The sequence below is a fragment of the Mesoplodon densirostris genome, chromosome 1, assembly GCF_025265405.1.
Source record: "Mesoplodon densirostris isolate mMesDen1 chromosome 1, mMesDen1 primary haplotype, whole genome shotgun sequence".
In the NCBI taxonomy this organism is placed as follows: domain Eukaryota; kingdom Metazoa; phylum Chordata; class Mammalia; order Artiodactyla; family Ziphiidae; genus Mesoplodon; species Mesoplodon densirostris.
In genome coordinates this window covers 43,825,934-44,114,291 of record NC_082661.1, presented here as the reverse complement: position 1 = coordinate 44,114,291, position 288,358 = coordinate 43,825,934, and positions in this window count along the sequence as shown.

Here is a 288,358-nt window from a genome sequence, read left to right as displayed (position 1 = left end):
AACTCCTTACCTCCCCATTCTTTCCCCTCTGACAAACACCAGTTTGTTCTCTGTATTTATGAGTCTGTTTCTGTTTTGGTTTTTTAAATTCATTTATTTTGTTTTTTAAATTCCAATGTAAGTTAAATCATATAATATTTTTCTTTCTCCGTCTGACTTATTTCACATAGTAAAATACCTTCTAGGTCCATAAATGGTGTCACAAATGGCAAGATATCATTCAGATTGATGGCTGAGTAATATTCTATTGTATATATATATATATCACTTCTTCTTTATCCATTCATATGTGAATTGATACTTAGGTTGCTTTCATACCTTGGTTATTATAAATAATGCTGCACTGAACAAAGAGGTGTACATATATCTTTACAAATTAGTGTTTTTGATTCCTTCAGCTAAATAATCAGAAGTGGAATTGGTGAATTGGAGGGGAGTTCTACTTTTAGTTTTTTGAAGAACTTCCATAGTGGCTGTACCAGTTTACATTTCTACCAACAGTGCATGAGAGTTCCCTTTGCTTCACATCCTCACCAACACTTGTTGTTTTTTGTCTTCTTGATGATAGTCATTCTGACAGGTGTGAGGTGATATACCATTGTGGTTTTGGTTTACATTTCTCTAAAGATTGGTTATTTTGATAATCTTTTCACATACCTCTTGGTCATCAGTATGTTTTCTTTGGAAAAAAATGTCTATTCAGGTCCTCTGCCCATTTTTTTTTAATTAGAGTGTTCTTTTGCTATTGAGTTGTATGAGCTGTTTATATGTTTTGGATATTAATGCCTATTGGACATATCATTTCCAAATATCTTCTCCCATTCAGTAGGATGCTGTTTCATTTTCTTGATGTTTTTCTTTGTTGTGCAAAAGCTTTTTCATTTGATATAGTCTTATTGATTCATTTTAGGTTTTGTTGTCCTTGCCTGAGAAGACAGATCCAAAAAATATTACTAAGACCAATGTAAAAGAGTTTACTGCCAATGTTTTCTTCTAGGAGTTTTATAGTTTGTTGTTATATTTAATTCTTTAATCCATTTTGAAATTTTTTGTATATGGTGTAAGAAAGTGGTCATTTCATTTTTTGCATGTAGCTGTCCAGTTTTCTAACACCATTTATTGAAGAGGCTGTCTTTTTCCCATTGTATATTCTTGCTTACTTTGTCATAGATTAATTGAACATGTAAGCATGGGTTTATTTCTGAGCTCACTGTCCTGTTGATCTTCATGTCTGTTTTTGTGCCAATACCATATTGTTCTCATTACTCTAGATTTGTAGTATAGTTTGAAATCAGGGAGCATGATATCTCTAGCTTTACTCTTCTTTTTCAAGATTGTTTTGGTAATTTGGGGGTTTTTGTGGTTCCATACAAATTTTAAGATGCTTTGTTCTAGTTTTGTGAAAAATTCTATTGGTATTTTGATAAGGATTACATTGAATCTATAGATTGCTTTGGGTAGTATGGACATTTTAACAATATTAATACTTCTAGTCCATGAGCACAGGATATCTTTACATTTGTGTTGTCTTAAATTTATTTCATTATATCATTATATCTTATAATTATCAGAGTACAGGTCTTTTACTTCCTTGGTTAAATTCATTCCTAGATATTTTATTCTTTTGTGATGCAACTGTACATGAGATTGCTTTCCTAATTTGTCATTCTGATAGATTATTGTTAGTGTATAGAATTACAACAGATTTTTGTATAATTTTGTATCCTGCAAAATTATATACAAAATGACTTTACTGAATTCATTTATGAGTTCATACAATTTTCCAGTGGTATCTTTAGAGTTTTCTATATATGGTATCATGTCATTTGCAAACAGGGACAGTTTTCCTTCTTTCTTTCCAATTTGGATGCCTCTTATTTATTTTTCTTGCCTAGTTGCTGTAGCTAGGACTTCCAATAATATGTTGAATAAAAGTGGTGAGAATGAACATCCTTGTCTTGTTCCTGATCTTAGAGAAAATGCTTTTGGCTTATCACCTTTGAGTATGTTAGCTGTGGGCTTGTCATATATGACGTTTATCATGTTAGGTATGCTCCCTTTGAACCTACTTTGGGAGGGTTTTTATCATAAATGGACTTTGAATTTTGTTAAAAGCTTTTTATACATCTATTGAGATGACTGTGTGATACTTATCCTTCATTTTGTTTGGATACAAACACATTGATACATCACATTGATTTTGCAGATATTGAACTACCCTTGCATCCCTGGAATAGATCCCACTTGATCATGGTATATGATTCTTTTTATATATTGTTGAATATGGTTCATAATATTTTGTTGAGGATTTTTGCACTATGTTCATTAAAGATATTGACCTGTAATTTTTTTGTGTGGTGACTGTCTGATTTTGGTATCAGGATGAAACTGGCTTTGTAGAATGAAAAATATTTAGAAGCATTTCTTCCTCTTCAAATTTTTGGAATAGTCTGAGAAGTATAGGTGTTAACTCTTTTTCTAAATGTTTGGTAGAATTCACCTGTGAAGATATCTGCTCCTGGATATTTGTTTGCTGGGAGCACAAGTGTAATGATATGTCATCATTTTGGCTTAAGTTTGACTTTGTCACCAATGTGAGGAGTTTGAAATTTGAATGAAACATTTGAAAGCCCTATCCTTGCTCTGAATTCACATAGCATTTATTCTTTTTAATATGTACAGTTTTAACTAGTATCCTTCATAGTCACTTCACATATATGTTTGAGTCTGAGTATTGCTTACCTAACTGAATTTTAATTACCTGAGTGTATCCACTGGTTGTTTGGTACTTAAGTGATCATAAAGCAGTTTTTAAAAACACTGTATTGAGGTATAATTGATATACAGAAAATTTGCACATATTCAGTGTATATAATTTGAGTTTTGACTTACAAATACACCTGTGAAACTGTCACTATAATCAGGGTAATAGACACATTCATCACCTCCAAATGATTCCTTGTGCCTCTCTGGTTTTTGTGGTTGATTTCGTTGTTTTGTTGTGGTAAGGACATTTTTACTTGAATACTTTTTAAAATTTAATACTTTCTACAAAATTGTGAAGACATCATTTCCCCAATTTCACATATTCAGAAGCTCAGATTCTTGAGTTGGTGCCTGCCATTACGGTTGGAGTCAGGGTAGCAGGGAGAGGTAGAACATTTGAATTAAAATGAGAAACGTGTGGTTTGCGAGCTCTGTCATTTAAGAACTGTGTAATCTGGCATAAATCCATGCATTTCTCTATAAATGTAAAAGATTATGAATATGGGCCCTATATATTTCTCACCTTTATTATAAGGATCAAATGGGAGCATGGATGGTATGATTATATTAAGCAGTCAATTATTGTGAGTTTATTTAATTTCAATAATTTTCAAGGGTTGGTTTAATTATCATCATTTTCCCAAGGGACTAAATTACTGTTCCTCCTGCCAGCTTGTCTGAAGTCTTTGAAGCTAAATAATGCAACTTTCTATTTAGGGATGTTACTTTAGACTTTCTTAAATTTTTATGCAGATACAAATTTCTTTTTTGGCCACCTTTACCTACATATCCCCTTAAGAAAATATTTTTAAAATTCAGGAAGTGAAATTATTTTTAAAACTTTTTAAAAATGTATCTCTCTTGAGATAACAGTGGTTTATAACATTATGTGCATTTCATGTATACAACATTATATTTCTACTTCTGCATACCCTACAGTGACCTTACCATCAAAAATTTAGTTTCCATCTGTCACCATACAACTGATCCCCTTTACCCACTTTGCCCTCCCCCCTGCCCTTTCTCTGCGGGCAACCCCTACTCTGTTCTCTGTATCTACAAATTTGTTTTCTTTTGGTTTGGTTTGTTAATTTATTATGTTTTTTTGGTTTCTTTGGCTTTTATATCCCAGATATAAGTGAAATCATACAGTATTTATCTTTCTCCATCTGACTTAGTAAAAACTTTTTTCTCCATGTATTTGGAGTGGAAACTGTATAACAGTGGTTCTTAAACATTTTAGCATGTATCAGAATCACCTGGCAGGTTTTTAAAAGCAATCACAGTGTCCCTCCAGAATTTCTCATTCAGTAGATCTAGGGTGATGTCCAAGAATTTAATTCTAACAAATTCTCAAGTAATGCTGGTAAGTATTGGTCTTAGGACCACATTTTGTGAACAATTGATCTATAGTTTTCTTCCTGAGTCAACCTATAATTCATTTTAGGTTGAGTTTAATTCCCCATCTTTTAAATCTGTGCCTTACCTATTGCTATCTTATCTTTAAAAATTATTATTTCTCCAAATTACTTTCAGAGTCACATTTGGCCCTATTATGATGTGAAATTTAAATCAGTGTTAAAACCATGATGCCATAAAAGATAGATACTCCTGAAGTGATTAGCCTCTCTTCCCACCCCAAGCCAAATAATTGAACTACTAGCTTCTCTCCGTTGACACACACCCAAATGTAGATGCACCCTCAAATTTTAGCTACATGCCATTGGTCAGTACCTGTTTTTACTTTCAAGAAGTGATGACATAATTAGAGATCGACCCATTTTTCAAATTTGGCATGATGAGAAGTAATAGGATACTTAAGAGTGAGGCCAGTTGCATTGTATGACAGGGATAGTGTGAACTGGCGTAGGGGTGGATATGGAAGACAATGAGGGAAAACAGAGTTGGCCTGGTTAGCAACTCTAGCTTAAAGTTGTATTTCTGACATACTTTAGATGTAAAATCCCTGCTTTATTTCAAAATATAAAATGAATACTAACATAAGAGATTAGTAAAGGTAACTAAATATAACATTACTTTGTGATCCGAACTTCAGAAATGATTCTGAATAGAAATTTTATAATTTAAGAAAGAATACATTTATCCAGAGGAACAATTACTCCCAAAATCAATAACGACCTGACATAAACAAATCAGTAGTTGTCTCTGTTCTTATAAATTCGGAAAAAGCTCATTATATTTGGCTGTCAAAAAAGAATATATTACTCAAGAAAATGGCATAATTAGCAGTTAATTTAGAGTAACTAAAGTGTATTAGCCCTAGTCAAGTGAACAGTTTTATTTTTCTTGCTGTCTTTAGTAATCACACATGTATGAGTCATTGAAAAGCCAATCTGGCTGGTTCTGTGCATGCCGTTTTATAGTATTTTCTCTTTGCTGACATGCACATTTACCTGAAGATGGTTCACATCTGTTCTTTGTAATTTAGTGATTATGGGAGGTCTCTCTGTCCTCCTTGTTTACTTTAAAAGAACTATGGGAAGCTTCATTTTCGTGAGATTTAAGGAAATTTCTTGATTTCTGAGATTTTTTTTGGTTATTTGCAGACTTTCCTTACAAGTCAGCATAAAATGTTTATAAACTGTTAAACATTTAGAATCTGTTTAAATTATTTTCTATGGTCATACTAATTTAGCTCATATACATTGATGGATGGTCCCTGATATTTTTCAAGCTGCTGCCAGTGCTTGACCATCTTGCTTGTCATCCAAAGGTAAACCTGGTTCATTGGGATAATCATACGTCCCAGTCCAGGGACAGTCCCTGTTTATACCTCTTGTCTTTATGTAATTATTAATATTCCTTCTCTCAAAATTGGACACAATTGGATGAACAAAGATATGTCACCCTAGATAATGAGGTGTAACTGTTGAATCAGTAAAGTGAGAGATTAAACAATATCATTTCCAACTGCTATGGAAGAAGTCTTAGGAAAAAGTGCCTACTCACTTTTAAATTTGTAGGAATCAAAACTAAAAGTCTTGGAATTAATCTGCTTTTTGAAATGCTATAAATTATAGCATATTTCTGGCATATTTTGTACTTCTAGTTTATGTATCATCTGGTCTATTTTAGGTTATTTGGTATAGTGCAAAGTGGAACACTATTTAATCTGCACCATTGTCACTCTTGGAGAAATGCTCTTTTCACCAGCATCATCAAATGTACTTTTATCCCCGTTGTACTTATTAATATCATCTAGTCTTGTCCACTGTATTCAATATATACTCTATTTATTTCCATTTGTTATGCGACTCTAACAGACAGAGATTCAGGACATCTTTTAGTTTCATTTGAATCAGTTAGTGTAGAGGGTCAGGTGCTTGATAACGTTGAAATTACCCTTACAAGTGAGTAGAGAACTGTTTATTTAGAATAATGAACAATTTTATGTGTTGGTTGAAATGCTGGATTTCCTACTGGGGAGTATTTGAAGCAGCAAGAAGCCTCTGTGTCAATATTCTATACTTGCATTAGTTGATAAGTTTACATCAATAATTCTCATCTAACAACACTGTGGATATAAAAAGATCTGGCACTATGAGATACATAAATAGAAAATGACACTGGGAATAAAAAAAGGGATTGGTCTTCTAACCACGGGCATGTTTCTAATGTTCCTGCTGTGTTTATTTCCTCTCAAAGATGAGATTTGGACCTATCCAAGCAGTATCATAAGAAATAAATGGTACTTTTATAAATTACCAGGATAAAAACATCTGTCTGCTTTCTCAATTAATGATCTTAACACACATCCTCCTTAAGAAACCTGTAGTTGCCTACATATAAATAATACACTGACATGGTTTCAGTAAAGCCTTCAGTGAGAACTATAGCTGATTCAAATGTGAAATAGTGACATTTTCTTGGGAGTTATACATAGCAATGGAAAGGGCACATTATACTTACAGGGTTTTCAGCCAATACTCATTAAGTCATACTGTGTAGACTATAGTATTATTCTCAGAACTACCAAGATTATAGATATTATTAGCTATCCATTTCACAAATTATAAATAATGGAAAATACCTTTTAGAATTCAGACTGTATGCTCTATCAGACATAGACATTTCTGAGTGATTCTAAGAGGCTTCTTTTCTGCAGGTAAAGCAATCAGTACTAAATGTAAACATATTTTATGATCACCCAGGATTTCAGAGATTCTTAGGCTTCCAGAGTCATTAAAAGTGGCTTCTAAGGAAATCCAGAACATAACTTCTTAAATGTGGTAATTTTTAATTAGCAAATATACCTACTTGGGGAGCTGTGTGTTTTGTGGCTTATGTGGATGCACGTACATACATATGTTATGACAGTGCTAGGGAAGTTAATTCTTTAAAAAACTTAAAATGATGTGATTTAAACTTTTAAAATGTATTCCTTTCCATTGTTGATTTTATAGCATTATTGACAAAATTGACGTCCATTCAACAAAAAAGAGAGCAGGAATGTTTTATACTCTCTTATTTATTGCTTCATGATATGATTTCTAAGGTATTTTGTACTATATCAAATAACTATTATTATCTAGAATATCCAATTATAAGTCATAACTAACATACACAATCAAATATATTAAGTAAAATTAATCTTTATCTGTCAAGAAAAATGTATGTATATCAGAGTGGCAAAGATTTCTTTTGAGTTATAGTTGATTTGCAATGATATATTAGTTTCAGGTATATGACATAGTGATTCAAAAATTTTATACATTATAAACCATTTAAAGTTATTATACAGTATTTTCTATATTCCATGTGCTGTACAATATATCCTTATAATGTATTCATTTTATACATAGTAGTTTGTACCTCTTAAGACCCTACCCCTATCTTGCCTCTCTCCCCTTCCCTCTCTCCACTGGTAAATACTAGTTTGTTCTCTATATCTGTGAGTCTGTTTCTGTTTTGTAATGCACATTCATTTGTCTTATTTTTCATATTCCCATATATAAGTGATAACATACAGTATTTATCTTTCTTTATGTGACATATCACTAAGCATCAAAACCTCAAAGTCCAGGGCTTCTCTGGTGGCGCAGTGGTTGAGAGTCCGCCTGCCGATGCAGGGGACACGGGACGGGTTTGTGCTCCGGTCCAGGAAGATCCCACATGCCGCAGAGCGGCTGGGCCCGTGAGCCATGGCCGCTGAGCCTGCGCATCCGGAGCCTGTGCTCTGCAACAGTGAGAGGCCCGTGTACCGCAAAAAAAAAAAAAAAAACAAAAAAAACAAAACACCTCCAAGTCCATCCATGTTGTTACAAGTGGCAAAATTTCATTCTTTTTTGTGCCTGAGCAGTATTAATCCATATATAGAAAGATATAGATATATGTATGTATATGTGTCTGCATGATATGTGTGTGTGTGTGTGTGTGTGTGTATATATATATATATCACCTCTTCTTTATCCATTCACCTGTTGATTGACACTTAAGTTACTTACATATCTTGGCTATTGTAAATAATGCTGCTATGAACTTTGAGGTGCATGTATCTTTTTGAATTAGCACTTTTGTTTTCTTTCCATATTTGCCCAAGAGTGGAGTTGCTGGATCATATGGTAGTTTTAGTTTTTTGAGGAATCTCCGTATTCTTTTCCACAGTGGCTGCACCAATTTACCTTTCCACCAACAATGTACACAAGGGTTCTCTTTGTTCCCAAATAACAAACGCTCACCAACATTTGTTATTTGTTGTCTTTTGATGATATCCCTTATGACAGATGTGCGGTGATATCTCATTGTGGTTTTAATTTGCATTTTTCTGTTGATTAATGATGAGCATCTTTTTATGTGCTTACTGGTCATCTGTATGTCTTCTTTGGAAAAATATCTATTCAGGTCTTCTGCCCATTTTTTAATCAAGTTTTTCTTTTTTTTATGTTGAGTTGTATGAGCTGTTCATATATTTTGGATATTAACCCCTTGTGGGTCATATCATTTGCAAATAGTTTCTCTCATTCAGTAGGTTGTCTTTTTGATAATGACAAAATTAAAGAGAATGGTTTAGGAACAGATAGCAAACAGTGGTTCCAGGTATTAGGAAGAGGGGAAGTTGGAGCAGGGAAATAATTATGCCTATAAAAGGATATTGTGAGGGGTCCCAGTGATGAAATTCTTCTGTATCTTGACTGTTGTAGTGACTACATGAATCTACAAGCATGGGAAAATTGCTTAGACCTAAATACACAAACAAACACATATATGCAAACTGGTGAATTTTGATTAAGGTCAGTAGATTATATCTGTCAATTTTCTGGTTGTGATATTGTGCAATATTTATGCAAGATATCCCCCTTGGGGGGAACTGGATAGAAAAACATTTGAATCAGCTCAAACACCCTTTTCTCCATTCAGGTTTACCTAGATCATGCACAGAGGAGACCAAACTAATTCTCCCTTGCTGGCATGATTTTCCACTCTTTTATCGAGGTATAGTGTCCTATCCATTTTGTATTCACAGAACCTAGTATCATACCTGGTGCATTGTGTGTGTTTGATAAATATTTCTTCAGTGAATGTATACATGAAAGAAAGAAATTCCACTAAATGAAACTGTAATCTGAGGAATTTCTTAGGCCTACAGAGATTTAGATTTCTGAAAATAAATTATTTTAACAAGAAGTACTAATTTTTATAGGTTAGAATCTTAGAGGCAATATAGTTTATTCTCTTTTATTACTTCGAGTCTATTTCTCTGTAATAATAGGAATTATGCCCAGAGGAAAAATAGATAATACTATATCATCAATAGCCATAGCCAGTATGACCATCTAATTTCTATTAAGGTGTGCAGAGTTAAATCAGGCACATGGCTCTTGCTGTGCTGCTGTTTAAATATTCCCAACATAATTCTCAGCCAAGAGAGGAGATTTGCTTTCAGAGCCAGGCTAGAAAATGTCTGGTGAATATAATATATGAATTATGAAGATCATTTCCACTTTAAAAGAGAATTATATTACATGGTCTTGTGTATTCATTTCAAGAATAATATAAAGATGCATGTATTCAATATAACACTGTACATTTGTGATGAAGTATCACTTCTTCTTAATCCCATTGGTCCAGTTCTAAGTCTTGATAGTTAAAAGAAAAAAAAATTAAAAATACCCTTCACATTTGATAGTTCAAATAATATTATATTAATGAAGTATACATATTTCATATTTTATCTCATATCATTTCATTTACAGAGACATTATTGCTCATATATTTGAAACTCTTTTCTGTGGTTGGCAACTATCAAATATCCCTTTCTCTTGTTACTAGGAATTTTTTTGTTAAATTATAGCATAATAAACTGTAAGATTGTGCATAATGAAAAATGGTGTTAGAAAAGGCTTAGCAAATTTCTGAACATTCTACTTAGAATGTGAATATTATAGATTATGAATTTGTATGAAACTCTAGAGCAGAATCATGGCTAACTGTATGTTTGACTATACTTTTTGTTTAATTAAAAAAACAGAATAAAGGTACACTCCAATTAAATTTTATAGAGTAAACATCTGTAACCAGCAACAGATTAAAAAAACAGAAAATTACCCAAGAGCACCCTCAGGCCATATCTAGTCTCAGTTCATTTTACCACACGAAGGATAACTACTATTCTGACTTCTAACACTTTAGAATAACTGTCTATTTTTGAAATTTATATTAATGGAATCATACAATGTGTTCTATTTTGTGAATGGCTTATTTTACTCCACATGGTTTTGGAATTCATTTGTGATTTTTATTTTAATTGTAGTTCATTCATTTTATTGCTATATAGAGTTATCATCTATGAGTTCCACAACATATTCATCCATTTACTATGCATACTCATTTGGATTGTTTCTAGTTTGGGAGAATTTTGGAGAGAACATCCTTATGCATGTCTTTTCATGAACGTATCTATGCATTTGTGTATGGTATATACTAGGGATGGAATTGTGGGATCATAGGGAACCTGTATGTTCTATGTTTGGTGCAATAGTTCTCCCTTATCCAGGGTTTCACTTTTTGTTGTTTTACTCATGGTCAACCATAGTCCGGAAATATTAGGTGGAAAATTGCAGAAATAAACAACTCATAAGTTTTAAATTGCTAACTGTTCCATGTAGTGTGATAGAATCTCATGTTATCTTGCTTCATTCCTCTAGGGACGTGAATCATCCCATTGTCCAGCTTATCCAGGCCATATACACTCGCTACCCACCCATTAGTCACTTAGTAGACTTCTTCATTATCAGATTGACTGTTGCAGTATCACAGTGCTTGTGTGCAAGTAATCCTTACCTTGCTTAATAATGGCCCCAAAGTAAGAGGGTAATGATACTGGCAATTCAGGTATGGCAAAGAGAAGCCATAAAATGCCTCCTTTAAATGAAAAGGTGAAACTGCTTGACTTAATAAGGAAAGGAAAAAACATCATATGATGAGGTTGCTAAGATTTATAGTAAGAACAAATTTTCTATCTGTGAAATTGTCAAGGAGAAAAAGGAAATTCATGCTTTTTTGCTGTCGCAACTCATACTGCAAAGTTACTGTCCAGTGCATGATAAGTACTTAGTTAAGATGAAAAAGGCATTAAAATTATGTATGGAAGACATGAACAGAAAACGTGTTCCAAGTTGATGGCAACCTGTTGTGCCATAAAACACTGAGCCTGTTCAAAGACTCCAGAAAAGGGTCCCCTGAAATGAGTGACACCAAGCCATTTAAAGCCAGTCAGAGATGGTTACACAGATTCAGGAATAGGTTTGGATTGAAAAATATAAAAACTACTGAGGAGGCTGTGTCTGCCAATGAAGAAGTTGCTGCCACATTTCTGACAGAGTTGAGGTTGATTAAGGAGAGAGACAATGTTCCTATAAATTTCATTACAGTATATTGTTATAATTGTTCTATGTTGTTATTGTTGTTAATCTCTTATTGTGCCTAATTATAAATTAAACCTTACATAGGTATATATAGGAAAAAACATAGTATATATAGGGTTTGGTACTATCAACAGTTGCAACATCCACAGGGTGTCTTGGAACACATCTCTCGCGTATAAGGGGGAACTACTGTATTAGCAAACTGCCAAACTGTTATTGAGAGCAACAGTACCAATCTGTACTCCGTGGTGAGAGATCTAGTCATCAAATATTCCTGCTTCTTTGTTTGAGCCTTTGAGGTGAGTGCATAGAGATAACCTATTATAGTATTTTTTTTTTTTTCGGTAAGGTGCCTCTCACTGTGGTGGCCTCTCCCGTTGTGGAGCACAGGCTCCAAACGTGCAGGTTCAGTGGCCATGGCTCACGGACCCAGTCGCTCCACAGCATGTGGGGTCCTACCGGACCAGGCATGAACCCACATCCCCTGCACCGGCAGGTGCACTCAAAACCGCCACCAGGGAAGCCCCACCTATCACAGTTTTAATTTGCATTGCTATGATGATTAATCAAATTGAGGACCATTACATATGTTTATTAGCCATTTGAATATCCTTTTATAAAGTGCTGGTTCAAATTCCTCTTTTTCTATTGAATTATCTGTCTTTCTGTTTTTGTTATTGCATATATTTTCTGGATGTTTCAAGTATCTTCTCCCATTCTGTGGCTTATCTTTTTGCTGTCTTAATGGTATCTTAACTATAGTGAAATGCAATTAATCAATCTTCTTCTTTGTTAGCCCTTTTTGTGTTTTAAGAAATATTTGTCCATCCTGAGGTCATGGGTCATGAAATTACTCTTATATTTTAAAAACATTTTTATTATATGTAAATATTTTATGTATTATATATACAAATATGTTTTATATATGGCTATATTTATAAATTTTATATATGAAATATTTATTAGATACTACTTTTTCTATATACATATATATGTGTATATGTCTATATATACAGTATGTATAGCAGAGTGAGGTGTGAGGGGAAAAAAACAGTGTATAAGATTATGGAAATAGTGTTGGAATCTGTTGGGAGGACATTGAAACAGGCATTTATCAATCAAGGGCATAGACAGGGAGGGGAGGGAAGAACATCTGAAGTTTGTGTCATCTTTTCAGAGTTTAATAGGCATTACCTTCTTTAATCAACTCTTGATAAAATGAACAAACCACCCTTTTTTCTCAAATTCATACAAAAATCAATTTTTGAGTTCTATCATCATGCACGTGGAAAGAGTTAGAAGTGATAAAACCTAAGAAAATTCTCACTATTATTATGAATACATTTTAGGAGCTCTGTCTGCCCCACACATTGTGCTGATTTCTCCTCATTTTAAATTTGAGGTAACTGAACAACCTGAAAAGTTAACTAACTTGCTTAACATTACTCAGTAAGTACTGGAAATGGGATTCATATTAAGATTTTGTACATTATAGTGACCACACTCTTAACCCCTGTACTGAAGCAACTCTCACAAAGGTTTATGAAGCTCATTAGACATGGGTTTTATAGAGAAGAATAGAAAGTTAGAATCTGTATCACTCTCACTGAGCCACCTTAACTACTGAAAAGTCACCATGTATTAAGTGAAAAAATAACATTTTTCCAATTTAAAATGGAGTCCACATAACAGTTAAAAAATGGATGTAAGCCAACTCCAATTATTTTCAAAATTACATTGTGATAATTGGATTTTTTTCAAAAAATTTTGTGGTAAAATACCTAAGCACAAAATATGCCATCTTAACCATTTTTAAGCATATAGTTCAGTGGTACAAATATATTCATAATATACTACTATTATCATGCTATCATTGTACATCTCCAGAACACTTTTCATCTTGTAAAACTGCAATTCTATACCTATTAAACAATAACTCTTATTCTCCCCTCCCCACAAGCCCTGGCAGCCATCACTCTACTTTCTGTTTCTTTGATTTTGATTATTCTAAGTACCTCATGTAAGTGGAACCATAAAGTGTTTTTTCTTTTTGTGACTAGCTTATTTCATTTAGCATAATATCCTCAAGGTTCATCCATGTTGTAATTTTCCTGATATTTTTTTATTATTTCTATCTTTTTACTCAAGTGAGACTTAATTTTGGCCTAACATATGATCTAACTTGGAAAACGTCCCATATGCACTTTAGAAATTGTATTTTGTTTTGGTGTAGAGTGTTCTGTGTATGTCTGTTAGATTTAATTCATTTACTGCATTATTCAAATCTTTTATTTCCTTATTTCTCTTTTATCTAATTGTTCTGCCCGTTATTGAAAGTGGGGTATCAAAATCTCCAACTGCTATTGTAGAACTGTCTATTGCACTCTTCAATTCTGTCAATTTTTGCTTCATATATTTTGATGGTCTGTTATTAGGTTAGTAAATGTTTATAATTGTTATATTCTGCTTGCTTTATTAGACCTTTTATTAATAGGTAATTTCCTTCTTTGTCTCCTATAACCTTTTTAAAGTATATTTTGACTGACATTAGTATAGCTACCTCTGTTCTCTTTTTGTTACTATTGGTGTGGAATACCTCTATACTTTCACTTTTGTTTTTAACATCTTTATTGGAGTATAATTGCTTTACAATGGTGTGTTAGTTTCTGCTTTATAACAAAGTGAATCAGTTATACATATACATATATCCCTATATCTCTTCCCTCTTGCGTCTCCCTCCCTCCCACCCTCCCTATCCCACCCCTCTAGGTGGTCACAAAGCACCGAGCTGATCTCCCTGTGCTAGGTGGCTGCTTCCCACTAACTATCTATTTTACATTTGGTAGTGTATATATGTCCATGCCACTCTCTCACTTTGTCCTAGCTTACCCTTCCCCTCCCCGTATCCTCAAGTCAATTCTCTAGTAGGTCTGTGTCTTTACTCCCGTCTTGCTCTTAGGCTCTTCATAAGCCTTTTTTTTTTTTTTTTTTTTTTTTTAGATTCCATATATATGTGTTAGCACACGGTATTTGTTTTTCTCTTTCTGACTTACTTCACTCTGTATGACACACTATAGGTCCATCCACGTCACTACAAATAACTCAATTTCGTTTCTCTATATGGCTGAGTAATATTCCATTGTATATATGTGCCACATCTTTTTTATCCATTCATATGTTGAGGGACACTTAGGTTGCTTCCATATCCTGACTATTGTAAATAGAGCTGCAATGAACATTGTGGTAGATGACTCTTTTTGAACTATGGATTGCTCAGGGTATATGCCTAGTAGTGGGATTCCTGGGTTGTACAGTAGTTCTATTTTTAGTTTTTTAAGGAACCTCCATACTGTTCTCCATAGTGGCTGTATCAATTTACATTTCCCCCAACAGTGCAAGAGGGTTCCCTTTTCTCCACACCCTCTCCAGCATTTATAGATTTGTAGATTGTTTGATGATGGCCATTCTGACCAGTGTGGGATGATACCTCATTGTAGTTTTGATTTGCATTGCTCTAATGATTAGTGATGTTGAGCATTCTTTCATGTGTTTGTTGGCAATCTGTATATCTTCTTTGGAGAAATGTCTAATTAGGTCTTCTGCCCATTTTTGGATTGGGTTGCTTGTTTTTTAATATTCAGCTGCATGAGCTGCTTGTATATTTTAGAGATTAATCCTTTGTCAGTTGCTTCATTTACAAATTTTTTCTCCCATTCTGAGAGTTATCTTTTTCTCTTGTTTATGGTTTCCTTTGCTGTGCAAAAGATTTTAAGTTTCATTAGGTCCCATTTGTTAATTTTTGTTTTTATTTCTATTTCTCTAGGAGGTGGGTCAAAAAGGATCTTGCTGTGATTTATGTCATAGAGTATTCTGCCTATGTTTTCCTCTAAGAGTTTTATAGTGTCTGGCCTTACATTTAGGTCTTTAATCCATTTTGATTTTATGTTTGTGTATGGTGTTAGAGTGTGTTCTATTTTCATTCTTTTACATGTAGCTGTCCAGTTTTCCCAGCATCACTTATTGAAGAGGCTGTCTTTTCTCCACTGTATATTCTTGTCTCCTTTATCAAAGGTAAGGTGACCACATGTGCGTAGGTTTATCTCTGGGCTTTCTATCCTGTTCCATTGATCTGTATTTCTGTTTTTGTGTCAGTACCATACTGTCTTGTTTCCTGTAGCTTTGTAGTATAGTCTGAATTCAGGGAGCCTGATTCCTCCAGCTCCAATTTTCTTTCTCAAGATTGCTTTGGTTATTCGGGGTCTTTTGTGTTTCCATACAAATTGTGAAATTTTTTGTTCTAGTTCTGTGAAAAATGTGAGTGGTAGTTTGATAGGGATTGCATTGAGTCTGTAGATTGCTTTGTGTAGTCTAGTCATTTTCACAATGTTGATTCCTCCAATCCAAGAACATGGTATATCTCTCCATCTGTTTGTATCATCTTTAATTTCTTTCATCAGTGTCTTATAATTTTCTGCATACAGGTCTTTTGTCTCCTTAGGTAGGTTTATTCCTAGATATTTTATTCTTTTTGTTGCAGTGGTAAATGGGAATGTTTTCTTAATTTCACTTTTAGATTTTTCATCATTAATGTATAGGAATGCCAGAGATTTCTGTGCATTAATTTTGTGTCTTGCTACTTTACCAAATTCATTAATTAGCTCTACTAGTTTTCTGGTAACATCTTTAGGATTCTCTGTATATAGTATCATGTCATCTGCAAACAGTGACAGCTTTACTTCTTCTTTTCCGATTTGGATTCCTTTTATTTTTCTTCTCTGATTGCTGTGGCTAAAACTTCCAAAACTATGTTGAATAATAGTGGTAAGAGTGGGCAACCTTGTCTTGCTCCTGACCTTAGTGGAAATGGTTTCAGTTTTTTGGGGGTATTTTTGGGGTTTTTTTTTGTTTGTTTGTTTTAGTTTTTCACCATTGAGGATGATGTTGGCTGTTTGTTTGTCATATATGGCCTTTGTTATGTTGAGGTTAGTTCCCTCTATGCCTACTTTCTGCAGGGTTTTTATCATAAATGGGTGTTGAATTTTGTCAAAAGCTTTCTCTGCATCTATTGAGAAGATCATATGGTTTTTCTCCTTCAATTTGTTAATATGATGTATCATATTGATTGATTTGCATATATTGAAGAATCCTTGCATTCCTTGGGAAAAATCCCACTTGATCATGGTGTATGATGCTTTTAATGTGTTGTTGGATTCTGTTTGCTAGTATTTTGTTAAGGATTTTTGCATCTATGTTCATCAGTGATATTGACCTGTAGTTTTCTTTCTTTGTGACATCTTTGGTTTTGGTATCAGGGTGATGGTGACCTCATAGAATGAGTTTGAGAGTGTTTTTCCCTCTGCTATATTTTGGAAGAGTGTGAGAAGGATAGGTGTTAGCTCTTCTCTAAATGATAGAATTCACCTCTGATGCCATCTTGTCCTGGGCTTTTGTTTGTTGGAGGATTTTTAATCAAACTTTCAATTTCAGTGCTTTTGATTGGTCTGTTCATATTTTCTGTTTCTTCCTGGTTCACTATCAGAAGGGTGTGCATTTCTAAGAATTTGTCCATTTTTTTCAGGTTGTCCATTTTATTGGCATATAGTTGCTTGTGGTAATCTCTCATGATCCTTTGTATTTCTGCATATGCTTTCGCTTTTGGCCTGTTTGTGTCTAGACCTAATTTGAGCACTTTGAAGACAGCATATAGTTGTATCATTTTTCTCCCATCTGCCAGTCTCTGTATTTTGATACAGGAGTTAAATATATTTACATTTAATGCAATTACTGGTAAAGAGCCACTCCTGTCATTTTGCTCTTTGTATTCTATGTGTTTTGTAGTTTTTTGTCTCTTATTTCCTGAATTACTGCCTTTTTTGTGTTTAAATGATTTTTGTAGTAAAATATTTAAATTCCTAATTTCCTTTTTTGTAAATCCTATAGATCTATTTTTTATGGTTACAATGGAGATTACATTCAATATCCTATAGTTATAACATTTTAATTTATACCAGCTTAACTTCAACAACATATAAAGCTTTGTTTCTTTACAGGTCCATCACTACCCCCTTTTAGTGATGATATCACAAAGCTACATTTTATACACTTAATGCCCCCAAACAGGGATGAAGAATTCTTTTTAGACTCTGAAATTATGTAGAAAACGCAGTTTGGAGTTACAAATCAGTGTTACAATAATATTAGGTTTTAGACTAATACTATTTTTAAATGTGTTAGTCTCTTTTCTTTTTTCCTTGCGGTACGTGGGCCTCTCACTGTTGTGGCCTCTCCTGCTGTGGAGCACAGGCTCCGGATGCGCAGGCTCAGCGGCCATGGCTCACGGGCCCAGCCAGTCTGCGACATGTGGGATCTTCCTGGACTGGGACACGAGCCTGTGTCCCCTGCATCGGCAGGCAGATTCTCAACCACTGCACCACCAGGGAAGCCCTAAATGTGTTAGTCTCTTAAATCATGTAGAGAACAAAAAGTAGAGTTAGAAACTGTTGCAGTAATACCAGGTTTTATATTTGCCAATGTATTCACTTTTACAGAAATCTTTCTTTTTTCATATGGCTTTGAGTTACTGTCTAATGACCTTTTATTTCAACCTTCAGGACTCCCTTGGGTAATTCTTACTGGGCAATTCTTCCCTAAGCTTTTGTTTATCTGGTAATGTCTTAATTCTCCCTCATTTTTGGAGGACAGTTTTGCTAGAAATAGGATTCTTTGTTGACAGTTTTGTCCTTATTTTTGTTTAGCTCTTTGAATATACTTGCCCACTGCCTTCTGGCCTCCAAACTTTCTGATGAAATCTATGGTCATACTGTTGAGGGTCATTTCTATGTGATCACATCTGTCTTGTTGCTTTCAAGATTCTGTCTTTTTCCTTGGCTTTTGAAACTTTAAGTATAATGTGTCTCAGAGTGGGTCTCTGAGTTCATCTTACTTAGAGTTGATTGAGCTTCTTGGATATTTATATTCATGTATTTCATCAAACTTTGGAATCTTTTAGTGATTTCTTCAAATATTCTATGTTCCTTTTTCCTCTTTTCCTTTGGACACTCCCACAATGCATATGTTGGTCTTATTGATGGTGTTCCACAGGTTTTTAAAGCTCTGCTCACTCTTTTCCAGTCTTTTTCTGTTCTCAGCCTCAGTAATTTTTATTGTAATAGAAATCTGAGTTACAAGCTTTGGAATTACACTTTATTCACATCATGCTTGCATAATCTTGTGTAATTGATGGCTAAATAATAAGAAACAAGAATAACTGTATACATTGATTTACCCTGACTCAAAAATGGTGTTGTCTTTGCATCAACCATTATAAAAATAGAGGTCAGTATACTGACTGATATTAGGAAGCTACAATCTGTTTAGAGGAAAACATATGAGTACATGTAATTATTTTCAGACAAATACACAGCTCAAGAAAATGACATTCAGCTTATTGAATCATTCCATCAAATTGTGTACTCTACATTTAAAGGTAAGAAGTGCTAAAATTCAAAGTTTAATATGCTTCAGAGTATAAAATCCACTGAAAGTCACTAAAGTTGAAATGTACAAAAGTCAAATAGATATTGATGAAGAAAGCAGAGATGTGAATTGATTCCATTATTTTAGACATTTGTGTTAGAATTTTACTGTTTGTGGGATTTATTTGAATAATATAAGAATTAAACTGAGACAGTTTGTTGTAATATTGAGTCATTATGCTTTCTCTGTGTTTGCATATTATATTTTAATTGTAAAAATATTAAAATATAATTGAATTTATTGGTTATATTTACATTTAATAAATAATCACATATATAAAATTTGGGATGTTGCTTATAGATTATCACAAGCTTAAGTTTATCTTTCTAACATTATGTACTGGTAGAATTTTATTCAAATTTGTTCTTTAATTTTCTACAATGAAACTTCACTTGAAAGATATTTTGAAGGGAGAATCAGATGCTTTCAACACATTAGAAAAGAGCTTTGGAAGAAATGCTCATTATTAATGAAAATACTTACTTAACTCAAGCACAAATTAACCACCAATGTTATAAAAGTGAATAGAGAACAGGATGCTTTTTGGAATGTCAAATTGTGTTCCTGCAGTTTTTTGCAAGTTTAATGATTTTCTGGTAAATAAACAAAGATAAACACAAACCCCAAAACTAACAGTGTTACAAAAATATGCCACAGGAATACTAAGACTAAAGAATGTATTTTGATTTCCATTTACTCTTTCTTCAACTTGAAGTACAAACAACTTTAGGTAGGAAACATTTATGTTCTTTGATAATATATGTTCAGTAATATCATGCTTATTTATCCTAATTATTGTTAGAGTTATGGTCTAACTAGAATAATTATTTTTAAGATCAATCCTAAGTACTACAAATGTCAGTTGGATTTTTAAGTGAATAAAATAATACATGTAATATTTCTTATTAAGTAAAACTAAAATACTGCAAAATGCACAGATTTTAATTTTGCAATTAATACATTTATATTAACTTATACACACATGTTACTGCCAGGAATCAAGATATATATCATTTTCATCATCTCAGAAAGTTGTCTCCTATCTCTTTCTGATCATCCCTCCCTCCAGCATTTCAATAACCTCTGTTCTGATCTTTGTCACCATACATCAGACTTTTATTGAACTTCACATAAATGGAACATTAAAATTTATACTCTTTGTTTTTGACTTCTTTCATTCACCATGGAGTTTTTGAAATTCCCCATGCTCTTGTGTGTATCAGTAATTCACCCCTTGATGCTGAAGAGTATGTTATTATATGAACATACTGTGATTTGTTTTCTTGTTCTCCTACTGATGCACATTTACATTATTTTTATTGTTTGTCTATTATAAATAAAATTTCTTCATTCTTGGAAAGGTTTGGGGGGCAGATAAGTTTTCTTCCTTTTTTTTTTTTTGGTTACATATCTAGGAGTAGAATTGCTTTGTCACAGAACAGGTTTAATTTTATAAGAAACTGATTAACAGTTTTCCAAAGTGATTGTAGCATTTTGTATTCTCATTAACAATTTCAAAACTACTTGTTACTTCACATCCTTCTCTCAAATTTAGTATTAATTCTATAAATCTCCATCATTCTAATTGTACAATGGTGTCTCATTTTCCTGATGACCAAGGCCATTGAGCACCTATTCACTTTCCTAAAGGACATATGTATATCTATTTCTAAAAATGTCTTTCCAAGTATATTGCCCATTTTTAATTGGGTTGTTTCTATGCTTATTATTGATTTCTGAAATTTGTTTACTATTCTGTATATAAGGCATCTTCTGATTTTTATTTTCCAATTTTTAATGTCTGCTGGGCAGATGTGGGTGTGTAAATTTCTTGGTTTCCACAGGACTAAGAGGTTTCCTGGAACATGGTAATTTCAGTGTTAAACCAGGCTAGTCCTAAGGATGGTTGTTCACCCTAAAAGGCAAATTTGTCTTTTTTTCCTTTTATGTTTAGTTCTTTGTGTGTCACTTTTCAGAACTCTACGCCTAATCCTAGGTCACGAAGAAATTCTCCTATATTATCTTTTAGAATCTCAAAACATTTAGGTTTTATGTTCACCCCTGAGACATGTTAAGTCAGTTTTTGCCCTGCAGCCCAACCCATACATTTGCAACACCATTTATTGAAAAGACTCCTGAGTACTCTTATCACAAAAACAATTAGCCATATATGTCTTACAACTTTATTTTTTGGTTGTTTAAAATACTGTTTTGTCTATTTTAGGTATTTTTCATTTTCATATAAATTTTAGAATTAACATGTCAATTTTTAAAAAAAGAAATCCTATTCAAATTATAATTGGGATTACATTAAATCTTTAGATCAATTTGGATAGAATATCCATCTTAATTTTTCCAGTCTATGAACTTGGTGTATTTCTCTCTTTATTTAGTTCTTTAATTTCTTTCACAGTATTTAGTGGGTTTTAGTGTGGAAGTCTTACATATTTTTTGTTGAATTTATTCCTAAATAGTATGTGTTTTATACTATTGATAAGTGGATTTTTAAATTTGTTTATTATGTTATTTATAGATAAAAATCGGGCCTCCCTGGTGGCGCAAGTGGTTAAGAGTCCGCCTGCCGATGCAGGGGATACGGGTTCGTGCCCCGGTCTGGGAGGATCCCATATGCCGCGGAGCGGCTGGGCCCGTGAGCCATGGCCGCTGGGCCTGCGCATCCGGAGCCTGTGCTCCGCAACGGGAGAGGCCACAACAGTGAGAGGCCCACATACCGCAAAAAGAATAAATAAATAAATAAATAAATAACTTTCCATTTTTTTACCACGTACTCTCTTTTTTGATCTATAAAAAAATGTTTGGTTTCCTGATTTCACAATAAGGTGAATCCTTATAAAAAGTAAATGACTTGTCCATTGACACAGGGTGTGAGTATTATTCATAAAGTTTATTGACTAATGAAGTTTATATAATGGGCTTAAAAATTATATTTGTGCCACTTATTTGAATGTCGCTTGCTCTAGTGCTTGTATTTATTTATTACTGACTCAGATTTTGGTTTTTTTGTACTAAGCATATCAGAAACTATTAAAACAGACTAGTATGCATCAGTGCAAATAGAATTGCAGTGGCTCTAAGATTTTTTTAAAATGTTTTAGTTACTGAGGCATTGCCATTTCTCTCTTTATATATTGAAGTATAGTCGATTTACAATATTAGATTCAGGCATACAACATAGTGATTCAGTATTTTTATAGATTATACTCCATTTAAAGTTACTACAAAATAATGCCTTTATTTCCCTGTGTTGTACAACATACCCTTGTTGTTTATTTTATACATGGCAGTTTGTGTCTCTTGATTCCCTACCCCTATCTTGCCCCTCTTCTTTCGTTTTCCTTACTGGTAACCACTAGTTTGTTCTCTATATCTGTGAGTGTCTTTCTGTTTCATTATGTTCATTCATTTGTTTAATTTTTTAGATTCCACATATAAGTGTTAACATATTGTATTTGTCTTTCCCTGTCTGACTTATTTCACTAGACATAATACCCTCTAGATCCATCTACATTGTTGCAAATGGCAGAATTTAATTCTTTTTTATGGCTGAGTATAATTCCATTGTATACACATACCACATCTTCTTTATCCATTCATCTGTTGGTGGACACTTAGGTTGCTTTCATATCTTGACTGTTGTAAGTAATGCTGCTATGGACATTGGGGTTCATGTTTCTTTTCAAATTAGTGTTTTCATTTTCTTTCACGATATACCGAGGAGTGGAATTGCTAGGTGTTCTGGTAGTTCTATTTTCAGTTTTTTGCAGAACCTCCATACTGTTTTCCATAGTGATTGTGCCAATTTACATTCCCACCAAAAATGTACTAACGTTCTCTTTTCTCCACACCTTCAACAATGTTTGTTATTTGTAGACTTTTGATGATAGCTCTTCTGAAAGGTGTGAAGTGTTATTGTGGTTTTGATTTGCATTTCTCTCATTAGCAATGTTGAACATCTTTTCATGTACCTGTTGGCTATCTGTATATCTTCTTTGAGAAAATGTCTATTCAGATCTTCTTCCCATTTCTTAATTGTTTTTTTTAATGTTGAGTTGTATGAGTTATTTATATTTTTTAGATATTAACCCCTTATCAGTCATATTACATGTCTCTCCTAAGGACAGTAATTCTTAGCAGTTACTACTGATATAAAATTTCAATTTAAGCATTCCTTGATTCACAAGTTTTACTGAGGTTAGCAGGAAGGATTTACCTTTCAAAACTCACCTACCAGTGGGAATAAGACCTATTAAACAGATTTTGAACTAGGGTAACTCTTTACAATATTATGTAGGAGTTCTCTTCTCTCAGAACTGTGCTGGTTAGCATAATCTGTACATACATGAGTATGCAGTTTAGGTATGAGTAATTTTTCAATCAAAACAGCAATTCAGATTTAAATCCAAAATCATGGGAACTACTACATTTCTACTAGAATGCAACTTCTGTGAGTCATGACTTCCTCTACTGCATTTAAATTTTACTATGATTAGCCAAGATAATGGTTATATATGGTGAATAGGTTTCTTTTGACTTAGGTGGTAGCTGTTAGTATTATTATCAAAACTACTTTCAGAGGTAGATGTTTCATATGCTCTCAAAATCCAGCGTAGGGCTTCCCTTGTGGCGCAGTGGTTGGGGGTCCACCTGCTGATGCAGGGGACGTGGGTTTGTGTTGCAGCCTGGGACGATCCCTCATGCCACGGAGTGGCTGGGCCCGTGAGCCACGGCTGCTGAGCCTGCACGTCTGGAGCCTGTGCTCTGTAATGGGAGAGGCCACAGCAGTGAGAGGACCATGTACCAAAAAAAAAAAAAAAAAATTCAGTGTAGTAGGACAGAATTACGTATAATTAAGTCTTTTGCATAATGTACCATCTGATACCAAGGAAGAATGAGAAGCACCATCCAGAGGAAGAATAAAATGAACTGAACAGGCAGATTATTTGCAGGAGAAGAATGTCTGAAGCTCATTTATATTCTCGGCTGAATTAACATATATATCTTGTTTGTCTGATTATCCTTGCATACCCAACATTTTTCCTAAGCCTGCTAAGGGCAAATCAGCATACTGCCTGACATGCAAAATTTTTTTGTCTTAATTGCACTTTCACAATATTTTCAAAGTGCCCTTTCAGGAGTGAAAAAAGACATTAGGACTTCAGATATATTCCTTGCTTGCTTCATTCAATCTGTAGGACCAATAACAATGATTATTAACAAAGCCAATACTGTATTTGAGAAACCTTCACCTCCACTTGAAAGAGTGAAAATATTACTTATTCTTGTTTGGTCTGCTAAGTGCTAATGTTCTGCTCAGTCTCCCAAAATGGAAATCCACCCAACAAGGGCAATTGTCCTGGCACCAAATGCTTCCTGTCTCTGTGGGTTTTACAAACTAATTATTGGCTTCTAAATGGTTATCATAATATTCATTATATTTATCTTCGGGTAAACACTGGGATGTGTGGGGCAGAGAGACATAGAAGCTGGAGGTTTGGTGAGTTGAAGCACTTTTTTACTTAGGGTTAATGAAACTCAGACAAATACCATCAAAGTATGTTTGTTCACAATCCTTACAGCCCACCATGAGCTATTATATCAATGCATGATTGCTCCATCTGATGTAAGTGTGTAAAGAGAATCAATGAATAATACTACTATTTATTAGAACTATGTGCCAGACAATTATAAAGGATTTATAGATATTATCTCATTAAATCCTTCCCCTAAAAAGGTAGGTACTGTTACCCCTCAGTATTTTTTTTTTAACTTGAGTAAAATGAGAAATTAAGTTACCAGTTTGCATACTAACAGATGGGAGGGTCAAAACTAACTCTCAGAGTCCACTTTTAACTGCATTCTATTGGAAGTTTCTACCTTGGAGACTTAATAATGATGCATTCTTTGTTGTATACTAAAAACAAAGGAAAAATAGTAATTTAATTATGTTATAAATATTTGGCAAATCTGGGTTTTATTCTAGAATTTGATTTTTGAATGCATTAATGTAAAAAAATATTGCTAAATACATTTAATACATTTTTACATTTCCTAGATAAAATTAAGAAAACAGGTTTATTCATACAATTTTGAACTTTTCCAAAATAGTTTTATTTTTTAAAGTATTATACTTTTGATTTGTTTACCCCACTTTCTGGTTACATTTCCTAGGCATTCTTTGTTCTTACACATTTGTGCACCTACTTGTACTGCTATCTTTTTTGGATCAAGAATTTAAGTGGCTCTCAGATGAGGCAATTTCATTATTTGTTCATGTTTTTACTCTATGACACAGAAAATTAAGTGTCGGCCTCATTCTTGTCTTATTTCTTTGTACCTACCTAGACTAATCCTTCGTTACTTCATTATTTGCAAATATTTCTGTCATTTCTAAAACAAGACTTTAGTAGATATTTTAGAATATTTATTGATTTAGTGATTTACATCTTAATAGACAAGTTTATCCAATATAATTATTTCTTCACCTGTTGATTCTAATGCCTTTTTACAAATCTCAGCCCATCTCCCCCGCCAAAAAATAAACATAAAAACTATTACATTACTCATTTCCTCTTCATCTGTTGAATTAATCCTATTTAACTCAGTAATGGAGAAATTCAAGGATATGGGAAGCAAAACACATTTTTGTCTGAATTGTCAACATAAAGTTCTTTTTTATTTGCATGTGAAAATTCACATTTTAAGACATCTTTCAAGGTATTTAGACACCTTTTCTTAGAATCTTATATAAGAAAATACTCATATAAATTAAAAGTATTTTCATTTGATACTGTTAAATAATGATAACATAGGCATTTAGTGAGATTACTGCCTGGCACAATGCCAAACACAGCAATGTTTTTTTTTTTAATCACTGTGCTGCAGATTAAGTATCTTGCAAATAAAATAATTTTCTTCAGAATTGAGAAATTTATTTTGAAAATAGCCACATATATGTATTCTTTAGTTTACAGTTAGAGGTTTTCCTCTGAATTTTTCCTGTTTTCTTTAGTGTTTATTAGTCATTCCATGTGTTGATAGGAAAGTTATATGACACTCTTCTTTTTTCTGTTATTCCATGATCATCCAGTTACATTTCTGATCAACATAATTTAAATTTCGATGTGTCCCTAAGTTTAGTCTATTTACTGTTCATTATTGTTGACATGTAAAATGCTCAAGTGTTTGTTTTTTTTCTTCACACCTTTTTTTCTGAATTTTTACATGTTGTTGTTAGAGAACACTGTTTCCTTATTTTAAATTACCTGTGGAGGCTTCCTTTAAGTTTCAGAGTATTAAGAACAGAAGTATATGTTTACCCTAAATACAAAACAAATATGTAACAAAGGCAAAAAAAATATGTGAATGGTTAAATACACTGTCTTGGATGTAAAGAGAGCACTGATTTCAATTCTCAGTGTCCTAGTACTAATGAGGTGATCTTTGGAAGTTACTTGTCTGTATCTCAGTTTACCTGTCTTAAAACTGAATATAGTAACACCAAGTACATTAAAGGGTAATTGTAAAAGCTAAATCAAATAACCTATGAATGACATTAGCTATTATTATAAAATGCAATTTCACAGAACTGATATTTTTAAATGACAGAATACATGAATAAATGAAATCTATGTTCCCTTTGCTCAGTTTATCCTTCTATTATAAACAGAACACTTAGTACTTTATTATCCTTCTGATTCAGTCTGGTTAAATTAGCAAAAAAACTGACGAGGCCATGTTTTTCGTGTCTATTGTACTCCAGATTTCACCCTCTCAGTGCCATGATATAACAACTGTATGAAGTACAAACATATGAAAGGATCAGAGGATCATAAACTACATTTTCCTTTTTTATTCTTCTTTCCCCATTTTTCCTTTTCTTCCTTCCCTCTCTCAATCCTTTCCCATTCCCTCTCTCCCTCTCTTTCTCTCTCTCCCTCTCTCTACCCCTCAAACTTCTTGCTTTTTTCTTCCTTTTCCTCAATATGAATTGTAAGAAATTAACAAAAATAAGGGATGCAGAAGGAACAGAGTTTGGAAGGTGGTAATGAATTCAGATAGTTGAACACTGAATTTGTTATGTCACTATTAACAGTACAGTTGAAACAATATATCTAACATGTAATTGGTTTAAGACAGATGAAGAGTGATGGTAACTATTTCAGTTATCAGCAGAGAGTTTATTGCTATATCTGTTGTGGTTGATTAGATAGGGGCTATTACAAAAATCCCTTGGCTCACCATTTGCTGACCTTACTCTAGAACAGAGCATGTTAAAAGAGGTTAAGAATTACATGAAGAGTTTTATTTTTTTAAATAAAGATTCCTGGGTGTCACATCTAGAAATTGTGATTTAATAAGTCAAAGTGGGACATGAGAATAGAGGTTAGAATCTGAATAACTTAAATGCCTTCTGGTCATAAAATTAAAAAATAAAAAAGCCAAAAAAATTGCTCTATAAATGACACTGTTAAGGGAAATGAAAAAGTAAGTACAAGCTGGGGGAAAATATTTACAAATCACATATCTAACAAAGAATAGAATGTATAAAGAATTCCCAGCATTCAGTAGTAGGAAACAAACAATAATGAAGTAAAAATCTAATTTTTAATGAATAGGCAAAAAACTTCAGACTCTGAATCGAAGAGAATATAAGCATGATAAACAATCCCATGAAAAGGTGTTCAGTATCGTTAGCCAATAGAGAATCCATTAAAACCATGTTGTGATACCACTATACATACTTAGAAAAATGTCTTTTTAAAAAAATCTAACAATACCTAATGCTGTTGAGGATGTATAGAAACAGGTGCACTGTATATTGCTGTTGGGACTCTGGAAAACACAGTCATTTTCTTATAAAATTAAACACACACTTTCTGTATGATCCAGTAAGTCAATCCCAAGTATTGGCCTTACCTAGAGTAATGAACACACGTTCACACAAAAACCTATATGTGAATGTTTCTAACAGCTCTAGTCAGAATCATCAAAAACTGAACACAACCCAATGTCCTGTAGCAGTTGAATAGATAAACAGTGTACAGTACATCCATATAATAGAATACTATTCAAAAACAAAATGAACTGTTGATAAACACAACATATTGGATAAATCTCAAAGGCAGTATGCTAAGTGAAATAAGGCAGTCTCAAAAAGTTAACTACTGGGCTTCCCTGGTGGTGCAGTGGTTGGGAGTCCGCCTGCCGATGCAGGGGACACGGGTTCATGCCCCGGTCCGGGAAGATCCCACATGCTGCAGAGCAGCAGGGCCCGTGAGCCATGGCTGTTGAGCTTGCACGTCCGGAACGTGTGCTCCGCAACGGGAGAGGCCACAACAGTGAGAGGCCCACATACCGCAAAAAAAAAAAAAAGTTAACTACTGTATGATTCTATTTATGTTACATTGTCAAAATGTTACATCTATTGTGACAGAGAAGAGACCAGTGACTGCCAGAGTTTAAGGATAGGAGGAAGTTATGATTACAAAGGGTAAGCATGAAAGAATGTTTGGGGTGATGAGATTGTTCTGTATCTTAATTTTGGTGTTAAATTCACAAATCTATCTATCTATCTATCTATATATATATATTAAAATTTATAGAATTGTGTATTTCACAAAAAAGTTTTATTTCATGTTAATTTAAATACTAAAATGACATCAACAGCAACAAAAATTCCCTAGGTGGTTCTGAAGCACAACAAGGATTTGGAACCAGAGCTTTGAATGGTCCCAATTTCCCTGACATTTCTAAATCAGTGAGTCAGGGATACAGCTCAGATATTTATATCATTAATATATATTTCCAAGAACTGTTCTATGGTTTATGTAAATAAAAAACATTATCCCATTGAAGTCCAACTGGTAGAATTGTAGAAGATGAATATAGGGAAAATATTGATCTGAGAAATCATGAGGTCATCAGCGACCAGTACATTTGCATGTATCATGCCACAGTGTTTATTCACAGATGTGTCCATTTCTCTATCTCACTCTGAACTGCCTTGATTCAGAGACTGTGACCCATATTCCATTTTCCATTCCACTGAGCTTTGTGTGTGGCACAGACTGTACCCTTGACTCTTAGTCCTCATTCAGTGTTTATGAAATGGTTGTTTTTAGGAATCAGAGGTGGAAGCCTGGTTACAATTATCCAAACTTACTGGAAAATGATTACTATGTAAATAAAACTAGTGAGGTCAAGCCATGGATGTAACCTCTAGCTTGCTGAAAAATATAACTACCATTTTGTTTCCCACTGTTTTATTCTACTCTGTGATAAACTATCCCTATGTGGCTTCAACTGTTTCTTAATGGCCCCAGAAAGCAGAGCCTAGCTCAAAAGTTATACTGGGAAGTGTGCACCCAGGCAGCTGGAGTGAGGGAGAAAGGGGTGTTAGGCAGGGGAATATAGAGATCAAGTTTAAGGAGGTATTACTGAGCTGGCAAATGTAGAATACAAGCAATAGCTCAGTTTTTCAGAATAGTCCTTCAGGAAAACAAGTCAAATAACCATCTTAGAATATTCTTCTTATAAGGGAAAAGGGGAAGATTTTAACCACTGATTTCATATCCCTTTGGACAGACATTCAACCCACGGGGCAGTAACATTCTTTTCTACGTATCTGGGCACCAAGGAGGGTTTTGTAGTGTTTGATGGTTTGCGATCAGTGGAGAAGCCCTTGTTGTAGGAAGTGCCATGTATGTGAAAAGAGACAAGGTTATGAAACAAGACTCAGGTGGCACATGAACATAATTAGTGCCTATGCAGGACTGTGTGTCATAACAACTGGAACAAGAGACAGGTGAGGCCCAGAAATCTAAAGTTGCCAGAGAGGTAAATACCTGATATACCAACCTACTCTTTCACACCTGCCTGTAAGGTAAAATATCAATTTTGGTTTTATTGTTCTGTAGTCTCAAAAGTCTGGTTTAGAGCCAGGATCTTTATTACTGAATAATGCAAACCTCCTTTTTCCAGTAGCATCTACTGGTTAGCTTCAAATCCTAGTTCAGATACTTTGTAGCTCTCTAAACTTCATCAATTAAATTTTTCAGCATCTCTTTCCTCCTAACAGTAAAGAGAGGAACCAAAGATTTTTTGGGTAAATGAGCAGAATTAATATATGTAAAATACTTATTAGCACCATGTCTGGCACATAGGGGCCTCTCCAAAATTTATAACTATTATTTTACTTGTAATTAGGACAATATTTATAAAATAATGGACCATTTTGAAGAGAGAGAAGTGAGATTCAGCATTCAGGAACATGTAAAGCTATTTGAATTGTGGAGACTTAATAGGGAAAGTTTAAACTATACAGGAGAGCAACTTAATGTTCTTTGAAAGTGAGAACGTTTATTCCTTAAAAGACAAACGTAAGTAGCACAGATTTGAGAGCAGTGTATGCCAGATAGGATGGTCAGTGTGAAAAGAACCTACAAAAAGCAAGAGGATATAAAAGTTTCTCAGACATAAAGATAAACAGCTGGTGTTAATTGGAGAAAGTAAGTGGTGACAGTATAAAGACTTGAAGTGACTGGGTTTGAATTTGAGACAAAGGGAGATTCTACAGAAAAAAAATTAACAGAATGAAGAAGAAGGAGGATTAATGTTGAACCCTTGGAGAAGACTTATTTATTGTTGTCATATGTTCCAGATTACTTGAGCAAAAACAATGTAATGGGCATTGTATAAAATATAGGTTATGTCCCGCTTACAAGGTTAGTAAGAATAGAATCCATAGATAAAAGGCATCAGTTTAGTACTGAATACTGTTGAGAATTATGAAGTAATAGACCACTTTTTTTTTCTTTCTCCTCTGGAGCCAATCTCAAATAAAATTTGTCATTGAAAAGGATTCATATAGGAGTCACACATAAAGGAAGACGAATATAAATTAAAAATAGGAGCTAAAAATGAAGGAACAGTTTGGAGGAGTACAGAAAGACCATTAAGAGGAAATTCAGCAAGAAAAGCCACTATCTTGGTAGACTTAAGTTAGTCTGATACCTGATAGAAAAGTAAGAAAAAATAAATACCATATAGTGCACACAACTTAAAAACAGATAAAATCATGAATTTTATGATTTATTTTTAAATAATTGATAAACAGCCAATTGAAGAGATCCAGCTAATTGAGTTAGGTCATCTTCCAATATTACTAACAAAGAATTAAGATCCTTTGAGCATTTAATTTAAATCTGCATATTTACTCAAATTTTCTGTTAATGAAACATTTCATTGTATCATTTTTATCATTTGATTTCTCATTGAATTCATTGTTACAAAACAATATGTGATGCATTATGAAAAGAGGAAATTAGAAGAAAACTGGAGAGTGGAATATATAATATGTATTGTGCATCTGAGGTAACAGTTATCTGAAACATAAGAGTACCAGGAGACAGTCATTTTGTAATTAGCAAAAGGAAAATGTTCATTAAGATAAAGGGTGTGAAGAGACTTATATCAATGTGGCTAGAAGGATACTATCATGGAATATTTTTCTTGAAACTGTTAATGACTGTAAGCTGTGAACATAGGTTTTGAAATTGCTTTTAAATAACCCAGTGCCTTAGAGAGTTGGCAAGATCTACTAGTACTAGCTGTTAGTCAGGTTTGGGAATACTGGGGCTTTATAGCTCAACAGAAATAATAATCTAGCATAATATGTCTCCAGATACTGCCTTGGTGGTTCAAAACTAGAGTAGACACATAGGAGATACAATCAATACAGAAAAAGTGCATCAATCGTAACAAATCCAGTATTTCTGTTGCCTTCCATTGCTACTGTATTGATCCAGATCACTACCAGCTCCCTCCTAGACTCCCACCCGGTCAACTCTCGAGCTTCTCTGTCCATTGCTGCCTATACTCACCATGTTCTATTCTTCTCACAGCAGTCAGAGTGATACTGTTAAAAAGTAAATGATATCACTTACTCTATGGGCTTATTGCTATTCCTTGACCCACATTAAGGAATAACCTGCCTCAGCACCTTTGTGGTTATTGCTCTCTCCACATGAAATATTCTGTCTAAATATTCTTAGTTTTCCCCATCCCTTCATTCAGATTTCCACTCAAGATAATCATCTCATACTTCACTGCTCAGCTTATCTAATATACCTTTCTGAGTCACTTATTATCACCTGTTTTAGTTTCTTCAAAGCACTTATCACTATAAAACATTGTGTGTTTTTTTTTCTCATCCATTAGATTTAAACTATATGAATGCAGAAGTTTGTTTGGTTCATTACCAAACTCTATGTTCCAGAAAGAATAGGGTCTCAATTATTTTTCTTGAATGAATGAATGAATGGGAAATGAAAAGAATAGAGAACTAAGTGTTTTTCAAGCACAAATAACTGGAACAGCACTCTCAATATATCTTTCTGTAATTGTGGAAATATTCTATATTTGTCCTGTCTAATACAATAGCCACTAGAAAAAAAAATGAGTCTATTAAGCATCTAAAATGTGGCTAGTGAAACTAAGAAGTTACATTTATTTTCTTTAATTAAATTTGAATAGCCATGTTTGTATGGTATTGGAAAGGACAGCATGGGACAATAACAGAGGCAGGTGAATAGAATAACTAGGCCTATTACATAACATATTGAGCAAATTTTTATTATGCAACTAACATTTTCAAAAGTCCCACTGAAATTTTTATATCATTTGAAATGTGTGCCCTGGTGTTATTACATTATTAAAAATTTCAATTTGACTCCAGAAACTTCATTTGACTTAGCCTTGTAGTTCAATTTTGTGATATTAGAACATATAAGTTTATAAGTGAAAATTCTTTTTTTAACAACTGAGAATAAAATGAAAAAAATAAACATGAGAATTTTGATTTTCAAAAATTTAAAACATCTACTAAACAGGTTTTGCTAGTTTTGGCAAAGATTTGGATGGATTTATGCAAAGGATTTACAGTTAAAGACTTTCTCCATTCAATTTCACGTTTGATTGGCCCTCCCTATCCACAGATGTAGAACCTGCGGGCATGGAGAGCTGACTGTTTTGAGTATCCTTGGGGGTCCTGGAACCAATCCCCTGTGGATACTGAGCAATGACTATATACAAATTTGCCAATGAAATAATCAGATAGATACAGGTTAAGTGTATTTGGTGTACGATAATTTTCAATGAAGCTATTATTGATAACTATGCAACCATATCTTTAACATCCAAGGACAATGGATTTACATGAACTAGAAATGTACTACATCCTCTTGTTGAAGTACATATGTGGGACTAAGACACTAATTTTGTCCTAAAAAAGAATAACATATAATGCAATATATGTTGTTTATGTGTTAATATGTGTATAATTTGATTACATAAGCCATCAATAAGTACCATTTATTAATTTATATGTTTCAGGAGACTAATGGCAATAACTGAACTGGCTAAGATTAATAATTATCGTTGTTTGAAGTAAAAACTAAAAGTTTGTTAGTCCTTGGCCTTCTAAGTAAGCATATTACATAGCTTTGCATTTTCTTACGTAAAGCTCTTTCAGCTAACCTAAAAAAATTCCACTATACTCTCTTCATCCTCCTCTTAGATTCTAATTGCCTGTTCAGTGTATGTCTCTAATTTACCAACTTCTCCTTCAGTTTGTTCTCTATCACATGCATCTTTAGCTCAGAGAAACCATAATTAGCCAGGGTAGACCTACGTCAGTTAAGATGCTCTTGTTTGCAAGAAAGATAATGTACTACTTGTACTGACTTATAATTATACTACTTGTATTGACTTGTATTTTAATATGAATTTACGGATTCCAGAATTCAAAAGTCCAAAGATGGGGATAACTGGGCTTGGTTTAATGCATACCACATGGTTCCAAAATATATGTTCCTTTTTCTTCTTTTTGCATTCACTGTAAAGGTCCTGGGATTCAATCCTTTCATCTTGGTCACATGTCCAACATTGAATCATTGAGTGGAATGTATGTAGTTAAAATCTATCGACCTGTTTTAACTTTAGAGTAAGGGGTGGATCCATGTAAACCTCACATTAAAACTGGAGTCTGTTAGACAGGTGGAAAGAAAAGTTTATCCTAGGAAGAACAACAAAAACAACTACACAAAAAAAGAAAAATTAAAAAAAAAAAAACTAAAAAAAAAATAATAAACTACAGGGCTAGATTCCTACCTCCTGTATTCCTGACCTCAGCAGACCTCTTTGCTATAAAAGAATGATTCAGACACAACTTAGTGGTAAAATGAGCTTATTCTTCATTGTAACTTTATGCATAGAAGTATAAGATTTCTCTATTTGAAGCCACCACGTCTGCTCATTTGTCTTTGATACTTTTTCATGTCCACAACTGTTAAGCTCTTTGATTGGAGCTATTATTTACCTTTTTCACATAAGTATTTATGTTTCACTTGTGTGGGTTAGAAATGACAAATGAGCTGTAGTGTAGCATTAAGTGTGAAAGAGCAGGTTGTTATTTTAGCCAAGGTTTGTTAATCTGGCCTCACAGTTCTTTTCTGTCAGACTTCTTTTTGAAATAGTCTTAGGTCTTATTTCATAGCACCTGCTTACTTATGAGCATTTATTCATGAGTTAATCATGGTAAGCCCTCTAATGCCCATTAATATCATCCACAATAAACAGAACAAAAAGCATTATAAGCTATTTTTGTTAATACAGCAAAAGACAATGTAACAAAAATACAATTATTTTGAAGTGTATTTATGTATAATTTGAAAAAAAACCCCAAATATCTACTCTAAATTTTGGATGTTTTTCCCCCAGGCTATATAAGAAAATTGTAAGAAAATAAAATACCTTATAAAGGCAAACTAAGCTATAATAGGAAATATCAGTATCTTCAACATAAAAAAGAGCATCATGAAACAAGAAAACAGGAGGGTAATACACAATTCACTACTGCAAATAAAATAAGAATCAGAAAAAAAATTTGATTTTCCACCTACAAGTTTTAAAGTTATTGTAAATTATAGCTTGATGTTTTCTGAAATAAGTCTGATTTATAGAGTGCAGAACTGACAAGAGTGTGTAGGAATTGCCATAGTTCAACTCTGGCTTAGGGCTTTGAAGTGGTGTTATATAGTTTTTCTTCCTGTAAAAAGGTTCACTTTTCATTTTATAGACGATGATGATGGATGGCATTTTGGGAGACTTGAAGTGATATGTGTCATCCCCAAACAGTCAGATAGACTTCCAGTATTTACACAGCAATCTACCACTGGACCCCACAGATGAATACACTGGCTTTTTGTATGATTTAATTATGCCATGTTCAGCAAATGAAATTTTCCTGAAAAGATTAACTGACTTTATCAAAAGTAAATTTATCTAGCAATATAACATTATCATATTTTAATATTGTGGCATAGAATAGAGGAGAGATTGTTTAATAAAAGAAATAGGAAGAAATTATATTGCTGGCACTGTGAAAAAGAGTTATATTGTATTTAAGTCCTTACCTATGTTGCCTTCAACAGATAACTTTAAATAATTTAACCCCTCAGAGGCTGATTTTTCTCAAAAATAAGGACCGTATCACCTGCCTTATTTGTTACCATTGTTTATTGTCAAATACAACTGAGATAATATGTGCAAAATCATCTCTATATTGATTCTGTTCCATTATCCTTTTCTGGTTTTTCTCTTGATCCCTTTTCAAATTATCTGAGCCTTAAAGACTCTTTTTCTATAAGTTTCTATCTTTGACCCTCTTCCTTTTTATTTTTTTTCCACCTCTGTGGGTAATTTTATTCACTTTCATTGATGTAGATTTCAATATACACTCCTGATTTTCCAGCAACAATTTCCATTCAAGCTCCAGCACCCATGCACAGAACGATTTGCCAAGGATCCACCGCTGAATTTTGTTATGTCCCTTCCATTTTGGCCCAACTCTCACCTCACTTCCAGTAAGCAAAACTACCATCTAAGTTAAAACTACCATCAAAGTGAGTAAGCTAGGGCTTCCCTGGTGGCGCAGTGGTTGAGAATCTGCCTGCTAATGGAGGGGACATAGGTTCGAGCCCTGGTCTGGGAGGATCCCACATGTTGCAGAGCAACTAGGCCTGTGAGCCACAACTACTGAGCCTGCGCATCTGGAGCTTGTGCTCCGCAGCAGAGAGGCCGTGACAGTGAGAGGCCTGCACACGGCTATGAAGAGTGGCCCATGCTTGCCACAACTAGAGAAAGCCCTTGCACAGAAACGAAGACCCAACACAGCAAAAATAAATTAATTAATTAATAAACTCCTACCCCCAACATCTTCTTTAAAAAAAAAAAGTGAGTAAGCTGGAAACCTGGAATCTTGTTTAAGAATCTTACATTGTTGTAACCTCTTATATCCAAGCAACAATTAAGTCCTACATATTTTATCTCATTTATGTACTTATAATTCATTCTATCTCCTCTGAACCTACATACACAGCCTTAATGTAAACTATTGCAGTATTAGCTTCTAACTTGTCTTCCTGACTCTTGACCATGGCACAAAATGTAGGTTGCTAGATCTTAAAGACAACTTCATTCACATACCTGAACCCCACTCAAATCTTTTATTGGTCCTCTCACACTGACAATGTAGTGAGATCTTTAACAAGACCCACGTAACTTCATCATCTGGTGGCTGCCCACAAATGTCAACTTAGGCACTGAAAATGAGGCAGATACGAGGACATTCTCTATGTCAGTAATATGAAATTAAACATGGTTCCCCAAACAGACTTTCTGTTCAGTTTCATGCCTCAGTAGCTTTGCACATGATGTTTCCTATATCTGAAATGTCTTTCTCTTCTTATTCACCTAAATAGTCTAGACTTACTGTAACATCCTTTTTCATGTACTTTCTCCTTTGGGAGATCATACTTACACATCTGAAGTTCAACGATAATCTAGCTATATGTTGGACCCCCCCCCAACACATTTATAAGTCTCTTGAGGGCACGGATGGATCATCCTGATGCATGTAGGCAAGGATTTTAATTTTAAAATTATACCATTATGATTTATTAAACATTTACTAAAGAAATTGACATTTAAATGTTGCGATATTGTATACTCATGCTTGCTACTTTTTAGTGAAAAAGAGTTAAATCTGAATGTCTGAATTCAAAGCTAAATTCTCAAGTGTAATAATGAATATTATATAATTTACATTTATACTGTTTATTTGTTAAAAATTAATTGGCCAGTTAATAGACTATATACTGTTATCCTTATAAATAAAGTATATAATAAGTGAATATATTTTTTTAATAGATAAGAATTAAAATCAGAACTGAGGCTTTTTATCATTTAGGTAATTTCTTAGTTTTATAGATTCTAAAAGGCATTTTTACCTCAAACAGAGAATTTGTTAATGATAGTAATAACTAAACTATATTGAATACATAGTATGTGCCAGGCATTGTGCTATCATACTTCAAAATTCACAAAATTCATATGAGTAAAGCACAGTTTAAGTAGCGATTTGCTACCTTACTTTAACTACTAAGTGGTGGAGAAGGTTCTAGAGGATGCTGATAAGTAATGATACTTTTAAAAAATTACATTCTATAGTTACATAGGCTTGGAACATGGAGTAAACCATGTTAACTAGGTTTCTTTAACCAGAACCCTTCAGAGTCCTTATATTGCTGATGTGCAATGGATAATTTGATTTTCCAAAAAGAAAATGTGTTTCCAAAGCTTATTTGACCATGTTATCTGCCCACATTTGCTGCAAGGGTATTTTGCAAAGCTACTGTCTCAAAAACACAACCTGGAAAATACTGCTTTGAAATTTCCATTTATAATTCAATATTTATCTAGGCAGATGCAAAAAAAATTTCTTTATGTGAAAGAAGTCATATATTAAGCTTGTTTGATATATTATTAAAGCTATGATCACAAATTTTAATCTCTGTATTCTAGAATATAATATGCTCTGCTTCCTGAAAAAATATTCAGGAAATATTTATGTTGATAGTCTCTCTAGTCTATGTTGGAAATATTAAGTAATTAGATGGAATCAAAGCATTATCTAAAAGCAAACAGATTCAAATCTGTCTATGACAAAGAAATTTAGGATATGCATTTTCAGTCTGTTTCATAAGATTTCTTATTTACCTTTCAAAATGGTTCAAATATTTCAGAAATAAATTAAAATAATATTTAGGCAACTCGTATATAAAAGTCAAGACTTATACACCATTGTGAGCTAATGGAAATTACAGCCTGAAAGAGTTGTAGCACATGCAACTACTATTGGAAACATTTTCTGTTTTGAGAGAGGATAGAGATTGGAATAGAATAAAAGCAGCATGGTGCAACACATAACCTGCAGGTGAACAGTTTCTTCAGCTGTTTACACAAGTGACTGCCAAGTACAGGTGTGAAGATCAACAGACATGAAGATATGAGAAGAGAGTGTGGAGGAATCTGCTCATAGAAGGGAAAAAATAGAAGGGAGCTGAGAAGGGAGGAAGTGTCACTGGAAATCATGACTGCTTTATAATTTCTTGAGAATGAAAAAGGAGAAACGACAGTGACAAAAGAAGGATGATGAAAGGAAGTGTAGTTACTTTGAATGGATTACTAGTCATGAAGATAAGGGCAAATCAGCAAGTTCTGATTATAAAATAATTGGGGTTAATTAGAAAGGATGCTTTAGTAATGATGAGTATAGTGGGGATGAAAGATACAATAGACTCAGAGAGGTGACTTGTCAATAACTTTTCAGGGAGAATAGAAAGGAAGAATGAGAACTGGTAGGTGAAATTTCAATAGATATTAATGAGTCAGTGAATGATGGCTGGAGATGAGTCATTTGGGTAAAAAGATAATGAAACATTACAAATTAGCTGAATAAGAAACTGGACAGATATATTAGATGAATTCTTAATAAACTCTATTCCCAGATTATTTTCTTGAGGTAAATGGTGATCCAGAATGTATTTATGCAAAATCCTTAAAAGATAGAAAAAAGAAGGTCAATAGAATACTTCTCTAACGTCATGCCTGATGTCACCCAGGTGACATTACCATGCCTTCATTACTTCCTAAGTGGAACTTCACCATCCTATCCTCTCTGCTCAGAAAGCTCCAGAGTGTAGTTCTTGGACAGTTTTTCTTTACTGTATATGCATTTTCTTGATAATCTCTTTCAGTCACATAATTTGAAACCCAGTCTATACAGTATTTATCACAGTAATTTATTTTTTCTGCACAGACCTATTACTTGAAGTCTACATCCAGTTGCCTATAAGACATCCCTGCTTGGGTATCTCAAGCAAAATCTGACCAAAAGTGAGCTTCTAGTGACTTTTTTCTTTAAAGCCGTTTTTCTCAAGTCTTTCCACCTCAGTTTTTAGCTACTATCTCCTACCTAATGCATGGGTCAAAACCCCCCTTGAGGGAATCCTTGACTACATTTTCTTCCACACATCATGTACCACCCACCAGAAAATCTCATCAATTATATCTGAAAAATATGTTTCACCTTTTCTCATTGCTCTGGTCCTCACTTAAATTATTATTATTATTATTTTTTTTTTTTTGCGGTATGCGGGCCTCTCACTGTTGTGGCCTCCCCCGTTGCGGAGCACAGGCTCCGGACGCGCAGGCTCCGGACGCGCAGGCTCAGTGGCCGTGGCTCACGGGCCCAGCCGCTCCGCGGCATATGGGATCCTCCCAGACCGGGGCACGAACCCGTATCCCCTGCATCGGCAGGCGGACTCTCAACCACTTGCGCCACCAGGGAGGCCCATTAAATTATTCAAAAAACTCCTAATTCATTGTTCTGCTTTCCCCCCAAACTGCTACATTTTATACACAACACAACAGTATCTAGAGTGGTAACCTGTAAAAACAAAAATAAAATTGTTTCACTTCTTAGATCAAAACCCTCCAATGTCTAGCCATATCACTCTGATTAAAAGCCAAAATAATCACAGTGATCCTTATCTTCTATGATCTCTCTCAGGATCATTAAATTCCAGACATAATGATCTTGCTATTTCTTGAACATTTTCAAGCATCCTTCATCGAGCCCTCATATGCTTAATATTCCCTCTTCTTGGAGAGCGTTTCCACCTCATATCTTGATGGCTTATTTGCTCACTTCCTTCCAGTGTTTACTCACGTTACCTTTCCAATAAATATCTCCTTGTCCACCCTGTGTAAAACTGGGATACCTCCTCTTTATTACCTGTTTGTGCTTTATTTTTCTCTGTAACCCATACCATATAACATTCAATATATTTGACTTATTAAATATGGTTATATATTGTTTCCCATATAAGCTTTGTGAGCACAAGAAATTTTACCTGTTTTGCTAACTCTTTTATTGACTGTGCTTAGAACATGCATGGCTCTTAATATATGTTCAAGGATTGTTTGCTTGCTTGCTTGTTGGCTTGAGTGAATGAATGAATATTTGAGCCATGTAAATCCTCTACTTCTATCTTCTGCCAATGCAAATTCATGAGGGTTAGACATATGCTTCAATACCAGCCAATTCACATATTGTTTAGTGACCAAAAACCTTAGGCACATGATTTTTCTGAAGAAGATGAGCTGAATCAGGCAAAACATATTTTTCAGCAATTTGAACTGAAAACTACAGGAATCTTGCCAGTTATACCTGGGAACAAAAATACAGAGGTCATTTTCTAAAAATGAGCAAGAAGTGACACAGGCAGTGATAATGGATCAATAGAGAAAGGAAGCCTTAAGAAAAGAGCAAAAGATACTTGGTAAAGGGAGGAGAATGAAACAAAAGGAGTAAAACACAAGGAGAGAAAGGTTGTTCACTAAAGATGTTGCCATTTTAATTCCAATTTCTATCCTCTGTCGATTTAAAAATTAAAAAGTCACCACATGAGAGTTGTGAGTTAAGTTTTATTTGGGGCAAATGAGGACTATAATCCAAGACATAGAATTTCAGATAGCTCTGAGAAACTGCTCCAAAGGGGTAGGGGGGAAGGTCAGTATATATGTGATTTTGTTGAAGATGGAGTACATGCAATCAAGCACATAATTTTTGCAGAAAGTTTTTGCTAGTTACGAGGAGCAGTCATCACCATGAAGGATTTTAGTGCTTTTCTAGATATGAGGAGATAACAAGAATTGGGCTCATAAAATCAGCTCCTGAAAATATGTAACTATCTGAAGACCCCTTCTGCCGTTTTTTTCCCCCAGAGCACAGAGTGCCTCATTTCCACTCTCCACCCAGTGTTTCTTTCAAGGGGTGTTGAAAGTTAGAAGCTGCAGCAGCATATATTTTAATCCTTGTAGAGGTAGATGGCAAGTGCCAGTTTGTAGTTGACACCCAACTAACTTTAGAGTAAAACTTCTTGTAGATACATCTTTCTCACAACTGTGGAGGACATTCATTTCAGTCTGACTCAGCTAAAGACATCTTTTACTTCTTAATTTTAGTAAATTACCTTGATTTTGCCTTCAAGAATTTCTCCTTCCAAGCTGGCCATAAACTCACATTTAGTTATTTATTTTTCTCCTTCACTCTTACTCAGCTTTGCCTGCTTAGAGTTTGCTGTTGAAAAGCAGTTCCATCCTGCGTGGTCCTTTACCCTTCTGTGTATTTGGTTTACCCATCCTGCTTTTGGAGTGTACGAAATTTGAGGGAGAAAGCCAGTATTCTGTAAGAGCTCAGCCTTCCTTCCTAGAAGAATCTCACAGGCCTTTGTAAGCTCTGAGTTCCTATCACTTCCCTGGGGAGGAGACAGAACCCAAGTTGCTGCCGCTTCTAGGACAGAAAGCTACCTTTCCTCTTTCTGATCTTCAGAAATTTGTTCTCCTTAGCTTATTTCTCATGAGTTTCTTTTCATGTCCTGTGAAGAAGGTGTCGGACACTGGGATAACCTCTCTACTGAGCACATTAAATTACAAGACAAAGAAGGAGGCTACTTCTGCTTTCAGTCCTGCCAAAATCACTGTAGAAAGAAATCACAAAGCTTGGCTATCTGTTTAACACACACACAAGTTAATATTATTATGCAAATGAATCTGACTTATGGAGTCTGTGGGCTTTGTCATAGCGACGTATTTTTTGGTAGATTCTATGATCAAACAATTCCTCTGATTCCTAGAATTTGGGGAAAAAACAGATAAAGGACAAACTATTTTTAAAACTAAATGCTTTATAACACTTTATTTTTATGTTCTCTTATATACTGTACACTTTAGTAAGATAATTTAAGTAATTATTTACCAATTGTATTAATATTATAAATACGCTAAACAAATGTGAAAAGATGGATATAGTCTTTCAGGACATTCACAAAACAAAAGAATGTAGTTGAAACAAGCCATTGAAAAAAATAAATAAATACAATTGATGTATATAAAACATTTTACCTTTGCTATTAACCAGATCTATATTCAAGTAAAGGGGCAAGTTGGACTTCCTTGATGTATTTATTTTCTGACCTGGTTGATGTTAATATCGATGTTACTAACCTTCTAATCCTATTCAGGTCTAAATTATGATACATACTTTAGTCAATACAAAACTGTTCGCTCATTTATAAAATGTGAATAATAATAGTACCAATCTCATAAGATGGTTGTGAAAATTATACAACTTGATACAGGTAAAACACTTACAATAGTTATTTATTAAAATGGCAAATACTCAATAACTGCTTTTCTTATTCATTTGACAAACATATTCTCATTAAATTCTCCATTTCACATAATTCTAATTTGTCACAGTGTAACAGTGAGGTACTTTCATAAATATTGTAGGTGCAGCCAATTTTTTCAGAGTGGGTTTTTAAAAAATTGTTTTTAAAAAATTATTTTTTATAGGTTAAATACATACATTAGATAGATAGAAACTATAGATCATAGGAGCAGTAGAGAATTATAGTAGCCTTTAAACATGGAAGACCCTTAAAAATATAAGAACTTGATTTTGTACCAAGGGTATGATATCTCAGTGTGTATTATTAAAGCAATAAATCTCCATTATTCAGCTAATCAAATTTACTACTAAAAGCTTTGGTGTAATAAAAGGAATTAAAGATGAATATAAGGGCAATAAGGCTCTGCAATAGAGGAGAAAAAAACAAAGAAGAAAATGAGATCACATATTTCATAAATTTTGGAATACTGAGGTAATTTGATAAACTGCAGTCTTGTATTTGAAATGATTGATTCACTGAACTTACTAAATCAGCCCCTAATTATTAGGCACAGAAAAATCATTTAATTTTTTTTAATTCTGAGAAATACAGGTGTTTGTTAACATTTGCCTGAAACAAATACAGGTGTTTGTTAACATTTGCCTGAAACATAACAAAATTCCATGGATTCATCATCACATTTCATGTTATCCATAAAATATAAAAATCTCCCCCCTTTTATTTTCCTACTTGGGGGAGTAAGATTCTTGATAGATATTCTGATTTGTTTAACTATTTATTGATTAAATAACATTCTTGTTTCTTGGGAAGAAAAATAACTGATATGAGGTTTATTATATACAGATGTATTGTTATTGTTGATTTTCATGACAATTTTTATTACAAATTATTCTGTAAGATATTAGTAGCATACAGATATATGAAGTTTTATCTAATCATGGCATGTACCCTGGAACATAACAAATGCTAAGTGAGAAGAGACTAATATGAGATAATTAACTTCCCATCATAAGTAACCATATACTTTATCATCTAAACTGGGATAATTTTAAGAGTGTAGGTGATGTAAAAACAATTATAACAGTACTACATGTATAAACCGATATTGCCCCATTAAACAGGGTTGTATAGTCTTATGCATTAAATGTAAAAAAAAATACTATATATAAAATACATAAAGTACATGAAAATAGGCATACTCTGTATTATGTTAGTATACATACACACATACATACTGGTAAACATATATTATGTAGTATACATAAATATAATATAAAATGTATATTATAATGTGTGCATATGTATATATATATACTGCATATATTTTTTACTATTTCAATGTTCATTTAATACTGAATGGAAGCAAAAATACTCTATAATTCAAGCTATGAGTTGTTTTTACAATATTCTATTGAATTGGGTGGATAGTGGCAATTTTTTTCTTTCCCTTTTACAAAAAAAAAACTATATTTTTTTTTTTTTTTTTTTTTTTTTTTTTTTTTTTGCGGTACGTGGGCCTCTCACTGCTGCGGCCAGATGCGCAGGCTCAGCGGCCATGGCTCACGGGCCCAGCCGCTCCGCGGCATGTGGGATCTTCCCGGACTGGGGCACGAACCCGTGTCCCCTGCATCAGCAGGCGGACTCTCAACCACTGCGCCACCAGGGAAGCCCTCTGTTTTCTTATTTACATTTCTAGGTAAGGTTTCACAGGTAGAAAGAATTCCCTCCATAGCCAAACTGCGGGAGAAAAGCAATTATGTTATACTCGTTACTGTTTCTCTTTATACTCTATTTTATATACTAAAGTTTCTTCCATATATCTAGGTAAAATCAATACAAATGGACAAATCACTTTATAAACTAGAAGCTGATAAGTCCCAAATTTCTACTTTCTGGTCCCAACTATCAACCATCCTTTATATAAAATGGCTTCAGAACAGTTTGTGATCTTGTTTATAGTGTTCTAGATGCGTTCTACCTCATAAATGTTATTTTTCATTGTGACCTTGAACTATTTATAAAACTCTTAATGTGATCTGATTAATGCAGCATAGGAGGAACTTTCACCATCTTTGTTTATTCATTGATTAATACAACTAAAAATTGCATTAACATTTTGGTGTTCCCATTATGCTGATGAAATACATTGTTTCAAGTCAAGCAAACCCTTGAATCTTGTTTATACATGTTCCAGTGTATAGAACTAGAATTCACCACCCAGCATTTCTGTTCTGGCTCCTTGGCTCAAATGCAGGAAATGCGAAATCCTCATTAACATTCTTTCCTCTAGCTTCTTTGAGTATTCTTTTGTCAGCATTATCTGTTCAACTTCATGTTCTAGAAAATATGAATTAATGCACCCTCTACATTTCTTTTTATCAAAGTCACTGAAAAATGGTAAAAAAAAAAAATCAAATCCTAAGACAGAGGCTTCTAACATATTACTAGAAACCTACACCTGGGCAGATGTCAAGCTATTAATAAATACCTTTTGATATGTATTTCACCCTATTTAAAGTATGCTCTGTCAAATTAGAAAGACTAATACAAGACATATAAATGTATCTCTTGCTGAAGACCAGTCATTCTATATTGCGGTATTGAATACCTAATCCTCTTATACCATTCGTTCCCACGTTATAATTATAAATTGGAAGAAGGAAGGAATGGACCATAAGTACTCCATTATTCCTTGGTTCTGTACTCAAGATGTCATTATTTCCATAGTAATGTTTTTGTATTGCTAAATAACAAGTCACTAAGTATCAAAACTCACTCCTTTCTCCTTGCATAAGTACCAGATTCTATTGTAGGGAAATTTTGTTTTCTTCTTTAATAAGATATAGCATCTGCTCTTGAAAATGAACATTGTATAATGTTTATTATATGTCTTCGGAAGTGCTGTGTTTCATCTCTTCTTCATTGGAATTATTGTATATTGAATTACAGTGGGTAAAATGGAATAATTGGATCATAGACTACTAAAAACCAAAATCTCAGGATGAGTAGACTTATAGTTTGACCTCCGAATCAACTGGTGCCAAGACTTTAATGACATATGGGCTCTGCCTCTCTAAATCCCATATTGGTTTCTTTTATGTTCTTGTGGGCCTTATTCTCTTTCATTGGAAAATACCTTTTTCTAGACAATGAGAGAGATAAGTACCTACCCCTTCCACTTGTTAATTTTATATCCTACAGGTTCAACCACAGGAGAGGAACTTTTTTTTCTTTTCTACCTATGTGAGAGAGGGAGGGAAGCAAGGAAGGAGGGGAGGGAGGGAGGGGGGAAGACAGAGAAAATGTGAAAGTCACTGATCCATCTGGTCTGGGTGAAAGGACCATCCTAGTTTTATCAAACTGGGCTTTACAAGCGGCAAGAAGTGAGAACACAGCAGGCATGCTATGAAGTTTGAGACCAGAAAAGCAGTTTTGTGTTCATGATCCTGAGTTTGATTCCTCCGAGCTCATGAAAGTTCTGTGGGGTCGCAAACACCTCTTCGTGTCTAAATAATTTTCTCTGTGAATTCATATTTGTCATCTGGTTCTAGTGGAGCCATAATTTTCTTCCTTCCAATCCACTCCACTCTTATGACCATTTTAGTTTTCATTTTATCTTCTGAAATTCTAATTTTATTTTTCATCTTTGAGACTCTTTGTGTTCCTTATTTGGTCTATAATAACACATTCTGTCTTAAAACTTCTGATATTTTTGAAATTCTAAACTGGAAGTAATTCCCCCACAAGGGATAAGGGATATTTTGCAATATGTGGAGAGATTTTTTAGCTGTTATAACTGGTGGTAGTGAGGTGGGGGGTGGGAGGTTGCCACTAGCATCCAGTAGGTGGAGTTCAGTAACGCTGCTAAATATCCTACCAAGACATAGACCAGTTCCTCACAGCAAAGAGTAATGTGGGCCAAAATATCAGTAGTGCTGAGTTTGAGAAACCCTGTTCTGTAAATTATAAAATTACTTCTAAATTTTTGGCGCACAAGTCAACAAAAATGAGCCCACTATGAAGTGGTAGGAAAAAAACCCTTTATCATATGAGAGAGGTTGAATTCGGAGCATAAGCCATTTTCTAAGGTTTTGTTAGGTTTACGAAAAAAATATATTGATACTTCATAAGTGCCTTTGTTAACTGGACTGGATAACTATAATAATAAACTGTGTATTTCCTGTTTGATATCACCAGTCTTTCAGAACAGCTATTAATGCTTTGCTCTTGATTTGTATAGAAATATCTTTTTTTAATTGCTTGATTACCACAAGCAAATTACTATTAATTATCACTATGCAATGCCAACCTCTAATAGCCACCCGTGAATCACCCAGGAAAGAGAAAATCTTTTAAAGATTTTTAAGATACCATATAATTTTCTTCCCTTTCCATCCCTTGCTAATCTCCTAATCAGTGAATACTTAACTAACAATTTTCTGTTTACTTAAAGTCACTCGTGCCCTTTCACTCTCTGGCACTCTCATGCACTTCACACAATTTCCCTCTCTCTCAATTTCTCCAGTTTTTAGTAAGGCAGCGGTACCAGATCCTAGACCTCACCAGGAGGAGATCCAAAGGAAGGTCATTGATTACAATATATATAAGTTGAAAGGAAAAGAAACAGAGTGAGCAGTACTTTTGGATTTTGCCCCTCTTCTTGGGAATCAAAGCAAATGGTGAAAAAAGGGCTAAAGATCCTTAGCAAGAGCAACTAACTCTGAGACCTAGTAATGGATTGAAATTCATTACTTTTGAAGGTTTAGATGGCCTAAATAGAAATTAACTTTTTTCAATCAGCTATTTAAGGTTTTTATTAAAAACAATTCATAAAAATGTGGACAATATTATGGTACACTGATAATGCATGATGTGTAATCTAATAGTATTTAATTTTAAAGTATTCAGGATACTGTGTATGTGTTACCTTTACAATTTTAGCACCAAGGATATTATCGTGTCCATAGAACCTGTTTTAAATATACCTCATACCAAATTGAAATTATTGCAAAATAAATAATTTAGGTTCTTTTTTGTATTTGAGTGTCCGATTTTTCCAATATTTTGGGAAAACTAGACATTCAGAATCTCAGGTTGAGAATCAAATCACCTTGCAGAAATGGAACCAGTTAAATATAATGCAGATAGACTAAGCATGAAGTTAACCCTAATTTTGCACATCAAGGAAACAGGAAACTGAATGCAATTTTCAAAGTCACACAACTGTCAATTCAGCTACTAATGTGTGTACACACTAAATATGTGTAGAACCAGGGACTTGAGGTTAGCATGCCGTATGAGCCACAAATATAAATGCAAACTGGGGGGAATAAAATCATTATTTTTAAAGGATGAAAATGAAAGTAACATAAAAATTTTCATGATTTATCTTAGAATAAATAGAGGATGGTAAAAATTTCCAATTTACACCGACCGTTTATCATCTCCCTGCCCCACACATAGGATTCTCAAGGTTTACATTCCTTTACTTTTAGGAATGATTCAGTTAAAAAAAAAAAAAAAAAAAAAAAAAAAGAAGAAGAAAAGAAAAAAAAAGCTAGGAAAAAAAAGCCATTAAGTTACCTTTTATGGTTTCCTTTGGTTTGTTTCTTGAAATTTTTATGCTGAAAATTACTTTACATACACAGAAATAGAGTAGCATAAGGAACCACCATGTACCGTCCTCCACCTCAACAATTTAACAATTATCACCTCATGGAGAATCTTGTTTTATTGTTATCTACCCAACTATGCTATTTTCAAGCATATTCCAGACATCATATCTTCTGTAAATAGCTAAAAGATAAGAACGCTTTAAAGAATAACCATGCTTACATCACATTAAAAATATTTTTTAATACATGGCTTTCTATCTTTAAAAGTGTTTATTAACAAATAGGGACAGTTCTCTGAACACTTAGAGGAATAAATAGCTCAAAGCAGTATCCATGCTTCTTCGATAGAACCTCTTAAGCCTTTCGTAATAGCATGAAGTATCAAACAAACTAACAAGTGCTCAATTTCCCTCAGTGTCTTTTGATTTTCATTGGTTGGCTTGTTTGTTTAAAAGTAGTCCACACATTTTACTTGGCTGTCTTTCCCTGCCATATAATGATGCCCTCCTTTTTTCTGGAAATTTATTTGTTGGAAAAAACAAACAAACAAACAACTGAATTACTTGTTTGTCCTAAAGGACAAACAACTGAGTTACTTGTCCTTTCCTGCATTTTGAGTTTTGCTGATTATACCTCCACATCCTTGTATTTCATATAAATTAGTAAAATATTATTCTGATTCAGAGTTATTGGACTTTTGTTTGTTTGCAGGAATCTTTCTTCTGTGCTATATGTTACTTGCATTCGGAGTCACTTAAATTCTGGGTTGCCACTCATTGGGATGTTAACATTATCACTGCATACAGTTGCTATTAGCATGTTCTAATACATTATGAAGTTCCACATTTTTACATTATATTATTTAGCTCTTTTATTTTATTACAGATAAAATTGGTGATATTCTAACTTATTTCTTTGTTTTGAATTTTCTTCTTTATACAGCATGTTCTTATTAGTTATCTGTTTATACTTATTAGTGTATATATGTCAATCAAAATCTCCCAATTCATCCCACCACCACCATCCCCCCACCACTTTCCCCCCTTGGTGTCCATACGTTTGTTCTCTACATCTGTGTCTCTATTTCTGCCCTGAAAACTGGTTCATCTATACCATTTTTCTAAGTTCCACATATGTGTTAATATATGATATTTGTTTCTATCTTTCTGACTTACTTCACTTTGTATGACAGTCTCCAGATCCATCCACGTCTCTACAAATGACCCAATTTCATTCCTTTTTATGGTTGAGTAATATTCCATTGTATATATGTACCACATCTTCTTTATCCATTCATCTGTCAATGGGCATTTAGGATGCTTCCATATCCTGGTTATTGTAAATAGTGCTGCAATGAACATTGGAGTGCATGTGTCTTTTTGAATTATGGCTTTCTCTGGGTATACGCCCAGTAGTGGGATTGCTGGGTCATATGGTAATTCTATTTTTAGCTTTTTAAGGAACCTCCATACTGTTTTCCATAGTGGCTGTATCAATTTACATTCCCTCCAACAGTGCAAGAGGGTTCCCTTTCCTCCACACCCTCTCTAGAATTTGTTGTTTGTAGATTTACTGATGATGCCCATTCTAACTGGTGTGAGGTGATACTTCATTGTAGTTTTGATTTGCATTTCTCTAATGATTAGTGATGTTGAGCAGGTTTTCATGTGCTTCTTGGCCATCTGTATGTCTTCTTTGGAGAAGTGTCTATTTAGGTCTTCTGCCCATTTTTGGATTGGTTTGTTTGTTTTTTAATGTTGAGCTGCATGAACTGTTTATATATTTTGGAGATTAATCCTTTGTCAGTTGCTTCATTTGCAAATATTTTCTCCCATTCTGAGGGTCGTTTTTTTGTCTTGTAGTTTCCTTTGCTTTGCAAAAGCTTTTAAGTTTCATTAGGTCCCATTTGTTTATTTTTGTTTTTATTTCCATTACTCTAGGAGGTGGATCAAAAAAGACCTTGCTGTGATTTATGTCAAAGAGTGTTCTTCCTATGTTTTCCTATAAGAGTTTTATAGTGTCCAGTCTTATATTTAGGTCTTTAATCAATTTTGAGTCTATTTTTGTATATTGTGTTAGGGAGTGTTCTAATTTCATTCTTTTACATGTAGCTGTCCAGTTTTCCCAGCACCACTATTGAAGAGACTGTCTTTTCTTCATTGTATATCCTTACCTCCTTTGTCATAGATTAGTTGACCATAGGTGTGTGAGTGTAACTATCTTATTTCTTTATTAATTAGTGAGAATACATTTTTCAAGAGATGAATTTCCCTCCTCAATTAGCTCAATACATTTTACATAGACAAACAGGATATGTTTTATTCTTTCCCTATATTTACTCTTTTTGTGATTAATGATTTGGTTTACTAGTATTCTCCATATATTAATTATTTGGTTTCCTAGTATCCTCCATATATGAACATTAAGATATGTTTTTACTGTCAGTTTGAAGTCATGGACTTCATTTAGTTTAATCTATTGCAGTTGTTATTGTTGATGAACAATTTGCCCCATCTTTGGCCAATGGAGGGGCATCTTCCTCTTCCCACTTGAATGAGGTAGTTTCCTTTGATATCTGGCTTTTGGCTTTAGTCTTAAATAGTATCAACTGCCCATTATCTGCCATAATATGTGAGGCCTATAAAACATTATTTAATGAACAGCTAAAGTGTCACATTTAATTTTTAAATAAAAGATATATATCTCCACCACTTTTTGCTATCCTTATTGTCTAATGTTAGTGAGAGTAAAAGAATCAAGTCTCATAAATAATCTATAAAACATATTTTTCTTCAAAAATAATTGACAATCATGTGGAGAAAGAAGTATCATGTTACTTGATTCTATTTATTCTTCCAGGTCAGTTTTTTGAAAGTTAAGTTTCCTTTTAGTGACTGTGAATGACAGCCAGTTTTGATGTAAACCTCCCATGTTGTGAATGCTCATGATTGTTTATTTTTTATGTCATCATCACTTTCTTCTTCTTGCATTCCTCTTCCATTGTCATATAATGCTGTGATATTGAATGTGTAAATTATACTGTTAAGTGCAATTGACTGTATTAGATGTGTTTTGCCATCTCTTAAATCCCATTTCCTGTCAGTATTGTTTTTACAATCTTTCAAATCAAGAGTTTCAAGTTGTTTATTATAAGGTTACCTTGTTCTTGAAAGAGGCCATGCTTTCAGGTCTTATGTGAGTAGCATAAGAGTGGTAGCTATACAGCCCCAGTTTCTTTCTAGAGACCTATGTAGGTAGTTTCCTCAGTGAAAGCTGCATGACTGTGTTTTATATAAAAGCGGATCCTTTGTACACAAAGTGTACATTTGTGGACTCTCTCCTCTAACCACTTTGTTTAAATACTCAGAAGGATTCTCAGAGCTCCTTGCTTCAGGTTTTCAAGAGATTCTCAGCAGAAAATATTTAACTTCTTGGAATGGATACATATCAATTCCCTTCCCTGAATAAATTCTATTTATCATTCCCAAAGTAAAAATTATACTAACTTCTGAAACATTAGATATATTAATAATGGTTAGGAGAGGATAGAAGTAGATCTAAAGTACATATACAAATTATGGTTGATGAAATTGTCTCACATATGGTGCATGTCAACTACAGGGATACTAATGATTCTTAAAAATATCAGTAGGAAATACCAAAATTAGACTACTGTGTAACCTATATTTTGGTAGAATACATATTATTCAGATAGTGACACCAGTTATCTGTTGTTTCTGGGAAGGGCAGTTTTAAAAATATTTGTGGGAAAAATTAAGAGATGCAAAAGCAAGGACTTTTTTTTAAGCATCATTTTCCTCTAAAAAAGAGGATTTCTTAAGAAATACTAAGTATGATGGACATAATGTCAAGAATAATTACACTCGACATTGGATAGGATAGTGGAAATGCTTTGTCCTTCAAAATTTCATGAGTCCACATAGCATTTTTGAGAGTTCACAATTAACACTTGAGTGAGACTAAAGCTAAGAGTATTCACTCCCATTTTATATGTAGAAAAATCAAACCACCTCACTTATTTTCATTCATAATGTAGAATCTTTTGGCATTAGAAACAGAATGCTAAGCTTTTCTGGTGTTCCTTTGACATGAAAACTGTAATAGTATGATGATGAGTCACACATGGACAGTTTTTTATAAAGGGCCTGTGTGATTATCCTCAGTGAACAAATGTAACCCTGTCATGTAAAATACATGGAATTGCTTAATTTGTGTTTAAAGTAACAGCTATAATTGACAAATAATGTATTAGGACTTGACACCCCTATACATTTATACTCTTTCATGGAAATGCATGTAAAAAACATAGAAGGCAATTAAAAAAAATCATTTCATTCTTTAGGAAAAGGAAAAAAATTAATCACCACTGCCACTGAATCTAAAATACCATATAAATATAATGCCTAATGATGGTAATCTTTTTGTCAACAATTTTCTTTTCATTTGTTAAATTGGCTCTATGTGTATGTGTAGGTTTTATCAGTGCTACCTTTTATAATGTCAAATGTGAGGCAGACAAATAATTATTTCTCAAGTAAATAAAGCTTATTTTTAGCTCTTTAGAGATCTGGAAAACCTAGAATCATATATGAAAGCCTCAAATAACTAGGTTCTAAACATATGAAATTAAATATTTTGAACACTACTATTAACAGATGCTTAATCACTGAAATAGTATATATAAGTTTCTAAGAAAACTTGATGTTGTTTATCAAGAGTTTTAAATTATATGCTAGGACACTTGAGGTATCTCATCTGCAGCAAAAAAAAAAAAGAAAGAAAAAGAAAAGCAATGTGAATCAGTGAACCAGCATTTTGTAATACGGTAATTGCATTATGAAGTGCCCACATCAGAGTCCATGTTGCCATAATAAAACATATTTGCCGCAATAATAGGTATTGGGAAGATATTTTAAGATAACCATGTATGTATCTGCCTTTTATATAGAAAAAGGTATAATTCTTGGGTGGCCTTGTTGTAACTAAAACTCTTTATGAGTATTCCACATTTTCCATTTAATTTTGTATTTAAGAGAATTACATTATGGTGGTATCCCATTATTGTTTATAAATCCCTCTCTTTTGAGACCTTTACATTCTCTGTCATTGGGAGATGATAAGGTTGAATAAACCAGATTACATTTCCAGGGATAACCCAAGTCTAATGTTGTAGTCTCTCAGTTTGATCCCTTAACAGCCTGAATTCTTCTCAGTAATTGTTCCTTATTTCTTCAAACACCTTGTCATTTTTTCATAGAATTAACGCTCTATGTGTACAAGTGGTTCTCAAACTTTCTTGGTTGCAAGACCCCTTTACACTCATGAAATTATTGAGGATTCCAAAGAGCCTTTGTTTATGTGGATTGTATCTATTGATATCACCCTGTTTAGAAATTAAAACTGAAAACTTTTAAACACGAGAATACACAAATACACATTCCACTAGACATCAGAGCAACAATGTCATCATTAGGTGTGTAGCCTCTAGAAAACCTCATAGTATGCATGAGAAAAATGAAAGTGAAAAGGACAAAGAATGTACTAGTATTGAATAGAATAGAGTTGAACTCTTGGATCCCATGAAACGTCTTGGGGAGCTCAGAGGTCCCTATATCACATTTTAAGAACTATTCTCTGCCATAATTGTTTTGCATGTCTCTCCTCTGCTCAATGATTCTTGTTTCCATGGAGCATGTATTATTTAACTTTACATTTACAGAACCTAGTGAAAGGACTTATTCATGGTAAATGCTTTGTCGATGTTTTTTGGATGAATAAGCATGTTATCCATATTAGTGTATCAGAAAATAATTCCACAGATTATTTCTTAAAATAATTACATATTTGGCTAAATTTTAAAAATATTTTCTGTATATATATGGGAATAATATATAGTTTTATACTATATATAGTTTATGTATAGTTGTGTATATATGCATATATAGATAGATGTAGTTTTATACACACAGATCTCACGGTTGCCTCAGTTCAGGCAGTTTTTGGAGATCCCTTATTATCATGATCTCAATAGGCAGAGCTCCTTTGTATACAGCATGGCAGCTGTTTCTCTGCAATGCTGTGGAACACTTTTTTTTTTAAAAAAAGGCTTTTATCCCAGCTTCTTACAGGCCTACTCCCACCAGTTTATGCTGCCGTCATGTCCTGTAAACACTAGTCTTTTACCAAGACCATGAAGAATGGAAAAGCTCTCCATTAACTCTGTCTCCTCCTCTACTTTAACCCGTGTATTTATTGCCCATTTCTTCTCTCTCTGAGATTTCCTTCAGTAGTCCTTCAATGTAAACTACTCTTAGCTATTACCTTGAATAACTCCAAAGAAAAACAGTTGATCTGTGAGATTTAGATATGCTCTATGCAATCCCATATCACGGTGATGTCTGAGCATAAAACAAATTTGGCAGAAATTTAATAAAATTTAATAAACGTGGTAAAGTTTCCTCTTAGGAAATATTTACCAATCATTGCTTTGTTTCAATCTTGACATAAAATTGCAGTTGCCACCTTATTTACCACCCGAGTTTTTTAGCAATCCCTAAAATTTATTATGGAGTAGAAAATCTTGAAGTGAGGAAAGTTGATGCTCAAAAGTCTGCTTTAATCCAGTGGATAAAATTAAGTTTAACATAAAATTAAGATAACATTGCTTGCTACATGAAGTAATAGTTACATTAGTAAAATAGTACATTTCATTTCTATTGTTTTTCACTTTTTAACATACACCATGCATATAAAAAGTGCACAAATTCAATACTTACAATTTAATGATTTTTCACTGAGAGAGCACCCCTGTAACAACGTGATGTTCGACACACTAGGAACCATTTTAATATTTTCCTCTCAGTACTCCCTTTTTTTCCCGTAAAACAAATTACTTTCCTGATTTCCATGGAACTCAGTTGCTTTTCCATTTACAAACTAAATATGCAATCCTATAGAGTATGGTTTATTTTTGCCTTTTTGTTTTTAACTTTCCATAAATATAAACATATAGAAAATATACTTTTGTGTCTGATTTTTCCTTAAAGACCACATATTTGTGACAGTTATCCTTGTGAATAATTCTAGTTTAAAAAAAATTGTATTGCTATATATCTTTCAATTATATCCGTTCTACTTTCAGTGATCAGTTAGGTTGTTTCAGTTTGTGTTTATTATGAATTATACTGTCATGACCATTCTTGTGTATTTTTCTTGGTGTCCATGAACACACCATGTTGGATATATATACTTTGGAGTAAAATTACTGAGTCATAGAAAATGAGTATATCCAACTTTCCTGGGTAATAACTGACTGTTTTCTGAAGTGGTCGTAATAATTTAAAACACCCATAGGCAGCAAATGAAATTTACAGTTGCTCCACGTAACTGTCACACCTGGTACTAAAAAAACAATTTTAGATCTCCTAGTGTGTGTGTATAGTGACATTTAATAATGGTTTTATTTTGTTGGTTATTAAGTTGGTAACTTGTTATTAAGTTAATAACAGGTTAAAAGTTAACTTTGTTGGTTAATAAGTTAGAGCATTTTTCATATAGTTATTGAACATTCAGATATTATAACTTATTGTGCTTTTGTAGTTGTCTTGCATATTTTCTATTTTTCTTACTGACTTTAAGAATTTTATTTTCTTGAAACAAGATATTTGTCAGTTACATGTGTTACAGATCTTCTTGAACTTTGTGGCTTGCTTCTTAACTTTTAATGGTGTCTTTAAAAGAATAGGATTGATTCTTACATTTAACGGAATACTTTATGGTTAATATTTTTGTTTTAACCATTTAAAAATTCTTTTCCTGCCCTAAGGTCAAAAATACATTATCTTAGTATAACTTCTAAAATCTTTGTTGCTTTGTACTTCACATTCAGGTCTCAAATCTATCTGGAATTATGTGCAAAGTTTTAGATAGGGGTCATTTCAATTTTTACCATTTGGATATGCAATTGACCTAACACAGTTTTTCACAATTGTAATTTCTTCATTTGTCTGTAGGACAAACTGTCCCTATCAAATGCCTTTTTGTGATGTGGCTCTGATTCTGAGACTTCTATACTGTTCTATCTTTTCAATTATATATTTTCAATTATATATTTCTATATAATTTATAGAAGTATTATTTATATAAGCATTTATATTTATATAAGTAGTATTAGCATTTATATAAGTATTATTAGCATTTAATTATTATATATTATGCATAATACCTACATATTTGATAAAGCAAATCATTCTACATTATTTTTCTTAAAGTTTCTTGACTATTCTCATCCCATTGGATTTTCATGTAAACTGTAGTATTAGTTTGTCTATTTCCACAAATTGTGTTGGAAATAATAGTGAGATTTTATTGAATCTATATATCATTATATATGACATTACTATAATACTGCATGTTCCAAGTCCACGAGCATGATAGATCTTTGCATTTAGTTAGGTCTTCTTTAGTTTCCTTCCATAAGGATTCTTAATTTTCTAAATGGAAAAGTGGGTCGTGGATGATGATCGTCTCTTGATAGAACTGTTCCCACACTTTTGACATATATTATACTATAGTAAACAATATCTTTTAATATTTTTGTTTATAACTGTTGCCCTGATATATAGGACCACAATTAATTTTTGTATATTACTACAACAAACTTTCTAAATTAACGTTCAGTAGATTATTTTGGGTTTTCTGTATGTACCAACAGACTACATACAACTAATAATTTTCATTTTCCACGAGTCTTACATTCCTAAATTATTTTCCTTCCTTCCTGTACAAAGTAGGATCCCCAATCAATGTTGACTAAAAGTAATGATAACAGGGATTTTTCTCATTCCCAAATGCAAAAGGGAAAATGTTCAATGTTTTCTTATGTATGCTGGTAATTTTTATAAATTCCTGTGTAAGATTAAAACACTTCCCTCCTAAATCTAGTTTGTAAGATTTTAAAAATTCAATTAATGATGGATAATGAATTGTATCAAATCTTTTTTGTAAATGGTCATATGAATAATTTCGATTTTTGTCATTAGGGTGAAAATGTCAATTGATATTAAAATACTAAATCAGACTTGCACTCCTGAATACATCCACCTTGGTTGAGATATATTATGCATATATGTCTATCTCAGTGGAACTGGTTTGATGCATTTTGTTTATAATTTTTGCATCTATATTCATGAGAAAAAGGGGCCTGCAAATAACCTGATTTCCACTAACTTTTGGTATCAAGGTTATACTGGCCTAATAAAACTGGGAGTATTCGCTTTTAAAGTATGCTGAAAGCATTGTATAAGATTAGTGTTATTTTTTCTTTAAGTGTTTGCTGTAATTCATCCATGTTAGTATATAGGCTTCAAATTACTTTGAGGGGAGAAGATTTCTACTTACTTAGTCAATTTTTCAGTAGTTAAATAACTACTCAAGTATTTTTGTTCGTCAATTTGAGATTATATTTCTAGGAATTTGTCTTTCATTTAAATTCCAAATTCATCGGAAAAATTTCCTCATAAGCTCTTATCTTTAGTTCTTGTTATCTCTGTAGTGATATGCCCACTTTCAATCATGATATAAATTTTGTTCCTTTTTTTTTCTTTTCCTTAATGAGTCCAGCCAAAGGCTTATTATGCCATTCTCTCTTAAAATTTCTTTCCTAAATTTTATAGTATCTCTCTCTCGATCTCTGTTAGAAACTTGGTAAGTTTTCTCATTTTATTGGCAATGCCTTTAAATCTGTCTGGCATATTTTATACATTTTGTTTCTTTCAGTTGCATTCTGAATGATATCTCCAGATTCATTCTCCAGTTAACTATTTCTTTAATTAAAATCTCTATTAGGGCTTCCCTGGTGGCGCAGTGGTTGAGAGTCCGCCTGCCGATGCAGGGGACACGGGTTCATGCCCCGGTCTGGGAAGATCTCACATGCCGCAGAACGGCTGGGCCCGTGAGCCATGGCCGCTGAGCCTGCGCGTCCGGAGCCTGTGCTCCGCAACGGGAGAGGCCACAACAGTGAGAGGCCCACATACCGCAAAAAAAAAAAAAAAAAAAAAACTCTATTAAATTGAAAACATGTATTGAATTTAAATTTAATACTTTTTATTTCTAGAAATTCATTTAATTTTCAAATGGAATTCCTTTGTAATCTCTTACTTTCTGTTTATTATTTCAATTTTACATATATATACACACATATGTGTGTGTATATACATATAATATCAAACATTTTTTTCTAAATTATATGTTTCATAATTCTAGTATTTGATGTGTCTTGAGGTCTGAGTTTTTATGGTTTTTGCTCTGCGTCTCACTATTGTGTCTTTGGTCCTTGGGTCCTTAGAGATTGTTTACCCTGAACTGCTTATTTTTATTAGAACTCCACTTACAGAAATCCTTCACAAGGATTGAAATTGTACCACTGAAGAGAGGAACTGTGATTCTTTTTGCAAGGTGCACACAGACATAATGACTCCTAACCACTAGAACTTAGATTCTCTTTTTAAAAATGTTCAAACAATACTGAAAATGAGAAATTCACCCAGAAACCTACATGACTGTCATGATACAATTATAGTTTCTCAGCAGAACTCTTTTGTTCCTCTAACATGGTATCAGTTTGACGAAGGGAGCTTTAAGTTTTCTTTATACTTGTTATTCTGTAGTTTCATCAAAATGCATCTAGTTGCAGATTTTGCTTTTATGTCTCTTCACCAGGACTCAGGGTCTTGAGTCTGGAAACTCACGTATTTACTTAAGCAACTTTATCAGATATTATACTTTCAAATATTTCCTCTCCTCATTCTATGTTTTTTTTTATTATTTTTTTACTTAGGTCTTCTACTTTTGCCTTTTTTTCTTTTGCTGTGTCTCTTTTTTCATATTTCCTATATTTTTCTGCATTGAATTCTGGGTGATTTCCTCATTGATACCTCCCAGGTAATTTTCTTCTCTTTGGTTTTGTCTAATCTGTTCTTTGGCGTAACCATTGAGATTTTGATTTTTATCACTGTTTCCAGATTTCTAAGAATTCTTTTTTAAAAAAATCTTATTTTTTCTGTTTTCAAAATGAACTATATTTTCATTGACTCTTCTATGCCTTTTTTATTTCTTATTTTAACATATTTAATTTGTTGTCTCTTTCAGATTACTTTATTGTGTTGAGTTACTAAACTGTTATTTTTTTGCAGTTTGGGCTCATTGATATTCCCCCATATGGGTTTCCACTGTGAACCTGTGTTTCTTCAAGGGGCAAATTTTTTCCTGCACTAGGTGAATGACTACATTATAAAAATGTCCAACAAAGGGGTTTTTATTTTGCTTTACCAGTGCCAAGGGAATTCAATTGTCATTGTCCAATTGTTATTTTCTGTTCTCAATTTGAAACTCTTGTTACTACCCTATATGTGTACATGCTACAGGTCAGTGCTTCTGATTCTTCACCTAAGACTTCATATAGATGACAATTAGTTCCTACATTGCCCACAGCTAGTGAGTCAGATCCCCACACCCTCTTATTTTAACAGAAAGAGTAGTTTTTAGAAGTCTCAAGCCTAATTCTAGTGCTTTGCTTTAAAAAAAAAAAATCTTTATTGGAGTATAATTGCTTTACAATGTTGTCTTAGTTTCTGCTGCATAACAAAGTTAATCAGCTATACATATACATATATCCCCATAACTCTTCTCTCTTGCATGTCCCTCCCTCCCACCCTCCCTATCCCACCCCTCTAGGTGGTCACAAAGCACCTAGCTGATCTCCCTGTGCTATGTGGCTGCTTCCCACTAGCTATCTATTTTTCATTTGGTAGTGCATATATGTCCATGCCACTCTTTCACTTCATCTCAGCTTACACTTTACCCTCCCCATGTCCTCAATTCTATTCTCTATGTCTGAGTCTTTATTCCTGTCCTGCCCCTAGGGTCTTCAGAAACTTTTTTTTTTTTTTAGATTCCATATATATGTATTAGCATATGATATTTATTTTTCTCTTTCTGACTTACTTCACTCTGTATGACAGTCTCTATGTCCATCTGCCTCACTACAAATAACCCAATTTCGTTCCTTTTAATGGCTGAGTAATATTCCATTGTATATATGTGCCACATCTTTTTTATCCATTCATATGTTGATGGACACTTAGGTTGCTTCCATGTCCTGGCTATTGTAAATAGAGCTGCATGTAGTACATGACTCTTTTTGAAATATGGTTTTCTCAGGGTATATGCCCAATAGTGGGATTTCTGGGTCGAATGGTAGTTCTATTTTTAGTTTTTTAAGGAAATTCCATACTGTTCTCCATAGTGGCTGTATCAATTTACATTCCCACCAACAGTGCAAGAGGGTTCCCTTTTCTCCACACCCTCTCCAGCATTTATTGTTTGGAGATTTTTTGATGATGGCCATTCTGACTGGTATGAGGTGATACCTTATTGTAGCTTTGATTTGCGTTTCTCTAATGATTAGTGATGTTGAGCATCATTTCATGTGTTTTTTGGCAATCTGTATATCTTCTTCAGAGAAATGTCTATTTAGATCTGTCCATTTTTAGGTTGGGTTGTTTGTCTTTTTGATATTGAGCTGCATGTGCTGCTTGTAAAGTTTGGAGATTAATCCTTTTGTACATCTTTTCTCCCATTCTGAAGGTTGTATTGTTTATGGATTCCTTTGCTATGCAAAAGCTTTTAAGTTTCATTAGGTCCCATTTGTTTATTTTTGTTTTTATTTCCATTTGCCTAGGAGGTGGGCCAAAAAGGATCTTGCTGTGATTTATGTCATAAAGTGTTCTGCCTATGTTTTCCTCTAAGAGTTTTATAGTGTCTGGCCTTACATTTAGGTCTTTAATCCATTTTGAGTTTATTTTTGTGTATGGTGTTAGGGAGTGTTCTAATTTCATTCTTTTACATGTAGCTGTCCAGTTTTCCCAGCACCACTTATTGAAGAGGCTCTCTTTTCTCCATTGTATATTCTTGCCTCCTTTATCAAAATCAGGGTGACCATATGTGTGTGGGTTTATCTCTGGGCTTTCTATCCTGTTCCATTTATCTATATTTCTCTTTTTCTGCCAGTACCATACTCTCTTATTACTGCGGCTTTGTAGTGTAGTCTGAAGTCAGGGATGCTGATTCCTCCAGCTCTGTTTTTCTTTCTCAAGATTGCTTTGTCTATTCAGGGTATTTGTGTTTCCATACAGATTGTGAAATTTTTTGTTTTAGTTCTGTGAAAAATGCCAGTGGTAGTTTGATAGGGATTGCACTGAGGCTGTAGATTGCTTTGGATAGTATAGTCATTATCACAATGTTGATTCTTCCAGTCCAAGAACATGGTATATCTCTCCATCTGTTTGTATCATCTTTAATTTCTTTCATCAGTGTCTTATAGTTTTCTGCATATAGGTCTTTTTCTTTTTTAAAGATGATGTTGGGGGTAGGAGTTTATTAATTAATTAATTTATTTTTCTGTGTTGGGTTTTCGTTTCTGTGCGAGGGCTTTCTCTTGTTGTGGCAAGCAGGGGTCACTCTTCATCACGGTGTGCGGGCCTCTCACTGTCGCTGCCTCTCTTGTTGTGGAGCACAGGCTCCAGATGTGCAGGCTCAGTAGTTGTTGCTCACGGGCTTAATTGCTCCGTGGCATACGGGATCCTCCCAGACCAGGGCTCGAACCCATGTCCCCTGCTTTAGCAGGCAGATTCTCAACCACTGTGCCACCAGGGAAGCCCCTGCATGTAGATCTTTTGTCTCATTAGGTAGGTTTTTTCCTAGGTATTTTATTCTTTTTCTTGCAATGGTAAATGGGAGTGTTTCCTTAATTTTCTTTCAGATTTTTCATCATTAGTGTATAGGAATGCTAGAGATTCCTGAGCATTAATTTTGTATCCTGCTACTTTACCAAATTCATTAATTAGCTCTAGTAGTTTTCTAGTAACATCTTTAGGATTCTCTATATTTAGTATTATGTCACCTGTAAACAGTGACAGCTTTACTTCTTTTCTGATTTGGATTCCTTTTATTTCTCTTTCTTCTCTGATTGCTGTGGCTAAAACTTCCAAAACTATGTTGAATAATAGTGGTGAGAGTGGACAACCTTGTCTTGTTCCTGATCTTAGAGGAAATGTTGGTTGTGCCTTTGTCACATATGGCCTTTATTATGTTGAGGTTAGTTCCCTCTATGCCTACTTTCTGGAGGGTTTTTATCATAAATGGGTGTTGAATTTTGTCAAAAGCTTCTTCTGTGTCTATTGAGATGATCATATGGTTTTTCTCCTTCAGTTTGTTAATATGGTTTATCTCTTTGATTGATTTGCATATACTGAAGAATCCTTGCCTTCCTGGGATAAACCCCACTTGATCATGGTGTATGAACCTTTTAATGTGCTGTTGGATTCTGTTTGTTAGTATTTTGTTGAGGATTTTTGCATCTATGTTCATCAGTGATATTGGCCTGTAGTTTTCTTTCTTTGTGACATCTTTGTCTGGTTTTGGTATCAGGGGGATGGTGGCCTCGTAGAATGTGTTTGGGCATGTTCCTCCCTCTGCTATATTTTGGAAGAGTTTGAGAAATACAGGTGTTAGCTCTTCTCTAAATGTTTGAAGTCTCAAACCTAATTCTAGTGACCTTGCTTTTTACAACCAGAAAATATGTCTCCAGTTTTTTGGTGGGTTCTGGAGATCGACTCCTTGTGCCTTTACCCAAGTATAAATGTTTCTCTACCCCTTCTCATCTTTCTTTGATTACCCTTTTCACTTTCATCACTTGAGAATTTTCTGTTCTCTTCTTTTTTTCCCCTTTAAGCTGAGCATTGCATACAAAAATACTTTTTATTGCTGTTTTAACAACCTTTTCTGAGTGATTGTTCTAAAAGAGAGGTCTGTCCAAACAGCTTGCTCAGCTTTTCATGTTGGAGCACTCCAGATTTAAATTTTGAAGAGCTGCAAGCTACAATTATTTAAAACCTTTAAAAAATGCATTATTGATTAAAGTCCCATTGATAAGGAATAATCCTAAGGAGAGCAGAGAAACAAACATTATTGGACCTTTTATATCCTAGATCTATTAAAATAAGTAAAAGGGTAAAGTTTTAATAGAGATAAGAAAGAAAACTGCTACTATAGGGAAAAAATGCCTATAAGACCCTGTAAGACACTCAGTTTCTTTGATACCAGAAATACATCTGTGGTTAAAGGGAAAAATTAGCTGAACCAAAATGTAAAGTTAATGTGACAAATTTCTATTCCAAAGACTTACTTGAAAATTAGACTATCTAACACCAAAATAATATTTTTGAATGTGTATTGCCATGGGATTTGGTTATAGATATAAGACTGAGTATGTAGAGCAGAATTGCCTGAGGGAGAACATTTCTTGGAGAGTTAAATGGGGAAGAGGAGAAAAGAACTTTTTTAAAAGACAATAGTAATGTAATAATATGACAATAATTAAGATTTTTGAATCATTGTTTTGTGGCTGGTAAGGTTAAGTGCTTTATGTATATTAACGTATTTAATCATACCTTTATGAGGCAAACCTTAAAAATGTTCTGACTTTACAGATGATGAAATTAAGCTTCAGTTCCCTTCATCCCTCCCATCTGCCCAGGTTCCCAACTAGCAGGCAGTGGAGCCAGTTAAATTCTTGGTAACTATGGGTGTGAGTAGGTATTAGTGCCATGAGCAAAACTAGGCTGGTTTTGAGGAAGAGCTGGTTTATATAGGTAAAGAGGATCAATTATGTTTAGAAACAGAGACTTAGAAGCTAATAGGATTTATAAGTTTGAGTCCAGTGCTTGGGGACAGGCTCAGTGTGAAAACTATAGTTATATGAAAAATAATCATAACAATATTAGCCACTAATTTATTGACTATTAACTATATTGCAGGTACTATGCTAGGAAATTTAATGCATATGTATTTTCATTTTCAATTTAAAAATAAGATTATGAAGAACATATTATTGTCCCTATATTAGAGAAAAGGAAACTGAGCCTTAGAAAGAAGTAATTTGCTCAAAGAACAGTGCCAAGAATTAGAAAAGGGGGCTATAATTGTCTGTATCTGATTTCAAATCATACTTTTAGTCCCTTCATGTAATCTGCCTCCATTTATATAGATCCCAAAACAAATATAGACTCAAACTACAAGTAGACTCTGTAAAGGTTGTAGAACGTTCATACCTGATAGAGTTTTCAAAGGGTTAATAGGAAGCGGTAAGAATTTTGATGAATGTTCTTAATAATCTGCAACTGATTTAAAATTCAACATGCTTTCTCAGAAAATGTTAGGAACTGGAATCTGGTAATTCTAGAGGTTTTATTTATAAATGTTAAGAATTGTGCCATTTACAGTGTTCTGAAAATCATTTCTGTGTAATTTCTAGATTTAAAATAATATGTTAAGGTTATCAGTCTCTTTCTTAAGCATGTTAAGATATAAGTTTACTCCAACAAGTAGTTCCAGTGGGTCTGAGAATAGATTCTCTAGCTGTTATTTAGTTTTAAGGTTTTGCTAATCACCTGAGCCAATGTTATTAATTTATAGCCACATGTTCATTTGTGTATCTGCTCTACTTTTTAAATTTTAAATATATGGAAAGTGGAAGACTCTGTGGAGTACATACTATTTACAGAGAACATTTTTAGATCAAACTTTTGTGTGACTCCTGTTCATTAGAATCATTTGGTATTTCTGTAGAAATACTGCAGAGTTCATTACTATTGAGAAGTACTGAATGTGCAAATGTAGACATTTTATCTTGGCACAAATCAATATAATCACAAGCATAGTTTCTTAGCAAATATGTAAATGCAGGGACTGTCATGGGGGCAGAATAGAAAATAATACCAAGTCACAGAAGCAGCTTAATGTATCAATAATTGTGGTTAGAGGGTGAGAGGACTAATCTGAGAGCAAGGAGACTAGAAATAGAGCGCAGGCTAGACTACTACTCATATATGTAACTTTGGCCTGTCACTTACAGGTTTGAAAATATTTTTAAAAAAGGTTTTGAAAATATTTTTAATTTTATTTTAAATAAAATATTTTTAATAGCACATGAATTAATATTTAATAGCTTTTACATCATATGTAATAAGTTTTACTTTTTTCCTGATTATTTCATTTTATACATATGTATTTGTAAAAATTTTACAAAGCTCCTGAAATTCTCCATGCATAGAATAGTTTTATAATACAATCTAAGAAAATGGCAATTCCTAATTCTGGCTAGACTTTCTTTAGAAATTCAGGTATAATCATATATTATCATACATTATTATCTACTATTATAGGAAAAATAATATGTATTTGACCAATAATGATGCACCTGTACATTCTAACAAGGTGTATTATTAGTCTAAAAATTAGACTACTATTTATTTCTGGTCTTTAAATAGAAGGCATATTATATCTGATGTGGTTATAAATGAACAAGATATATAGGTGCATCAATTTTATGAATCACCAGGTATTCATAGTGGAAGTTTCTTGATTCTTGATATTTTATCCAATTACTTTAAGTCATTGAAAAAACAATATTTAGCAGCACAATAATTTTACTCTGAATGTCATCGTTGTGCAAAATACTAAAAAAGTATAACTTTAATATAGAACTTCTCTTCCAAATTTTCTGTAAATGATTTTCAAGAGACACATTATGGAAACTCAATAAACTTGAGTGTGGAAAAACATAACTGAGCTGTTAATGATAAGAAGACTCCATGAGGGGACAATTAGGTTATATTTGCTATGTTTTTCTTTAAACTAAACAATTTTTAATAAATGTAACATTGAGTTTTTAGTCTATTGGTAGTGACTGTCTATACCAAAGTGAAATTTTAAAAAATTATAGCTCTTTGGGATTTTCTCCTTCCTTTGGGAACACTGGAATATATAAAATGACTGAAGTCATAATGGCAAAGCCAGGGAATGAAAGAAAGGAAGAAAAAGCTATATACTCCATTAACCCAAAAATTAGTTACCTGGAATTTTCTCCCATCATGGTGAGGGTCAGAGTTTTAGGAGAATTCTGTCTTTATATCAATTATCTTCTCTTGCCAATTGTTATTTCTTCTTCCCCAAAAATTTGATGTCCTCTGTCCCACAATAAATGCCGAATTAGGTCTATATTAGAGAAAAATGTATAAAAGGAAAGGAAACTGTAATATATAACATTTCAGAAAGAGGAAATTCCTGGGGTGAACATGGATGGAACATGCTGTCTATTACAGTATCAAAATATCAATATCTATATACAGCCAGGTGGTTAAAAACACAGAATTTGTTTTGGAGACAGAATAAACCTGAATTTACATCTATATCTGCCATGAACTGGTTGTACATCATTAATTCAATAATTTAAATTCAGTAAGCCTCAACTTCTCCTACTCTAACTGGAAGATGATATTCCTAATTTATGAAAATGATGTAAGGATAACATGAGATGATTATGTACTATTTACTTAGCACTATACAAGACACAGAGTGTTTAATACCTGTGGCTGGAAACTGAATATTTAAGCAAGGGTAAATGTAATTACCAACAGTTTGGGTGTATTGTAAAAAAAAAAAAAAAAATTCCACTAGTGATTCTGATCTCCCCTTTCCCTGTTCCCCTACACTGTCTACCTCCCACATTGAAAGTCATTTCTTTGTATATAGAAAGCAAGTGGTGCATTTTTATGGGTATGTGTATTTTATTTTACTCAAATTCAATTATATGACTTATTTTTCAACATAATTGGTCCATAATTTTATCCAAGCCCCTTAAATTTAATTAGCCAGTGTAAATGAGCCCATATAACTTTCCTATATTAACACAATCGTCTCACATATAACATTTTATAGAAAAATGTACAGTGTAATAAATCAACATATAGTAAATAACCTAAAGAAATATTTGAAGAGAAATCCGTTTGTAACTTAGTCAAAACCACTTGGAAATTTCTATCTACCTATTAATTCAAAGAATAATTGCTGCACATGCTGGAGAGCAATGAGGTCAACTTCAGATTTCTGAAAAAATAGAAGCTTGTATTTTCACTGTTCTGTGTTTTAAACATCTATTCTGTCACCCCAAGGGGAAACCTTTAGACAAAATCATCTATTAAGGTGTCAGATCTCCACAGCCTTATTTTTAGATAGTTCTCTAAGCAGAGATTGAATTAAAATTTCGGATTTCTAAAAAAAAAAGACTAAGAATAAACCTATTCTTTTTGTTAATTTCCCACTTATCAAGCCTCTCAACCCAGAGCTAAGGGAACCTCTGTAGTGGAAAAAGGGCTTTTTTCATGGTGTTCAAAATTAATGATTTTTTATGGTTTGAGATTAAGTTCTATGAAGGCAGGACTTTTATCTCTTTTGTTCTCTGATGCAGCCCCTGCCATTAGCCAGTATTCAGTAAATATCTGTTGAATTATTTTATTATTTGTATGAATAATTTTTAATTGTCCTTGCTTTTTTGTGGACCCAGATATACTTCTATCTTCTATTATTCTGCTATTATTTTTGTGCCAAAAATAGTGATAATGAATTTAAGAAATCTAGTTTCTAGAAGATGGACTATCACTCTGTATTAGATACATTATAGGGGCCCATAATAAAACTTTTAAATATTTCCACTCTACATTTATTAGAACAGTCAAAATCCATGATAGAGGATCAGACTAAAAGTATCATGGGAAACACACATTTTTGCCTTCTTAAAAAACTGAGACCCACAGTAGGCTACACCTGTTATAAGTGTATACCATCATGTCAGTTGCCATCTACACCATGAGAAATTGTCTCATTGTCTATACAATTACAGATAGAACTCTTCCTCTCACGTTTCTTAAGGTTTTCACGTCTTAGGCAATGTAAAATATTTACTTTCTTTTTTAATAAAATATTTTTGCTTATTTTTATAACTGGTACCCTTTTACACTGGATTCATGTGGCATTTCTTACCTTTAACTACAACAGAAAAACACTAGGATGCATGAATTAAACAGCTAGCTGGCAAAGCATAGTTAATAGCTTCGTTTGATTTTTTTTCTTTGATATGGCACAAATGGGTTTTTATATTACAGGCCTATTTACAGCAATCTCCTTTCAGCAGCTTCCCCTGGAGCAACGTGAAAACACAATTAATATAAAAGTTTACTATAATAGTGACTCACAGCAGATGAAATTCACCATCCCCATATTACAACCTCTTTTAATAGCGTGTTGCTCCCTTGATTCACAGCGTGTAAAATCAGGAGCATTTTGTTTGTGCAGAGACCTGCTTTAGTAGAGTAGAATGATTTATTGGTATATCATGAAATGTCACCTAATATACTAAGTACATAAATATTAAAACAGACTATTCTCACACATAAGTGTGAGCATTTTAGAATCATACCTTTTTTTTTTTTTTTTTTTTTTTTTGCTGTCAGAACAATATTGGCAGTCATCTAGTCCCCGTTTCTCATGTCAGGGGCTCACAGTGAGTTAGTCCTGGTTTGAGCTGGAGCCTAGATTTGAGTCATGCTCTGTGGCATCCTTTTGCTACATAGAAGAAGAGAGGACCCCAGATGATGATCCAGATCACACTTCTGCTGAGCCTTTCTTTGAGACCCTATAATTTATCAGGCTACCTAATAATTAATCTTCAAAATCTACTCAATCTCCCAACATTTCCAGGAAGTTCTATTTCATGAACATTCTAATAAAGTGAGATTTTGATCCTTTTCATGCATTTTCAAAAATGCTAGATAGATTCTAACCAATGCGTTTGGTTAAATGAATGCAGTAAACATTATGGAGTACTAATAAATGTCAAGTCCTGTGATAGACAGTAAGGATAGAAAAATAAATATAATTACTCTACTGAAGTTACTAAGGGTTTTTTAGTTACCGCTATATAAGAACTCTGAATGCACATCTATAGAACTCCCTGCATTAAGAGCATCCCTTATTTTCAAGCTGATGGATTCAGACTGAATAAATTATTTTGACACTCTTCCATTCTTAAGATGGAAAAAAAAATAGAGAAGCTGTCCCATCAGGAAATTTTAAAAACAAAATGGACTTCAACATGGATTAATGAATTTTATGCTACTAAGGAACATATTGTGAAACCTAACAGAACTGATTTTTATTCAAAAATGTGCTAATGATCTCCTAAAGCCACCTACTCTGGAAGGCAACTTATATAACACACCATAAAGTGATACTTTTACATTATATTGCATTTGAATTGCACAGATCACAAACCTCTGGCTCTATTTAAGTGGAATTATGTAAACTAATGGTCTACCCACTTCAGATTTACTGATTAATTTCCAACTTTCCAGTACATGCTGTGAGGAACAGGTGTAATAAACTGTGTGTGTGTGTATGGCTGTGCATGCATGTTTTTGATTCCTTTCTTTGTATGACAAAATCACTTATTTTCTTTATTGGTAATTTAACCAGTTCAGTCAAAATTCTTAAATATCAAGCTAACCTGGGTTGGATTACAAATAGGTTAAAATTAACAACGACATTTTATAAGAAGAAAAATGATTCAATAGTTTTTTTCTAGGTGATCAAATTCATTTCATTTCACGTTCACCATGTGTATAATCTTTATTCAAAAAAACTCCTAAATGAATGGAACAATTACAAAAATTTATCAGAACCTGTTATGTGTCAGACACATGCTGGGGACATAACAGTGAACAAGATAGATATGTTTTCTGCTTTTGAGGTGTTCACATGTTGAGGAAGGAGGCTGACTTACAAGAAATACATAAATGAAATAATTACAGATTGTTAATGTGATAATAAAAAGGGATTTTAAAGTAAAATGAGAGGTGTACTTTATAGGGGGCTAAGGTCTCTTAGAAGGTATTTAAGCTAAGCCCTGAGAGGGAAAATTGATGTACTTACGGCAGGGGCAGGATAGTAAGAAAACACATTTCAAGCATGGAAAGAAATGTGAGCAAATATTTGAGGTATCAAAGGACACAGGAAGTGGAGTGAATGATAGACAAGGAGAAAGAGCAAGAGAGTCACAAGTGGGCTGAAGAGGCAGGCAATGCAAAGATCAATGGGGCCTTTCTAGCCAAGGGAATGAGTTAGGATTATCTCATGTAAGGGAAGCAATTATAGGATTTGAAACTAAAGTGAGACATGGCCCAATGTACCTCTTTCACAAGATCACTTTACTATGAAGAAAATGGAGTGGAAAGAAAAAGGAACAGAGGCTTGCTGGGAAACTTGTCATAGTCTGAATTTTGTACTTCATAGACTTTCTACTACATGTTAAATAGAATACTTTGAGTTTTCTTCTATTGTAATTGTGTCTGAGTCTATTGTAATTGTCCCTGTTGTATCTTTATCTTTTTTTTGTGTGTGTGTGGCTCACTCTCCCCTACTTCTCTCAGATACCCAGGTACCAGGATCAATTCTTTTTCTTTTTTTTTTTTAACACCTTTTTTGGAGTATAATAACTTTACAGTGGTGTGTTAGTTTCTGCTTTATAACAAAATGAATCAGTTATACATATACATATATCCCCATATCCCCTCCCTCTTGCATCTCCCTCCCTCCCACCCTCCCTATCCCACCCCTCTAGGTGGTCACAAAGCACCAAGCTGATCTCCCTGTTCTAGGCGGCTGCTTCCCACTAGCTATCTATTTTACATTTGGTAGTGTCTATATGTCCATGCCACTCTCTCACTTTGTCCCATCTTACCCCTCCCCCTCCCCATGTCCTCAAGTCCATTCTCTAGTAGGTCTGTGTCTTTATTCCCGTCTTACCCCTAGGTTCTTCATGACCCTTTTTTTTTTTTTTAAGATTCCATATATATGTGTTAGCATACGATATTTGTTTTTCTCTTTCTGACTTACTTCACTCTGTATGATTTTATCATTGTTTAGTGACTTTTTTTTCTGGTTCCTGAAATATAAGGAGTTGAGTACAAGCACTGTGTCAGATGACATGTCTTTTAACTTTATCATCATGGACAGAAACTATTATGTAGCTTAAACACATTAAAATTGAGATTTGCAAAGAATTAGCTAAAAGCAGCCATTTTAAGAGATGTGAAATTATGACTACTGGATTTTACACAGAAAGTTGAAGTATGCCTGAGTTGTAGTACTCTTATGACATTAAAATATATTGGCTCTTTTAGCTTCTTTCTTCAAGCTAAGCAGTTTTTGTTCTAGGCTATTGTTTATGGTCCCATCTGTATTGCTTTGTGACTCACATTCAAGTTGGGATATAAAAGAGTAAATGTATTGCTTTTCATGTAAAGTGACTTCTAAATAAAGCATGGCCATAAGTTCAAAATAGCTGGAACTGATATTTTCATATTTTACTTTGTCTTATAATCCGATATAAATATACATAGTAGTCTTTAGCAGTGTAACTTTGCTTTGCTAAAACTCTGAAATGGAGGATTATTGTTTAATAGAAAGTTAGAATTACAGCTCAGTCTTCTTCTGTTTCTTTTTTTTTAAATTTTAATTTTAGTTTATTTTTCCCCTATGGCAGATTTTTAAAAAAAATTAATTGGAGTATAGTTGATTTATATGTTGTGTTAGTTTCAGTTGTATAGCAAAGTAAATAAGTTATACATATACATATATCCACTATTCTTTAGAGTCTTTTCCCATATAGGTCATTATAAAGTTTGAGTAGAGTTCCCTGTGCTATACAGTAGGTTCTCATTAGTTATCTATTTTATACATAGTATCAGTAGTGTATATATGTCAATCCCAATCTCCCAATTAACCCCCCTCTTTCCCCCTTGGTACCCATATGTTTGTTCTCTATGTCTTTGTCTCTATTTCTGCTTTGTAAATAAGATTGCCTATACCAATTTTTTTCAGATTTCACATATATGCATTAACATATGATATTTATTTTTCTCTTTGACTTACCTCACTCTCTATGACAATCTCTAGGTCCATCCATGTCTGTACAAATGACCCAATTTCATTCCTTTTTATGGCTGAATAATATTCCATTGTATACATGTACATCTTCTTTATCCATTCCTCTGCTGATAGACATTTAGGTTGTTTCCATATATTTTTTTAAAAAAATATTTTCCTGGCCTCAGTTTGATGTTCTGATCTCCAGACTAGGAAATGCCCTGCACCCCCTGCCCCAGATATCATATTTGGTAGGTAAGGCACTTTCTCAATTAGAGTAGTGGGATTCACAATAGATATAAAGTTCAGTGACTCTTCCTGTTGTTCTCTGTCCAACAGCTGTTATTCCCCTGACCATTTCCAATCCAGAAGACAAAGGAGTGGAAATTATTTTAGGGTATCATCTGAATAGAATGGAATATAATGCTTATCACAGTATACCTATCCTTCTTTTTAAATTGAAGTATAGTTGATTTATAGTATTTCAGGTGTATGGCAAAGTAATTCAGTTATACATAGATATATTCTTTTTCAGATTCTTTTCCATTATAAGTTATTATAAGATATTGAATATATTTCCCTATGCTATAGAGTAGGTCCTTATTGTTTTTCTAATTTATATATAGTAGTGTGTATCTATCAATCCTAAATCCCCAATTTATCCCTCCCTCCCTCCCCCTTTCTCCTTTGGTACACCCATCTTAAGCACTATTTAATTTGGTCTTTCCACTCCTGACTCCTGTCTTGTATAGGAGGTCACTTGTTATAAGGACACTCATATCAAAATTGAGGTCCATGAGAGATTCTCATTGCTTATTTCTTTTTTAATTCTGTCAGATTAATTAGGCCATCAGTACAATCATCTCCTACAAGAGTTCCAATACTGAGTATCTTGAGATCTTTTTAAATCTATGATGTCTTTATATACAGTACCAAACGTAAGGTAGATAGATAGTGGGAAGCAGCCACATAAGACAGGGAGATCAGCTCGGTGTTTTGTGATGGCCTGGAGGGGTGGGATAGGGAGGGTGGGAGGGAGGGAGAAGCAAGAGAGAAGGGATGTGGGAACAGATGTATATGTATGACTGACTCACTTTGTTATAAAGCAGAAACTAATAATAAAAAAAAATCTATGATGTCTCTATTAAATTAAATGGCAACTTCTCTTACCCTTACTTACTTATTTCCTTACTCACTTCCAGGCTCTCTTGACACTTAGAATTTGTAGAATACCCAAAACTCTGGCATGCAGAGAATGCTCTATTATCATAGTTTTTACTGCCACTGGCTTCGTATTCAAAACATATTTCCTGAGGATTATACTCTTCAAGAGGGAATATGCCATGATTTGTGTGTGTCCTTACCAAGCACATCCCCTTGTTACTTAGAAGTTTTAGATTCAGAATAAAGTTTAAAAGTTAGGAACTCATAGGAACTGTATAGTGGGAAAAATTATTTTACCTCAAAACCCAGTAGGGTGGTAAAATATTTTGGTTGGTACAAAACTTATATTTCTATTATAGGAAATTGGCATACAAGAAAAAATAAAACTTGAGTTCTTTATCTAAACTTTCAGTTGAGCAAGCTCAATAGTAATGGATTAAGCCATCCAGATTTGATACTTTTCATCTAATTTCATATACTTTCCTTCCAATCTCATTTTGACTGACTCCAAACCTTCTTCCACAAATCTTCCAGACCAAAATAAAAAGTATTGTGTTCAAGTCTATATACATTCTATAATATATATACACACACACACACACACACACACACACACACACATACATATTATATACTAAGCTAACCTGGCTTATATATATTATATATTATGTATAATTATGTATATACTTTATGTTTATAATGGCATAAGGATTCTGAATTAGTTAGTAAACAAATGGAGTTCTTACCTGCACTCAGCTACTCAGTTGTTTGAGCTAGTTTTCATTATTTTAAGTGACGTGGCTTTAGTGTTCACCTATAAAATAGGGTTAATGACAGATACATGCTGTAGCCCCATGTACTAACCTGTTTGGTAATATGTAAAAATTCTTTGTATTTATACAATGTAAGGTTCTTACATCTTATTTTATGAATACAGAAAAGTAATATCAAGTTCTATTATACAGTGTGACACAGACATTGAACTATTTCCCTCACATAGACAGTGTTCATAATATCTCATATATAGGTTGTTTTGAAGACTCATAAAATCAGAGAGTTTGAGCCCACAGTATTTCAGAAATAAGTAAAGCTGCCTATGAAAACGGTAGCTATTACAGGCCACTGCTTCACTATTCCATCTGGAGCAAAGAGGTAACTAATTGTTAAATTGGCCAGTCTCTCAAATGGCCACTCTGAGCTGTCCCTTTGTTCATTCAATGAGTGTAACTGCATAAAAGTGATTGTGTTAGAAATTGCCAGAAGTGGAAGAATGAGCCCAGACTCGTGGCTAGATGACTAGCTCATGACCCATCAGTTGAACTAAGTCGGCCTAGCTTCATAATTTAATTTAAATTGCAAACTTTGCCTCAAACAAAGCATATGAATTGGAGGGGTATGTCACCCAGAGGCAGAGATGATGAAATGTTTTAGAATCACTTACCACCAACTAATATTGATATATTCCTGCCAGGCAGGAACAACTGCTAGGGTAGAGGCTGAGAGGGGCAGTATGGCACACCCTGCTCCCAGGCAGGCAGCTGGGGTCTCCTGGCATTATAGTCCTTCATGGCAAGAGCTACCCTTGCCATTATAGGGAATGAAACACAATGAAGGGAAAGTGGAAGGACTGCATGTGATTTATTTGTTTCCTCAGGACATATTATCATGTCTGGTACAAATAAACAATGCAAAACCATTCAATGGGAATGAACTAACCTGATTTCAAATTCTTTCCCTTGCTGTCCAACATTAGAGAAGGCACTATATCAACAGAAACATCAATTTTCACCTTTTCAAAATAAGGATGGAAATAAAACTAACAGAATTTTTATAAGGATAAACTTTGACAATGCTTATAAATATATTTTGTCAATTTTAAAGTGCTGTGACACCTTAAGGAGAATATAATTTATCAACTATGTCCATATTCTCCTCCTACAACACACCAGATATGAACATGACCAGTGACAAAAAATCACATCCATTATTCTGTATTTAGTAAATTAATTTGCAGTAATCCCACATGAGATATAATAAAATAATATTTATTTTAAAATTTAGAAACAATTTTAGCCTGCAATTGATTTTTCTGATTATCACTGAGTTTGCATCCCCCCAAAAGCAAACCTATACAATTTAAAATAATGATTTGTAGGCCCACATGAGAAGGTTCTGAGAGATGGAGAAAAGAAGACAGACTGGCTAGGGACCTTGGAAACTGAAGAATGATACTGTGATGATTTCCCTGTGTTTCCTTTGTGCCCTATATGTCCTAAATTATAGGCTGGAGAAAATGACAAACTGGAAACGACTAATGGGTTCAGATAAGAGGGGGAAAAAAAACTCCCCAAAAGTCCTCTCTCTAGCCAGAATACTAAGATAGAGGCAGCCTAGAAAGGCAGAAAACTCTTAGACACTAATTGCTCTGTTGCAGCCAAACACCACAGAAGAAAAAAAAAGTGGTCCCACGCACTCAGGCCAGCAAAGGCCAAATGTCACACTCTCCAACAAGATACATCAAACGTATCAACATTAGTGAGACATGGATAAAGCAATGCTGAGAGGAAAATTTATCTCATTAAATGCATATACCAGAAAAGAGGAAAATTCTCTAATAATGTAAGCTCCTTCTTCAAGAGCATAGAAAATGAAGAGCAAAATAAATCCGAAGTAAGAAAGAGAGGAAATAATAAAGATAGGATCAGAAATCAATGAAATGGAGAACAAAAATAAATCCATTGAGAAAAAAATCAATGCAACAAGGTGCTGGTTCTTTGAAAAGATCAGTAAAATTGACAAATCTCTAGGCATACAGACAAAAAAAAAAACAGATGGACACAATTCGGAGATATCATTGAAGACTCTACAGACATCAGAAGGATAATAAGGGAATACTACAAACAACTTTGTACGATAACTTAGACAAAATGGACCAATTTTTCAAAAAACACCAACTATCAAAATTCGCCCAATATGCAATAGAGCATTTGCATAGCTCCATAACTGGTAGATGTATTGGACAGGAAGTTAAAACTACCACATGGCCACTTTGGACTCAACAAGCAAACATTCTTTACTTGAATCAACAGGCAAAGAAGGGAATTACCATGTCCCTGTGGTGATTCATCCTACCATGAGAAAAATAGACTGCTATTCCACAGTGGACAGATGTAAGAAAGAGTATGTCTGAAATACAGAGGATCTCTTAGGGTGTGTCTTAGTGCCACCATTTCCTGTGATTAAAAAGTTAATGGAGGGCTTCCCTGGTGGCGCAGTGGTTGAGAGTCCGCCTGCTGATGCAGGGGACACGGGTTCGTGCCCCGGTCCGGGAAGATCCCGCATGCCACGGAGCGGCTGGGCCCGTGAGCCATGGCCACTGAGCCTGCGCGTCCGGAGCCTGTGCTCCACAATGGGAGAGGCCGCAACAGTGAGAGGCCCACGTACTGCAAAAAAACCAACCAAACAATCAAACAAACAAAAAAAATGTTAATGGACAACTAAAACAAACTAATCCAGATAGCACTACTGATAACCCAGACCCTTCAGGAATTAAGATTTGGACCTCTCCACTATGGAAAGAGCCATGACCCCCTGAGGTGTTTGCTTGGGAGCAAAGTGAATATGGAAAATTCATAGAAGGAGGTAGTTATAAATACCAGCTATGACCACATGATCAGTTACAGACGTGAGGGGGATATAATGGTGATGAATATTTCTTCCTTATTTTGTTATAAATATGTGTGTGTATGTATAGCAAATATCTTTTTCTTCACTTTCTTGTATATTTATTATATAATTTAAGATGAATTGACTTAATATCATAACATCTAAGTATTTTTAACTTTACATCATAGTATTTAAGTTACAGGATCTCAAGAGTAAACATCACCTAAGGACTTTAAATCCTCTTCTGGGGAAAGGGTGTGTACATTTTTGGTTACACAGAGGATATTTGCATCATTTTTAGTGAAAGTATGACTTTATTATCATCTTTATTTAGAGGTCAGTTGGTTTAATGAGATGTGTATGAATGCCATGTTCAGAAGTGATGGACTTCTGATGGTTACCTTGGCTAGGTCATGATTACCAGATATTCGTTCAAATACTGGTCTGGATGTTGCTGTGAAGGTATTTTTAGATGAGATTAACATTTAAATCAGTGGACTTTGAGTAAAGTAGATTACCTCCCATAATGTGGGTGTGCCTCATCCAATCTGTTAAAGACCTAAAGAGATAAAATATTGACTACCTTGAAGGAGAGAGAGTTCTGCCTGCAGTCTGCCTTTGAGCTATCAACTCCTTCAGCTTTTCCCTGGCTACCCTGCAGATTTTAAACTTGCCAGCCTCCACAATGGCATGAGTCAATGTCTTAAAATAGATATCTCTCAATACCTATCTATCTATCTATCTATCTATCTATCTATCTCCTCTGGAGAACCTTGACTAATACAAGAGGGAACTTAGTCAACTTGACAAGGAGCATCTAAAAAAACACTACAGCTAACACCTTAATTAATGTTCAAAGACTGAATACTTTTCTTCTAAGTTTATGAACAAGACAAGGATGTCTGTTTTCACCATTTTTATTCAACTCTGATGGAAGTGAAAAAAAGTCAAGAAAAGAAAGTAAAAGACCTAAATATCAGAAAGGAAGAAATAAAACTCTTCCTACAAACAGACGACATGATTGTGTATATAAAAAATCCTGAGGAATCTACAGAAAAAGAACCCCCTAGAACTAATGAGTTCATTAACATCACAGAATACGAGATAAACACACATAAATCAATTTTGTTTCTGTATATTAAAAATAAATGCATGAATACCAAACAAAAATTATATTACTATTTATAATCTCTCAAAATAAAATGAAATACTTAAAACTAATGAAACTTATACAAGACTTATTCAGTAAAACTGCAAGGTATTGATGAAAGAAATGAAAGAAAACATACATCAATGGAGAGACAAACTCTGTTCATGGTTTGGAAGATTAGAATAGTTATGTCAAAATTGATATATAGATTAACACAATTCCTATTAAAAATTGATATACAGGTTCAATGAAATTCCATAAAATTTTAGATATTTTTCTAAAACTTATATAACAAGGCAATGGAACTGGAGGAACTAAAAAGTTTTGAAACAAAATTTTGAGAAGAATAAAGTGGGAGAAAGCTGTTAACCTGACTTCAAGGATAATTATACAGCTACAATAGTTAAGACAGTGTAGTTTTGACAGAGAGACAGACATAACGATCAATGGAACTGTACAGAGAACTCGGAAATAGCCCTACACGGATAACTCCCTACTGCTTTTTGACAGAGGTGCAAAAGAAATTAAGTGTAGTGAGGTAGACTTTTCAACAAATTGTGCTGGAACAATTGAACGTCCATACACTCAAAAAGATTAGTCTCAACTTAAGTCTCACACCTTATAAAAAATCTTAAACTGGATCATGGAGTAAAATGTAAAAGACAAAGTCATAAAACTTTTAGAACAAAACTGAGGAAAATTCTTCCCGCTCTAGAGTGAGGCAAAGATTTCTTAGACTTGACATCAAAATATATGGTCTATTGGGGACTCCCCTGGTGGCGCAGTGGTTGAGAGTCTGCCTGTCAATGCAGGGGACACGGGTTCGTGCCCCGGTCCGGGAGGATCCCACATGCCGCGGAGCGCCTGGTCCCATGAGCCATGGCCGCTGAGCCTGCGCGTCCGGAGCCTGTGCTCTGCAACGGGAGAAGCCACAACAGTGAGAGGCCCGCGTACTGCAAAAAAAAAAAGGAAAATTGATAATTGGACTTCATCAAAATGAAAATTTTTGCTCTGCAAAAGATCCTGTTAAGAGAATAAAAGACAAGCTATAGACTGGGAGAAAGTATTTGCAAACTACATACCTAAAAAAGGGCTAGTATCGAGAGGATAAAAGGAATGTTCAATACACAACAGTAAAAACAAATCTAGTAGAACATGGACAAAAGGCAGGAATAGATATTTTACCAAAGACATGGACAGACATGTGAAAGATTTTCACCAATATTAGCCATTAAATAAATGCAAATTGAAACCATAATAAGGTATCACTGCACACCTATTAGGATGGGTAATATAATTAAGTTATAACACCAACTATTGGTGAGGAAATAGGGAAACTGGATAACTCATACATTGCTGGTGGGAATATAAAATTCTACGCCACTCTGGAAAACATTTTCATTGTTTCTCACAAAGCTAAGCATGCAACTATAATATTCACAATTGTACTCCTGGAATTTATCCCAGAGAAGTGAAAATTTATGTTCACATAAAAACCTGTTCACAAATCTTCACATCACCTTTATATATAATAGCCCCAAACTGGATACCATCTAGATGTCCTTTAATGAGTGAATGGTTACATAAGTGATAGTACATTCATACCATGGAATAGTACTTACTCAGCAATGAAAAGGAATGGACTATTGGTGTATGCAACAACCTGGATCCATCTCCAGAGAATGATACTGAGAGAAAAAAAGCCAAACCCCAAAGGCAACACATGGTATTATGCCATTGATAGAACAGTCTTGAAATGACAAAATTGTAAAATGGAAAACAGATTAATGGTGGCCAAGAATGAAGGAATGGGTAGGGGTGGGAGGGAAGTGGGTATGACTATAAAAGGACAACATGAGAGATCTTAGTGCTGTTGGAAATATTCTGAATCTTGACTGTATTAATGTCAGTATCCTAGTTGTGATGTTCTATAATTTGCCAAGATGTTAGCATCGCTAGTAACTAGGCAAAAGGCACACAAGACCTTTCCATATTTTTTTAAAACAACATGTAAAGCTACAATTATCTCAAAATGTTAAATTAAAAATATATCTTAACAGATTGAAAAAATCAGGTTGGCACAAATCACTACTGTGATTGTAACGTTATGTGATATGAAAATGCCTTAACTTCCTATATACAATATTTTTTCTAAATTGAATCAAGTTTAAATACAATAATTGAGTTCAATTTTTTAAAAAAACCTAAGGAAATCCATGTTAGATAAAAACATGCAGGTCCTGATTTAAACTTCCATTTTTGAATGTATGTAATTTTTGTTTATGGAGATGTGCTTGTATAAGTAACCCTGTCAATAGGATACTCAGAGAGGTATATTGCCTGACAGAAAACATGACGCAGGATTTTCAGAATCTTTCTTCTCCTGTCTAGGATTTGTACTGTGCTTACAGGCTGTACCTCTCTGGTGAGTGCATCTTGCATAATGTATCTTTGCTTGACATGCATGTCAACATGTCACTGCTGGTGAAGGCTAAAGTTATCTTGAAGGCAGTTTAGATGGTGTTAGTATCTGCTGAAAAGACGCACCTTCTCTTTAGCAGTGACCTCAAAAGAAAAACGCCAGTGTTGAAAGTAGGTTAAATTTGGGTTACAATTCCTGTGGACAACAATAAATATTTCAGAGGCTAATGGAGATTAAACTGTGGCTTCCAATTGGAAGTGGTAAAAATATAATCTCAGGTCTCTATAGAAAGAGACTATAAAGAAGTATTTTTAATGTATACACCTGAAACTAATATAACTAACACTGTATGTCAGTCATACTTCAGTAAAACAAATAGTGTAAGACGTGTATAGTTGTCTAATCAAACTTGCTAGCAATATATGCTATTGTATTTATTAATATGAGATTGATAGAGCAGGAATGTAATTATGTACTTCTATATTTCTCAAGTGACATGCTGTATTCATCTCCTCCTTAATCATTCAGTGTGAGCCTAACTACTTATTATATACCCAGTGTGACTAATGGGTTTCTTGGAGAGAATTCTGCCTTGTGAAGAACTCTAAAAATTTCCTCACCAGGTGCCAACTGGTTCAATCATAACTGAAGAGTTGCATCAGTGCTGAGCAGCCCAGGCATGTGATTATTATTTCCTGATTGAATTCAGCACACTTCTGAGTATTAGCATGAGGATGGAGGTCAACTCTCATGGCTGGAAACTTTTCACCGAGAATAGTAAGGGAATCTTAAAGACATTAAACTGTAAGGAGTATGAATCTAATAATTAAATACCATTTTATAGCCAGATGAAGATTTTGCCAAAGATTGGCAACAGGAGTGAGCCCTCTGATTTCAGGTCCTTCCCTAGTTAAGTGTTTATTCATTGTCTTGCTAGGCAGTTCAACATTTTGCTGTGCATTAAGGACATCATTTTCTAACTCATGTAATTTATGGAAGTAGGGTCATAAAATAGGACCTGAGTTTTCTTTAATCTGCGAGGGTAGTGTCATAGCATCACTTATCTATGGGTTGATAAGTAACACCTTTAATTAAGAGAGCCATAACACAATGACTTTTCTGTGCTTTAAACTGTCATTTTAATGATCACTTTGGGGGTTTACGGTTTACATCTTGTTTCTATTACTACCTGGGGTGAGAGTTTTACCATAGGTCTCAGCTCATCAGGAAGGAGGAGCTATCTTTTATAGAGTCAGGAGTAAATCATAACAAGGGACCAATGCGGGACTGAACATATATTATTCATGTAGATCAATTAAGTTAAAGCCATATTTTAGATCAGATGTACAGTGAAGTAATAATGCCTTAAAAATCAGCTCTTAACCGAGCATACCATCTCATAAATGGCTATCTCATTTTTAACACAAGGAGATTTTGGGGGAGGTCCTTCCAGACATGTGGCATTTAATCTAACACTTATGAGAAGCTTATAGAAGCTGCTCAGGTCATTGGACCTGCATTTCAAATAAAACTCAACACTATCTAATTGGTATCCTACAATGCAGTGCTTGAATGCTATTTTCTCCCCTCCCATTAATTGTTCCCCAGATTGAATTGTTTATTTTTTACATTTTCAGAGTTCAGTTGTCTCTAATTCAGATCTTTTCACCTATATGCCTAGAATGTGTGAAACTAGCTACTCTAGAGTTTACCGAAGGAGAACCTTTAGGATCAATATGTTGGTTAAGAAATATTCTTGCACCTGGAGATTATAGGAACATGTATTAAATGACCCTAAATTTATAATCTTTAAAAATGAACCCAAGGAGTTCTCAGAATAATTTTCTTATTATTTTGCCTTTAACTTTTTTTGTGCTTTGTTAGAAATAGAAATCCTGGGTTTAAATACTGGCTCTATTATTTCCTATTCTCTGTATGTGGATAAATCACTTATCCTCTCTCTATGTCAGTTTGAAAATTATTTGCTCTAATGATTGTGTGATTTAATTTATATGAAGAATATAGAACTGTATCCAGCATTTTGTGAACCTTAATAGTTATTACCTATTACTTCTTACTGAGCATATATGTACCTTTTTCTCAAAATGCATTTTTGTTCTAATTTAAATTATTATGTAAAATGCATAATACAAAGATAGATTTCTATACTAGTATACTATATTTTATATACCAGTGTTTAAAACATAGATACATATTTATAAATATATGAATAGAGACACACATACACGTATATTTATTTAATGTGTGTGCTCCCACAAAAGTTTACTGAACAAGTACTACGTATTAAGTTTGATGCTAAGTTTCTGGGAATAAAGTAAAACATTTTTTTTTAAATCTTTAGTGCATAACAGAGAGGGCTTAAATCTACTTTGTCCTATTTCCTCCTTTCCTTTATGCATGCGTTTTGGATTCTTCCTCAATTCTGGTGATTCCTCGCCATCATTTCACATTTAAGAGTAAAACATTAAAATCTGTTGGGAAGTTCTGTGTGGATGAGCAGTGCTTGGGACAGATGGGTTTTAGAGCAGTCAAGAGCAAATGTGTTCACTTTCTTGGGAAACCCTAAATGTTAGTATTTTGGAGGTCTTTACTCCTAGACCAGTCAGGCTCCCCAGGAGAGAATCCTTCAGTCTCTTGCTTGGAGATTTAATATCTATGATTGACAGTGGATGGGGAGTTTCCGGTGGAAGTTAGATAATCGCATAATTTTATTTGTCCAATTATTTAGTTTATACATTTACGTGTGTTCTTTTTTAAATCATGCCCTATACCCTTACTCAATTTCATTTTTGTCTATTCTTTGTGTCTCTGAGTCCCAAATCTCTTTAATTTTTTCACATAACAAAAGACCTGCAGAGTGTACACTTATGTGTGTGTGTGTGTTTGTGATATGTTGTGCTCTTTATGATTTCCTATTTCAGATTGTCTGTTTTGTTTGTTTCACAGGATCTGGGTGTACATCGAGGATATTAGAGCTCAGATTGACTAGTTTTGGTTTCATTTGGGCATCTGCCTTAGTATTCATTTTCCTAGCTTGGTGTGTTGGCATCACTCATGCACATAGGTTAATAACTTTCTAAATCATTTAAAGCCATGTTAATTGGGTGTTGGGATGATAATTTCACGTTTAAATTTCTATTCAACATATTCCCATATTAAAAAAGAAAGCTTTAGCTACACAAATTTATATTAAGGCATATCCTGCCTGTATAATTTTCAAATCTATGGAAGAGATGAACTTAATTAGTAATAAAAACAATGTAATATAGAGAAAACTAGAATCAAAGATATGGTTCTATAAGCTCAATTAGGACATTAAAGTTAACACATTTTTATGTAAATTCACTAAAGTAGATGAAAATTTCAGATTATGTGTTACATAAGGATTCTGAATTTTAAGCAGTCTTCACAACCATGGAATGAGTTGCTTAATGATCACTCTATTTACATTTGCAATCATCCATCTGCAGCTCATCACATGCAATCTCTCTCTTTCCATTTTTGTTTCTATAAGGGCATTTTTTCCTAACATAATATAATATGTTCTTATTTATTATGCTTATTGTTTACTACTCAATCCCCTACCCTACCCCCATTGAAATATATAAACACTACAAGGCAGAGATCTTTTTGGTTTACTCATGTGTCAAATGCCTGATATAATGCCTGATATGTAATAGTTATTTAATAGTTGTTGAAAAATATAAATGGATTATTTCTATAAATCTTTTTAAAAAGTACAGTCATCACATACAAATATGAAATATAAACAGAAACAGATTCACAAGTATAGAAAACTTACGGTTACCAAAGGGGAAAGGGGGTGGGGAGGGATAAATTGGGAGTTTGGGATTAGCAGAAACAAACTACTCTATGTAAGATAGATAAACAACAAGGTCCTATGGTACAGTACAGGAAACTATACTCAGTACCCTCTAATAAACCATAATGGAAAAGAATGTGAAAAAGAATATTTGTGTATATATATGTGTGTGTGTGTGTGAGTGTATAAAAGCTGAATCGCTTTGCTGTATACAAGAAACTAACACAACATTGTAAATAAACTGAGGATTTCATTTTAGAATTCAGAGAGTTAAAGGGAACAGCATAAGGTGATTTTGCTGGAGTGGTGAAATTATTCTGTATCTTGATTGAGATGATAGTTACAAGACTATGTGTCAAACTCATGGAAGTATATGCAATAAGAGTGAATTTTACTGTATGTAAATTTTTAAAAATTAAAAAACAGGTCCGGGGCTTCCCTGGTGGCGCAGTGGTTGAGAGTCCGCCTGCCGATGCAGGGGACACGGGTTCGTGCCCCAGTCTGGGAGGATCCCACATGCCGCGGAGCAGCTGGGCCCATGAGCCATGGCCGTTGGGCCTGCGCGTCCGGAGCCTGTGCTCCACAGTGGGGGAGGGCACAGCAGTGAGAGGCCCACGTAACGCAAAAAAAAAAAAAAAAAAAAAAAAAAAAAAAACAGGTCCATAATTACAAAAAGCAGTCTGTAAATCAATGTGTAAATGCCTCTAATATCCTGTGGAAATATAAAACAAAAGAGTTACATGAATTTTACTCATAGTCCCACAATGCTAGAGAGAATGTATACATCTAAGATCATGCTTAGGTAAAGCAATTTTCATTACCTGATCCTTTCTCCCCTTTCTATAAAGGATATGAGAACATTGGGCATTTTGTAACACTATGTTTTTGGACAACTTACTTTGTTTTATTTTATAAATAATTCTTATTAATTATATTTCTGGCTTCTTTCAACATTGAAAGAAATCCTTGGCCTGGGTCTGACTTTGTGTTCCTGGGTTCACAGAAGTGTACAATGCTGAAAGTATGAAAAAGGAGGAATCCTTGCTGTGCTATGTGAAGGTTAGTGCTGAAATTGTAGTATTAAACCAGCTTTGCTTTTGATGTATTTTTAAATTTAAAATAGTTTTAGAGATTGAAGGGAAGCAAGAAGTAGAAATAAAAGGAGAAAATATAATTAAGACTAGATTTTTGTATATGTATAAAGGACTGGTATGTTGGAAATTAGAAAATTTTTCTTATGATAGGTGTTGACAAAAATCATTCTCATGTTTATCTAATGAACGTTACTAGAGAGAAGGGTCTTATAATGTCTTCAGCCCTTAAAACAGTCTGATATTTAAAAAAAATCTTTTAGAGAAAGCATTATTTAAAAAGAGGTGAAACATTTGACACTAATATTTTAATAAAAACAGTTCAGGAAAAGTGTCATTTTACCTTTTAGCAAGACCAGAAAAACATCTTAGGAAATACAGAAAAAAAAAATCATCTTGATGTATTCTGTCTGCCACTTAAAGCTCTAAGCTATTTTTATTTCAGAAAAATTTCAAACATCTTGACTAGTGCAAGGATCATCAACCATGGTCCAGAATACACATCATATTAGCTATGATGTGTGAACTTAGCTATCCCTGAGTTCAAGTACTTACATAACTGACTTCAGTATATTCAGAGGCTTATTGTGAACTACAGACATATTTCAAATCATGATCACAGAACTTTGGTAACAAGTTGATATGAGCAGTACATAATGAACAGAACATAGAGCAAAAACGTGTCACAATTATATAAGGAAGGTATTACTGATTAATGAACAGAAAGTGTTTTCCATAAGGGTGAATTATTTTCCCTGATTCAGCTTCACTTCTGACCCAGAATTTTCACTTTCTTTTTGTTTTTCCCCCCAGCTTTATTGAGGTATAAATGGCAAATAAAATTTTTACATATTTAAGGTGTACAGCATGGTGATTTATTACACACATACACTGTGGAGTGATTACCACAGTCGAGCTAATCGACAGATCAATTACCTCACATAGTCACCATTTTCTTGCGTGTGTGGTGTGAACACTTAAGATTTACTCTATTAGCAAATTCCGAGTATACAATATAGCATTAACTATAGTCACCATGTCGTACATTAATCCCCAGAGCTCATTCATCTTTTAAATGAAAGTCTGTCCCTTTTGACCAACATCTCCCTATTTCCTTGACCCTTCAGTCCCTGGCAAACACCATTTTAAGTTCTGCTACTTTGAGTTAGTGTTTTTTAGACTCTATATGTGCATGAGAGCACATAGTATTTGTCTTTGTCTGGCTTATTTCACTTAGCATAATATCCTGCAACTTTCATCCCTATTGTCAAAATGACAAGATTTCCTTCTCTTTTATAGTTGAGGAACATTTCATGTGTATGTATATGTATATATACACACACACAGGTACACACCCCGCATGTTTTCTTTGTTCATTCACCTATCAACTGACATTTGGAGTATGTGTACATATGCATATGTAGCTTGTCTAAAATTTATGTATATATCTATTAATTTATTGATAGATACTTTGGGGGTAAATAGATTAATATAGTTTGTATAGAATTTTAAGAAATATTTTGACTCATGTAACATGCACAGAATTTTAGAGGCCTATAAGATGTCAGGGTGAGAAGCCCTGGAGTAATGGTTGCCTCTTTTTAGGTCACCTGTCTCTTCCATTTGGTTGCCTTTATGCTTTTTCTTTTTGAGTTCTTTGGCTTTATTCTGATGGGCTTAATGTGGGTTTTCTTTGATTTACCTTGCCTAGCTAAGAAGTGTGGTCAAAAACAGAAGGCTTACTTTCTATGCTATTACTCATTTTGAACGTGCACATTTGTTCTTGGCTTTAGGCAAATCTATGCTTTCAAGCATTGTTTTTGGCTTTCTTTTTTTTCAAATAAGTCTGTATATGCCAGATACTCAGCACATTGAGATATAAAATCAGAAGAGATATTATCACTAGCACTTTACAATGTGAGAAACAAGAATATTTCTAAACAGAGAAAAACATGTTATTTGTATATATATTTATTCATCCATCCAATAATAAATTGAAGTGCATATATTGGACCTATTATATGCCAGGCACTAGTCTAAGAGCTTGGTAAATATAAATTAATTTAAGCTTCAGTACAACCCTGTGAGATATGTACTGCTATCACCCCAACTTTACAGATGGGAATATTGTAGCACAATTAAGTTTCTTACCTCAATACCTCAATTAGTAAATGACATAGCTGAGTGAACTCAGTCTTATTCTAGTTTCCATGCTTCTGAACAGGATGCTAGACTGTTTTTAATGAGTATCATTTAAAGATTGATAACTTGGTGTGGCTGAAACATGAGGGGATTGGAAGGCAAAATTTATAGTGTCTGAGTTTACATTTCATTATTCTCTTGCATATCCTAAAGATAATCACTTTTTATAATAAATTTTCCCCTCTGTTTTCCCCTGACCAATTCACACCTCAATAAAAAAAAACAGAGAAGAAAAAAAAAAAAACAAAGAACAAAATACACAAGCCCAGAGTAACTAAGCTAAGTTATATAGTCAGACCATGCTTGCCTTTTGATCTAGTGAGTCATTACATGATAATTAATATCGGCTAGGTTACCAACCACTATAGGATTATTTCAATGAGTTATAGGTTTATTCATTCATTAATCAAAAATTTCATGTTTATTAGGCATAATAGGTGAAAGTCTTATAGAGGGGGGTATAACTCAATCCCATTATAAAATTGGTATGTGCATTTTAAATTGGTTGACTTTTAAGCAAATTGATCACAGCTTCATCAAATCTTAAACTTGGAACAGACTTTTGAGTAGAACCCACTTCTCAGTACAAGATTCCCTTTTATATTTCATTCTGTGACAACTCCAAATTGCTGTTCTTTTTTCTTGTTGTGAATGTTAAGATATTTTAATCAATAGTTCTTATATATTAGTACCATACATCTGTATTACAGAAGACTTTTGAGTTCTAAATATAAAATAATAAAATGCCTTTTCTAGGCAAAAATGGAGTAATGATGTGCTAGTTTTAAATCATGGGACTGATTTGAGACTTTAAAATTGAAGGTTTAACAAATGGATCCTAAAATAGCAAGTCCATTAAAGCAGTACTTGGTCATACAAGTCAATGGAAAGGAACATGTAATAAAACTTAAGAAAAGTATAAGGATGCAATGGGAAATATCCTTCATCATGAGCATTGGAAATGGAATAAGTCTGACATCTCAATATAAAAAATGATTATGCAAAATATAGGCAGTGTGCAACTGGATAAATTCAATTCAGTGGGGATGAATTAGAAACTCATTTTGGTATCAGTGTAGGCCCGGTTTTAATAGAGAATTTTATGAACAACAAGTTTGTGATTTTATCTGTTTTATTCATTGTTGCATTCCTAGTGCATAGAGCCGTGCCCACTTAGGTGGTATTCAATTAATATTTGTTGAATGAATGAAAACATTATCTGGGCAAAGAAACTCCTAGACCACTGCTACAGACATAACCAAATCTGATGGAGTTTTCCATTATAAAGTTATATTCTGCATTACAAAAAAACTTTATATATAGTTGTATATATTAATAACAGATCATTTTCAAAAGTTCTCATATTCAAGTATTTTAGTAGGAGGGCTGACAATAAAATTTGCATGACTTAGTGATTAGCTAAAACAAGCTAGAGGGTGTACTGTTTTGGAAACTGTAATTATTGCAGAGTATTGTTTTAATGCAACAATTTTCTATGAGGGAAATAACTGTAGCACAATATTAGCCCACCAGTGAAGTTTCAAAATGTAGATCTTTCATTATGGTTTGGATATTTTTAATGGAAACAAAAGATGCACCAGTAGATGTTATATGAGAGTTTATTATTTAGTCATTGCCATGCAAATCTTAAAATTAAAGTTTCTTTTTTATGACATTTCAGAATTTATCCTCACAGCTGTTATTGCTTAAATCTTTGTATAATGTATGAAAAAAAAATGAAAGAACATCTTTCCTCCCAAGTGTAGCTGTACTCAACTTTGAGTTAAATACCAGTGTATACTTCACTAAAGCAGTTTTAGTAAGAGAAGCTGCTTGGCATATCTAGGTGTTTCATAAGTTGCATAAAAAAAATATACTGAGAGCCTGCCACCCTGCAGCCTGCCATTCTGGAATGTTCCTACTGTGTGCTTCTTCATATCTTTAAATTCTTTAGAGAGGGGATGATATCCAGGGAGGTACCACCTCTCACAATCATTTATTTGTTTATTTGAAATTATTCACTCAACAAATATTTATTGAATACTTACATGCTCTATGTTCTACCTCCCTTTACCCAGGCATGTTTGCTATAGGAACTTATCCAAAGGAAATAATATTGAATAAAAATAAAGATTTAATCCAAGGAGTCTATATAATAAGGGAAAAAAGAAAGAACCTGAACATTCTATGGATCTAAAAGGGGGAATTAACCTTAAAAGGTACATTTTCAGTTAGATGTCATTATGCCTTGAAGATAATGTGAAATAATACTCATCAATATAAAATATGTCCATGGTGTCTTCTTAAATAAAAATGTATTCTAAAAGACCATTTGTATTGTACAGTCAGAATAACATATTTTATATACTGTTTAAATGTATACTAAAGGATTAACTGTATTTTATCTCTAGTGATGAGAGAATTTATTTTTTTAACCTATTGCATGTCTGCAGAAAACATATAGCCCACTGTAAATTTATATATAGAATACAAGAGAATTATGGAAAATATATATTGGAAGCTCAGTATATTTGGAGAGATTAAGAAAGCTATTGAACTCTAGTTAACATTTAATTTACTCTGTATTAGAATTTGAGGGGATCATATTTTCCTCATTTTTTTCTCCAAATCTAGGATCTTCCTGCTGTTTATACCATCTGTTGACAATTTCTTCTCTTTATCTAAACTCGGATTTCCAATGAATATTTAGAAGCAGCCAAAAATTAGCATTACATGAACCAAATAGTGTCTCTAAAGAAATGAACTGAGACTTTTGGCATTCATTTTGATGCTGTTATAACTGCCCCATAATAATTGTATTACTTTCCTGGGCAAATAAAAGTCAAGTTACATGTGGGATGAAAAAATAGAAGTATTGAAGCCCCAAATCTAAAGACAGGTTGGGGGTTAAAATATTGGGATAGTACAGGAGAGATGCCTTAAAATTTTTGTCACGATAAAAGCAGATTGGTTGACTGGCTGAATCAATTATCGGTATTACCAGTGAGAAATAGAAAAAAAAAAAAGAGTGGGAGACAAGTGCAGGGGTCAGAGTTATAGAATCATCTTATGTTAGAGTTTCTGCATAAACTCTACCTGTATGATTGTAACTCACTCTTTTTTTTTTTTTTTTTTTTTTTTTTTTTTTTTTTTGTGGTACGCGGGCCTCTCACTGTTGTAGCCTCTCCTGGTGCAGAGCACAGGCTCCGGACACACAGGCTCAGCGGCCATGGCTCACGGGCCCAGCCGCTCCATGGCACGTGGGACCTTCCCAGACCGGGGCACGAACCCGTGTCCCCTGCATCGGCAGGCGGACTCTCAACCACTGCGCCACCGGGGAAGCCCCTGTAACTCACTCTTTTGAGGAAAACTGCACAGATTCTGAGTGATAAACTCCCTGATTTTTAAAATCCCTTTGAGAAAACGGGAATGGCTTCTTCTTATTGTGGAATTTGTCTTTATTTCCTGTTGAGAATTTACTCTCAGTGTAGTGGAGAGCAAAGGGATATTGGGTGCACTGTCAGTCTGCAGTCCATCCTGTGCTACTGGGGTAGCTGCCTTTGTTAACTGCCCCCTAGGAATGGTTGAAAGCAACCTCTTAAGCCCTTTAACCTCAATAGTGCCCTGAGCAGCTCTCTAAAAGTACAAAAAGTACACATGACTCATAAAAGAACCAAGTGTTTTGATTAGAAAATCATAGAGGACATTCTCTATTGTGTGAGAGTTGCGTGGACTTTTCTGATGACCAGCGCATCTGCTGCTATCTCTCTGGGTTTCAGAAGAGAACTTCATGGAAGTGGCATTAAAATCAAGATTTAGTTTAATTTTGAAACATTATGATATTCAAAGTCATTTCTTATATAAGGATTGGTTTTGATTTGTTTGTTTTGAATATTTTGATTCATTAACTCATTCAACAAATTTTATTGAGAATCTAAGATGCACACAGCTCCATGCTAAGTACTCAATTGTGACTGGAAAAGACAAAAAACAGACAGGTAGGAATGAAGGAGGGAAGGAAGAAAAAGAAAGAACAAAAACAAGAAGGAAAGAAGCCTGATCTACTGTTGAAACTATCTAAAGCTCTTGATTTACCTTATTGAAATGTTTATCAACAGTTTGGGTAAATTGCCTTTAAATTCATCAGTTAATTAGTTTACTCTTGCAAATAAGTTTTGATTTATTCAACTGTTGAATAAAGTCTTCATAAGCAGATTATAGCTGAATTTACTCTCTGGGAGCCTGCTCCACTAAAATAGGTAGGCAAATATTACAAAATCATTAAAAATCAATGCAAAAGTCCAACAATGAACAGCTCTGCAATCTTGAGGATGCAGTGTAACAACAGTGTAGAATCGCTGGGCTTGTTGTAGTCTGGAGTATAGGAAATGAGGAAGGAAAGTCTTTAATGAAGGAGTGGATTTTGAGCTGAGATCTGGAGATTAAGAGGGAGTTAACTAGGTGAAAAACAGATGGGGAAACAGGACATATATGGCAGATAGGAGAAAGAGCATGTGCAAAGCTTCAGACTGTAGAAACAGTCTGGTATTTAAATGGCTCTGAAAACAGACAGCATGGCTGAAGATCAGGAAATAAGGTACAGGACCTCATGGGTAGTCATGTTAAGGATCTTGGTCTTGATGATAGGAGTATGGGGTAGCTACTGAGAGTTTAAATAGGGGAATTAAAGTATTGAGTTTGAACTTTTAAATTATTGCTCTTCCTGAAGACTAAAGAACATGGTCAGTAAAAGTAAATATAGGCATAATTTTTACAAAGCTATTTCATTAGTCCAGGTAAGAAATGCTGACTATCTGGACTAAGATGTTTATTTCTGAGATGGGGAAAAGTGAATAATTTTTATAAATATTTAGGATGCAAAACCTTACTGGTAAAGTTTTAGAAATGGGAAGTACAAGGGAGAAAAGTTTAGAAATGAATCTAAGATTTCAAATATGTTTAATTGAATACATACTTATGGCATTGGTTGAAAGAAACTTCTGGAACAGGATTTTTCTTTTTTTCTGTTTTGTTGTCTGTGTGAAACAGGGAGTGGAGCAATGATTATGAGTCTTGTTTTACATATGTGTTCACTGTCTTTGAAAACTTCTATGTTTCAAGGAACCAGTTTAATCAGTGTATTTGATCCATCAAGATGCTGAGTGGTAGAGATACACATGTGTGAGTCATTGTCATAGCAATGATGATTGAAGTTTTGGGCATGGTTGAGGTTTCCTGTGAACAAGTTAAAGAAAGACCAGGAGTAATCTTTTGCTTAATAAAAAGCATAGGATGAACTTCCTGAGGAGAATGAATAGTGATGGTCAGAGACATAGGAAGAGAAAAAAAGAGACTGTAATATCTGAGAATGTAAGAGTTTCCTGGAGGGAAAAATGTTGTCAGAAATTAAAAGCTGAGGAGTGGTAAGGTGGAAAAAGATTCCATTAAATTTAGTAGTATGGAGGTCATTAAAGAGCTTAGGAAACATCTTTATGATGGAATTATGGGGATGGTGAATAGAGTGGAGTTAAGTGGATAACTTGGACAGAGAGAGAAGTGGTATGTTAAATTCTTCCCTTCTGTTGCTGTTATTCCATACTTTTGTGCCCCTCACTAAATATAGCCTCTGAATTTATGAAACATTTCTTAGTTAGGATAAAAAAAGGAGACTATGTTGGAGATGTTGGAAAAACAAAAATGTTGGAGAAAATAATTAATATTTACTATGTATTTATTAGTACCACAAGATTATACACATCCAGTATTCTTATGCTAAGTTGTTAATATGCTACAGTATTAGGGCTTTCCCCCCTTCTGGTATCTTACTTAACAGCTGGCTGCAGCCTATTATGGATAAGTTAACTTTTAAAAATCCATTATGCACTTCAAAATTAGTTCTGTAATTGTATTATCATTATGGAAGAATTGGCTACATTTCAGCATAACATATAAATGGATCTGACTTTTCTCATTAATATTTGATGGTACATGGTTTAATATTAAGTTGAAGCAGAACCCTGAGGGGGTCATGAAAAGGACAATTTATAAATTTGAATTTAACCAGGGAATGATAAAATGAATCTTAGTTTTAGTTCTTCTAGGTGAATGTGGCTTACTAGACTCTATCTACTTAGGAATCATATTTAATTAAAAGTAGGACATCTTTATTACTGTGAGGGAGAATAATCAACATCTCCCTGTTTAATATATTCAACCAGTGTGGCTCATGAAGAATCAACAATATCCTATCTTTTTTGCACACATCCTACCCTCTGTGTTTATCAATACAAATGAGAGATGGTGATACATACAGGGGATTGACTGGACCTACCCACATCATGAAATCTCAACATTATCAAATGAGCTACTTTTATTAGTTCTATCCACTTTGCTTGATTTTATAGCAAAGAGATTCAATTTGTTTTCTTTGCTTGGAGAAAATAAATGCCCAGCAGGAAGTTGTCTTGCTTATTTTCTGTGTAACTACAGTATGCTCGTTTATGTTTATTGTGCTTAATATTTAGAAGGCATAACCTCAAAAGCACCTAACAGATAATGTCATCTAACCCTAACTAAATGGTGGGTTTATAGTAGAAAACCAAAACTGTGGTTTTAAATTTAAAATGTACCTGCATATGATTTTGTTTTGGTAGCCTCAATGGCCTTTGAGATTCATGGCATGGTTACTCATAGGCTTTGTCCTTATTTCCATCTTAAGTTTGTCAATCCACAACTTAGAAGAAAAGATGCCTCAGCTAGATGATGTTTTATAAATTGCTTTATTTAAAAAATCCATTCGTATTAGGGAAGAAGCAAGGCTTGTTATAATTTCAGGGATCTGATACAAAATGACAGTTTGGGACTTCTTGATAAAAAATTCTAAAGAATTTCAAGGTGGCCATAGCAGAGCATTAAAATAAGCATGGAGCCCTTCTAAGTATGGGCCCTGTGTGACTGCACAGGTTGCCAATGACATCAGCCTTATAATAAGGCATCTAAACAATTCTGAGAAGACTAAGCCAGGATCTATAAATCCATTGCAAAGGAAATCTAATATAAGACTTCCATATTGGTCTCTCAGGACCCATAGTCCTCTCCAAAAGAAGTAGACAATTCTTATCTTTGCTACGCTTTCCTGAATTTAAATATCTATATAATTTCCATGCATATCTACTACTACATTTTTTTCTCCAATAGCTCCTATTGGCATTGCATATCAATCAATTGATCTGTGTACCATCTGCTGTGAAACTCCCACAATATTCAGGTATATTTTGTAACTCCTTTTGAAGTAAGTCTCCCTTTGTGTAGTATTCTTGTCCTTAGTTTCAAAACTCAAGTTTTTTACAGTTACAAACAGAAACGCTCTCTCCCCTCTTAGGAAGTGAAGCCAAGATTTACCTAAACTGTCTTCTGTGACCTGACCATTTCATCAGAATCCATGGCCCAAATCAGGTAGATGCTGGAAATTTAACACTGCAAACTAAAATGAAATTTGAGCATAAGAATGAAGTGTTAAATGGAGTATAAAATTGAAGCAACCTGTTTTGGAGCTGGGCTTGCCTCAGGCTCTGTGTGCCATCAGGAGAGCTCAGACTTTGAGTACTTCACAAGTTGACAGAAATTGCTGAGTCCTAAGAAAATTTCACGTGAAAGAGAGCAGGTGAGAATTGAAACCATCAAAACATCCTAGCCTTCTGATTCAATAGTACTTTTAATGTGTCTTGGCAGTTTATTAGTAAACATTCTTTAAAAGTTTGCAAATATATATTTCAAATGAGTGGCATTCAAATAAGAAATACTCCTTGATCTGGCTAAACTAATTACCTTATTTGATATTCAGCTCTTTATTTATTGAAGGTAATCCAGTTGTTGATATGGGTCAAAATGATCACTGTCTGAATATATCAGGCTCACTCAAATTGTAAGTTAAAATCATATATGAAAGACTGTAAAATAATAGACAATAGGGTAATTATTAATTAACATAACAAAAACATAACTTTATAACGTTTCTAGCCTGAACGTGGGTTTCTTTAGGTTTTTAAACTTTTTTGGGTTTGTTTGTATACTTTTAATATTCATGCAGAGATATGGGCCCCTCTCCAACAAAAAAGACAAAAATATATGTATTCTGTTCCAATCCAGTGAAGAAGTAGCAAAACTCTACACAGAAATAGATAACTATTCTTGTTAAATGCAATCTCAACAGCCTATCAACTGATCTACCCATATCCACTGAGTGCCTTGACAGGTAGTTTATGGTGTTTCCTTTCCCGTCTATTCAAACAAATCCCACAAAGACATTTTTTGAATGTTGATTTAATGCTGAAAAAATCATATTCAGAACAAGGTCACTTCCAGGCTTAACTAGTCCTAATGGCTGTAATAATGAATAACAGTAGTAAACAAATCTGAGATGTTGGCAAAGAAGATCAGAAGAGACATATTTTGAGATGTTTTCTCTATTTAAAAATGGTAATTAGTCCTCTAGTGAACATTTTTATGAGGTAGAGTCTCATCAGTTAGTAGACTTTGAGACCATGATAGCCTTCCTAATTACTCTGTTAATGGTAGCAGCATAATGGAGATAGTGCTTATAGGCACAAGTAGAGTCAAGAGATAATTACTCTGGTTCTTGAGTGGAGCGAAAAAAAAACCATCTCAGAAATACCCTGTGACAAGCTCCACATTGCAGCACATCTTGGGGAAAAAAGAAATAACATCATTAGCTATTTTTAGCAGTCTGTCATTATGCTAGCTTTTTATGCTTCCAACAAAGCTGGTCGAATTATCATAGTAGTGTATAGGTTCTTTTTTCATTTATTGGTTCCCTTCTGTGAGATATTGCATAATGAATGAATATCTAGGAAAAAAAGAGATGTATGACTATTTACTAGAATATAGGTGTACCTAGTATATAAAATGTCTAACTTGCCCAAACTGAAAAATGTGGATAGATAGAAATCCATATTCTGAAAGAGCTCCTCTCTTTCAATAAATAACATGTCACAGGGCTATTTTAAAAGGAATTGTTCTAATGCAGTTGGTATCTTATACTAACAGATTGTAAACTACCTGAATAAAGACTCACTGAGTTGCAAAGAAACTTATATTGGAGTTTTTGGATCTCTTGCTCATTGATGGTCAACCTGAGATCAAGACAATGTCTGTCCGTCAAACTGCAAAAAATCAAGTAAGACTATCAAGAAAAATATACATATGGCTCAGTATGGAAAATTAGGTACTCTGAATGACCTTCCAAACTAAAAAAAAGATATCTGGATAAGATATTTTAAAATCATACCTTTTTATACAAGTCTATGGGCTAACATAAAATAAAGGATTCGCAGATCCTTCAAATAAAGTGGAATCAGGAACACTCAAATAAGGGAGCTTTGAAGCCAGTAGTCTTAGTGAAGGATTCTTTCAAATCCTCAGATCTTGAACTTCTGCTTTGGGAGCCTCAGGGTTATTGGAAGTCAGAAATGAGCCCAGGGCCTTCCTAATCTGGGTAGCTAACAGGAAGCACATGAATAAATTTGTGGAACCAAAGATCCATAGCCTTGTGAGAGTAAAGATAAAATTTATCTATGTCTACAGAAATAGAGAAGTCTTGACAATGGGGATTGATGGAAGAAAAATAACTTTACCCTGAAAATTTAGAATTAGAGGCAGCTTTCAAGCAGATCCAGTCATAATACTCTTGTGGTCTGAAAAAAACTTCCAGGTGTGAATACAGTTTCACGTGTATGCTAGTCGATAATGATGTCCTCATTTGTCTAATAGAAATAATTATCTCAGGATAAACTTATCTTTAACCCAAGATTAAAATTTTTCTAGATAAACTATTGAAACTGAGTGATTCATAGTGAAACCATACAAAATTAAAAATAAAGCACTATGAGTGAAATAATAGGTAAAATGAAGAAGACCCATAAGTTTAATATATTAAGCAATGTAGACAAAAAATACAGGATGAAAAAATAACAATGAAATATTTATAAACATGAATGAGAAACTTGCTAATATTAGAGAACAAGACAGTATAATGATAAAGCAGGTTAAAAACATTCTTAAAACTACAAAAAAATATAATTAAAAATGTAAAATTCAGTGGCAAAATGAACATAGCTGAAAAAGAGCAGATAGATATAAAGACTGGTAGAGTTTACAGGGAATAAAATATATCTCCCTGTAAGAATTATGGAAGAGAGATCAAGAGAGTCATTATGTCCAAAGAGAGTTTCTTTAGGAAACAGAGAAAATGAGGAAGAGGCAATATTAAAATACTAATAATTTTCCCTGAAAAGTTGAAAGACACATACTTAGGTCTGCCCAAAAAATCATTCAGATTTATTACATTTATATAACAATTCTGAATTTGTTTGAATATAATACACTTTTAACATAGCCTCAAAATATCAAGCAATTAACTTAAAGAACTACAAGAAGAATTTGTGGAAAACTTTATTACATATCTCTTTCCCAAAAGTTTTCAAGTGGTCATAGTATATTTAGGAAATCCAACCCCTTGCTTGGCTATAAGGCTGGATTCAACTGTTATCCAAAGTTTGGTATCCTACTGATTTCACTCTCTGACTACATTGAGTTACAATGAAGAATAAGAAAAAGATTAAAAATTTTGATTATTTAAGGTTACAACTCTAAATAGTGCATAGTCAGAAAGCCATAAGGGAAAAATTGAATATATTCAAAACTGAAAAATAAACATATCCAATGTAAAATTCTGTAGCTTTGAAATAGAACCAAAAAAGGTATTTTGTAATCTTAAAATCTTAAAAAGTATCTGGCTTTGACTAGAAATGAAAACCAAATTTAACAATTAATGAGCTAAGCGTCTAATTTTAAAACTTAGAAAAGCAGAAAAATATATGAATGCATAAATAATAACTATAAAAAAGAAATTAGTGAAGTAGATATAAAATTATAGTAAATATTATTAAAGAGCTCAAAATGCTGTTCCAAGTGATTAAAAATTTGGGAAACATCTAGAAATATGAATTATACCAAAGAGAGAAGGCACAGATTCTAATAGAAATGGAAATGAGACTATAGCCAGGTGAGTGTTTATTATGAAAAATATTTTATCAGTCTATTGGAAAGTAGATTCCTAGAAAAATACAATTTGCCTAATAACCACAGAATTAAAAGAAATCTGTATTCTATAATAACAAAGAACAGTAGTTAAGTCTCCCTAAAAGAAAATACTAGGAGTAGAAACCTTTACAGACAAATTATATCATTAAGAAATAATCAAATCATATACCAAATAATCCTGAAAATAATAAAATAATTAATTTTCCCTGAATGATTTTATGGGGCAAAAGTAAATTTGATAAATTTTCAAAAAGCAGATTGGAAGAAATGAAAATTATAGGCCTATCTGCAAAATTCATAATCAAACTATAAACACATTGAATTCAGAAGATATAAAAAGTGTACTTGTATTCTCAGAATGCAAGGTTGGTGTAGTATTAGAAAACTGATTGAAGTAATTCACTGCATTAAACAAAGGGAGAAGAAAGCATGATAAACTCAGTAAATTTTTAAATGTTTTTGATTAATTTAAACACCCATTTGTGATTTAAAAAAATATATTAGTAAACTGGAAATACTATAAGTATTTTTAAAATTCATAAATGTTATGGATTCCCCACACACAAATCGTTTCAGTAAACACCATATTTAAAGTTGAAATGTTGAAAACATTCCTCTTCAGAAAAAAATCAGGAATACTTCTATTTCACACTATATTTGAGAATCTTAAGGGCCTATAAGAAAAAAATGTAAATTTTGTAAAGCAAGAAATTACACTTTAGTTATTTGCATGTTATGCAAAAAGCACCAAAGGATCCACAGACAAGTTTGTTTGTTTGTTTTATTGAAGTTAGTTGATTTACAATGTTGTGTTATTTTCTGGTGTATAGCAAAATGATTCAGTTTTATATATATATAAAATATGTGCTTTTTCATATTCTTTTCCATTATGGTTTATTACAGGATGTTGAATATAGTTCCCCATGCTATACAGTAGGACCTTGTTGTTTATCTATTTTATATATAGTAGTTTGTGTCTGCTAATTCCAAACTCCTAATTTATCCCTCCCTACCCCTTTTCCCCTTTGGTAACTGTAAGTTTGTTTTCTTTGTCTGTGAGTCTGTTTTTGTTTCATAAATAAGTTCACCTGTGTCATATTTTAGATTCCACATATAAGTGATATTGTATGGTATTTGTCTTTCTCTTTCTGATTTACTTCACTTAGTATGATAATCTCTAGGTCCACCCATGTTGCTGCAAATGGCATTATTTCATCCTTTTTTATGGTTGAGTAGTATTCCACTGTGTGTGTGTGTATACACACACACACACACACACACACACACATCTTCTTTATCCATTCATCTGTTGATGGATATTTAGGTTGTTTCCATGTCTTAGCTATTGTAAATAGTGCTGCTGTGAACATTGGGGTGCATGTATCTTTTTGAATTAGAGTTTTATCTGGATATATGCCCAAGGAGTGAGGTGCTGGATCATATGGCAACTCTAGTTTTTTAAGGAACTTCTACACTGCTTTCCACAGTGGCTGCACCAATTTACATTCCCATCAACAGCATAGGAGGGTTCACTTTTCTCCACACCCATTCCAGTATTTGTTATTTGTGGACATTTTAATCATGGCCATTCTGACCAGTGTTAGGTGGTACCTCACTGTAGTTTTGATTTGCATTTCTCTAATAATTAGTGATGTTGAGGTTTTCATGTGCCTCTTGGCAATCTGGATGTCTTCTCTGGAGAAATATCTATTTAGATCTTCTCTCCATTTTTTGATTGGGTTGTTTGATTTTTTTATTATTGAGTTGTATGAGCTGTTCGTATATTTTCAAAATTAAGCCCTGTTGGTCTCAGTTTGTTTTTTCATTTTGTTTATGGTTTTCTTTGCTGTGCCAAATCGTATGAGTTTGATTAGGTCCCATTTGTTTATTGTTGCTTTTATTTATGTTGACTTGGAAGACTGACCTAAGAAAACATTGGTACGATTTATGTCACAGAGTGTTTTGCCTATGATCCCTACTAGGAGTTCTATGGTGTCTTGTCTTATATTTGTCTTTAAGACATTTAGAGTTCAGCAAGTGGTGTTGGGAAAGCTGGACAACTGCTTGTAAATCAGTGAAGTTAGAACACAGCCTCACACCATACACAAAAATAAACTCAAAATGGCTTAGAGACTTAAATATAAGACATGACTCAGACAAGTTTTTTGGTTTTTTTTTGTTTGTTTGTTTGTTTTTGCGGTACGCGAGCCTCTCACTGTTGTGGCCTCTCCCATTGCGGAGCACAGGCTCCGGACGCTCAGGCTCAGCAGCCAAGGCTCACGGGCCTAGCCGCTCTGCGGCATGTGGGATCTTCCCAGACCGGGGCACGAACCCGTGTCCCCTGCATCGGCAGGCGAACTCTCAACCACTGTGCCACCAGGGAAGCCCCCAGACAAGTTTTTAGAATTAATGTTTTTGGTTAGGTTACTGGATGCAAAAGAAATTCATAAAAAACATTTTTTTTTTTTTACCAGCTACAGTTAGAATTTATATTTAAATAATCAGGTACCATTTAACATAGCAAAAATACTATGATGTGCCTAGGAATAAATACCATTTATGAAAAAAATTATAAAATTTCATTGAAAACACTTAAGAGCTAAATATTTATATACCTGCTTTTGGGCTAGAAATCAAAGATCAGTAGCATATAGCTATCATTGCTGCAGTCTATTAAATCCCAATAGACCTTCCATGGATTTTGACAAGCTGATTTTAAAATGTTTAAAGGAATCATAGAGCTAATTGTAATAAACACTCAGCTGAAAAAGAACAAGAAAGATTTCAGATTTCAGGACTTACTATAAAAACATAGTAATTACATCTAAGTAGAATTGTTGTATATGTAAATTACAAGTTCAGTGAAAAAAAATGGCATGTGCAGAAACAAACCCAAACTCTTATAAAAATTGATGACTAATATAGCTTGAGTATGGATCAGAGGAGAAGGAGAGTGCTGGGACAGAAAATCATCATTTTGATTTTGATTAGAGATGTTAATGGAAAAGGTAAAATTATAGTGCATCTAGAAGATACTACAGGAGAATGTATTAATATATTTGTTACATAGACATTGGGAAGGTTTTCTTCAATAAGACAAAGAGAGCACAAACCATACATGGTATAATTAATAAATTCAACAGTTTTAATTTAAGAACTTTAAATTTAAGAACTTCTAATTGTCACGAGACTAAAATGAAAGGAAAACGTAAGTCATAAGCAGAGAGAAGATATTAGCAAAAAGTAAAACCAGTAAAAGTAGCATCCAGATTATATGTGCTATAAATCAATCAATTTGAAAAATTCCAATAACCAAATAGAAAAATTGGACAAAAATTTATTATCAGGCACATCATGGAAAGACCCAGAATATACTAGAATGATTAAGGGTCAACTTGCAAAACACCAAGAACTCAATAAAAACATTGTAAAAATATGGTAAGAAAAATGGAAAATAGAAGAAAATTAGGCAATATGTTTTTTTAAAGGGACTGACTTTTAGAAAATTGTGACTGGCACACTCTTAGTTTCATTGACAAGTAAGGTTATCTGGACAGAAACAAGAGAAAGGCATGAACAGCTTCCCAGCCGGTTGGTGAATAAATAAACCTTGGAGTCACAAGACAATACCAGTATCTAGGAGAATGGGATATTGTACACTTCCTGTTGATCTTAGTTTCCAGTGAAAAGGATATTTACATAAATCAGAGTGAAAGTGTGCTAGGGAGAAGATAGATTTTCTCTTGAGTTAAATGTTGTGTAAAATATATAGATTAGGTCTTCCTTCTACCTAATTTTAATTACAGAAAGCGCACTCTTCAGGCAGTATTCCCCAATTTTCTGCCAATTTCATTTTTCAAGAACATTTGAGGTGTATGTTTGTGGATCCTTTAAGGGGTTTATTAAATCAACATTATTGGGGGCAGAGGACCTTTTTCAGATGTGTTAAGCAAGTTGAGATTTTAGCGCCTGTCATAGATGGTCTCAAGTGCAAGTTATGGCTCAGTAGACACATACCCACTAGAAGAGATATTTTTGGAAGTTTTCTGACAAAAAGAGGAAAATTCTTAGATAATTAGCTTCACATAAGTCAGACTGTCGGGATATGCACATGCACACACACACACTTTGTGTATTAACTTTACATGGATACCTATGTATGCATATGTATGGGTATGTTAATCTTTGCAGTTAACTAATTCATTATTAACCTATATTTCTATACTTCCAAATCCCTGCTTCAAACTGTATGTGGATTTTCTAAAAGTATAACAGGCTATTTACTTATCGGGTAATATAAATTATTCTTTTCATTCTTTCTTTATACATGAGAACCCACACTGATCTTCAGAAAAATAAGTTAACTTCTCTACATTTCTCTATAAATGAAAACTGGGTGACAAGATAACAAGGTAAGTTCTAACTGGAAACCTGTATTTCCATAGTGAGTACAGCAGTGATAATAACTTTGTGGGTTTAAAATAATTTGTTCTGTTACACACACACACATACCCACACACACACACACCTCACCTTTCTAGTTTGTGGATTTCACCATAATTCTACCAAGCTCACTTCTTTGTAGTTCAATTGACGATAGCTTCTTTTTTTTTTTTTTTTTTTTTTTTGCGGTACGCGGGCCTCTCACTGTTGTGGCCTCTCCCATTGTGGAGCACAGGCTCCGGACGCGCAGGCTCCGGACGCGCAGGCTCAGCGGCCATGGCTCATGGGCCTAGCCGCTCCATGGCATGTGGGATCTTCCCGGACCAGGGCACGAACCCGTGTCCCCTGCATCGGCAGGCAGACTCTCAACCACTGCGCCACCAGGGAAACCCGATGATAGCTTCTTAATTACCTCCTAGATTAAGATACTTGTCAAATCAAATGGATGAATATTAATAATAAATGGCCTTTGCCTGACCACAGCCTAGTCCAAGGGGCTTGTTGTATATTCGTTTTTCCTTTTGAGCAATGCAGCATAATGTCATAACAAAAATGGCACTTTTTCCGAATGATGTAGCTCAGGACTTCAAATCTTTGATCAACCTCTTACTAACTGTATAAACAAAAATAAATTTATTAATTTTAGCATTTTCATAATTAGAAAATGAGGGTAATAACTATCTAACTCTAGAGTGAAATGAACTTATATGACAAAGGTATATATAAAATGTCTGAACATTAATTGACAGTTTTTCTTTCAACATTGAAAATAATATCAGGCACTGTGCAATATCCTGCTTAGGTTTTTAAAGATGAATAAACAATATTTCTGCCTTCATTGTTCACAGTTCCATAGTCTAGTAGGGGGGACAGACATAAAACAGATAATTTTAATAGATTTTTGTTAAGTACATCATAAAGATATGTTTGAAGTGTTTTAGGAGTTGGGAAAATAATAACTGAACTAAATCTTGAAAAATATAAAGTGTTGGCCAGATTGTAGTGCAGAGGAACTGTGGATGAAAGATCATCCAAGTAAAGGAAAGGAGTGGGGGAAGTAGTGAAACTTTCTTTTTCTCTTAACATACTTATACACCCAACCTCATTCTGCCTTCTGATTCTTAGGTTGAATTCTTATTTGAAAATAAGGCATAAAAAAAAATATTCCACCTAAGAGGTGTGGAATGAGTTAACATGAAAGCCAGCATAAGAATTTTTAAGATGTTCATCTCAACTTAACCACATTTATAGAAAATTATCCCTGAATTGTTTTGCTTTTACCATTTGTTCTTGTCTTCACTAACAGATTGAGAGATTGAGAAAAATCATTTAATTAGTCCTCTAACTGTCATGAGCTTCAAGATAATTATTAATTTCTCTACTATTCTTACATGCTACTCTTGTAGAAGGAATGATATAGACAAAGCACATAGTCAGATTTCCTCAAACAGATAGTGGATGCCATTACCCCATAATGGGGCTAGGTGTAATTCTGTTAATGGTACTTCATACAAGATTTCATGAGTTATACAAAGTAGAATCAATTTCACATATCACTCCTGTCAAAACAGCTCTGGTGGAAATGATAGGTTTTTATTGATATTTTCTCTTAGAAATTTTTTTGTTTGTTTTTTTTTTTGTTTTTGTTTTTGCGGTATGCGGACCTCTCACTGTTGTGGCTTCTCCCATTGTGGAGCACAGGCTCTGGACGCAGAGGCTCAGCGGCCATGGCTCACGGGCCCAGCCACTCTGCGGCATGTGGTATCCTCCCGGACTGGGGCACGAACCCGTGTCCCCTGAATCGGCAGGTGGACTTTCAACAACTGCACCACCAGGGAAGCCCTTGGGGCCATTTTTACAACCTCTTTTATCTCCCTGGAATGGTCTTTCCCTAGATCTTCACATTTCTCTCTCCCTAAACATCAGATTAATTGTGTTTGTGTATTTGATTATTATATTCTCCTGTTCCTCCAACCCTAACTAGAACGTAAGTGCCATGAGAGCAAGGGCTTTGAGTGTCTTTCTGCTGTTGTATTTCTGGTGCCTAGAATAGTGCCTGGCACAAAGTAGCTACATAATAACCATTCATTGAATGGAAGAATGGCACATAGTGGGCTTGTAATAAATATTCAATCACATTTCCTATCCTAATCCTGTGGGTGCCCAAAACCAGCCCCTCAGTCACTTTCAAGGGCATATTGTCTGTACACATAAAGGTCAATGACACTACTTGCAGAAACAAAACAAAACAAAAAAAAGCCAAAAAACAAACAAACAAAAACTTTTAGGGCAAATCTATCAGCAGGAGAAGTTGGAACCATCTTTCCCATCTTTCCCAGGGAAGACTTCTCTTAGTAATTTTTAATATAAAATAGTTCATATTTGCAAAATTAGTAAGTGAAAAGTTGTATTTCTTGTGGAACAGATGTTTCATAGGATTCAGAAAAAAAATAGTTTTGGAAAGCTGCATGGAGGCAAGAAGGTCTGCATTTTGCATAAACTCTGCACAATTCAAGTTAGAGACCAGGAGCCAAAGTACAGAGACATATTTCCATAGAGTGTGGGGAAGTCATGAGAATGCTTATGCTGATGAATACACAGGATGAGCACTGTTCAACCTGTCTGATTCTGACAATCTAAAGGACCCATTTTCTTCCCAGTTGTCCCCATGTTTGCTTGAAAGAGCCTGGAGCTATAATATGCAAATTATGTGGTTCATTAGTCTTCCTTTTAATTAAATGTGAAAGTAACTGACAGCAAAATGGCAAAATTATTCTAAAACACCTATGTAGTGTTTGTTCTCTTTATTCTTGGTCATTGTTCATAATCCTTTCCTCTTTATAACAACACATTCTTCCACTAAGAAGGAAAAGCAGCCTTCTAAATGCATGTACCCTTTTTCAGCCATCAAAGGATAATCTTTTTTCTTTCCTTCATAACAAAAAGCAATGGTTTAATTCATGAAGATACCTGAAAATCTAATTGGGGAAATTATTTTTAAAATACTTTATTTGGTTTATTTTCTACTATTGACTCTACTTTTCTTCTGACATTAGAAAAAAAAAATGAGATCCTTATGACCAGTGATTATGAAAAATGTTTACTACAGTAGTAAGTCAGTCTATTTGCAGAGAGCACTAGGTTTGAATCTGCAAATTCTATGCCAAGTGTATATTAGATTCTATCTCAGTGACTTATAAATTGAAAATCTTGTTGCTAGAACAAATCCTCTGGTAGTGTTTATTTTTTAAATTTATGTTCTATGTTTATTTTGCACAAGTAATACACAAATATATTTTCACTGTAAAATGGTCAAGAAATGTAGAAAACATACAGTAAAATGTGAACATCCTCTTCATCAGCACTCCCTCATACAGACTCATTTCCTTAGAAGTTACAATTATTAACAACTTGATGTGTAATAATCTGAACACTTTTCCTCTCCATTATTTTTTACTTAAATGGAATAGTTATATGAGCATTCTCTGTGAAAATGAATTTTTAAAATTAGCAATAATTTATGATTTTCCAAGTAACCACTGGAAAGTAAACTTATTTTTTAAATAACTCTAAACGTCTATAATTTATTGTACTATTTATTGAAAATATTTTTGCTTGGAATTTCTATATTGTTGCAATGAATAGTCTTGTATATATTTCAAAATTGTCACAAAGTAGAAGTCTTTGTTATATTTTTTATCTTCATATATAGTACAAATTATTTTTTAAGAAAAATAGAAGAAAGGCCTTATTGAAACTATATTTCCATGTCCTAGTATATGAGAGGAGAAGAAGCTATATATTCTCCAGTATATGAGAGTTTATTGATCCAAGAATCCTCACCAGCACTATATAATACAGTATGCTAATGTGATTATAAATATGTGTTAAGAGTAAATAAAATCCTAATAGTTCATTTAAGATATCAGTTTATTGGGCATTTTGGAAACTAGGAGAATGGATCCATATTATAATATTAATCTTTTTAAAAATTTTTTAGTAATTATATTTTGTGATGCACGTGTGTGTGTGTGTGTATGTATGTATGTATGTAAGTTTATGTGCAGGATTGGTGAGAGCAAAGAGTAGGACATTACTGAGTATGAATTAAGCTCTAAAGGTATCTGTTAGAACTTCAGCAAATCTTTCACTCTCTTCAAACTTATAAGTAAAATGATAATAGTAAGGACATTGACAATGCCAGATCCTGATAAGAATGTGCAAACAGGGACTCTCATTCATTGCTAGTGAGAACGCACAATGGTACAGTCTATTTGGAAGACATTTTGGAGGTTTCTTACAAAACTAAACATACTCTCACCATGTGAAATTTACTCAAAGGTGTTGAAAACTATATCCACCCCAAAACCTGCATGTAGATATTTATGGCAGCGTTATGAATAATTGCCAAAACCATTGGAGCAACCAAGATGTCCTTCAGTAGGTGAATGGGTTAATAAACCATGGTACATTCAGACAATGAAATATTACTCAACACTAAAAAGAAATGAGCTATCAAGCCATGAAAAGATGCAGAGGAACCTTAAATGCATATTACTAAGTGGTAGAAACCAAGCTGAAAAGGTTACATACTATATGATATCAACTATATGACATTCTGGAAATGGCAGAACTCTAGGGACCATAAAAAGATCAGTGGTCATCAGGGGTGAAGAAGGAGGAAGGGATGAATAGGGAGAGCACAGAAGATTTTTAGGCCTTAAAAATACTCTGTATAATACTATAATGGTAGATATATGTCATTATATGTTTTTCCAAACCCATAGAATGTACAACAGCATGAGTGAGCTATAATGTAAAGTATGGACCCTGAATGATAGTGATGTGTCATTGTAGGTCAGTTAAATGTACCACTCTGGTGGGAGGATGTTGATAATGGGAGAGGTTAGGCGTGTGTGGGGGAAGGGGAAATCACTATACTTTCTGCTCACTTTTGCTATGCACTTAAAACTACTCAAAAATATAATGTGCATTAAAAATTATAACAGTACACAACTCAAAGGATATTTGTGAGAATGTAAGTAATTAAATCAGTATTAATAAATACAAACAGCACAACTTCTTCTCTATTGTTACTTTTATGATACCTAATTGATACATTAATGTAAGAGGATAAAAATAAAATGTTTTAAATGAATTACAATATACAAGCTAGCCATATAGTTATTCAGTTCATCCATAATCAATTTCAAACAAAATGAAAAGGATAAAAATTCAAGTTTGCTTCAAAAAATTTTAAAAAGGAAGTGTAACACATGACAGTTGGATGACTGTATTTCAACTGCATCTTGCAATTCAACCATTTATAGTTGTCAATACGCGTGGTAAAATGTCTCAAACTCTCTCTCCTGAGCTTAAAAAACAAACAAACAAAAAACCTATATTCACCATCCAACTTGTCTTAAATAACACAATCCTACACCCTGAATTTAGATGTTATTTTAATTTTATTTGCCTAAATAAGAAGGCAGGAAGTCATAATCATTTTGTAACAAACATTTTTGACTTTCTGGAATAAGAAAAATATTTCTATAAATAAATAGTTATTAAGAGAGATATTAAGGGATATTAATAGAGATTATTTTATTGTAGAAAACCCCAGATAACACCCCTTTCTATCTTATGTGAGAAACCTCTCCACGAAGTTTCTTAACATAAATTTTATGTAGTATTAAAAAAAGAGGGTTGATTAAAAGGATAAATGTATTCCTATAAAAACATGGCTGGGAAAAAAAGGTGACTTCTTATTTTGGCTAGTATATATTACTCTCAAATTCCAGAACTAATTAAACTCTTAATTCAGTTAACATGCCAATTACATGCCACTGTAATTAACTAAAATTGCAGCATTGTTCATTAAGGTAAACACTTATACTACATACAAAAGGATATAATAACCAAATTCACAAAATGCATACTATGGGTTTCATTTGGTATTATCTGTAGTTGGTGCCAGACATTCGTTTTAGAATGTTACTTGCATTATGTCATCTGATTCTCATTTTACCTTGTCTAATAAGTATTGGTTTTCCCAGTTCACAAACAGAAGACCTGTCTGAGTCCACATGACTGAGAAGTGAGAGAGGCTTCATTTTAATCCAGGTCTCTGACTCCAAAGTCTAAGTGTTTCTGTCTTGCTTCCAATATACTTCTTTCCACTTGACAGCAGTCTGGCAAATACCTTCTGAAACTGGATTGGAAGATTTAGAAGTAATAGATTAATTCATTAGTAAAACTTTGAGTGTACACAACAAACCAGGCACAAATCTGTTTGCTAGTGTTAGCACAGTGTACAAGGCTAAAATTCTGAATCTAATGAAAGTAACTTTCCAGATTAATAGAAACATACCCTTTAAATGCTTTGTTGTCTATCCATCTGATATTTTACTTATTTATTTATTTTATTGTCCATCACCTGCCAAAAAAACTCCTCTGTTGGATTTTTTGAGAGTAAATAGTGTGATTCCCCACTGTCTGACTCAATGATTACTTATTTAATGAATTTGCTTATGAACTAGACATGTAGATATATAATATAGTGCTTAAAAGGACAGTAGATGATGTCATGTTGTCTGGGCGTGAATCCTGAAAAAACTACATACTTTTCTTCAATTTGTGTGTTTTCTCTGATTCCGTCTGATCATTTGTAAAATGGTGTCAGAATACTGTGAACATATAGGTTTTAATAATATGTAAATACATCAGTACATGGAAAGTCCTTAGAGGAGTTCTTGGGACAAAGTAAGTTCTCAGTTAATGTAAGGATTTAGGAATTTATTTACCTAGAAGTCACAGGCAGCTATAGAATGATGCAAATACTGGACTTGAAATTGGAATTGAGCATCTGTCAATTACTGATTGTATAACTTTGGTCATGGCTTTAAACTTTTCTGAATGTAGGTTTGTAGAGTGATATAAAAGCTGCATTCTATTCTTGAGACATTGTTGTGAGGATTAAATGCAAAACAAATGAGTCATTCATTCATATATTCACTCAAGAACTGTTCCATATATAGCAAATATGGTAAGTGATAGTTCGTATCTTACATACTGGGAATATAATAACAAAAAAGATATAGTCATGTGCTTATGGAATTTACAGTGGAAAGTTATTGGGCTTTTATGAATGTTTTCTCCTTTATTCAGCTTGGTTTGATGTATCAGGCCTGGATGGGATGAAATATTTAAGGAGTGACCTATGTAGCCAGGATAGCATAAGGCAATTCATATTTAGGTTTATCAGAGTAGAAATACATTCTTTTCTAGTATCTTAAGCAAATCATGAAGATTTATTCTTTTTATATTAGCAATCTTAAGGAATTGTTTAATTTTAAAGTTTGGACTTTAGTAAAAACCTTAAACCTTGCTTAAATCTCTATCTCTATCTGTGTAGCTATCCCAGCAATTACATTGAATTTGTTGGGGAGGCGATGCAGAAAACAGAAGAAATCTGCATTTGTTTTTGGCTTTCTGTAGATGAAATTTTCTTTCGTTGCTAATGCAACAAAAATTGACCTTTAATTACGACTCCAAGCAGAAGAAAGAAATCTAGTAAGTAGTAAGATAAGATACACATACTTTATGGATAACAGCCTAGAATTTATATTTTAAAATGTAACTTACAAAAATTTGTAATCCATCTCAGATTTATTCTTTCAAGGACAGATGTTTCTAAAGTTGTTAAAACTTCTGAAATTATAAATAACCATTTCAGGAACATTCTAGGAATAATGATTTCTTAAGATAAGACTTGATCCTCACTGTCTTATTTCTTCCAAGCTTAGCTAAGTATCAATAGGTGTATTTGTACAGTAGTGTTGTGTTGCTGATGAACATGCTGACATTTTAATAGTGGCTTTCTGCAAATGCAATGGAAAACCTTACCAAAGCATAGGTGTAACAGAGTGATTCTACGAGTATCAGCAGCAGTTATTAAGCTGGGACATCAAATGCTTTCATGACAGACAGGCCTTTTAACATCCTACAAACAACAGTGCAAGGATGGTTACACATGTAGACTGTGCCCAGACTTCTTATGCCCATTTTTCTTCACGTCTACAACTTCACCCTTCTGTAGGATATCATCATGAGGAAAGGTTAGCTTTAAAACAGTAGGATTATTAGAAAGATTGAAAGAAGACATGTCAGTTTGTAACAGTTGCATTTCATGTGTCATAACCACTAATTTGGCCAAGCCATATTGGGACATATGTTGAATTAATTGGGCTGCCTCATGCTTCTTAATTAAAGCATGAGGAATTTTGATTAGTTGCATAAAAGGCATAGCATAACCAGATATACATTTCATTGTTCTTTTTCTTGTTTCTTAATCATCTAAAGGTTTAATCTTTAGTGATAGTGTTTGTGGCCCATCAACTTACCCCAGAGTCATTCCTATTCAGTTGGAAAGAAACTAACAAGCCCAAAGGATTTTACCGTGAATCTGTTCATTAGACAAGGTACAGTTCACAGATGAGATACAAATGTGGATTTCAGCCTAAAATTCCTACAGAGATAAAAGCAGAGGCGTTTGTCTTTCCACATTTCACATTACATTGTGAGACTTCGAGCCCAATACTTGAAAAGATTTTGCTTATCTGTCCTTTCTGTAACATTTTAAAAGCCCTACAGGTAGCATGGACCTGAGTTAACTTGTTAAATTCAAATATGGCATATGTCATTTGTATTTAAATGACTTTAACATCCTGCAATATTACCTAGAGGTTTGCCTTCCAAATGGGTATGAAGAATATTCTAATGAAGTCAGCTACAAGTAATACTGATTTTTTAAGAGACTGTATAAATTGACTTAATGCATAAAACTCCACAGAAACGTTGATTTTAAAGAGAAAGTGAAATTTTGTGTCTGACCAATTAATGTGTTAAAATTCTGTTTTATTTGTCAAGAAACATTGCTCAATTTTATTTCTTTTCCAAAATAATGTGGAAATCATTTCTATGTCCACTAGGCAATCCCTTCTTTCCTTACCAGCATCTCTATCTACATTTTCTAACCCCTCTCCTCCTCCCTGTTTGTTTCTTTCTCTATTGCCTTTCCATGCTCAGTGAGAAAACAAATAATCAGATTTGAACTACTTTATTTTACCATCATTGAAACAACAATTCCCCTCATATTTATACTATTGTAGCCTCTGGCTTCTCTTCAGATAGACTGCAGAAACATTCCTTGCTCCTATGTTTAAGGGCAGACATCATTCCATTTATGCATTGGATCCCATGGTGTCCCATTCGAATACTTTTCTCCTGCCAAGATTTCTTAGGTAGCCAGTACCATCCATTTTTCAGTCTATTAGATTATTTGCATTGGCCTAAAAATAAGCTAAACTATTAACGCTCTCTTAAAATTTTATTATACCCCTCTCTAATGCTTATGCTTCTCTTTTCCTATTCCTAGCAACTTTAAAAAAAAAGTGTATATTTACTATCTCAATGTCTTCAAGTCTCCTTGTAGCCCTAATTCACTCCAACCAGCCTTCCACAACCTGATGATATTAAGGTTGCATAACTGCCTGATCTTGCCAAATCAAGCAGTTGTTTCTCAGTCATCATCTTATGCCACTGGCTGACCATATTTAAGCATGGCTGACCAGTCCCTTTCCCTGAAACACTTTTTTTTACTTAGCTTCTGATATATCTTTGCAGTCTCCTTTCTTTTCACCTTCTGAGGCCCAGAATGCAGTCCTTGAACTTTCTCTTTTCTATTTATAATTTCTTGCTGTGATATATATATTTGTCCTATGCATTATATAGCTTCTATAGGTTTAATACCTCCATGTTCACATTTCAAATACTGACAGGTCTCCTGAGGTTCAGATTCACATGTTGAATTTCTTAGTTGATATCTCTTCTTGAATATTCAATAGCTACATCAAGCTTAACTTGTACTGTTATTCTAGCTTTCCCTTTCCTGCCCAAATCATGCCTTACCAAACAAAGCCTTTCCAACCTAAGCTAATAGCTACATCTTTCACTCATTTCTATCACAAACCAAGGTCTTAGAAATCATCTTTAATTCTTCTGTTTATTTCAGTTCCCACATCCCATTAATCTATCAGTCCCATATGGGGTCTCCTTCCTGAACATATGCTGAATCTGGCCATTGTTCTTTTTTCTCTTCTAAACTATAGGAGTTTAACCAGAGTCATTGCATACCATCATGCATGTTGTATACAAGTCTTGATTTCAAGCCGCCAGCATCTCTCACATAGTGTATTCTAATAGCTTACTCTATTTCCATTCCTACTCCATAACTGTTGTCTGTAAAATAGCAAGGGTGAGTTTTTAAAAACAAACAAACAAAAAAAACAGATTGTATTATTTCCATCTGTAAGTCCAAATAATGGCTGCTGTAACATTTAGACTAGACTACTTACAAAGTCCCAAATCATCCCATAGAGTGTGGATTTTACCTACTCACTTTGACTTCATTTCATAACATATTTGCCCTCATTCACTATACACCAACCTGCTAAAAAAATTATAGGTGTATTATTTCCTCCAAGAGACTCTTTGTGACTATATAATCAAAAGTACCATTTTCATCCAATAATACATTTTCTTCATATTCTTATTTCTACATGAAATTATATATATTTGCCCAATTATGTATTGATTATCTCTACTAGAATGTAAGCTTCATTAGGGCTGTACCCATGGATGTCTTGCTCACCACTGTGCTCTTCATCAATTATAATTATTTAGGACACACAATAGGTATTCAATCAATATGTGTTACATAATTTTATTAATGGCCCTTTTCCTATCATTTAAAAACATTTACAGGTTTCCCAATAATTAAACAAAATTGTCTTTGGCCCTTATTGATTAGGTCTACTCTCACATTCTTTTTATAACAAACATTACTGACCAAGGTATGATATATTTGCTATCTCCTTTTCCTTACCTTTTCTCCCTTCTAAATTTCTTCTCTCTCTCTCTCTCTCTCTCTCTCTCTCTCTCTCTCTCTCTCTCTCCTCTCTCTCTCTCTCTCTCTCTCTCTCAATCTCTCTCTCTCTCTCACACACACAGATACAAATATATTTATTTATACTGAGGAAAATTTATAGGGGCAGGAAAATACAAGATTTAAAAATTCTGATATTGAAGTTATAAAATAACAATGATTTTTCTCTCCAAGTCCTGTGGCTTAATTTTTCCAATTCTTCTACTCTTGATTTCTTGGTAAATTTCAAAATTACTGATTTTTTTGGGGAAAATTATCTATCTTGGTGTTTATGACATCTCATCCTCCTAGCTCTTCTTTTCCTCTATGCCTAACGTCTTTCAGTTTTATTAATTACATTCATTCCACTCCTGCATTCATCCCTAAAGGTAAAACTCACCCTGTTTCAGTTTATAGACATCTACCCCTTGCTTTCACATATGCTAACAAGGCCATATGCCTTGACTCTTTACAGATACTGCCAATAAGTTTCATAACCCTCTATTTCCTATACCCTGATCCTGCATTTCTCAAAACATTTCTTTTCTGCCCTGCACACATATCAAGAATTAATTATTTCCAAACTGAGAATCATATTAGACTCTCTATACTCTCTACACTCTTCCAGCCTTTATTTGCCATCATCAAGTCCTGTCAATAGTCCCTTTAAATTAAAACTCGGCTATCTTATTTCTATTTATGCTCATCTGATTCTAGCTCTCCTTAAGCTCATGTCTGGCTAGTGAACTAATTAATCTCCTCTCATAATCTCCATCTTCCTCAAAGCCTGTTTAGAACCAAATCTAATTTTCCTAAAATGCTGCAATTACCATGCCCCTACTCTTCCTAATAACCTATAGCAAATTCTGACTGCAAACAAATTAAATCCAAGATATCCTATTCTCCAGTTACTCCAAAATCTGGGCATATTTTATATATCCAAAATTAACTGCTAATTTTTTGCAACATATTGCAGGTGACATGATGAATTGGGATGCTTCAAGCTCTCTAGCTGAATTACTCTAATAAATTCCAATGACATGAGGTGTTTGGACTCTTTCTAAACCAACCTGATTTTGAAACTTTATTCACAGTGTTCTTGATGTAGCAAGGTTAAGATTTAGAAATGTCATGTTCATCTCTTTTGGCACAATCTTACCAATATTTCAAGTCCTGCAAATTTCACAAGTATTCCCTATTTATGAAAAGTCACAGAACCTGTTATCTTTATCATATGTATGGCATTACAATTATATTGTTTTATTTTCTGTACATAAGATTAAGTTTCTCCAAAACGTTGCAGTTTCCTTGAGAAAAGAGATTTTGTTTCCTACTTCTCTTCTATGCCTAGTGTTGACCAAGTTGCAGAGGATTATAAACGTCCAATTGAACTGAGTCCTCTTTGCCTTAAATCTGTTACAATTCCACTGTCAAACAGCTTGTTACTAGATGAGATACCTTGTCCTTATTACAAATGTTTCCAAATGGAGCTGTGGATCAAGGCTTCCAGATGCTGCTGTAATTGGATCTCTGAACTCTCTGAATCATAGTCCCTAGGAAATAGCATCTTCCAAAACCCTCACTTAAGAGAGACATTTATTTTGTAACCATTACCACATATAAAATCAACTGAAAGAGTTGAACCTTCTTGGAAAAACCTATAATGCACCATACTTTCTTTCCTTGGTATAGGAAATAACTACTTGTCTTGGACCCACCTACAAATAACTAGATTTTTAAAGCTTGATTTAATAAAACATTCTCATGTATTGAATTCATGCATTTCTGTCATGTATATTAGAAAAATTTAAAAATGTAATAAATGCATTTCATCAATAATGATGCTTTTCAAAGGGAAGCCATCTATTAAATAAATTCTTGGATATTAAAAATGTTAAAACATTAAAATGTTTAAACATTAAAAACATTTAAACATTAAAAATGTTTAAAAGAGGAACACAGATAAATTAACTGACCAATTAACATTTTGTGTAATTTTCTGTCCAAATTACTAATTTTATTTTAAATTTAATATTCTTAGCTAATCACCGAAATATCCTGTTTTCATGGTTGACTAGATTGCAATGTGCAATTTGCTTGACTTCAAATGCTTAATGTACTGTTTGAACCATTATGTACTTAACTCACTGAACCAAATAGTGAAATGGTTTAATTTTTGCACATTTTACAAATGGAGCCACAAACTTTATTGATCAATCAGCATACTTTAGTGGTTCAGTTTTATGTACAGTGCTGAATGAGCCATATAGTTTACAAGAATAGCTTTATATGTTTCTGGAATTTAGCTGCAAACTCTCCTAGTCAAAAGAAATACCATATTGTGCTCCCCTTAAATTGCACAGTGACTCGTTGTTATCTCATACTTTACTGGTAAAGTTACATTCTTAATAAATCTCAACAATTCCTGTATTTGCTTAGAGGTACTAAGCTATGGTAGCAGTTGGTAATTCAATGCAAATGAAAAGTATAGGCATGAACAAATTCCAAGACTTAGGTAGTCAATACTTAGCTAAGATAAATGGCAAGAGAGGATAGGTGTTACTCAATTTACCTGTTTGGGGGGAAAATAATTTCTTTTTACTAAATAATTGACTTGGTTGAATTCTAATTAAATTATTTCTCTCTTCCTCTCTCTCCACCCCCATTTCCATACCTTCTTTTCTCCTGATTCCTTCTGTTTCTTTCTCTCCCCTCAGTTGAATTATTTATAACCCATTTTTAGATGTAGCCTGTGAGTCTACAAACAATTGAAACTTCCTGATGGTTGAAAATTAAACAACTATCATGGTCTGTAATAGTTATTCTTTAATCCTGACTCTTTAAATAAAATGTCATTAGACCTCTCCTTCCCTTTCTATTCTAAGTAAGCATGATTTGGAAAAAATCCATAGTTTTAATAAATTTCTTTCCTATTTCACTGACTGTTGACATTATACATACTTATTGAAAATTATATTATTAGATCTCCTGACTTCATTGTATAGAATTCTTGATTTCTCAGTAAATTCAGTTTAACCAGTTTTATAATATATTTTAGAGATTTCTTTAGTGAATGACCTGAAATAATTTACTAATTTATATAGCTGTGTGTGTGTATATTTGAATATATGTGTGTATGTATATACTTTAAATTATTCCTCGTTTTTGATGAGATTTATTCTTTCTGAGGATATAGTGAAGAATTTCCCTCTCAAATTTTAATGCTCAATTGTCATGGATCCTTACAGCTTTACCTTCCTTGTCCCTTAGTTTTACTATTTTACACTCCTTCATGGTACTTTTGATAGCTAATTAATGTCTACTTTTCTGAATTAGTTATTATTATAATTATTAAATTGCTCTTAGCTACAGAAAAAAATGATTAGAATTCTAATGAAAAAGTTATAGACCTATATAAGTCTTACTATTAGTTCCAATATTTTATAACTTTGGGAAATTAATGTAAATAAGAATTAAATATTTTAAAAGAGAGAAAGAAGTATGTGGATATTTCTTTTTTTTTTTTTTTAACCAATCCCTCTTTTTCAAAGGTAGGAGTACATCTAGGCCAAAGAGATGTAGCTGGTATTGATTTATTGAACTGAAAAATGTTCAGATGTTCTAATATTACTTTTTATTTGCACTTATTTCGGGTAGGGTATAATATGCTTGCCCAACAAAATACATCTGTTAGGATCTGAATGTATTGGGGATTTCACTGATAACTTACTTTAACAGTCTCACCAATCACAGGAGAGGAAATGCTACCAAGTACTTACACTTTCTTTCTGGAACAAATATCATGTGGATGATTTCAGAAACATACAGTGAAAAAATTGGACAAATAAGGAATCTGAATAATTTTCTAAAGTCTGTTTGCCTATGAATGATACTTATTACTATTCAAAAACATTGTCTTAAGAACTTCCCCATACCTTTTCTGTTGCTTTTCTCAGTACATATGAACGGAAATATATCAGGTCTTTTCTGGGTGAAATCTTTAAAAGCCAGTTGTGTACTTCCCTCTGCTTCAGCAAGTCTTGGAAGCTAGACACCCCTCCCCCATTTACCTGTAATTAATTCTTAGTTCCGTTAATTTTCCAAGTGAAACTGGGGAAATCTGAACAAGATCTGTGGATTTTATCAATGTCAATAACCTAGTTGTGATGCTGTACTATAATTTTTACAATTTTCTGTCATTGGGCGAAATTGGGTAAAGGGTATGCAGGATATCTCTATATTATTTCTTATAACTACATGTGAATCTTCAAATATCTCAATAAAATAAAAATAAGTAAGATAATTTTAAACCTATGGGAGAGAAATTTTGCCTACTGAGCACTATATACTTGTAACATTGTTAGTTTAATGATATTTCTGATAGGCGTAAAAAACAATCGTAGCTGGATATTACTAGTGTGAATTCACATAAATTTCTTAGGATATTTTTTGATGTTTACATTTATTTCTTTACAAGTATCTGATTAATCTTTTAAAAAGATTGTTATGTTTGATTTAAGGAAAATAAGAGGGAAAAATAACTTCTTTAAAATCTACATTCATTGTTAGACTCTAGAGATATCATAACAGACTATTTACACATCCATGCACCAGTAGTTTCTTTTTTTTTTTTTTTTTTTTTTTTGCGGTATGTGGGCCTCTCACTGTTGTGGCCTCTCCCGTTGCGGAGCACAGGCTCCGGACGCGCATGCCCAGCGGCCATGGCTCACGGGCCCAGCCGCTCCGCGGCATATGGGATCCTCCCAGACCGGGGCACGAACCCGTATCCCCTGCATCGGCAGGCGGACTCTTAACCACTGCGCCACCAGGGAGGCCCCCAGTAGTTTCTTAGGGTCAATTACTAAGAAAGGAAGAAAGGGATTTGTTGAGATCATGCCCAGAATCTTTTGTTTCAAGCATTAAATATAGATACAAATATAAACCAGAATTTCCTTCTGTTTACAATCAGTACTTCTCTTAAATTATGATTAAACTAGAAAAATTATGGTTTATTGACTATCATTTCTATTTAATACCTTAATTGGCTTGTATTCATGTATATAGTATACAAAATTATAGAATAATATCTCCACAATATCCCTCAAAGATAAAATATATTCAGGTTAAATTTAACATGGAAATATTAGACACAGAATTACCACTGAGTCAGAATGTTGTGAGTGGCACACCAATAATGCAACAATCAGAATACTGCATTTATATGAAAATTACTGTTAGATGGAATGGTCTATGACAATTGCTTTTTTCCTTCTTTTAGAAAAATAACACCTAAAGATTTCTTTATTTTTTTGCACTTCAAAAGAACAGAATTAGATCAATAATAATATTTGGCTTATAGAACACTGTTATCACTGATCATACATGGGCTGCTTCTATTTGGTTTTATTTTTTATTTAATAACTTAAAATGATATAATGGGGCTTCCCTGGTGGCGCAGTGGTTGAGAGTCCGCCTGCCGATGCAGGGGACACAGGTTCATGCCCCGGTCTGGGAAGATCCCACATGCCGTGGAGCTGCTGGGCCCGTGAGCCATGGCCGCTGAGCCTGCGCCTCCGGAGCCTGTGCTCTGCAACGGGAGAGGCCACAACAGTGAGAGGCCTGCGTACCGCAAAAACAAACAAACAAAAAAAAGAACAAAAACAAAAACAAAAAAACCCAAAAACCCAAAATGATACAGTGAACACCATAAAATCCCTGCCCAGGCTAAGAACTGCAGTATTAACTGTAACTTACACTTCCCTGTATGCTTTTTCACCACTGCCAAACGTAACTACTATTTTTGTTTTTCAAAAAAATACGTATATATGTTTGAGGAAACAAAATTTTGCTTGGTTTTGCCCAACTCTGAACTTTGTAAAATGGGTACTATCTGGTATTTTCATCTTGTCAACAATACATTTTTTAAATCATACAATACTACATATAACTGTAGTTTATTCACTTTCACTGTTGCGTGTAACTAAATTATAAATGTATACCTCATTTATTTTTCCAGTCTCCTGCCAGTGGGAATATTGGTCATCTGACCTTGTTGTTTTTATTGTTGTTACCATTCAAGTGTCCTTGAATATTACAGTAATCATATTCTTGTTTATCAACCTTGGAGTGGTGTGTCTTTTCTTATTGATTTGAGTTTTACATTAATTCTTTGCTGGTTTATGTATTTCAAATATCTTTTTTCAACTTGTCCTTCCTTTTCTTAAAGTATTAAATAATGAACAAAAGATTTTAGTTTAATATAGACAGTATTTTTCCTTGTGTTTAGTGCTTATATTCTCTTATTTCAGTTATACGTTCCAACATCAAGGTAAGAATGATATTAATCTATATTTTCTTCTAAGCATTTAAAATTTGACTTTAGATATATAAGTTCTGAATCCTTTTGGAGTTGATAGGTATTATGTAAGGAGATGGTCCATTTTATTTCATTTTTTCTTCATACAGATAACTAAATTTCCTAACTCCAATGATTGGATAAACACTCTTTTCCCTAGAGATCCATCATACCACCCAAGTTATAATAAAGTTCCATGTGTATGGAGGTCTGTGTCCCCCAACTTCATCCTTTGACAATCTGTCTACTTCTAAACAACACTGTCTTACTTTACATAGATTTATAATTCTTTTTCATAAGGTAAGACTTGCCCTCATTCCACATTATGTAGCTTGAAATGTATCCTGGCTCTACTAAACCCTCCTTTATCAATATTAATTTTTACAGCAATTTGTCAGGATCCTTAAATAATACTGTTGACATTGTGAGTGGGGTTGCATTAAATGTAGAGATCACTTTGGAAAAAATTGACATTTTCACAGTAATAAATCTTCCTATCCAGGTCTATCAGACATTTATCCCTTTATAATCCCATATACCTTACCTTTTTTTTCACATCATGCCCCAAAATACATTACAAATTGATTAAATAAGTGAATGTAAAACAAGTTTCAGAAGAAAACATAAGCAAATTGGTCTATAATATTTTAATTGAGGTATTTCTAAGACAGACGTAAAACCCAAAAGCTTTTTTTAAAAGACTGACAGATTTGATTAAAATATTTTAAAAAATTAAAACTCTGATAAACATTTAAATGCAAGTGAAAAACTGAAGTTGTTATTAGATATGTAGGAATATGTATATATATATAATACCTATATAAAATATATTTAGGTTATTTTATATATAATATACAAACATAATTATGTGTATATAAATATAATTAAATGAGTGTGCATAATTACTTTGCATTGTTATAAAGGCCATAGTAACCAATTAGAAAAAGTCAAGATTCCGGTTTAATAAGAAAATAATGGAAGTTTATAAATATACCCAAAATTTTCAAGTAGATTTATAATGGCTGTAAATATATAAAGAGCTATACTGCTCTTATTCAGTCATCAGTTTCACAAAAATGCAAAAAAAACCTCTTAAGTATTATGCTGGTTAACACTCTCTTATACTGTTTCTAGAGTATAAACTGGCAGAACTTTTTGAGATGTAAATTTGGTTGTCTTTCAAATTGAAAATGAACATGCCCTCTTTGACTAGGCCATTTTCTTCTATGAATTCACCTTGAAGAAATATTCTTATGCTTACATAAGTATATGTGTGCAGGATATCTACAGCAGAGTTGTTTTACTATTATAAAAATAGGAACAACCAGTAGGCTGACCAATGTGGGTGTTTCAATGAAATATTGAAAATCTATACTAAAGAATGCATTGCAGCAATATAGAAGAATAAGATAGACTCTCCTTAACTCACAAGAACGGACTCCAAGATGCAGTGTCAATTGATCAAAGAAAGACGAGAACAATAGCTCTAAAACAGAATCTCATTTGTGTAAAACACATACCTATCTTAGTGACAACATGTGAATCTGTTTGAAAATATAAGTTAATGTGTATTTGTACTTGAACTTTCACTCATGCGTGTTAATCAATGTATATAGAAAGCACCAGAGGATTACACATCAAACAAGCAATAATAATTTACGCTGGGAGGGGGGGAGAATAGGACTGGAATTTTTGACAAAGGAAATTTTTTGTATTTTTTTGTGACATTCCTATTTGTGGCTTAATGTTTTACAGAGAAAATACAATACTAGTCTAAATTTGAAAAATAATCATAACTAAAAAGAAAAAAACCCAAGAACTTCTAGGTCTTCATAACCTTGAAAATTTGTTGGCCTGTCCAGTAAGTTCATCTGTAATAAATTACTGTTGCAAAATGTATAACCATCATAACTTCCAATATACAGGAGAATGTGTATCAAAGCAGGTGCAAATGTATAACCATCATAACTTCTGATATACAAGAGAATGTGTATCAAAGCAGGTGCAGTGGCTCCCCAACTTTCCTGCTTCACTCCAATAATATTCACTTTTCTTACTGAAAGCAGTTAGGTTAAAAACAGCTTCCTAAATTGGACTATATTTCTATTTAGGTAATAAATCAAAGAATTCTTATAACTGAGAGCCTTTTACTTTGAATTTGAATGCTTTAATATTACAGATTATTCTTCTGTAATTAGAGCTTCACTTCAGTTGGGTACTGGAAAATTAGCTGAGAAAATGACAATAATTCAGACTCCTTCTCACACATGTTGCCCAACACAGGTAACTCATATTTTCATATTGTCTTTCATTCCCTGAGTAGCAATACTTAATACATCCCCATATGTCTGATTGGGTATCATTGGGAGCACTGTGGAAGAAGGCCTAGATTCAGATGTGTAAAGGAAATTACATACAAATACAGTTTCAATTATTGTGATATTTATCTACAGGCTGATAACTGTGAGATTTCTAAAATATGCATTTGTCCTGACTCTTATCTCTTAATCAAAAAAGGCACCATGGATAACTTCCTGCTGGAACAATAGAATACTGGTAAAACACTTATTTCTGTGCCATTGATGCAAACTTTGGATTTCCTTATTGATTTTCCAGATACTGTTCTGTGTAGAATACTGGTATTAGCGTGGTACCAGGAACTCAGTAATTTTTCAGAGCACTGATTTAACTGTATATCTGCCCAAGGTCAGCCTTCTAAGCATGGTTGACAGCATAGAATTCTTTCAGGTTTAGTTCTCTGAGGATTCAGTAGAAATTTGCTGTCTTCTCTGATTCAAAGAGTGTTTTTGAGAAGTTGGAACTAATCTTCACAAATTCCTTTTATGCTATACATCAAGGAAGGCCAGATAAAAATATCATAAGCAGGTTAGGCATTGGATCTTATAGTACTGATCATATTGCTGGAGTGCCATCCCTTCAGAAATTTGTTCTGAGATACCGGACAATTTTCTTGGAGACTCAGATTTATGAAGTAATTACTAGAGCCTTCCTTTCTCTTTGAACAATATTCCAGCATTGTAAGATTTTTAAAACAGAATAGATTTTTAAATATAAATATAAGAAATTATGATCTATGAATCATCTAGGACTAAATGTTTGTATCCTCCAAAATTTGTATGTTGAAATCCTAACCCTTAATGTGATGATATTAGGAGACAGGGCCTTTAGGAGGTGAATATCAGGTCATGAGGGTGGAGTCTTCATGAATGAGATTAGTGTACGAACTGACTAGAACAGCTGGTATTTTGAAATTTAATCTGGTTGAGAAACTGTATTTCTCCTTTGGGTGAGAAACAAAATATGGAAATATGCATATAACCTTTAAATGTGATTTGAATAGTTCAACTGTAATTAAAAATACAATAACACAGTAATATAAGGCTTTGTGTCTTTTTAGCTTCTTTTGCATTATCTTTATTTTGCTTTGTATTTTCCATAACTCTTCCAAATTTGTATTAGTGGTCCACTATTGAATTATTTTGAGGATCTTAAATTTCAAAACATTATAGCATATGGTCTAGATGGAGACAAGTGAAGATAATTTACTTAAATTTCGATTTTCTTCTCCTAAAGAACAGAGCTAAAACAGTAACAACTTTTATGTTTTACACATCGTGTTATACTCTAAAGAGTGATTGACTTTTTGAAGGCCAGCTTTGTGCTTTAAACTCATGCAAAACTACTTCGATTTTCATCTCTTGCGTGAGTGACTTGCCAAAACTGGTCAGATTTCAAAGAGTGCAACCCTTTAAAGAAAGGGGAACGTGCAGAGTAGAAGACACAAGGAAAATGTGTATCATTTATTTAAGTAAACAATAACAGGGCCAAAAATAAAGTCACCATTAGGAAAGATGTTTTGTCTAGAGCAGAAATTCAATTTGTCATGCCGTCTAAAGTGATTGTATTTCTTTTAGACTTTTTCATTGAAAGGGTTGCCTGGCTTATATAAACAGCCACATTTCTATGCATCCTATAAAATAATTTTCCCATTAGAAATTAATGGGTTCCCTTATTCTGACATAAATGTTAGGGCAGAGAATTCTACTGGAAGATCATAATTATATTCTAGCAAATTGATTTCAGTTGTTTCTAAGTATATAAGGAGAAGACAGAGAACACAGGTGGATGCTGGTAAAATGTATTTTTTCAACTGTTGCAGAAAGAATAACCCAGAAATCTTGAAAACTTGCATATTTTCTTGTTCCTCTCCCAGAGGTGCAGACTGTATATGTTTAACCAGTTTCCCAATAATGTATACAACACATTTTGAGAAACATTGCTCCAGTGAGGAATGGTAATTGTTTTCTTCTATCTATAATTATTAGAGATCCATTCATGTTAATATGTGAGCTTAATTTTCTTAACGCTGAAGAGGATAGTATATCATTCACTCTACCAAAAAAAAAAAAAAGTTCTAAAAAATCATTCAGAAATGAGTTTAAGAGAAAAAGAGCTCATGGCAAGCAAGAAAGAAATTTACAAGTGTAGTGGGAGTTACTGCAGGCACTTTGGCCAGGGAAGGGAAGGTAGCATTCTACTGCATGCTGGACTGCCTCTATGGTATTCTGCAACACACTGCATTCTGTGGTTCAAACGTCTCTAAAGAGAACTAAGGAAAAGTGATCAGAATATGCTCATTTTGTACACATTTGTCATTAATGATCTTTTGCAAAGAAGATATATGATGTATTTTAAAGTTCACACGTATATCCAAGATTATACAGGTTTTAAAGCAACAATTTTAACCTGAATTTAAATTATTTTATAGAGCAAAATGGCAGGCTGAGTGAGAAGGAACATTAACATTTAACAATCTGAGAAACAGTGAGGTATGGATGATTTCTTCTGAACAAAGGAATCGATTCTAGAGAGTACTCCAAACCCAGTGTTCAGCGATTTGAGTAAAAGCGGTTTTGAATTTGGAAATAAATGAGACACACAGAACTCACTTTAGACAGAGCCTGTGTTTGAGGGAGCCTCTTAAAACCAGAATGTTGATTATTATTGTCAGTTAATTAATTATTTTAACATTTATTGGGTCCTGGCATTGTGCTAGTCACAGAACAGAAAATGGCTTTAAAACACCAGTCTACTGAGTTGGTGTGTCGTTTTCATTTTGGGATCCAATAAAGTTTATGTCAGGAGCTACCTCTACGTGAATCATCTTAGGAAAAGTAAAGGTATTGAACAACAAAACCTCTTTAACAACATAATATGGTATGGAGGTTTTCAAAGAGGCTTGGTATTGTTATTCACATAAATTTTCTTCCTAAGTAGCAAATTGGGACCACAATTTCCCCATGATATTTTCATCACAATTTAGATTCAGCAGAGTCTCCATTTGCCATTTACAATTCCCTGCCTGCATTTAATATTTATGCAATATTGAATTAAGTAAAATCCTGGAGTTCTGCTCTTGTTCATTTGTTTCGTGTCTGGGGGAAGCTATGCAGAGTTCAACAGAATATGAAAATACTCTGTATTGTACTCATTATGAACATATCTGCTAACTGATAGACTATCCTGGGCAATAAACTTCCCTTATAGGGAAATGCAATGTTTCCTATTTTCTTTCATCAACTCTGTTGTTTTATTTTCTACCACAAATATAAGTTGTTGTGAAAAAGCATCTGTTTAAGCAGACTCTTTTGTAAGCTTTCCATTCCATTTCCTCAGAAAAATATGTTAAAAGTTGTTCATACTCCCCCGTACCTAGAAAAGATTTTTCCCCTGATCTCCTAATTATTAGTTTTTAAATCCTACAACCTATCATAAGTTGTAAATTCACTATTACCTCATAATTACACTTTGCCATGTGTAATTTTATCTCCTTTATGACATTCTACCAGAACTAAAATACTCTGAATGTGGATATTTTCCTACTTTATGCATAACAATGGTTTTAATCTTGTCCCTTTCTAAAAGACTCACCAAGATCTTTGCCTAATTGTTTTCTTTTCAAAGGATATTTTCAATGTCTGGAGCTATTATATATATAATTCTAGACTCTACTTTTCCCCCCAAATTCTTCTTTAATTCTCCACAGCCAAGAATTTCTTCCTGTTAGAACCTCCTCCTCTAACTTTTCAATTAAAAAAGCAAAGGGCTTCCCTGGTAGCGCAGTGGTTGAGAGTCCGCCTGCTGATGCAGGGGACACGGGCCCCGGTCCGGGAAGATCCAACATGCCACGGAGCGGCTGGGCCCGTGAGCCATGGTCGCTGAGCCTGCGCGTCTGGAGCCTGTGCTCCGCAACGGGAGAGGCCACAGCAGTGAGAGGCCCGCGTACCGAAAAAAAAAAAAAAAAAAAAAAAAAAAGCAAAATCTTAGCTGTCAAGGCCCCCATGAGAGACAATACTGCTTAGAGTTTAGGAACTTGGATCTAGAAGTAAGAGAGTCCTGGGTCGTAATCTCAGTTCACACTTTTTATAGCTATGTGACCTGGGCAAAAATACCTAACTACTCTCAGCCTCAGTTAACTTGAAAGAAAAGAAAAATAATATACATGTGTGTGTGTGTGTGTGTGTGTGTGTGTGTGTATATATATATATATATATATATATACACACACACACACACACACACACACACACACACACATATATATATATAATATATAATAAAATATATGTCTATATACTCACATATATATTTGTAAAATAATTGTGCATAGCTAATAGGATCAAATCCAATATTTGTGTAGAATACATAGCATAATGCCTAACACAATCCTATCTATTAGTTGCCTCAATAAATTCTAAAAGCTCACACAGCTAACAGATGACATTGAAGGAACTATCTCTTGTCATTCTGTAACTATCAAAATCCATGTCCCTAAGAAAAAGGGAAAATATCTTTCCTCACCTTGTTACTCCTAAGTAGTAGTAGTTTGGGTTTATTTTTTACTATGCATTTTATGTATGTCATCTGTTATGTAAAAGTATTTTACATTTGCCTTTTACATTGAATAGTTTGCATTAAAATATTTTTAATTAAATGTTTTTTTATGTACAAGACACCCTTAGTCTTCTTAGATTTGACATTTGGGCTTTCCATTATTTATAAACTACCTAGGACAACCATGGCATCCCATATATATATTTTTTTATTTTAATTTTTGAGAAGAATATTCTGAAAAGCTCAAAATATATTTAAGAAAGATAAACAAATGGAATCATTAAAAATATTTTAGTTTTATCTTTTCCTCTGTTTTATTATTACTTATGTCTGTCTTTTTGCATAGATAAGTAGGCTTATGATGAACAGATTCTGTTAAACTCCCTATTTCTTACTGGTGAATCACTGATTGACATGCACTATATGTAAGGTTTTGTGCAGGCAAGATTGCAAGAGAGATTGAGCCTGGCCAACTGTCTAGTAAAACTGTCTCAATGAAACATGTGCTCTTGAGGTAGAATGAGTGTTTACGAGGGAGATGATGTGTGCTTCAGTGATATATTTAATTAGGCAATACAAAAAGGGCAAAAGGAACTCTTATGTCAAGTGGATACTTTTTAAAATTGAAGTATAGTTGATGTATAATATTATATGTTACAGGTGTACAATATAGTGATTCAGAATTTTTAAAGTTTATACTCCATTTGTAGTTATTATGAAATACTGGCTTTATTCCCTGTGTTGTACAATATATCCTTATAGCTTATTTTATACCTAATAGTTTATACCTCTTAATCCTCTATTCCTATATTGCCTCTCTCCCCTTCCCTCTCCCCACTGCTAACCACAATTTTTTTTTTTTTTGGTATATCTGTGAGTCCACTTCTTTTTTGTTTTATTCACTAGTTTGTTGTGTTTTTTAGATTCCACATATAAGTGATATCATACTGTATTTGTCTTTCTCTGTTTGACATTTAACTTAGATAATACCCTCCAACTCTATCCATGTTGTTGCAAATGGCAAAATTTTATTCTTGTTTATGGCTCAGTAGTATTCCATTGTATATATATACCACATCTTCTTTATCCATTCATCTGCTGATGGATACATAGGTTGCTTCCATATCTTGGCAATTGTAAACAACATTGTTATGAAAATTGGGGTACATGTATCTTTTTGAATTAGTGTTTTTGCTTTTTTCAGATATATACCCAGGAGTGGAATTGTGGGGTCATATTTGTAGTTTTTTTTTTTTTTTTTTTTTTTTGCGGTACGCGGGCCTCTCACTGTTGTGGCCTCTCCAGTTGCGGAGCACAGGCTCTGGACACGTAGGCTCAGCAGCCATGGCTCACGGGCCCAGCCGCTCCGTGGCATGTGGAATCTTCCCAGACCGGGGCACGAACCCGCGTCCCCTGCATCGGCAGGCAGACTCTCAACCACTGCGCCACCAGGGAAACCCCTGTAGTTTTTTTGAGATACCTCCATACTGTTTTCTACTGTGACTGCACCAACTTACTTTCTCACCAATAGTGCACAAGAGTTCCCTTTTCTCCAAATCCTGGTCAGTATTTGTTATTTGTGTTCTTTTTGATGATAACCATCCTGAGAGGTGTGAGGTGATAACCTCACTGTGGATTTAATTTGCATTTACCGGGTGATTAGCAATGTTGAGCATCTTTCCACTTCCTTGTTGGCCATCCACATTTCACCTTTGGAAAAATGTCTGTAGGTCTTCTACTCACTTTTTAATTGCATTTTTTTTTGATGTTGAGTTGTATAAGCTGTTTATATATGTTGGCTATCAACCCCTAATGGGTCATATCATTTGCAAATATTTTCTCCTATTTGGTAGGTTGTCTTTTTCTGTGACAGTGATTTCCTTTGTTATTCAAAAGCTTTTAATTTTAATTAGGCCCCGTTTGTTTATTTTTGCTTTTATTTCCTTTGCTTTAGGTGACAACGAAAAAAAATACTGCTAGGATTTATGTCTAAGAGCGTCCTGCCTATGTTATCCTCTAGGAGTTTTATGGCTTCCAGTCTTACATTTAGGTCTTTAATCCATTTTAAGTTGGAATACTTTAATTTATAAAGATGTAGAAAAGGAGATTTTTTTTTGAAATCTTATAAGTGCAATTCAGTCTTTCAGTCTGCTAAATCAGTTGTAGATTTGTTCTTTCAGTTACAGATTTGTATTTTTGTTGTTTATTCAGAGATCATTTACATAGAAATAAATCAAAATAGAATAAGTGACCAACATATTTATACTAACCATATTTATATGATTTTTGGAAATATTAATTTAAGTATGTTTATTTTCTCTTTTGTAATACCTGTACACTATGGTTTCTCCCACTGAGATCTGAATTAACTACATTGAAGCTATAGGAAGAATTTACCATGTCTTTTGGGCTTGAGTAGAGGGAAGATTTACTGAAGAAACTCACAAGGGGATTTGCTGCTGGGTTTCTAATCAAGAATAATAGATGTAAATCAGTTGTCTCAACATCTAAGAATTGGGAGTATACTTTTCACTTTCTTAGACATCTATAGATATAACTGCTATGGATATATTCAAAAGTGAGAGTCACTTGTCATATGTGGCCTGTGCCTATTTCCAGTCATGCATACTAAAGACTTGTTCCAAGGTCTGGGTTTTTACAACTAGAAAATTGTGGATATTTGTGTTACAGCTAGAACCCTTTTTCCAGCAACTGCAACTTCTTGGAATTCAAGGTAACTTTGGAATTTTTGGTGCTCTTAAAATTGAAATTGTATGTGAGAAAGTCCATATGACAACTGGGTATATATTAGCAGAGTCCACTGTGACCCATCATCCTAGTTCAGGCTGCTATAACAAATGACCATCGACTGAGTGGCTTAAACAGAAAACACTTATTCTCACAGTTCTGGAGGCTGGAAATCTGAGATCAGGGAGCCAGTATGGTTGGGCTCTTGGTGAAGGCTCTCTTCCTGGTTTTCAGATGGCTATCTTCTCATTATATCCTTGCACAGTGAGGAGAGAGAGAGAGGAGAGAAAGTGGGGGAAAGAGAGGAGAAAGTGAAGAACAAGAGAGAGCAAGATCATTTCTCTGTTACAAGGACACTAATCTCATTAGTGAGGACTCCACCCTCATGACTTAATTGCCCCCCAAAGGCCCCACCTCTTAGTACCATCACATTGAGGGTTAGGATTTTAACATACAAATTTTGAGAGTCTATAATATCCACTGATTACTAAAATTCCTTCTCCCCATACTCAGCAGAAGGAGATGGCCATCTTTCTTAGAAGACTACGTTTTCTAAATGATGAGTAATTACTCCAAATATTTTCTCCCCATGGTGGAATTTCTGCAGGTAATAACACCATCTGACTTTGGATAGCTTCATGGTATTTAAATTTTACAAATAAGGGGACCCTTTTTCCCTACACTTTTAGTGTAGACACAAAAAGTGTCTACATGCAAGGTGGAATTTAGAGATTAACAGAAGGTTCTTAACCAAATAAACTAATGAAAGAATCAAAAGTAAAACTGATACTACATTCTAGGCATTACCAATAATCTACCATTAAAAAGAAGTCTAGTAGGAATGGGGGATGGAGTAGAATTTTAAAGCAGTTTTTTAAAAGTTTTATTCTAATTTTTTACTTATCATTAAGATTCTTAAAACTTAATACATCCTAACATATGGTTCTTGATGTTGCCTACCCAACTAATAAATACAAAGTGAATGTTTCTCAAGTGATTTAAATGCGAGGAAAAACAAACACGTACACTATATACTTATATACTGAACTAATTATGGGAAATGGTGTTTTCTTATTTAGAAATCAAAATTCTAATTTAGTAGACTCAAAGTTCTATAACTAATCTAGGTTTGAAAGGAAAGTAGTAGCAACTTATCACATTAGGTATTTATATCCAATTTAAATAGTACATACAAACTGATGGCTGGAATTGATTCATTCTCAAAAGGCTTTGCACGTACACAGTAGAAAGTGGAATGTACAGAGAGAAAGATGATAATTTTGACTTCTGCTTGGAGCTACCTATATAAAATGACATATTGAAGTAAAGTAATGCCAATTGTTGGGCAATGCAAGAAAATAACACAGTTTAATAATCAGATTGACTAAAGCTTCATAAATCACTCTGCCACCTCATTATTAATTTGCACAGCAGTTAATATTTTATTATTATACACTTCATATATGTTATTTGGCTGTCCTTACAGTATTTGCTAAAAATACAATTCTGTTTGTCCTATAGACCAAGGGGGAATATGGACCACATTATCTTTTACAACTTTGCTTTCATATACAAGGCAAAACTTGATAATATGTTTGATAAGTTCTAAATCAATTTCAGTTTTGTTCTAACTCAGCATACTTTCAATGTTTCTAATAAATAGTATTTTCTAGCTGATGAAATAGAAAAGTAGATACACAATGTAAGAATGAAATTGTGCTTGTGGTGAGGGACATAAAGTAGAAGGTAATAATGGAAAAAATTAACGGTATGAGAAAGGTCAAAAAGTTAACACATAATAAAATAAATGTAAAATGATAATTCTAAAATGTATTTTTAAATAATTTAATTATAATGGGGTTAAATAAGCAATTTCACCAATTTGCATGTTATCAAACAATTGGCAGGTTAATGAGAAAAGTAGATAAGCATGAACGAAGAGATAAGAAGATAAAATGGAAATAAAAATAAATTCTTCCCTTCTCAAAGTAATCTTGAAATATAATTTTCACTTAATGAATGAGACTTTTATGTTTCTGTTAGAGAATATCACAGGTTGATTCAAGGTCAGTGTCTTCAACATTAAGCTATACCTTTTTTTTAAAAAAATTACTTCATTTTTTAACTAATTAGCATTTAATTTTCTCAGTATTGGATATGGTCCTTTAGGAAATGTCAATTCATCATGACTTGTAACATGGATAACATAAAGCTTCTTTGTGAGTTAAATCTTATTTCAAGAAAAAAGGGCAAGTTTATCATTTCTATATAATTTATTAATTTGACATATTGAGTGTTTTATGTTTAATTTTGAATCTGGAAAGGTATGAATAGTTATGGACTCTTAGGTATTCCAAGTGGTATCATAAAGCTAAATTATTAGGCATTTTTGTTTTCATTAGGGAAAGATACTCAAATTTTCAGTTTAATATTGAACATCTTGAAAATCAATGAGATATTTTTTATATAATTTTTCATTATGTTCCATTGTTGTTAAAGTTTCAATATATTGATAATATTCCTTAAATATATACAGAGTTCATTCAATTTGCAAAGGTCTTCCCTACTTTTATTGTTTGAAATCAGCATTTTACAAAAAATAAATAAGGCATGATTGGTCTCCTTATCCAATCTAGTTCCCTTTAGGAATGTCTAATAGCAACAGTTATGTTTAATGTTTAGGTAGGCATTCTTATCTCTGAATATAGAGAATTATACAATATCAAATTTTAGAATGATCTGTTTGAGTTGAGAAGAAAACCGTAGTACTGAACAGCAATAATGATAATCTATTAATACCTCTCTTCTAACAGAAGGACTGATCTTGGCCAAGTCCTTTAACCTCTCAAAAATAGTTTACATATCTGTAAAATAGAAGGACTCAGTCATCTCAAACTCTAGAATTTCCTGTGTTCTTTGAAAATAAAATTTAGAGAACAAAATTTATAAAGAGCTGCACTAAGTATTGCTTTGTACAACTGCTTTCAATTCATCATTGCAAACCTATGTAGAGAACTTATTATCTAATAGTTTTTTACTTTTCTAATGTTAAGAAAAAAGAGATCAGAGGAAAATGTTTTAATTGCTATATTCTGCATGTGTGCAATTAATACACATTACAAGTTTAATACTTTCCAAAAATAATTTAGTTTTGTATGTTACTATCCTATTGCCTGTGTAAAATACTAGCCTATTTGATGTGCTATATTTAGACCAAATTCTTTATAATACTACTTAAAAATGTGACCCAGATGTATATGTATGACTTATGAACATAATTTATATACTTACTACACGGATTTCTGTGCAAATTATTAAATTATTAAAGTAATTTTCTTAGTAGCTTATGGTATTCATCACAATTACAATATATGTTTTAAAACCAATAATAATGTGCTATGGCTTACCAATTCCATAAATAGAATGCTCTTAATGTTGATGTACATTTGTAGATAACATTTTCAGTCAAACCTGTTTTTTATACATATAAAAGTTAAGTGCATTTAGTATGAAAAAGCCACCTTTTGAATGATCAGTATTATTTCAAAATATGGTATTACTGTTGCCTTTTAAATGTAGAGTGGCAACTTAATTGTGGAAGAATTTGATTTATTTTATGGTATTTCTTTTGATTAGGAATATGGATATTTCTATTAATGTTTAATAAGGCACAAATTGCTCAATACTTGAAAATTAGTATTTCCCACTAAAAGCTCACTCTGTGTTGCTCACCTCATTAACTGAGCAATTAGAAATCAAGCTACTTGTATTATAGTGGTGAAGAGTGTAGGTGGATGAATTATCAGAAAGGTGTCTTGTTCTATTCAGTTTACCCTCAACCATATTCCAGGGAATATTTCAGCAGATGATCATTCTAACGTTCCTTGCAATTTGTCTGAATTGAATAATTGTTAAAAGGCATTTCCCAGAATAATCAGAGCAATAAAGTGCTTATTTAATTTGAATAGTACTAATGGCTACCATTTATTAAGCCCCTAATATGTATCAGGACATCTGCTGAAAACTTCATTTGAATCCTCATACTTAAACTCCATAGCTACGATGCATGCTATTGAATATTGTATCAACGTTTCAAATTAGAAAAAAGAAAAAGAAAATGGAAACAAAGGAAAGGAAAATAAAACAAGGAAAATAAAGTCCAAGGCAAGAAAAGCAAAGAAAAAAGAGAAGGTGGGACTGAGGTCTGCTGGACCCCCAAGCTTCTCTTCTTTTTGTTACCCTTGCTTGCTAGTAGATTTAAAATAAGGATAATCTACAGTTTAGATTTAAACCTATCTCTGGTCAGGAGACAGAATGAGATGTTTATTTCATAACAGAGCTAAAATATTTAATGACAAAATTAGTTTGCTGTAATAGTGAATCATAGAGGAGATGTTACTTGTCTCTGAACAGAATGAGATTCTTACTGTCCACTGTGGTCCCATGGGGGACTTGAAACCTGGCCAATGTGATCAAGGCCATGAACCTGCTAAGAGGGAAGATAACACTTCTTACAATGTAATACAATGTTATTAATTTAGTTTTTTTTTTTAATTAGATCTTACAGGTAAAGGATATGTGGGCTTTAGGAAAAGTAACCAGAAAAAGAGTCAGTAAGAGGTAAACCATTGATTGTAAGGTGAAAAGGTAGCTTGGAAGATAATTACATTTTGCCTAGAGTTGGCAAGTCAAAGGATTGATTTACCACTGGTAACTTATTATGAAGTTAGAAAAAAATGTGAGACAAAGGGAAACTAAAAGGCAGCTTGGGACTTGAGTCTAATTAGTACATAAATTTCTGTTTTATAATGATCTTAATGTCCTTTCTGGAAGCATGAGACCCTAGACCTTGTGATTATACATACCAAGGATGTCATTACAAGATTTAAATATATTTGTGTAAATTTGGGCAAAATTATAGAATATTTCCAGACTTCCATTTCCCTACTATGGATTGACCAAAAAGTTTGTTCGGTTAATGAATACGTTATTCAATAAAGTTCTTGGTGAAAATAAAAAAATGTTTTATTTTTACTTAAAACTGAAGGAACTTTTTGGCCACGCCAATATTTTAAGAAAACAATGATATATGCCTTGGACAATTGTTATAATAAAAATAGTATATACAAAACTTTTGTTATGTAACATACATAAATATATGCTAATTATAATTGTTTTATTCTACTGATTATTATCTTCTTATTACCATATTATGCTAATAATAAAGTGAAATGATATGGATTTCACAATTAACATGAAAAATATTATTGTAATAAACAAGTATTTTAGTATAATTTTATTTTCTTAAAATGTTTTGTCACAAATCTCAATAGAAATATCAGAAAATCTATACTCAAAATGTCTCATGTTAATTCATTAAAGAAGAATATTTTAATTTTTCTTTGAAATTTAAATCTAAAATATAGAAATGTCCAGTTTTTCAAAAAAAGGTTTAGGTGTTTGAAAGCAGTGAACACTACAGTGTTGCTAAAATTTCTGTTTTATATCAAAAAAGAGAAAATTTCAGCCAGTAGCAAGTTCTAGACTACAGACACCTTTGACCTTTGGTTAATTTAATATCTGACCCTTAGTAAGAGGTCCTTCATTCAGCCTGTAACAGATTTGATGTGTGTGTGAGGTGGTGGGTTGTGGGGATGTTTGTGTAATGACTGCCTATAAAAAATTATTAATAAAGTTATCCCCACCTGCCCATCTCTTTCATAATAGAAACATCAGCCTAACCTACAGGAAATATAGGATGACTGAGACTGAGTTTTTGTGTTTAGTTAAATTTTAATATCGGCTTCATCCACACTATTTCATCCTTTTGATTCACATTTTTTTCAGAGTCTTTGTTGGGGAGTTCTCATTGTGGATAACAATATATACTGTCTTACTTATTATCGGTGGGGAAACAAAACACTATAATTCTTTCTTAATATTGATTCCTATGAGAACACAGGGAAATAATTCTGATACTTTTTATAGTACTCACCCCAGTTCCTTACATCCAGTGAATTGCAGGATGTAGGCATGAAGTGAATATAGTATGTTGTTAAAATTCACACTTGTTTCTCTCTCAACTCTGCTTTGATAGTTTGCATATCTAGGGAGGGGTTAAGGGAAGCACAAATTTTGTAATTAAATGGTTAGGAGCAGTAGTTGGAGAGAGTCAAATATTTGGGTCAAAGAAACTGAACTCGTAAATTTTATAAAGACATTTATCTTTCTCACTATAATTATGATATATATTTATGTAAACTAAAAGATATTGATGATATGGCTAAAATCTCATGCATTTACTGCTTCTTATTCTTTATGTGTTTTATGGATCAAAAAATACTATTTTTTTATAAGTTACTATCTCTAAGAAGCAGTGAATTCAGCAACAAAACATCTAGATGTTGTGACATAGAAATAACTTTGCAACAAGACGTACACCCAGAAATGTTTCCAATAGTTAAACTAAACTGGAAATAAAAGCAAAACTATTGATAATTGCTGAAATAGTGATTTACATCTAGAGAAAAAATATTAAGTTACTGAGAAATGATGTTTATTGTAGCAATCCAAAAACTGTTTAGTATATCTCCATTATGTAAACACAATTATATAAATATAAATATATGGGAGGTTACAGGTGACATTTTTTCTTTATAAATGTGCAGAATGATAATATCCTTCCTTATATAAAGAAAATCATGAAAATGTTTTCTTCAGATAACTATATTTTAGTTTTCTATTGTTAAATAACAAATTATACCAAAACATACTATTTAAAACAATTATTATCTCACAATTTATGTCAGGTGCCTGGGCACAGCTTACTTGGGTGTCTTTGCCTCAGATATTTCAGAAGGCCTCAATTAAGATGTCATTTGGGGATGTGGTCTAATCTGAAGAATTACCTGAGGGAGAATCAGCCTCCAAACTCATGTACATGGATGTTGTCAGGGTCCACTTCCTTGAAAGCCTGTTGGTTTGAGTGCCTCAGTTGCTTTCTCACTGTTAATTGGAGGCAACCCTCAGTTCCCTGCCTATGGGCCTTTCCATAGAGCACCTCACAACATGGTAGCTGCCTTTGCTCTCTATGAAGATTTCTTGTAATATATAACAGAAGTGATATCCCATCACTTTTGCCATATCCCATTAAAATCAAATTTTAGAGAATTACCTCCATTTTGTGCAGACTTGAAGGAACAATAAACAAAAGTGCCTCCTCAAAGGATTTACTTAGTTTTCTTAGCTGATCATTTCACCGAAAACAACTCCTGGGATTTTAAATAATGATCTAAATGAAACAAAGATTTAAGGATTTAAGAAAGTTCATTATTTTTTCAGTGTCAGTTCTCTAATAAGATTTCTTGCAAGTACCTGAAACCTAGATCCTGGAAACTATATCAATTTGCTTCTCCTCTGACCAAATCCTTTAGGTTTCTTACCAATTTTAGGAACTTCCCAATATCTTCTCAATACATTTCTCTTCTGGTTGAGTTTTCCAGATTCAGTTTTGGTGCTTGCTATCAATTAATGCTATTTCATACATTATCACTTAAGGGCTAAAATTCCAAGTTCCTTAGAAGAGTGAAGCTATTATATGGATACACACATGCATATCCATTCCCTACTGTTTGTGTATCACTGATATTGAACTATTTGTAAATCTTTAAGTAAATTACACTGTTTCTCTCTCTTCATATATTTCTTTTGGGGGTCTTAAAAACCCACCAGTGTTTTAAAAAAGGCAATGATCTTTTCAGTCTCTAAAACTTCTGCTAGGATATTTAAGTCTTTTCAATGTTTGACCATAACCAGACTTTCCAGTCCCAGTTTCTTCCTCTTTGTAGTATATGTTGAATTATTCTTCAAATACACTATTCACTCTTTAAAGTTTTTCATAATATTTCCAAATTCAGGCCCTCCTCCTACCACATCTCCCTCTGAACAAATCTTACATCAGCATTTCTATTTATCTGCAAAGATTTAGCTTAAGCCTGACATCACACTGAGGCACTCTCTCTCCTGGACAGAAGCTATTCCCTCCTCTCAATCAGTAGGTTCCACACATCTCTGTCCATGGTTCGTTTTTTATAATTCTCTTTCTGTACCCTGCACTCCATGACAGATCTTTTATCCTTGTATTTTCCTTATACTCAGTGAATTGTCCAACATAGTATGAGTGCTCAATAAATTTTTCATAGATTTAAAACATAATATATGAGTTAATGTGTAATCATATATTTTATTAAAAATAAAAACTAAGGGCCTCCCTGGTGGCGCAGTGGTTGGGAGTCCACCTGCCGGTGCAGGGGATACGGGTTCGTGCCCCGGTCTGGGGGGATCCCATATGCCGCGGAGCGGCTGGGCCCGTGAGCCATGGCCGCTGGGCCTGCGCGTCCGGAGCCTGTGCTCCGCAACGGGAGAGGCCACAACAGTGAGAGGCCCGCATACCGCAAAAAGAAAAAAAAAAAAAATTAAAAAATAAATAAATAAATAAATAAAAATAAAAACTAAGACATCCAGTAGTAATTTATTTATTTGCTTTTTTACATCATAAGTGTTGTTCCATGTGTTCACAAAGGGTGCTTGTTCAGTTTTCATTTACTAAATATCTATTATTTGTATTATTAAATTCACAAAATATATTACTTAAATATGCTAAATCATTTTATAATCACTAACAGTTCTTTGAATAACAGTATCGTAAACTACCTTGAGTACTGAGATGTTAGTGTTTTAAAAAAATGTGTATATGTGTAGATACAGATGTTAAATATAATTTTATATAGAATGTACAACAACCACAAGATATTACCTTAATAGTTAATTAGAAAATAACAAAAAAATTGCTATTTCAATTCCAAATACATCACAATTTTAATCTGTGCTCCTTTTGGAGCAGAGAGAGCTTAGAACAAATACAAAAGTTAATGTTCTATTACTACATTATTTGAATATAACAATATTCAATAAATTTTAGAGTACTGATATTTATTTATTTCTACAATGTTGTAGGCACAGGCACTATGCATATGCTTTTCAAGAGATAATTCATTTCTCCCTTACTACACTTTATGAAATAGCCCTAGATAGAGCAGTTCTCTAAGAGAATCAGTGGCATTCAAAAGGTTTCAGATATAGTCCACATTTTAAAATTATAGCACTGCACTCCGAGAAATAAGGAGAGTTCCCAAATGCACCTAGCGAGAAACTGGTCATACTGGGATCCAAACCCAGATATTCTAGAACTCTTAATCATTATTTTATTCTGCTGGCCATTACTCCAAAGAAAATTGCTTATTTATATATGACTGCCATTTTTTAATAAGTCTGCAACGTCTTTGTGTTTGATTAGCTGGTTTATATAATATTTGAAGGAAAACTAAAGCCAAATAAAATGAAATTTTGGCATTTTGGCTTATTTTTCCTATTTGCCTCATCACTTTAACACTTCAGATATAAATGTACATACTGTTGATAAAACCATAAAAGAAAATATTTTCTCCAAATGCCTGTGAATTTTCTATTGCTAAGTAAGATCAGTATCATCAATAGCAATAAGAAAGTACTGTTAATGCAGTGAGACTTAACTTCAAATGCAGTTTAAAAATAAAATGTGTACACACTGAATAAATGCATAATTTTTCTCTTCATATATTTAATTTTGAATATGTCACCCCCTTAGCATGTTAAATGGTAGAGATTACTTTGTGAAGCCTGCTTAAAACTTCTTCTCAGCAGATTATAAACCTCTATTTTCGTGGAATTTTGAATACTGTATAATTTCCTTTTAGGAGATACTTATCATATACTTTTATGTTTGGAAAAATTTTGTTAGGCATATTTTTTGGCATATTTTTGCCCTCTAAATAGTCACATACTATAAACTTATGTGTTTTTAAATATGTTGGAGATAATTAAATATTATATGTATTTTCTTAAAAAATTTAAGGGACTTTTTATAGATTTTACCTTATTATTTCAGCTCTAAAGAGAATAAGAGAGATGATATACTTACTACCAGACAAAAGATATGATATTGCTCAACTGCCCTTTGGGCCTTTCCTTTTTTTATGAATCATTTTTAACCACTTTTAAGACCTCATAATGTAGTTTGAATTTAATGCCCCTGAGATTTGATAATCATTAAAACTTAAAAGAAATAGCATATTAAGGTATTGTGGTAGAAGTAGATGATAATTACTATTATTTTATAAAATTTGAAACTGAGAAAAATATATTTGTAATGAAGCCATTAGATCACAGAGGATTAAAGAGCTAGTAATGAAATTCAGTATGATTCACTAAGATTTTATTTATCATAAATTTTAGAATAACAAATATGAGAGGAGCTAGGATATCACCTTATGTCTCCAAAGTATAATGGCTAGGGTAAATTGCCTTGACAGTCTCCCTCAAGTTTACCAGTATGAAAATATATAGAATTAAAATAACAGACTAAAACAAACATATACATATTTGCTTACTTCTAGGTAGATGACGGCACAACGACATATTTAACACTTAACTGCAAAACATTGCTATCTTGTAAAGAGAGGAACATTTTGGTTTAACTATTTTTTAAAATCAAAGCTATACATGTACATAGTTTTAAAAATCAAACAGTCCTTATAATTAAAAAAAGGGCTTACAATGAAAAACCAGGATGCCCTAATAAACTCCTAGTCTGATTCTCAGTACAAAATATTCCTTTAGATTTTATGCCATATTCCTAAATAATTTTCTTATACACGTATTTCTAATTTTTTGGAAATAACTCATGATATTTGGACTTTTTGAATAGGCTGCTAATAAGGCTTGAAACATAGGCAGATATGCTTAATAAATGGTGTATTTATTTTACATTATATTGCATGATGTGTGCATGATGTGTGATATGTTGACTGGGCTGCTCCACCCACCCAATATTTTCAGTCAGTTCCTCCATTAGCCATGCATATTTCAATGCACTGTGAAAAACTGGAATGAATAGAGTGTATTAAGCAGCATTTTCATCAGTCCCTGCACTTGTGTTTATGATGCATTGCCTCAGATAAATTATGACTTTGATTGATGTTCACTATATAAATCTGCACCTTTAGCATACCCCAGGATAAGTAGTCAGGGGGAGAAGAGACTCTAGAAATGTAGAATAAAAATTACCTATGTTTTATGTCCACGTGTATAAGGTGGAGAATGCTCTTTTTTGACCACTTCTCCTATATAAATACATTCATTGCTTTCTTCCATCCTCTGAATATAACAATATTATATGTCTAATTAATTGTCAGTGTTTACAGTATCATAATTCTATTAATACTGTCGATAACTAAGCAAAGCAGTGCACTGTGATTCCATTTCCTGTCTTACCATATCTTTGTTCTCTTCTGCCAATAAAAATTGCATCCTTTTAGGATTTTCTTAGTTTTTAATAGTTCTTTCATGATTTAAGTCTCTAATTTTTATTAAAATTCTTAAGGAATTTCTCAAAATGATAACTCATATTAGGAAGCATTCCTTCTAGCTCCTTCCATCCTTCTGGCTGACTGCCCTGTTAGCCTGTTGCCAAGCAGTTATCCTGGCAACTCTTTCATCATTATCTTAGAATCTTTATGCCTCTTTCTGGTGTCAGATTATCTCATACCTATATCCCTTGTCTAGCTCTTAATTTGTTTATGTACGTACTTTGGTGGAGTAGATTCTCAAATAGTTTCCTGAAAAGAAATCATTAGTGGGCTTCCCTGGTGACACAGTGGCTAAGAATCTGCCTGCCAATGCAGGGGACATGGGTTCGAGCCCTGGTCTGGGAAGATCCCACATGCTACGGAGCAGCTAAGCCCATGTGCCACAACTACTGGGCCTGTGCTCTAAAGCCCACGAGCCACAACTACTGAAGCACACGCACCTAGAGCCCGTGCTCCACAAGAGAAAACACTGCAGTGAGAAGCCTGTTCATCTCAATGAAGAGTAGTCCCCACTCACCACAACTAGAGAAAGACCACACGCAGCAATGAAGACCCAACACAGCCAAAAATAAATAAATAAAATAAATAATTTTTTTTAAAGTTAAAAAAAGAATACATTAGTAATATATTTTCTGAGTATATCCAGATTGACTTTATTCATACTTTGGCTTGACATGTAAATCTAGTGGTTCCTGAATTTTAAAAATATTTATCCATTTCCTTCTGGTTTTCAGTGTTTTTATTGTGAAGTCTGACACCATTGTGAATCTTGACCTTTTTTTTTTACCTTTCTGGAAAGTTTAGGATCTTTTCTATGTTATTGTGAAATTTCACGATTTGATTATTTTTATTTTGTTTACTTGTTTTTGATTTTTTGGTCCCTTTTTTAATCTGAAAATTCAGGTTTCTTGATACTAGAAACTTTTCTAATTTTTTAAAATAGATCTTTATTGGAGTATAATTGCTTCATAATACTGTTAGTTGATGTTGCACAACAAAGCAAATCAGCCATATGCATAAACATGTCCCCATAACCCTTCCCTCTTGAGCTCCTCTTCCATAATTTTCTCCCCACCATTTGCCCATTCCATTTCCTATTCATGTCACTTGTATTACCTGCATGGTGGACTTCCTGGTATGATCTTCCATTGTCTTATCCTTTCTCTTTTATTTATTTATCTGTATCTCTTTGTTCTACTTTCTGGAAACTTTCCTCAGCTCTGTATTCCAAAATTTTAGGTGATTTTAACATTTCCATTGTAAATTATTAATTATTATTATCATTAATATTGTTATTTTATAAAGAGCTCTGCCTTGTTCTCTGAACATAACCTTTTTCTTAAAGGGTCTTATTCTAATTATCCTGTTAATATCCATCTGAGGAAAATAATTATAGAATTTTAAAAATTTAGTGTCTTGGCTTTATCACTATTTTCTTTGAGATCAATCTTCTGTTTATTTGATCGGCCTCATATGCTGGATGTTTTCTCAATTGTCTGGTGTTTATTGGCTGCCAGTTCATATTTAAGTGTGAGGTATTAAAAGCTGATTCGAAATTCTATGTGTTTGTCCAAGACTTGTTAACTGATGGGTATCAGCATAGATTGATTCATTGGGGGAACTTGCAATTGTCAATATTTGTAGTTTTGCTTTTTTCCTTGTGGGTTGGTCAGATTCCCCAAAAAGAACTCTAATCTTTGGTCTTAGAGAATTCTAACTCAGCGTTCTAGATGTCAATGAGGAGGGAGACTTGAGAGTTCTCACCATTTACCATATGTTTTTAATCAGTGCATAGGGCACCTCACTCTTATTCTCACCACAAAACTTCGTTTAAGCATTACAGAGAGTAAACTTTCTGCATTTTCCTTGTTTGTTTAGTCGTGAGAATTCCCTAAGTAGATCAGAGAGGAAATCTGGGGATCCAACTTCTTCTTATACTTCACACTGACAGTCCATTAATCCTTCTGTTTTTATCCCTTCCTCCTTCTCTGTCATTCATATACATACACAAACACGCACATACACAGAACCCTTCAAAGGTATCTGGCATCTACAGTCATGTAGCTTTTAAGGAATTTTGCAGTGCAAATTGGTTTTTCTTTTTTCTTTTTTTTGGTTCTGCTAAGTTGTTACCACTTGACCATCTACTTCTGATCATACAAAACTAACTTGACATCCTTCATCTCTTCTAGTTCTACCTTGCTCTTAAGGGGATTTTGATTTTATTTCTTTACTACAATGTTAGTACAGGATTGGGAGGGAATAAATTTAAAAGTTTAATTACAGAAGCATTCTTTGATATTACAAGTTGTAGCAACAATTAATCCAGGAAATAATTAAGGACACTGGATGTTTTTTATTAACTTTTCAGTTAGGGAAATTAGATGCTGTTTGTTCATTTATCAGTTATATGCTTATTTTACTATGTGCCCTCTCCTGGACTCAGTGCTTACTGAAGGTTGTAATATAATGAATGTTACCAAAAAATAGTACCTTCTCATGAATTTACATTCTAGTAGGGGATACAAACACTAAGTAAATAAAGAAAATAAGAAAATGATTGTTTCAATTAAGGATAAGTGTTCAGAAGGTATCTAAATAAGATAATGTGATAGTGACCAAGGGGCAGCTATAGTTGTTATGTCCCTGGAAAGGCCTTTCTGATATTCCTGATGAGGATATAATCACGGTAAGCTTCCAGCCACATGAAGAGGCAGGGTAAACAGACAATAAAGGAGTCCAGAAGTGAGAATGAGCATGCCATTTGGAGAAAAGTAAAGAAGTAGTGGCTGAAAGTAGTGTGAGATTAGGTATAAGTGAGAGGAAGGGAGCATATCATGTAAGCCCCGTAGACCACAGTTGGGTTTTATTCTACATTTAATTGGAGGATTGAGCATGAGAATGACATTCATTCAGTCAGTATTTGTTGAGCTCCTACTGTGTGAGCTAGTGCTCTAAGTACCAGTAAGAGAGCCTATACTTCAGGAAGGCTTGCATGCTTCTGTTCCACTCATCATGTGTCTGTCGTCCACTGTCAGGTCAGCTGGGTTAGCTGGTCTAGGACAACCTCAGCTGAAACGGCTGGTCTCTGCTCCCATATAAGGAACACGGTAACCTGGGTTTATTTACCTGGTGACTGAACACCATTTTAAGAGAGCAAGCAGAAGCACACAAGGACTTTAAAGGTATAGGCTCAGAAGTGGTACAATACCGATTTTGCCACTGTCTGCTAGTAAAAGCCATCCCTGATTCAGAGAGAAGATAGACATTACCTCTTCATTGAAAGATTTAAAAAGTTGCATTACCAAGTTATGCATAGAGAAAAGAGTAAAAGAATCACTCCATTCATTAATGCCTTACTTATTATTTTGTTTGCTTACTTGTTTCCTTTATTGTATAGGATGTTTGCCCAGTGCTACATGGGGTAAACTGAAGGCTGTTAAGTTTTCATTTTCGGGAGAAACTCCAACCAGGATCAATACATTTTCATTTTAAGAAATCAACCCAATTGTATTTGGCAGGGTCTTCCTGTTTTTTAAAGACCAAAGTCTAGCAGATTTCAAGCTATATATTTTCACAGTAAATTTTAGTGCTCATAAATATGGCTTTGCAGTGATGTCTTGTGGACTGGGCCTAGTTATTCATAACTTGATCTTGTAAATTAGGAGACAAAGAATTTGTATTATTCTAGTATGAAGATGGTGCTAAATCTGTTGTCATAAAACTAAGAAGATGTCCTCTCATATACTGAGTTGCAAAATTAATTGATGTCAACTTTTAGCACGGGTTCCAGGAGAGAAGAGACTATGTTTCTGACTCTTTCTATGGAGTCACAAACACAGGGCATTCTAAATAAAATAGGTATTTGAATGTTTGCAGCATTAGGCAGGTGGACAAAAACAAAAAGTAGTTACCAAAGAAAAGTCTCTACTGTATCTTTGTTATCAAGGTATCAAGGGGCATAAAAAAGCTGCAGTGATGATAAAGCTGTTTACTGTGGTTAAATTGTAGATTAATACTCTGTAGCTCTCTGCACAAAGGATTGGTGCTTTTTAACCATAGTCTCCTGGCCTAAAAATGTTTAAATCTGCATTGTCCAAAATAGTAGCCACTAGCCAGATGTATAATTTAATAATTTAATGAATAATTATTGAATTAAATATTAGGACCTCAGTCACATTAGCCAGATTTCCAGTGTTTGATATTTTAAAGTTGTTGATTCTTCTACCACCTCTTCAATGAACATATATTCAGTTCAACTCAAATGCAAATCTCAGTGTTTGATTTTTATATCTGTTTACTTGAATGAATTTTGATAATGCAGTACACAATGTAACCACCACCCAAAACAAGATATAATGTTCATTACTGCCTAAAGTTACCTCATGCCAGTAGTGTGCTGGGGTCAGCTAGTACTGGCTTATCAGAACCAACTGTTATTTCAGGGATTTGAAAGCATGTTATTAAACAGGGCTAACATTAACAAAATTAAATTATATAATCTTATAATAAATTATGTATTTTAAAGAGAATAGGCTAAATGTATTGATTCCTAATAATTTTACTATATTTTACTGTTATCTGTATTTGTGAGGTGATTTATGTCTACTGTATCTGTGGAGGAAGCACATATAACATGCCACTGTCCATCTCTTCTCAACTCCACAGTCAGTAACAGGACTTTGGTAGTTTGAAGTTAGTGCTAAAGCTGATGAAGTTTTGGCTTAATGAATATATTTTACACGAAGGTGGAGTAGCTCATAGTAGATCACATACCAGATTTAATGACAATAAATTTATTGGAAAGAGAGTTAGCAGAGAGGGATACAACTCTTTTTGTCCAGTCATGGTTGAAAGCAATCATAAGTTACCAACAGACACAAGAGTTCAGAAAATAATAGCAAAATCATTTGGTTGGCTCTATAAAATGGACAGTAAAGATCATTATAGATTTCATTGTGTGTAAATGTTGCTACACATTTCTATGTCAGTAGAATTTATGATAAACTTACATACATAAACATGTACTTTGAAAGTTAAACATTTGCCAGCACACCACTGCTTATGACTCTTTTCTGTATCTCCCAACCCTAGAGGCAAACACATTCTTAATATTCTGAATTCTATCACCATAAATTAATTTTGCCTATTGCTGGACATGCAATATGCAGTGCATTTGTGTGTGTCTGTGTGTATGTGTAAGTGTGTATAAGGGTCTGTCTGCCTATGCCTTTGTCTAGTTTCTTTCACTCAACATTTAAAAATTCCATTCATGTTGTATTAGGGATTTGTTTCTTTCCATTGCTGAAAAGTATCACATCATATGAATGTATCTCCTGTTGATGTGCATTTAGGTGGTTTTTAGCTATTAGGAATGAACTTGCTACTATAAACATTTTGTACATACCAGATAGAATTTCTTTTTTTAAATTTTTTATTGAAGTATAGTTGATTTACAATATTGTGTTAGATTAGGTGTACAGCAGAGTGATTCTGTTTATATATATAAAGAGAGAGATTTTATTTATATATATAATATAGATGGATAGATAGATATTTTCAAATTATTTTCATCTATTTTCAAATTATTTTTCATCTTAGGTTATTACAAAATATTGAATATTGTTCCCTGTGTTATATAGTAAATCCTCATTGCTTATTTATTTTGTGTAGAGTAGTCTGTACCTGTTAATAACACACTCCTAATTTATCCCTTCCTCCTCTTTTTTCTCTTTGATAACCATAAATTTGTTTTCTATGTCTTTCAGACTGTTTCTGGTTTGTTTATAGATTCATTTGTATTAGTTTTTAGATTCCACATATAAATAATATCATATAATATTTGTCTTTCATCGTCTGACTTCCGTTAGTATGGTATTCTCTAGGCCCACCCACATTGCTGCAAATGGCAATATTTCATTCTTTTTTATGGCTGAGTAATATTCCATTGTATGTGTGTATGCGTGTGTATGTGTATGCGTGTGTATACATACCATACATGCACACACACACACAGACATACCACATCTTCTTAAACCAATAGTCTATGGGCACTTGGGTTGTTTCCATATCTTGGCCATTATAAATAGTACTGTTGTGAACATTGGAATGAATGTATCTTTTTGATTAGTGTTTTTGTTTTTTTCAGATATATGCCCAGGAGTGGGATTGCTGGATCATATAGTAGCTCTGCTTTTAGTTTTTAAAGGAATCACCATACTGTTTTCCATTGTGGTTACACAAATTTACATTCCTAGCAACAGTGTAGGAAGGTTCCCTTTTCTCCACACCCTCTCCATTTGTGGACTTTTTGATCATGGCCATTCTGACCACTGTGAGGTGATGTCTCATTGTAGTTTTGATTCGCATTTCTCTAATAATTAGTGACATTGAATATTTTTTCATGTGTCTCTTGGCCATATCTATGTCTTCTTTGGAGAAATGTCTATTTAGGTATTCTGTCCACTTTTTGTTTGGGGTTTTGTTTTGTTTTGTTTTGATATGGAGTTGTATGCACTGTTTGTATATTTTCAAAATTAACCCCTTGTCAATCACATCCCTTGCAAATATTTTCTCCCATTCAGTACATTCTTTTCGTTTCATTGATGGTTTCCTTTGCTATGCAAAAGCATTTTATTTTGATTAGGTCCCATTTGTTTACTTTTGCTTTTATTGATTTTGCCTCAGGAGCCTGATCTGAGAAAATACTGCTGTGATTTATGTCTGAAAATGTTTGCCCTATGTTCTCTTCTAGGAGTTTTATGGTGTCATGTCTTATATTTAGGTCTTTACACAATTTGAGTTAATTTTTATATATTGTGTGAGGGAGTATTCTAATTTCATTGATTTACATGAGGCTGTCCAGCTTTCCCAGTACCAAGTGGGGAAGAAACTTTCTTCTTACATTGTATACCCTTGTCTCCTCTGTCATAGATTAATTGATCATAGGTATGTGGGTTTACTTCTGATCTCTCTGTTCTGTTCCAATGGTCCATATGTCTGTTATTTTGTGTGTGAGTGTTTGGGTTTTTTATTTATTTATTTATTTATTTTGCTAATACCATGTTGTTTTGATTACTGTAGCTTTGTAGTATTGTCTGAAGTCTGGGAGGGTTATTCCTCCAGCTTTGTTCTTTTTCCTTAGGATTGCTTTGGCAATTCTGGGTCTTTTGTGGTTCCATAAAAATTTTAAGATTATTTGTTCTAGCTCTGTGAAAAATGCAATGAGTAATTTGATAGGGATCACATTAAATCTGTAGATTGTTTTTGGATAGTATGGTCATTTTATTAATATGAATTCTTGCAATCTAAGAGCATTGGAAAACTTTACATTTCTTTGAATCACAATCAGTTGGCTTTATCAGTGTTTTATAATTTTGAGTATGTAGTTCTTTCACATCCTTGGTTAGGTTTAGTCCTAGGTATTTTATTTTTTTGACACAATTTTAACCAGGAGAGTTTTTTACTCTTCCTTTCTGATATTTCATTCTGATATTTCACTGCTACACTAAGAATGAATATCCTGCCAACTTACTGAATTAATTTATTAGTTTAATAGTTTTTGTGTGGAGTCTTTTAGGTTTTCTATATGGAGTATCATGTCATCCTCCTAATGACAATTTTACCTCTTCCCTTCCAATTTGGATACCTTTTATTTCCAGAAAGAATTTCTTTATAGTTGATAAATCAAAATGTTACCTAAAAAAGTAAAACTCAGTAAGGAATACGAAAAAAACAAAAAAGAAAAATGCTCACCTATTTGGATATAAAAATACATACCTAAGTTGTGAACAACAATGACAATATATATATTTTTTGACTTTTTGTCATTGTTTTATATAAGAGCATATATATAATATATATGTGTGTGTATGTATGTGTGTATATATACACACATACATACAAGCTATACATATCATTTAGAAAAACAGACATAATTCAGTGAATGGCTATTTTTTATTTTTATTTATTTACTTATTTATAACATCTCTATTGGAGTATAATTGCTTTACAATTATGTGTTAGTTTCTGCTTCAGAACAAAGTGAATCAGCTATACGTATACATATATCTCCATATCTCCTCCCTCTTGCGTCTCCCTCCCACCCTCCCTATCCCACCCCTCTAGGTGGTCACAAATCACTGAGCTGATATCCCTGTGCTATGTGGCTGCTTCCCACTAGCTATCTATTTTACATTTGGTAGTGTATATATGTCCATGCCACTCTTTCACTACATCGAGCTGAACCTTCACCCTCCCCATGTGCTAAAATCCATTCTCTACTTCTCTTTTTTCCTGTCCTGGCCCTAGTTTCTTCAGTACCTTTTTTTTTTTTTTTTTTTTTTTTTTTTTTTTTAGATTCCATATATATGTGTTACAATATGGTATTTGTTTTTCTCTTTCTGACTTACTTCACTCTGTATGACAGACTCTAGATCCATCCACCTCATTACACATAACTCAATTTCGTTTCTATTTATGGCTGAGTAATATTGTATATATGTGCCACATCTTCTTTATCCATTCATCTGTTGATGGACTTAGGTTGCTAGCATGTCCTGGCTATTGTAAACAGAGCTGCAGTGAACATTGTGGTACATGACTCTTTTTGAATTATGGTTTTCTCACGGTATATGCCAGTAGTGGGATTGCTGGGTCATACGGTAGTTCTATTTTTAGTTTTTTAAGGACCCTCCATACTGTTCTCCATAGTGGCTGTATCAATTTACATTCCCACCAACAGTGCAAGAGGGTTCCCTTTTCTCCATACCATCCAGAACATTTACTCTTTGTAGAATTTTTGATGATGAGAATTCTGACTGGTGTGAGGTGATACCTCATTTTAGTATTGATTTGCATTTCTCTAATGATCAGTGATGTTGAGCATCCTTTCATGTGTTTGTTGGCAATCTGTATATCTTCTTTGGAGAAATGTCTATTTAGGTCTTCTGCCCATTTTTCGATTAGGTTGTTTGTTTCTTTGATATTGAGCTGGATGAGCTGCTTGTATATTTTGAGGATTAATCCTTTGTCAGTTGCTTCATTTGAAAATATTTTCTCCCATTCTAAGCATTGTCTTTTCGTCTCATTTATGGTTTCCTTTGCTGTGTAAAAGCTTTTAAGTTTCATTAGGTCTCATTTTTTTTTTATTACCATTTCTCTAGGAGGTGGGTCAAAATGGATCTTGCTCTGATTTATGTCATAAAGTGTTCTGCATATGTTTTCCTCTAAGAGTTTTATAGTGTCTGGTGTTACATTTAGGTCTTTATGCCAATTTGACTTTATTTTTCTGTATGATATTAGGGAGTGTTCTAATTTCATTCTTTTACATGTAGCTGTCCAGTTTTCCCAGCACCATTTATTGAAGAGGCTCTTTTCTCCATTGTATATTGTTGCCTCCTTTATCAAACATAAGTTGAACATATGTGTGTGGGTTTATATCTGGGCTTTCTATCCTGTTCCTTTGATCTATATTTCTGTTTTTGTGCCCGTACCATACTGTCTTGATTACTGTAGTTTTGTAGTGTAGTCTGAAGTCTGGGAGCCTGATTCCTCCAGCTCTGTTTTTCTTTCACAAGATTGCTTTGGCTATTCAAGGTCTTTTGTATTTCCATACAAATTGTGAAATATTTGGTTCGAGTTCTGTGAAAAATGCCAGTGGTAGATTGATAGGAATTGCATTGAATCTGTAGATTGCTTTGGGTAGTGTAGTCATTTTCAAAATGTTGATTCTTCCAACCCAAGAATACAGTATATCCCTCCATCTGTTTGTATTATCTTTAATTTCTTTCATCAGTGTCTTATAGTTTTCTGCATACAGGTCTTCTGTCTCCTTAGGTAGGTTTATTCCTAGGTATTTTATTCTTTTTGTTGCAGTGGGAAATGGTAGTGTTTCCTTAATTTCTCTTTCAGATTTTTCATCACTCGTGTATAGAATTGCGAGAGATTTCCGTGCATTAATTTTGTATCCTGCTACTTTACCAAATTCATTGATTAGCTCTAGTAGTTTTCTGGAAGCATCCTTAGGATTCTCTATGTATAGTAGCATGTCATCTACAAACAGTGACAGTTTTACTTCTTCTTTTCCTATTTGAATTCCTTTTATTTCTTTTTCTTTTCTGAATGCTGTGGCTAAAACTTCCAAAATTTTGTTGAATAACAGTGGTGATAGTGGACAACATTGTGTTCTTCCTGATCTTAGGGGAAATGGTTTCAGTTTTTCACCATTGAGAATGATGTTGACTGTGAGTTTGTCATATATGGCCTTCATTACGTTGAGGTAAGTTCCCTCTATGCCTAGTTTCTGGAGGGCTTTTATCATAAATGGGTGTTGAATTTTGTCAGAAGCTTTTTGTGTATCTATTGAGATGAACATATGGTTTTTCTCCTTCAATTTGTTAATATGGTTTATCACATTGATTGATTTGCACATATTGAAGAATCCTTGCATTCCTGCAATAAACCCCACTTGATCATGGTGTATGATCCTTTTAATGTGCTGTTGGATGCTGTTTGCTAGTATTTTGTTGAGGATTTTTGCAACTATATTCATCAGTAATATTGACCTGTAGTTTTCTTTTTCTGTAGTATCTTTTTCTTGTTTTGGTATCAGGGTGATGGTGGCCTCGTAGAATGAGTTTGGGAGTGCTCCTCCCTCTGCTATATTTTGGAAGAGTTTGAGAAGGATAGGTGTTAGCCCTCTTCTAAATGTTTGATAGAATTCTCCTGTGAAGCTATCAGGTCCAGGGCTTTTGTTTATTGGAAGACTTTTAATCACAGTCTCAATTTCAGTGCTTGTGATTGGTCTGTTTATTTTTTCTGTCTCTTCCTGGTTCAGTCTCAGAAGGTTGTGCTTTTCTAAGAATTAGTCCATTTCTTCCAGGTTGTCCACTTTATAGGCATATAGTTGCTTGTAGTAAGGTCTCATGATCCTTTGTATTTCTTCTGTGCCAGTTGTTACTTCTTTTTCATTTCTAATTCTATTGATTTGAGTCTTCTCCCTTTTTTTTCTTGATGAGTCTGGCTAATGGTTTATCAATTTTGTTTATCTTCTCAAAGAACCAGGTTTTAGATTTACTGATCTTTGCTATTGTTTCCTTCATTTCTTCTTCATTTATTTCTGATCTGATATTTATGAATTCTTTCCTTCTGCTAATTTCGGGGATTTTCTGTTCTTCTCTCTCTAATTGTTTTAGGTGTAAGGTTAGCTTGTTTATTTGTGATGTTTCTTGTTTCTTGAGTTAGGATTGTATTGTTATAAACTTCCCTCTTGAAACTGCTTTTGCTGCATCCCATAGGTTTAGGTTCATCGTGTTTTCATTGTCATTTGTTTCTAGGTATTTTTTGATTTCCTCTTTGATTTCTTCAGTTATCTCTTGGTTATTTAGTAGTGTATTGTTTAGCCTCCATGTATTTGTATTTCTTATGGATTTTTTCCTGTAATTAATATATAGTCTCATAGCGTTGTGGAGGGAAAAGATGCTTGATATGATTTCAATTTTCTTAAATTTACCAAGTCTTTATTTGTGACCCAAGATATGATATATCCTGGAGAATGTTCCATGAGCACTTGAGAAGAAAATGTATTCTGTTGTTTTTGGATGGAATGTCCTATAAATATCAGTTATGTCTATCTTGTTTGATTATCATTTAAAGCTTGTGTTTCCTTATTTATTTTCATTTTGGATGATGTGTCCATTGGTGAAAGTAGAGTGTTAAAGTCCCCTACTATGACTGTGTTACTGTCGATTTCCCCTTTTATAGCTGTTAGCATTTGCCTTATGTATTGTGGTGCTCCTATGTTGGGTACATCCATATTTACAGAGATTATATCTTCCTCTTGAATTGGTCCCTTGATCATTATGTAGTGTCCTTCTTTGTCTATTTTAATAGTCTTTATTTTAAAGTCTATTTTGTCTGATATGAGAATGGGTACTCCAACTTTCTTTTGGTTTCCATTTGCATGGAATATCTTTTCCATCTCCTCACTTTCAGTCTGTATGTGTCGCTAGATCTGAAGTGGGTCTCCCATAGACAGCATATATATGGGTCTTATTTTAGTATCCATTCAGCCAGTGTATTTCTTTTGGTTGGAACATTTAATCCATTTACATTTAAGGTAGTTATCGGTATGTATGTTCCTATTACCATTTTCTTAATTGCTTTAAGTTTGTTATTGTAGGTCTTTTCCTTCTCTTGTGTTTCCTGACTAGAGAAGTTCCTTTAGCATTTGTTGTAAAGCTGGTTTGGTGGTGCTGAACTCTCTCAACTTTTGCTTGTCTACAAAGGTTTTAATTTCTCTATCAAATCTGAATGAGATCCTTGCTGGGTAGAGTAATCTTGGTTGTAGGTTTTTCTCTTTCATCACTTTAAATATGTCCTACCAGTCCCTTCTGGCTTGCAGTGTTTCTGCTGAAAGATCAGCTGTTAACCTTATGGGGATTCCTTTGTATGTTATTTATTGTTTTTCCCTTACTGCTTTTAATATTTTTTCCTTCTATTTAATTTTTGATAGTTTTATTAATATGTTTCTTGGTGTGTTTCTCCTTGGATTTATCCTGTATTGGGCTCTCTGTGCTTCCTGACTTGATTATTTCCTTTCCCATATTAGGGAAGTTTTCAACTATAATGTCTTCAAATATTTCCTCGGTCTCTTTCCTTTTCTCTTCTTCTGGGATCCCTATAGTTTGAAAGCTGGTGAGTGTAATGTTGTCCTAGATGTCTCTGAGTCTGTCCTCAATTCTTTTCATTCTTTTTTCTTTATTCTGCTCTGTGGTATTTATTTCCAGTATATTATCTTCCAGGTCACTTATCCATTCTTCTGCCTCAGTTATTCTGCTATTGATTTCTTCTGTAGAATTTATAATTTCATTTATTTTGTTGTTCATTATTGTTTGTTTGCTCTTTACTGCTTCTAGTTCCTTGTTAAATTTTTTTTTTTGTATTTTCTCCATTCTATTTCCAGATTTTGGATCATTTTTTCTATCATTATTCTGAATTCTTTTTCAGATAGACTGCCTATTTTACCTTCATTTGTTTTCTCTGGTGGGTTTTTGCTTTGCTCCTTCATCTGCTGTGTGTTTCTTTGTCTTCTTATTTTGCTTACCTTACTGTGTTTGGGGTCTCCTTTTCTTAGGCTGCAGGTTCTTAGTTCCTGTTAGTTTTTGGTGTCTGCTCCAAGTGGCTAAGGTTGGTTTAGTGGGTTGTGTAGGCTTCCTGGTGGAGGAGACTGGTGCCTGTGTCCTGGTAGATGAGGCTGGATCTTGTCTTTCTGGTGTGCAGGACCCTGTCTGGTGGCGTGTTTTGGGTGTCTGTGACCTTATCATGATTTTAGGCAGCCTCTCTGCTAATGAGTGTGGTTGTGTTCCTGTCATGCTAGTTTTTGGCATAGGGTATGTAGCACTGTAGCTTGCTGGTCATTGAGGGAGCTGTGTCTCAGCGTTGAGAAGGAGATCTCTGGGAGAGCTTTTACCCTTTGATATTTTGTGGAGCTGAGAGGTCTCTGGTGGACCAATGTTCTGAATTCAGCTCTCCCACCTGACAGGCACAGGCCTGACACCCAGCCTGAGCACCAAGACCCTGTCAGCCCCATGGCTCAGAAGAAAAGGGAGAAAGAAAGAAAGGAAGAGTGGAAGGAAAGAAGGAAGGAAGAAAAGAAAAGGAAGTTAATAAAATTAAAAAATTATTATTAAAAATAAAAATATTAAAAAGTAATTAAAAAAGAAAGAAAGAATAGAGCATTCAAACCAAAAAGCAAATCCACCAGTGACAACAAGAGCTACAAACTATAGCAAAAAAAAAAAAACAGTGGACAGACAGAACCCTAGGACAAATGTAAAAGCAAGCTATACAGACAATGTCACCCAAAGAAACATACACATACACACTCACAAAAAGAGAAAAAGGAAAAAAATATATCTTTTAGTAAGTCTGAGTCTTCTGCCAACATTCAGTAGGTGTTCTGTTGGAATTGTTCCACATATAGGTATATTTCTGATGTATTTGTGGGGAGGAAGGTGACCTCTATGTCTTACTCCTCTGCCATCTTGAAGGTCTCTCTGGCTATCTTTAAAACATGATGATGAAGTTGGATCCCTATCTCATTCCATAAACATAAATTCCATAAATCTAAAATGTTTTTAAAAACAAAGAAAGAGAAAGCCTTGCACATTAAAATAACAGACAAAAATATATGGTGATACTGTTGTTATCTCTTTTGGTGCAGATCAGGGGCAGTTTGTTGGTATAACTCTGTAATGTATGAGCCTGTATGTTGTTTGCACATAACTTGTTTGGCCACATTGCTGTAAATCACCAGTAGGGTGATCAATATGCTGAGACTGAGATATTTCACAAGGCACAACATTTCAGTGTTAATTAGCTAAAAAAAGGAAAGAAAAAATAATAACACATTATTTTGTTTCTGATACATAACATAGCAGTTGATTGAGCTGGCATACCCTTGTGGTCTATTATAGCATGTAGTCCTCTAAATATATTGGAGAGTTTAAAAATGGAACATTGTTTGAGGAATCAGAATAGCTTCCTTGTAATTGTTTATCTAAAATTCTAGGAATGTCATGTGTATGTGTGTGTGTGTGTGAGAGAGAGAGAGAGAGAGAGATTCAGAAATCTATCAGAATTGCTGGGTCCAACATTCTGAGAGATATTTGGAATGTTATTTTGAAGAATAATTTGTTCTTTCTCTCCTGTTTTTTTCTCACTATGCACTCATGACAGACATTCTGTTAACTGAAAATTAAGGCATCTGGTTACTAACATTAGTCTTTTAAAAGAAATTTTAATTTAATATATTTTTCTCAATTCTTTGTTATATATTTTTAAAAAAATTTGTTATACTCTTTATGTTTACCAGGTTTGAAAATAAAAATATATCTGATTTAAATTTAAACATATATGAAATTTTACATTTTCATGTAAGATTCTGATATTTTGAAACAATATTATTAATCTTATGTTTGCCAAATGAAATATTCTGAGACTACCAATGTGCAATGCAATAAATAAAAGCATAGTGCACTTTAGATACATTGACATAACAGTAAACTAAAAAGTTGCTACCATTAATATTATAATGATTTAATGCTATAGTAGAACTATTAGCAATAGTGTGATTTCTCATACAACCAAGAACCATTGTGAGAGGGCAATAAGACACTAATTGTAATTTTGCTGGAAACATAAGTGTACATTAAAACTAACCTGAGTAAACCAGCATAGGTAGCCACCCTAGAAATAGAGGAGATATTACTTTTTTACAGTCTGCTAATCATGAGAAAACATTTTGGTGGGAATATTGGGTGTATCTGATGGTAAAACATTGGGGTTAGTCAGGGATGACTTCCTCCCAAAATGGATTTTGATTTAAGCTCCTTCAATATTTCTGCCAGGATGGGGGAGAAACCACAGAAATTATGAAAACAAAGTGACATGATGGATTGATGGATAATGAGAGAATGTTGCTGGCTAGAATCTCACTCTCCTGAATGATACTTAATTTCTGAGCTATACATGAAGGAAATCAACGAAATATAGACTTCAACTCACTCTCATTTACATAGGAAAGTTCCAAAATGGCTTACACAAAAAGTGGAGAATACTCACAATTGAAAGGTCCAAGGGTAGATCAGGATTTTCATGCAGGCAAAAATGGGGGTCAAATGAGGTCACAAAGATCCATGCCTTGATTCCTCCTCTTTTGAGTTAATTCTATTTTCAGAGGCTCAGCACAGTGCCCTCTAATTTTCTACACCTTACAGTCTAAATCAATCAAGAAAAGCAAATATACATTTCAGCAAAGACTTGATTTTTTCAAATTCGTTTTAACTTTCTTCGAATGGCCTACCTATTGTGAAGTCTGAGTGAAAGAAGTATACAATTGGCATAACTCTATATATATTGCTTCCATTGAAACCAGCTTACACAAAGCTACTTAGACATAGATTCAGAGAGGAATGCTCTCCAAACCAAATCAGGGTCTGTTCCAGAAGTTGAATCAATGACAAAAAAAACAGTGTGCACTACCATTAGCTTCTCTCTTCTTTCAGTTTCCATTTCTTTTCCTTATTCATATCAAAATTCTCTCTATGTTTTTATTTTCTTCCTACTACTCTGTTAACTCTCTGCTATTGTATGTAATGCACAATTAATCCACTGATTGCACCACAGTGGAAGTGTAATGTAGAAGGTAGGAATATCCTCTGGAGTTCATCAAGATGGTACTTGAAACAGTCCTCTTACTAGCTATGTGACCAGCAACTATCAGTCATCTCTCTGTGTCTTCTTTCTTTCATCTGAAAAATGGAAACGTTCTTGATTGTTTAAAAAGTTATTGTGAGGACAAGAAAGAATTTATATAAAGGAGAAAGCTTGGTGTCCTAAGTGACCAAATGGCTAAGAAGGTGTCAGGAGGGCTCTTCCTGAAGAGGGAGCAGTACTCCTTTTTACAGGATTTTAAGAAACCAAATATCAATCATGAAAGAAAGCAATTTTAAGAATCTGTACATTTTGCACTTGTGACACACTTCAAAGAAAGACCCTTATGTTAAAAAAGACTGTTAAGAAAGTGAATCTCATTTCCAAATATGACTATTCCTTTTAAATTTTTTATAACCATTCAGCCCTCATTTAAAATGTAAAAAGTATTAATTAAGTATTTGTGTACAAGAAGAGCAATAGCAGTGTTTGAAGTAGTGACTAGTATTTTATAAAAATGCTTTCTTTATATGTTTTTTTGATGCCAGTGGTTAAGAGAAAAAGTAATCTTTAGAAAATTGTCTCTCACATTCCTCAAATTGACCAAATGCTTTTCCTCAGCAACAGTTTAAAGGATTTATCACCCAGGTTTGCTTCTTAGCTAACAGTGTGTGCCAGGCTGAATATTTATCTTCTCTATTGATGAACCCACCCTCTTAAATGAGGAGAATGTACAAAGAGAAAAGAGAATTTGGATCTGAAAAATCTACATATGACCTGATTGCTTAGGGAAAATCTCTTATCTTTCCTGTTCTACTGGTGCTTTTAATTTCAGTTGTTAAACATTTATTTCACAGAATAATTGATAACTTGATGTGCATCTCTAAGTGAAAGTCAATTTTCCAAAAAAAACCTTTATAAGTATACACACATTTATGACAATAGCAAAGTGCGCATTTTAGCAAAGTGTAAATTTTTACCTAAGCCTCTGTTTTTCATATGTGCCTAAATCTTCCATAGCAATTTCTGAGAAATACATGTATAGTAAGTAATATTCCCACACACTTGGAATATGATAGAAGCTAAGGACATATATGCAAAATACAAATGTTTTATATAAAAGCAAGCATAGGATAGAGTTATGTTATATATGCTCTGAGCCTTCAGATGTAAAGGGCATTTGCTGTTTCTTCATGTAAGCAAAGCTTAGGTACAACTACTATTGCTAAATTTATCCTGCTGAAACAACCTCGTTATGTGAATTCTAGAAATCACAAAAATGGCAGTCTTATGTCTGCACCCAGTTTGATGTTAGGGCATGTGAATTTCCAGATATATCAAAAGAATTACATAAGGTCAGAATGGAAACTAGTCATACAATAGAAGCTTTTATTGAGCACCTGTTATATACCAAGCACTTTTAGATATATTCCCCTATTAATTCTTCCTAGGTGATAGTTATTATTCTATTTTACATATAAGGAAAAAATAAACAGAGGGAAACTAAGTCATTTGCTCCGGATACATAATACACATAATATGTAGCAGATCCGGAATTGGAACCAAGGCTAACTAAGGCCAGAATTTGTGCTCTTTACAGCTATATTCAATGCCTTCCCTATTCCCATAAAACTGGTGTCGAGCACTACATTGTGCTGCTTCATGTTGCATTATAATACATCAGAAAATTACTTCAGAAATCCTGAGACATGCCTCTGAGACAAAGAAAAACAACCGGAACTATTAACACAAAAGAGAATTACTTGGGCAGTCACAGACAACTGAAGGGAACTTGAGGAAGAAGATGAGAACAGATGGTCATACGTAACATGTTTAGAAAATTGCTAACTGAATCAGGTGCTAATGACAATGATCTTACCATAGAGGTCCTAGCTAAGAGTTGGTCAGTACCAGTTGGTTAGCAGACATACTACATTTTCAATTTACATTAATGAGGTAAAAAAATAAGTGATTCTAAATTTAATTTTCTCCTCTACCTAACATAGTCTTGAATTTTATCCATGTAACCTATGATATGTCTATTAAGTACAAATTGGTTAGTACAAAACTAAATTCACAAGGGGGAAGGTGAAGAGTATGCTCCAGGTAAGTGATTGAAGAATTATCCCTCATTTTGATAGTGCTAAGTTTACCAGATTCACTTCCTGGGCTTGCATACAGAGACTACCCACTGCACATTTGTATGGCCTCCCACTAGTGGTGATTACACCCAGCCTGAGTAAACACCAAATTATCATCTGAATTCAGTTAAGGATAAAAAATCTGGTACTAACAGGAAGTTGTATCTCTGCTTTTCTTTAATTTCAAGGTAAACAAATTAAAATTTTCAAATTCTTAATGTTGTTTTCCCACTTCATAATGGATTCGTTGTTGTATTTATCCTGTGTAGATGCACAGAGCTAATGAGTCTAAGATCGTGGATTTGAGCTCTTTGGGGACCAATTTAATACACTTTATTATTCCAGACTATGCCTAAATCCTAGACAGGAATCCACAGTGTACGTGTTGGTTACCCAGAGAAGCAAGAAAATAACTTCTGTACTGAACTAAATAAATCATTGATACCTCCTAAAAAAAGGTTTATCAAATGTAAGCTTATTTGAGGGTAGCCAGAAGCAACACCAATGCATGGTAAAACAGTGACAAACTACAGAACTTAGGAGTGCAAGGCCTGAAAGTGCTTTTAGAGTGGTATGCTATTGAAATGTGAAGGCGGTATGATATTTGAGTCCTTCCTGCAGAGTGGTTAAAGAATGCACAGCTGGGCTTCCCTGGTGGTGCAGTGGTTGAGAGTCCACCTGCTGATGCAGGGGACACGGGTTTGTGCCCCCGTCCGGGAAGATCCCACATGCCACGGAGGCTGGGCCCATGAGCCATGGCCACTGAGCCTGCACGTCTGGAGCCTGTGCTCCGCAATGGGAAAGGCCACAACAGTGAGAGTCCCGCATACAGCAAAAAAAAAAAAAAAAGAATGCACAGCTTCCAAACCAGAGAAGAACAAACTTAGCATAAGGAGGGAAGAAAGAAGACAACCCTATTCAATAAGGGCAAGAAAGGAGAAACAAACAAACACAGGAAAGTCAGGACAATTCAAAAACACTAAATAAAACAGTAGCAATAAATACAAATATTTACTTACTATATCATAATTACTATATATTCATTTAACACATCAGTTAAAAGACAAAAATTATTGGACTGGATTTAGAGCAAACCCAGCTATGCTGTTCCTAGAAACATCCTTGAAACATAAGGATGTATAAGGTTTGAAAGGAAATGAATTTTGAAAAATATGTGCCCACAAAAATGAAAATAAAAACAAAAGTAGTATAGCTATATAAATACCAGATAACACTGAAGGAAAAAATTCTAGAGACAAAATGGTCCTGTATGCTGATAAAGGTTTTAATCCCACCAGGAGGAAAAAATATTCTGAACTTGTATGGACCTAAGTACATTATTTCCAATATATATAAAACTGGTAGAACTGCAAAGAGAAGTAGACAAATATACTATGATTATAGAAATTTTTGTCATACCTCTCTCAGTAGTTGGGAGATCAAAATGACCAAAAGGGCTTCCCTGGTAGCGCAGTGGTTGAGAGTCCGCCTGCCGATGCAGGGGACACGGGTTCGCGCCCCGATCCCGTAAGATCCCACATGACACGGAGCGGCTGGGCCCGCGAGCCATGGCCGCAGAGCCTGTGTGTCCGGAGCCTGTGCTCCGCAACGGGAGAGGCCACAGCAGTGAGAGGCCCGCGTACAGCAAAAAAAAAAAAAAAAAAAAAAAAGACCAAAAAAGGATAAACAAACAAGCAAACAATAAGTTTATATAAGATTTAGATGTGAACAAAATAATTTATAAGCTTTATTCTATGTTATTTAAATCTAACAATTGAATTCTATGTTATTTAAATCTAACAGTTGAATCTAACAATTGAAAAGCATGTGTTTGCTTTCAAGTACACTTATAGAAAAATTTACAACATATAAAGCCATAAAACTTGTTCCAACAAATTTCAGAAAATCTATAGCATACAGAATATGTTCTTTAAATGCAATGCTATTAAGCTAGAAATCTATAACAGCAAAATAACTTATAAAATTATCTTTTTATAAGATAGAAATATCTTATAAAATATCTTTTTATAAGCTAGAAATCAATAACAGCAAGATAACTTATAAATATTTATGTATTGGGGAATAAACTTCTACATAAATTTTGAGTCAAAGAAGAGCTCATAGTAGAAAGTAGATAATACATAAAATTGAAATAATGAGAATGTCACATGTCAAAATTCATGCAGTATACCTTAAGTGGTATTTATAAGTCAGTTTAGTATTTAATATTTATATTGAAAATAAAAAATCCTGAAAATTAACAAGTGAATTGTCAAAAAATATATAAAGGAATCAACAAAATAAGCTGGAAGAAATTTAAAGGAAGATAAGAGTTAAGATAGAAGCTAATAAATTAGAATATATATAATAAAGAAATTCAGCAAAGCTATAAGTTTTTATATTGCAAACACTAAGAAGAATACTAAACTTTTTCCAAAATTGGTCACAGGGAGAAAAGAGACTGAAGATAGAGTAACTAAACAATATTAGGAATGGAAAGAGGGACATAATACAAATCCAACACATATTTAGATTTTAAAATATTTTAAAATACCATAAAAAGATATTTTTGTCAAAAACTCATTGAAAAAAATTCATATAAAATTTAAGTTATTAAAAACTAACTCAAGGTTATAGAGAAAATCTGAAAGATTTTATGAACATTACCAAAATTGAATTGGGGATTTGAAATCTTTAGATAGAAGTACACCATAAAAACTGTTTTAATGGAATGAATGTTCTACCAAACATTCAGGGAACAACTGATACTTAACTGATCAAGGAAAGCACACCCCTCTGGAAAACTATAAAAGTGGAATTCCCCAAGTAGTTCTATGAAGTTTTCTATTTAGCTGGTGTATACAGGGTCCTTAAGTTGCTTATTTTATTCCCAGCAGTGACAATCCCGGATACTTCATTTTGGTATTGCACGAGTTTTGCCAGCAGTTTCTTCGATCAAGGATATTGGATGGTATTCTTCTTAGCCATGAGTGACATAAGCCAATATCTATTTGACATAGTTATTGTTTCACAGCAAGTTTTGAGAACAAATTATGCATGATTATCCTGCATCATCAAGGCAAAGCAACTACTGTCATCCTTTCAAGTGATTCGTTAGTTCACCTATCCATCTGTCTGTGTGTTTGTGTGTGTACACACATATACACATACTTCAATCCAATCATTTTACCACAGCTTAGAAGAAAACTAAACTCCTTACCATAGGGACATCCCTGAGTAGCTCTCAAGCTATCACTCCTGACTGACATGTCCATGCATTCTCTTTGATCACTTCACAGTGTTAAGTATTTAGATTACACTCCTAATTATATGTGTCTCTTTCTGTAAATGAACCAGTTCTGTTTCTAACTTTATATCTTATGTAGGTTTTCCTTACGGGTTAATTTGTGGTAACCTTTGTTCCTCTGAAGCCAGTTTGAGTATGATACATTTTGTGTATCATAGTGCCCCCTTGACTTCTTGGTTTAGAGTTTTAAGTTTAAAATGTTAATATTTGGTCTTTGAGAGGAAGCCAACATCATTTAGTACTGTTTAGAAATATTTATAATACTTTGCAAATATATTAAAAATCCATCCATTCAAAAGCAATACTTTGATAGAAAGAAAGAGAAGAAAAGTAATCAGTAGTGAGCTGTTAGCTAAGCACTTACACTAAATCAGTAGCCGTATGTGAATTTATTTTTCCTTAAATATTCGTATGAATTATTAACTTCAGAAGTTTTTCCTGTGTGTTTTATCATTGGAAGTGCAAATTATTACATTTCAATGAAATATAATATCCTATTGGAAAAAGCATATTTTATGACTCAGTGACTAATCAATTACACTTTGTTTACTGAATTTTTTCTAAATTCTATTTCTGTATCTGTGGGGGCACTCTACTCACTTGAAATATGGCATCCTCTTTAATACCAAGCTATCATCCCTTATATCCAGTTATTCAAAAAGGACTTCCATTTCCTCCTGCAAGTTCTCTCCCATCTTTCCTTTCAGACCATTCTCACTGCCAGTGCCTTGATCACATCTCTATTACCTTGACCCTGCCATTCATTAAGACTTTAGCTGTGCTGACCCTCATCTCTGGTTCATCCACTCGAGTTGTCCCAGGGAGTCTCCTTAAAAAAAAAACACATAGGGCTTCCCTGGTGGCGCAGTGGTTGAGAGTCCGCCTGCCGATGCAGGGGACACGGGTTCGTGCCCCGGTCCGGGAAGATCCCACATGCCGTGGAGCGGCTGGGCCCGTGAACCATGGCCACTGAGCCTGAGCGTCCGGAGCCTGTGCTCCGCAACGGGAGAGGTCACAACAGTGAGAGGCCCGCGTACCACAAAAAAACAAAAACAAAAAATACCACCCGCATAATTTTATTAGTTATCTGCCCACCAACCCAAAACCCACAGGTGGTGAGGGTGGTAGGGATTCTATGAGCCTTGGCTCCTTGTAAATGTCTGCTTTCTAGGGACCAGAAGATGTCAACCTCCAAAGGAGTGACTTATAACTGCTTTAATTGAGCGTTCTGAGTACTCTAGGTTTATGTTCCCTCAGTCATTTGTTATAATTTATTTAATAATCTTTGAAAAATAGTATTTAACACTGAGTGAATCAGAATGTATCATGACTTGTGTTTTTTGTTTTTTGTTTTCTTTTTTAATGTAAGTAAAGTTTTGGAGGCAGATTAAAAAAAGTTTTTTTTGTATCTCTTCATGCCTTGCATTGATTCTTGAAATTCTACTTTTTAACATATGTTCTGAATGGCTTTCTTGCTTGGAAATAAGATCTGAGAATATCTGAGGAGTCTGTCATTTTAACTACTCTATCCAGAGAGAGGACAAAGGGAAGTTTTCAAAACAGAAAGAAAACCACATCTTCTTTATCCATTCATCTGTCTATGGACATTTAGGTTGCTTCCATGTCCTGGCTATTGTAAATAACACTGCAATGAACATTGGGGTGAATGTATCTTTTTGAATTATGGTTTTCTCCAGATATATGCTCAGGAGTGGGATTGCTGGGTCGTATGGTAGTTCTAGTTCTAGTTTTTTAAGGAACCTCCATACTGTTCTCCATAGTGGCTGTATCAATTTACATTCCCACCCACAATCCAAGGGGGTTCCCTTTTCTCCACATCCTTTCCAGCATTTATTGTTTGTAGATGTTTTTTAATGATGGCCATTCTGACTGGTGTGAGGTGATACCTCATAGTAGTTTTGATCTACATTTCTCTAATAATTAGTGATGTTGAGCATCTTTTCATGTGCCTCTTGGCCATCTATATTTCTTCTTTGGAGAAATGTCTATTTAGGTCTTCCACCCATTTTTTGATTGGGTTGTTTTTTTTTTTTTGATATTGAGCTCCATGAGCTGTTTGTATATTTTAGAAATTAATCCCTTGTCAGTTGCTTCATTTGCAAATATTTTCTCCCATTCTGAGGGCTGTCCTTTCATCTCGTTTGTGGTTTTCTTTGCTGTGCAAAAGTTTTTAAATTTAATTAGGTCCCATTTGTTTATTTTTGTTTTAAGTTTCATTATTCTAGGAGGTGGGTCAAAAAAGAGCTTGATATGATTTATGGCAAAGAATGTTTTTTCCTATGTTTTCCTCTAAGAGTTTTATAGTGTCTGGTCTTACATTTATGTAATAATATGGAACAAAATTGGGTCATTTGTAGAGACGTGGATGGACCAAGAGTCTGCAATATAGAGTGAAGTAAGTCAGAAAGAGAAAATCAGGGCTTCCCTGGTGGCGCAGTGGTTGAGAATCTGCCTGCTAATGCAGGGAACATGGGTTCGAGCCCTGGTCTGGGAGGATCCCACATGCCACGGAGCAACTAGGCCCGTGAGCCACAACTACTGAGCCTGCGCATCTGGAGCCTGTGCTCCGCAACAAGAGAGGCTGCGATAGTGAGAGGCCCGTGCACCACGATGAAGAGTGGCCCCCCGCTTGCCACAACTAGAGAAAGCCCTCGCACAGAAATGAAGACCCAACACAGCAAAAATAAATAAAAAATTAATAAACTCCTACCCCCAACATCTTCTTTAAATAAATAAATAAATAAATAAAAAGAGAAAATCAAATATCGTATATAAATGCATATATGTGGAATCTAGAAAAATGGTACAGATGAACCTATTTGCAGGGCAGGAATAGAGATGCAGACATAGAGAATGGATGTGTGAACACATGGGAGGGGAGGGGAGTGGGATGAACTGGGAGATTGGGATTGACGTATGTGCACTGCCATGTGTAAAACAGTTAGCTAGTGGGAACCTGCTGTATAGTGCCGGGAGCTCAGCTTGGTGCTCTGACGTGACTTAGATGGGTGGGATGGAGCGGGTGGCAGGGAGGTCCTAGAGGGAGGGGAATATGTATACATATAGCTGATTTACTTCATTGTACAGCAGAAACTAACACAACATTGTAAAGCAACTACACCCCAATTAAAAAAAAAACCAACAGAAAACTAGTTTCTGTAGGAAATCTGTTGGTGTTGTAATTCCAGAAAGTATTGGTAAGATTTAACCCAAGGATAGGTATTTGCAAAGAGAAGTAAAATATTGTGGGAGTCAGAAATTTTTAAGTTTGAGTTCACTGATTTTCTTATTCTTCAGCTCTGTGACATTTAACAGTTAAATTGCTTTATTTTTCTAAACCTTAGTTTTCCTACTATGTAAAATTTGGATGTCATAGTACCTACAAATCATAGAGTTGTAAAAATTAAAGAAGGTGATTCATGCACAACATAACTACCACAGTCTGAGGGCTCAATAAACAACTTCTATTACCATACTATTAAAAGATACACAGTGATGCTCTGCAGTAAATTTGGGTATCTATGAAAATGTGTACATTTATGACTGAGTTTATTCTCTGAAGTGAGGATCTCTTCAGCCTTTCAAAAATTGGTACTTTCTGGAGCTCTTAACTGGAACTTGTAAACCTTTAACTGATCCCTCTCCATGGCATTCCTTGATTAATATGAATTTATACTGGTGAAGTATAAATAGAAAGAATATCATTGGTAGTCTTCTTAAATAATTGCTAATTGGAGACAACAATGCATTCATAAGTGTTAAAAGGCTCAAGGATAAAGAATTTTCAAACTACCAATAATTCTTCCTAGATTCAAGGATGGAAAAGTACATTTTTATATCTAAATATATTACATTTTATCAACCAACTCATTTTTAGAGCCATAGCAAATAACAGAGGATTTTAAAAATGAGAAGCTTTGGGTAGAACTCAGTTGGCTGCAATTGAGGAGAACCCTTAATATTTTGTATTTTAGACATAGATCTCATCTTTATCTCAAGTTATACTCTTTAATGAACATCGGATTTCTTTCTAAAGGTACTGAAATGTCCAATCTATTTACTCTTTGAAGAAATATGTATCTCTATTCAATGAGAAGGATATTGGAAAGATCATGGCCCCTAACTATCTCACCCAACAGTTGTTTTGACCAGTAGGTTGATTCTGGGATGACAGAAAAGTATACAGATATCTAAGCAGGGAAGCCTTCACTTTTTGACATTTCCCACTGCTATTCCTAATGTTGATTCCCTATGACTTACAGTCCACCTCTGGCAAGCCCAATATCTTCTTGTTGCTTTATTTTCCTCATCTTTAAAATTAGAATAATAGGACTTAGCTCATCAGATTTCTTTCCAAAATGTTAAGGACTTACCATTGTTGTAAGGACTAAGTGTGTGTGTGTGTGTGTGTGTGTGTGTGTTTGTGTGTGTGTATATATATATATAAATAAGACATAAATATGAAATTAATATACTTACTGACACATCAGAAGAGCTCAGTAAGTAATAATATTGCTAGAATAGTAAGAAGAACAATCAGTAATCCAGGAATCAGCTACCACCCTAAGGCTGAGGACACAAATGGAAATGGGAGGAATTATAGAATTTGGAAGCTTAGAAGACAAGCTCTGCAGAGCTGACACTCATCCCTTTGAAAGTAGAAGTGGCTTGATGTTTTGCAGATTCTGAAAGGAGCCCTGAGGAACTAGAATCCAGACAGATCTTTGAGGAGGATGGTCGGGGTGTGCTGGTGCCAGTATTTTACAGGGGTTTGGCAAGACTGGTTTTGTGAATGTTGGGAAAAAATGTTAATTAAGTTAAATGGGGACTACTGGGAGGAACTAGGAGCTATTGTAAGCATGGTTAGGTGGAGGGCCATAGGTAGGGACAGGAAGCAAACAAGGATAGTGCCCTTTTGTCTCTTTCAGCCTTGCTTTCTCCCTCTCTCCTCCCTCCTCAAGAGATGGAGTCAACAAGTGAGCAAAAATGTGGTATATGGAGTTCCAACTCCAGCATTACAAAGAAATGTATAAACAGTGTAGGTGAAGCAGAAAAGCAATAGGTTAGTTACTGGCCCATTCTTTATTAGCCTTGGGCCTGTAATAGAAAAGAGTGTTCACCTTTGTTGTTATTCCCAACTGATTTTTAGTGATTCTCATTGAGATAAATTCTGAAATTATATCTGTACTCAGAAGATAGAAGTGTTTTAAAAATTGGCAATATCTGCCATGGGTGATGGAAGGGTGAGAAGCATGTTTTTTATTTGCTGCCCCTGCTCCAGCAGCAAATCCTGGTGAAAGTACATCCCTGTGGCTGCTTTTTCACTCAGTGATATTTAATGATGACGCTGAGTAACTTCAGGTATCGATAGTTCCCAGTAGCTACTTCAAAAGTGACAGCAGCCCCTGGCAATAATGGCTTCCAGAAACTGCGTCCATTGGTAGTTTCATCACTTCAAAAATTCTCTATCCCAAGTCAGCAAATGGCTCAGCTGTAGACTCAGTATTATCTGTAGGAAGGAACTCACTTTACATTGTTCGTTGAACTTTCTAGTGACACCTGTGATACCATCAAACCTTTCAAGGAAACTAAAAGCAGTTGATCTTAGAATTTTCTGTTTGGTGGGAGGAGGGGTGACAAAACCCTTAATGCATTGAAGGGGTAGCACAGAAAAACTAACCTTTTTTATACCACATAGGGACACTGAAAAGCACACAAACAAACCTATCTATTAAAATTATCATTGCATAAAAAGCAAAAATACATTTTTCCACCAAAAGAGTTGGGAAATCATAATCTAAAAAGGAAGGAGAGATATTTCAGTTAATATTTTTAGTTTTGTAACTCATTTGATAATCTTTATTTTTCCCACATTTCCATGTATTGGTGGAATTTCATCAATGAGCATCAGTAGTATGTAGACCAGCATTAGAAAACAGCTATGTCAGAACAAAAGTTCATGATATTTTTCTGGCAGAACACACAGCATGGATTTCAAACCTCCATTAGTGTTCCTGGAATACCTTAAACTCCACATTCTTCTTTAGTTTACAAGAAAGTCTCTGGGAGGAAAAGTAAATGAGAATAATGTTGTAACTTAAGATGATAATATTTTTTAAATACTAAATCATTATCAAAATTTCCTGCTACTATACTTGAGGCTTTGTTTTCTTGGTTTTGTTGTTTTTGTTTCAAATACAAGTAATAGAAAGACAATTCAAGTTGGCTCACATGACTAAAGCAGCAGTAGGACTGGTTCAGGCATGGCTAGAATTAATGACTCAAATAATCCTTAAATGAGCTCTCTACTCATCTTTAGGTTCTGCACAATTCTGGTGTCTGATGCTTAATTTTATGTATCAACTTGACTAGGCCACAGGGTGCTCAGATTTTGGTCAAACATTAGTCTAGGTGTTTCTTTGAGGATTTTTTTGAAATGAGTTTAAAATTTAAATTGATAGACAAAGTAAAGCAGATTTTATTTCCTAATGTGGTGGGACTCATCCAATCACTCGAAGGCCTGAATAGAACAAAAAGGCTGAGGAAGAAGGAATTCCTCCTGCCTGACTGCCTTTGAGCTGGGATTTTGATTTTTTTTTTTCCTACCTTTGGAGTCAAATTGAAATGTGGGCTCTTCCTTGATCTTAAGCCTGATGGCCTTTGGACTGGAAATACACCATGGGCTCTTTAGGTTCTCAGGCTTTCATACTCAGATTGGATCAATCAAGACCATCAGTTTTCCTGGGTCTCCACCTTGCTGACTGAAGATCTTGGGACTTGTAGGCCACCTATTCCTTAAACCTTTCTTTCTTCCTTTCTTTCTCTCTCCCTCCCTCCCTTCCTTCCATCCTTCCTTCCTTCTGCCCCCAACACTCTATTGGTTCTGATTCTCAGGAAAACCCTGATTAATTAATACATACCCACTTCATTTTTAAGGAGTAGGGTGGTCCTCTTCACATGACATGGCAAAAATGGCTTTATCTAGCAGGAAGAGTAATACTTTCCTGAAATCTCTTCTTTGGGCAATGTTCACTGGTTGAACTTGGATAGCATGTCTACTGAGCAATCAGTTACTGTGGGTATGAATATGAAATACACTGCATCAATCCGACCCATAGGTCATTTGTCAACCTCTGGACTGGGAGGATGTATTCTACTTGTGAGAACCACTTAAATACAGGAATAGTGACTTCTTGAAGGATAATTGGGATAAGTTATTATCAACTGCTTCAACAGTGATGAATAAAAGACCACTTGCAACACACTTCACAATTAATCATGATTTACTGGTTGTTAAATCAACATTGTTGGCCCATGTGATATTGCACCACTTGGATATCTACACATACATTTATTTTTAACCGACTAAGGTAAGGCACAGAGTCACTGACTTTCCTTTGTTTTAGGGTTTCTTTCCACTTTTCTCCTTGTAAATAACCTTGTGGTCCACTCAGAGTTTTGAAATGAAGAACCTAGCTTTTTTTTTTTTTTTTGCTTGATTACATAAAGTCACATAGCTAGGAGGGCCAAATAATTTTTTATAGATCCTGTATGGCTCTATTTTCTGCGTCAAAATTCATAACATACTATCACCTGATAAGTGTAGATGTATTTGTGGAAATAAGGCAAAAAAAAACTTTAAGAAAGCTTCCTTGATAACCTAGAATGGGTCATTTGAGTGTCCAAGCAAAAAAGAAGCGGGGATTTTATTAACTAAATTCAAATAACAACCTTTTATGTCAGATAATTCCCCAAGTAGTTGTGCTAACTGAATCATTGTCATTGACAATGGTTAGAACAGTGCTTCTAAAATAGTTATATGTAAAACAAATCATATTTAGCCTAACGTCATTTCATCCATGTTATATGTAAGAATTCTTTAGGCTAAATAATATTACATTGTACAGCATGTATATACTATATATATATATATATATATTTATTTATTTATTTAATTTATTTATTTTTATTGCGGTACGCGGGCCTCGCACTGCTGCAGCCTCTCCCGTTGTGGAGCACAGGCTCCAGACACGCAGACTCAGCAGCCATGGCTCACGGGCCCAGCCGCTCCGCGGCATGTGGGATCCTCCCGGACCGGGGCACGAACCCATGTTCCCTGCATTGGCAGGCAGACTCGCAACCATTGTGCCACCAGGGAAGCCCCTATATATACTATATTTTAAAAACAGCCTTATTGAGGTACAATTGAGATACGAAATTGCACATTTAATGTGTACAATTTGATGAGTTTGGACATATACATCCATGAAATCATCACCACAATCAAGGTAACATACGTCCATCACCTCTAGAAGTTTCCATGTCAGTCACTAAAGGATAAATACTCTATGATTCTACTTACACAGGGTACTTAGAGTAGTCAAATTCATAGAGACAGAAAGTAAAATAGTGGTTGCCAGAGGCTGGGTAGGGGGGGTGGAAAGTTTTTGTTTAATGGATACGGAGTTTCAATTTGGGAAGATGAAAAAAAATCTGTAGATGGATGGTGGTGAAGTTTGCATGAATATGTGTATATAATCAATGCCACTGAACTATACATATAGAAATGGCTAAAATATAATTCTTGTTATATTTTACCACAATAAAAAATACTAAAATTATTATATTTTAAGTATACTATGGAGTTGACAGTCCTTTAGCAAATAGAAACATTCCATTTTAAACTTCTTGTTCAAAGAATCTTAAATGTGTGAGAGTTGTAATAATTTCCAGAAGGTACTACATATTAGGTTACCTTGAAAGGCTTTGTTTTTAAAAACAATCCAAGGTGATATATGAAACATGGTACTTGTGTCTCCACTGTGACAACTGACAGATAAACAAGACATTATCTTAAAATAAGATATCTTCTAAGCAATTTTATGCTGTAAGAACTGCAATCTGTTATATTCAGCCGTAAAAGAAAGACGTGCACTAAAATGAATTTGTTCCTCTAAAATTTATCATAATCTGCATATCATAGTCATCAATTTTAGAGAATTATGAAGCATTTGACATATGTTTGGTATCTTATGAAATCAATAGGTACATTCTAATAAATGTTAGATTCTTAAGAGGGGTGCCTTATAATTCTAAATACTCGCTGGAATGCCAATTACAAAGAAAAATATAATATTTCAAGAAGGTAATATAAGTTCTAGGAATAAACACCAGTTTATCAGGCCCTTCAATTTGTAGAATTGGATGGTGGAAAATATTTGCTCTTTCTACATCTTTTTGATTATGCAACCCCTAACAATGGATAAAAAGCTTTTAATGATAATTTTGTCTGGGAACCTAGAATCAAATCTCAACATCTTTTACTGACATTATGACATTTAAAAAATTCAAAAGAAATGTTCTGTGTCTTGACAATGTCAAATGTGATATTAGTGTGCTGTTCCACTATAGTTTTACAAGATATTACCATTGGGGAAACTGGGTAAAGGGGGCACTGGATCTCTATATCATTTCTTTCTTTTTTTTTTTTTTTTTTTTTTTGCGGTATGCGGGCCTCTCACTGTTGTGGCCTCCCCCGTTGCGGAGCACAGGCTCCGGACGCGCAGGCTCCGGACGCGCAGGCTCAGCGGCCATGGCTCACGGGCCCAGCCGCTCCGCGGCATATGGGATCCTCCCAGACCGGGGCACGAACCCGTATCCCCTGCATTGGCAGGCGGACTCTCAACCACTTGCGCCACCAGGGAGGCCCTCTATATCATTTCTTATAACTGCCTGTGAATCCAATTTATCTCAAAATAAAACCTTATTTTAAAAGAAAAGAAACTTATGTAAACAACTGTACTGAAGTCCATGTCCATCTATAAAAACTCAATCTGAAACTTGCAGTACAATTATTGAGGAACCATGAGTCTCACAGAATTACATAGTAATTGATAGCAAAATTAATCAGAATCTAGTGTTCCTGGCCTCTCTCTCTTCCTTCTGCAAGTGTTTGATAGTGTGAATTAGGGAAACAGATGCTGTTTATAGAATAGAGACAGAAGAATTTCACAATTATTACAAGTTGGTTTGCAGTTTGAATTTTTTTCTTTTAATTTTTAAGAAAAAAAGTTCTTCTCTTACTTTCCTGATCAGAAAGTGGTAAAAATTGATAGTGCTGATATCTTAATATTTTTTTTGAAAAGTTTTAAAAGGAGGAAGATAGGTAGCTGGAGAGAACTTAAGCTGAATAACTTTGATTTAACCTGGTCTCTGAGAAATAGTTACTCCTTTTACTTAGGTAATTGGTTTACATAGTAAAAGAAGAGGTGAGAATTTTAGAGTAACTACTTAAAAAAATCTCTGGTGAAAAAAGAATTGCACTTAATAAAAATATAGACAAGCGACCATAGAGTTACTCGAGTAGAAATGATAATTTTCTTATTTCCTTCTCAGAGATCACCATGTCACACTATTTTTTGTTAATCTTCTTTTAAAAGTTAAGGTAGCTATTCCTGTCCCTCTGTCATTATTATCTCTATAAGAGCATCCTCACAATTTAATAAATCCTTAGTCAATAAGACTGATAAAAGTGTTTTGTTAAGATCTGGCTAATCAAATCAAAATATTTTTTTAATGTAAAAACACTATTTTTCTCAACCCATAAATTTATATGGTTTATAGAAGCACCAGCAGATTATCTTTAATGCAGTACTTTTACTTCAGTACTTTTAATAGTATGCAATTTAATTACATTTTACATTGAGGTTTATACTTAGAGACTGAATATACACTGGCTTTGTGTCATTATGATTGCTACATGTCATATCTGTGATTATCGCCAGGAGGCTTTTAAAATGGAGAGAATTTGTGAGGATATGAACTCACTTGAAGGCATTGAACACAAAGAAGAAAGAAATAGAGTTATTCTGAAAGAGAAAATAGGACTTACTTTTAAAACAAGATAAGGGGATAGGTTCAGATTTTGGACCCATTAAAAGAGGAGTGGTTTAAGCCTCAAGGAAGTCTGTTTAGAGAAAAAAAATTAATTACATTTTAACATGTTGATTTTGAGGTAACTGTATTATATACTCAGATTACTCAAGAGTGGAGGATATAGCACTGGCATGAAGAAAACTGGATAAACCTGCATAGGAGGTCATATAAGTACTGAATATCAAAATCAAGTATCAAACCAAGCAGAGGTGAGGGAAATGAAGAGAAAAAGAAAAGGCACCATCAAACTTCAGAAAGAGATTCAAAGTGTACAGTCATCAAAACTAAGAAGGAAGTTTGCTTGAGATTGGGCATTAATGTCCAAGGCTATAGATAATTTAAGGACCTAAACAAATAAGAATGATTTTACTTTTGTCTCAATGATGCTGTGTAACTCTTAGTTAAGAACTAATTCATGTCTGTACAGTTGAGCCAGCAATTGAGTTGCATATTTTCTGAGGGTGTGACTGATGAAGAAAAGTGAGAAACATCTGAAGTAATACTTGAAGTCACATTTCCTGTTATTATATAATAAAATAATAGGAAACCAAATATCATCTTCTATGAAAATCACGGATATTTCTAGAGTGTATTTTCTGTTACAGAAGTGCTATATTTTATAATTTTCATTTGTGATAAATTACTTAATATTATTAAATGTAAGTTTTGCTTAAATCCATCATGAATGTATTTATAACATGAGCTAAAAAAATTTCTTACCCTATGTCTTGTGCATGTGATTAAATTACTGCTAGACAGAGCAGAGTGAATAACTGAAAGCCAGTTAGTTCAGATATAGCACAAGTTTCTAGAACATTTTTAACTTACGTTGAATTGGACGTGAATGTAAAAAGAAGGTGAAATGGAGGCTCTGAGGAAGCAAAAAAAGAGAAAGAGATGATTTTTCCACTATTAAATTCCAGTAGTACTTCCCACTCATACTATATATTATTTTGTCATGCACCATGTTTGGCTGATATTGCAAGTTATGTTTCATGTGTATGTGTCTTATTTCTCCATCACAGTAATAACCTAGTTGAGAACAAGGACTGTCATATACATCTTTGCTTTGAAAGCAAGCATAGTGATGATTTAGAGCAAGGATTTTTGAAGCAAGCCTTCCTGGGTTCATATATCATGGTTTCATCACTTTCTAGCTTTGCAATTTAAGGGAAGTTGTATTCTGTCAATGCCTCAGTTTTTTTATCTGTAAAAATTGATAATACTAGTTCATCCCCATAGCATTTTTTTCAGTAGTTTGGTACATGGTAAGGGTCACATAAATGTTATTTATCACCATACCTAGCATATTCTTGGTTCGTGAGAAAAGAATGATGAAGAGAAAAGATCAGTTATTAAAACCAATGGGGGGCCTCCCTGGTGGCGCAAGTGGTTGAGAGTCCGCCTGCCGATGCAGGGGATACGGGTTCGTGCCCCGGTCTGGGGGGATCCCATATGCCGCGGAGCGGCTGGGCCCGTGAGCCATGGCCGCTGGGCCTGCGCGTCCGGAGCCTGTGCTCCGCAACGGGAGAGGCCACAACAGTGAGAGGCCCACATACCGCAAAAAGAAAAAAAAAAAAAAAAAAAAAAAAAAAAAAACCAATGGGATAGTGTGCTGTCATGATTTATTAAGGAACAAAGAATTAGGACAGTGAATCATGATAGCAGGCAGTATAACATCATAGTTAAGATCACTGCTCTGCAAATATAAGACTTTGGCCAAGATAGTAAGATTCTTAACTCCTCTAAACTTCATTTTTGTCATCTGTAAAATGGTAAGAATGACAGTACCAGTACATAAATATGAGTGTATGTATATCTATATGTGCATGTGTTTATCTTAGCACAGTATCTGGCATACTGTAATCATATATACAGCACATATTATCTAGAATTAACATTATTTAGTTAATAATTTTTCAACACTGGGATTATTGGCTTATAGTATTATCATCATTTAGAAAACACCACAGTTTGCCTAAGTTGCAATGCGACTTTCAATAAGTTTATATTAGCCTCAAGGACATATACAATGATTGAAAATAAAAACAATGAAAATAAGCTGTTTGAATTTCAACGTGTACAAACAACTTTTAAAGATTATTTCATGAGCATGCAAGAGAAAAATCTAAAGTACTTAATGCCTGAGAAATTTATGAAACATGTATAAGTGGAAAAACATCATCCTTCTTAGATTAATCACATTATCTCCGTGCAAGGGAATTAAATTTATTGAATTATTAATTTAGATTTAAATTAAGCCATTTACATTTCTCTTTTTACATCTATGAAAAAAATTATGAAGGTGAAACTGTTCCCTGAATAGAGGACACAGTAAGTCTTACTATATAAATGGTTTGTAAAGTACATTTATTTTAAGAAAATGTAAAAATGTATCTATTAATGAGAATTATATATCATAACTTCTTTAATTTTAACATAATTTTCTATAGATTTTCTAAACAAGTGTAACTTAGACATAAGAATTTTGGCAGTGATTCCAAAAAGTATTTGTGAAACGTGGTGGTTTCAAATCTAAGTAAAATGAAAGTAAATGACCATATTGTGTTATAGTTTCATATAAAAATTGTTTTTCTAGTCTGTATTCTCTTCTTTTATTAGTGCTTACTATAGGTGAATATCTCCAATATTAATATAAGGCACTCAGAATTTCTAACTTAATTGTGAAGGAAAGAATGTCCTGTAAGACACGTTAAATTTACACACTACTCTCTACACAAGGCAGCATGCCCAGGTTGATGGCAATTTTCTTCACACAAAGTAGCAACTAAATGTGTAAGAATTTGTCCCAAATACTATAAAGCAAAATTTACTTTATAAAAATGTCTTGCAGTTTTCAAAGGAAAGTAGTTATTTTGAGAATATGGAAGATTAAATCAATCTATGCAGGCATATTTTATCTGTTTTCTTATCTGTATTTTAATTCACACAGTACAATAAAAATATATGTATATATATGTACATGAAACACATTATATACATATATGTACATATACATATATAACATATGTGGGGGGAGAGGTTCTCTCATCTATGAAATGCAGAATTGATTTTCTTTGCTTTTTACCAAGAAAAATGACTAGTGAAAAAATAAGCAAGCAATACTTTAATATGCAGCTCAGGAAATTCTCGATATCAAGATTAATTATGTACTGTAGTGTGATTCCTTTGGGTTCATCTTTGAAACTCCCACATTTCAATATTAGAAACACTGGAAAGAAAACTTTATCCAAGTTGTGAAGGGTATTAAAGGGACAACTGACCCACACTACTATGAAACATTCAGAGTTGGCTTCCCAGACATTTAATATCCATTCAGAGAGGAATCATTCCTTTGTACCTAAGTGAGTATGGGACATATTTTCTCCTCTAGGCCACTGTACGTAGGTCTTTTTCTCTTTTCTCCTGCCAAATGTAAATCTCTTTGTCTTATAAATAGTATCATAACACAGGGCAGCTGATGAAAGGTACTATGTACAACTCCCCAGTGGTTTTGGTTATTGAAAAGACAAAGAAGGGGAGTTTCAAAAATTTAGTCCTGTCTCTGAAGGAATTGGTATTTAAACCTAGGTATGCTGAGTGGCATGAACCAGCTAATGAAGTGAGGTGTTTGCTCCACTTTCTTTCTCATCTCTTTCTCAGATATCAAAATGAATATCCATGGGCCATTGCAATTAAGGAAAGAAAAACGTCCCTTTATCCTATTAAGATTTTTTATACATGATAGTTGGATAGCAACACATTTCCTTGAAGTAAGATGATAATTTAAAATAAAGTCTATTTTTCTCAGTATCCCAAACATTTGAGATTTGCGGTGGTTTGCTGTCTTGTTCAAACACAGTAGCATGCTGAGAGAGACTGAGAACAAGAAAAAATGCAGTATCTGTCCCATGAAAATTGCTCAGGAAAGTTATGATGAAAGATGCAGCCAGATGTTTAAGTTTGGCTTGAGAGCACTTTTCATACATTTGCTGGGGTTTAAAAGAAATATAAGAAATGAACCTGTGTAAAAATAGGTACTGTTTATTATGGGATTATATGACAGTAATTAGCCACTTAATCTCATCTTTATTGTTGCAAACATCCCATAATGGTGTGATCATTCTCATTTTAAAAGGAGTTAAACTAAACCTAAAAAGATCAAATAACGTAAGTAAGCCATACCCCTAGTAAATGGGAAAGTAGAGATTTGAATCTAGACCTGATACCAAACTAGGTGTTCCTTTAGTCCAGTCATTTAGTTTCCTAATACTACATTCCTGAGATAACCAAGTGTAAATGTCACCTAAAGTGATAAGGGAATGCTAGAAAGGTAAAAAGAAAAATATGTGTTAAGATACTTGGAACCTTACATTCATTAGAAATACCAAATAAGACAATTAACTCAGGGAGATAGGTGATGTCTAAGTGAATAATATATAATAATATATATATATACCTGGAAAAGTACTGATAGAAAAGTGGATAAAAAGTGAGACTGAGCATGTAAAAGTGCTTTTACCAAGATCTAACAGGATATGTCAAAAAATTTAGTCTTAAACTATAATAAATATGTAATGTTCCGTAGTGAAGGAAAATTACAATCTCTAAACTCTGAGGTGTTTAATGTAAGACTGGATCAAAACAACAAAAATATATTAAAATTTCTGTTATGTTCACCTGTTAATTACTATAAATCTGGCTCAAAATGTGAAACTATATTATTTTATTTTTTTTAAAAAAACTGTATATTCTTTGCTGGAGAAGGGATATTATACAAGACATCTGTCAAAACAGGTTTATCAAATGTTATATTAAATACAGCAGAGTGCATCTGATCTTCATTTCTATTAGTGTCAAAAAGTGACAGTTTAGTTTGATTTTGTGAGTCAACTGTTTTATAAAGAGTAATGACTATTATATCTACCATATCAAATCTTATGCTTTCAGCACTAAAGGTTTTTCATCAAGTATTTTATCAGTCTCACTGATGGATGATAAATTATTTTTTTCTGAATTTTGTCCAAGTATGCAGGAATTTTCTATCATCTCTACAACATTGTATAATATTTTATTGGTGTGCAGATGATATCTTAAACATCTATATATGATATATAGTTTACAGAACATTTGGCCAATTATTAAAGTTAATCTTCTGACTAATTGCTACTCACTTTTGTCTGAATATAATTGGAAATTGATTTCTAAAGGTTTTAGGTGACATTTATTTTGATCTATAGGTATCACCTCTTGCTCTTAGATATGCCAGGTACTGTGGAAACTGCTTTACATAATTTTTATTGAATTATAACAAAAAAGACTGATGTGCTTAATCTCAGAAAATAACTCATAAATTTGGAAAGCAATGGGTAAAATTATTCCTTTTGTAACTAGCTAATTTGGTCAAAATCTGTAATCTCTCATGACGTGGACAGTATTGGTATACCTCTGTTGCTTCCATGACCATTATTTAATTCATTCACCTCTAGCAGGTGAGATCTCCAGAACAATAAAATTATTTTTGTAGATAATTATTTGATACATTTACTATTGGTAAGCAATATAGTGTTTTGCTAATCATAAGAGACAGGTTTAAAAGACCATTCTCTTTAAGCTACCTACCCACTATCATGGTATGGCCATTAATGTTGGAAGCAGTAGGTGTCTCAGCTATTTGTTTTATTAGTGCTATCAGATCAATATCCACACTACAATAATCTCTTGACAGGAGAATGCCTATATAGAACAGTAATATGAGAGGCTTCTTTGATATAAATAATCATTTTTCTCTTAAGTTTTTTTTTCTTTTTTAAGTTGTTTATGATGAAATGTTCATCATATATCCCATGTAATTATTTCTAAGATATTGGCCAACTTAAAAGTCCTTCAGGAAGCAAATGGTTGAATGTATTATATTGTAACAATATAGATGAAATAGAGGTATTGAAATAGTTAGAAATGAGGGTTTTTAATGTAAGAAAAGAGTATATATAGCAAAGGCTATTGAGTTTTTTTAAAAAATGGAAATATCAGCATTAAAGGACTTTAACTTTGTTAAAAACAGATACCATAAAGCTTTGGTAAATTGTTTCATGGTGAATAATTAACTGGGGAAATGATTATTTTAGATTAACTGTGTAAAATGGGAAAATGGTTATAGGCTACTTAAGCACATTAACAAAAATAGTTATTTAGCTCCAGTAGAGATACAGTAAGTGTCTTTAAAATGACAAAATAAATTTAAAGTGAATATGATTGTGTTATTTTCTATGTTTTCAACAAAATACATTTGCCACTCTTAAGATGTTATTTTGAAATGTGGTGTCAGGGAAACTTATGCTTAAATTGGAAATATATTAAAGAATAGTAATTAAGAAAGATAACTTTTTATAATAGTTAATGTTTTCTAAATCACTTGTTATAGCAGCTTTCTTTTTTCTTCTTAACAAAAAGTATGAGGAAATAACAATCTATGAGAAGAGTTTAACTCTAAAGTGAGAATAAAAATCATCTGTAAACCTGAACACTATCAAAAAGTGTGCATTATGGGTTTTCCCTCCTCGGAGAAAACAATACGTAGTAGTTCAATCTATACTTTTATGACTGATCCTTGATTATTTTCCTTTCCTCATACACCAAACCATCAGCAGACTATGCTGATGTTATTTTCAAATTACATCCCAAATTCAGGCAATTTTTGGCTGGACCTATCACCACCTGATGCCTGGACTACTGCCATTGTATCCTTTTTTTTTTTTTTGAATTTTATTTATTTTTTATACAACAGGTTCTTATTAGTTATCTATTTTATACGTATTAGTGTATAGATGTCAATCCCAATCTCCCAGTTCATCTCACCACCACCCCCACTCCCCGCTTCCCCCCTTCGTGTCCATACGTTTGTTCTCTACATCTGTGTCTCAATTTCTGCCTTGCAAACTGGTTCATCTATACCATTTTTCTAGATTCCACATATATGCATTAATATACGATATTTGTTTTTCTCTTTCTGACTTACTTCACTCTGTATGACAGTCTCTAGGTCCATCCACGTCTCTACAAATGACCCAATTTCATTCCTTTTTCTGGCTGAGTAATATCCCATTGTATATATGTACCACATCTTCTTTATCCATTTGTTTGTTGATGGGCATTTAGGTTGTTTCCATGACCTGGCTATTGTAAATAATGCTGCAGTGAACATTGGGGTGCATGTGTCTTTTTGAATTATGGGTTTCTCAGGGTATATGCCCAGAAGTGGGATTGCTGGGTCATATGGTAATTCTATTTTTAGTTTTTTAAGGAACCTCCGTACTGTCCTCCATAGTGGTTGTATCAATTTACTTTCCCACCAACAGTGCAAGAGGCTTCCCTTTTCTCCACACCCTCTCCAGCATTTGCTGTTTATAGATTTTCTGATGATGCCCATTCTAACTGGTGTGAGGTGGTACCTCATTGCAGTTTTGATTTGCATTTCTGTAATCATTAGTGATGTTGAGTGCCATCGCATCTTCTGCTCTTACCCACCTACAAAATATGTTCACCATAGCCCTCAGAGTGATCTTTATAAAATATAAATCACAGTATGTGACTCTTCAGCTCTCAGATCCTAATGGCTTTCAATCTGGAGTTGACATTTTTTTCCTCTGGAACGGGCCAGAAAATAAATATTTTTCGTCTCCTGATCCACGTATAGTCTCTGCTACATGTTCTCCTTTTTTTCTGATGTTTTATTAACATTTAATAATGTAAAACAAAAAAAAAGTACTGGCTTCATAGGCCATGTAAAGCTGTGTGGCCCAAGCACTATAGTTTACATGCCCTTAAACCTAATTCTCGGCAATGATTAAAAAGCCTTGTGGGGCTTCCCTGATGGCACAGTGGTTGAGAGTCTGCCTGCCGATGCAGGGGACACGGGTTTGTGCCCCGGTCCGGGAAGATCCCACATGCCGTGGAGTGGCTAGGCCTGTGAGCCATGGCCACTGAGCCAGCGCGTCCAGAGCCTGTGCTCCGCAATGGGAGAGGCCACAACAGTGAGAGGCCCACATACCACAAACAAACAAACAAACAAAAAAAACCTTGTGGTCCCAACCAATGTGGCAGCTGCTCTGACATCATCACCTCTTTTGTTTCCCATCATTTTCTGCCTTCAAGCTACATCACCCTTTTATTCTTCCTTGATCAAACAAAACTTATACTTCAATAAGGCCTTTGCACTTGATGTTCCTTCTGACTGTAGCATTCGACTGCCAGATATTCACCTCACTGATATTTTCACATCTTTCAAGTTTATGTTCAAATATAACTCCAAAGAATGGCCTAGCTTATATATTCATATCTGAAACAGTACCCCAGTTGTTATTTATTAACTTGCCCTGATCTATTTTTCTTCAAAGCTTTTAATGACATAAATATAATTATTATTCTATCTCCTGTTTGTCACAACTCAAGAGATTTAAGTCTTCTGTGTCTATGGCCTTTGACTATCATGTTTATCACTTATTAAATACAGAAAGTGGGAAAATAGATTCTCAGTAAATATCAAATATAGGAAAAGTACATTTATCCACCTATTAATTAATGCTGAAGGTGATTATAATTTATTTTTATAACCTTAATGCTGATATGATTTTAATGACTCCATACCAAAATGTAGGTTTGCTTAACTTAACTATCACAAACTGAGTTCTGAGGCATACATAAAAAGAACTCCTAATGACTCTAATTTAGTGGTGAAGTACTGTGCCATCAGCAACCTAATTGTAAATTATTCAGGAAAAAATGAATGTATGTAAAAGTATATAAAAGAATAGAAAATATGTAGTAAAATTTAAAAAATTCATAATTCTTGGTGAAAATACATGGACACGTGTGGTATGAGTCTTCCCTGTGGCTTTAATTTTTTTTCAGAATAAGTTCAGGGAAACAGGTACTGGCATCTGTGGAACCAGAATACATTTTTTGTGGGTTACATCAGCTGCCTATTCAGCCAACTGATTAAGTTAAAATGAACCCACAATATATTATCCATACTAGCACACTTCTGAGAGTGAAAGGTAGTAGAAAAATGATTACTTATATGTAGCAATCATATTTATTTATCATAGTGTTAGATTTATGAAATAAACTTTTAGAATTTTTGAAGAATAAAACTGTCTAAAAAATGAACATGTATTCACCTATGTGGAGCAAAAGAAGAAATTATTTTGTTTATCTAAATATAAAAACATAACAAGAATTATTCTTGGTACATTTTCATGTACTTTAATCCATTCCTTAGCCCTCTCTCTAAAATCAAGTTTATGGTATTTTTCTAAGAACATTATTTTTTTGACATTGTTTCATAATTTTTCATTTATTTACTAGAATAGCCTTCAGTTTCCTCTTAAGTTGTATTTCATAACTAACAAATATAAAATTGTTGATATCTTTGACTCTTCTCTGTAGACTATTAATTTGTAATTGAGAAATTCTTTCCCTACAAATTCCAAGGTAAGCCTGAAACAATTCCACTAAATGAAGCATAAGCTCAGTATAAGTTTTTTATATTGAAATGTGTCAATATTTCAATCCAAATAATTTCACAGGCACTGTCCTTTTTTCCTTTATATAGAGTACTTCTTTATGAAAATACTTTTATGTAAAAAAATTCAATATATATTACTTCTGTATGTGAGTTTTTTGAATGTTTTGACAAATTTAGATGCTGGAAAAAATTAGAACACTTGTCAAGTTTTTTTTATTCAAGTACAGAAAATATTTTATCCAATCAAAAACTGAGAGTTCCATCAAAAGTTTTTTTTCTATAATGTATTCTAAAGAGTATTTATAGAATTTCAAAATAAAATTACTCTTTTACTTTTCATTTTTTATCTTGTTAAATCCGCCCCATAATTTTGTAGGGCCACATTTATATATCTTTTCCTTTACACAGTCTTTATTCTTAAAAATTATAATTCACTAGAAGCTCCAAAAGTTGAATTTTTTAGTGTTGTTCTTGCTGAATGACTCTATTAAGGATTCCAAGGTTATATTTTTTAAACAAAATGCAACCAGATTTTAGATGACTAGTTTATAGAAAGATATAGTATTATTTTAGGATACCTACTTTTTTTACCAAGTAGGTCATCAAAGGATCAAATATTTCTAACATCTGATTAATGAGGAGCTGCAAAAAGACAATGTGTGTACCACATAGACATTTGTCTCAAAAATGTGTAGTCAATATCTCATTTGATCTGAATGTAATACCATGCTTCATGAATTATATGTAAATACACCTTATTGCATCTTAAGCTGCATGTGTTAAATCTTTGTTTTAGGGCATAATCTTATTAGTATAGCTATTCACTTCTGTAATTAGTGCTACTGCTTCTTTAGCAATTTTATCTTCTACTTTGCATGCAGCCAATGATAAAATACAGTAAATGCCAACAAACATTGTATGCAAATGACATCAATTTTCTTGGGAAATGAACATTTAGTTCCTTTTCATTACATATGTACTTTCGGGGGGTTGGGCTGTTCATTGCTGCAGAAAGGGTTTATGGCTAAAAATTAAATAAACTCTAAAATACTAAATCAATAAATGAACATTCATTGTAGATTTACACCAAATCATAAATGACAAGTCTTGTGCAGTAAGAAGCCTCAGGCTACTCTCTATATGCTCTATGGCAGGACCATTGCATCTGTATTGCCTATGCTTATTTCACATCTACCAAAACTGTAATTCTCTCATTTTCACACTAACCCCACCTACTACCAACTGTGTCTTGTGATTTCATGTATGTCACAGACTATGGCAGAGCCCATGTCCCAGCTGCCCAGTCAACTAAGTGGGGAGCCTTGGATAACAGCTTTGAATACTTCTCCCACTATATTCTTTATACCAGTGGAGGGCTGTATGTGCTGTCTGTGAAATATTGGTTGTAGTTACCTTGTTTGGAAAGGACCAGGAAAAGAGAGATGTGTCTTATAGCTTATTAATTATTTATTTAACCCTAGTTAAAGTGAGAACATTGTTCTTCACCCATTTGTGTTTTTGCACCTGGAAGTGCAAAGTTGGGATCTATCAAAATAGTCCTGATGTGTTTTTATATATCTACTATTAGTAACATTTTGTTAAATAATGAGAAATCTGGGACAAATGCTAAACAAAAGTGATGCAAGAAAAATAGGGGACTAGGACTGACCAGGACAAACAGAATGTGTGGTCTTCCCAGATATGATATACTTCACTAGATACCAAGAATGTCTTAACCATTCATGTGATACTATAGATCACATTCTTTCCAATTATAAAAGAAAAATATAAATTTAGATTTTGCTATTATTACCTTTTTTTCCTGAGAGAGAGCAATGTAAAGGTTTGGTTTTAGTATTAGTTTTTGAGTTTAACTTGTTTCCTTTAGCTAACTTATTAGGTGTTCATAGCGCTTTGTTTTAAAAACTACATGGTATACATGTTTCAGGGATATTTCTGTGACTTGTCTCAGATTTCTCATTTCACTGATGATAAATTAAAATGCGTATCAAGATTTGGAAATATTTACTACAATTCTTATCAACGTATAGTCTTAATCACAGTGTTATTGCTGTTCCTTAAAACATTTGACAATATTTCTTAAATGCAACATTCATAACAAATGGTGTAATGAAAAATGTGCTATATTAAGAATGTGAAGAATTGGGTTCTAATACTAATTCTATAATTGAAAAGTTTTTCACATTACGTAAGTTATTTTTCTAAAAGCAATTCTAAAGATGCAATGTATAATATAATAATGACAATAATACAAGTTACAATAATAATACATATACATACTACATCTATATTGCACAACGCATTTGGCCATCAGATGAGAATAAAAATAGGCAAGTATGAGGAAGGAGCCCATATTTAGATCAATCAAAGGTAGCACCTGTGCATTTCTCTCCAGGCTACGTAGCTTCTGTTCACCTGGGTTAGATGCAAACCAAGTTTGCTTTTTTTTTTTGAGAGTGGATGAAAATTTAATACTTAAAAACATTATGAATGGTAGGTATAAATTGGAAGTGACCCCCTGTCAGTGGGAATGGAAGAAGAGACCCGGGTCAGCAGGAGGCAGCTGCTGCAAACACACACTGAAGGCACTCACACAAGGGAAGGCCAGGTGCTCTGGGAAGTGGTTCATCACATGGTCTCATTTCAACCTCAGGGCAGCCCTAAGAGGTCAGTGTTTTATTTCATCTTACACATGGGGAAATAGACCCAGAGAGATCAGCACAGCAAGGAGCTAACACAGAGGCTGAGGGACAGAGCTAGGATTCAAACCCAAGTCCTTCGATGTGCACTGATCCCTGGGGCCCAGCTCTGTTCGTGCTCACTGGGTCCTGTGAGGGTATGGCTCACACTCCCTGTCCTGGGTTGAGTATCAGAACCACATGGAGAGCTTGTGAATAGGCCCCACCCCACGCCCAGATTGAAGGCAACCAAGTAAAGTGAGTCACCCACCCCCAGCACAGGGGAGGACAATGGAGGCAACAGGAAGAACAGATAGAAGGAGCTGAAAAGTCAGGTCAAGGGGCTTCTGAGTGACAAGCCCTGAGCTTCTCATTCCCCCACCCAGATGTGGCCTTCAGACATGCATTAGCCATCATCACACATCATCAGACAGTAAGTTTTATTTATTTATTTTTTAACATCTTTATTGGAGTATAATTGCTTTACAATGGTGTGTTACTTTCTGCTTTATAACAAAGTGAATCAGTTATACATATACCTATGTTCCCATATCTCTTCCCTCTTGCATCTCCCTCCTTCCCACCCTCCCGATCCCCCCCCCAGGTGGTCACAGAGCACCAAGCTGATCTCCCTGTGCTATGCGGCTGCTTTCCACTAGCTGTCTGTTTTATGTTTGGAAGTGTATATATGTCCATACCACTCTCTCACTTTATCACAGCTTACCCTTACCCCTCCCCATATCCTCAAGTCCATTCTCCAGTAGGTCCGTGTCTCTATTCCCGTCTTACCCCTAGATTCTTCATGACCATTTTTTTTTCTTAGATTCCATATATATTTGTTAGCATACAGTATTTGTTTTTCTCTTTCTGACTTACTTCACTCTATATGACAGACTCTAGGTCCATCCACCTCACTACAAATAACTCAGTTTCATTTCTTTTTGTGGCTGAGTAATACTCCAAAATTTACAAGCAGCTAATGCAGCTCAATATCAAACAAACAAACAACCCAATCCAAAAATGACCAGAAGACCTAAATAGACATTTCTCCAGAGAAGATATACAGATTGCCAACAAACACATGAAAGAATGCTCAACATCATTAATCATTAGAGAAATGCAAATCAAAATTACAATGAGAAATCATCTCACACCGGTCAGAATGGCCATCAACAAAATCTCTACAAACAATACATTCTAAAGAAGGTGTGGAGAAAAGGGAACCCTTTTGTACTATTGGTGGGAATGTAAATTGATACAGCCACTATGGAAAACAGTGGAGGTTCCTTAAAAAAAACTAAAAATAGAAATACCATACAACCCAGCAATCCCACTACTGGGCATATACCCTGAAAAAAACATAATTCAAAAAGAGTCATGTACCAAAATGTTCATTGCAGCTCTATTTACAATAGTCACAACATGGAAGCAACCTAAGTGTCCATCAACAGATGAATGGATAAAGAAGATGTGGCACATATATACATCAGACAGTAAGTTTTGACAATGACATAGGAGAACAGTCAGGCATATAGGCACATTTCCTGAGCCTACACAATGGTGGGGCAGGGCTGCTTCTGGCAGGTCCTCCTTGGGGTGGTCGGGGAGAAGGCCTGCCCTGAAAGACTGCAGACTTCAACTCCCTGCTCCCTTTTCTCCAGGAGCCCTCTGGGATTTCTACCCAGGGTTGAGTAGAATCTGCAGCTGTACTCCCATCACAGCACTGTCCTGTCACCTTGACCATCTCTCTCTCTAGTCCATGATCTTCACCAATCATGAGGATACATCTTATGCCCCTTTGCAGTCCTAGTTCTAGGGCCCAACAAAATGTCCCTAACCAGGGCACAACCCAGAATCAGAGGAGCCAGTAAGTGGCAATGCTCCAGAACAGGAGCTCTGGTTGTCCTCACTGGTAGCTCATCTACATGCCAGAGGTGGACCTGGATCTTGCCAGTGGTCCTGCTCAGAAGAACCCTGGGGAGTATGAGTGAGGTGAGTGGCTCACAAGCTGGGACAAGGAAGAAACAAGGCTATCTTTCATCGGCTCTGAAGCCACATCTGAAGATCTCTCTGGGAGGAGCATGAAGAAAGGGCAATCCTTACAAAACACCAGCTGGCCTCCTGAAGGGTCTGCTCTGAAAGGGGCACATTTACAGGTGCATCAAGATTCATTTTCTTGAGAAATAATTAATAACTTCTTCTATGTTGGACTCTGTCTGGGATCTGCTGGAAGCCTGGGGAAGCTGCCTAAGTTTGGGGAAGGGGAATTCTTCAGAACACATCTGCTTCCACTACTTAAATTTCAGCTGAGGAGACCAAAGAGACCAAGGAGAAGGGACAAGTCTGAAGTCTCAGCCAGTAAAAAGTACTGGCCAGTGCTGCTTACCCACCCTACCCCAGCTGCCCAATTTTCAGAGCAACAGATGGACTTGGATTCTACCAGTGATGATAGAATTCTCCAACTCTTGTTAGGGAGTCCAGATCTAATACTACCGACAGGGAAAATTGCTGGAGAGTTAGGGATGGACCCACTCTCCCTAACCATTCCCACCACTCCAAAAACCTGCCCTTGGAAAGAGGTCCCAAACTTGACTTTGAAGTTTCTTCCCAGGAGAAGCCAGCTCTAAGCTGCCTGTTCCTTCCGGAGAGGTCCTGGCATCCCAACCTTGGGCTGTGGCATCCTCACCTCTGAGCCAACAGTTAGGGGAACAGCTAAGCTGAGACAGGACAGGTCCAACCAGCCTAGTCTGGGCAGGGGCTGATTCCCAGCTGTGCTAGGCTTTACCTGTCAGCTGGTTCCTGCCAGTATGAGTGACCCTCTGGGCTTCTTGGTGGTGTCCTGAGCCTTCACGGATATTCCTGCTTGACCTTTTTGCAACTGGGTCTGTGCACACAGCAGTGCAGTGAGGGGGGATATCCTCTGGGATAGCAGGGGTCCCTGACTTCCTGGGTAAGGTTCAGCTTGGGTTTTCCATAGATGGTGCCACTTCCCCAGACCCGTGGCCGACCCTTTGCTCAGGTGGCACAGTCAGAGGGGCCTGACCCCCAAGAAGTCCAGGTAGCTCCATGATAGTTGCAGTGGCCGTGTAGTTGGGTGTTTGTACTGCAGGGACCCCGTTTTTGCCGTCACTAGCTGGTCCAGTTGTCTGCATCTTCCAGTGGTTCTGGTAGTGCTTCTCCTGGGTTTCTGCTGCTCCTCCTCCGCCATTGCTTGACCTCCTCCAGGGCTGCCGTCTTCCGCTCTCTCTTCGGCTTGGGGAAGCCTGGCAGGTACACCCGCCGCTCCTCCGCGTGGATGCTGAGCTCTTGCCACTTGCCATGCGGGGGCCCCATCATCACTGTCCCGCTGCTTGCGATCTGGCCTGAGACACTGCCCCGTGGCGTTCCTGGCCTCCCGAACATGCCTTACAGCTGTGCTCCGGCTCACTTTGCCTTTAAAGTCACAAAAAGTTAAATGTATTATAGTCTCTTTCTTGCTGTCTTGTCTGCTTTCTGATGCACAGTCTTGCTGCATGATTTCCTAACTTGACTGAACTCAATACATTTCTACAAACAAAAGTGAAATCATTTTTTTCCTCCCAATAAAACCCGTTATCTCCTGATATCTCTCCCAAGACTTTCTGCAGCTGTGTATTAAAATAGTAGTGGTAATGATATCCTTTAAGATTTGCTTAGCGATTACTATTTATGAGGCACTGTTCTAGGTGGTTTCCATATACCAATTCATTTAATTCTACAGCAATGTGCGTTGTACACCTTTACAGATCTGTTTATGGATGAGGAAAGTGAAGACAGAGAGGTTAAATGACCTCCTCAAGTTTACAACAATTCAGGGATAGAGCCAAGATTTATTCCAGGTAGTCCAATTCAAGAATCTGTGTTATTAAGTGTTACATGTTGTGCACATGTGTAAGCATACGTGTATACGAGGGTGTGTGTATGAGTGTGTTTAGGTGGTAAGAGAATGTGTATATCTTTTTTTTTTTTTTTTTTGATGTTGGGGGTAGGAGTTTAGTAAATTATTTATTTATTTTTGGCTGTGTTGGGTCTTCGTTTCTGTGCCAGGGCTTTCTCTAGTTGCGGCGAGCGGGGGCCACTCTTCATCGCGGCGTGCAGGCCTCTCACTGTCGCGGCCTCTCTTGTTGAGGAGCACAGGTTCCAGACGCGCAGGCTCAGTAGTTGTGGCGCACGGGCTTAGTTGCTCCGCGGCATGTGGGATCCTCCCAGACCAGAGCTCAAACCCGTGTCCCCTGCATTAGCAGGCAGATTCTCAACCACTGCGCCACCAGGGAAGCCCAAGAATGTGTGTGTATGTATGTATGTGTGTGTATATATATATTTATATGTATATATATATATATATATATATATATATATTTTTTTTTTTTTTTTTTTTTTTTTTTTTTTTGCGGTACGTGGGCCTCTCACCGCTGTGGCCTCTCCTGCTGCGGAGCACAGGCTCCGGACGCACAGGCTCAGCAGCCATGGCTAATGGGTCCAGCTGCTCCGCGGCATGTGGGATCTTCCCGGACCGGGGCACGAACCCGTGTTCCCTGCATCGGCAGGCAGACTCTCAACCACTGCACCACCAGGGGAGCCCCGAGAATGTGTATATCTTAATGGTAGATACAGAGAAGGAGGACATAGGTAATTTTACATTGTAAGTCAGGTTTAATTTTTGTGTAGTCATTTTTATTCACTAGATATTGGTATAATTTTGTTTCCACACATGTAAAAATAAAATATCTCAAATGGCAGGGTTACTAACTTTCCCTATAGCCTACATATGAAATAAGTATCCCCATGTTAGAAAAGTATTTGAACCTCATAATGGCAGAGATTATCTGTCTTTAACCAGATTTTGTTATGTGTTACATAAGACCCACTTGATCAGGCCAAAATTCTGGACCCTCCCCTCACTCAACAAAGAATTCTCACTGGACTTAAATTTATTATCATCTCACTTTCTTTAGAACAAAGAATTCTGAGGGAATTCTTTGTTCTAAAGAAAGTGAGATGATAATAAATTTAAGTCCAGTGAGAGGTGAGGGGCAGATAGTACACATGTAATAATACTATATTTCAAAAATTGTATTATGATGTCTAAAATTTGTAAATGATAGAATACTATTTACATACCTATTTAATAAAAATTATTTTCTTTCATAAGTAAAAAGACTTAAAAGAAATATTTAGCTTCAAACATTATAAAATCATTTTAAAACTAATTTTCATGCAACCTGTCCTTAAATGGTTCTCCAGGAAATATAATATAAAAATAATTATAATGCCCTGTATATATTTATAGTACAAAATAACATTTGGATTCATGTAGGGTCCTTAAATTTTAGCCCTCTAAAATTTTAAAAATGTTTGTACTCTCAGATAATTATTGTCAATAAATTTAAAATAGTCCTTAAACACTGACATATGAAAAAGGTTAATGATTAAGGTCCTGTTAACCAGGACTTATATGCAGACAAATGCACAGACTGATATAATTATGATTCAAGGTCCCAATTTTGTCCTAATGCATAACTAAGGCCCACAATGCAGTAACACCATAAATAGAAAAGAATCATCAATTAGTATGTTTTAATAAGAGCATGCAAATTAAACACACAGTTTAAATGGAACTCAGTAAATTACTGTGGAAAACCCATTTGTTTAATGATCATAAGATAGAGTCTGGTTAACTCAATATTGTCAACTATTAATATCTTACATACACAAAATTACTATAAAATACCACTTATAAACTAATTACTAGAATAGAAAGCATGTTATTTTATGAAATATGTTACCATTTTTGTTTTCTATCTTGTTTTTGTAAATGCATTTTAGAAACCTCATCTTATCAGGTTTCTCTGTTTCAAAGACTAGCTGCCAAGAAACTATGATATAAAACATTTTTGAAACCATTCTTTCAAAATGATTTTAAACTTTCAGTATTAAAAATAAAGGCAAACATTTATTTAAATGTGCTTACCAAAATCAGTGAATCATAAAGCATAGAATTTCAAACTATTATGTTTTTACAGCATGGTTTTAAACTGTCTTATTCTTGTTGCCTGAACTGCTCTTTCTCTTAGATGTCTATCATCTTCACATACTTGAAGGCTCAGTTTAAATATCACTTCACCAGATTACTCCGCCTTCACATATTATCTGAAGGAATTCCCAGTTCCCAACTGGAATCTCTATCTTAGACCCTAGTACAATCTCTTAAAAGCCAATTTCCTTAGAAGTTTATAAATGGTGTTTTCTCTATTTTTTCCCACAGAGTGTGTTTCCCCCCAGTAGATAAGTACTCAAGAATAGTTACACAATAACGTTCCATTAGCATCCAAGCAACAAAATGTTCCCTGTGGGCTAATATAAATCTGGAACAGAATAATTTCCATATGAATGTTTACTGAAAACAAATTAAAAAATTTTAAGTACCTGGAAAGGGTAGAGGGGAGCCTCTTATCAATACTGTAACACAGAGTGAGAAAAACTTGAATAATTTGCCCATTTGTTTATGTTGTAATTAGTTTTATTTATCCATAGGGATTTTTGGTATTTTAGGGAAGTAAACCCTGGAACTGAAATATGAGTTGTACATATTTTTTGCAGCATGGCATTTGATTTACTTTCAAGATGTTTTACCCATGAAGCCAATTTTATAAGTGTGCACCCAAATTTACAATCTGTTATTTTATGCTTTCTTTGTGCTTTTGTTGTTGTTGTCATATTAGAAAAACATCTTCACATCCCATTTATGACAGGTAAATCTTACCAAGTTATTGCAGTCTATTAATTTCTGTGAGTGCAAACTCAGAACAATGCTTAGTTTATAGCAGGTACTTAATAAATCACTGCTGAATGGATGAACAAGTGAATAAATGCATGAATGAATGCAATTGCCTCTTAACTGTTTTCCCTTTTTATAATAAATTTGCTTTTCTGCTAGTAGCTTAATTTCCTGGTTCAATACTGATCGATTTCTTATCGGAAGCAATCAACTTAAAATCTTCCATCTCAAAGTTATAGGATCCAGGTTCTTGGGCATTGCAGGTAGGCCTTTTATGATCTGTCCCCCAAACTTTCTACAACCTGTACAGCTGGAGTGAAACCATATTATTTGAGAATTATTAAATAGGTCTAAAATTTTCCTGGCTTTGGTATTTATTGATTCTGATTTCCCCTTTCTTTACTGCCCTTGTGAATCTTACCATCTGCCAAAGTCATGTCCAACATCTCAGTGTTCTTTGAAGCCATCTCATGACTTCTTCCTGACCATTTCCCTCCCTGATTCTCTTCAGCGGTCAACAGTGTTCTGATTATTTATCGCAGTCTGCCTTAAATTATAAATATATGTGGGCAAGAGCCTACTGATCTCCTCAATTGGTAAACTCTCCAAGAACAGGGATTTGTGTCTCTGATTCTTTGTATCTTAGCTGAGCTTTAGATATTTGAAGGGTTTTGACTGGCAATATCTAATTCAAATTGGTAGCACTTTTCATATCTAATAACAAAGTAAAATGTACCCTCTAAAAATAACAATAAGCAAGGATCAATTTTAAAGTAGATTTAATGTCATGGTAGTCAAGAGTAGTTTCATGGTTATATTCCATTAGCAAAGATTTGAGAATACAATTCTACTTTTCTAACAAAGATCAAAATATTTGTCTGTAAAATTGGTTGTTAAGGTTTCCATGATGAATTGGTGAATTATAGCCCAAAGTGTGAATGAAGAAAATTTTGAATGTAATGATTCATACTTTTGCACCCATCAACACCTTACATCAAAATCAATTTCAGATGTTTTAAACAATTTGGTATAAACTTTTCTAATATAAAAATAAATAGAGGTGAACATCAGATGTCTGTACTAAATAAGTTTTTAGTTTGAAGGAAGAAAATGAATGCAAATATTTTCAGTGTATAATCATTTAACATCTATGTCAAATGCTATAAGATGAAGGTGTAGGGGAGGCAAATTTTTGAATCTACCCTCTTAAGGTTATTCTCCTTGACAAAACTTACATGCCGGGCCTCCCTGGTGGCGCAGTGGTTAAGAGTCCGCCTGCCGATGCAGGGGATACGGGTTCGTGCCCCGGTCTGGGAGGATCCCATATGCCGCGGAGCGGCTGGGCCCGTGAGCCATGGCCGCTGGGCCTGCGCGTCCGGAGCCTGTGCTCCGCAACGGGAGAGGCCACAACAGTGAGAGGCCCGCATACAGCAAAAAAAAAGAAAAAAAAAAAAAAAAAACTTACATGCCTTTATAGTAGGTTGAACAAAGAGAGGTATGTGTGGAAAAGTAACTAAACCATGTGGAAAGGCTACAGGAAGATAAGAATTATTTTTTTTCCAAACTGTACACTTTATTTTTTTCTGGGTTATTCAGTATCTTTTCAGTTTTTTTATAATTTTATTTTATTTTATATTAGAGTATAGTTGATTTACAATGTTATGTTAGCTTCAGGTGTACAGCAAAGTGATTCAGTTATACATATATACATTATTTTTCAGGTCCTTTTCCCATATAGGTTATTACAGAATATTTGGTAGAGTTCCCTATGCTATACAGTAGGTCCTTGTTATCTATTTTATATATAGTAGTGTGTATATGTTAGTCCCAAACTCCTAATTTAGGAGATAAGAATTATTTTAACAGAGTCATCTTGTATAGAATTCTCTTGGTCTCAACTTCTCTCTCATTGATAATAAGAATGTTACATTCTTAATATGTAACATTCTTATGGAAAGGAAGAATGTTTTTCACATGGGAATTTTGTCTCTTGCATTTAAGAAAAAGAAGAAAGATTAGAGTGTTCTTATATTTGCAGTTTTTCTTAGTGCCTTTAGCTCAAAAGTGGCATATTTTGAGGAGGTGTATTCTGTCACCTTCAAAGGCATGCTATGAACTGAGAAAACAAATTTCCAAAAAAATATAACCAATATAATATGGTTAGTGCATAAAAAAGTTATAAAATAGATAAAAACAATGGATAGAAGACAATTTTAAGAAGGAATCTAAAAAAAGAAAAAATGGTTCTGATGAACCTAGAGGCAGGATATGAATAAAGACACAGACGTAGAGAATGGACTTGAGGACATGGGGAAGGGGGAAGGGTAAGCTGGGACGAAGTGAGAGAATAACACTGACACATAAACACTACCAAATGTAAAACAGATACCTAGTGGGAAGCAGCTGCATAGCACAGGGAGATCAGCTCAGTGCTTTACCACCTAGAGGGGTGGGGTAAGGAGGGTGGGAGGGAGACGCAAGAGGGAGGGGATATGAGGATATCCGTATGCGTATAGCTGATTCACTTTGTTATACAGCAGAAACTAGCACTGTAAAGCAATTATACTCCAATGAAGACGTTAAAGGAAAAAAGAAAAAAAAAGCTAATTAAAACCTTCAACTACTTATGTATTTTAAAAATACAAATTAAAAAATGTCATACATTTTTTTAAAAAGATAAACTGAGGAATATTAATTTTTTTTTTAAAAAAATTATTTGGGCATTTATTGATTCACATAGGGCAACAACAAACTGGAAATGGTTAGGAACATTACACTAACAGGAACTTAAGGAGAGAATTTTATGGAGGAAAGACATATGCAAAGTAAGGACATTATTGATTGGCTATAGCTTAAAACCTCATTGGCTGTTTGTGATTGGTTATCCTTAGCGTTTTGATTTGGTAATCTTGAGGCCTTTGCAGGCTTAGATTTTGGTTTGCTTATAGGCTGCTTCAGCATTAGAGCCGTATCAGTCTCAGTCTAATAGCTTCCTTGTTTAATTAATTTAACAATTTTCACCTATGAATTTAACTATGTTTTTCTCTGAGGCTAGCTAAATCTAGGAAGGCTGGAAAACAATGGATGGCATGTAAGTTATCACAGTTGTTTTAGATATTCATATATACAGTCTCCTTCACTGATATCACTTTACCTACACATAGTCATACACATACTCAAACATATAATCTTTCTAACACAGAAGCAAACTTGATGCCTATATTGTCATCTTACCCCCATAGCATAAAATATTATAGTTCACTAAGGTCTTACTAGAGCTTTTCCAATTTAAATACAGAGATTCATTGGACCACTGGAGATAAAGAAAAACATTTAAAAGGTAGCTAGGAATTCGACAGTGGTTTTTTGTTGTTGTTCTTGTTTTGGGGGGGTTTTTGTTTGTTTTTTCTTTGCCAGTTATAAAGCATAATCAATTATCTACAGGAATTCTTACTTTTCCCCAGCATTTGTCAAATGTAATTATACGGCTGTTTGTATGATAAAGTATGAACTGGAATCTGAGTGAAAGTAAGCAGCTACTGGTCTCTGCAACATGTCTCAGCTGACTTTTGCTTAAGTTTGCATAAGATAAATCTTTTTTGTAGATCTTTGTATTTAAAAGGCTTCTGGAACTGTGAAGCTGTTTCCATCTTGCAAAAAACAATGCTAATAAAAGCTCTCTCAAGCAAAGGCAATCTAAAAGAAAAATGTCTTTTAATAATATGTATGTTTAAATCCTGCCTTTGTTTTAATATACATAAACTTGATTTCTCCTTCTTGTACCTTTGAATTTTTTCTTACATCCTAAGGATACCATAAATATTCTATAAAATGTAATTTAAAAAACGGTGTGTTCTGTGTGAGCTCTCTCAGCAGGAAAAAGTAACGACGAGATGCACACTCTTGAACCATGCCAAAAATAATTTCATGGAGTTATTGTAGCATGCTGAGTATTCAGAGGCCTTTTAGATTTCAAATTGATATTGTAATGATTTATAATATCCAAATGCTCTGAAGTAGCCATTCATTGAACATCTTGTTATGCAAAATAGTCACTAAGCTTTCTGCAAAGTCATATACTAATCACTTTGGTCACAAACATAACCCTGTTCACTTAGCAGCTGTTTCTAGGATTTTATGCCTATCTTTGACAAAGTTAAAACTATAAAAAAAAAAATTAAAAACCGTGCCTTCATTTGAACATATTTGTGTTCCTATTTTGAAAGGAAAAAGATCAGGATATTTTGATTAGATGTGTACTTAGGTTTAAAAATGACCTTGATAAATATAGTGACTAAGAATTTCTTTTTGTAAAGAATTTCTTTTCATAAAAAGTATTATTTTTTGTCCATTCAACTTCTCTATTACACGCTGGTATTTTTTCTGAAATATAAATTAATTTTTCTGATTAACAATACCTATTTTATATTTCTTATGTCACTAAAAATACATTTTTCTAAGGGCTTTTATGGAAAATAAGTGCAACATTTTAGATTTTTTTTTGAGAATCTTTAGATTTTTAAGCAGATAAATGGTCATGAAATCCATTCCATGACAACCAGGAAGAATTTATGTTATCTTATCTAAAAGGTTTAATGTGTAATATTAAAAATAGTTCTCCAATTTAAATGACTTTTATCGCTTGGATTCAAGAAGGTCTTTTCTATTACTGAGAGATTCTTAATTTAACATTTTCTTTTTCTTTCTGGTTAAATCTACTGCAGATATGACAATTTTGTGACACAGATCACCACTACTCAGCCATTCCACATCCTGAACACAACATCCTTTCCCAGATCAGTAATCAAATCCTCATTCACATAAAAATCCACTACCAAATGACTGCTATTAATTCTTGAGTTGAAGCCAGTGTCCACTTCTGATTTAAAATTGCATGGTCTTGAATCACAGATCTGTAAGACATGTTAGAAATCATCAGGTCCAACATACCAACTTTATAAATTAATAAATTAGAGTATAGTTCAGCAAAGAACTTTGTCAAATGCCAAACAGCAAAGTGAGCTGACACCCTCTCTCCTTTTTTTAAACTATAGGCACCTCTAGTGTATTACTCTGCTTTACTATATCATGGCTTAAAATATGCAGAGATTTTCTAAAGCTGGATGGAGTTGTTAGGGTGATGGTAAGAAAAATGAAACAATAATGACATAATTTCATATTTTTATCAATTTATACTTCTTTACTATTTATACTGGATTCAAAATTCAAAGTATCACCCTATTGTGAATGATGTTTTAAGAGACTGAAATTCCATTCTTGAAACATGAAGTCTTTTACCTTAATAAATCTCAAAGTACTTCCTTTTCAGGTATTGTCAAGGTGGAGTGGTTGCTTAATTAGATCACATCATAAATCTATGGTTGTACATTTAATAGCACTGTTAAAGAGCTGAAATACGGTTAAACTATGTCATTGATTAAACACTGCATTACTACATCATAGAAGTCAATCGAATAAGATTTTATAAAGCAAAGAATTTTTGTAGCTAGTGATTCTAGCATTAGTTTGAGTTCATCAGATAACACATTTCCAAAGAGCTATGTGGAGTGGCATGGGGTAAATAAATAGAATCTCTGCTTATGTTTCTTATTCTAGCTAATATTAGGGCAGTTAGAAAAGCTTGGGTTTACTCCTGGTACTACACAGCACTCTAGAGGAGGTACTGTCGAAGTATCAATCTAGAAAATTAGATTTTTAAAATAATTTAATAGTCAAAATAAATGAAATACCTTAGGAGTTGGTATTAACCTCAGATGTCACCTTTATCCTACCTCTCAATTTTTGTCAACATATAAACTGTTTATTGAAATCCTGCACTCTGGATATAAGTTCTGATTTCTAACTTAGCAAATCTAGGATTAATGATATGTGTTAAAAAAAAAAGTAAAAGTTTAAGTCATTATTTGGTCTTTGAAAGTATAATGATAATGTATATGTACAGTCACATAAGATTAAGTTTTTTTACATATAATTTATATTGCTGAAATTGTACAAACTTCTGTTTCATTCATCTTTCATTCCGTCAGTCTTGAGGCATTAAATACCCTAAATATTAATCTGCAAATCTTCTGCAGTTTCTTTTATATTTTATAACATGTAATCATTACTCAGAGATCATGGTGAACAGCCCCACTATATTACCAAATAGACCCAAAGTACAGTGCAACGTGGTTTATTTAGAATGGAATTAATTGAGGGTTCAACACTATTCAGAAATGTAGAGAACCCCTAGAGAAAATCTAGCCATTTCTCTTCTTTGGAGCTATACTTAGAGCCCATGTACTTTCAGGAAGTCACTAGAATAATTGTCCTCTTATTATGGTCAATGTTGATTAAATCAAATGCAGTACCATATCCTTTTTTATAGTTGTTATTAAAGTCTGTGAAGAAATTATCTATGTCAGGAGTTTCCAAAATGTGTTCTGTGAGGCCATAGAGTTTTTAAAACATGTCCTTTATTCTACCAAAGGGCCAGAGTGGGACTGACAGGTAGTGGTATAAATTTTGAAGATCTTATCAAGCCCCATCCATAATTTGACTATAAAGATTCAACTGATATGTTTTATATATAGATGTTAAGCTTACATTTTATTGTGAAAAAAAGTGAATATGCTGCTTAATTTAAAAAGATTAAAGCTGTCCTATTCATTTTTTCCTTAAAGTTAGATATTTCCTAGTCCCTAAAGAGCTATAAAAATTCACCTTTATGTATTTATTTTTATTTTGTATATAAATCTTAATATATTCATGTAAACATACTATTTTCAAATTTTCAGTTGTGTGTTCTAATGTTTTTAAAGAATTATCTCCTTTCTCGTGATGTTATTTCCTTTCTGCTATTTAATGTAGATAATTTTAGAAGTACTGTTTTAAAATATAATTTTTGTATATTTATCTCTACTTATTCTGTAGTTCACAAGCAAAGTTTAGTTTTGAGAAACTAATGATTATTTTTGTTTTTCATAAATTAAATGCATCTGTCAACCTCATATGTTCTACAGAGCTTCAAGGGAACATGTTTAGGTGTTTGAAACAAACTATTTTTTTACTAAGAGCTATTTCCATCTATATCTGTATGTATTTCCTGATATGTATATACTCAATGCAGCACTAACTAATAGAACTATAAGAATTATGCGTAATTAAGACAGAGTGTTCAATTTTGAGGAAGATTAAAACCTAGTAGCAGTAATAGCAATACCTAAATTGTCTTAGGATTTTTTATTACATTATCATAAAGTTATCCATTTCTCCTTTGATAAAGCATAGGGGTAAAATTTGTGAACCTAAGGAAATATTGGTATGGTATAACATTCTGAAGGCTGAAATTGCTATAGACTCATAAGTATCCTTCAATCTATATAGTTGTCCTTAATTGTCTTGAATCTATTTAACATATTATAAAACACCATATTTTAAAAGTATCATTGAAGGAGACTTTATACTGTGCTTCTTTGTTAGCACTCTGGTCAAATGACATAAAAATTTGCAGGTGGTAGTGAAATTTTGTTTTCTAAGTAAAGAACATTCATGGAGCATTTATGATGGTATGCATCCTGAGAGTTAAGTTTTCAATCAGAATATGTTGCTTCCATAACTTATAGTTATGATTGCAAGATTTGCTTTTCAGAATTTGCATTAAATCATTGTAAGCATAAGTATAATCTATAAGAAAATGAATTGCTTCTATGTTCTGTACCTGAACAAAGTGTTTGCTTTTGATGTGGCATTGATAAATAACTTTGTTCTATAGGAAAATGGAAGCATTATTCACTACAAACAGTTGAAGTTGCCAGAACCACTAGTTGACAGAGGAGCAAGACACAAGGGTGAGTAATGTTTATTTTTTTCTTAAAATTGTGTCCTTCATATAATATTTTTTTTCTCCTTTGGAGAAGAACAATACATAGCATCTGTATTTTATGTTAAGTTCATTACCTACATACGGAGTTTAACTTCCAGGCATTGCTCAACTTCTGTAAGCAGATATATGTAGGTCTGATTCATCTAAGCCAGAAAGAGAGAAAAGAGTTGATCACAGAGTTTATAAAAGTCTTTCCCCAGAGAAGTGAAATACCAGTATTTTCTCTTTGATACATTTAAAACAAGCAAACCATCAGCCCAGTTTAGATTTATTATTCTTCATTGATTGTCTCATTCTCTTGGAGGACATTCTGGCAGTAAAGCAGTAGACACATTGCATCCATCATCATGTGTCAAAGGGCCATCAGGTCGATGGCTTTTTTTGAACTTTGCTGTTTCACAAATCCATAGCTGAGTATTATAGGCAGAAGTTTGACATTTTCAGGATGAAAATCAATTTTCTTTTTTTTGTATTTGTGAAATGAGACTTGTGCTTTGATTGCAGAAGAAATGGCTTTTGGAACGTTGGAATAACAAAATAGGAATTAAGATAAAATTTGGCTAATAATAGCTTCAGTGAAAGCAAGTAGAAGTATATTTTGTGGTCTACTAATATTTTAAGTCCATGGAAATAGAACCAGAAATGGAAATAGGGACAGAAATAGATATCTATTTTGTGCCTATGGAAATAGGCACAGAAATAGATAATTTCTTCCAAATTGAGATAGCAATGGGTGAAATTTATATTTAAGGAGCTCAGTTAAAAGTGGAACATGATGATTGGCTTCCCTGGTGGCACAGGGGTTGAGAGTCCGCCTGCCGATGCAGGGGACGCGGGTTCGTGCCCCGGTCTGGGAAGATCCCACATGCCACGGAGCGGCTAGACCTGTGAGCCGTGGCCGCTGAGCCTGTGCGTCCGGAGCCTGTGCTCCGCAACGGGAGAGGCCACAGTAGTGAGAGGCCCGCGTACTGCAAAAAGAAAAAAAAAAAAAAAGTGGAACATGATATTTCAGAAAAACAAATGCTTTTAAAGAAGAAATACATAATTGTAATCTGCAATTAATAAAAAATATAGTGTGTATATACATGCCTGCTTAGTTTTTAATTCCTCTCACTCCTAGCAGAATGTAGGCTCCTGAAATATAAAGAACCTGTCTCTTTTGTCCAACATTGTACTTATAGCATCTATTTTAATCTTGTGGCATAGTAGACACTGCATAAATATTTGCTATCTCAATATTTTAAAATATTAAAAATAATATATTTACAATGGTATATTTTTATTATATAACTGTAAATGTGACATAAAAAGCAGCTTTGTGGGGGATTTATAGAATTTTGAAAATAAACAGTTGAAGTAATTTTCTCTTGTCAGTAATTATGAATTCATTTTTTAAAAAATCTACTTAAGTTTTAAAAGTGCTACTCTAGGTATTTTTTTTGTATATATTATATGTCTGTGTAAGTGTATTTAAATATACATGAGCCATTGTAATTCCAACAATAGCTTTATTCCTCATATATGCATATTTAAATTCCTGTGGAACAATGTATTTCAGATAATATATTTTTCATACAAAGGAACATGTACACTTTTTTTAAAAAATCATGATTGTATTTTGTTGATGAGTTCATAAAAGCATGAAAATAATAATTGAAAAGAGATTAATTTCCTGTCCTAAAGTTTCTTGCTGTTTATAGTTCAAGATAAATTTCAATGAATTTTCTCTGACTATTGAAAGAAAATGTGTAAATAGCTTATTATTGCAGAAGTATTTTTAACATATGTTATTAACATACCAATTCATGTGTTTGTGTATGTGCATAAGTAAAAATAGATAGGCAGATAATCTTAGAACAGGATCAAAGTTTCCAGTACAAACACTCTCATATGCAACAGCTCTCAGTTCTCCACCTTTCAGTAAAGTAAATTCCTTGAAGCCTGAGAATAAGTATGCTTGATGTGCACCTCCTTACCCCATTTGTATGGTAGGAGTGTGTTCAAATATTGAATAATAAAGTTGAGGCCATTATAACTCTATTTTACTAGAGGTAAAAAGAGTATCCTTAAAAAATATAGTAAAATATAGTATATTTTTGTTTTCCCTTTTTGAGATTTTAGGGAAATTCTTTCTTTGTGCATGTATGTGTCCTGACCTTAGTATAAAGAATATTTGTTTCTCTCCTTGGGTAATTGATACACTGTTGGCACTGTTATGAAACAAATTACCAAGAAAACAATCAAGTTGGAAAGGAATTTAGTAATTTTGCAGAAACATCCTCAATATGTATTTCAACTACTTAAGTTTTATAAGCTGTTGCCTTCCCTATGCTCTGATTTTACTGTTTAATATTTTATCTTAAAGCATTGTGTGAATCTATTTCAAATCATTTTTGTAATTAAGTATCATATTAAATAAATATATTTAACAGCTAAAGTATTCAAAGAAACATTTACATTTATAGGTATTATTAATAGTGTTCTCAGTTGTACTAATAGGACAAGGAAACAAGACATTGACCAAAGAGAGTATTTTAGAGACCATCAATGAAGGAACTTTATGAGGAATAGGTGAGGTCAAATAATACCACTTCCAAAATGTGGGATAAAGTTCCCTGAGTACATTAGTACTGAGTGCCTAAGTACTCAGGCTTTACTTGTCAGTTGATTTTTGCTCACTTAAAAGCTTAAGTTGGAAGGACAGAGGAACTGAGCCTCAAACTGGGGTCTGACTCTAAAACCAGAAGAGGGTCTACTAAACCTTTCTGTCGCTCCTTTGATAATCTGAAGGCATCTGGTCTGGTTTAGAGTAAATGAGTTTCACGATTTATAAATCTTAGGCCGTGGATCTTTGTATATCGAATTTACTTTTGTGAGGTAATCCTAGATAGTCTCTTTGGAGTATACATGTGTCAACTTAATTATAATTATTTTTGTATCGACTATTAGATTAAATGAATGGAATAACTAAACTGTGCACATTTCTAAGCCTTTGGGAAAATAATGTATTTTGAGTTAGCGTCTCTTTACATCATCAACATCTTTACTTCAGTTGAAGAAAAAACATCTAAAGGAATAGAAGTGAGGCAAACTATATTTTCTAAGGGAAGAATTGAGATTGAAGAAAGCAGTAATATAAGAACTAATAAGAAAATACAGCAAGTAGTTTCTACATCTAATGGGGCTATTGATTGTGTAATCAATCACATTAATGTACCTAAACCTGGTATTACTGGCCATTTATATTAGATTAAATAATTTTAAACCTGAGATCGAAGATTTTACCCTCAAGTACATTTGCAGCTGTTTTGATGTTAATTATCCATGTCACTGAGATAATTACTGCCTTACTTGCTTATAGTACAAGGTATGTTTTAACTTTTAACTGAAGGAAGCTTAAGTGGTCCTTTCATCAAGGGTCAAGGAAGTTTGCTAAGGGGATTAATTATTTTAGAAAAAATCACTAGAAGAATAAGTGAATTCACAGAGAGTTAAATATTATCAGATGAGGGCAATACTTTAAAGGAAAAATTGCAATTCAGTTTTTTTTTCTTTTTTTTCTTGCACTTCCCTAAAGCAGCATTAGCCAAACTGATGATCCTCAGGTAACTGGGCCTGAGATACAGTCCATTAAAAAAAATTCCATTGATCAAAAATACTTGGGAAGCCAGAGAATGACATGAAAATTAGTAATACATAATAGGAATACAAGTAATATTTAATAGGAATCACAGATTCAGAGAAGGTCTGCCTTATGAAAACTGTTAAATTTTATTTCTCTAACTTATTTGACCATTGAATTATTGTTGCTTTTGACTATTTTAATAACAAGATTTAAGTAAACTTTTCTGTAAGGGGCCAGATAGTAAATATCAGTGGCTTTGTGGGCTTATATATAATATATGGTCTCTGGGGTAACTACTCAGCCTTTCTAGTACAAAAGTGGCCTTAGATCATACATGAACAAATTAGCCTGGCTGTGTTCCAATGCAACTTCGCCAAAAGAGCTAGTGGGCTGGATTTGGCCTGTGTGCAGTAGTTTGCCAACCCTGCTAAATATATGCAGGGGTTCTTTTTGAAAATCTTTATTCTTTTTTTTTTTTTTTTTTTTTGCGGTATGCGGGCCTCTCACTGTTGTGGCCTCCCCCGTTGCGGAGCACAGGCTCCGGACGCGCAGGCTCCGGACGCGCAGGCTCAGCGGCCATGGCTCATGGGCCCAGCCACTCCGCGGCACACGGGATCCTCCCAGACCGGGGCACGAACCCGTATCCCCTGCATCGGCAGGCGGACTCTCAACCACTTGCGCCACCAGGGAGGCCCGAAAATCTTTATTCTTGAGATCCTTCTTTATTTATAAAAACAAAACTCTCTAAATGTTATGATTCAAGGAGGTAACTCATCCTCTTTTCTGACTATAATTTTTGAAAAGTATGTAGCAGTAAAGAAGGACATGATGAAGATAATCACTTTTTATAGAGAAATCAACTCTATCAACCCCTGGTATCCATGGCTATCACACCAATATCAGGATCTGTGCCAGGTACTGTGTGGATAAGGAAAATGAATCACATACTCTCTCCCTGCCCTCAAGGAGCTTTATGTTCTACTGGGAGTGATGGTGATAATTTTGCAGAGGGCAGGGAATGGAACTAGTACACTCAAAAAATTAATTATGTGTGTGATATAAATGTCACATGAGAAGTAAAACATTTTCCAAGGAGATTAAAAGGAAAAAATGGTTTAGCTATAAGTATAAGGCAGGCTCTGTATAAGAGATATTGTTTCAGACAAGCTTGAAAGACTGTAACTAGACTTCAGCAGGCAGTGTTATGGAAGAGAGGATAACGAGAAGGCATTGTTGCTAGATGGAAGGGCGTGAACAAGGGAAAGGTGGTGGCAGTGGGGAAAGCGAGTTACTTTTGCAGCAAATATTCAGGAGGCAGGAGCATATGACATAAGACTGAAAAATAAGTCTTCATCAACAAGATAATTAATCCAACAGAAATGCCAAACCCCTGAAGGATATTAGCATGGTAGAGACAAATTTGTTCTTTAAGGGGTACCTATTTGCCCCCAGGCAAATGTGTATGATGCATGTGTATATTGCCTAATGATGCTGTTTAGATTGTCTGTTCTAAATTGTGACATAAAGCATACTTAACATACTTTAAGTAGTTTTGCGGATTTCAGGGACCAGAAAACATTATTTGGATATTTCAGGATTGATTGCTGCTGCCTTTGCAGTCATTGTGTCTAAAGTTAAAGCAAGAAGGGAAAAGATGCACCAAATGTGGTAACTCTCTTTACTGGGGGGAATTCAAACTTTCCAGAAGCACCAGCCAGATTTTTCCACTTATATTTTGTGACCCATAAATGGATCAAATGGCCACTCCTTGATCTATGGAATATGGGGAAAACAACTATTTGGCTTTTCTAACTTTCATGTAGGAAGTGAAGGGGTATCAGAGGATTTAGAGTAGCTTTAAAGATGCACACACAGACAGCTATAGGAATTCTTAAGTATTTTATAAGAATTTTCAAAGATGATTTTAGCCAAACTATACCTTATAGTTATTTCCAAGAGTAATCAATATAATCTGATAAATTTATTGAGAGAGAAAGGGAAAACAGTCTTTTGAAATAAGAAGGTAAATAAAGATACATCAGATCCAAGCAATAGAGCTGAAACCTGTTAGACTAGGATATGACAAAATATTCAAAGCTTTTCCATTTGAAATTATATTAGCATCTTCTTAGACTTAATACTTATTTGCGGTTTATGAGTGGTGTATTATAAAGTAGAATTAGTATAAAACTTTTGAGGATTTGCAGTCAGAAGATCTGAAATATAATCCCAAGTCCACCATCTACTAGCTATTTGGCTGTACTAAAGTCATTTAGCCACACAAGACATCAGCCTCCCTTTCTTCATTTCTAAAATGAGGATGATAATAATTGCCTTTCACACCATGTAGGTTTGTTGCAAAACCCAAATGAGGTGATATTTTTTAAATTGCTTCATCAACAGCAAAACACGTTAAGGCTTCTCTCTCTCGATCTGTCGCTCCTTTTTTTCCTCTCTCCCAGTCACATATTTTCATACATAAAACTCTCCCCCTTAATATCTTGAGATCATAAATGCCATCATAGAGATATACAGTGCATCTCCAATAGCTTCTGTCACTCCGTTTGTTTTTTTCTGGTTAGACCAAATCGAATCATGCTATTAGGTGCTCCTTTTTTAATGATTACGTCTATTTCTCACTTCAAATGCTTTTATCTCTGACCCCAGGCCCTCTGAAAGCCTGTCAGATATAATCAGCTATTCTGTTTGTTTGTACATTGAGGTTCATATATCAAGAATAGGGAAGCTGGTAGTGGAGGCACTTCTGTCTTGGAATATAATTAATGGCTGGCATGATTTTGCATCATTAAGAATGAGGAGAGTTTCCTTCTTCAAGGTAACTGAGGACTCGTGAACCTTTGAAATGTGTAAGGTCAATGATATTTCCTCTTCTCCGCAATTACTCCTGTCTTATATTTGTTTATCATATCAGTAAAATCCCACAGAATTTGTATTCACATATCAGATCAAAAATCCAAACCTAGCACTCATCACCACTAGTTGTATTAAAAGTTCTAAAAATTATTGAGTGTACTCTCTAGAAGACAATAAGAAATATATACACATATTTATATATGATTTTAAATATAAGTGCTTTTAAAGCGATAGACTATGATTAATTTACAAAAAAAATTGTGTAATATTTATGTGTAATACGTTTTTAATGATTTTCTATACACACATCCTTGTGTATAATTATAAGTACCTTCACATATATGTTAAGATTCTTTATAGTGAAAGTAAGAGAAAATGCAACTCAAATTAGCATAAACAAAGTAAGTTTATTGACTTATGAATCTGAAATTCTAGAATTCATCTTTAGGCTTCAGGAAAGGATTGATCCAAGAGCTTAGTGAATTTAAGCTTAAATTTTAAGATTTGATTTTAAGCTTAGTGATTTTTCAGCTTTGATTTCATTGGTGATAACTTCATTTTAAGACAAGTTTTCCTTATATTTCAGTCTAACCTATCTATTCTCCATGTTCTATATGCTTCCAAATTAGTATCTGTAGTATTCCCCCCAAAGTCACTAATCCCTTCTGTTTAGCCCATTTTGTCACATGACCACCTCTGAGCCAACCAATCACTGTGGCCAGTGCTTACTGCCTTAGCTTAGGTTATAAACTCCACCTCTGGAATAAGGTAACTATCAGCATGCCCAGGTCACAGAAATAGAAACTCTTGAAGACAGGAAGAAGGATGCCAGGGTGCCAATAAACAAAGTGCACTCTACTTCAATGATAAGAGAGTCAATTTTAACTATGCATATAGGTACATTTAGTGTCTGGATTCTAACTCCTGATATAAAGAATAAAGACAAATATTCTCCCAGGAGGATAGGAAATAATTTTGTTATCATGAACTATTAAGTTGAATGACATGAAATTGCCACTTGGAGGGGTCAAAATAGTAAAAATCAGCGACTTTATAGAGATTAACAAATATCAGCTTTAATGGAAAACTAAGTACGATTGCCTCAGCTATTCCAAAGATCACAATCATTAGTCAGTACATATTATATAATATCTTCCAGTGTTTAACTAGCTTATTTATAAGTATATCTTTGCAGTAATGAATTTCATTAAGTTTCCTAGAGGTATATATTTTCTCAATTTATTTAAAAATTTCAGTAAGACTGGAACTTCTTAAGGTTAGATATTCATTGGATACTGTATTGGAATGTTTGAAGCTCAAAAATGACCTATAGTATAATTATCTTTAAATATATATCCAAGATACAAATGATTTGGCTGTGTTCATGAATTGGAGTGTGGATCCCTACTATTGTATTTTTATATGCATGAAATAAAACGCTTTATTTCTGGGGAAGCATTTACTCTCTTCATGGGTTTCCTGGATTTGTATGTTTTTGATATCTATGCATGAGTCCTCTCTGGACACCTCTTGATGAGTCAGTCTTGACTTTGTCTTGGTTAACTGCTGAACCATTTGGATGGGGCCTTACTGAAAAATATCTATGTTCAGATCCTTGTCAGAAAACAATAATATCTGATCTTTATTCACAAATACATATCAAAACTTGTTTTTACAAAGCATTCTTTAAGGACTTTTGCCTCTTCATTTTATAGGCGTACTAAGTGCACTGCGGCAACAGCTCATGCCCTCAGGGAATTGGTGGGAATTGCCACCATCCTTGAAATACCTACATGTGGAGAAGTTCTTGAAGGAAAATACTCCAAACTCACATTACTCTTTCTACCAAAGGGAAGTTGTTAAAAATGTTAGTTACAACACAACCTTAAATGACCTCATTGAGAAATATTTTTCTTTGCCCTCTGAGGCCTAAAATAAGTTGTGTTTTTTTGATCAGTGATATTCTTGATTATTAAATACACATAAGTAAAATTGTTACATCTTGTTTTTGCTAATTGCTAGAAAACTCAGAGCCAAATCTGTGGTCACTCTCTTAGAATGCCATGCGAGACCTTTGGTGTTCATTTAATTTTGCCCATCCTTCTCCACCTTCTTCCTAAATTTTTGGCCAAAATAACACTTTTCTTAATAACCAAAATGAGAAATAAATGTAGAACATAAACAACAATAAAATTATATACCAAAAGAGAGAAAAACATAAATAAAAATTAAATAGAGACAATACCTATAGTCACACTCCACTAAAGTAACCACTGTTAACTCCACTAAAATAACCACTGTTAACATCTCTAATGTCTCACTTATCATTTTATTTATCATTTACAAATTGGACCATGTCACTATAAGCTTCCTAAAATCCTCTTTGGAACAACATGGTATCTATCTGCACTTCTATATTTATCGACATCTATACTTTGACATTCCATCTTTCCACTCTATACTGCCTAAAGAAATCTTGTCTCTCCTTTGGTGGCTGTAAGAAATAAGGACAGGTGTGTTACAGCAGCAGGCTATCGCTACCACAACAAGCTCAATTAAAATCCTAAGCATGTCAAGGAAGTGAAGTCCCTCATTGTGCAATCTGATAACCACTTCCTCAATGATACTGATGGGTACAGGGGGAGGCAAAGCAGTTATCACCAATAGTTCAGCCTGATTTACCTGATTTATTTAGATTTAGTGGAGGAGAATTGGTCAGAAGTAGAAAGAAGATGTCAGTGATATCCTAGAAGTTCTTAACATGCATGCTTCAATTTCTATATTTATATGGGATGAAAAATCCCTCCTTTCTATATTTCCTTTTATGCTCTAATTATCCACTAAGTACCTTCCTTATAGTGTTTGACAGCAATTTCTGAGGGGTTCCTGAGTGCTGCTTACTTCCTAAAAGGGGGAAGTAGTGTGGTATTCTAGACTTTCTCTTTGAAGCTGCTGCACACCTCCCTAAGTGATAACTTTAATAATAGTTGCTTTATTTTGAACCAAGTGCTAAGCATTTTAAGCTTCTGTAATCCAAATTTTGCAAAAAATAATACACTGATTTTTATTATTTTAAATTAAAAGTATTTTTTTTTTGGTGTGAATCTATTTTTTACTAGTTTTTGAAAACCTTTTCTCTAAGGTACCATTAGTCTCCTTGTACATTTTATTCTGTATTTTCCTCATTATACTCTTCATATGCATATATACACATGTAAATGTAGACCTTATATGTACACACAAATGCACATGGAACTTTGCAACTGCGTATTTTTAAAGTTGATTTCCTTTGACTAATACTGCATTTGTTTTCACTTTAATATGAAATATATGTATATCTATCTATCTATCTATCTATCTATCCCTAGAGGATTTCTGGATAACTTGAAACACTGACACTTGAAAGGTTTTCACAGTTATTAAAAATAACTCTTACTTAGTAAATGCAAGAAAAACTGTAAGGTCTTTTTTTCTCATAGACATGTTATTTTAATTTTAAAGTGACTTCTAACACCCTGAAAAATAAAATTTATATTTTCTTATGTACTTAAGTGCTATGAAAGTTTTCTTCATATTAACATTTCAGTTTAACTCCTAGTGGTCTCATTTTTTTCTGAACATATATTACAAATAATGTAGTTCAAACCCAAGCTAGAAATTAAGCTGTATTAAAGGAAAATGTATATAGTAATGACCCATATAATGAGTTTTTACATTGTAATTTCTCACTCTGTGTGTACAAATTGAGTTACAGATTTAGTCATTTTCAGAACATAACTCAGTTTGTAAATGTTTGAATGTGCTTCTCTCTATAACGATTTGACAACTTCTGGCTTAAGTCCATAGTCACAGCAGTCCTTCTGATGACTTGTTGGAGCAGAACCTGACTCCTTATCTTCAATGTGTGTACATCTTGCCTGAGGGCAACACTTAGGCTATAACATGGCAGATCCAGAGATGTTTATGTTCTTGAACCTCAAGAACCAATGCCCATGTAGGTTTCACTACATGAAACCAGTTATGTAGAAGATAAATTAGAAAGGATTGGTTCTTGATATAGTTAAACCTGATAAGACAATAAGCAGGTGAAGGGTGGCTTAGCACAAGGCTAAATCTATGTACTGGCACAGAGGGTCCTTTGAGAATTTGTAAAAGATCCTTCTCTGAGAAAAAAACTTAATCTCCCTCACCCCACTAATGATTACAAAAATTCAGTCACTGTGCCTAAAACAATTTAGAGAGGTGAACTCTTACTCCAGACTGATGTAGCCCATACCAAAGTGTACAGCCTGATGAAGCAAAGAGCAGACTTGATTTCGGCCTTCCACTTGGGTAATCTTCTGGGGGCACTGGTGGGCAGGATGCAGTGTGGGCAGCCTTAGGATAGTCTCTGTGTTTAGGTCCTCAATCTCATTCTGTATATCTGGACTAATTTTTTTTTTATTGATAGAGACATTTCAGATATATAAGACATATATGTGGGTAATCAGATAAAGTTGATCATTTAGATGATACAGATGAAAGATAACTATGCTTTCAAAGCAAAGTATTAAAATCATCCCTTATTTTGGATTTTAATCTCATTTTGTATTTTTTAAAAGATCACTTGTATTTTGACTATCACTATATGCTCCTCTAATCATAAAGTTAAATATTTCAATTAAAATAAAGAAATCATGGTGATGGGGGGAAAGTGTATAATTCTAACCCTAAACAACTCATGGAATTTATATAAGTATTGCATTCATGTATATGTATACGGAAACACACATGCATACACTCCACACACACACACACACACACACACACATATATAAAATTAGGAAGGCCATGCACTTTTTATTTTATGATAGAGTCCTTTTATTTAAGTTAAAATATTACAATTATTTTTTCCCATTCAAATACTAACTGCTTTCTTAGGGCAAGTTTGAATTGCTCTTTTAAAAATCTAATTAAGATATTCAACTCTTCTTATTCCTTTGAACCTGTCTTCTCTGTCATAGTTCAAGTTTTCATCATCTCTGATTGGGATTGTTTCCCCTAAATATCTTTCAGCTTTTAGGTAGTCCTTCATATATGACCAGTGTCATTTAGCAGGGAAGATGGACCTGAGTGTTAATCTCATTCATTTTCTAATCCTTGCTCTAACATGTATGAGCTTTATGATCTCTAACCTCTGCTATACTCTCCAACTTATCTGTTGCAATTCCCTCTTTATTCCCTTATAAATTTTCACCAATTAAGCATGAATTGAAGAATTATAGGTTTACAGTCCCTTGTTTACAATTTTAATATTTAAAGACATTCTGAACAATTAATTTTTTTGTAGTTCATCAGGTGACAAAACCAATCCTGACCTGTTGTGAGGTTCATATTGACTCTATGTACCCACTTAATGTAGATATTCATACTTCACTATAGAAATATTAATGCATTTGATTATGAGATACAGCCCCAGACCCCAATGAAATGTTGCATAATCTTCTATATATGGACTAAACTACTTATTATTTTAAAAATCTGTATTTTGACACCCACCTGTTGGCAAGGTTTTCAGAGAAAGGATGTGCATTTATAATTGCAGCAACACCTGGTATAGCCAAGCCTCTGTGTACTTGTCCATTGTTGGAATGGTTCTGCCACAACCATACCCTCTCTGTACAATTGACCCTTGAACTATACAGTTTGAACTGTGTGGGTCCACTTATACATGGATTTTTTTCAATAAGTATATTGAAACACTCTTTGGAGATTTCTAAAAATTTGAAAAAAACTTGCAGATGAACCATATAGCCTAGACATATTGAAAAAAATTAAGAAAAAGGTGAGTCATGAATGCATAAAATATATGTAGATACTAGTCTGTGTTTACATAGGCATAAGGTGAGTGATATTTAATATACAATTAATAGTGTGTTTGTTTTCTTACTGTTTTATAACTTTGGTTTCAAAGAATTACAGTGCTATACAGTATAACTCTCTCATAATTGGAGAAAATGCATATTAGCCTATCATCACAGATAAGAGGTTTTTTTAAAAAAAGTAACAATGTCCAATACTGCATTGTGAATATGACTGTAATACTGTATGCCATAAAATTTTTTATAATGATTTATTCATTAGTGTAGAGGTGAGGCTGTTGTGAAGCAATCGTATGGATTACACTAGGCTACCATAAAGTAATCATATTTCTGCTTCTTTGTTGTCAGTGCATAGGTCATCAGACCTGTAAATAAATACGAATTTTGCTTTTCACATTGTCATATTTTTTATGCCTAGTGTTAGTAATATGTATAATATCTACACTGTTTTATATCTTATAAGACAATATTGATGTAAATATTGACAGACAATTCTTGTAAACAGATGGTGTAAACTTACCTTATCGATAAATACAGTATAGTATTGGAAATGTATTTTCTCTTCCTTATGATTTTCTTAACATTTTCTTTTCTCTAGCTTATTTTATTGTAAGAATATAGTGTGGAATGCATGTGTTAATTGCCTATGTTATTGGTAAGGCTTCCAGTCAACAGTAATCTATTAATAGTTAAGTTTTGGAGGAGTAAAAATTTATACTCAGATTTTCAACTGCATGGGTGTCAGGGCCCCTAACTTCCACATTGTTCCAGAGTCAACTGTACTACCCTCTCTCCCATCCTCTTACAAAAATCCCATATATCCCTCAAAATCCATCTTAGTCATTACTTCTTCCCTGACTCACCTCTCATCCTTGTTGATTATTGAAAGACATCGTTTCTATATCCTGTCTTTATTCTTGCCACTCAGTATTGTGTTTACCTATTTATATGTGTCATTTCTACTAAATCCGAAAATATGTGAGAATTAGAACTGTGGCTTTTTTGTCTTTATATCATTACTTCTTATCATTATCTTAATAAATAGCAGGGTCTTAAAAAATTGGAGGTTAATGCTTATTGAAAAATATTTATGGGAAATAATCAGCAAGAATAGAAATCTTATTTTCCCCCCAAATATTTAACCACATTGGCCTCTGAGACAGGGCTCTGTGGGGTCACTAACAAAGTTTTATGTCAGGCTATCCCAGAATAAATTTAAAACAAATAAATAAATTTAAAACATTCTTGTTGAATGCCTAACATATATTTTGACTGCTTATTCACTGCTACCTAACTCACCTACATGGAAAGAATGAATAACTGTTATTCACATTCTTATGTATTTTTAGATAACTAGCATTTATTAGTCAAAACAATAATATGAACAAGAGACTAAATTTTTAATACTCTCATTAAAGTTGTTTAACAGAATACTTACTCTCACATCTCTGCCTTCTTTTTAATTTTGAGAATACTTAGTGTACTCAAAATTTTTGAAGAAAGAAGTCAATTGCATTTATCGGTCACTTGAAGGAAAAAAAATGCTACTATCCTTAAGTATTTAAATGTAAATTATTAGTGGTATCAAAGTGCATCTCTTCTAGATTTGCTAGATGATAGGAATTACTCACTACCATATAAAGCAACTGAGAGAGAAGAAATTCTGAACAGTTTGCCATTTGTTTCTCCTTCTGAGTTTTCTACTTAAAAAGATATGCTAGGATCTTATGGAAGGCAAAATGGCATGTATGTATCTTTACTGAAAAGGTAGATGCTTGGCTTTCTTCAAAGGCACTATCCTACTGTTAACTGTGATATTCAATTCAATTTCCTACTTCAGAAGGATGAAGAGATAAATTGACTGCAAATGTAAAATTGTGATTCTGAAGAGCCTCAGTTACCATCCAAACATACATTGCATTTGGTTTTCTTATTTTAATATTCAACAACTTCAAAATATAACTGAGAGCTCTTGGCTTTTTATTCCTGCTGTGTGAAGCATTAGAAATATTGCATTCACTGCTCATATTTTTTTTCTGAACAACTATTAGTAAAACTTGAATACCAGTGATAGTTAACATTTTTGAAAGATATTTTTCTACCATCAAGGAGTTACCCCATTTAAGTGAAATATCATGACATTCTCATTTTTTTAAGATTTCTACTCTTTTCAATATTATGTGGCTATGTAAGCTGGTTAATAGGCTATGTAATCCCCAATTTGTGATATCATATCAAATATATAGCTTTGTTATGTGCATTAATTGAATCATTTGCCTGTGGCATGTTTTTGTGCAAATAGACTGTAACTATAAAATAAGGAGCAGTATATTTCTTTGGGAACACTTTTACATCTATATTTTGAGATTTAAATGATTAAGTTTTCAGCTAGTGTTTATCTTGACTTTGCTGTTGCCAAAAAACAAACAACTTAAAAATTAGAGGTAAGGTTAATAGTATTTTAATTTTCAGAAATTTTAACTTTCTTGAACTTTCAGAAATTTTGTTTTAGCAGGCCTTATAGTTTGTGTAGAATTGCCTTTAAATTGTGTAAAATTGGGTAAAGTTCCATTAACTAAAACATTTTTGTCATTAAAATACTTTCTTTTTTGTTCTAAATGCCTGTGGATTGGCACGTTTTAGTAAATATCTATAGCCTCTCCAGCATCCATTCAGCTCCTTTTCTCTTTTCCTCTCTCCTGCCCTGCCCAAATTGAACTCAGCTTTTCCAGCATGTACTTTGGGTAAGAATGCTCCCAGTGTTTTTTGTGGGCTCTGAGTAGCTTAACCACTCAGAGTAATTCAATATGTGCCTAACATCCTCTTGGCCATAATTCAAGAATGAGAACATGAGGCCTTTCAAGTCAGTCAGAACCAACTGGACTCAATTCTGGGGCTTTGAATCTAGAACAAAATGTAAAAGTAGCTCAAGGAACTGTCAAAGTCCTTTTTGGATGTTAATACTACAGAAGCAGATCTGAAAAAAAAAAGGAGAAAGGTACTTTGCCTGGGTCACAACTTGAAACTACTTGATAAATAGTAATCTGATAACTTGTATCTGGAACCTTTAATTATGTGAAACTATAAGTGACTGTCCAAACCAATTTGAATTGTTTCTTTCTGTCACTCCCAATATAGATTTCTAACTATTACAGAGAGTATTGAGTTTTTATTGCCTAATAATGTTTTTCTTATCAGAAAGTATTCATAAAATGATTTTACTTTATAGCTGTACTTTGTAGCTTCTGACACTTAACTTGAGAATTAATATAAGTGTGTACCTGTTGATACATTATACCGTGTCTTTAACCAGGATTTTAAGACTTTCATTGAGTACAGATAAATTAATTTTTTACATGAAAAGTATTGAATAATTACTAGAATTGTTTTTAGTGTTTTTAAATTTATTTACATTTAGTTTCAATCAGTTAAGAAATACTCTTGAGAGGCTGCTCCATTTTAATACTTTCAAATGATCATGAGTTTTTCTGCCATTTAAATTAGTATAAACTAATTAAATACACTGAAATATGTTTAAGCAATATTGCCTATTTTTTAAGCATCATATTTTATATTTGTATCTATTATTTCTAGTCTGAGAGAATTAAGGTCAAAAACTAAAGTGAACCCTGTATTCCCATCAAGAGATAATAAAGCTCATATTAATGTGATGATAACAGACACATTTCCCTAAGTTTTATTCTTATTTAGTTTCTAAAATTTAATCATAACTTATCTTAAAATTCTGTCATTAACTGCACTTGAGCTTTTCAAGAATTTTTGAGAACCCACACTGTATACCTTTGTGGAAACTTATTGAAAGAGGCTGCTTTATAAAGATTAGTTCATGTTTTGTGTGTATTATATGACTTTTGAAGATTTTCTTAAGAAAAAGAAAAGCTAAAGTGAAATCTTAAGAGGGAATATTATTTCTCTGCCCTTCAGACAATTTTCTGAAATGAATTTTCCAATAAAATGCTGGAAAACATTTTCAATAGTGAAACTTTATATGCTAACCAAAATTAAGGGCTGTAATTTACTTTTAATTGTAGATCTGAAAGATTAATTTTTTTTCCTAATTAAATTCATATTTATTTATTTATTTTAATAGATTTTTATTGGAGCATAATTGCTTCACAATACTATGTTAGTTTCTGTGGGACAATAGAGCAAATTAGCCATATGCATACACATGTCCCCATATCCCTCCCTCCCATCCTCCCTATCCTACCCCTCTAGGTCATTGCAAAGCACAGAGCTGATCTCCCTGTGCTATGCTGCTGCTTCCCACCAGCCAACTATTTTACATTCGGTAGTGTATATACGTCGATGCTACTCTCATTTCACCCCAGCTTCGCCCTCCCACCCCATGTCCTCAAGTCCAGTAATTTTAATACTAATCTTAACCAGCTACTGTGAAATCATGGGGTTGATCCTGCCAAGTAGGCCAACTTTTCCCTGGGTTATAAATTGAAATGTTCTCCATTAATTTAAATGAATTAATATGATGTTATATATCTCTTGAGAAATGGATGTATCCTGTAAGATCTAGTTCACCATATCTGGAAAATGTTAATACTTCTGTCACTGTGATTTAATCTTTATTTGATTAATATAACTCATTTTTGGGTTCATTTGTGATTTACTATTTTCTGGGTCAGTTCATATATGATCTTATTACATTTTGACATAATCTCAATTTGTTAAACATTAAGACCTCACCTCAGATACCAACACCTCACCTCAAATGAAGCATTTTGTCATTATTTTCCTAAAATTTAGTAAAGAATTGTCTTTGGGAGGATGTTGAATCTGAAGACATAGGAATAATAAGTAGCATTTTCAGTAATATTTGCAGAGTGGGAGTGGAAAAGCCCATTATTATCTGTAGGAAACAGAGTATTATTTCTGTCAAGATACTTCCTTTAGCTTTAAACATTTTAAAAGGACAAGATTAAATGGAACGTAAGAGGACACAGGTAGAGTTGGAGAAAAAAGTTTATTTTTTTTCCCTTTGGAAAATTATATGTCAGAAAGCAGTAATTACTTTACTAGTTCTGAGTTACCAAGGGAGAAGCAAATGAAATATGAAAATATTCTCCTTAAAGTTAAACAGCATCTCATGAAAGAGAGAGACAGACACAGACATAGAAAGAGAGAAAAAGAAGGAAGAGAATGAGAAAGAAAATAAGAAAGGAAAAGAGAGATGAGGAGGAAAGGAAGGTTAGACAAAGGAGGGAAAGAGAGGAGGGAGGAAAGGAAGAGGAAGTATATGAATTTATTTGAATCTCTCTACATCATCTAGAAACATTTTTCTAGCACTTTGTATTTTCTAGCTAAATGCAAAATATTTTTACCCTTAACATAAGGTTATTTTATTTTGAAATTAGATGCTATTTAAAATTATAGAAAATAAAACATTTAACATCTGTACATGATACATTTTATAGCAATTAATATTTTGTTATCTATTTTTCCTCTTTTATACAAAGGTATAAATCATTATGTGAAGTTTTTGGGTCATTTGTAGAAACGTGGATGGATCTAGAGACTGTCATACAGAGTGAAGTAAGTCAGAAAGGGAAAAACAAATATTGTATATTAACGCATTTATGTGGAACATAGAAAAATGGTACAGATGAACTGGTTTGCAGGGCAGAAATAGAGACACAGATGTAGAGAAACAATACATGGACACAAAGCGGGTAAGTGGGGGTGGTGGTGTGATGAATTGGGAGATTGGGATTGACATATATACACTAATATCTGTAAAATGGATAACTAATTAGAACCTGCTGTATAAAAAAATAAATAAAATTCAAAAAAAAAGTTTCTTGGAGTAGAGGAGAAAATATCAAAAAAGAATAAATTGATTAAATTAAATAATATATTTCTAACTGGAAATGTTGCAGACAAAGTTGACCACATTAATTAAAATGTCACATTCTTCTTACACATGGAATTTAAATATATTGTAATAATAAATATACAGTTATAAAATGAATAAGTCATGTGTATGTGATGTACAGCATGGTGACTATAGTTAATACTGTACTGCACATTTGAAAGTTGCTAAGAGAGTAGATTGTAAAAGTTCTCATTACGTACACACACAATTTTTCTAACTATGTATGGTGACAAATGTTAACTAGACTTATTGTGGTGATCATTTCACAGTATATATAAATATTGAATCATTGTGTTGTACAACTGAAACTAATGTTATATATCAATTACACCTCAATAAAAATGTGTATATTTGCTTCTATGTGAAATTAAAAATATTCACAAATATTTTTAAAGTATAATTTTTATTACAAAATATATTGTGATAAATATTCCTTTATAAAGAGATAAATCCACTATAAATGCCTTTCCAACATAACAGATTGACTTCTATAGGTTTCTCTTTGATTTTAATGTTTTTCCATTCTGATACTGTTATTCAGATATGACAACATAAGTAGGTCAAAATTTTGAAAACAGAATGTAATTCTAGACTTCTTTTTTTACCTTGTGTGTAATTTCAGAGTTTACTTGTTTCTGCTGTTTTTATTTTCCATATCTTGCAACTGAATCCAGAGCAAGTGTGCCTGACAGAGTCAACAGTCAGGTATTTGTAGAATTAGGTCTATAATTCAAAACTAGTGATACCCAACTAATTACCTCCCAGTGATCTAATTGATGTCCTCATTGAGATGTATAATTGACTGTTATCACCAATTTTGGGACTTTATATTATTGTTTAATTAGACTTTTCACTTTCTCAAACAAATGTTGGATATAATAGTATAAATCCTTTGAAATACCAGGTAATATCATGTAAATCTTTAGTCTCTTGATATTGAATGACATACATTTTAATACATATTTAAAGAAGATAATCTTTAGTGTAACTTAGTTTCTTATAATAGTTAAATTTGCATACCCAGATATATGTGGTTAAATGTTTGTACAGATAGATGATAGATGATAAATAGGTAGATAGATAGACAGACAGAGATATGCAGTAGTCTATCCTTATGGGTGGTTTCACTTTCCATGGATTCAGTTACAGTCAATCACAGTCTAAAAATATTGAACAGAAAGTTGCAGAAGTAACCAATGCATAAGTTTTAACTTGAGCACTGTTCTGGGTAGCACAATGAAATCTTCTGATGTCCAGGGACATGAATCATCCCTTTGTCCATACTATTCAGGCTGTATAGGCTACTAACCTGTTAGTCATTTAGTAGCCATCTTGGTTATTAGATCAACTGTCATGGTATTGCAGTGCTTGTGTTCAAGTAACCCTTATTCTACTTAATAATGGGCCCAAAGTACAAGAGTAGTGATGCTGGCAATTCAGATATGCCAAAAAGCAGCTATTAAGTGCTTCCTTTAAGTGAAGAGGTGAAAGTTCTCCACTTAATAAGGAAAGAAAAAAATTAAATGCAGAGGTTGCTAAGATTAACAGTAAGAACGAATCTTCTGTGAAATTGTGAAGAAGGAAAAATAAATTTGTCCTAGTTTCACTGTCACATCTCCAACTACAAAAGTTAGAGTCACAGTGCATGATAAGTGCTTAGTTAAGATGGAAAAGACATTAAATTTGTGGGTGGAAGTCATGAACAGAAAATATACTCTAACTGATAAGGAAGTGTTGTGCCAGAAAGAATGGAGCCTTTAGAAGGCTCAGCAAGACATCCCCTGAAGCAAGTGACACCAAGCCATTTACTGCAAACCATAACTTAGGTATGTATGTATAGGAAAAAACATAGTACGTATAAGGCTTGGTACTATCCTTGGTTTCAAGTCATCTACTGGGGATCTTGGAACATAAACCCTGTGGATAAGAGGAGGCTACTGTGTATGTGTGTTCGTGTGTGTGTGTGTATGTGTATATATCTTCTGTGAAAGACCCACTGATATAAGAAAAAAATGGTACAGTAACATTTTGAAATCTCCTAACAATCTATAATGCATAACATGGGGTAGCTTTCTATCTGTCAGTGAAGTGCATTGGTAGAAATAATAGTGCCACACTGTACCAGTTGTTCAGGGTTTCTTAACCTTGAGAATGTTGACATTTTGAGCCAGATACTCTTTGTTGTGGGAAGATGTCTTGCATATTATAGGATGCTTAGCAATATCCCTGGTCTGTGGTCATTAGATGGCTGTAGCATAATACCCTTCACCTAAGTGAGACAAACAAAATATCACCAGATATTGCAAGATGTCTTCTGGGGAACACAATCATCTCCAGTTGACAGTGACAACAACAGGTGGAAAGAGGTAATCTATCTTCCAAGGTACATTTGTAGTACATTAAGAGAACAGAGATCCAAATTGCTTTTAAAATGAAAAACTGACTGCTTAGTTTTAATAAGGGCCCTGGAGTATGAAATACAAATTTTGTTAGAAATAAGCAAATGTGTATATTTAATATGAATCTTGTAATAACAATGGCCTTTGTTTTTTATGAACAAATATTATTAGGTAATAAAGTATATTATTTAAAAATTTTTTTCCTAATGTTGTTTTTCATTTTAGCTATTGACTCATTTGTGTTTAGTGTACATATGTTTATTTATTTATTTATTTATTGTGGTGAAGGAGGGTGCAGGGTTTATTGCAGGGCACCAAGCAAGGAGTCCAGGCAGCTAGTTCTTAAAAGACCTGAACTCCTGGGTAGCATTCGGAGAAAGGTTTTCAAAGACAGGTTGAGGGAGAGGGGGGGTTGTAGGGTATGTGATCAGCTCATGGACATTCTTCTGATTGGTTGGTGGTGAGGTAGTCCAGAGTCAACATCATCACCTTCTGGTTCCAGCTGGTCTGGGGCAGCAAACAGTTAACTTCTTCCACCGGTGGGGGTTTCACTCTCTGAAAAACAGCTCAAAGGATATGGCTCAGAGTGCTGTCTGTAGCTTTTGAGGAGGAACTGAAAATAAGCCATATATTGTTTTCTCACCTGGGGAAATGGTCAAGGTAAAAATTGAAACAAAAGTTTGAATAGATCAAAAAGATAACCATTAACAGCATTCTGTAGTTTCTGTCACTATATTTTTCTTTTTTAAAATTTAATGTGTATTTTCTATACAGTGAAATACTCAGGCTCTAAGTAGACAGTTTGTACAGTTTTGATAATTGCATCACCCCTAAAACTCATGCTACTACCAAGATATAGAACATCACCATGTCGATACTCTCCTCTTGCCAGGTAGCACCTGTTGCAATTTCTTCATATTGTATAAGTTTTGCCTGTATTGGAATGACATATAAGTGCAAACATTTAGTATATACTAATTTTGGTCTGAATTACCTCAGCATGTTTTTTGAGATTCATTCATCTTGCTGCATGTATCAGTCATCCCTTCCTTTTTTATGGCTGTATATTATTTCCATTGTAGCAACATACCACAGTTTGTTTATACATTCTCAGGTAATGGACATTATGGTTTTTCCAGTTTGAGACTATTACAAATAGTGGTGTAGAACAGTCATGAATAAATCTTTAGATGGTCAGTTTTTTCCAATTTCTCTTGAATTGTTGTGTCATAAGGTATGTTTAAATTTATGAAAATGGTTAAGTTTCCAAAGTCATTGTACCATTTTATATTCCCATCAGAAGTGTATCAGAGTTCAGGTTGCTACATATCTCTGCCAGAAAATTAATTTGGTCTGTCTTTTTAATTGTAGCCATTCTAATGACTGTGTAGTGTAATCACATTATGTTTTTAATTTGCATTTCCCCAGTGACTAAAAATGTTGACCGCTGTTTCATGATTATTAATCATTAGCATATATTCTTTTGTGAAGTGCCTGTTAATGCCAAGCCCATTTCTAACTGTTTCTTTTTTCTTATTGATTTGAATGGGTTGTGTACATAACCTAGATATAAATCTTTTGCCAGGTATATGTGCTAAGAAAATTTTCTCCTAGTTTGTGTCTTACTTATGCACATTTTCATACTTGCTCCTCATGCAACTTCCTTCTCTCTTGTACCTGCAAATTTTGGCCTTCTTCCCCTGGAACTCTAATTTCTACCTCATCAACTTACCCAGCCCCTCCCCACTGTGCTTTGTTTGAGCACCCTCTCCCTATATCCCAGTCTGGAACCAATGTTCCTCCAGGCAGAAAGTAAGGGTATTTTGTGGCTCATCTCATTTGTTTTTCTTTTCTTAATACTCACAGTGTGTGCTGCAGCTGCCTTGTCTTTTGGTAAGAAGTAGTCATTTGACAATTTTTTCTTATTTTATAATTGTCTATGGCAGACAAGCTATCTGGTATGAGGTTTTCCTTAATAACTAAAAGCAGAAATTCCCCTTTATTTTTGTACTGGTATTTTGAATAGATTAATTTCAAAAGTGATTGCATGAAGGAATGAATTAAGTCAGTATTTTTTTAAAAATGTATTTGCTTTAAAATATGCATGTTGTTCAAGTGCAGATTTAATTAGATAGTGATGATTCAGAAAGTTCTCATGTATTAATACTTGGGAATTCATTAGAATTACCATGAAAATTATTTTAGGCATCAATGAATCACATGAAAAAAATTAACTTTCTATGGACTCTAGAGACCTATACTGTGAATAAAAATAGAAAAATTAAACTCATCTTTTATCTTGTTCAATTTTTATGACAGAAATATACCAATAATTCCATAAGAGAAATTCAGTCTATTTGTGGATTCTCTGGTGGAATGATTTCCAAATTTGGAAATCATTCTACCAAAATGAGAAACATTTCAGAATTTTAAACCCTTCCATAGTTTACTGGAGTGAATTGATATAACTGGAATGTTTGATATTTAAAGTGTATGAAGGCTTACTTGATTCAGGTTTTGTTTTGTTTGTTTTGTTTAGTCTATGTCTTTCCATTTTGCTGTTTGATGATAGGGTGACATACAGTCTTAAGGTTTTGCAAAACTGCATACTTAACCAGGTTATTATTATTTTTTTAATTTCTTAAAATATCAGTGGTTAATGTTATGAAGAAAGTAGAAAAACTGTATATTCTGTCCCCATTTAGAAAATTGTCGGTATCTTGGCTAAGATATTTAATCATTTACTGGAATTATATATATATTAGCAATTTTATTTAAGGAGATTACTAATATAATTGTCTACCAATACTCCAGGAGACAAAGGATGTCATTTGCTTCCAAAATACAAAACAGTTTGGTTCCCCTTCAGCAGAGGTACATTTTTCTCTATATTTATAAATTTGAGAGGGTTTATAACCCCAAGATTATTACTCTACATACAGTTCTATCAAATTAAAGCACATACTATAATAACTAATATGCAATTTCATAATGATCATGCTCCCTTGAATACCATAAAAGGGATACAAAATCACCTACAATACTTTTTTTTAGATCCCATTTTTTTCTCCTATCCATCATATAAATTCCAACCATTTTATTCAAAATCCCTAAGTAAAGTTCTTTGTGAGCCCTAGCCTGCTTACTTCAGGGATATCCTCTCCCTTTCTTCCTGAGTCTGTATCTGCTTATCTGAATATTCAGTGAGATACCTGGTATTCCTCTGAGTAGTTGATGGCAGATCGTGTTTTCAGGTTGGGGATTAGAGAAGGGACTGAATCTAAATATGCTTTACATGTCCAGAAGAGGAAATAAGCCAGGAATGGTCATATGTTAAAATGTCTTAGTGCATTATAATTTGTCCAAGGTCAGTTTTTTTGCAGCTCTCCACAAAGAGATGTCAACTATTTATATGTGCCATTTCAAAATAGGATTCTTCTGCTTATTATCAAAATACATTTTTTTCTTTTTTTCTTCATTTACTAAGAATGGGTCTGATTTTTCTCACATGCCTCTACATATACATTTGGGGAAAGAAATGTTGAGTCTATTGTGTGCTCTTCTTGTAAAACTTGGAGTACTGTAATGAATGCCCGAATTAGAAATCACTTAAGCAGCATAGTTAATATGAATTGTGGCAAATAAAAATGTTTGAGACACGTAACTATACATCATTCTTTGTCAAAATTAAAACATGTAAGAAGGTTAACAACCTCCCAAAGATTTGGATTTTGTTACATTTATAGTAGGATCTACAAAAAGACGATGACTGAATAATCATTGACTATAGCAATTGGTCTTAGGATCTGTATTACACAATACTAACCCCCAAATCTATTCTGGTCTGGCGCTCTTCTCCAAGTAGACTGATTCCAGGAGAGGAGCCATATCTGCAATCATCCTGTTTTTATTTGCTTTTTTTTTTTCAAGTTGTTTTCCTCTAGAAAAGTAAGAATCTGATTAGGTACTCCTGTGTATAAATAGATTCACCTTCACCTTAAATTTAGTCCCAATAAGACTTCCCAATAGTGAGATTGCAGAGTAGCAAACATTTTACTAGCATTTGCCAATTCTAGATTTTATATCACTCCTATTCAGACAAGGTGTGGATGCTTTTGAGCCTTAAGGACTTGTTATATGATTTCTCTTCACAGAAGGTCCGTTATAAGAGATTATGTTTTCCCAGCCATAATAAAAAAAGCAGAATTTTCCATATTGGATGTTAATCATTTCTCAAATTTGCATATATCCATTCTTAGGTTGTGAGTCAGTCCAACACAAAAAAAAATTATATACTTTGTCTTTGACTACCTACAGTTGGAGACTTGAAAATTGTCTCAAGTGTAACGATATTTCTTGGCCTGTGCACGTGCCCATACATCTATCATCCCCATGGAATGCTCTGAAACATACAGATTTCACATCTGTAGTCTTCTCAAAAACAAAATTCCAATATCATTCAATATGATCTCCTTATTTTCTCTTTGCCAATGCATTTTTATTTTAAAACATCATGATAAATTACCAGTCATGATGAAAATGAATTACCAATACAAAAGTGAATGTTAATGGAAAATATTGATAAATGGATGAGTTATGGTACTATTTGAGTGTGTCAAGAAAAAAATTCAGTAAGCAGAAACTAACTCATGTTATTCAGTAACCCAAAATAATTCAGGTTTCTAAAAAATATTCATGAAAGTAGAACTTCATCTCTAATATGTCTTTAAATCATTCTTTTGCTCTTCTATCAAGCATGCATATATGTATCCTGCACTTTCACTCTCACTTTGCATTTCTTCCTTCTCAATTACACTTTCTTCACTCCCACTCTCACACCTCTTTTTCTTCTCCCATACAAACAAAAGATTTGGCATACCAGCACATCAGATGAATGGATAAAGAAGATGTAGCACATATATAAAATGGAATATTACTCAGCCATAAAAAGAAACAAAATTGCGCTATTTGTAATGAGGTGGATGGACCTAGAGTCTGTCATACAGAGTGAAGTAAGTCAGAAAGAGAAAGACAAATACTGCATGCTAACAGATATATATGGAATTTAAGAAAAAAATGTCATGAAGAACCTAGGGGTAAGACGGGAATAAAGACACAGACCTACAGGAGAATAGACTTGAGGATATGGGGAGGGGGAAGGGTAAGCTGTGACAAAGTGAGAGAGTGACATGGACATATATACACTACCAAACACAAGATGGATAGCTGGTGGGAAGCAGCCGCATAGCACAGGGAGATCAGCTTGGTGCTTTGTGACCACCTAGAGGGGTGGGATAGGGAGGGTGGGAGGGAGGGAGATGCAAGAGGGAAGAGATATAGGGATATATGTATATGTATAACTGATTCACTTTGTTATAAAGCAGAAACTAACATACCATTGTGAAGCAATTATACTCCAATAAAGATGTAAAAAAAAAAAACAAACAAGATGCTTCTCAGATGGTTGATAAATTAAGAGACTTGAGTATGCCAAGCCTAAGTTCTTTTCATTGGGCAAGTTGAGAAAAATCTCTAGAAACGTTCACATGTTAATAATATAAAATTATCTTTGTATATTTGCTGATATATTTATGTGTTAGCACTTACATAATTATGAAACTGAGTATAAATCTACAAATACATAAACATTACTATATACACACAATGTAATCATCTACAAAATTATAAATCTTTACAATTACATTATCAGCATTTTAAATAACTGTTAAGAATATGTGCACATATATCTAACTTACATGTGTATGCATCCTCATCTATATTGTTATCCATGTATCTACCTATTTATTTAATTTATTATTTATTAATAATTATGATGGGAGAAGATATACTCTGTATTTGACAGAGTCTAAAATAAGAATATATTTTTATTTATTTGGAAGCCTATCTAAAATGTGAATGTTATCAATTGCTAGCAATGACTCTGGGTCTAGTAGATTCAGTAGTATCTGTTCCCCTCATCTCTAGGATAAGATACAGCGACAGTTAGAAGGATGGAAGTAGGTGAGATAGGGAACGAATCAGTCAGTAAGGTCTAACAAAAAAATAATGAGACAAAGATAATAATTGCTTTGCTAATGGTTTCTTTTTACATTCATTGATCTGGACATAGTTACAGTGAGTGTTTCCAAACAGTGATCTTATTCTCATAACTCTAACAAAAACAATATGCCATTCCTCATGTTTATCATGAAGTTTTAGTTTTATGTGCATAGAGTAAACCCTCGAATACAATAAAATGTCAGAGTGTGGTCTTCTTGAGTAATTGCTTCCCTGTGTGATGCTATTAAAACTGGATTTGTTGTTCACAAAAAATGCATGTCCTGAAAAAATATTAGGGAATATAATGAAACCATAGATCTTTTTCTGTGAAGAGCAGGTTTCTCCTCTAAGTTGAATATGGTTTTTTTTAATGAGTTTAGCTTTGCTCAAGAGCATTTCCTTTTTGCAATTTACATAACCTCTTATTCCTTCCTTTTAATGTTGAATGACTTACAAAAAAATTAATCCAGTGTATTAACAGTTAAGGTGCATTTATTTTATTAGTTATTTTATTTTTAGAATCTGTATTAAAATACAGAAGTCATTTCACTGTCTCATACTGGAAGAACTTTTAAACTTTCCAGGTAAATGACAATGATATCCAGCATTGTAGTTTGAAATTATTTTGATGGATATTATAAAACACTAACAATAAAAACATTTTTCTGCTTATGCCAAAGCTGAGTTCAGCAAGTCACTGTGGAAGAGAGAAATCTTCTAAGTCACTTAGAATTCTAAAAAAAAAAAAAAAAAAAAAAAATTGGTCACCTCTTAAGGGAGAAAATGTCTACAATACCTGCTTTTTATAACAATTTGTTCCTAACTTGTTTCTTTTTGTTTATCTGCTTGATTTCTGGTTTTCTGGGTTTTGTTTTCATTTGGCATCATTCTGCAGGGAGTTCTAATGTCATTCAGCTGTTCATAAAGGTCATATTTTAGCATTAGAAAAATAGTTATAAACATGAGAACACTAAATAAAGCCTCAGCAGTTGAGCCCCTGTTTTGGCAGTATTTTTTACTTAGTATAAAACCTAGCATTTGACTGGTTTATCAGAATAGGAAATATTAAGAGTACCCTTGTATATGTATTTTAATAAATATTCCAATTAGAGTATATTATAAAGAAATTCAGAATCCAGAATATGAAGCAAAAATCTTTATTAAGTAGTTCTATGAAGTTGTCTTTCATCCTATAAAGACTTCAACCATAAAAAAGAAGGAAATTTTGCCATTAGCATTGATGTGGATGGATCTTGAGGGCATTATGCTTAGTGAAATAAGTCAAACAGAGAAAGACAAATACTGTATGTGGGGCTTGTATGTGGGACTAAAAAAATCAACCTCATAGAAACAGATCAGATTTGTAGTTATCAGAGGTGGAGGGTGGACAAAATGAGTGAAGGTGGTCAAAAGGTGCAAACTTCAAGTATAAATGAGTTCTGGGGATGTAATGTATGACATGATGACTATTGTTTATTGTATATTTGAAAGCTGCTAAGAGTTGATTTTGTAAGATCCCATAATGAGGAAAAAACTTGTTACTAGGTGAGGTGATGGATGTTAACTAATATTATGGTGATCATTTTGCAACATATTCATATATCCAATCATTATGTAAGACATCTTAACTCTATATGATGTACTATGTCAATTGTATCTCAGTAAAACTAGAGAAAGACTTCTCAGAAAGATATGTAAAATGCCCATGGCCATCCTTCATAGACCATATATTCCATCTTCTTCCCTCTATGATCTAGTACTTCTATTTCCCTCTATGGTTGTGGCCTTGAACACCCTTTTATTCTGAGACTTCCATGATCCTATTTCTATCAGGCTGGCAAAATCCACCATCAGTGTGTCCTTGAATTATTGAGAATGGAGGAAATAAATCTGTGTAGTTAATATTGACTATTAAAGAGTTAATTTGAGTTAACAATTGCTAACTCAAAATGGAGCATGGACTGATAGACAACTACATATCCAACACAAGATTAATACCTAGAATATATTAAAACTCAACAGTTAAAAAATAAGTATTCTAATTAATAAATGAGGAAAATACATGAAGAGGCATTTCATTGAAAAAGATATATAGATGGCAAATAAGAACATGAGAAGATGTTCAACAGCATGAGCCCCTAGGAAAATGCAAACTAAAATTGCAATCAAATATCACTACATATCTGTAAGAATAGCTAAAATTAAAAAAAAAAACAATATCAAATGCTCTGAGGATACAGAGAAATTGGAAAACTCATTTATTACTGATGAGAATGTAAAATGGCACAGCCACTCTAGGTAATGGTTTGACAGTTTAAAAACAAAAACAGAAACAACTAAACCTATAATGATGCTATGACCCAAAAATTACACTGTTGGATATTTATCCCAGATAAATGAGAACCTACGTTCAGATAAAAACCTGAACATGAATGTTTATAGAAACTCTGTTTATAAAAACAACCAAGATCTCTTTCAACAAGTGACTGGTTACACAAAGTGTGGTATATCCATACTAAGGAATACTGCTCTGAGATGAAAAGGAATGAACTATTGATACGCACAATGACCTGGATGAATCTCCATGTTCACTGAGTGATAAAAAGCCAATATCAAAAATTACACTGTAGAATTCCATTTAAACATTCTTGAAATAATAAAATTAGAGCCATTGAGGAGAGAATAGTATTTGCCAGGAGGGGGTGGGGACAAGGTCAAAGTGGATATGTCTATAAAAGAGAAAGTTGAGGGATCTTTGTAGGGATGGAAATAGATCCTCATCACTTAGAATAAAATCCAGAATTCTCATGAGGCCTAGAAACTGATGTTATATGCCCTAGATTCCCTCAGTCACCTCATTTATCACAACACTCACCTTCTCCTCTTTTCTTTTAGCCCGTGTTCTTGCTTCTTTCTTTGAACATATAAAGCTTGTTCCTACCACAAGGTGTACTCACTTGCCATTCTTTCAGTGAATTACATATATTATTTTCTTATCTTCAGCACATAAAACCATATTAGACATGTATAAGCTAATTAGTACATGCTTGTTGATTGAATGTATCCATTTTTCCATTTATATTCCTTAGGATAAGCCATTAATGAGAACTTCTAAGTCCTTTAATCCATTAATTATAAACTTAATTTTAAAAATGTCTTTGGACTTTGAGAGTATTTTTTAACAAGAAGCAAAGTTTTGTTTGTTAGTTTTCATATTTTTTAAAAGACTTTGGAGAACTAAATGCAACAATTATTAAGATTTCAGCCAAAGCTGTGTATTAATTCTTACAAATAGAGTCAAATCTTCAAGATGGCTCACTTTATTTTTTAAAATCATGCTGACTTTTTTCTGAAGGGGTTTTGCAGAACTTCATGAAGGAAAGTGAGTCTCTGACCATCTTCTCCAGTTTTCTTATTAAATGCTTACTTGTTTAATTTAGCTTGTATAAAAACTTTCTGTAAAGAAAGGAGATGTGACTTGTTAAATTGATTACAATTTTGCTTGAATCATTATATTTTTCTTCCAGTGTTTTGCCTTTAGATTAAAATATTTCTTAGTTTCTTTCAAGTGCTGGAGTTTTTCTTGATATTGGGTTTATAGGATTAGCTGAAGCACTTAGTTATAAATTAAATTCCTTTTAAAATTGTAAGTCTGAATGTCAACTAGGAACTTACTTATCTCACTTATTTCCTCTAGTCATTTTTGATTTGTTGTATATCCAACTCAATCTGGTTCAGTAACATATTAAACTATCTATTTTGTAAACTAGATAAAACATCTTCTATAATATTCTTTCTCCTTTGGAAAGGAAATACCATCCTCATTCCTTATTTTTTTTTAATTTTATTGGATTATAGTTGATTTACAATGTTGTGTTAGTTTCAGGTGTACAGCAAAGTGAATTAGTTATACATCCACTCTTTTTTTAGATTATTTTCCCATATAGGCCATTGCAGAGTATTGAATAGAGTTCCCTGTGTTATACAGTAGGTCCTTATTAGTTATTATTTTATATATAGTAGTGTGTATATGTTAATCCCAATCTCCCAGTTTATCCCTCTCCCCCCTTATCCCCTGGTAACTGAAAGTTTGTTCTCTACATCTGACTGTACTTCCCTTTTGTAAATAAGTTCATTTGTACCCTTTTTTTAGTTTCCACATGTAAGTGATGTCATATGATATTTGTCTTTCTCTGTCTGATTTACTTAGTATGACAATCTAGGTCCATGCATGTTGCTGCAAATTACATTATTTCATTCTTTTATATGGCTGAGTAACATTCCATTGTACATATGTATCTTTATCTTCTTTATCCATTCCTCTGTTGATGGACATTTTGGTTGCTTCTATATCTTGGCCATGGTAAATAGTGCTGCAGTGCACATTGGGATAAATGTGTCTTTTTGAATTGTGGTTTTCTCCGGGTATATACCTAGGAGTGGGATTGCTTGGTCATATATTAGTTCTATTTTTAGTTTTTAAAGGAATCTCCATATTGTTCTCCATAGTGGCTGAACCAGTTTATGTTCCTACCAACAACATAAGAAGGTTTCCTTTTCTCCACACCCTCTCCAGCCTTTATTGTTTATAGATTTTTTTGCTGATGGCCATTTTGACCACTGTGAGGTGATACTTCATTGTAGTTTTGATTTGCATTTCTCTAATAATTAGTGCCGTTGAGCATCTTTTCATGTGCTTTCTGGCCATCTGTATGTCTTCTTTGTAGAATTGTCTATTTAGATCTTCCACCCATTTTGTGATTAGATTGTTTTTTTTTTGATATTGAGCTGCATGAGCTATTTGCATATTTTGGAGATTAATCCCTTGTCAGTTGTTTCATTTGCACCACCCTCATTCTTTAGAAATTTGTTTTTTCTCAATATCCATGGCCAAGAGTATTTTCATTGTCAGTACTGCAGGAGGTTTGGGGTTTTTTTTTAAAGTGTTCTTGAAAATAAAAAGCACATCTTCAAATTGTAAGATTGAAAAGAAACTCGGTATTAGTTCGGTCCCTTGTTTAACAAAAAACAAAACATTTGCTAGCATATGTAGTACCTTGCCCAAATCACATAGTTATTTAGTGATAGACTTAGGTTTTTTGACTTACAGCCTGCTGATCGTTCTACTATAACAGAATGATGCTAATTTATTATATTTACATAAATGCATTTATGTGTTATGTTAGAATTATTATTTTCATATCACTCATTCATTTTTGGTTTGCTTTGTGACTGTTACTAACTTAAAAGCTCAGATATGAAATTCACTAAGAGCATTTTCTTGTACTTCACTGTTGTGCATTTTGCCTCCTGTTGTGGTCATGCTGTGAAGAAGGGATAGACTTGGACAACCCTACCCCAATTTTGTTCAGATTTTGAGATGCTATGCATCTACTTAAAAAAAAGTATGAAGCAGGCTTATTAATAGCACAAAAAAAGGTTTTGGGGAGGACAAGACAGCCTCCCAAGCAGGCAGGTCTGAAAAATGGCTTGAGAGAACAGGGAAAGAAGACTAACTTCATTTTTACTGTGTTTAGGGAAGGGGCTGGGGTGAGGATTTCTACCTGCATGTGGTCCAGGGCTTTCATAGTTTGAAATTAATACCAGATATAGTAAGGCTTGCCCAGATATAAGGCAGAAAGAAAAGGTAGAGTGGAGGGGCTGGAAAGTGGTTAACAGTGAAACATCAAACATGGAGTCACATCTTTTATTAAACCTCTGATTATATTCTTTATAATCATTAATATTACAGTACTAGTTGTTCAGTCTTTAAGATAATATAACAATATTTAAATAATGGATATTTTAGTAATGTATTAAAAAGTAAATTAGTAGGCTACAAAGGATGAAACTCGGTGGTTGTTCAATATGTTAGGTGTCTATTCAAAATAACTATTAATGTCTTTTGTCCATGTGACACAGGTTATTATATATACTGTAAATTAAAGAGAGTCTAATGTACATTTTTAAACCTTTGAACATTTCCATTATAGACTTTAGCTAATACTGTTTTTTCGTGATTTCTAAATACTTTATTGTCAAACAGTATAATGATGACATTAAATAATATTGAAAAGAAAACACAATCCCCATATTAAAATGACCTTATAAAATTTTGTTCATTTCCTTTTTCCCCCACAGATAAGAAACTTTATTACTCACAACAGAACAAGCAGCAAAAACTTCATGCTCTTGTCAATTGTCCTTGCCCCCCCAAGACAATTAATTGTTATTGTTAATGTGTTAAATCTAAAAGAACAAAGAGAAAAATTTCCTGATGGCACTTATATAGGAGCAACCACATAAATAACTACTGTGTAAAACTAAGATCGTGTCCCTTAATTAACATGTAGAAGCTCATACTCCTTATTAAGCTTTCTAAGGAGGCTGGTAAACATACTAAATCTACCTTACTTAAGATTCTGCAGTTGTATTTTAAGTGTCATACCTGAGAGCTTTAGAAATCTTACCTGTGGTCTTTTCAGCATAGGTTACATTCTAAGGGTGATTGTTTTAAAATTAAAAATGAGCAAAGACAGAAGCAGTCTCTCAATCACTAGGCTGATCATGGAAAGCACTTTTGAACTAAGGTCAAGACTAGCTAACAGTTGTTTTTTGTTTTAATAAATTTATTTATTTACTCTTTTTTTTTTTTTTTTTTGGCTGCATTGGGTCTTTGTTGCTCTGCGCGGGCTTTCTCTAGTTGCGGTGAGAGAGGACTACTCTTCATTGCAGTACGTGGGCTTCTCATTGCAGTGGCTTCTCTTGTTGCAGAGCATGGGATCTGGGCACACAGGCTTCAGTAGTTGCAGCACGTGAGCTCAGTAGTTGTGGCTCGTAGGCCCTAGTGGGCTGGCTCAGTAGCTGTGGCACAGGGGCTTAGTTGCTCCCCGACATGTGGGATCTTCCTGGACCAGGGCTCACACCTGCGTCCCCTGCATTGGCAGGAAGATTCTTTTCCACTGCACCACCAGGGAAATCTTAGCTAACAGTTGTTAAATTCTCACAAAATGTAAATATTGAACAATAACCTACCTAATGCTACCTCTAAATTAAATAAAATACCAAATCAGAGAACAACAGATGACCAAGAACCAGAGGATCAAACTATATTTAGAAAAATGATGTTAATCTTAGTTAGAGAGGACATGCCAAGATCCCAGGTGCATAATGATTAAAAAATAAGTAGACACAATATACTGAGTCTGAGACAGCAGATATTTCCTTTCTACAACCATAATAGGTATCACTAATATTTTTTCCTTTGAAAGCATGACTTGGCAACTCATAATAATGAGTAAATGATCTGCTATGAGGTAAATGCTATGAAAAGAGAAAGAATAAAGCAGGATATATGAGGTCAGGCATGGGTAGAACATGGGGGTGGATGATTTATTTGTGTCATTAAGAAATTAACATTTAGGCCAAGACTTGAAGGAATGGAGGGAATTAACTGTACAGGTATCTGGAGAAAGAGCTTTCAGGAAGAGTGAACAACCAGTTCAACATCTTTGAGGTTGGAATGTGAACTGGTGTTTTAGAGGACTATTAGAAGGCCCTGCAGCTGGAGTATTATAAGTGTCTAGGATAGTAATAGAGGAAAGACAGAAAGGAATGTGAGAAGGTATCATGTAGGATATTATAGGCCATTAATGGAATTTGTCTTTATTCTTACAGAAATGGGGATGTATTGCAGGATATACAGTAGAGGAGTGACATGATCTTATGTTGATTTTTAAAGCATTATTTTAATTGCTGTGTTGATTATATACTATAAGGAAACAAAGGCAGAAGCAGGGAAACCTGATGAGAGGGTTAATGCTTAAATCCATAGGAACCATGAGGCTGGTTGGATAGGAGGTCAGTACTGTAGGGGCTAAGAAGTGTAAGATTCCAGATAACTTTGAAGATAGAGCCAATGGACTCTATCAGGATTTCTTGATGAATTAGATGTGGTATGTAAAAAACAAAACCAAAAACAAAGAATGACCAAGCTCTAAGGTTTTTCACTGAGCAACTAAGGGATTAAAGTGCCAAAAACTAAGATGGCTAAGGCAGTAGGTCCTTAGGGACCTACTGGGAAGAATGTCCATAATTCAATTTTTGATAATATTAAGTTTTAGCCACCTACTGGATATCTATTAGACATTAAAGTGGACATGACTAAAAATTAGTGGTATATATGGATCTAGAGTTTGGGGAAGAGGTTAGGGCTGGAAATTTAGGGTAATTTTAGGGTGAATTTAGGGTTCATCAGTATAGAGCCATGAATGCAGATAGAGAATAGAAGAGAAACTCTTTGTCAGGGAGATAAAACACCAGAAAAGAAGTCTTGGAAGGAGTGGTCAGTTAAGTAGGGGAACATAAAGAGGGTATGGTATCTTGTAATGCTAATAAAGAAGAGGTTTAACAGAGGCAGGAGTGATCAACTGTATCAAAAGTCACTGATACTTCAAATACGAAGAAGACTGAGAATTTACCCTTCCATTTGGCAACATGAAAGTAATTGGTAACATTGACAATATCAGTGAACTTGACCAGAGCTGCTTTTCCGTACATTACCTCATTTGATCTTTCCAACAACTGTTACTGATAATTCAACTTAAACTCCAGTGGCTTAAGGTTCTTTTTCAAGACTACAGAGTGATTACATGATTAAGCATCAATTTAATCCAGATCTGTGTGTTCCCAAAGCCCATGCTTTTCTCATATGCCAAATTCTCGCCTAAGAGTAGCAAAGTATTTTACATCTAATTTTTCCCAAGTATGTTTTTATAATATATTGTTACTTGTCAATATTTGGCTTAAAGAAAAACAACAATGAAACAAGAAAATCAGCCTAAGACATTTAAAAGTATCTTGTAGTCTCCCTCCAGACAGCATTAACTCTCCTGGCCTCACTCTGGAAAGTAAATGCTTACAGTCTTAACCTAATTACATGTGAAATGAAGATGAATAGAATATGTCAGAGCATTATTTATCAGTAGAATTTAGTACACCTATCTATTGATACTTCAGTATAACTAGGAAATAATTTGTATGGGTATATTGTCATATACACTGAGATACTATCAATATTTATACGAAAAATACTATAATGATCCAAATTTCCATTTCCTTCTGTTTATTTTTATAATATCTATTTTAAGAAAAACTTTTAAAATATTGACCTCATTTTTCAAACTGGGGTAGAAATTTATAAGTATGAAATTGTGGATGCTAATGCTTTAGATTTCCAAGATGTGTAAGAGGGTGGTTTTGCAGGAAACTGCCTGAGTGCTCTGTTACAGTAATCAGTAGGCATTATGTGTCTTTTTTTTTTTTCTTTTAAAATTTAAAATGCTACTGCTCTCTTGCATTAGGCAATGGTGGAAATTACTTTTCTACAGAAAGCAGAACGTTTCTTCTGGTGGCACTTCACCTCTTCACTTTATAGTCACCAAGGGATATAGTGTTCTTTTCTGCCAATGTTTCCAAACACGTATTACAAAAAATCAGTTTTATGAGAATGCAGTATAATAGAGCCCCTTTGGAAACAAGTAAGGGTAAAAATTTAGTCAGATATACAATCAAGCAATTTTATTTCTTGGAATTTACCCTATGACCTGAAAATATATTTCTTCACAAAAACCTGCATGTGAATGTTTACAACAGCTTTATTCATAATTGCCCAAGCTTGAAAGCAACCAAGCTGTCCTTTGCTGGGTGAATGGACAAATAAACCATGGTACATCCTTAAAATGGAATATCATTCAGTGCTAAAAACAAATGAGTTATCAAGTCATGAAAAACATGGAGAAACCCTAAATTCATATTACTAAGTGAAAGAAGCCAAACTGGAAAGGCTACATACTGTATGACTCCAACTATATAAACTGTATTTTGCCATCTGGAAAAGACAAAAATATGGTGACAGTAAAAAAGTTCAATTGCTGATGGGGATTAGGGAAGAGGGAGGGATGAAAAGGCAGAACACTGAGGAATTTTAGGGCAGTGAAAGTATTCTGTATGATATACTGTAATAGTGTATATGTTTCCTTTTACATTTGTCCAAACCATAGAATATACAACATCAACAATGAACTCTAATGCAAACTAGGGGTTTGGGGTAATTTTAAGTAAATTTAGTTAAGAAATAAGGCTGTTGTTATAAATTAACTTTCTCATAACTGTCTTTGAAAGAGTAAGTATGACTTTTCTTTTCAGAGTTGAATTCACTTAGGCTGGTCCATATAAAATCTATATTTAGAAATCAGTTAAGGTTTCTTTATAATCATTCTTTCTCCTCTCCCATAAAGAATAAGTCTATTTTTAAACTTAGTTTTGCCTAGTGTGAACCATAAAAAGAGCCGGTCAATGTCTACAATTATATCTATAAAAAACATATATATTTATATAAGGGTTAATACCTATATATTTATTGATGTATAGTTGATTTATAATATTGTGTTAGTTTCAGGTGTACAGCAAAATGATTCAGTTATATATATTTTTTCAGATTATTTTCCATTATAAGTTATTACCAGATATTGCATGTAGTTCCCTGTGCTATACAGTAAATACTTGTTGCTTATCAATTTTACATGAAGTAGTTGTATCTTTTAATCCCATATACCTAATTTATCCCTTTCCTTCCTCTCTTTTCCCTTTGGTAACCATAAGTTTGTTTTCTATGCCTGTGAGTCTGTTTCTGTTTTTGTATACAGATTCATTTGCTAATTTTTAGATTCCACATATAGGTGATATCATATAGTATTTGTCTGATTTACTTCACTTAGTATGACATTCTCTGGGTCTATATATGTTCTTCAAATGGCAATATTTCATTCTTTTTATGGCTGAATAATATTCTATTATATATATAGACCACATCTTTTTACCAGTCGTCTGTTGATGGACACTTGGGTTGTTTCCATGTCTTGGTTATTGCAAATAGTGCTGCTATGAATATTGGGTGTATGCATCTTTTAGCATTAGAGTTTTCATCTTTTCAAGATATATGCCCAGGAGTGGGATTGCTGGATCATGTGGTAGCTCTATTTTTAGTTTTTTTAAGAAACTCATACTGTTTTCCATAATGGCTGCACCAATTTATTCCCACCAAGTGCAGGAGGGTTCCCTTTTCTCCACACCCTCTCCAGTATTTATTATTTGGAAACTTTTTGATGATAGTCACTCTGCCTAGTGTGAGGTGATACCTCATTGTGGTTAGTTTTGATTTACATTTCTCTAATGAGAAATGTTGAGCATCTTTTCATGTACCTGTTGGCTATCAGTGTGTCTTCTTTGAAGAGATGTTTGTTTAGGTCTCTGCTCATTTTTTGATTGGGTTTTTTTTTTGATATTGAGTTATATACACTGTGTATTTTGGATATTAATCCCTTGTCAGTAGCATCATTTACAAATAGTTTCTTCCATTCTGTAGGTTGTCGTTTTAATTTGTTAATGGTTTCCTTTGCTGTGTAAGAGCTTATAAGTTTGATTAGGTCCCATTTGTATATTTCTGCTTTTATTTATTTTGCCTTGGGAGACTGATTCTAAGAAAATATTGTTATGATTTATGTCTGAGAGTGTTTTGCCCATGTTCTCTGTTATAAGTTTTATGGTGTCATGTCTTAAATTTAGGCCTTTCAACCATTTGGAGTTTATTTTTGTATATGGTGTGAGAGAGTGTTCTAATTCCATGGATTTACATGTAGCTGTCCAACTTTCCCAGCACCATTTACTGAAGAGACTGTCTTTTCTCCATTGTATATTCTTGCCTCCTTTGTCATAGATTAATTTGACCTTAGGTGTGTGGGTTTATTTCTGGAATTTCTATTCTCTTACATTGATCTACATAAGACTAATATTTTTTTAAATGTCTTTTCATCCCCCACATTTAGACGTGCTTAGGTATGGCTCCTCATGTGTGTATATATATGTATATGTGATTTTACACATATGTGTAGTTTCAAATACACACATGTAATATTATGCATAATGTATATTAAATTATATATTATTTTGTTTAAATTTTATTGATGTTGGCTATCTGGTCAATGATCCATTTGATGGCTTTAACTTCTAAAATATCTGTATCCACCTACTAATTATAGAATTAACCAATTAAATGAAATCCATTTGACAATATTTTTTCAAAATTATTTTTTTACCTTCATTTAAACACACTACTATTGTTTTCCTAACTTTAAGGTTTTTAAAGCTTGATGGTATAAACACACCAAATATAAGGGAATCTTTATATTATCATATTTCCATTTGACCTGTAAAGGTGCTGATGTGAAATGTTGTCTTTACCAAGTTCTAAAAGGTCCTTCAGACCTTCTAGAGGGTTTTTATCATAAACGGATGTTGAATATTGTCAAAAGATTTTTCTGCATCTATGAGATGATCATATGGTTTTTCTCCTTCAATTTATTAATATGGTTTATCACATTGATTGACTTGCAAATATTGAAGAATCCTTGCAATCCTGGGATAAACCCCACTTGATCATGGTGTATGATCCTTTTAATGTGCTGTTGGATTCTGTTTGCTAGTATTTTGTTGAGGATTTTTGTATCTATGTTCATCAGTGATATTGGCCTGTAGTTGTCTTTCTTTGTGACCTCTTTGTCTGGTTTTGGTATCATGGTAATGGTGGCCTCATAGAATGAGTTTGGGAGTGTTCCTCCCTCTGCTATGTTTTGGAAGAGTTTGAGAAGGATAGGTGTTAGCTCTTCTCTAAATGTTTGATAGAATTCGCCTGTGAAGCCATCTGGTCCTGAGCTTTTGTTTGTTGGAAGATTTTTAATCACAGTTTCAATTTCAGTGCTTATGATTAGTCTGTTTATATTTTCTATTTCTTCCTGGTTCAGTCTTGGAAGGTTGTGCATTTCTAAGAATTTGTCCCTTTCTTCCAGGTTGTCTATTTTATTGGCATATAGTTGCTTGTAGTAATCTCTCATGATCCATTGTATTTCTACAGTGTCAGTTGTTACTTCTCCTTTTTCATTTCTAATTCTATTGATTTGAGTCTTCTCCCTTTTTTTCTTGATGAGTCTGGCTTGGTTTATCAAGTTTGTTTATCTTCTCAAAGAACCAGGTTTTAGTTTTATTGATCTTTGCTATTGTTTCCTTCATTTCTTTTTCATTTTTTTCTTCTCTGATCTTTCTGATTTCTCTCCTTCTGCTAACTTTGGGTTTTTTTTGTTCTTCTTTCTCTAATTGCTTTAGGTGTAAGGTTAGGCTGTTTATTTGAGATGTTTCTTGTTTCTTAAGGTAGGATTGTATTGCTATAAACTTCCTTCTTAGAACTGCTTTTGCTGCATCCCATAGGTTTTGGGTCATTGTGTTTTCATTGTCATTTGTCTTTAGGTTTTTTTTGATTTCCTCATTGATCTCTTGGTTATTTAGTAGTGTATTGTTTAGCCTCCATGTGTTTGTATTTCTTACAGGTTTATTCCTTAATTGATATCTAGTCTTATAGAACTGTGGTCAGAAAAGATACTTGATATGATTTCAATTTTCTTAAGTTTGCCAAGGATTCTCAACATCACTAATCATTAGAGAAATGCACATCAAAACTACAATGAAGTATCACCTCACACTAGTCAGAATGGCCATCATCAAAAAATCTACAAACAATAAATACTGGAGAGGGCATGGAGAAGAGGGAACCCTCTTGCACTGTTGGTGGGAATGTAATTTAATACAGCCACTATGGAGAACAGTATGGAGTTTCCTTAAAAAACTAAAAATAGAACTACCATATGACCCAGGAATCCCAGTACTGGGAATATACCCTGAGAAAACCATAATTCAAAAAGAGTCATATACCACAATGTTCACTGCAGCTCTATTTACAATAACCAGGCCATGGAAGCAACATAAGTGTCCATTGACAAATAAATGGGTAAAGAGGATTGTGGCTCATACATACAATGGAATATTACTCAGTCATAAAAAGAAACAAAATTGAGTTATTTATAGTGAGGTGATGGACCTACAGACTGTCATGCAGTGTAAAGTAAGTCAGAAAGAGAAAAACAAATACCATACGTTAACACATATATATGGAATCTAAAAAAAATAAAAATAAATAAATAATGATTCTGAAGAACCTAGGGGCAGGTCAGGAATGAAGATGTAGACACAGAGAATGGACTTGAGGACATGGGGAGGAGGAATGGTAAGCTGGGACAAAGTGAGAGAGTGACATGGACATATACACACTACCAAATGTAAAATAGATAGCTAGTGGGAAGCAGTCACATAGCACAGGGAGATCAGCTTGGCGCTTTGAGACCACCTAAAGGGGTGGGATAGTGAGAGTGGGAAAGAGATGCAAGAGGGAAGAGGTGTGGGGATATATGTATATGTGTAGCTGATTCACTTTGTTATAAAGCAGAAACATTACACCATTGTAAAGCAAAGCAATTATACCTCAATAAAGATGTTAAAAAAAAAAAGAACTAGTAGGTAATGGGCATTTTGTTGTGAGCCTCGGAAAATAAAAATGCCTCTTGCCTAAAACTTGAATTCAGTTTTCCCAAACAGTCAGGTGGCCTGAAGAAAATCCATTTTCCTTGTTAATGGAAATTATCAGATTAATACTGATACTACATTGTAAATACTCATAATAAGGCATTTAAAAATATTCTCCAACAAAAGTAAATGTGCACTTTATACTCATGATGCAAAACATCTTAATTTTTTGACCAGGTAGCATTTATTTTTTAATTTTGTGTTATTTTTATACAATTTTTAAGGTTACTTTCCATTTACAGTTATTACAAAATACTGGCTATGTTCTCTGCATTGTACAATATATCCTTGAGCCTATCTACACCCAGTAGATTGTACTTCCTACTTCTTCACCCTTATTCTGCCCCCTCCGTCCTCCTCACTGGTAACCACTAGTTTGTTCTCTATATCTGTGAGTCTACTTCTTTTATCTTATATTCACTAGTTTGCTGTATTTTTTAGATTGCACACATCAGTGGTATCTTACTGTATTTTTCTTTGTCTGGCTTATTGCACTTAGCATAATGCCAAGTCCATCCATGTTGCTGCAAATGGCAAAATTTCATTCATTTTTATGGCTGAGTAGTATTCCATTGTATTTATATACCATATCTTCTTTATCCATTCATATGTTGATGGGCCCTTCGGATATTTCCATGTATTGGCAATTGTAAATAATGCTGCTATGAACACTAGGGTGCAGATATTGATATATTTGCGAATTAGTGTTTTTGTTTTTCCCATATATACGTGGGAGTGGAATTGCTGGGTCATATGATAGTTATGTTTTTAGTTTATTGAGAAACCGCCATGCTGTTTTCCACAGTGGTTGCATCAGTTTACATTCCCATCAACACAAGTGTTCCCTTTTCTCCACATCCTTGCCAGTATTTGTTGTCTGTGTTCTTTTTGATAATATCCATTCTGATAGGTGAGAGGTGATATCTCCTTGTGATTTTGATTTGCATTTCCCTGAAATTAGCAATGGTGAGCATCTTTTCATGTGCCTGTTGGCCATCTGCATTTTCTCTTTGGAAAAAAGTTTATTCAGTTCTTCTGTCCATCTTTAATCAGGTTGTTTGTTTTGCAAAAATCTTATTTTTGTTAGTATTTACTGTAGTAGAAAATAAATTCTTGGCTTGTATAAAAAGTCTAGAAATAACTAAAATAAGTGAACAAAACTGAAATGAAAAGTCAATGGCTAAGATATTTATGGTTGAGACAGATAATTTTAAGTGAATATCCAAGGAAATATTTTTTAATTAAAAAATTAAAACCCCTGAATTTCAACATGAGGAAAAAATATTGAAAAAAAGAGTTGTTGAATTGATAATGCAAACTATTAAGAAAAATTAGAAAAATATATGTTTATTTATGCTTTTAAAATGATTTATAAACATGACATAAAATGCCATGCTCTACAGAATTATGTTAAAGTTTAACATAGAGAAGATAAAACTAACATTATAAGGTTGTAAAAGCAATTGAGTAAGAAACTTCATATTTGTAAATTGAATATGTAAAAATAAATAGATGTATACCATTTTATGGTATATTTCATACTAAAAATGTAAATATTATTTAATATTAATAAATCTAACTATATAAATAACAACATAAATTGCTCTAAGAAAAAAGTAGATCTACTCCAAGGATGGTGAAAATATGTTTAGTAAGGTAAAATAGTTCTGTATGTCCTAGTAAGTGGAATAAAGTGTGAAAAGTAATAGAAAACTATAAAAAATATGTATACACTTCACTGTTACAGTATATTGTGTTGTTTTAACAAAAGAAACTCTGTGAATCAAGTCTGTCTTTTTAAACAAGAGCTAAAGTTTAATATCCAGAATTTTAAAAATTTCTAAGGAAGTGATAAATATACCAATTCACAATCCCTTTATTTTATATCAATTTTGATGGCAAAGACTGAGAATTTGCTGTAGACTGTTGGCCTTTTTTGTGTGGCCGTGGAGGAGGTATATTCATTAAATATCACTCATGTGTTTTAGTGGATGAAAGGAGTGACATGTAAGCATGATTTTAATCCCAATATTTGAGTCATAAATTAAAAACTTAAGAAAACAAATTGAACAGAATTGATGATTAGCAAAACTTTCAAAACTCTCAGACTGAAGAGACTTTCAGTTCCTAGGAAAAAGATACATAATACACCAAGGTAAAGGAGGTAGTTTCTTTTTTATGAGTTGCCATGAATTATGCCTTTTTTGTCCCACCTCCCTTATCCCAGATCATGATTTCCTTCTGCTTTTACAGAAGGGAAGATCCTTTAAAATTGTAGTTCCAAGAGTATGGTAATAATTGAATAAAAAACACAAGGTAGGAGTCATGTCTTTGAATAAACACTTATCACTCAATGTTTAAACATTCTTAAAATATGTATTTAACGTCTAAAGAAACTTCCATTTAATTATATTAACTTTTTTGAAAAATATAGAAACGTTGTTCAGGGTCTCTAAAACCCATGACTAAGAAGGGACCTAAGTCATTTTGCATGCAACTTTCTCATTTGAAAATATATGTTGAATAAGAGTGTAAAGTAGGTCATATTTAGATAATAGCTGTTTATGAAGTGCAATGTCTATTTATCATTGTATTTTCTATCTAAATGCTCTTAAATATTCATTAAGCATATAGTAAATTAATTTAGGGGAAATTGTGTTGAATCTGCGTTCTTTGCCTGTCATTAAGGACAGCACACTTTGCTCAAGGGGTTGTAAATTGAGGAATGTGAATTTTATCTGGCAAGTCATTTCAGAATATTTGAGGAAAATGATAAATTGTCTTTGCTATTTGGTTTACATTTCACTTAGGATTTGCTCCTAAGTGGTTTCTGTATATCTACTGTTATGAGTAACTGAAGAAAGTTGATAATGAGAAAGATAATAATAATCATCTGTTTCTTTCAGCACTTAAATCTTATTTGCCTTGTTCTTCTCTTGCTTCCCACTTTATCAGCTGGAAAAGCAACTTTTGTCATGAACAAATTTTTCACAGTAAGCAAAAAAATATTATGGATATTGCAGACATAGTTCTGTTAAGCTGCATGCATGTTACCAGAGGATATAAGTAGGAAGTATTCTAATTTTTATATGTTGTAATGAAGATATATCATTCAAAAGTTGATGCCTGCTGTGATTGAAATATATTGTAATCACATGATGATACAGTAATAATTCACCAAGTGATGAGGCATATTGTACAATTAAAACTCTTCATTGTTTTCCTATGACACTACCTGTTCAGTTCAGAATTTTTTTTAATTGTATGTTAGTAGCAGCTGCTTATGATAGACAAGTCCAATTTCTTTAATCTACACTCTTTCCCCAAATGGCTACAGATATCCATAAAAAACATTTTCAACTTGTGTGTGTTTTAGACAATCATGAGGAATGAGCAATATATACATAGATTTACTTAACAATTAATGAGTGGCAATTTATAGCAGGTTTTCTATATAGAGGAAGGCAACATAAAGTAGCTGTTAATTCTTGAAGTTGAATCTTGGTTCTGCCACTTAACGGCATATGGCATTCAACAAATTACATAAACTCTATGTATCGCAATTTCCTCATCTGGAAATGAGGATTATAATATATTCCTCAGATTTTTGTGAGGATTAAATTAGTTACATAAGCCATTCTTAGTACACAGTGAATCTTATATATGTGTTTGTTAAGTAATATATAGATGTGCTATCAGTGTAACCCATAAAAATCATGTAATGATTTTTTCCTTCCAGTTCTTCCTCTCTGTAAAATCCTTTGTCATGAATGATCAGGCAGTGCCTCTATCCTTTTCTTGGCACTTCCTTTTCTTTCATCATCATCTTGTTCTGCTTTTGAGAGTGATGTTGAATACTCAGGTCGTATCTAGGGTGTTGCAAGTACTCATATTACCAAGAACTCCATTTCTCTGTAAATAATGGAGGTCAGTTTTTAAAGTACAGAGTGCCTCTCTCCCAACTACAAGTTCAATAACCACTATTTTCTATTCAAGATAATGTCTAGCAGAAAAATTTTGGGTGTGACTCTTCCACATCTTGCTATATTTAATTTCTTTTTTTGAGATTACTCATCTCTTCTGCAAAGTGGAACTTTTGCGGGCCTCACTGTTGTGGCCTCTCCCGTTGCGGAGCACAAGCTCCGGACACGCAGGCTCAGCGGCCATGGCTCAAGGGACCAGCCGCTCTGTGGCGTGTGGGATCTTCCCGAACCGGGGCACGAACCTGTGTCCCCTGCATCGGCAGACGGACACTCAAGCACTGTGCCACCAGGGAAGCCCTGCAAAGTGGAATCTTAAATGTGGTCTAGATTTTGTGTCATAGAAAGGAAACCTTCTGGCAGAGTCCTGTAAGAGATGTGTCTTTTGTTAGTTATCCTGTAATTTATAGAATATTATCTTTTATCACTACAAAATCCCTGCTGCATGGGACTAACAACTGAGAGGCTGTGCCATGGCTTAATCTCAGCATGAGCTTAGATTTACAGTTTAATGGTTCAGTGTTGTGCACTGTGTCTGTAGTCTAAGGATTCACTTTCACTTCCCAGCTCCACTGCATCCCCATTGTATAACTTTGAGCAGGTCACTTACTTCTTAATCTCTAGTTTCTCATCAAGCATACTGATTTAAAAAATATCTGCCTCATAGTGTTATTATTTGAATTACATTGCATGCAAAACTTAGCATATTGATAGTATATAGCAAAAATAAAATAATTTATACTATTAATTTAGAATTAAAATCATATGATTTACACTTCTTTAGTATATGCACATCTCATGTCTAGGCTATGCATGTGGATTACTTTAATGGTTCATTTTATTTAGCACACTATTGGGCACATAATAAAACTTTACACAACACTAGTTGACTTAATTTTTCTAAGAGATAAAATGAAAATGCATAGTTTACTCATCCCTTACAGTAGAACACCTAATGCCTTAAGTTTTTAGTGAAATAGTAATGAGATGTGTATTATCTTCTGAGAGAATTCTTAAAATATCACCTTTCAACATTGACTTGAGATATATGAGGTGTATGGTTGAAATATTCATTTTATTTCCATGTATAAATTAAACATATATTGAAAGTTTACTAATATTCTACAATTTATATGTTTTTAAAGTACTAGACAGAAAAAGGCAAGAGATTTAAAAGAAATAAATTTTAAAACTATATTTGTTGAGTATAACAAGTATATAGCCAAAGAGCTAAACTGAAACAAAAGAGTGGAATTCAAAAAGATTTATTTTAATTAATAAAATACATTTGAATTATAAGAGTTGTTGGAAAACAACTGCTTTTCTCCATGGGATGAAGGTTTCCTGTCACTTGAAGTGTTCGGTCAGGATGGAAATTTCTATCAAGTTATCCTAGTTTGATATGAGTTGAACCTAGTTGATGTCTAAAATCAGATCCAAGATTTAACACAAAAATAAAAACAAAGAGTCACATGACATTAGCACTGGCTAAAAGAGTTTCATAGATACTAAAAACATTGAAATGTATTACAGCTTGCCAATATATGTAAGCCATCATTTAAAAATTTTGTTAACTGTAATATAAAACATACTTATTTCCCTCTTTCCAGTACTACCTAATTTTATTTTTTAGTGTTTTCTAGCATCTTGACGAAATCTTTTTGTTTCATTTTTTAGGCAAAGTGTAAAACAAAAGAAAACTATTAATGATTGTAATTTGCCATACATTGTACTGTAGTTAGGGTCACCAGATAAAATAGAGGATGTCCAGTTGAATTTAAATTTCAGATAAACAGCAAATATTTTTAGTATACATATATCTATAGTATTGTTTGAAGTTTTTATTTGTTAAATATGGCAGTCCTAACTATAGTGTATATCATATATATCCTTTGTATTTGAAGATAGTTGAATATCTCACATTTTTACATTTGCGTAGTATATAAAAAAAATTTTTAGCAAGATTTTCTTTAGTATCACGGTTTATCCTCCTTGGGTTGTCTAACTGTAAGATTATGTTTGCTAATAGCATGTGATATCCAAAGAACGCTTTGTTATTATTTTTAAATTTTTAATTCTCTATATTAAGACATGTATCAGTATATTAGCAGTGAATACATCTGCATGGAGAAGAGAATAATTTTCCCAGTACCTAGCTTATGTATGTGTACCTGTGTGTGTGTGTATGTGTGTTGTTGTTATTTTAATATATGACGACTTTATTCATTTTTATTATGTGAACATGTTTTCTAAACTTAGAGTATTGATATGTGTAAATACACAGCCCAATAAGCATGTTTCCTAAAACAAATCTTTGCTTTAGATTTTTTATTGATGCATTCTAATATGTATTTTATCATTGATTTCTTTTGTTTTCTTAAGTCATTTAATCTCCTCTTGAACCATTTTCTTCTAAGATAAAACAGACAGTTAATTCAAAATGTTTATATAACTTTCTGAACATTTCTATTCTTACTATTACTACACTACTACTATGACTGTCTAAATATGTCAGTCTTATTTTATGCACTATTGATTTAGAATCCAGATTAGCTTTTTAAGATATACCTGATATTAATATATAATTCCCTAAAGAATAACATCTTTTCTTCCAGTTTTTGTGAAAGTTAAGTGAATTCTCAAAACTACTTCTTAAAAAAGTTAGTATATAGCTTTTTTACAGAATCCTGAGAAGACATAGGTTTACCATCCCTGGTTACGAAGCTGTGCTGTTTTTGATTGTTAAAGGCAATGGTGTTACGTGTGAGGGGTGTGTTTATATAGACGGAAGGGTAGTTTTATTTTTTGTCGGCATAATTTCTTTGGGATTCAATATTAATGCAAGGAAAATTAAGATAAAATTAGGCTATACTGGTGATATACATTCCAATTTTAGTAACTGTGCTTTTCCAAAGATTATATGCAGTGGAAATTTTTATTTATCTGTACTCTGATAAGTCATATTAAAACATAATGCTCTAAAACATGGGGGAAAGTATAATGGCATAAATTATTTTCATATTTGAGTATCGAATTACAACGTAGTAAAACTAAACTCTGTTCTGGCTTGCTGTGTCTCATGCGCTGACAACGACCCCTAGTGGTAAGATATAGACTGTCCATTAAGCATTCATTTCTCTTGCTTCTCAGCTATTTTTTTTTAAATAAGGATTTGAATCATAATCAGAGGAGTAATAAGCAAATTTGGTTATTAAATGTGAAAGCAAAACAAGAATTTTAAGAATTAAATTTTGTTTATGTTGCTTAGTATCCCTAAAGAAATATGTAGTAAGAGTAACTGACAAAATTGCTGAGTGAGCAAATTAGTCTGTACAGCCAATACAAAAAAATAGCATAAATACTTCTATTTTCCTACTTTCATATAAGTAGGGAAATTTTAAAAGACTTAGCACTTGAAGCTGTCACTTGAAATGAAGTTATATATGTTTTAGTGATTGTACCCTTTGCAGTTTATTTTAACTCTCAAAAGATATGCACCACTGAGTGTTTAATCTACTTAAATCATTAACCATAAGGATTAATTAACTTTATTTATTTATATTTTCATCCCACCCCACCCCACCCACGCTTTACCCACTTGGTGTCCATATGTTTGTTCTCTACATCTGTGTCTCTATTTCTGCCCTGCAAACCGGTTCATCTGTACCATTTTTCTAGATTCCACATATATGCGTTAATATACGATATTTGTTTTTCTCTTTCTGACTTACTTCACTCTGTATGACACTCTCAAGGTCCATCCACGTCTCTACAAATGACCCAATTTCATTCCTTTCTATGGCTGAGTTAGATTCCATTCTATATATGTACCACATCTTCTTTATCCATTCACTTGTTGATGGGCATTTAGGTTGCTTCCATGACCTGGCTATTGTAAATAGTGCTGCAATGAACATTGGGCTGCACGTGTCTCTGGGTATATGCACAGTAGTGGGATTGCTGGGTCATATGGTAATTCTATTTTTAGTTTTTTAAATAACCTCCATACTATTCTCCATAGTGGCTGTATCAATTTACATTCTCACCAACAGTGTAAGAGAGTTCCCTTTTCTCCACACCCACTCCAGCATTTGTTGTTTATAGATTTTCTGATGATGCCCATTCAAAGTGGTGTGAGGTGATACCTCATTGTAGTTTTGATTTTCGTTTCTCTAATAATTAGTGAGGTGAACAGCTTTTCATGTGCCTCTTGGCCATCTGTATATCTTCTTTGAAGAAATGTCTATTTAGGTCTTATGCTTATTTTTGGATTGGATTGTTTGTTTTTTCAATATTGAGCTGCATGAGATGTTTATATATTTTGGAGATTAATCATTTGTCCATTAATTTGTTGCAAATATTTTCTCCCATTCTGAGGATTGTCTTTTCCTCTTGTTTATAGTTTCCTTTGTTATGCAAAAGCTTTTAAGTTTCATTAGGTCCCATTTGTTTATTTTTGTTTTTATTTCCATTTCTCTAGGAGGTGGATCAAAAAGGATCTTGCTGTGATTTATGTCATAAAATGTTCTGCCTATGTTTTCCTCTAAGAGTTTTATAGGGTCTGACCTTACATTTAGGTCTTTAGTCCATTTTTAGTTTATTATTTTCTGTTTGTTAGGGAGTGTTCTAATTTCATTCTTTTACATGTAGCTGTCCAGTTTTCCCAGCACCACTTATTGAAGAGACCGTCTTTTCTTCATTGTATATTCTTTCCTGCTTTGTCATAGATTAGTTGATTATAGGTGCATGGGTTTACCTCTGAGCTTTCTATCCTTTTCCATTGATTTTTTTTTCTGCTTTTTTTGCAAGTACCATATTGTCTTGATTACTGTAGCTTTGTAGTGTAGTCTGAAGTTAGGGAGCCTGATTTCTCCAGCTCCATTTTTTTCCCCTCAAGATTACTTTGGCTATTTGGGGTCTTCTGTGTTTCCATACAAATTTTAAGATTTTTGTACTAGTTCTGTAAAAAATGTCATTGGTAATTTGATAGGTATTGCATTGAATCTGAAGATTGCTTTGGGTAGTATAGTCATTTTCACAATATTGATTCTTCCAATCCAAGAATATGGTATATCTCTCCATCTGTTTTTGTCATCTTTGATTTCTTTCATCAGTGTCTTATAGTTTCTTGAGTAAAGGTCTTTTGTCTCCTTAGGTAGGTTTTATTCCTATGTATTTTATTCTTTTTGTTGCAGTGCTAAATGGGAGTGTTTCCTTAATTTCTCTTTCAGACTTTTCATCATTAATGTATAGGAATGCAAGAGATTTCTGTGCATTAATTTTGTATCCTGTAACTTTACCAAATTCATTGATTAACTCTAGTAGTTTTCTGATAACTATTTAGAATCCTCTATGTATAATATCATGTCATCTGAAAACATTGAGAGTTTTACTTCTTCTTTTCCAATTTGGATTCTTTTTTTTCTTTTTCTTCTCTGATTCCCATGGCTAGGACTTCCAAAACTATATTGAATAATAGGAGTGAGAATGAACATCCTTGTCTTGTGCCTGATCTTAGAGGCAGTGGTTTCAGTTTTTCACCATTGAGAATGATGTTGGCTGTGGGTTTGTCGTATATGGCCTATATTATATTGAGGTAGGTTCCCTCTATGCTTACTTTCTGGAGAGTTTTTGTCATAAATGGGTGTTGAATTTTGTCAAAAGCTTTTTCTGCATCTATTGAGATGATCATATGCTTTTTATCTTCAAGTTGTTAATATGGTGTATCACATTGATTGATTTGCATATATTGAAGAATCCATGCATCCTTGGGGAAAATCCCACTTGATCATGGTTATGATGCTTTTAATGTGTTGTTGTATTCTGTTTGCTGGTATTTTTTTGAGGAGTTTTGCATCTATATTCATCAGTGATATTGGTCTGTAATTTCTTTTTTTGTAGTATCTTTGTCTGGTTTTTGTATCAGGGTGATGGTGGCCTTGTAGAATGAGTTTGGGAGTGTTCCTTCCTCTGAAATTTTTTGGAAGAGTTTGAGAAGGATGGGTGTTAGCTCTTCTCTAAATGTTTGATAGAGTTCATGTGTGAAGCCATCTGGTCCTGGACTTTTGCTTGTTGGAAGATTTTTTATCAGAGTTTCAATTTCATTACTTGTGATTGGTCTGTTCATATTTTCTATTTCTTTCTGGTTCAGTCTTGGAAGGTTATACCTTTCTAAGAATTTGTCCATTTCTTCCAGGTTGTCCATTTTATTGGTATGGAGTTGCTTGTAGTATTCTCTTATGATCCGTATTTCTGTGGTGTCCATTGTAACTTCTCCTTTTTCATTTCTAATTTAATTGATTTTAGTCCTCTCCCTGTTTTTCTTGATGAATCTGGCCAAAGGTTTATAAATTTTGTTTATCTTCTTCAAGAACCAGCTTTTAGTTTTATTGATCTTTGCTACTGTCCTCTTTGTTTCTATTTCATTTATTTCGCCTCTGATATTTATGATTTCTTTCCTTCTACTAACTTTGGGTTTTGTTTGTTCTTCTTTCTCTAGTTCCTTTAGGTGTAAGGTTAGATTGTTTATTTGAGATTTTTCTTGTTTCTTGAAGTAGCCTTGTATTGCTATAAACTTCCCTCTTAGAACTGCTTTGGCTGCATCCCATAGGTTTTGGATCATCGTGTTTTCATTGTCCTTTGCTTCCAGGTATTTTTTGATTTCCTGTTTGATTTCTTCAGTGATCTCTTGGTTATTTAATAATGTATTGTTTAGCCTACATCTGTTTTTACTTTTTACATTGTTTTACCCTGTAACTGATTTCTTGCCTCATAGCATTGTGGTTAGAAAAGATGCTTGAGATGATTTCAATTTTCTTAAATTTACATAGCCTTGATTTGTGATCAAGATGTGGTCTATCCTGGAGAATGTTCCATGTGAACTTGAGAAGGAAGTGTAATCTGCTGTTTTCAGATGGGATGTCCTATAAATATCAATTACATCTATCTGGTCTATTGTGTCATTTAAAGTGTGCATTTCCTTTTTAATTTTCTGTCTGGATGATCTGTCTATTGGTGTAAGTGAGGTGTTAAAGTACCCACTATTATTGTGTTACTCTCAATTTCCTCTTTTATAGTTGTTAGCATTTGCCTTATGTATTGAGGTGCTCCAATGTTGGGTGCTTATATATTTATAAATGTTATATCTTCTCGTGGATTGATCATTTGATCATTATGTGGTGTCCTTCCTTGTCTCTTGTAACATTCTTTATTTTAAAGTTCATTTTATCTAATATGAGTATTGCTACTCCAGCTTTCTTTTGATTTCCATTTGCATGGAATATCTATTTCCCTCCCGTCACTTTCAGTCTGTATGTGTCCCTAGGTCTGAAGTGGGTCTTTTACAGACAGCATATATATACATCTTGTTTTTATATCCATTCAGCAAGCCTGTGTCTTTTGGTTGGAGCATTTAATCCATTCACATTTAAGGTAATTATCGATATGTAAGTTCCTGTTACCATTTTCTTAATTGTTTTTGTAGGTCCTTTTCTTCTCTTGTGTTTCCCACTTAGAGAAGTTCCTTTACATTCTGAAATCTCTTAGCTTTTGCTTGTCTGTAAAGCTTTTGATTTCTCCATCAAATCTGAATGAGATCCTTCCTGGGTACAGTAATCTTGGTTGTAGGTTCTTCCCTTTCATCACTTTAATTCTTCCAATCCACTTTAAATATATTTTGCCATTCCTTTCTGGCTTGTAGAGTTTCTGCTGTGAAATAAGCTGTTAACCTTATGGGAGTTCCCTTTATGTTATTTGTCATTTTTCCCCTGTTGCTTTTAATAATTTTTCTTTGTCTTTAATTTTTGTCAATTTGATTACTATGTATCTTGATGTGTTTCTCTTGGGTTTATCCTGCCTGATACTCTCTGTTCCTCCTGGACTTGGATGGCTATTTCCTTTCTCATGTTAGGGAAGTTTTCGACTATAATCTCTTCAAATATTTTCTCGGGTCCTTTCTCTCTCTCTTCTCCTTCTGGGACCCCTATAATGTGAATGTTGGTGCATTTAATGTTGTCCCAGAGGTCTTTTAGGCTGTCTTCATTTCTTTTCATTCTTTTTTTCTTTATTCTGTTCCATGGCAGTGAATTCCACCATTCTGTCTTCCAAGTCACTTATCCATTCTTCTGCTTCAGTCATTCTGCTGTTGATTCTTTCTAGTGTATTTTTCATTTCAGTTATCATATTGTTCATCTCTGTTCTTTAATTCTTCTAGGTTTTTGTTAGACATTTCTTGCATCTTCTCAATCTTTGCCTCTGTTTTTTTTCCCAAGGTCCTGGATCATCTTCACTATCAATATTCTGAATTCTTGTTCTGGAAGATTGCCTATCTCCACTTCATTTAATTGTTTTTCTGGGGTTTTGTCTTGTTCCTTCATCTGGTACATAGTCCTTTGCCATTTCATTTTTTGTCTTTCTATGAATATGTTTTTTTTTCCCCCCACAGGCTGCAAGATTGTAGTTCTTCTTGCTTCTGCTCTCTGCCCTCTGGTGGATGAGCCCCTCTAAGAGGCTTGTACAAGCTTCGTGATTGGATGGACTTGTTGTGGGTATAGCTGGGTGTTGCTCTGGTGGGCAGATCTCAGTCAAACTTTAATCCACTTGTCTGTTGATAATGGGGCTGAGTGCCCTCCCTGTTGGTTGTTTTGCCTGAGGCAGCCCAACACTGGAGCCTAGAAGCTCTTGGGTGGGGCTAATCATGGACTCCGGGAAGACTCATGCTAAGGAGTACTTCCTAGAACTTCCATTGCCAGTGTCATTGTCCCTATGGTGAGCCACAGCCACCCCCTCCACCTCTGCAGGAGACCCTCCAACACTAGCAGGTAGTTTGGTGCAGTCTCCTGTGGGATCACTGCTTCTCCCCCTGCATCCTGATGCACACACTACTTTGTGTGTGCCCTCCAAGAGTGGAGACTCTATTTCCCACAGTGCTGTTGAAGTCCTGCCATCATATGACACTAGCCTTCAAAGTCTGATTCTCTGGGAATTCCTCCTCCCATTGCTAGACCCCCAGGTTGGGAAGCCTGACATGGGGCTCAGAACCTTCTCTCCAGTGGGTGGACTTCTGTGGTATAATTGTTCTCCAGTTTGTGAGCCACCCACCCAATGGTTATGGGATTTGATTTTATTGTGATTGCACCCCTCCTACAGTCTTATTGAGACTTTTCCTTTGTCTTTGCATATGGGGTTTCTTTTTTGGTGAGTTCTAGTGTCATCTTGTCAATGATTGTTCACAGTTAGTTGCAATTCCAGTGCTCTTGCAAGAGGGAGTGAATGCACATCCTTCTACTCGGCCACCTTGAACCAATCCAGGATTAATTCACTTTAGACCTCTGTAGCAGTAGCATTTTTTAAAAGTACATTGTAAGACTTTCTATATGGGAACACTATAGGAAATTGTAATAGATGTTATCAACAAACTATACAGAATACAAAACTAAGCTTATTTTTTCCCTTTCTGCTTTCACTTTAGAAACCCTACATTGTCTCTTTAGAATTATACATATCATGAGATTTGTCAATATCTAGTGCAAAAAACAACAATCATGTAAATAAAACATAAGATCATTAGATTTTTCTATCCACTTAAAATATAATTGAGAGTCATTATACTTTATTACAATATCCTGGCCTGCTATGACTCTTTCTGAAGGAATATTGTAATACTATTTCATTGTTTTAAAATATCCACTGCATTTAAGTTATGAGACCATAGTAGAAAGAATTAATACCATACATTGTAAAGAAAATATTATCTATGATGATCTCAGAGATTGTTCCATGGAAAGCAGCTCTGTGGGATGCTATTAGGTGTTCCCATTATGAAAGAGTGTATTAGTAAAAAAAAAAAAGAGAGAGAGAGAGAGAGAGAGAGAGAAATATTAGATTTAAAATGATTGAAAAGTCTTCTTTATTTTAGATCCCTTAATGTCTGACTCTCTGAGAAAGGGTTATAGAATACAGTGTTTTCCATATTAATGCAGACTTTTTGCATGCAGTGTATAGTTGAAATAATGTGGAAAATGCTGACCTCTATATTTCTTCAGATTCTTCAAATGTTTTATTCTCTGCATTGTTTTTTGTTGATATATATGTACAGAAGTGTGCAAGGTCAAAGAGCTGGATGTGGGAATGGAATAAGGCAGTTTTTTTTTTGTCCCCCAAGTACACAAAATTGGAGGATCTCTCCTTGAAGGTGGATAGTTCTCATCTCCTACAGTATATGGAAGACATTTATATCACTTTAATGTGCCCCTTTAAGCTACTACCTACAGTCATAAAAATTTTTACCTGGTGTTAAATACAGATTTAGCTCCAGGGCAGCATCTGAGGGAGAGTGTGATCTTAGCCCTCTAGGGCATAAGATGCCATTCTTTTTTGTTAAATGGCAACCAAAATATATGACTTTATTATTATAGAACTTCTCCCTAAACCTCTACTCTCTTCTGAAATGAATGTTGCACTTCTTCTTTTTATATATATTTTTAGTTGGATATCTCAGACTCCAGTAATTGATAAAAATTTTAGAAGCTGATGCTTTTCTCTGGCCACTAATGAAAGTTTCATCATTCCTATAACATTTATTTTTTATATTGGAAATATTTTTCAAATGAATTAGGCCAAAATAATTACTCTGAATATCAGAGCTCATCATTACTTATATAATCTGCTTGCAGAAATTATTAGTTATTTTTCTAAAAAAAATTAATGATTTTTTTCATGCTTTTAACAGCAATATACCCTTACAGTTTTACCTTCTAATAAGTTAATGACCTACATTATTAAATTAAATATGGGATTTACTTTCCATCTTCCATTGATAGGAGTTTATTAAACGTTTGACTATTTACTTCCAGAGTTGTGCTGTGAAAAAAGAAATGTTTATTATTTTTAGATAATCAGTAATAACATAAACTTTCTGAATAAATATACTTTCAGGGAACTGATCCCTTGGAAATGCATGGGACATTCTTCTTTGGTGAGCTGAAGACTTTGTCATTAAGGCAGGGGTCCCCAACCACTGGGCCATGGACCAGTATCAGTCCATGGCCTGTTAGGAACCGAGGTGCACAGCAAGAGGTGAGAGACAGGCGAGCGAGCGAAGCTTCCTCTCTATTTACAGCTGCTCCCCATCACTCACATTACCGCCTGAGCTCCGCCTCCTGTCAGATCAGCAATGGCATTGGATTCTCATAGGAGAACCCTACTGTGAACTGCACATGTGAGGGATCTAGGTTGTGTGCTCCTTATGAGAATCTAATGTCTGATGATCTGAGGGGGAGCTGAGGCGGTGATGCTAACACTGGGGAGTGGCTGCAAATACAGATTATCATTAGCAGAGAGGTTTGACTGCACAGAGACCATAATAAATCAGTTGCTTGCAAACTCATATCAAAACCCTATCAGTGAGTGGCAAGTTACGATTAAGCTGCATCTTACAGAGTAGATTGGGCATAAGCAACACACTTTGGGTGTCACTGTCTGTCATCTCCCCCAGATGAGACCATCTAGGTGCAGGAAAACAAGCTCAGGGTTCCGACTGATTCTACATTATGGTAACTTGAATAATTATTTCGTTATATATAACAATGTAATAATAATAGAAATAAAGTGCACAATAAATGCAATGCACTCGAATTATCCTGACACTATCCCCACCTCTGGTCCCTGGAAAAATTGTCTTCCACAAAACCAGTCCCTGGTGCCAAAAAGGTTGGGGACCACTGCATTAAGGTATAGACTAGAACTCAGTTTATAGTTCTGTTCTGAAGACTCTGCACTGAAATTACTGTGTTTTCCAAAGATTTTGTTTAGATATTCTCTTATTTTATTTTCATAGGACCCCAGTGAGGAAAGTAGACTCCTAGCTGCTTTTGATTTGGAATAGTATAAATTCTTCCAATTATATTTAAGGGGTAGGATTTTTTTTATTTTATTCAAAATCCTCAATCCTGGGGAAATACCAAAAAAAAAAAAAAAAAGATTCTAGAGCCATAGGGTTATTTTCAGACTTCAGATTGTAGCTGTGTGTTTTTGCTTTTTTTTTTTAATTGGAACTTTTGCTAGACACTTGGAAAAAATCAGTTTGGTAACATTACTTCAGGGGAACATTAAGAAGAAAAAGTATTATTTTCCTTCTGTTTTGTTTTATTTATTAGTGTAATTAATGTCATTTAACTTACTGTTAATATTAAAAAGTGACAAAAGAGTTGACTTTAAGTCTCATAGGACTGTATATTTGTCTTTCATAAATTATTTTTAATTAGGTTCCTGTTTTATTTAATTGATTCTAGTTGCAAAATAATGCACTTTAACACTTAGACATTCAAATCTTATGAAATGAAGATAGTCTTTGCCTTTGTGAAGGACTAAACTAGTGGGCAACATAAAAAGACTAGAAGAGAATTGACATTTTAGTCATATAATCTTATTTAAGGTCCTTAACCTCTTTATTCTTCTTTCCCCAGGATAAATACCTAATTAGAGTAAAATATTTTTTTTTTAACTGAAGAGTTATCAATTTCCCTAAATGTATATTTTTTGAAAGCACAAACTTAATAAACAATTTAAGGTTTGCATACAAATTCAAAAATATTTGTTTGAGGGTTCTAAATATTTAAAATTCAAACTGATATGAATATTAATAAGCTTACTTCTAAGTGGAAAGTTATCCCCTTTGAGAAATTGGACATAAAAACCATTAGAGTTCTTTTGGACAATATATTATACATCTATGCATGTATTCTTTAAGTTGTGTGTTTATATATTAAACACTAAATAGACTCATATAAGTTAAATGTATAATATAATGGATATATAAACATACACACATATGTGTGTGTATATATATATGTTATATATATATGTATAAATTACAGTTTTACATTACTCTTGCTTTGTGGCAGTCTTCTTCTTGAGTATCTCACCATCTATACAAAATCATTTTATAATGTATGCTTCTGCAGCAGTTTTATCAATTTGTACCACATCATTTATTTGTGTAATGATAATGAAATGTGTCATTACAGTGAGCTGAAATAGCTCAGATACATTTGTATATGTAGGTACATGTACACATAACTCATGTACTTTATTAGATATTTAAAAATTTATTTATTTATGTTTTGCTGCGTTGGGTCTTCATTGCTGAGCCCAGGTTTTTTCTAGTTGCGGTGAACAGGGGCTACTCTTTGTTGCAGTGCATGGGCTTCTCATTGCAGTGACTTCTCTTGCTATGGAGCACAGGCTCTAGGTGGGCAGGCTTAAGTAGTTGCAGCACGTGGGATCAGTAATTGTGGCTCGTGGGCTCTAGAGCGCAGGCTCAGTATTTGTGGTGCACGGGCTTAGTTGCTCAGTGGCATGTGGGATCTTCCCGGACCAGGGATCGAACCCATGTCCCTTGTATTGGTAGGGGGATTCTTAACCACTGTGCCACCAGGGAAGTCCCTAGATTTTTAAAATTAGACATGGCAAGTGGAATTACTCCTTGAATTTGTTCATTTTCCTACAACTGTAAAGTATTTCTGGAGTGATATACTATGTTCTGATTTCCAGGGTTCAGATATCCTGCTGTGATCTACTTACACTTCAGCTCAGTCATCAATATATTCTAGTTCTGCCATTGAAGGATTGAAAATTTACTTTCTTTTCCCTTTGAGTGCCATTACCACCTGCTTTCATCTCCCTGTTATCTGCTTACCATAACTCAGTCTAACTGTTCTCTGCATTAGTCATGTTAACAATAATTAAACAAGCCTACATGCAGCAGAATAAAAATGTCATTCCCTTACTAAAACACTTTCCTATTAGTGGTCTCCAAACTCTGCATAAACAATGCCTCTTCATCTCTCTCTTCCATTGCATATCACTAAAAAAAACCCCTGACAGGTTGGTATGTCTCAAAGTTATCTGACCAGTCTGCCAAGCATTTGACATTTTTAACTTCTGTTCCTTTATTTATGCATATATTTGTTCTTTCTTTTAAGTTACCCTTAAAGGCATAGATCAGCTAATTCCCTTCAGAAATCCAGATTAATTGTCTTCACCTATGGTTCAGGATGTTAAACCAGTGTATAATTTTATGTGTGTGCAAATTATTGACTTAATATTTTACTATTTTATAAATGAAGATACTACAACTCAGAGAAGAACAATAAAGGTATTCATCCAAAGTCTCATACACCATCTAAAATAATTTGCATTGTTTTAATAAGTGTATTTTTAATAGAATTAGTATTCAAATAATTTACTAACATATATTACACGGGACCCCAAAGAATATTTTAACCAGTTGAGGAATAACTTTGTTTCTGGTTGGTAAAATCTTTAATTTCCTAGTGACCTAAAACTACTTAGAACTGTACAAAGAACATTTTTATTTCTGAACTGTTTAAGAAGTTCCCACATAATGTCCTCTTACCCTAGGATACTTAGAGGGTATTTTCTATAAACAAGTACATTCTTATTCATAACTACCAAAAGACCCACCAAGCTCAGGAAATGAATACTGATATATTACAACTATCTAAACATCCGACTTCTATTTATAAGATATATAATATTTATTTATTTTTCTAAATTAAATTAAGTGTGACCTAGTCTTGCATTCACTAAGGATAGCAGGAAATTGGATGTCAGCTATTTTAGAAGAGACCCTCTCCATCTTCACAGAATCCCATTTGAGTCTGGGACCTTTCAGTTAGCCTTAAAAAATTCTTAGTCTTTGACTTTTCTCAGTGTTCTTTCTCCTGGCTTCAACCTTTGAAGCCTTACTGCTTCGTCACACAGTGGGTTTAGGTTTGTGTTGGTTCACTCAGTGGCAAATTCGTCCATAGCCAAGTGTAGTTGAATATTTACCTTAGAATATGCAAGCTTAGGGGGAAAATGGGGAAGGGAACCTAAATTATTAGACAATGACACCTTTTGACTATGGAAAAATAACTTTATATTTCTTATTTATCACACTTTCCTGATCATAGTACTATGCAAGCAGCAAGAACTTAATACATTCTTATATATGCTTATTTTCTCATATATGTTGTACAAATGTTTACAGGATATTTAAAAATAGTTTTCATCCAAAAATGAGTTAAATTATACTTCAAAATATGACAGTGATTATGAGCTAAGTATAATGAAATAATTATTTCTCAGAGTTTTGCCCCTGATGTTCTCCTAGATAAGTAAGTTAAATCAGAACTTTTATGATCTCTAGTAATGCTTGGGGGAAATATCTTCCAACTTCTTCTTTAAGAAAATAAAGAGGGCCTCCCTGGTGGCGCAAGTGGTTGAGAGTCCGCCTGCCGATGCAGGGGATACGGGTTCGTGCCCCGGTCTGGGGGGATCCCATATGCCGCGGAGCGGCTGGGCCCGTGAGCCATGGCCGCTGGGCCTGCGCGTCCGGAGCCTGCGCGTCCGGAGCCTGTGCTCCGCAACGGGGGAGGCCACAACAGTGAGAGGCCCGCATACCGCAAAAAAAAAAAAAAAAAAAAAAAAAAAAAAAAAAAAAAAAAAAAGAAAAGAAAGAAAAAAATAAAATTAACTCTTCCCCCCCAAATTATAATTTTGGTAGATTACATATTTGCATAATTTAAGAATGTTTGCATATTAATAGACAAGGCTAACATGAAATAGTCACATTTCTTGACAGATAATATAAGAGTAAATATTTATGTTTACTCATATTAGTAAACATATATATTCATTGTTATATATATGTTATATATGTATCTTTAGTCATATAAATTATTTCAATCTTTATGTGTAATTATCTGATTTTAATTAACATTTGATATAATTGTAATAGATTGTCAACTGAATTCAGTGGTATATATAAATAGGAAAATGATAGACTTTTCATCCATAACTGCTTCCAAACTTGCTCTGATTTTGCTCTGATTTTTCCCACATAATTTGACAAATCTACCTCATAGATTTCTGATGACTTTCAACTATAAGAACAGTTTCACTTTTGATAATTAAAACTATCTTTCCTGTATTCATAAATCCAATCTGGTAGCTCTGTCTTGCATTCCTTTATTGATTCTCTTCTTCCACTGCAGACCTCATCCATGGCCCAGAGACCAGCTGTGGAAATTTTGTCATGATCTCTTTTTTCCTTTTCCATTAATATTTTGTTTCTGAGCCTCCTTGATTATGGCCAGGGGAATGAGATGTGAGGAAGAGAGACTAGGTGCAGCTGTATTCTGGCTCTCGGTGCCTCTTTTATGGCAGGTATCCATTATAAAATGTGATAGAGAACACTGCATAAGAAATTTATGTATAGTGCTATCTCTACTCAGAAGCACATACCTAATTTTAAAAGAATAGTTACATATATTATCTTTACATTCATATAAAGAGCTTAGAAAATAAAACAATCCCAAGAGAACAGAGAAAATTTTGGTAAAAAAAAAAAGAGAAATCAATCAATTAGGAAGGAAACAGAATGGATTAATGCAAGAAATGATGCTTTGGTCAAAATTTAAAATAAAATGGCACACTTCTAGTCTGATCAAAGAAAGAGATATTAAAGGACACATAAGAGAGGAACACTCTTAAGGAGAACATCTCTAAAACACGAAAATGTCCTTCATGCTAATTCATAATAAAATGGTGATTTTGTGATAGGTAAATTGCATATAAATAAAACTAAAAAACTTTGCTGACAAATATAAGTGAAAACTGACAAATCATGAAAAATACTGTTTTTGAATATTCATATGTATAGGTGACCTTTCTCTCACAAATCAATCAATAATAGTAACAGAAATTGAATAACAGTAACAATGGAGTTTTTTAACCTTAATTTGATCAAATTATTCTTAATCAATCTGAAATAATATATGCTTGGGAGTAATCTAGAGAATTTAAGGATTAAGAATGAGATGAAAGAGCTGAAGAATTAATAGAAAACTAAATAAATAGCATAGACTGTAAAGAAATTAATGTAAATGTCCTAATGGAGCTTTAATTTTTGTTAGCAGCAGGCTAAGAATTTACTGTTTTTATTTCACTTACTTAACTAACATTTTTGAGTTCCTATAAGTACCAGGGACTCTTCTAGGTGATAGTCACAGAGAGCAGGTAAAGCCCCTGCTCTCTTGGGTTTTAAAGGACAGTGGTGAAACAGCTAATAAATGAACAGATACAAGTGGTCTTGAGTAAAGATAAATCATAGGGATACCTATGAGAGAGAGTGGCTGGAAAGCACTGGGGTCACTTTAGCATTGAGTTATCAACATAACCTTTCTATGGAGGTGATATTGGAGCTGAAACCTGAATGATATGATGTCAGCCTTAGCAAGATTGGGGAGAGTAGTGGACATTACGCTTTCCAGTAAGAGGAAACGGGAAAAGGAGCTTGACATACTTGAGGGACAATTCATGCCAGTATGGCTAGAGGTTAATGAATGGGAAATGGAGTTGGATGGTAGGAGGTATGGTCAGAGTGATAGGGAATTTTAGGAGTAGATAGGGAATTTGAACTTAGTTAAATACAGCAAGAAACCAGAAACCCGGGGAGTGACATGATTTGACTTATATTTTTAAATTACAATTCTTGTTTGTTTGATGTCTCACATTTGTATCTATATCCAGTTGCTAAGACATATCCAATTGTTAAGCTTCCTATGGACAGTCCTTTCAATTAGCTTCCTGAATATTTTCACTTTGCATCCAGATGTCTTGCTATTGGCGTGCAGGGAGAAGATGGATGAGAGAGAAAAATACAACTCCTTGAGATATTTTTAAAATTTCTGTTTATTCTGAGGATGATTTGGGAGTCTGTCAAAAGCCACCCAAAAATAAGCACTGTGCTTGTGCTATCTCAAATGAGAATAATTTAGCACTTTTGTTATTTTCACTCGCAGTTAAAATGTCTGTTTTCATTTGTTTCACAAGTATAAATTGGTACTCTGAAAAGTATCATAAAGCTTTGTCGCTGAATAGAATAAGAAGTATATGAAAACTCATGACTGTATTGTGCTTGACTTGCTTTTGACATCCCAGGTCTTTTGGATCATAGTATATTTTGGAGAAAAATACGCTCTTAACAGCTTTAGGTTGTATTTTAATATTAATAGGTATCTACTCAGTGGAAAAGGCTCTATTTTAGGAAATAGACACCTAGAAGCTAAGCACTTGTTAACCAAATTATACTGAACTTAATTTTTTTCTCAATTGTATGAAAGGGATTATATGATCCAGCTTTGTGTGTTCGTGTGTGTGTGTACACATAGGTGATTTTCATTGTGCCTGTGAATGCTTACAAACATGGTATTTGAAGCAGACAATGCAATTGTCTACAGAACAGGAGGTAGTCTTGTAACTCTGTATAAAGAAAAATTAGTCCATTAAGTTCTTTAGAAGGATAAGTCCAGTCACCTAAGCAAGTATTTTTTTTTTTAATTTCTCCTGTCATGTCCTAGAAACAGTCAAAGAGAATCTCTGATGGAGTCTTTACTTTCGAGTATCTTTCTATTATATGCATAATATGTATGTTTATGGTGCCCTACCATATTAGTGGTTTCTCAAAGTGCTCCTCTACTTGGATCTTACAACGTTAGAAAGTTGGTAAGATAGGAACTATTACTTGCATATGGCGTGATCACCATGTCGCATCAATTAATTCTGGATTGCATCATCTAAAATGTGTGAAACTTAGACTATTTAAATATTAAAATATCCTGACTTGTTTCCAAAAAAACATGAAATATTCAAGCCAACAGCCTTTTGTGAAAAATAACATATTTTTATCAGTTGTTTACTTTCTAATATCTTTGAAGTCCCAGAAGCATGACTCTTTCTATTTGAGTGTCAGATTATGAAGTATGTGTGAATATAGAAATAATTTGGACAGCTTTATGGGGAGCTTGACTTGTAATGTTATAAAATGAAATAAACAGGTTGATTTGAACATTTTTAAAGTGATTTATAATGTTTATACACATCTGTTGGTTCTACTTTTCAGTAAACCTGCCAATTAATTTTTGTAATATAAGAAATATGACCTCTTCAGAAGAAACATATGCACCCATTTATATTAGACAGAAGAAAGGTAATTCTCCCTATCTTAATTCTTTGGTGCCTTGTAACTAGTACAAGAGAAACAATGGCACAATAAAATTCTATTGAGTAGAGTTCTCAGTGTTATTAGGAAATTATATTCTCACTACCAGCATGACATGTGCTGGATATATTGCTTCAGAATTGAAATATGAAAGTAAAGGACAGAAGAATTAGGGATGTCCAGACATACTGTGGTATCACTTATAATAATGAGTTTACTGGCTAGGAGAAAGGATGTATTTATAGCACACCTAGATCTCTTGAGTTGTAGACAGTATTATTCAGAAAATTATTAGGATTGACTATTGCTATACTTTCTTACTTAATAAATAAATATATACTGATGTGGTAAATCATAATTAAAAGTATGGACTTTGTAGTCACACAGGCCAGGTTTCAATTGACAGTTTACTAAGTGTGCTTTTACACAATTTAAATAAACACTTTGAACTTTGGGTATTATAACTTTAATATGGAGCTCATAATTATGGGGTTCATGGTAGTGTGCACTTCAGTGGGTTGTTTTGAGGATCAAAGAGATTAGGCACATAAATATCTTACTACAGTGTCCACAAATATTGGCTATTATTTTATTAAAGAAACAAGTTATTAAATATTCTTAGTCCATCAGAAAGCTCTTGGCTTCCAAAATCTTGTTTCTAAAAACAGTTGTTAGCTCACAATTTCCTTATTATTTTCTACTTCCCCTATTTTCCATTTTTCTCATCAAATTTATTCATTAAATCCATTTTTGCTGGTATTTTTGTGCAGATGTATGTGGAATTCAGAGAAGTATGAATTATTTGTATTTTCTAAATTTTCACACTCTATATTGTATATGTGTGCATATTAAAAATATGTAAATAGCAGTTGGCCCTTTTACAGAATTATCTCATTTGACTTTGAATATAAACCCGAACTATATTTTGTTTTGCATTTCTGTTTACCGATGTAGAAACTAAGATATTGTCCTAGGTTATGCAGATAATAAGTAGGCCATAATCAGAATAGGCCTTCAGATTTCAAATCCAAGGCCTTTCTAACATTACAAAAAAAGTCAATATAGGAAAAATGCTATTTGAGTAATGAAGTCAATAAATACTTGCATGTACCACCTTGAATAGAGTAATGATTCATACATACCTGTGCTTGTGTTACCTCTCCTTATACAGATCGATTAACTGAGATTATTTAATACTGTAATGTTTGAGAAACTTGAAAAGGAAATTTCCAAAAAGCTTGATATCTCTAGTAATCAGGTGAGACTATTAATGCTTCACTTCATGAATATTCTATTATTTTTATTATTACGTTAAGCTCTGTGGTAATACAATGTGCAATAGAGCTGAAGACTGGAAATATGGAATAAACTGTTCTAATTTACCTAATTGGTTTTCACTTTATTGTATGGCACTAAACTCAAAAAACATTTGCTTTACAGAATAAAATTTGAGCAATAGTTTCATGATGAATATTATTGTTCTATTCTTTTATCTTTTATTGTAGACATCATTTCAAAATGCAGTTACTTTAAATTTATATGCAATATTATTATTATAATTACATCAACAAAAACATTAAATATCATTTATTAGGTGATTACTGTGTGTCCAGCAGCATTTATTAGGTGTGAATATGTGAATAGCTAAGCATTTTACATACATTCTTCATCCTCAGTATAGCCCTCTTGGATATAGATTACTGTCATTTATTACTAAAAATACAAGCAAGAAAATTTGAGACCTAAGCAAGTTATCTAGCAGTCCCAAGGTCCTCACACAGCTGCTCAGAGACATAATCTAGCCTTAAACCTTCTATATAATTTTGAATATTTAGATTTTAACCAATACATCTCTTATACATGTGACCCTCTTCCTTCCTCATCATGTATCTCATTTAGCACAGTTCGTGCTGAGTAGGCAACTATAGTGGATTAAAATTCAAATAACAGCATACTATGATTCATTCTTTTGTCAGGTAATAATTTAGCACGTATTATATTTTATGCATAGGCTTAGTTCAGTGGCAGATAAAATATGAAACATGCATAAATACTGTTTTTGAGAAACTTTTAGTATTAAAGCAGAGATAAAATATGTACATTAAAAGTGACAATATAAAATTTACAGTGGTAAGTTTCCTCATAATTACATGGGTGAATAGGAAGATTTCCGAAGTACTGTGGCCTCCTTTCATCAGTGTGGCCATGTTGCCCTCAGCCACGCCTTTCAGAACTCCCCATACATAACTCTTAAAAAGCTTTTAACTTCGGGGAAATCCAGTTTTGACTTTATTCCTGTATTCCCGTGACTCTTTGGCAGCAGTAGCCACAGAAACAGTAACTTTCTCCAGCTCAGGCACATGATTTCAAAGGGCAAGATTTAACTACCTTCTGGCAACTCCTCTACTCTGTGGATTTATGCAATTCAAGTACCAGATTCAGTATGTGATTTATATTCCCCAGGTCAAATGTTCTCATAGGCAGGCTGTTCTAGGAGACAAACATCTATCACAAAATTAATCTTGTATACAACTAGAGGGAAAAGCCTGAAATTGTGTAAGGCAGGATTTTGTGAGGTTAAATCTATCCAATATGGGGCTTAAAGAGCGTTTGTCTCATGCTTCCCGAAATGAATACTGATTCCCGTGGGTGACCTTTCTAGAACATACTTATGAAAGCAGTATAACACAGGAGATATACTCTTCATTTTAAGGCCTGCCCAATGTGATAAGATCATGTGGTAAAATTAGTAAACATGTGATAAAATGAGTACGAATTTGTTTGAAATGTATATAACTACACAACAAGAAGATATACAAATATATATCATGTGTGCATATGTACTCTTTGAGTTGCATTTGTGGGTGTGTGTAATTTGCAATATATTATATAGGATACATTGGAATAAAGAAATAGTGATAAGTGGATGGCCAAAGTTTAAAATAGTCTAAATAGAATACAATAGGATAAAAGAAAGTTGTTAAAAAACAAAATTACATCCACAGGCATTTGAATAGATATAAGGCTATACATACAGATATAGATACAGATATCTGTATCTGTATATATAGATATACAGTTATCTGGCATCATTCTGAATGCTTTCTATAAATATTAATATGTTTGAATGATTAAAATATTAAAATGTATAGAACACCAAAGATAAAAAAATAAAGATATATTTAAGATAGAGGAGATAGATAGGGCTTCCTTGGTGGTGCAGTGGTTGAGAGTCCGCCTGCCGATGCAAGGGACACGGGTTCGTGCCCTGGTCTGGGAAGATCCCACATGCCGCAGAGCAGCTAGGCCCGTGAGCTGTGGCCGTGGAGCCTGTGCTCCACAATGGGAGAGGCTACAAGAGTGAGAGGCCCGCGTACTGAAAAAAAAAAAAAAAAAAAAAAAAAAGAGGAGATATAAGATCCAAGTTACTAAAACATTTAAAACTCAATAATTAAAATATAAAGTTTAAGAATCTGTAGGTAGTGAGAGACAAAAATGTATAAATGTTAAAGAATGAAAGATCATTTAAAAATGGGAAAAATAAGAATAAAGTAAGATTAAAATAAGGGAAGATAACTATAACCAGTGAATACAATTTTAGTTCTTTTGGCTTGAGTCTCTACAGTAGGAGCATTGGAAAAGAAAAGGATAATAAATGTAAGTTAGCTTGTGGAGGTAGGACGAGGCTTTAACTTCATGACTGGAGGCAAAGGGGGTGGAGAAGAAAGGAAATCTAGAGCTTGGGAAGGTGGAAATGGTTAGGAAGAGAAAGAGCTGGTCTTCAGGCCTGAGAACATGTCTACCATCCTCTCCGTATTCTAGCCTTGGTTTTCTCACAGCTGCTTTTAAGGTCCGCTGTCAGGAACTGTGGAAGAAATCAGGGCTCATCTTGTCACTTGGGTAAATCAAATTCCTAACAAACATAAGAAAAACTGCTCAGCCTCATTAATAACTTGAAAAATGGGAATAAAAATAATGACAAAATTCAGATTTAACCCCAACTAGTAGTATTGTAAATACAAAAATACCAGTTTGGTGGTTGTTTTTTTGGGTATTGTTTGTTTATTTTGTTTTTGATTTGGACTTAACAATTTCATGGCATACCAGAATACAAAAATAATGGAAAGGGAGCCACAATCACTAAAGAAAAGAAACAGTTCAAAGATTAGAGACTAAATGGTAAATTAGAACAGGAATGATCTGGGACCTTGTTTGGAACCAGAACTCTCCACAATGCAGGACTTTATCTAATGATAACACAAGGTAGAGAACAATATAAAATCTATTTATCTTTTACTCATTTCTGTCAGACCCATCTGTTTATTTCATTCATTTGACAATATATTAATTGAGACTTACTGAGCAACTGTGATCAAGTACAGGGGGATAGTGTGGTGAATGCAAAGAATCAGATGATAAACAGTTTCTTGTATAGATATGATCATTTCACATAGTGATAAAAAACAATGTAGAAGATAAAGCAGAATCTTGTTGGGATAGACAGAGAAGGGAAAATTATATTGTAAAGTCAGGAAGTTTTATGAGGATCACCTACTTAAACTGCTAAGTGATGATTAAGAGTCAATCATAGGAATTTGGTTGGGGGTAGATTTTTATAGCACAGAAAAAGTGTACAGGCTTAGAAGCTGGTGTGAGGAACGGAAAGGTCTGTTTGGCTGAATTATAATGATTATAATGGAATATAACAAAATAGGAGGAGAGTAGTATGAGATGAGATCAACCAAATAGAAAGGGATTGATACCAATAGGGTTTTGAAAACCTATGACTTAGAAATGGTTTTGTCTACAGTGGCATTATTAAAACAAAAATATATTTACTAGTCTATATTTTATTTCTGGGCCAACCTTATTTCATGCAAGAATAAGACTATGCAGTGTATTCTACCAAAATGTGTACTGATGTTAAGCAGGTAACTGTATAAAAGGTTTCATATACTTCCCTTTCCAAACAGCAGGGGTCGCTCTTGTGTAAATCCTCTCTACGGTCCAGTAAATAATGTTATCCAGTGACCAGTCCTTCTCCAAGTATACATTTGTCTGGCAACTGACTTCTTCCTGCTGCATACATCTTCATGAACTGAGAGAGTGATCATAAACCACTAGAAGCTTTATTTCTTTCCTTCACTGCTTGTCGTGTTTAATTTTGTCTCCTTTTCTGCAAAGATTAGAAAAACAAACAAACAAAAAATCCAGGTAAATTGAGAAAAAAAGAACTTCTGAACAGAAACAATGATTCTTCCTTTTACTTGAAATTGTTAAACACCTTTACCATAATAGTTAATCTGTGCTAAGCACCAACTCTGCTTGCAGAGCCCTTTGCATGTGCTTTCTTATTTAGCCCTCATCAACTTGTGATTACCTGTACTGTGAACATAAAGAAACTGAGACCAAGAGTGATTAAAAACCTGTCAATTGATCAAACACCTAATAAGAAAACCAAAATTCAAATGCAAATGAACTGTAATACAAAGCCAGTGGGCTAGAGTCCATGTCATCATCATGTGAGAACTCAGTACTTTAAGTATTTATAATGTAGTTTCTGTTAATACACATGCATATGATTGCAGCATTTCTCTTTCTTAACAAAGACATTTCTGTCCTTCACCTCATGTTAATGTTGAAGTCAAATACCTTCCACACATACTTTGAATCTGTCTCCTGCCAGAAGGTTTATTTGGATCCTACTCATGTACTGTCTTGATGTAGCTCTACTTCTGTCAGTGCTGGGTTAACATGCTTTTATACAAGAGGGATTGAAAATAAAATGCTATGAAATTGATAGGTGCACACCTTCTAGACCTTCAGAGCACTGCTTTGTACTAAGATATCTATCAGATGAACTTCTATGGTAGTATCCACTTAGGCTGGCAGTCAAGTGTGAGCTCTTGAATAAAAAATCATGTTGAAAAGATTTTTTTTATCATGTTAGGTTATATAGCTCAGAAAGGTTTGGAATTTGCTAGCCATTTATAATAGGATTATAATGCCCTTTGGTGAGTGTTGTTTGAAAGCTAGGTTATCATCCTGTACCATCAGAGATGAGGGTCCTTGTACCTCTGACCAACTTGATAGTTTACATTTAAACAATGTCAAAATTTATATATAGCCCCCTCCCTAAAATATTCAACTTAAATCTTTGCTGCCTTATGTAAATTTCATCCTTTGTCTGTTGAGACTAGCCAGAGAACACAATGGTCTTTCTATTCAGGCAAACGCTCCCATAGTTGCTCATAGTTTTGTCAACATTAAAAGAATTGTGCTCTTTTCTGAGGTTGAAATCACTACAGTTAAACAGGGTAAATGTTATTTGTGATGAACCACTACAGACTTTATCTTGGAAACTGTTTTTTCAATATGTTTTGTAAACCCAACTTATTTTGATAAAGTCACTATTCATTTCTCCAGTGACTTTTTTTTCTTTTTTAAAGTGATTTTTTTCTCTTATACTATAGAGTATCCTCACATTTACCTTTCCATTTGATCCTCTCTATCACTATAAATCTTTGAAGCAAACTGACTGAAGCAATAGGCTTTTTCCTTAAGGCTAAAAAGATAATAAGAAACCAGATGAGTACTAGAACCCAAGTATGCTGGGTGTGTGTTCATATGCTTAAATCCTTCTTATTGTTAACGAAATGATCACACCCAAGCATAAAAAATAACTGAATATGTCTATAGGAAAATCTTGGAGCTTTGTTGGCAGTTGACTTTAGGCAGTACACTCCATAGTTGGGACTCAGGGATAGGAGAAATTAATTTTGAATTTAATACTCAGTATCATTCTGTACCTTGTACAAATGGGTGAAATTATTTAGGTTATAATGATTTAAAAACAAAGAGACTGGTAGAAAGAAAGAATGGTATTACTACTATTTTCCATATAAAAAAATATCGTTGCAGTCTCGAGAGTTTTCATGAATTTGATTCTCTGATTTGACTAAATACTTCTACATTAAAGATAGCTATTTCATTGCTCTCATGCTTTTATGCAATGAAATAGGTATCCTCTTTAATGTGTGAGTGTTTAAACAATTGAGCTTTAAAGAAAATAATTATTTCTTAAATTATTTTGTTTGTATTATTAAGTATGGCATTATTTAATATGTATAAGTAAGGTTATCATCAATTTATTGTTCAACTCACAATATTATTGGTAGGTAATTAGATTGTATTGGTGATACACATATGGTTTCAAGCAGACTAGGATGTTTCCTCATTATAAATTTATTGAGAATTATATTCAATTAGTGATAAAGAGTTACTTGGCATAAAGTTCTAGTATTGTGCCTTTTCTTGGAGTGAAGATTACTGAACAAAATTACTGAATAAAACACTTCTTAATATCACTGGAAACATTGCTTATGATTAAAGCATTACATGTTGGCAATAATACAAATATTAATGATTAACAGAGTAAATAGACTAATCCCTCCTCCATCGTGAATTTACAATATGAAAAGATCTTGAAAACTTGGATTTATTTGAATCCTTTAAGATTTTCAGGTTGCCTATTTAAGGTCTGCTAGTCATTCCTTCTGGCAATATTTAGAAGACATAATAAGGGATTTGAAAGAAAAATAAGTAAAGCAAAAAGCAGACTAAATGTAGAGGATTTGAAAATGCAGCTTTGGGAGAAAAATGGGGAAATAAAACTCCTAGTACAGTGTGTTTTCCTTTGTATGATATACTTTTACATACATTTATCATAACTAATATTAATAAAAATTACTAACATGTATCAGAAACTTAATGTGCAAGGTACTTTGCTATGCACTTTACATGGGTTATCATATTAGAACATCTAATTAGATACATTTATTATTCTTATTTTATAGTTAAGGTAACTAAAACACAGAACAATTACGAAAGTTGGCCAAAGTCTCACAGCTTGTAAGTGGCTAAGCTGAGAATCAAACCTAGGACATCTAACCCTGACCTCTTACTGATTACTTTGATGTCATATTGTCCATATATATGTTAACTGTATATCCCCATACATTGGAGAATGGTTTTGTTAAATATTCTTTATTGCTGTAAAGTGTTCTCCTTCAACTATGCCAAACTGAATAGACTAAATAAAGTTTACACAAACATTTTGTTTCCCAAATATCTGGGTAAATAGCTGTATCTGAATCATCATTGGGAAGTAAGTCAACAATTGTAAGGCATATATTCAGAAGTCATTAAAAGTTCCAACTAAAAATCAAAGGGAGAGATAAAGAGTTTTTATCATAAGTGTTTCAAAGCAAAATAATCCTAACTGCGCTGTGTAAAACTGACAGGGATGTGGGCATGTCAACAAATTTTCTGGTTGATGGAAAATAGTTTTACAATTAATATTGTTAATTATTCAAGATACTCAAATGTTATTAACATTCTCTTTATTAAATATTCTTTTAAGTATCTTTTTAAAATTTTATTGTAAGGTAAATTTTAAGTTATGACAACACTTTTTCATAGGTTGACTAAACTGTAAGTTTTAGGAGTACAGACATCACGTCTGCTTTGCTCAAGTTGTTTTCTCATTACCTAGTATAGTACCTGCCAAATAGCTGGCAATCAATAATTGTGGTTCAATGAATGGATGAATGAGTGAATGAGAGAATTGTCTATTCATGTCCTTTATCAACCCTTTATTTTCCCCCATGAGATTTTAAATTATATGAGGAATAGTTATAATCTTAACATTAATTTTGTCATGAAAACAACTTACATAATCATGAAATAATTATGATATTTCTTTTTATTTCCTGAAAAAGAAATACAGCTCAACAGTGGTTTTTCTCCTCTATCTCTGAGGAGGAAATGCCTAAGCTTTCATATTTTCTAAAGGTACAGTCTCAATAAATGAAGTATACTTTTTACGCTGTGTTCAAGAGGGTGAGATACACAAAGAAACCAGTACCTCAATGCCCCTGTTATGTATGAAAACCTGAATTCTTAGTGCTCTGTTAGAATTTACTTTGCAACTCACAGACAGAGCAACAGCTTGGGTTCTTTGAAGATATAAACAACATCAAAAATGTAAGAGTTTGTGACCACAGGACTAAGAGTTTCATTTGAAAATTTATTCTGATCATTTGAAAAGTAACTCTCAAAAGAATGAGGGAGTGACTGGGTGAGTGAAGGGAAAGCTTCCATCTTATGCTGTGTTTCAGCACTAAGGGCAGCGTGGCAGCATGTAGCAGGTGTTCAAAGTTATTTGTTAAACTGCTGAAAGAGCAAACAGAATCACAATGTATGGAGATAATGTAGAATGGAAATTTCTATTTATAGCCTCCAAGATCTTGTTATTTGCCTTACGTATAAAAGGAATCTTTCTCTGCTGAGCTGAATAAACACTAAGCTGTACCAAAACTGAATTAATGAAAGTGTTGGAAGGTAAAATAAATACCAGCTCTAAGTTTAAAGACATTTCTATGAAAATAAGTCAGTAAAATGATAAAAATTATACTAACGAATAGAGACATGTTATAGCATGAAAATGGTGATTTCTAGAGTGGGCTTGTTGTGCATACCTTATGGAGTTGACTGTTTTGAGACCCATATGCTTTAGATCAGTGTTTCTCAAACTTTAGCTTGCATAAGAATTATATGCATACTTACTGAAACACAGATTCATATTTCTACCTCCAGAGATTCCATCCAGTTCAGTAGTTTTGAGGCAGGGATGAGATGTTACATTTCTCAAAACTCTCAGTTGATGTTGATCTTGCCAGTTTGAAGACAAGACTGTGATTAATGCTACTTTAGATAATTCTAGACTCTTCAAATGTCTACTTCATTGCAAATTCACGTTATAGATGTGTGTGTGTGTATATTTTTTTTCCTATAAAACAAATTTTCTTTTTTCTGTTACAGTTTTCTCTGTGAAGAGGGTAGCTTTGTTCCTCTTAGAACTAGGTAATAATAGGCATTTTAATGTAAACACAATAGAATGATTCCTTCTTAAAATGGAAGCAAATATTTTTTTTGTTTTTTTCAGAAGGTCTTTTCTCACATCCAATAGATATCTTAAACTGCCAACTTAGGCAATGTTATGAAGTAGAAAATAGTCACAAAATGGCAATATGGTATGTTTGTGTATATATAAACAGTTTATTCAAAAGTGACACATTTTATTGGCCAAAGCAAGTCTTAAGGCCACTTCTGACATAACTGGTAGAAACATATCACTTGCCCATAGGGAGAGGCATCACAAGCCACTAGCCAAGCCAGACATCAACTGAACCAGGATGTAAAATTCTGCCATGGGGAGGGACAGTTGATATTTCTAATGCTTCTCTTATTGGAACAAATACTGAACAATTAGTTACTTATCACCTCTGTTTTTTAACCTCTCAATACAGAATTTGAATCATATATAAATATTTACCACAGAGCAGTCATACTTAAGTATGACTGATATCTTTGCAAATAATCTTTCCTAAAGATCAGATATTTATATTTAAAAAGATATATTAAGTTTGCTTGAAAACCGTGCTCTTTATTTTCCTGGATTTATTGGGAAGAAGAGAATGCTAAGCTTGGAGTCAGAGACCTGGATTTGATTTTGATTCTAATACTTAGTGTCTTTGTGACTGGAAGGGAGCTAATTAACTCAGTTTCTGACTTTGTTTAATATGATAACTAATAACTTCTTCAGTGTGGGGCAGCTAACACAGTAATAAAGGAGACGATATAAATCACATCACAAACATTAATGACAATATAAATTCTGGGTCTGATTAAGATTGTTGCTTTGTAACATCTGATGATTTTCAAAAACCACTAGTTACTGAAACTTCAACTTAGATTTCTTAGGAGTTTTTTTTTTTTTTTTTTTTTTTTTTTGCTGTACGCGGGCCTCTCACTGCTGTGGCCTCTCCCGTTGCGGAGCACAGGCTCCGGACACACAGGCTCCGCGGCCATGGCTCGCGGGCCCAGCCGCTCCGCGGCATGTGGGATCTTCCGGGACAGGGGCACGAACCCGTGTCCCCTGCATCGGCAGGCGGACTCTCAACCACTGCGCCACCAGGGAAGCCCCATCTTAGGAGTTTTAATGAATCTTGAACACTATGGAAAGTAAAGTATAAAAATACTGATTTAAATTAAAAACACTTAAGGTTTAGTTCATTAAAATGTCTGAGAATATGATTTTTAAATATAAGTAATTAGGAAAAGGACAGGTTTGACTTAAAAATGGCCATGTCACACTATTTGACAGTTCATAATATGAAATCATGATACTTTACATTCTGGGTTACAATGTTGTGTAACTAGTCTTTATAAAATCAGTGTTATGAAAGGCATGAATTTTGCTATAAAGTGTTCGCTCCATTGAACATTTTATTTTATCATATCGTATCTATCTATCTCTATCTATATTTTTTGTTTTCTTAGAGTTCTTTCTTCAAGTATTTGTTTGCCCTGGATATTTATTTCTACTGAACAGAACTCAAGTTGAATATTTAGTGCTTTGGACCACGTGTTTACTTATTTATCTTTAAACTGTTACCATTTTCAAAGCTCTCTTGTGGAAGAGTGATTTCTGTTTTTCATAATTCTCACCTTTCTTAAATATGCAAAAAGTATCAGGGCATTCAGAAGGCTAATGATAATGACCACCTGTTGCTTTAGTGTATTTTTCTTCAATTAATGTGTGAAATATTCTTATTTATCCAATAACCCTGTATAATACTGATAAATCTGTACTTTGAGATGAAGATTTATCCATTACTTACCACTTTTCAACTTGGTAACACATAAATATATTGTTTAATAGTTAAAATCTTGCCCAAATTCATGTTTCTAATGTGAGAGAAAATAAGTCTCCTACTAAGTTTCTCTGATAACTGAAATTATGATGGACCTTCAATGGAAAACTGTAAACCTGAAAAGTGAAGTAAAATACAGGTTTAGAATAGATTCCATTAAAAAATGAGAAGGAAAACATTTCTTTTTTGAAGGATAAGGGGATTATATGCAAAAAATTGTGACCTATGATTCATTTTTCCTCAGTCTAATTCTCCATGAATATTTTCTTAACCATATACCTCCCTGGATCTCTCCAAACCTTGTGGAAGTCACTTTTTTCCTTTGATTCCGAAAGGACATTATATATGCAACTAATATTATATTTTCTAGCTATATTTTAATTAGTTGTTTATTTGTCCTTCTTCCCATTTTACTGTGAGTTCTCCAAAAGTAGGAATGACTCTTATTCATATAAGAAAATATCTGAAATATAATAAATAATATGTAAATTCAAGGTATAATCTGGTGTACTTAAGGTATAATCTGATGAGGTTAATTCAGACAGATCGTAGTATTTATATTTAAGCAATAGTTCTGAAACATTCGCAAATTTTCATTATTAAGAAACAGTGTAATGAACATTTTTTGCTATACTTGTGACACTTCAACTCATAGATAATTTTAATAGTTCTGATTAATCAAATTTATTTGTATTTAATGTCTCTTTCCTTTTACTGTATACAAATGAATCTGTGATATGTATTTGTAAGATAACAGCATTTTTCAAGTATTTCAACTAACAAAGTTCTAGCTTCTCAAAGTTCAAAGACAATGGAGCGTCACACTTTTGATGAATATTTATCATATAATATTTTGTTCCTTCATGTAATTTACTAAACCATTTCTAATTAATGTTAAATGTTCAAATGAAGCAGGAGACTGTCTGGAAGGTAAAGGAGGGAGAAAACAATGCTGCAAGCTGTCATGGTTTTACTAACAAGAACAACATGGAATGTGGATGACATTATAATTTTAAAAGAGCTATTTTTCTTTGCTTTCAACCTTATTACTTAAATTAATAATGTTTGGGGATGTAATTTATATTACCCTAGTCATTTAAGACATCAGGAAATCACAGTGATGTGGTGCTTTAGGAAGATGATGAGGCCATGTGATAAAGCTAAAAAAGCTGACTTTATGCACTGCTTCTTCACATTATCTTCACTTCTGTAACTTTTTAAATTAAATTTCAACAAAAGTGTCAAATCCAAAGTGGTTTCCAATTCCTCATCTGCCTTTTGTAAAATGATTTGGTTTGTGTGCTTTGGGAACTACTTATTACAATATGCTGCTGAGTCTGCAACTCCAATGCAGTCAACAGTCTGGAAATTTTCTCAGATCTAGACCATTATTTAATGTAATGTTTTTTGCCTTTACATAGCCCTATTTTTTATGAAGTGCTTGCTAAACTTAGGGTTGACTCCCTTCTTTATATTAGATCTAATATGAGTTCTTACAAAATACAAAGTGAATTTCTATTACCCAGAGTTTTAGAAGCCAATTAAAAGAGGTTTCTATTATAATTTGTTCTCTATTTAAAGCAGTAGTACACACCAATTAGATATTGCCCAATGGGGTTTGTGAAATTTCCAAAAAATGTTTTTATTTTTCATATAGCTGAGCAGCTTTGAAACTCCTGTGTTTGGCCTGATAAACACAGAATTTTCCTCACAAACAGGTTTCTCTTCTTAAGGAAGGTAGCCTGCTTATTCTAAACTCTCTTAAGGCAAAAATGAAAATGATTATCTATATGAGCATAATAAAAACTCTGTTACTTCAGAGATGGTTCAAGATAGCAATGTGCCTAAGAAGACACTCCCAGGGAAAGTAAGCAGGGAGACACCATGCTTGATCACCCTTTGGCCTTGCTACAGTTTAACAAGACTCCCCAGAAAGGGGAGCCCACATTTGTGCAACTATCACCCAGGGGATACATCCAAATCTTGTCTGGAGACCAGGGGGAATTATGACTATGGCCCCACAGGACGGTATATATCTGCAAACTTTTAAAGCTGCTGCCTGAGGATCTGGCATTCAATCAGCCTGAAACTAGGTGTTAAATGAGATTCTTCCATTTGGACCACCGACAGGTCTTGGCACACCCGCAACAATAAGGCCATGCCAAGAATAAATCACGTAGTATAGACAACCAAAAAGATTCAGTAGGTAAACAAGAGCTAGGGCAGGGTCGATCAAGAAGGATCATCACCTACACAAGGCAACTCCTAAAGACTGAGAAAGTTAGCAGTTTTTCTCAATATAGAGAAAGAAACATAGAGAGCCAAGCAAAATGAGGAAAAAGATAAATAGTTTCCAAACAAAAGAACAAGACTAAACCTCAGAAAAAGACCTTTTTAAAAAAATTAATTATTTTTTTATTGGAGTATAGTTGATTTACAATGTTGTGTTAGTTTCTGCTGTATAGCAAAGTGAGTCAGTTATACATACACATATATCCACTCTTTTTTATATTCTATTCTCATATAGGTCATTAAAGAGAATTGAAGAGTTCCCTGTGCTATTCAATAGGTTCTTATTAGTTATCTATTCTATATATAGTAGTGTGTATGTGTCAATCCCAATCTCCCAATTTATCCCTCCCCCCTTTTCCCCCCATTAACCACAACTTGGTTTCCTACATCTGTGACTCAACTTCTGTTTTGTAAATAGGTTCATTTGTACCATTTCTTTAGATTCCACATATAAGGGATATCATATGATATTTCTCTTTCTCTGACTTACTTCACTCAGTATGACAATTTCTAGGTCCATCCATGTCACTGCAAGTGGCATTTTTTTCATTCTTTTTTATGACTGAGTAATATTACATTGTATATATGTACCACATCTTCTTTATCCATTCCTCTGATGATGAACATTTAGGTTGCTTCCATGTCCTGGTTATTGTAAATAGTGCTGCAATGAACATTGAGGAGCATGTATCTATTTGAATTATGGTTTTCTTCAGACATATGCCCAGGAGTGGGATTGCTGGACCATATGTTAGCTATATTTTTAGTTTTTTAAGGAATCTACATATTGTTCTCCATAGTGGCTGTACCAGTTTACATTCCCACCAATAGGGTAGGAGGGTTCCCTTTTCTCCACACCCTCTCCAACATTTATTTTTTGTAGATTTTTTTTTATGATAGCCATTCTAACTGATGTGAGTTGATACCTCATTGTAGTTTTGATAGAAAAAGATCTTAATGATATGGAGATAAATTACCTACCTGATAAAGAATTCAAAGTAATTGTCAAATCTGCTTACCAAACTTGGGAGTAGAATGGATACACATGGTGGGAACATCAACAGAGAGTTAAAAAATACAAGAAAGAACCAATGAAAGCTGAAGAATACAATAACTGAAATTAGAAATACACTAGAGGGTATCAACAGCAGATTAGATCATAGAGAAGATTAGATTGGTGATCTGAAAAAGAGGATAGCAGAAATCACCCAATTGGAGTACAAAAAGAAAACCAATTTAAATGAGGATAGCATAAGGGACTTTGGAGACAGCATTAAACATACTAGCATTTGCATTATAGGGGTCCCAGAAGGAAAGGAAAGAAAGAAAGGAGTAGAAAACTTATTTGGAAAAATAATGGTTGAAAACTTCCCTAACCAAGGAAGGAAACAGACATCCAGGTCCAGGAAGCACAGAGAGTCCCAAACATGATGAACCCAAAAAGAAACACGTCAAGACACATTGTAATTGAAGTGTCAGAAGTGGAAGAGAGAATTTTAAAAGTAGCATAAGAAAAAAACCTAGTTACATATAAGGTAACCACCATAAGATTATCAGAGGCTTGTTTTTCACACTTTATTGGAGTATAATTGCTTTACAATGTTGTGTTAGTTTCTGCTGTACAACAAAATGAATCAGCTATATGTATACATATATCCCCATATCCCCTCCCTCTTGAGCCTCCCTCCCACCCTCCCTATCCCACCACTCTAGGTTGTCACAGAACATTGAGGTGATCAACCTGTCCTATGCAGCAGCTTACCACTGTATGACAGACTCTAGGTCCATTCACTACACGACAAAGAGCTCAGTTTCGTTCCCTTTTATGGCTGAGTAATATTACATTGTATATATGTGCCACATCGTCTTTATCAATTCATCTGTTGGTAGACACTTAGGTTGCTTCCATGTCCTGGCTATTGTAAATAGTGCTGCAATGAACATTGTGGTACATGTCTTTTTTTGAATTATGGTTTTCTCAGGGTATATGCCCTGAGAAATCCCAGTAGTGGAATTTCTGGGTCATATGGTAGTTCTATTTTTATTTTTTTAAGAAACCTCCATACTGTTCTCCATAGTGACTGTATCAATTTACATTCCCACCAACAGTGCAAGAGGGTTCCCTTTTCTCCACACCCTCTCCTGCATTTATTGTTTCTAGATTTTTTATGATGGCCATTCTGACCAGTGTGAGGTGATATCTCATTGTAGTTTTGATTTGTATTTCTCTAATAATTAGTGATGTTGAGCATCTTTTCATGTGTTATTGTCCATCTGTATGTCTTCTTTGGAGAAATGTCTATTTAGGTCTTCCACCCATTTTTGGATTGGGTTGTTTGTTTTTTTGATATTGAGCTGCATGAGCTGCTTGTATATTTTGGAGATTAATCCTTTGTCCATTGTGGTTTTTTTGTAAATGTTTTCTCTCATTCTGAGGGTTATCTTTTTGTCTTGCTTATGGTTTCCTTTGCTGTGCAAAAGCTTCTAAGTTTCCTTAGGTCCCATTTGTTTAGTTTTGTTTTATTTCCATTACTCTAGGAGGTAGGTGGAAAAGGATCTTGCTGTGATTTATGTCATAGAGTGTTCTTCCTATGATTTCCTCTAAGAGTTTTATAGTATCTGGCCTTATATTTAGGTCTTTAATCCATTTTAAGTTTATTTTTGTGTAAGGTTAGGAAGTGGTCTAATTTCACTCTTTTGCATATAGCTGTCCAGTTTTCCCAGCACCACTTATTGAAGAGGCTGTCTTTTCTCCATTGTATATTCTTGCCTCCTTTGTCAAAGATAAGGTGACCATACGTGCATGGGTTTATCTTTGGACTTTCTATCCTGTTCCATTTATCTATATTTCTGTTTTCATGCCAGTACCATACTGTCTTGATTACTGTAGCTTTGTTGTATAGTCTGAAGTCCAGGAGCATGATTCCCACAGCTCTGTTTTTCCTTCTCACGATTGCTTTTGCTATTGTAGATCTTTTGTGTTCCCATACAAATTGTAAAATTTCTTGTTCTTGTTCTGTGAGAAATAACATTGGTAGTTTAATAGGGATTGCATTGAATCTGTAGATTGCTTTGGGTAGTATATTCATTTTCACAATGTTGATTCTTCCAGTCCAAGAACATGGTATATTTTGCCATCTGTTTGTATCATCTTCGATTTCTTTTATAAGTGTCTTATAGTTTTCTGCATACAGGTCTTTTGCCTCCTTAGGTAAGATTATTCCTAGGTATTTTATTCTTTTTGTTGCAATGGTAAATGAGACTGTTTCCTTAATTTCTCTTTCTGATTGTTGTTGTTATTGTATAGGAATGCAAGAGATTTCTGTGCATTAATTTGTATCCTGCTACTTTACCAAATTCATTGATTAGCTCTATCTAGTAGTTTTTTGGTGGCATCTTTAGAATTTTCTAGGTATAGTATCATGTCATCTGCAAAGAGTGACAGTTTTACTTCTTCTTTTCCAAATTGTATTCCTTTTATTTCTTTTTCTTCTCTGATTGCCGTGACTAAAACTTCCAAAATTATATTGAAAAATAGTGGTGAGAGTGGGCACCCTTGTCTTGTTCCTGATCTTAGAGGAAATGGTTTCAGTTTTTCACCATTGAGAATGATGTTGGCTGTGGGTTTGTCACATATGGCTTTTATTATGTTGAGGTAGGTTCCCTCTATGCTCACTTTCTGGAGAGTTTTTATGATAAATGGGTGTTGAATTTTGTCAGAAGCTTTTTTCTGCCTCTATTGAGATGATCATATGGTTTTTCTCCTACCATTTGTTAATATGGTGTATCAGATTGATTGATTTGCATATATCAAAGAATCCTTGCATTCCTTAGATAAATCCCAGTTGATCGTGGTGTATGATCCTTTTAATGTGCTGTTGGATTCTGTTTGCTAGTATTTTGCTGAGGATTTTTGCATCTATGTTCATCACTGATATTGGCCTGTAGTTTTCTTTTTTTGTGACATTTTTGTCTGGGTTTAGTATCAGGGTGATGGTGGCCTCGAAGAATGAGTTTGGGAGTGTTCCTCCCTCTGCTGTATTTTAGAAGAGTTTGAGAAGGATAAGTGTTAGCTCTTCTCTAAATATTTGATAGAATTCACCTGTGAACCCATCTGGCCCTGGGCTTTTGTTTGTTGGAAGATTTTTAATCACAGTCTCACTTTCAGTTCTTGTGATTGGTCTGTTCATATTTTCTGTTTATTCCTTTTTCAGACTTTGAAGCTTGTACATTTCTAAGAATTTTTCCATTTCTTCGAGGTTGTCTATTTTATTGGCATATAGCTGCTTGTAGTAGTCTCTTACGATCCTTCATAATTCTGTGGTGTCATCTGTTTCTTCTCCTTTTTCATTTCTAATTCTGTTGATTTAAGTCTTCTCCCTTTTTTCTTTATGAGTCTGGCTAATGGTTTATCAATTTTGTTATCTTCTCAAAGAACCAGCTTTTAGTTTTATTGATCTTTGCTATTGTTTCCCTTTTTTTCTTTTTCATTTATTTCTGATCTGAACTTTATGATTTTTTTCCTTCTAACTTTGGGAGATTTTCTTTCTTCTTTCTCTAATTGCTTTAGGTGTAAGTTTAGGTTGTTTATTTGAAAATTTTCTTGTTTCTTGAGATAGGATTGTATTGCTATAAACTTCCCTCTTAGAGCTGATTTTGCTGCATCCCATACGTTTTGGGTCTTTGTGTTTTCACTGTCATTTGTTTCTAGGTGTTTTCTGATTTCCTCTTTGATTTCTTCAGTGGTCTCTTGGTTGTTTAGTAGCATATTGGTTAGCCTCCATGTGTTTGTATTTTGTGTATCTTTTACAGTTTTTTTCCTGTAATTGATGTCTAGTCTTATAGCATTGTGGCCGGAAAACAGGCTTGATACACTTCATTTTTCTTAAATTTACCAAGGCTTGATTTGTGACCCAAGATGTGATCTATCGTGGAGAATGTTCTGTGTGAACTTGAGAATGTGTAATCAGTTGTTTTTGGATGGAACGTCCTGTAAATATTGATTAAGTCCATCTGGCCGAATGTGTCACTTAAGCTTGTGTTTCCTTATTGATTTGTTTTCTGGATTATCTGTCCATTTGTGTAAATGAGGGGTGTTAAAGTCCCCCACTATGGTTGTGTTACTGTCGATTTCCCCTTTTATGGTTGTTAGCATTTGCGTTATGTATTGAGGTGCTCCTATGTTTGGTGCATAGATATTTACAATTGTTATATCTTCTTCTTGGATTGATCCCTGTATCATTATGTAATATTCTTCCTTGTCTCTTGTAATATTCTTTATTTTAAAGTCTATTTTATCTGATATGAGTATTACTACTCCAGCTCTCTTTTGATTTCCCTTTGCATGGAATATCTTTTTCTCTCCCTTCACTTTCAGTCTCTATGTGTCCCTAGGTCTGAAGTGGGTCTCTTGTAGACAGCATATAGATGGGTTCTGGTTTTCTATCCATTCAGCCAGTCTGTGTCTTTGGTTTGGAGCATTTAATCCATTTACATTTAAGGTAATTATTGATATGTATGTTCCTATTACCACTTTCTTAATTGTTTTTGGTTTGTTTTTGTAGGTCTTTTCCTTCTCTTGTGTTTTCTGTATAGAGAAGTTCCTTTAACATTTGTTATAAAGCTGGTTCTGTGGTGCTGAATTCTCTAAACTTTCGCTTGTCTGTATAGCTTTTGATTTCTCCATTGAATATGAGTGAGATACTGCTGGGTAGAGTAATCTTGTTTGTAGGTTTTTCCCTTTCATCACTTTAAATATATCCTGTGACTCCCTTCTCGCTTGCAGAGTTTCTGTTGAAAGGTCAGCTGATAACCTTATGGTTATACCTTATGGGGATTCTTTTGTATGTTATTTGTTGCTTTTCTCTTGCTGCTTTTAATATGTTTTCTTTGTGTTTAATTTTTGTTAGTTTGATTAATATGTATCTCAGCATGTTTCTCCTTGGGTTTATCCTATGTGGGACTTTCTATGCTTCCTGAACTTGATTGACTATTTCCTTTCCCATGTTGGGGAAGTTTTCAACTATAATCTCTTCAAATATTTTCTCAGACCCTTTCTTTCTTTTTTTTTTTTCTTCTTCTGAGATGCCTATAATTTGAATGTTGGTGCATTTAATGTTGTCCCAAAGGTCTCTGAGACTGTCTTTCATTCTTTTTATTCTTTATTCTTCTTTGAGGCAGTTGTTCCCACCATTCTGTCTTCCAGCTCACTTATTGTTCTTCTCCCTGTTATTCTGCTGCTGATTCCTTCTAGAGTATTTTTAATTTCAGTTATTGTGTTGTTCATTACTGTTTGTTTGCTCTTTAGTTCTTCTAGGTCCTTGTTAAATGTTTCTTGTATTTTCTCTATTCTATTTCCAAGAGTTTGGATCATCTTTACTCTCATTACTCTGAATTCTTTTTCAGGTAGTTTGCCTATTTCCTCTTCATTTATTTGATCTTGTGGGTTTTTATTTTGCTCCTTTGCCTGCAAGGTATTTCTCTGTCTTCTAATTTTGTCTAATTTACAGTATTTGAGGTCCCTTCTCCCTAGGCTGAAGGGTCGTAGTCCCTCTTGCTTCTGTTCTCTGCCCCCAGTGGTGGGGTTTGTCCAGTGTCTTGTGTAGGCTTCCGAATGGGAGGGACTGGTGCCTGCATTATGGTGGGTGGAGCTGAGCCTTTTCCCTCTGATGAGCAGGGCCATGTCAGGTAGTATGTTTTGGGGTGTCTGTGAGCTTAATATGACTTTAGGTAGTCTGTGTGCTGATGTGTGGGTTTATGTTCCTGTCTTGTTTTTTTGTTTGATGTGAGGCGTCCAGCACTGGGAGCTGCTTGCGGTTGGGTGGAGTCAGGTCTTGGATTCAGATAGAGGCCTCTGTGAGAGCTCTCGGCAATGTATCTTCCCTGGGGGCAGGAATTCTCTAGTGGTCTAGCGTCCTGGATTCCGGGCTTCCACCCCAGCGCCTCAGGCCTGACTTCTGATCAAGGAACCAAGACCCCACTAGTTGCTTGTCCTGGCAATAAAGGGGATTAAAAAAAAAAAGGACTAGCAAAACACCTGAAAATGGTAAAGAGTAAAATTAAACAAAAAAAGAAATAAGGAGACACACACACACACACACACACACACACACAAACACACAAAAGAAATCAACAAAATGATTAAAAGCAAAAAAAGAAAAAGGGAAAGAGGAAAGAAGACAGAGCAACAGAAAAGTAACAGAGAAATAAAAATATAAAAAAGTAAAATAGGGCCTCCCTGGTGGCGCAAGTGGTTGAGAGTCCGCCTGCCGATGCAGGGGATACGGGTTCGTGCCCCGGTCTGGGAGGATCCCATATGCCGCGGAGCGGCTGGGCCCGTGAGCCATGGCCGCTGAGCCTGCGCGTCCGGAGCCTGTGCTCCGCAACGGGGGAGGCCACAACAGTGAGAGGCCCGCATACTGCAAAAAAAAAAAAGTAAAATAAAAAATATATTAAAAATAAAATTATAAAATATATTAAAATAAAAAATAAAGAAAGAAAAAAAGGAAGACAAACAAAACCCCAGAGAAATGGTAAAACAAAATCAAACAAACAAAAACAGAAACAAGGAAACATGCACACACACATAAACAAAAACAAAAACAGAACAAAATAAAACAAAAAGCAAGAGAACAACCAGACAAACAGAAGAACCCCAAAACAAAATCAAACAATTAGAACCTGAATGAAGAAAAACAGAAAACCTAAAAACAAAACCAAAGCAGTGTGCCAAATGAAAAATTGAAGCAAGGAAGCAGTATAAACTGATTAAAAAAATTTTAAAATAAAAGAAAAGAAAAAGAAAAAAAAACAGAGAATGGAAAAACATGTTAGAAATGGAAATATAAAAAATTATTTTAAAGGTAAGGAAGAAGAAAAAAATAAGGGGAAAGAACAGCAGAAAAGCAAAGTAAAAATAGAAATATATTAAAAAGTTATAAAACAGGAAGGTCACAATAGTCTAAAAATATACTAAAACAAGAACAACAAAAAACAAAAAGCTAGAACCAACAACAGAATGAATCAAACATAATAAAATTAATAGTAATAATTATGCTTTCCTGGGGTCTCAGCTTTAAGTGTGCTTGCATACACCATGAGCCACAACCCACCTCTACCTCCTCAAGGAGCCCTCCTCTGCCTCTAGGCTGTTCTCTGGACCTGCTGACAGCCCTGCGGGGACCACTCAAACCCTGATCTGGCCCAATTCCTGCATAAGTTTACCCTCAAAGTCCACAGCTGCCAGAGCTATACTGTTTTCATTTGTGGAAACACTCATTGTCTACTCAGACACTCCATAGATGCAGGGTCTATCTAGCTGATCATGGGGATTTAATCTGCAGCTTGTACATCTGATGGAAAGATTTGCAGTCTTCTTCCTTAGTCAACCCATCCCTGGGGTTCAGCTTTGGTTTTATCCCCACCTCTGCATGTATTTCACCCAGAGGAGTCTGGTCCTGAGGTTGCCTTGGAGCTCTTGGGTGTGCCCCAGTGAGGACCGAGCACAGAGGT